General features: G+C 49.3%; 9 protein-coding genes and 1 long non-coding RNA gene across 22 annotated transcripts; 6 read left to right on the top strand and 4 right to left on the bottom strand.

The window, feature by feature from the left end:
* The first annotated feature begins 40,043 nt into the window (after window positions 1-40,043).
* Window positions 40,044-52,192, top strand: LOC117009771. The gene is made up of 5 exons (XM_033084100.1): window positions 40,044-40,130; window positions 47,827-48,217; window positions 49,334-49,790; window positions 50,464-50,542; window positions 50,971-52,192. Exons 1-5 carry the CDS (start codon window positions 40,044-40,046, stop codon window positions 51,931-51,933), a joined length of 1,977 nt encoding a protein of 658 aa, XP_032939991.1. The 3' UTR covers window positions 51,934-52,192.
* Window positions 52,193-94,723: 42,531 nt separating this feature from the next.
* On the bottom strand, window positions 94,724-96,572 carry LOC117009823. Its single transcript, XM_033084195.1, has 2 exons — window positions 96,433-96,572; window positions 94,724-96,077 (listed from the first exon to the last, which is right to left on the bottom strand). Exons 1-2 carry the CDS (start codon window positions 96,445-96,447, stop codon window positions 95,142-95,144), a joined length of 951 nt encoding a protein of 316 aa, XP_032940086.1. The 5' UTR covers window positions 96,448-96,572; the 3' UTR covers window positions 94,724-95,141.
* Window positions 96,573-114,281: 17,709 nt separating this feature from the next.
* Window positions 114,282-165,719, bottom strand: SYNGAP1 (synaptic Ras GTPase activating protein 1). 11 transcript variants are annotated; one of them, XM_033084131.2, is made up of 20 exons: window positions 165,683-165,719; window positions 160,780-160,901; window positions 160,561-160,666; window positions 152,388-152,485; window positions 148,409-148,530; window positions 145,838-145,991; window positions 144,013-144,111; window positions 141,479-142,033; window positions 140,537-140,681; window positions 139,048-139,192; window positions 138,728-138,964; window positions 136,336-136,537; window positions 134,527-134,702; window positions 133,084-133,125; window positions 130,813-131,692; window positions 128,875-129,048; window positions 124,835-125,046; window positions 123,135-123,238; window positions 120,686-120,754; window positions 114,282-114,488 (listed from the first exon to the last, which is right to left on the bottom strand). In XM_033084131.2, the coding sequence occupies exons 1-20, from the start codon at window positions 165,702-165,704 to the stop codon at window positions 114,349-114,351; spliced, it is 3,804 nt and encodes a 1,267-aa protein (XP_032940022.1). In that variant the 5' UTR covers window positions 165,705-165,719; the 3' UTR covers window positions 114,282-114,348. The 11 variants fall into 11 exon arrangements, 9 of the variants coding, with proteins under 9 accessions (XP_032940022.1, XP_032940023.1, XP_032940024.1 ...); XM_033084132.2 differs by having other exon boundaries at window positions 123,138-123,238; XM_033084133.2 differs by having other exon boundaries at window positions 124,835-125,040.
* A 465-nt stretch (window positions 165,720-166,184) lies between these two features.
* Window positions 166,185-173,506, top strand: LOC117009836 (protein CutA homolog). Its single transcript, XM_033084211.1, has 8 exons — window positions 166,185-166,200; window positions 167,924-167,957; window positions 169,910-170,145; window positions 170,491-170,506; window positions 171,096-171,139; window positions 171,270-171,315; window positions 172,096-172,145; window positions 173,391-173,506. Exons 2-8 carry the CDS (start codon window positions 167,940-167,942, stop codon window positions 173,488-173,490), a joined length of 510 nt encoding a protein of 169 aa, XP_032940102.1. The 5' UTR covers window positions 166,185-166,200; window positions 167,924-167,939; the 3' UTR covers window positions 173,491-173,506.
* A 3,038-nt stretch (window positions 173,507-176,544) lies between these two features.
* Window positions 176,545-205,758, bottom strand: PHF1 (PHD finger protein 1). The gene is made up of 15 exons (XM_033084099.1): window positions 205,678-205,758; window positions 204,391-204,526; window positions 202,852-202,933; window positions 200,570-200,665; window positions 199,897-199,985; window positions 196,193-196,341; window positions 193,552-193,647; window positions 191,978-192,046; window positions 188,647-188,770; window positions 186,523-186,590; window positions 183,026-183,148; window positions 180,393-180,453; window positions 179,651-179,706; window positions 178,473-178,526; window positions 176,545-176,971 (listed from the first exon to the last, which is right to left on the bottom strand). Exons 2-15 carry the CDS (start codon window positions 204,511-204,513, stop codon window positions 176,764-176,766), a joined length of 1,398 nt encoding a protein of 465 aa, XP_032939990.1. The 5' UTR covers window positions 204,514-204,526; window positions 205,678-205,758; the 3' UTR covers window positions 176,545-176,763.
* A 757-nt stretch (window positions 205,759-206,515) lies between these two features.
* Window positions 206,516-237,088, top strand: KIFC1 (kinesin family member C1; the record flags this gene model as incomplete). The annotated part of the gene is made up of 15 exons (XM_033084098.1): window positions 206,516-206,599; window positions 208,191-208,299; window positions 208,839-208,883; window positions 209,855-210,104; window positions 212,919-213,096; window positions 214,399-214,566; window positions 216,860-216,988; window positions 220,303-220,419; window positions 221,942-222,118; window positions 222,195-222,362; window positions 223,894-224,032; window positions 227,954-228,093; window positions 229,975-230,048; window positions 236,435-236,510; window positions 236,974-237,088. Coding segments are annotated over 15 exons (1,899 nt in total), but the record flags the coding sequence as incomplete, so codon positions are not given.
* Window positions 237,089-238,274: 1,186 nt separating this feature from the next.
* DAXX (death domain associated protein) lies at window positions 238,275-254,439 on the top strand. Its single transcript, XM_033084097.1, has 8 exons — window positions 238,275-238,457; window positions 241,022-242,432; window positions 246,032-246,198; window positions 249,561-249,804; window positions 250,917-250,990; window positions 251,183-251,295; window positions 252,814-252,988; window positions 254,268-254,439. The coding sequence occupies exons 1-8, from the start codon at window positions 238,290-238,292 to the stop codon at window positions 254,325-254,327; spliced, it is 2,412 nt and encodes an 803-aa protein (XP_032939988.1). The 5' UTR covers window positions 238,275-238,289; the 3' UTR covers window positions 254,328-254,439.
* Window positions 254,440-254,591: 152 nt separating this feature from the next.
* LOC117009825 (zinc finger and BTB domain-containing protein 22-like) lies at window positions 254,592-260,863 on the top strand. The gene is made up of 4 exons (XM_033084197.2): window positions 254,592-254,642; window positions 259,074-259,771; window positions 260,512-260,569; window positions 260,612-260,863. Exons 2-4 carry the CDS (start codon window positions 259,103-259,105, stop codon window positions 260,776-260,778), a joined length of 894 nt encoding a protein of 297 aa, XP_032940088.1. The 5' UTR covers window positions 254,592-254,642; window positions 259,074-259,102; the 3' UTR covers window positions 260,779-260,863.
* Window positions 260,864-261,978: 1,115 nt separating this feature from the next.
* On the bottom strand, window positions 261,979-263,680 carry LOC117009852. 3 transcript variants are annotated; one of them, XR_004420537.2, is made up of 4 exons: window positions 263,080-263,446; window positions 262,796-262,977; window positions 262,300-262,626; window positions 261,979-262,060 (listed from the first exon to the last, which is right to left on the bottom strand). It is a non-coding gene; the product is annotated as an uncharacterized LOC117009852 (long non-coding RNA). The 3 variants fall into 3 exon arrangements; XR_004420536.2 differs by adding an exon at window positions 263,657-263,680 and having other exon boundaries at window positions 262,041-262,626; window positions 263,080-263,531; XR_004420538.2 differs by having other exon boundaries at window positions 262,041-262,434; window positions 262,842-262,977.
* An 11,793-nt stretch (window positions 263,681-275,473) lies between these two features.
* Window positions 275,474-277,548, top strand: LOC117009821. Its single transcript, XM_033084193.2, has 2 exons — window positions 275,474-275,647; window positions 276,223-277,548. Exons 1-2 carry the CDS (start codon window positions 275,633-275,635, stop codon window positions 277,204-277,206), a joined length of 999 nt encoding a protein of 332 aa, XP_032940084.1. The 5' UTR covers window positions 275,474-275,632; the 3' UTR covers window positions 277,207-277,548.
* Window positions 277,549-286,432: the final 8,884 nt, after the last annotated feature.

The following is a 286,432-nucleotide window of genomic DNA, read 5'->3' as shown; positions in this document are numbered from 1 at the left end:
TCAATGGTGACTGCAGTTTTCCAGATGTGGTTCAGCCCCATTAAATGGTGGTTGCAGTTTTCCAGATGTGATTCAGTCCCATTAAATGGTGACTGCAGTTTTCCAGATGTGCTTCAGTCCCATTAAATGGAATTAGAATTTAAATTGGAATTTATAATGGAATTTAAATTGGAATTTATATTGGAATTTATGATGGAATTTAAATTGGAATTTATATTGGAATTTATGATGGAATTTAAATTGGAATTCATATTGGAATTTATCATGGAATTTATCATGGAATTTAAATTGGAATTTATATTGGAATTTATGATGGAATTTGAATTGGAATTTATATTGGAATTTAAATGGGAATTTTGGGGGTGCTCGGTAATTGAGGGTGCAGCAGATTTTCTTTTTTCTTTTTTCTTTTTTCTCTTTTCTTTTTTCTTTTTTCTTTTTTCCTTTTTCTTTTTATTTTTTCCTGTTAAATTCTAATTGAAACTCTAATTTAAATTTTAATTGAAACTCTCATTTAAATTTTAATTGAAACTCTCATTTAAATTCTAATTGAAATTCCTATTGAAATTAAAGTTTAAATTCGAATCTAAATTCAAATTTAAACTCAAATTTAAATTCCAGTTTAAAATCCAATTTAAATTCCATTATAAATTCCAATTTAAACTCCAATTTAATTTCCAATTTAAATTCCAATATAAAATTCAATTTAAATTTCAATTTAAATTCCATTATAAATTCCAATTTAAATTCCAATTTAAATTCCTATATAAATGTCAATTTAAATTCCAATTTAAATTCCAATTTAAATTCCAATTAACAATCTAAATTCCTAATTAAATTACAATCTAAATTCCAATTGAAATTCCTATTGAAATTCTACTCTAAATGTAACTTTAAATTCTGATTTTAATTCCAATTTCAACTCTAATTTTAATTCTTTCCCCAGCACTTGGCTCCTGAATTTCTCTGGAATTGACCTTGGCACATTTCCCTTTCCACAGAACCCTTCTCTACTTTTATTTTATTTTATTTTATTTTATTTTATTTTATTTTATTTTATTTTATTTTATCCCTCCTTTAGTGCAAGTCATCATAAAATAATCTCTCATTTTAATCTGGTTTTTATAGTTTGTTTGTGGTTGGGTTAATTTTTTACCTGCAGGATTATCAGGGGGAATTTCCAACACCTTTCCCTGGTTTTTTTATTCTTTTATTATTTCCTTTTGGCTTTTTTTTTTTATTATTATTTCTGTTCTTCTTTTAAAATTATTTCTGTTTGGTTTATTTTTATTCTTTCATTTTTTATTTCTTTGGGGTTTTGAAAATTATTTCTGTTTGGTATCTTTATTCTTTCTTTTATTATTTCTGGTCTCTTTTAAAATTATATATTATTTAACTTTGAGGTTTTTTATTATCTCTTTTATTATTTCTGGTCTTTTTTATTTTAATTATTTCTGTTTGTGTTTTTAATTCTTTCTTTTCTTATTTCTGTTCTTTCTTTTCAGTTTTTAAAATTTTTAATTGACTTTAATTACTTTTTCTTTTTGTTTTTTTTTAGTTATTTCTGTTGGTTTATTTTGTTGTTTTTTTAAAATTATTTCTTTTATTATTTCTACTCTCTTGGTGGTTTTTAAAGTATTTATTTTTTTTTCTTTATTTCTTTCATTTTTTCTGTTCTGTTGGGTTTTTTTCATTATTATTTCTCACCCAACCCCATTTCCTTCCGAGTTTCTTGGTTTTGGGCCTTTGAGCCGTTCAGATGTGATTTTTTTTTTTACCAAAAAAGCGATTTTTTACTCAAAACCCGAAACTTGCAGCCACGTCCAGAACAAAAAAATTCCGTCATTCAAGAACAAAAATTTCTCTCATTCCAACACAAAATTTCTCATTCAAGCACAAAATTCCTGTGGATTTAGGATTCCTGAGAATTTAGAATTCGTATTTTTGGAATTCCTAGGATTTAGGATTCCCTAGGATTTAGGATTCCTGAGAATTTAGAATTCCTATTTTAGGGATTCCTAGGATTTAGGATTCCTGAGAATTTAGAATTCGCATTTTAGGGATTCCTAGGATTTAGGATTCCTGATAATTTAGGATTAATATTTTAGGAATTCCTAGGATTTAGGATTCCCTACGATTTAGGATTTCTGAGAATTTAGAATTCCTATTTTAGGGATTCCTAGGATTTAGGATTACTGAGAATTTAGAATTCCAATTTTAGGAATTCCTAGGATTTAGGATTCCTGAGAATTTAGAATTCCTATTTTAGGGATTCCTGGGATTTAGGATTCCTAGTTTAGGGATTCCTAGAATTTAGCATTCCTGCAGATTTAGGATTCCTGCAGATCTAGAATTCCTGCATATTCCTAATTTAGGTATTTTTAGGATTTAGGATTCCTAGTCATTCCTATTTTAGACATCCCTGCGGATTTAGGAGTCCTGTGTACTCCTATTTTTGTTATTCCAAAGATTTAGGATTTAGGATTCCTCATGATTTAGGATTCCTGTTTTGGGATTTGTGGAGATTTAGGATTCCTAATTGTTCCTATTTTAGCTATCCCTAGGACTTAGGATTCCTGTGGATTTAGGATTCCTAATTTAGCTATCCCTAGGATTTAGGATTCCTGCGTATTCCTATTTTAGCTATTTTTAGGATTAAGGATTCCTAGACATTCCTATTTTAGCTATTTTTAGGATTAAGGATTCCTAGACATTCCTATTTTCGAGATTCCTGCTGATTTAATATTCCTAGTTATTCCTATTAAGGGATTCCTGAGGATTTAGGACTCCTAGATATTCCTATTTTAGGTATTCCATGGATTTAGGGATTCTGCCGATTTAGGATTCCTGTGGATTAAGGATTCATATTTTAGCTATTCCTAGGATTTAGGATTCCTATTTTAGGGACTCCTCGGAATTAGGATTCCTGTGGATTTATGACACCAGTGGATTTAGGATTCCTATGTATTCCTATTTTAGCTATCCCTAGGATTTAGGATTCCTGTGGATTTAGGATTCCCATTTTATCTATTCCTAGGATTTAGGATTCCTGTGTATTCCTAATTTAGGTATTTTCAGGATTGAGGATTCCTAGTCATTCCTATTTTAGACATTCCTGCTGATTTAGGATTCCTACTTATTCTTATTTCAGGTATTCCCAGGATTTAGGATTGCTATTTCAGAATTCCTGCAGATCTAGAATTCCTAGGAATTCCTATTTTAGGTATTCCTGGATTCAGGATTCCTCCAGATTTAGGATTACTACTTATTCCTAATTTTGGTATTTTTAGGGTTTAGCATTCCTGGCTATTCCTATTTCAGGAATTTTTAGTAAGATTCCTGTGGATTTAGGATTCTTATTTTAGGTATTCCTAGAATTTGGGATTCCTGTGGATTTGAGATTCCTATTTCAGGCACTCCTAGGATTTAGGATTCCAGTGGATTTAGGATTCTGCTTATTCCAATATAATTTAATAATTATAATATAATATAGTGTAATGTAATATAATACAATATAATTAATATAATATAATATAATATAATATAATATAATATAATATAATATAATATAATATAATATAATATAATATAATATAATATAATATAATATAATATAATATAATATAATATAATATAATATAATATAATATAATATAATACGATAGAATAATAACTACAATCCAATATTTACAATATTTCCCAATCCTTTTCCCCTGAATTTCTCTGGTATTTACATTGGCACATTTCCCTTTCCACAGAACTCTTCTCACATTTTATTTTATTTTATTTTACTTTATTTTATTTTATTTTATTTTATCCCTCCTTCAGTGCAATTAATCATAAAATAATCTCTCATTTTAATCTGGTTTTTATATTTTGTTTGTGGCTGGTGTAATTTTTGACCTGCAGGATTATCAGGGGGAATTTCCAACACCTTTCCCTTTTCTTTCTTTTATTATTTCTGTTTTGTTGTTTTTATTCTTTCTTTTATTCTTTCTTTTCTTTATAAAAAACTATTCCTGTTCGGGTTTTAAATTTTTTTTTTTTATTATTTCTGTTGGGTTTTTTTTTAATTATTTCTGTTTGGCTATTTATTATTTCTTTTATAATTTCTGTTCTTTTAAAAAATTATACATTATTTCACTTAGGTTTTTTTTAATTCTTTTTTTATTATTTCTGGTCCTTTTTTAATAAATTATTTCTGTTTGGTTTCTTATTCTTTCTTTTATTATTTCTGCTCTTTTTCTTTTTAACAGTTTCTGTGTGGTTTTTGCATTTTTTTTTTTTTTACTATTTCTGTTTTTTTAATTCATATTTCTGGATTTTTAAATTTTTTTTGATTCTGTCTTTTATTATTTCTGTTCTGTTCAATTTTTAAATTAGTATTTCTCACCCAGCCCCATTTCCCTCCGAGTTTTTTGGTTTTGTGCCACCAAGCAATTCTGGTGAAATTTGTTTTTCACAAGAAAACTGATTTTTTACCCCAAACCCAACGCTCACAGCCAGGTCCAAAAGCACAAAAAATTCCTCTCATCCAACAACAAAAATTTCTGTGGATTTCGAATTCCTGGGTATTCCTATTTTAGGGATTTTTAGGATTTAGGATTCCTAGATATTCCTATCTCAGGGATTCCTAGGATTTAGGATTCCAGCGGATTTAGGATTCCTATTTTAGGCATTTTTAGGATTTAGGATTCCTTGTTATTCCTATTTAAGGTATTCCTGGATTTAGGATTCCTCAGGATTTACGATTACTGCACATTACTATTATAGGTATTTTTAGGATTTAGGACTCCTAGATATTCCTATTTTAACTCTTCCTAGGATTTATGATTCCTGCTGTTTTAGGATTCCTGTGTATTCCTAATTTAGGTATTTTTAGGATTTAGGATTCCAACATATTCCTCTTTTAGGTATTGCTAGGATTAAGGATTCCTGAGGATTTAGGATTCCTCGTTACTCCTATTAAGGGATTCCTACAGATTTAGGATTCCTAGATATTCCTATTTGAGGTATTCATTGGATTTAGGATTCCTGCACATTTAGGATACCTGTTTTAGGTATTTCTAGTATTTAGGATTCCAAGTTATTCCTTTTTTAGGTGTTCCTAAGATTTAGGATTCTCCCTGATTCAGGATTGCTAGCTGTTCCTACTTCAGGTACTCCTGTGGATTTAGGATTCCTTAGGATTTAGGATTCCTAATTTAGGTATTTTTAGGATTTAGGATTCCTAGCTATTCCTATTTCAGGCATTCCTAGGATTCAGGATTCCTGCAGATTTATGATTCCTATTTTAGGTATTCCTAGGATTTAGGATTCCTCTGGATTCAGGATTCCTGTGTATTCCTATTTCAGTTATTCCTGGATTTACGATTCCTCAGGATTTAGGATTACTGCATATTCCTAATATAGGTATTTTTAGGATTAAGGATTCCTAGTTATTCCCATTAAGGGATTCCTACAGATTTAGGATTCCTAGATATTCCTCTTTTAGGTATTCCGTGGATTTAGGATTCCTAGGATTAAGGATTTTTATTTCAGGTATTCCATGGATTTAGGATTCCAAAGTATTCCTATTTCAGGGATTCCTCAGATTTAGGATTCCTGCAGATTTAGGTTTCCTATTTTAGATATTCCTATTTTAGCTATTTTTAGGATTCCTTGTTATTCCTATTTTAGGGATTCCTAGGATTTAGGATTCCTATTTTAGGATTCCTGCAGATTTAGGATTCCTGCATATTCCTAATTTAGGTATTTTTAGCACTTAGTATTCCTAGTCATTCCAATTTTAGAGATTCCTGCTGATTTAGGATACTTATTGCCATTTCAGGTATTCCTGCTAATTTAGGATTCCCATTTTAGGATTCCTGCAGATCTAGAATTCCTACCTATTCCTATTTCAGGTATTCCCAGGATTTCGGATTCCTCAGGATTTAGGATTACTGCATATTCTTAATACAGGTATTTTTAGGATTTGGATTCCTAGGTATTCCTGTTTTAGGTATTTCTAGGATTTAGGATTCCTGCAGATTTAGTATTCCTCGTTATTCTTCTTAAGGGATTCCTGTGGATTTAGGGCTCCTAGATATTCCTATTTTATGTATTCATTTGATTTAGGATTCCTGCACATTTAGGATACCTGTTTTAGGTATTTCTAGTATTTAGGATTCCAAGTTATTCCTTTTTTAGGTGTTCCTAAGATTTAGGATTCTCCCTGATTCAGGATTGCTAGCTGTTCCTACTTCAGGTACTCCTGTGGATTTAGGATTCCTTAGGATTTAGGATTCCTAATTTAGGTATTTTTAGGATTTAGGATTCCTAGCTATTCCTATTTCAGGCATTCCTAGGATTCAGGATTCCTGCAGATTTATGATTCCTATTTTAGGTATTCCTAGGATTTAGGATTCCTCTGGATTTAGGATTCCTGTGTATTCATATTTCAGTTATTCCTGGATTTAGGATTCCTCTGGATTTAGGATTACTGCATATTCCTAATATAGGTATTTTTAGGATTAAGGATTCCTAGTTATTCCCATTAAGAGATTCCTACAGATTTAGGATTCCTAGATATTACTCTTTTAGGTATTCCATGGATTTAGGATTCCTAGGATTAAGGATTTTTATTTCAGGTATTCCATGGATTTAGGATTCCAAAGTATTCCTATTTCAGGGATTCTTCAGATTTAGGATTCCTGCAGATTTAGGTTTCCTATTTTAGATATTCCTATTTTAGGTATTTTTAGGATTCCTTGTTATTCCTATTTTAGGGATTCCTAGGATTTATGATTCCTATTTTAGGATCCCTGCAGATTTAGGATTCCTGCATATTCCTAATTTAGATATTTTTAGCATTTAGTATTCCTAGTCATTCCAATTTTAGAGATTCCTGCAGATTTAGGATTCCTACTTATTGCCATTTCAGGTATTCCTGCTAATTTAGGATTCCAATTTTAGGATTCCTGCAGATCTAGAATTCCTGCCTACTCCTATTTCAGGTATTCCCAGGATTTCGGATTCCTCAGGATTTAGGATTACTGCATAGTCTTAAAACAGGTATTTTTAGGATTTGGATTCCTAGGTATTCCTGTTTTAGGTATTTCTAGGATTTAGGATTCCTGCAGATTTAGTATTCCTCGTTATTCTTCTTAAGGTATTCCTGTGGATTTAGGGTTCCTAGATATTCCTATTTTAGGTATTCCTAGGATTTAGGATTCCTGCAGATTTAGTATTTCTATTTTAGGCATTGCCAGGATTCAGGATTCCTGCGGATTTAGGATTTCTGGGTATTCCTGTTTTAGCTATTCCTATGATTCAGGATTCCAGTGGATTTAGGATTCCTGTGGATTTTGGACTCCTTGGTATTCCTATTGCACGGATTCCTAGGATTTAGGATTACAAGTTATTCCTATTTTAGCTATTCCTAGGATTTAGGATTCCTGTGGATTTAGGATTCCTGTGGATTTAGGATTCCGAGCTATTCCCATTTTAGGAATTCCCGATTTAGGGAGTCCTGTGGATTTAGGATTCCTATTTCAGGTATTCCTTGGATTTAGGATTCCTGTAGATTTAGGATTCCTGTGGATTTTTGATTCCTGTGGATTTAGGAGTCCAGTGGATTTAGGATTCCTATTTTAGGGATTTTTAGGATTTAGGATTCCTGCAGATTTAGAATTCCTGGTTATACCTATTTTAGGGATTTTTAGGATTCCTGCAGTGGAAATTTCAGCCCATTCCTGTGCCCTTTAATTTCCTTAATCCCAGTTCTAACCCCAAATCCCTCCCCAGAATTCCCATTCCCAAAGGAGTCGAACATTTTTTAGTTGTTATAAATTTATTTTTTGCAAAGGCAAATCAGGTTTTGGGGTCGAGTTTGAAATAAAATAATTTTTAATGTTGATGTGGCAGATTTTTTGGGGGGGGACGATGATGATGAGAAGAATATTTTATTTTATTTTATTTTATTTTATTTTATTTTATTTTATTTTATTTTATTTTATTTTATTTTATTTCATTTTATTTTATTTTATTTTATTTTAATTTTTTGGAACAGAAAAAAAACTTCCAAGCATTTAAATTTTGAAAAGTCACCAACCAGCTCTGAAGTGCCCTCGGTTTTTGGCAAAAAAAGCACCAGAAGTCAGAAAGTGTGACCTATAAACTTTATTTTTTTAAATTACAGAATGAATTACATTAATTACTGAATTAATATTCATGTGATTCCTGCATTTTTCAGGCATTCCTGTGAATTTTTTGATATTTCAGAAACTCCTGACAAGATATTTTTATTTTTGATTTCTTCTTTTGTTTTTATTTCTTCTCATGTCTCCGTCCTGTTGTTCCACATCCTCTGATAAAGGTTTAAAAAATTCTTCAGCGATTTAAAAAAAATAAAATAATTCTTCTATGATTAAAAAAAAAAATTCTTCTACAATTTTTATGCTCTGCTTTTACATTCATTAGAAATTATTACATTGTTCAATGTATTAAAAATTATTTCTCTTTCTTTCAATCACATAGAAAAATTCTAAACATTTTGTGTTTTTGCTAAATAAATCAATCACACTGCTATTTCTATAAACTATAAATTACACAATTAATTCATTAATTATGGACTATTACTAATTGAATTAAATGGTTTTGATACTGATGAACAGTTAATTCAAATTAATTATATCTTGTACTAAATCTGAATATTTACAGTCAATAATAAAATGCAAAAGCCAATATTCCATTGGAATTTTAAATTTCAATTATTACCTATTTTGGGGATTTCCCAAGGAATTCTCGGGATTTTTTTGGGATTTCCAATGGAATTCCCAGGATTTTTGGGAAGATTTCCCATGGAATTCGTGGGATTTTTGGAGATTTCCCACAGAATTCTTGAGAATTTGGGAGGATTTCCCATGGAATTCCTGGGATTTTTGGGGGAATTTACCATGAAATTACAGGGATTTCGGGGATTTCCAATGGAATTCCTGGGATTTTGGGGAGATTTCCAATGAAATACCCAGGATTTTTAGGAGGATTGCCCATGGAATTCCCAGGATTTTTAAGAGGACTTCCCATGGAATTCTTGGGATTTTGGGAGGATTTCCCAGGGAATTCCAGGAATTTTGGGATTTCCCATGGAATTCCCAGGATGTTTTGGAGGATTTCCAATGGAATTCTCTGGATTTTGGGGATTTCCAATGGAATTCTCGGGATTTTTTTGAGGATTTCCAATGGAATTCTCTGGATTTTGGGGATTTCCCATGGAATTCTGGGGATTTTGGGGGTTCCCAGGTCCCTTTTCTTGGAATTTCCAATGGAATTACAGGGATTTTGGGGTTCCTGGGGAGGGGACAAGTGCCACCAGCGACGTCCCCCCGGTGATGTCACCGTCTCCGATGACATCACCGCGGTGACATCACTCTTTGCCCTAGAGGGAGTCGATGGCTTTTTGGCACTTGTTGACCACCACTTTGTAACTGGTGTCACCACGGATGAGCTTCTTGATGTCCCCAGTTATCTCCTCCAGGTGATTATTGACCAGATCTTCGCTGTCCCTCCGCAGCTGCTTAGCCTGGGCCACCAAATCCTTGAGGACATCGGGGGACTCCCCCTTTGTCCCCTCCAGGGTGGCTTGGATGCCCCCGACCGTGCGTCTCAGATCCTGGAATACCGCGGTGGCTGCACCACACGCGACCACCAAGCCCCCCAGTGGCTCCAGGACATTCTCCACCCGCTGGACCCTCACCTCAGCTGCCTCTGCCTCGATGGCGGCCACCATGGCATCTACCATGTCACTGAGGGCCGCCAGCGTGTCCTCCTTGGCCTCCTCCACCCTGTTCTCATACTCTCTCAATGCTGCGTCCGCCATCTCCTTGTCAGGGACCCACGGCAGCTGCTGGGTCTCGGTCATCTGCTTCTCCAAAGATTTTAGCCAGTTGTCAACCTTCTCCTGCAGGTCCTCGGCCCGCTTGGCGGCGTCGGCCACGGTGCCACTCTCGGCAATGACCGTGAACCTGCAGGCATCGATGATCATGATGGCCTCCTTGGTCATCTGGATCCATTCATCCACAGCCTTGATCACCGAGGCCTGCCAAGTGCTGGCCGCGTTTGTCACGCTGGCCCGGGTGGGCTCTGGGGTGGTCTTGAGCTTGGTCAGGGCCTTGCCCGAGGCGGTGTCAGCAAAGTGCCGCAGGTTGTCCTTGAGGTTGTCAGTGAAGGTCTCCAGGCGCCCCCACAGGGACTTTGGGGGCTTGGTCAGCTCCGCGTCCCCCTTCAACCCAGTCACAGTAGCCACCTTGCCCAGGGTGGCCACCACGGCCACCAGCGACTTCAGCAGGGATTTGGACAGCTGGGGAGGGGACAGGGGAGGTGGCACTTGTGGCCTCCTGCTGTCCCCTCTGTCCCTCTGTCACCCCCTCGTCCCCTCTGCCACCCCCTCCTGCCCTCTGTCACTCCGTGCCACCATCCCGTCCCCTCTGACACCACCGCTGTCCCCTCTGCCACCCCTCTGTCACCTCTGCACCCCTCTGCCACCCCGTGCCACCACCCTGTCCCCTCTGTCACCCTGCGCCGCCATCCTGTCCCCTCTGTCTCACCCTGTCCCCTCTGGCACCCCCTCCATCCCCTCTGTCACCTCCTGCCACCCCCTCCTATCCCCCTCCATCCCCTCTGTCATCCCTTCCTGTCCCCCTCTGTCCCCTCCTGCGACCCCCTCCATCCCCCCTGTCCCCCCTGTCTCCTCCTGTCCCCAGCGCCGGGATTTTCTCACCTTTTGGAGCTCCATGGCCTTGGGGACACTCTGGGGACGCTGTCAGCACGCGGGACTCCGAGGGGACACTGGCGGAGTGGGGGGTGACACCCCCGGGGGACACTTATGGGACACGCGGGGACGTGGCGGTGCCGGCAGGGGGCGGGGCGAGGTGACGTCACCGCCCCTCCCGCGGAGCCACCGCGGGGTTCCCAATGTCCCCCCCATGTCCTCTGAGTGTCCCTCCGATGTCCCAATGTCCCCTGAGTGTCCCCACACGGCCCTGGTGTTACCTGATGTCCTGTTGGGGACACTGTGGTCGACACTGGGGGGACACTGGGGGGAACACTGGGGTCCTGTTGGGGACACTGGGGAGATACTGGGGGTGAACACTGGGGTCCTGTTGGGGACACTGGGGAGATACTGGGGGGGACACACTGGGGTCCTGCTGGTGACACTGAGGGGTACAGTGGTGGGGACACTGGGGACACCGGGAGGTACACTGGGGTCCTGTTGGGGACACTGGGGACACTGGGGTCGTGTTGGGGACATTGGTGGGGACACTGGGGGGAACACTGGGGTCCTGTTGGGGACACTGGGGTCCTGTTGGGGACATTGGTGGGGACACACTGGGGTCCTGCTGGTGACACTGGGGGGGACGCTGGCAGGGGACATTGGGGGGACACACTGAGGTCCTGTTGGGGACACGGGGGGGACACTGGTGGGGTTATTGGGGGGACACACTGAGGTCCTGTTGAGGACACTGGTGGGGACACTGGGGTCCTGCTGGTGACACTGGGGGGACACTGGGGTCCTGTTGGCGGTACTGGGGACCCACTGGGGTCACGTAGTGACCCAAAATGGGCCAGGTGATCTCAGAGTGGCCCCGGTGTCCCCAAGGCAAGGAGGTCCTCAGTGCCCCTTGGAGTGACAGCGTCACCGCCGTGTCCCCTCCCTGTCCCTTCCCTCTGCCTCGCCAGCGCGTCCCAGACCTCCTTCAGCTTTTCTGCCATGTCCCTGTGTCCCTCCCATGCTTTCTCCAGGATGTTCTTGAGCTTGTGCTCAGCCTTGGGAAACTCCTGTCCCGGTGTCTCCTCCTCCATGTCTTCCTCGACAGCGTCCACCAACAGCCAGAGCCACCGTGTCACCAAACTGAGCAGCTCCTGGGCATCCCCGATGTCCCTTTTGATGTCCTCAGCGGCCTTGGCGTTGGCTTTGGCGATCTTCACCCGCTCGGCGCGGTCGTACAGGCTCTGGGCCTTGTCCCGGTGCTCGCGGGCGGTGTCACTCAGGTGTCCCCGCGATGTTGCCAAGGCCTGCACGGACACCTGGCACGACACAGCTACTGTCCCCAGGGCCAGCAGCAGGTGACTGTCCTCCGCCATCCCCAGCGCGGTGCGGACCGCGTCAAACGACACTGCGGGGACACGGGGACAGCGCGCGGGTGGCACTGGGGACACGGCAGCAGGGCCACCAGCGCGGGGACACCGGAGCGGTGGCACCGGGGACACGTCAGTGGCACCGACCCAGAGCTCCCAGTTCAATCCCAGTGTCCCCAGTCCTGTCCCAGTGCCAACAGTTCAATCCCAGTGCCACTGCCCCAGTGTCACCAGCCCGGTGTCACCAACCCAGTTCTGTCCCAGTGTCCCCAGACCTGTCCCAGTGTCACCAGTCCCTTCCTGATGTCCCCATCCCAGTGCCACCATCCCAGCGCTCCCTGTTCCTTCTCAGTGCTCCCAGTTCCATCCCAGTGTCACCAGTCCAGTTGCATCCCAGTGTCCCCAGTCCTGTCCCAGTGTCCCCAGTTCCATCCCAGTGCCACCAGTCCTATCCCAGTGTCACCAGTCCACTGCCACCAGTCTCTTCCTGATGTTCCCATCCCAGTGTCCCTGTACCAGTGCTCCCAGTTCAATCCCAGTGTTCCCAGTTCAATCCCAGTGTCACCAGTCCCTTCCTGATGTCCCCATCCCAGTGCTCCCAGTTCTTTCTGAGTGCTCCCAGTTCCTTCCCAGTGCCACTATCCCAGTGTCACCACCCTAGTGTCACCAACCCAGTTGCATCCCAGTGCCACCAGTCCTATCCCAGTGTCACCAGCCCACTGCCACCAGTCCCTTCCCGATGTCCCCATCCCAGTGTTCCTGTACCAATGCTCCCAGTTCTATCCCAGTGTCCCCAGTTCCATCCCAGCTGCACCAGTCCAGTGCTCCCAGACCTGTCCCAGTGTCACCAGTCCTATCCCAGTGCCACCAGCCCACTGTCACCAGTCCCTTCCTGATGTCCCCATCCCAGTGTCACCATCCCAGTGCTCCCTGTTCCTTCTCAGTGCTCCCAGTTCCATCCCAGTGTCACCAGCCCAGTGTCACCAGCCCAGCTGCATCCCAGTGTCCCCAGTCCTGTCCCAGTGTCCCCAGTCCCATCCCAGTGCCACCAGTCCTATCCCAGTGTCACCAGTCCACTGCCACCAGTCCCTTCCTGATGTCCCCATCCCAGTGTTCCTGTACCAGTGCTCCCAGTTCAATCCCAGTGCCCCCAGTCCTGTCCCAGTGTCACCACCCCTCTGCTCCCAGCTCCAGCCCAGTGCTCCCAGTCCTGTCCCAGTGTCACCAGCCCAGTTCCCCCAGTTCCATCCCAGTGTCACCAGTCCTGTCCCAGGGTCCCCAGTTCAATCCCAGTGCCCCAGACCTGTCCCAGTGTCACCAGTCCCTTCCTGATGTCCCCATCCCAGTGTTCCCACTTCCAGCCCAGTACCACTACCCCAGTGTCATCAATCCAGTTGCATCCCAGTGCCACCAGTTCAATCCCAGTGCCACCAGTTCCAACCCAGTGTGCACAGTCTGGTGCCAGTGTCACCACCCCAGTGACACCAGTCCCTTCCTGATGTTCCTTCCCAGTGCTCCCAGTTTCATCCCAGTGTCACCAGCCCAGTCTCACCACTCCTGTCCCAGTGTCACCAGTCCTATCCCAGTGTCACCAGTCCAGTGTCACCAGTTCCCTCCCAGTGCTTCCAGTACCATCCCAGTGTCCCTCATCCTGTCCCTGCATTCTTGTCCCAGTGCCACCAGCCCAGTGCCATCCCAGTGTCCCCAGTTCCCTCCCAGTGCTCCCAGTTCCCTCCCAGCATCCCCATCCCAGGACAGGGGAAGGTTTCTACCGGTCTATACTGATCTGTACTGGTCCATACTGGTCTGTATTGGTACATGCTGGTCTGAACTGGCCTGAACTGGTTTATACTGGTCTGTACTGGTCCATATTGGTCTATATTGGTTTTACACTGGTCTGTACGGGTCCATATCGATCTATACTGGTTTATACTGGTCTGAACTGGTCAACAGTGCCCAGGGCCGCGGGTAGTCTGTACTGGTCTGTAATGCTTCCTACTGGTCCACACTGGTCCATACAGGTCCATACTGGTTTATACTGGTTTATACTGCTTTATACTGGTTTATTCTGGTCTATACTTGTCCATATTGGTTATACTGGCTTATACTGGTCCATACTGGTGTTTTACTCACACACAGCACCATCACTAGCCCAGAACCCAGCTCACCCAAACTAGTCCATACTGCTGTACACTGGTCTATACTGGTTTATACTGGTTTTTACTGGTCTATACTGGTCTATACTGGTCTATACTGGTTTTTACTCACACACAGCACTATCAGCTCCAGGGCCAGCCTGTGCCTGGCCCAGAGCCCAGCTCACCCAGACTGGTCCCTACTGGTTTATACTGGTCCATACTGCTCTATACTGGTCCGTACTGGTCTATACTGGTCCATACTGGTTTATACTGGTTTATACTGGTCCATACTGGTTGTTACTCACACACAACCCTGCACAGCACCAGAAGCCCCAGGGCCAACCCATGCCCGGCCTGAAGCCCATCTCACCCAAACTGGTCTGTACTGCTCCGTACTGGTCCATACTGGTCTACACTGGTTTATACTGCTCTACACTGGTCTATCCTGGTTTATACTGGTCCATACTGGTTTTTACTCACACACAGCACCATAAGCCCCAGGGCCAGCCCAGAGCCCAGCTCACCCAAACTGGTCCCTACTGCCCTACACTGGTCCATACTGGTCCGTACTGGTCTATCCTGGTTTATACTGGTCCATACTGGTTTTTACTCACACACAGCACCATAAGCCCCAGGGCCAGCCCAGAGCTCAGCTCACCCAAACTGGTCCCTACTGCCCTACACTGGTCCATACTGGTCCGTACTGGTCTATCCTGGTTTATACTGGTCCATACTGGTTTTTACTCACACACAACTCCGCACAGTGTCAACAGCCCGAGGATCAGCTTGTGCCCGGTCTGTAGCCGTTTCTGGTGCTGCTGTGCCTGCTTCTCCTTCTCCTCCAGCTTCTTTGCCTCGTTCCAGATCATTTCCCCATATTTCCGCAGCTTCTCGTCGTCCTCATCTCCCAGGGTCCCCCGGGCCTCTGCTGGGCTCACCATGGCATTGTTGGCCACCTTCAACTCCTCCACGACAGCCTCGGCCTGTTTCTGCTCAGCCTTGGCCTTGTCCAGCGCCTTGGTGATTCTACTGCTGTCCCGGGTGGTCAAGGCTTCGGCCAGGGCCACCAGGGCATCCTGGACTCGTTGCCGGGCTGTGTTTGCCCGGGTCAGCAGCATGGGGAGGATAGTGGGGCACATCTGGGGACAGGAATGGGGGTTGGGGGGTTTTGGGGGGGGAATTTGGGGTTCTGGGTGAGGTTTGGGGGCTCCCAGGTGGGGATTGTGGTGTCCTAGGTGGGGTTTGTGGGGTTCTGAGAAGATTGTGAGGGGTCCCAGGTGGGGTATGGAGGGTTCTGAGGAGATTTTGGGGGGTGCCAGGTGGGGTTTGTGGGGTGGGGGACAGGGTTGGGGGGTCCCAGGTGGGGTATGGGGGCTCCCAGGTGGGGATTGTGGTGTCCCAGGTGGGGTTTGGGGGATTCTGAGGACATTGTGGGGGGTCCCAGGTGGGGTTTGGGGAGTCCTGGGAGGGTTTGTGGTGTCCCAGGTGGGGCATGGAGGGTTCTGAGGAGATTTTCGGGGGTCCCAGGTGGGGTTTGGGGGCTCTCAGGTGGGGATTGTGGTGTCCCAGGTGGGGTTCGTGGAGTGAGGGACGGGGTTGAGGGGTCCTGAGGGGGGATTTGGTGGGTTCTGGGGGGGGGGTTTGGGGGCTCCCAGGTGGGGTTTGTGGGGTGGGGGATGGGGTTGGGGGGTCCTGAGGGGAGATTTGGGGGGTTCTGGGTGAGGTTTGGGGAGTCCCAGGTGGGGTTTGGGTGGACCCAGGTGGGGTTTGAGGGGTTCAAGGAAGAGTTTGGGGGGTTCTGAGAAGATTTTGGGGGGGTCACAGGTGGGGTTTGGGGGATCCTGGGGCGGTTTGTGGTGTTCTAGGGAGGGTTTGGGGGATTCTGGGTGAGATTTGGGGAGTCCCAGGTGGGGTTTGGGGGGGTTCTGAGAAGATTTTGGGGGACCCTGGGGAGGGTTCAGGGGGTCTCAGGGAGACTGGGGGAGTTCTGGGGGGATTTTGGGGAGTCCCAGGTGGTGTTTGTGGGGTCCTGGGTGGGGTGTTGGGGGGTTCCAGGTGAGAATTCCCAAAGATTTGGGGTTTCCCAGATGCGGCCCCGGGGCGGGGGAATTGGGTTTCCAGGTACCCAGGTGAGATTTTGGGGTTCCCAGGTGAGAATTTCCAAGTATTTGGGGTTTACCAGGTGAGAATTCCCGATGATTTGGGGTTTCTCAAGTACGAATTCCCGAAGCTTTTGCATTTCCTGGGTGAGAATTCACAAGGATTTGAGGTTTCCCAGGTGAAGTTTCAGGGGGGTTTTGGGGTGTCTCAGGTACCCAGGTGAGATTTTGGGGGTTTCCCAGGTGAGAATTCCCAAAGATTTAGGTTTTCCCAGGTCAGAATTACAAAGGATTTTTGGTGTCCCAGGTGAGACTTCCCAAAGATTTGGGGAGTCCCAGGTGAGGCTCCAGAGGGTGTTTGGGATTCCACAGGTACCCAGGTGAGATTTTGGGATGTCCCAGGTGAGAATTCCCAAGGATTTGGGGTTTCCCAGGTGACAATTCCCAAAGGTTTAGGATTTCCTGGGTGAGAATTTCCATGGATTTGGGGTGTCCCAGGTACCAGGTGAGATTTTGGGGTGTCTCAGGTGAGAATTCCCAAGGATTTGGGGGGGTCTCATGTGAGAATTCCCAAAGATTTGGGGTTTCCCAGATGCGGCTCCGGGGGGCTTTTGGGTTTCCAGGTACCCAGGTGAGATTTTGGGGTCCCCAGGTGAGAATTCCCAAGGATTTGGAGTTTACCGGGTGAGAATTCCCGAAGATTTGGGGTTTCCCAAGTACGATTTCCCGAAGGTTTGGCCTTTCCTGGGTGAGAATTCACAAGGATTTGAGGTTTCACAGGGGAAGCTCCAGGGGGGTTTTGGGGTGTCTCAGGTACCCAGGTGAGATTTTGAGGGTTTCCCAGGTGAGAATTCCCAAAGATTTAGGTTTTCCCAGGTCAGAATTACCAAGGATTTTTGGTGTCCCAGGTGAGAATTCCCAAAGTTTGGGGGTTTCCCAGGTGAAGCTCCAGAGGGGGTTTGGGATTCCCAGGTACCAGATTCTGGGGTGCCCCAGGCGAGAATTCCCTAGGATCTCGGGTTTTACCGGGAAGAATTCCCAAAGGTTTAGCATTTCCTGGGTGAGAATTCACAAGGATTTGGGGTGTCCCAGGTGAGAACTCCCAAAGATTTGGGGCTTCTCAGATGAGAATTCTCAAGGATTTGGGGTGTCCCAGCTACCCAGGTGAGATTTTGGGGTTTCCCAACTGAGAATTCCTAGAGGTTTTGGGGTTGCCCAGGTGGGAATTCCCAAAGGATTTGGGGTTTTACAGGTAAGAATTCCCAAAGTTTGGGGGTTTCCCAGGTGAAGCTCCAGAAGGGGTTTTGGGTTCCCAGGTACCCAGGTGAGATTTTTGGGCACCCCAGGCGAAAATTCCCAAGGATTTGGGGTGTCCTGGAGGAGAATTCCAAAAGATTTGGGGTTCCCCAGTACCCAGGTGAGAATTCCCAGGGATTTGGGGTTTCCCAGGTGTCCCAGGTGTGGGTCCAGGGGGGTTTTGGGGTTCCCGGGTACCCAGGTGAATTTTTGGGGGCTCCCCCCGACTCTCCCTGCAATTTTGGGGGTCTCACCCCCCTTTTTCCCCACCTGGGCCCCTCCAAACCCTGCAGACTCCAGAACTTTCCACTTCCCTTTTTCCTACCCAGGTCCTGAGGACCCCAAAATGCCCCCAAAATCCACCCCCCCAAATCCCCCCAAATTCCCCCCAAAACCCCGCAGGTTTTGGGGTTCCCACCTGGGAGTTCATCCTGGAGCTGTGCAGGACGAGGCCGTCGAGGCTCGGAGGAGGGAGTGCCCTGCCAGGACCTGGGTGACCCTTTTGGGGTGGGGTTGGAACCCTCGGGGCTCGGATCCTCCCCCAAGGGGTGGAATCCGCCCTGCCAGGTCCTTGGGAACACTTTGGGGTGGTGTTTAACCCCTCAGGTCCTGGATTGATCCCTCAGGGCTCTGTTTACCCTGCCAGGACCCTGATTTGGAATCCATTTTCAGGGTTGTTTTTGGGGATCCAGCAGGACTGGGGGATCTGGGATTCCTTAGGATCCAGGATTTGGGATTTGAGAACATGTGGGATTGGATTTAGGGGATCCAGAAGCATTTGGGAGTTGGGATCCAGCAGCTTTTGGAATCTGGGATTTTTTGGGATGCAGGATTTGGGATTTGAGATCATTTCAGATTGGATTTGGGGGATCCAGAAGCATTTGGGAGTTCGGATTATTTGGGATCCAGCAGGGTTTGGGATTTGAGACCATTTAGGATCTGGATTTTGAGAGTCCAGCAGGGTTGGGATCTGGGATTTATGGGATCCAGGATTTGGCATTTGAGATCATTCAGGATCTGGGATTTTGGGATCCAGCAGGGTTTGGGATTTGAGATCATATAGGGTTGGGGAGATCCAACAGGATTTGGGATCTGGGATTTATGGGATCCAGGATTTGGGATTTGAGATCATTGAGGATCTGGGATTATCTGGGATCCAGAAGGATTTGAGACCATTTAGGATCTGGATTTTGAGAGTCCAGCAGGGTTTGGGATCTGGGATTTATGGGACCCAGGATTTGGGATTTGAGATCATTCGGGATCTGGGATTTTGGGATCCAGCAGGATTTAGGATTTGAGACCATTTGGGATTGGATTTGGAGGTCCAGAAGTATTTGGGATTAGGGATCCAGCAGGGTTTGGGATTTGAAGTAATTTAGGGCTTGGAGGATCCAGCAGGGTTTGGGATCTGGGATTTGTGATTTTGGGAGATCCAGGATTTGAGATAATTTAGGATTGGATTTGGGGATCCAGAAGCATTTGGGATCTGTGATTTTTTGGGATCCAGGATTTAGGATCTGAGACCATTTGGGATTGGATTTGGGGATCCAGAACCATTTGAGAGTTGGGATCCAGTAGTTTTTGGGATTTGAGATCATTTAGGGTTGGGGGGATCCAACAGGATTTGGGATCTGGGATTTATGGGATCCAGGATTTGGGATTTGAGACCATTTAGGATCTGGGTTTGGAGTTTCCAGCGGGATTTGGGGTCTGGGATTTATGGGATCCAGGATTCGGGATTTGAGATCATTGAGGATCTGGGATTTTGGGATCCAGGATTTGGGATTTGAGACCATTTGGGATTGGATTTGGAGTATCCAGCAGGATTTGGGATCTGGGATTTGAGATTTTTGGGGGATCCAAGATTTGAGACCATTTAAGATTGAGTTTTTGGGATCCAGCAGGATTTGGTATCTGGGATTCTTTAGGATCCCAGATTTGGGATTTGAGACCATTTAGGATCTGGGATTTGGAATCCAGCAGGATTTGGGATTGGGAACTATTCAGGATTGGATTTTGGGGATCAGGAAGCATATGGGAGTTGGGATTATTTGGGATCCAGCAGGGTTTGGGATTTGAGATCATTTAGGATTGAGTTTGGAGGATCCAGCAGGATTTGAGGTCTGAGATTCTTTAGGATCCAGGATTTGGGATTTGAGACCATTTAGGATCTGGGATTTTGGAGATCCACGATTTAGGATTTGGGATGCCACATGGTTTGAGTTTGAGATAATTTAGGGTTGAGTTTTTGGGATCCAGCCGGATTTAGGGTCTGGGATTCTTTAGGATCCAGGATTTATGATTTGAGACCATTTGAGATCATTCCTTGAGATCCAGGATTTGGGATCTGGAATTTAAGATTGCTTGCGATCCAGGATTCGGGATCTGGAATTTAGGATTGCTTTGCATCCAGGATTTGGGATCGGGAATTTAGGATTCCTTGGGATCCAGAACCTGGGATAAATTCTTAGGATCCAGCAGGATCTGGAATTTAGGATTGTTTGGAATGCAGGATTTAGGATGCAGGATTTGGGATCCGGGTTTTAGGATTGTTTGGGATCCAGGACTTGGGATCTGGAATTTAGGATGTCTTGGGATCCAGGATTTGGGATCTGGAATTTAGGATGTATTGGGAATCAGGATTTGGGATCTGGAATTTAGGATGTCATAGGATCCAGGATTCGGGATCTGGAATTTAGGATGTCTTGGGATCCAGGATTTGGGATCTGGAATTTAGGATTCTTTGGGATCTAGCAGGATTTGGGACCATTTGGTGCCCCCAAATCCTCTCACTTTGGTCCTCCCGGCCTGCAGGGGGCGCCCTGCAGCTACCGCCTCTCTCGGTGTCTGAGGGCGGCTCCTTCGTCCTCCGTGACCACGCCCAGGGGCGGGTGATTGGGAGGGACTGGGAGGGACTGGGAGGGACTGGGAGGGACTGGGAAGGGGTTGGAAGCCTCTGGGTTGGCTCCCAGTGCCTCCCAGTATGTCCCAGTCCCCCGCCATGGCCATACTGGGCTGGGATTGCTGTCTGGGATCCGTCTGGGACCAGTCCAGGCTCTGGTGGGCTCCCAGTTTGTCCCAGTGCTCCCAGTTGATCTGTGCCCTGTCCCCAGTTTGTCCCAGTGCCCCTAGCTGAAGTGTCCCTGCTGTCCCCAGTTTGTCCCAGTGCTCCCAGTTGATCTGTCCCCTGTCCCCAGTTTGTTCCACTTTGTCCCAGTGCTCCCAGTTGATCTGTGCCCTGTCCCCAGTTTGTCCCAGTGTTCCCAGTTGATCTGTCCCCATCCCCAGAGGTGGCAGGTGAAGGCTTGGGGACACTGGGGACAGGCTTGGGGACACTTGGGATGAGGTTGGGAACATCAGGAATGGGACTGGGGACACCTGGGGACATTGGGGACAGGATTGGAGGGTCTTGGGACACCAGGGTTGGAGATGGGGACACCTGGGGACATTGGGGACAGGGCTGGGGACACCTGGGGAAATTATGGACAGGCCTGGGAACATCAGGAATGTGCTTGGGGACATCTGGGATGGAGTTGGGGACACCGGGGACAGGGTTGGGGACACCTGGGCTGGGGTCGGTGCCACCAGAACGGGGTCGGTGCCACCCAGGAGTGTCGGTGACATGTCCCCAATGTCCCCAATGTCCCCACTGTCCTCACTGTCCCCAATGTCCCCAATGTCCCCATGTCCCCGATGTCCCCAGTGTCACCAAAGTCACCAAGGTCCCCTCTGTCCCCAATGTCCCCAGTGTTCCCAATGTCCCTCAATGTCCCCACTGTCCCCAATGTCCCCAATGTCCCCAATGTCACCAATGTCCCCAATGTCCCCACTGTCCCCACTGTCCCCAATGTCCCCAAAGTCCCCAAATGTCCCCAGAACAAACGGGGGTACCATCCCCCCCAGACCCAGGTGTCATTGTCACCGTGCTCTGATGGCATTGGGCAATTCCTGTTAATTTTTAATTTCCAACTTTAATTACTTCCTTAATTGCCGTTTATAAAATTTTATTTCCTTCTGGGGAAAACCGGAATTGCCGGACTCTGATCGGATTGGGCAATTTGTGCTCGAGGTTTTCATTAACTTAGTTCAATTTCATGTCATTTAAAATTGAATTCAATTAAAAATTTAGTTTAATTAAAAATTAGATTCAATTTTAAATTTCAGTTAATTCAAAAATTAATTTAAAATTTTATTCATTTAAAATTTATTAAAAAATTTTAAAAGCAATTTAATTTAATTTAATTTAAAATGTAATTTAATATCATTTCGATTAAAATTCAATTTAATTTTACATTTTTATTTTAATTTAATTTAAAATTTAATTTAAAATTTATTATAAATTAAAATTTAATTTATTTTAATGTAATTTAAAATTTCATTTAAAAATTACCTTAAAATTCAATATAATAATGTAATTTATTTTAATTTAAAATTTATTTTAAAATTTAACTTAAAATTTAATTTAATAATCTAATTTAATTTAATTTCCTTTAAAATTCCATTTCGTTTAAAATTTTAAATTTCTTTTCCTTTAAAATTTCATTTAAAATTTCACTTAGAATTTGATTTAAAATTTAATTTAGTTATTTTATTTAATTTAACTCAAATTTTAACTCTATTTAATTTAATTTAAAATTTATTTTAATTTAATTTTATCTAAAATTTAATTTAATTTAAAAATTAATGTAATTTATTTACAGTAATTTCACGACTATAAGGCGCACCCTTATGACTAAAATTTTTCCCTAAACCCGGAAGTGCGCCTTATAGTCCGGTGCGCCTTATCTGATCTACAAAGTTGCAAAATTTTCCACCCCGGAAGTGAGAGCCGCAAGGGGGGGGCGGCGCCGCGGGAGCGCCGAGTAGCCATGGTGGGGCAGCCGCGGGCAGTCCCAGGCACAGGGGCACAGGGAGCAGCGCGGGCTGGAAGGCAGGGGGCGACCCCCAGCGGCCCCAGGCACCGGGAGCAGCGCGGGCTGGAAGGCGGGGGTCGGCCCCGGGCTGCCCCAGACACAGGGAGCAGTGCGGGCTGGAAGGCGGGGGGCGGCCCCGGGCAGCCCCTGGTACGGGGAGCAGCAAGGGCGGGAAGGCAGGGGGCGGCCCTGGGTGCCCCAGGTACCGGGAGCAGCGCGGGCAGGGAGGTGTTACTACTTTGTAACTTTGTTGTGCGCAGTGGCCTGAGCCGACGGGACCACAGTGCTGGGGGCAGCGGCGCCACAGCTGATAGGGGCAGGCGCAACCAGCGGGGCTGCGGTGCTGGCGGCAGCGGGGCCACAGCCCGATAGGGGCCAACGGGACCACAGTGCTGGGGGCAGCGGCGCCACAGCTGATAGGGGCAGGCGCAGCCAGCGGGGCTGCAGTGCTGGAGGCAGCGGGGCCACAGCCCGATAGGGGCCGACGGGGCCGCAGTGCGCCGAGCCGAGCGAGGGATGGGAGGCAGGGCAGTTGGTGCCGGCGAGCCGAGCGAGGGATGGGCGGCAGGGCAGTGGCGGCGCGGGGCAAGCCCGCTGACATGGGGGCACCCGGAGCACCAGGGAACTCCGGAGCAGCGGGGCCCTGGGGACGCCGCACGGAGCGGCAGCAGGCGTTCCCCGGCCCTGGGGACACCACACGGAGCGGCGGCGGGCCTTTTCCGGCCCCAGGGACACCGCACGGAGCGGCGGCGGGCATTTTCCGGCCCCGGGGACGCCGCACGGAGTGGCGGCAGGCGTTCCCTGGCCCCAGGGATGCCGCACGGAATGGCGGATACAGGCAGGCCCGGGGGCCAATGGCTGCCGGGTTGGGGCGGGGCCTTGGCCAGCAACCGCGCGGGGGGAACTGGGGGAGGAGCCTCACTAAAAAAAAAAAAAAAAAAAAAAAAAAGTGCGCCTTATAGTCCGGTGTGCCTTATCTGATCTGCAAAGTTGCAAAATTTACCAACTCCCGGGGGGTGCGCCTTATAGTCCGGTGCGCCTTATGGTCGTGAAATTACTGTAATTTAAAATGTAATTTATGTAATTTATAATTTAATTTTATTTTAATACAATTTAATTGAAAATTTAATTTAATTTTAAAATCAATTCAATTTATTTATTTTGAAATTTAATTTATTCAATTTGAAATTTATTTTAACTTTAATTGAATTGAATTTAATATAGGGGTGATATTTAACTTGCCCCAACTCCCAGGTTTTGCCCACCCCACATTTGGAATTTCCTTTCTCTCCTCCTATTTCACACGAATAAAATATTAATTTTTTTTTTTTATTTAAACAGTTCATTCTTAAAAATGAACACCCCAGAAATTTAACAGAACCCATAAACACAGTTGGAAAACATGGTGAAGATGAATAATTTTTATTATTCATTTTTACTAATTAACAAATTATTAGGTAATTAATTATTACGAATTAACTAATTATTAGAAGAGGAATCCATGCACTGGGGAAAGATTCGCTCTCGTTGGCTCGATTTTCTTCTCATCATCACCACCCCCAAAAAAACAGAATCTGTCACACCAACATTTCAAATTATTTTATTTCAAACTCGACCCCAAAAAATGATTTGCCTTCACAAAAAATAAATTTATAACAGCTAAAAAATGTTTGACTCCTTTGGAAATGGAAATTTTGGGGAGAGATTTGGAGTTAGAACTGGGATTTAGGAAATTAAAGTGATTGGAATGGGCTGAAATTTCCACTGGGGGAATCCTAAAAATCCCTGAAATATGAATAGCCAGGAATCCTAAATCCACAGGAATCCTAAATCCTAGTAATACCTAAAATAGGAATCCTAAACCACAGGAATCCCTAAAGCAAGAATTCCTAGAATGGGAATAGCTCGGAATCCTAAATCCACAGGAATCCTAAATCCTAGGAGTAGTTGCATAGGAATTTCTTGGAATCCTAAATCCCAGGAATCCATGGAATAGGAATACCAATACCTAGGAATACCTAGGAACAATAATATAATATTATATTTTACTATGCTATATTATATTACATTATATTACATTATATTATATTGTAATATATTGTATTGTATTACGTTGCTTTATATTCTATTATATTATATTATATTACATTATATTACTTTACGCTACATTACATTAGATTAGATTATTTTATATCACATTATATTACAATATATTATATAGTATTACATTACATTGCATTCCGTTATATAATGTTATACAATACTATATTATCAAATATCATGGTTTATTAAATTTCATTACTTTACATTTTATTATATAACATTACATTACATTACATTACATTACATTACATTACATTACATTATATTATATTATATTATATTATATTATATTATATTATATTATATTATATTATACTATATTATATTATATTATATTATATTATATTATATTATATTATATTATATTATATTATATTATATTATATTATATTATATTACATTATATTATATTACGTTTTATCATATCATTTGCTTTTCCCCAAAACAAAAAAAAGCCAGAAATAGTAAAAAAAACCCAAAATAAAACCCCCAAAAATCTCAAATAGAAATACTTTAAAAAACCCCTGAAATAATAAAAGAAAGAATTAAAAAACCCAAACAGAAATAATAAAAGAAAGAAAGTGGGGAAGGTGTTGGAAATTCCCCCTGCTAATCCTGCAGGTAAAAAATTAACCCAGCCACAAACAAACTATAAAAACCAGATTAAAATGAGAGATTATTTTATGATGAATTGCATTAAAGGAGGGATAAAATAAAATAAAATAAAATAAAATAAAATAAAATAAAATAAAATAAAATTAAATTAAATTAAATTAAATTAAATTAAATTAAATTAAATTAAATTAAATTTAAATTAAATTAAATAATAGAAGAGTTCTGTGGCAAAGGAGATGTGCCAATGTAAATACCAGAGAAATTCAGGGGAAAAGGATTGGGAAATATTGTAAATATTGTATTGTGTTTATTATCTTACACTGTATTACATTATATTATGTTATATTAAAGTATATTGGAATAACCAGCAATCCAAAATCCACAGGACTCCCTATAATAGGAATACCCAGATCAGAATCCTAAATCTGCAGGAATCCTAAATCCTAGGAATTGCTAAAATAGGAATACCTAAAATAGGAAACCTAAATCTGCTGCAATCCTAGATCCTAGGAATAGCTAAAATTGGAATAACAAGGAATCCTATATCCTAGACATGCCTAAAATAGGAATACCTATAATACTAATTTTAAATCCGGAGGAATCCTAAATCCTGGGAATCCCTGTAATAGGAATCCCTAGGAGTCCTTAATCCTAAAAATACCACAATTAGGAATATGCAGTAATCCTAAATCCTGAGGAATCCTAAATCCTGGGAATACCTACAATAGTAATAGCTAGGAATTCTAGATCTGCAGGAATCCTAAAATAGGAAAACCTAAATCCACAGGAATCCATAAATCCTAGGAATACCCTAAAAAGGAATCCTAAATCAACAGGAATCCAAAATCATAGGAGTAACAAAAATAGGAATACGCCGGAATCCTAAATCTGCAGGAATCCTAAATCCCAGGAATACCTGAAATAGGAATACGAAGGTTTCCTCAATCCTAAAAATACCTAAATTATGAATACACAGGAATCCTAAATCCTAGGAATACCTAAAATAGGAATCCTAAATCCTCAGGAATCTAAATCCTAGGAATAGCTAAAATAGTAATAACCAGGAATCCTAAATCTCCAGGAATCCTGAAATAGGAATCCTAAATCTTAAGAATAACAAAAATAGGATAACCCAAGAATCCTAAATTCGCAGGGATCTCTAAAATAGGAATGACTAAGAATCCTAAATCCTAAAAATACCTAAATTAGGAATACTCAGGAATCCTAAATCTATAGGACTCCTAAATCCTCAGGAATCAGTAAAAAGTAATTACAGGAATTTCACGGCCATAAGGCGCACCAGATTATAAGGCGCACTTTTTTTTTGCCGCGAAGATCCGTGCCGTGCGCAACAAAGTAACTACTTAGTAACGGAGTCCCGCGATCGTGGAGTTTACTGGCAGGCGCTCAATTTGGAAACATCTTTCACAGATTGGCGTAGCCTTTAAACGCAGCCCCAAGCACCTCCCCGTGTGTGAGGGGCCTGGCTCACGGCTCGCGCTTCCGGGTTGGCAAATCTCGCAACTTTGTCCATCATATAAGGCGCACCGGACTATAAGGCGCACTTCTGAGTTTGGACCAAAATTTTAGTCAAAAGGGTGCGCCCTATAGTTGTGGAGTTACTGTACTAGGAATGCAAAATCCACAGGAATCCTAAATCCGCAGGAATCCTTAATCCTGGGAATATCTAACATAGGAATCCTAAATCTGCGATAAGCCTAAATCCAGGATTAAGTAAAATAGGAATAGCTAGTAATTCTAGATCTGCAGGAATCCTAAGTTAGGAATCCTAAATCCACAAGAATCCATAAATCCTAGGAATATCTAAAATAAGAATACCAAGGAAATCCTAAATCCACAGGAATCTCTAAAACCAGAATACCTAGGAATCCTAAATCCTAAAAATACCTAAATTAGGAATATGAAGGAATCCTAAATCCAGAGAAATCCTAAATCCTAGGAGTACCTAAAATAGGAATAGCTAGGAATTCTAGATCTGCAGGAATCCTAAAATAGGAATCCTAAATCCACAGGAATCATGAAATAGAAATAACTAGGAATGCTAAATCCTCAGGAATTCATAAATACTAGGAATACCTTAAATAGGAATCCTAAATCCTGAGGAATCCTAAATCCTAGGAGTACCCAAAATAGGAATCCATAAAATAGGAATCCTAAATTCTAGGAATATATATAGTAGGAATACCTAAAATAGGAATCCTAAATCTGCAGGAATCCTAAATCTTAAAAATACCTTAAACAGGAATACCTACGAATCCTAAATCCAGGAAATACCTAAATTGGGAATACACAGGAATCCTAAATCCAGAGGAATCCTAAATCCTAGGAATACCTATAATAGGAATAGGTAGGAATTCTAGATCTGCAGGAATCCTAAAACCACAGGAATACCTGAAATATGAATAACTAGGAATCCTAAATCCTAGGAATCCCAAAAATAAGAATACCCAGGAATCCTAAATGCATAGGAATTTTGTGTTTGAATGAGAAATTTTTTGTTTGAATGAGGAATTTTGGGTTGGAATGAGAGAAATTTTTGTTCTTGAATGAGGGAATTTTTTGTGCTTGTGAATCTGGCTGCGAGCTTTGGGTTTTGGGTAAGAAATTGGCTTTTTGGTTAAAAATAGAAAAAAATCACATCAGAAAAGCTTGGTGGGCCAAAAACTAAGAACTCAGAGGGAAATGGGGTTGGGTCAGAAATAATAATTTAAAAAAACATCAACAGAATAGAAATAATAAAAGAAATGAAGAAAAAAACCCAAACAGAAATAATGAGAAAAAAACTCCAACAGAACAGAAATAACAAAAGAAAGAATAACTAAAAAAACCCCTAACAGAAATAATTTTAAAAAACAACAGAACAGAAATAATAAAAGAAAGAATAAAAAAAACCACAACACAAAACTAAACAACAGAAATAATTTTTTAAAAAAGAACAGAAAATATAAAAGAAATAATAAAAGACCACACAGAAATAATTTTTAAAACCCCACAGAAATAATAAATGAAAAAATTTAAAAAATACCTAACAAAAATAATTTTTTAAAAAGAACAGAAATAATAAAAGAATAAAAAAGCCAAAAGGAAATAATAAAATAATAAAAAAACTAGGGAAAGGTGTGGGAAATTCCCCCTGACAATCCTGCAGGTAAAAAATTAACCGAGCCACAAACAAACTATAAAAACCAGATTAAAATGAGAGATTATTTTATGATGAATTGCATTAAAGGAGGGATAAAATAAAATAAAATAAAATAAAATAAAATAAAATAAAATAAAATAAAATAAAATAAAATAAAATAAAATAATAGAAGAGTTCTGTGGAAAAGGAGATGTGCCAATGTAAATACCAGAGAAATTCAGGGGAAAAGGATTGGGAAATATTGTAAATATTGTATTGTGTTTATTATCTTACATTGTATTACATTATATTATGTTATATTAAAGTATATTGGAATAACCAGGAATCCTAAATCCACAGGACTCCCTAAAATAGGAATACCCAAAACAGGAATAGCTCGGAATCCTAAATCTGCAGGAATCCTAAATCCTAGGAATTGTTAATATAGGAATTCCTTGGATCCTTAAATCCTAGGAAACCATGTAATAGGAATAGCCAGGAATCCGAAATCCACAGGAATCCTAAATCCTAGGAATGCCTGAAATAGGAATACCTTGGAATCCTAAATCCTAAAAATACCTAAATTAGGAATACACAGGAATCCTAAATCCAGAGGAATCCTAAATCTTAGGAATACCTAAAATAGGAATCCTATAACCACAGGAATCCTAAATCCTAGGAATAGCTAAAATAGGATTACCTTAAATATGAATCCTAAGTCCACAGGAACCCTAAATCCGAGGAATCCCTAGAAGAGGAACATCTAGGAATCCTAAATCCATTGGAATCCCTTAATAGGATTAACTAGGAATCCTAAATAAGCAGGAATCCTAGATTCTGAGGAATCCTAAATCCTAGGAATAGCTAAAATGGGAATCCTAAATCCACAGGAATACTAAATCCTAGGAATAGCCAAAATAGGAATACATAGGAATCCTAAATCCACAGGAATCGTAAATCCACAAAAATTTTTGTGTTTGAATGAGAAATTTTTGTGTTGGAATGAGAGAAATTTTTGTGCTTGTGTACCTAGTTTTGGGTAAAAAATCGGCTTTTTTGTAAACTGAAAGTCACACCAGAAGAGCTCATGGCTTAAAAACAAGAAATTCGGGGGGAAGTGGGGGCAACAGAACAGCAATAGTAAAAGAAAGAATAAAGTAAAATCATAATAAAAACCTAACAGAAATAATAATTTAAAAAAATATTAAAAAAAAATTAAAAACCAAACAGAAACATTTAAAAAAAAAAAGAATAGAAATAATAATAAAAAAGAATAAAAAACCTAACAGAAATAATTTTTTAAAGACCAGAAATAATAAAAGAAAGAATTATAAAACTCAAAGTGAAGTAATAGATAATTTTTAAAGAAGACCAGAAATAACAAAAGAAAGAATAAAAAAACCCGAACAAAAATAATTTAAAAAAATAAACAGAACAGAACTAATAAATGAAAGAATAAAAAAAAAAAAAAAAAAAGAAATAATTTCTACAGAATCATGGAATGATTTGGTTGGAAGAGACCTTCAAGATCATCAAAAGACTGGAGGTCCTTAAACACCGCATTCCACAAGAATTTTTATTTCATGTGAAGGGTGGTCAAGAATCCTCAGAGACAAAGGGGAGACCGTCATATTCATAGGTTCAAGGGGGATTCAAACTACAACCAATAAAAATTTATACAAAAACCAACATCCAATCAAAGTCAAAAGTTCTAATGGCAAACGGAGCAATTACACAAACTACAGTAATTTCACGACTATAAGGCGCGCCCTCTTGACCAAAATTTCGATCGACACTCGGAAGTGCGCCTTATAATCCGGTGCGCCTTATATATGGACAAAGTTGGGAAATTTGGCAACCCAGAAGTGCGAGCAGCGAGCCAAGCCGTGAGCTGAGTCACAAGAGCTGCGCCAGCTGGTGCCAGGCGGGAGTGTCGGGGAAATTTTTCCCATTATCATGCTAATAAAGCTGGCAGGGCGGTTCCCTTAGCTTTTAATTGCTTGAGATAAAAGAGATGGGTGGGTGCTCTCAATGGTTCAATCGCTGAGAGATTTTTCTCTGTGGTTTTTTTTTTAGTGTTTTGATTCTTTTTAGGTTGCATTTAAAGGTTGCACCGATCCGTGAAAAATGTTTGCAAATTGAGCACCTGCCAGTAAACCCCGCGATCATGCAATTCCGTTACTAATTCGTTATTTTGTTAGACGCGGCGCGAATCTTCGCAGCAAAAAAAAGTGCGCCTTATAATCCCGTGTGCCTTATATAATGTACAAAGTTGCAAAATTTACCGGCTCCCAGAGGTGCACCTTATAGTCTGGTGCGCCTTATGGTCGTGAAATTACTGTAATTTCACGACTATAAGGCGTGCCCTTCTGACAAAAATTTCAATCGACACTCAGAAGTGCGCCTTATAATCAGGTACGCCTTATATATGGAGAAAGTTCAGAAATTTGGCAACCCGGAAGTGTGAGCCGAGAGCCAAGCAGCGAGACCCCTGCCAGCCGGTGCGGCGGGAATGCCGGCGAAATTTTTCCCATTATCATGCTAACAAAGCTGGCAGGGTGGCTCCCTTAGCTTTTAATTGCTTGAGATAAAAGAGATGGGTGGGTGATCTCGATGGCTCAATTGCTGAGCAATTTTTCTCTGTGGTTTTTTTTAGCATTTTGATTCTTTTTAGGCTGCATTTAAAAATGTTTGAATGCGTGAAAAATGTTTGCAAATTGAGTGCCTGCCAGTAAAACCCGCGATCGCGCGATTCCGTTACTAATTCCTTATTTTGTTGTGCGTGGATCCTGGCTGAAAAAAAAAAAAAAGTGCAACTTATAATCCAGTGCGCCTTATATATGGGCAAAGTTCGGAAATTTGCCAACGCCTGGAAGTGCACCTTATAATCCGGCATGCCTTATAGTCGTGAAATTGCTCTAATTTCTAACCAATTATCTTCCAAGGTGTTAGAGAGTGACCAAATTCTTAAGGAATTCAGCTCAACCTTGGTATCTAAGAGACTTTATCTATTATAGCAAGATCCAGGGGAAGATGGCTTTGGAGGAATTGTATCACGCACAGGTCACTCTTTCCATGAAAAACTTTTTCCGAAATATCCAACCTGTATCTCCCCTGGCGCAGCTTGAGGCTGTGTCCTCTGGTTTTGTCAGTACTGCCTGGAGAGAAAGAGCAACCCCAGAAGAGCACAGCCAGCATTCAGGGAGTTGTACAGAGTGATGAGGTCACATCTGAGTCACCTTTCCTCCAGGATAAACAAGCCCAGTTCCCTAAGCCGTTCCTCGCAGGGTTTGTGTTCCAAACTCCTCACAGGTTTGTGTTCCAGACTGCTCAAAGGGTCTGTGATCCAAACTGCTCACATTTTTTTTCAAAACTGCTCACATTTGTGTTTCAAACTCTCACAGGGTTTGTGTTCCAGACCCTCACAGGTTTGTGTTCCAAACTCCTCACAGGATTTTGTTCCAGACTCCTCAGAGGGTTTGTGTTCCAAACTCTCACAGGGTTTGTGTTCCAGACTCTTACAGGGTTTGTGTTCCAGAAACATCACAGGGTTTGTGCTCCAAACTGGTCACATTTTTTTTCCAAATTCCTCACATTTGTGTTCAAATCTCCTCACAGGTTTCTGTTCCAGACTCCTCACAGGGTTTGTGTTTCAAACTCCACACAGGTTTTTGTTCCAAATTCCTCACAGGGTTTGTGTTCCAAACTCACAGGGTTTGTGTTCCAGATCCTCAGAGGTTTCTGTTCCAGATCCTCACAGGTTTGTGTTCCAGCACTCACAGTGTTTGTGTTCCAAGCCCCTCCCCAGCCTCATTACCTCCTCCGGACCCGCTCAATCATCTCCACGTCCTCCCTAAACTGAGGGGACAGAACTGGGCACAGCACTCGAGGTGTGGCCTCACCAGTGCTGAGTCCAGGGACAGAATGACCTCCCTGCTCCTGCTGGCCACACCATTCCTGATTGACGCCAGGATGCCATTGGACTTCTTGGCCAGCAGGGCTCACTGCTGGCTCATGTTTAGTTGCCTGTTGACCAGTTCCCCCAGGTCCCTTCCTGCCTGGGCGCTGTCCAGCCACACCATCTCCAGCCTATAAGGCTACAGGGGGTTATTGTGGTCAAAATGCAGGACCCAACACTTGGACTTGATAAACTTCATCCCATTGGATTCTACCCATCCATCCAAACACTCCAGGTCTCTCCAGAGCCCTCCTACATCCCAACAGATCGATACAAATTCACAGCTTAATGTCCTCTGCAAATTTACTGATGAAAGAATCGATATTGTCAACCATATCATCAGTGAAAATATTGAACAGGACGGGCCACCAGTAGAGACACTTGGGGGACACCACTGGTGACTGGTAACCAGTACAGACCCTCAGGGACACCACTGGTGACTGGCCACAGCACTGACCCCTGAGGGACACCACTGGTCACTGACCACCAGTAGAGAACCCTGTGGGACACCACTGGTGACTGGCCACCATTACAGACTCCTGAGGGACACCACTGGTCACTGGTCACCAGTACAGACCCCTGAGGAACACCACTGGTGACTGGCCACCAGCACAGACCCTGAGGGACACCACTGGTGACTGGCCACCAGATGGCTGCAGCACCATTCTTTGGGCTCACCAGTTCTTAACGCAGCCAAGAGCATTTCTGTCTAAGCCATGGGCTGCAGCTTTTCCAGGAATATTCTGTGGGAGACAGTGGCAAAGATCTTATTGAAGTCCAATTATGCAACATCCACAGCCTTTCCTGCATCCATCAGGCAAGTCACTTGGTCACAAAAGGAGATCAGGTTGGTCAATCACGACATTCTCCTCCTAAACCCACTCAGTATAAACTGTTCCAATCCCTTACCAGGTACTGAGGTCAGGATATCTGGTCTATAATTGCCAGGATCCTCCTTCCCACCCTTTTTGTGAATGGGTGTCACACTGGCCACCTCCCAGTCATCTGGAACCTCACCAGTCTCCCAGGAGTGCTGGTAAATGATGGAGAGATGTTTCACAAGCTCATCTGCCAGCTCCCTCATCACCCTGGGATGGATTCCATTGGGGCCCACAGATTTATGAACATCTCAGCTGCTCAGCAGTTCTCTGTCTGCCTCCTCCTGGATATCAGGGAGACCATTCTGCTCCCTGACACCATCTACCAGCCCAGGAGGACAGCTGTCCTCCCACTAAAAGCTGAGGCTAAGAAGGCATTAAGAACTTACGGAAGTGTGTGATTAGACCTTACCCTTCCTGTCGGGTTATCTTAAATGATTAAAGCAGCTAATATTTGCTAAAAGGTTATTTATTATAAAGTGCATCAGGCTTAAAAGCAAAGTCACAGATGTTAAAGTCTGTGCTAAGTTTTGTTATACCAGAGTCCCAAACAGAAGCAGAAGCTGCTCCTGTCAAGGTTTTGGGATACTGATGTTGCTGCAGCAGCTCCTCTCTTCTGCTGGGGTGATAAAGACACTAGCAAGCAAAGCAAAATAGAAAGCAATGGCAAAAGCAAAACCAAAGAGCAATGGCATAAAGCAAAAGGAGAAGCAATGGGCAATGACATAAACAATGACATAAAGCACTGACTCTCCCCAATCCATAATCTGATCTAGGATTTTTCCAACATGTAAATTCAGACCACCAGCACTTAACCTGTTAGAATTCCAATTTCTTATCATGCTAGGGTATGTATAAACCACGTACATGATCTCTCTTGTTCTATCTGTAAAAACGTCAGCAATATTCTCACTGGAGTTCTATTTTGTCTAATCACGGTCTTCCAACGAGTTTCTACTGAAACCATGAGTGTGTTTGTCAACCTTCATTAGAACTTGTTCTACTGAAAACTTGACTTTGTCCACCTCACTAAAACTTGTTCTTCTACTGAAACCATGAGTGTTTTGGTCAACATTCACTAGAACTTGTTCTACTGAAAACATGAGTGTGTTTGTCAACCTTCTCTGAAAGTTGTTCTACTGAAAACGTGAGGGTGTTTGTCAACTTTCTCTAAAACTTGTTCTACTGAAAACTTGAGTTTGTCCACCTCACTAAAACTTGTTCTTCTACTGAAAACATGAGTTTGTTTGTCAACCTTCACTACAACTTGTTCTACTGAAACCATGAGTGTGTTTGTCAACCTTCACTAGAACTTCTTCTACTGAAAATATGAGTTTGTCAACCTTCACTAGGACTTGTTCTTATTCTCGGGCATCTTGAACCTTTTACTCACTAACTCAAGCTAAAACTTATTTATTGGTTGACTTAAAGTAATTTCACGAATGTCAGGTGCACTGGAGTATAAGCCACACTTCCGTGTGTTGGCAATTTTTTGTACTTTTTCCGTATATAAGTTGCACTGGTGTATAAGCCACGCTTTTGCTCTCAGCAAGGATGCTCGCGCAACAAAGTCACCAATTTGTAACAATCACGCGATCGTGGGTTTTACTGGCACGTGCTCAATTCGTGAACTCGGCTCGGTCCGCGGCTCACACTTACGCTTTTGCAAATTTCAGAACTTTGTCCATATATTGGACGCTCTGGAGTATAAGCCGCACTTCTGGGTAAGGGTTAGGGTTAGGTTTAGGGTTAGGGGTTAGGTTTATGGTTAGGGTTAGGGTTAGGTGTTAGGGTTAGGTTTATGGTTAGGGGTTAGGGTTAGTGTTAGGGTTAGGGTTATGGTTATGGTTAGGGTTAGGGGTTAAGGGTTAAGGGTTATGGTTAGGGTTAGGGGTTAGGGTTAGTGTTAGTGTTAGGGTTATGGTTAGGGTTAGGGTTAGGGGTTAAGGGTTAAGGGTTATGGTTAGGGTTAGGGGTTAGGGTTAGTGTTAGTGTTAGGGTTATGGTTAGGGTTAAGAGTTAGGGGTTAGGATTAGTGTAAGGGTTAGGGTTAGATGTTAGGGTTAGGTTTATGGTTAGGGGTTAGGGTTAGTGTTAGGGTTAGGGTTATGGTTAGGGTTAGGGGTTAAGGGTTAAGGGTTATGGTTAGGGTTAGGGTTAGGGGTTAGGGTTAGTGTTAGTGTTAGGGTTACGGTTAGGGTTAGGGTTAGGGGTTAAGGGTTAAGGGTTATGGTTAGGGTTAGGGTTAGGGGTTAGGGTTAGTGTTAGTGTTAGGGTTATGGTTAGGGTTAAGAGTTAGGGGTTAGGATTAGTGTAAGGGTTAGGGTTAGATGTTAGGGTTAGGTTTATGGTTAGGGTTAGGGGTTAGGGTTAGTGTTAGGGTTAGGGTTATGGTTAGGGTTAGGGGTTAAGGGTTAAGGGTTATGGTTAGGGTTAGGGTTAGGGGTTAGGGTTAGTGTTAGTGTTAGGGTTACGGTTAGGGTTAGGGTTAGGGGTTAAGGGTTAAGGGTTATGGTTAGGGTTAGGGTTAGGGGTTAGGGTTAGTGTTAGTGTTAGGGTTATGGTTAGGGTTAAGAGTTAGCGGTTAGGATTAGTGTAAGGGTTAGGGTTAGATGTTAGGGTTAGGTTTATGGTTAGGGTTAGGGGTTAGGGTTAGTGTTAGGGTTAGGTTTATGGTTAGGGTTAGGGGTTAGGGTTAGGGTTAGGGTTATGGTTAGGGTTAGGGGTTAGGGTTAGTGTTAGGGTTAGGGTTACAGGGTAGGGCTTAGTGTTAGGGTTACAGGTTACAGGTTAGGGTTAGGGGTTCGGGTTTTCCTACAGGCTCCAGCAGCTCCCTTAAATACTTCCTTAAATAATTCTATTTCTACTTTAAAAAAGAGCAGAAATAATAAAAGCATATTTTAAAAAAGCCAAACAGAGATAATTTTTTTTAAAAACCCATGAAATAATAAATGAAAGAATATTTTAAAAAACCCAAACAGAAATAATTTTTATAGAAATAACAGAAATAATAAAAGTATTAAAAAAGCAAAACAGTAATATTTAAAAAAAAATTTAAAAAGTTGAGAATAATATAAGAAAGAATAAAAAAACCAAAGTGAAATAATAATCATTATAAAAGGGAAATGTGGTGGAAATTCCTCCTGATAATCCTGGAGGTAAAAAATGAACCCAGTGCTAAACAAAATATAAAAACCAGATTAAAATGAGAGATTATGTGATGATTAATTGGACTAAAGGAGAGATAAGAGAAAATAAAATAAATAAAATAAAATAATGGGTTGTGGCCTGGCAGGGTTCTGTGGAAAGGGAAATGTGCCAATGTAAATACCAGAGAAATTCAGGGGAAATGGAGTGGAAATATTGTAAATACTGAATTGTAGTTATTATCTTGTATTGTATTACATTATAGTACATTATTTTATATTACATGATATGATATGATGTGATATTACTTTACATTACATTATATTATATTACATTATATTATTATTATTACAGCTTTCTGCTCCATTTTAATTCTCCCCCGGTGCTCTGTCCGGGTCTCTCAGAATTTTGGGGATTTTGGGAATGCTCGACAATCAAGGGGACAACAGTTTTTCTTTTAAATTCTAATTGAAACTCTAATTGAAATTCTAATTGAAATTCCAATTTCAATTCCAATCTAAATTCCAATTGAAATTCCTTTTTCTTTTTCTAAATTATTCTTTCATTTACTATTTCTGGGGTTTTGTTATTATTTCTGTTTGACACTTTATTCTGTCTTTTATTATTGCTGTTCTGTTAATTTTTTTTTTAATTTTTGTTTGGGTTTTTTTATTCTTTCTTTTATTACTTCTGTTCTTTTTAAAAATTATTATTATTTAACTTTGTTTTTTTAATTCTTTATTTTATTATTCTTATTGTTTAATTTTTGAAATTATTTCTTTTTGGCTTTTTATTCTTTCATTATTTCTGTTCTTTTTTTTTTTTTCTGTTATTTCTGGTTTTTTTTATTCTTTCTTTTATTATTTCTGTTCTTTAAAAAAAATCTTTTTTTAATTCTTACTTTTCTTTCTTTTATTATTTCTGTTCTGTTTACTTTTTAAAAAATTATTTCTGTTTGGATTTTATTCTTTCTTTTATTATTTCTGTTCTTTAAAAAAAATCTTCTTTTTTTAATTCTTACTTTTCTTTCTTTTATTATTTCTGTTCTGTTTACTTTTTAAAAAATTATTTCTGTTTGGATTTTATTCTATCTTCTATTATTTCTGTTATTTTTAAAATTTTTTTATTTTATTTTATTTTATTTTATTTTATTTTATTTTATTTTATTTTATTTTTTCTATTTTTTTTTTGTTTGTTTAATTTTTTAACTATTATTTCTGACCCAGCCCTCATTTCCCTCCAGGTTTTTGGGTCACCAAGCACTTCTGGTGCGATTTTTTTTTTTTTTTTTTTACAAAAAAATTGTTTTCTTACCAAAAACCCAACGCTCACAGCCAGATCCACAAGCACAAAAAATTTCTCTCATTCAAGCCCAAAATTTTCTGTGGATTTAGGATTCCTCAGTACTTCTATTTTAGGGATTCCTTGGATTTAAGATTCCCTAGGATTTAGGATTCCTATTTTAAGTATTTTTAGGATTTCTTGTTATTCAAATTTCAGGTACTCCTAGGATTTAGGAATCCTGTTGATTTAGGATTCCTACATATTCCTAATTTAGGTATTTTTAGGATTTAGGATTCCTTCTTATTCCTATTCTAGAGACTTCTGCCGATTTAGCATTCCTACTTATTCCTATTAAGGGATTCCTGAGGATTTGGGATTCCTAGATAGTCATATTTTAGGTATTACATGGATTTGGGGTTCCTGAGTATTCCTAATTTAGGGATTCCTGTAGATTTAGGATTCGTATTTTAGGATTCCTGCAGATCTAGAATTCCTAGCTATTCCTATTTTAGGTATTCCTGGATTTAGGATTCCTGTGGATTCAGTGTTCCTAGTTATTACTATTTAGGGATTCTTGCAGGTTTAGGATTCCTCAGATTTAGAACTCTGTGGTATTCCTATTTTAGGAATTCCTATTTTAGGGAGTCCTTTGGATTTAGGATTCCTATATCAGGTATTCCTAGGATCTGGAGTTTTCTATGATTTAGGATTCCTGATGATTTAGGATTCCTGTATAATATAATATAATATAATATAATATAATATAATATAATATAATATAATATAATATAATATAATATAATGTAATGTAATGTAATGTAATGTAATGTAATGTAATGTAATGTAATGTAATGTAATGTAATATGATATAACTATATACTATATAATCTAATCCAATATAATGTAATACAATACAATATAAGAAAACACTACAATTCAATATTTACAATATTTCCCAATCCTTTTCCCCTGAATTTCTCCAGTATTTACATTGGCACGTTTCCCTTTCCACAGAACCTGACAGGAAATTATTTTATCTGTTTACTTTTTAAAAAATTATTTAGGTTTTTCTTTTTATTCTTTCTTTTATTATTTCTGTTCTTTTTAAAAATTATGTATTATTTCACTTTGGTTTATTTTATTCTTTCTTTTATTATTTCTGTTCTGTTTAATTTGATTATCATTTTTGTTTGGGTTTTTTAATCTTCCATTACTTCTGTTCTTTTTTAAAATTATTGTTATTTAACTTTGGGGTTTTTTATTCTTTTTTTTTAAATTATTTCTGTTTGGTTTTTTTTAATTATTTCTCTTATTATTTCTCTCTTTAAAATTATTATTATTATTTTCTTGGGGTTTTTTATTATTTCTCTTATTTTTTTGCTTAAAAAACCAGGTTGGTGATGCCAAAGGATGGATGGACCCAACACACACCCCACCTATCAAAATAACAGCCTGTAAACGTGTTATAGAAACCCTGCAGCTAACACAACAATTATCAACACTCACCAACTGCAAAAAACCAAAACCACCATGCAAAAATTAAAAAATAATTTTAAAAAATTAAAACCACAACCCAAAAAACACGCATGCTCTAAGAAAGTAAACCCAAAAAGTAGTCATGCTAAATAGTTCCCAAAAATTTTTAACTATACAAAAAAACCAGGAATTTTTTATTTAAGGCGCACCTTAAACCCCAAAATTTGATCAAAACTTGGAGGTGCGTCTTACAATCTGGTGCGTCTTATATATGAAAAAAATTTGGAAGTTTACCATTAACTGACACCGCGCTGCGCCTTTCCCAAGCGAAAATGGGATGAAGTGGATTCGCCTACGTTGTTTAGACTATGGGATTGTTTGGGTGTTGCGATTTCAATGAACCGCGTGTTTCTGACCATGATAAACCAATCAGAGAAAAGTTTCTCGCCTACCCGTGGATGAATGTGGGGATCCAGGACATTTCCCTGGCTTCCCTGGAACCTGGGCAGGGGGCTCAGATGAAGGCGTTACTGACGGTGGGTGTTAACATGGACAGCGACTCCAAAATGGCTCCACAGAGGAGATTTCCTTACGATGCAGATTTTAAATTGAAAGCAAATTTAATTGAAATTAAATTGAAATCAACCACACAGAAGAACATGGAAATAGATTTCCAGCTATAGAATTCAACATTAAAGAGTCCAAGAGGAGAAAGTGAGAAGATGGGCTACATCTTGCAGAGAAGACAAAGAAAAGTTTCCTCGGCAATAAAACAAAATGACCGCAACTAGAAGACAGACTTGACCGTTGGATTTCGGAACAAAGAGCAGCTGGCAGAAGCTTCTCAACTGTCACGGTTTGGATAAAAGTCCAAGCGATGGCAAATGAAACGGATATCAATGAATTTAAAGCAAGGCCTTCTTGGTGCTTCTCCATCTGCACAAGGACGACGGTGTCTCAGCAGGTACTGGCGGATTACGAGGAAAAGTTGGCCACCTTCCAGAGTTATAGCAAAAACAAGATCTCTGAAAAAAATATGCAGCCAGACCACATCATCAACACCAATTGACGATTTCTGATACGGAGGATGAAGAGTTTGAAGGTTTAATGGAAGATGAATAGAGTCGACTGCAAAATAAAGCTGTTTAAAAGTTTAATGAAAGTGAATGATTTTTCTCTGTATTTTTTTTTAGTGTTTTGACTCTGTTTAGGTTGCGTTGAAAGGCTGCGCCGATCCGTGAAAAATGTTTGCAAATTGAGTGTCTGCTGGCAAACCCCGCGATCACACGATTCCGTTACTAATTTGTTACTCTGCGAAAGTTGCGCGTGGATCCTCGTTGCAAAAAAAAAAGAAGTGCACCATACAATCTGGTATACCTTATATAGGGAAAAAGTTTGGAAATTTCCCAACACCCACAAAGTGCGCCTTATAATCCAGTGCACCTGATATAGGGGAAAAGTTTGGAAATTTGTCGACATCCGCAAGTGTGTCTTATAATCTGGTGCGCCTTATGGCCATGAAATTACTGTATAAATATTTTAAAAATTAATATATTGTAAAGTATATTTTAAAATGTGTTCCCAAAGCAGCGGTGTACTCTTAACACTGTGCCAAGTACCCAACCGTTTTAACCATTTACTTTACGTTTGCCTCCTGTTATCTTTTTATTAGACCTTTTAAATTTTACCAAAACAGTAAAAAGTGTTTTTCACAAGTCCCTGGTGTCAGAAGGAAGGGAAAAAATCCACTAGATCTCAAAAAAAAAAAGCGAGGAGAGGGGAGGCATGAAGGGTGAGCAAGGAAAAAGTGTTTGGGTGAATTCTGCCTCCAGCAAAGACAATCCCATCCGTGGGGAGGATTTTGCTCAAGGACCAGGTTGTACCTGGTGGGAAAATGCAGAAAAATAGTATCAGGGAGATTTGATTATTGGGTTAAAAACAGAGCAAATGTCAGTTTACTGAATTTTACTGCTCTTGTCTGTATATATCTATATAATATATATATGTGTGTGATCATTGATGAAAAACTCGCGTTAATCACAAAAGTATTGAAGTTTATATAAACCCAAACACAAAGTTCTGAAGTGAAGCAAGAACACTTGATAGAGGAAAACACATCATTAAAAAATTCTGTTATAACACCCCCCCCGCATTATGAATATTCTGTTTTGTCAGTAATTTGTATCTCTTCAGTTTGTGATATCAGATTTCCCGTGGAGATTTTGCAAAATCAGACTTCCTGCTTTTGTTTTATCAATGGTTGCCCACCCACAAAGAGCAGAACTTCCCAATTTCTAACGGTTTTATCCACCAAAACCAGATGTTTATCTGGGAGTACGTTTATTTCTGCCACCGCTGCTTGCCTGGCAAAATTAGGACAGCAAAAAAAACCCCAAAAATTATAAACTAAAACAAGGGACCACGCTCTAAGGATAGGCTGCAAAATGAGATTTGTGTGGAGAGCTCCCAGGGAACACTGGGAGTTACTGGGAGGGACTGAAGGGGGCACGGGGAAGGGATTTGGGGAGGTTTGAGGAGGTCCCAGGTCCTGCTGGCCCATGATCTGCACCAGTTGCACGTACTGGGAGCACTGGGAGTTACTGGGAGGGACTGGGGGGGCACTGGAACCCCCCTGGGGTGGAAACTGGGGGGTCCCAGGGGGATTTCAGGGGTTTCTGGGGGGATCTGGGGAGGTTTGGGGGGACTGGGAGTTCCTGGGAAGGCCCTGAGAATTACTGGGAAGGAACTGGTAGTTACTGGGAAGGCACTGGGAGTTACTGGAAGAGCACTGGGAAGGGATTTGGGGGATCCTGGGGTGGATTTGGGGAGGTTTGGGGGCACTGGGAGTTACTGGGAAGGCACTGGGTTTTACTGGGCCTGCACTGGGAGTTACTGGAAGGGAGTGGGAAGGGATCTGGGAGTTACTGGAAGGGCACTGGGAGTTACTGGAAAGGACTGGGAAGGGATCTGGGAGTTTCCGGGAAGGCACTGGGAGTTACTGGGAGTTACTGGGAAGGACTGGGAAGGGATCTGGGGGGTCCTGGAGGGATTGGGGTAGGTTTGGGGCTGTGACCCCTCACATCTCCCCAGCTCTGTCTGTATCAAATAAAGAAATCTGAATTATGTGGAATTTGGAGACTTTTTGCTCCTCATTCTCCATCCCCAGCACAGAGACTTTGTGAATTTTTCATCCCTTCAGAGCACCCAGAGCTGAAATTATTCAGTATTTTAATTTCATTTTTGTACTTTTCTGTTGTATAAACAGGATATTTCCACTTCTTTCGGAGGAAATTCCTTCCCGAGCGGGCTGGGCAGCAGCTACCTGCATTTCCTCACTGGGCTGGGGCAGTTTTTGGGGCTTTTCTGCTGAATTTCCACTAAATCGGGACAAAACCACATTTTATATATTGTGTTGTGGTGTAACATATTATATTATATTATATTATATTATATTATATTATATTATATTATATTATATTATATTATATTATATTATATTATATTATATTATATTATATTATATTATATTATATTATATTATATTATATTATATTATATCATATCATATCATATCATATCATATCATATCATATATCATATCATATCATATCATATTATATTATATTATATTATATTATACATGCTCATAACAGAAACTGTAAAAGTCAGAGAACTTTTCAACGTTCTTCCCAGGAGCAAGAATTTGTTTTAGCAGAGAGGACATGAATCAGTAAAATTTAAAAAAAAAAATAAAGTTTAAAAAACCAAGATAAAATTGAAATATTGGGGCAAAAAGGGGATTTAAAAGGATTGAAAAGGTGGCATTTGACAAATTGCCATGGGAGAGGTTTTATTTTAAAAATAAAAATAAAATTGGCTGGGGAGGGGTTGAAAAATATTTAAAAGGTGACATTTGAAAAATAATATGCCTGGGAAAAGAGGAGGAGAGAAAGGAAATTCCAAATGTGGGGTGGGGAAACCTGGGAATCGGGGAGAGTTAAGCCCTACAGTAAATTAAATTAAATTAAAGTTTAAATTAAAGTCAATTAAATTAAATTTTAAATTAAACTGAATTAAATTAAACAGCATTTTAAATTAAATTAAATTAAATTTTTAATTAAATTAAACAGAATTATATTAAATGAAATTAAATTTTAAATTAAATGGCATTAAATTTAAAATGAAATGAAATTAAATCAAATATTGAATTAAATTACACAGCTACACCGACACCTGGGTCTGGGGGGGATGGCACTGTCCGTTTATTTTGGGGACATTAGGGACATTGGAGACATTGGAGACAGTGGGGACATTGGGGACATTGGAGATAGTGGGGACATTGGGGACACGTCACCGACCCCATTCTGGTGTCTCTGGCCCTAGCCCAGGTGTCCCCAAACATGTCCCCTCTGTCCCCAACTCCATTCCTAGTGTCCCCAGCCCTGTCCCAGTTGTGTCCCCAATGTCCCCAGGTGTCCCCAGCTCCAATCCCGGTGTCCCAAGACCCTCCAAACCCTTTCCCCAATGTCCCCAGGTGTCCCCAAGCCCTCACCTGCCACCTCCACAGTGGGGCTGGGGACAGAATAACTGGGAGCACTGGGAAAAACTGTGGATAGTGGGACACCCCAGCTGGGAGCACTGGGAAAAACTGGGACCCCACCAGAGCCTGGACTGGTCCCAGACAGACCCCAGCCCAGTAGGGCCATGGGGGGATGGGGGAGAGGGGCAATGAATGAGGGTGTGGGAAAGGGGCGGGGCATGAAAGGGGGCAGGGCCTGGAGGGAAACAAAATGGGGCGGGGTCTGAGCATGCAAGGAAAGGGGCGGGGCCATCAATGGGGGCTAAAATGGGACCCCTAGGGGACATTGGGGGGATTCAGGGACACCAGGAGGTCCCAAATGATCCCAAATGCTGCTGGATCCCAAGGAATGATCCCAAATCCTGGATCCCAAAGAATAATCCCAAATCCTGGATCCCAAGGAATCCTAAATTCCAGATCCCAAATCCTGCTGGATCCCAAAGAATCCTAAATTCCAGATCCCAAATCCTGGATCCCAAGAAATTATCCCAAATCCTGGATCCCAAGGAATCCTAAATTCCAGATCCCAAATCCTGCTGGATCCCAAACAATCCTGAATTCCAGATCCCAAATCCTGGATCCCAAGGAATGATCCCAAATCCTGGATCCCAAATGATCTCAAATGCTGGATCCCAAGGAATCCTAAATTCCAGATCCCCAATCATGCTGGATCCCAAACAATCTTGAATTCCAGATTCCAAATCCTGGATCCTAAGGAATGATCCAAACATTCTGGATCCCAAGGAATCCTGAATTCCAGATCCTGATGGATCCTAAGAATTTATCCTGAATTCTGGATCCCAAGGAATCTTAAATTCCAGATCCCAAATCCTGGATCCAAAGCAAACCTAAATTCCAGCTCCCAAATCCTGGATCCCAAGGAATGATCCCAAATCCTGGATCCCAAGGAATCCTAAATTCCAGATCCTGCTGGATCCTAAGAATTTATCCTGAATTCTGGATCCCAAGGAATAATCCCAAATTCTGGATCCCAGGGAATCTTAAATTCCAGATCTCAAATCATGGATCCCAAATTCTGCATCCAAAGCAATCCTGCACTCCAGATCCCAAATCCTGGATCCCAAGGAATGATCCCTAAAGGTCTCAAATCCCAAATCCTGGATCCTAAAGAATCCTAGACCCTAAATCCTGCTGGATCCCAGAAACCCAACTCTAAATGGTCTCAAATCCCAAATCCTACTGGATCCCAAATAATCCCAACTCCCAAATGCTTCCTGATCTCCAAAATCCCAGATCCCAAATCCTTTCAAATCCCAAATACTGGATCCCATAAATCCCAGATCCCAAATCCTGCTGGATCCCCAAAAACAACCTGAAAATCAATTCCAAATCAGGGTCCTGGCAGGGCAAACAGAGCCCTGAGGGATCAATCCAGGACCTGAGGAGTTAAAAACCACCCCAATGTGTTCCCAAGGTCCTGGCAGGGTAAACAGCACCCTGAGGGATCAATCCAGGTCCTAGGGATTCAGTGGGGTCCTGGCAGGGAAACTCACAGCCCTGAAGGATCAATCCAGACCCTGAGGGGTTAAATACCACCCCAAAGTGTTCCCAAGGTCCTGGTAGAGCAGATTCCGCCCCTTGGGGGAGGATCAGAGCCCCGAGGGTTCCAATCCCACCAAAAAAGCGTCACCCAGGTCGTGGCAGGGCACTCCCTCCTCCGAGCCTTGACGACCTCGTGCTGCAGAGCTCCAGGATGAGCTCCCAGGTGGGAACCCCAAAACCTGCGGGCTTTTTGGGCAGATTTTGGAGGATTTTGGAGGGGATTTTCGGGGGAATTATGGGGGACTTTGGGGGCCCCCAGGGCCCGGGCAGAGAAAAGGGAAGTGGAAAGTTCCGGAGCTTGCATGGTTGGCAGGGGCCCGGGAGGGGGAAAAGGGGGGTGGGACCCCCAAATTGCCCGGGAGAGTCAGGGGGAGCCCCCAAAACTCACCTGGGTACCTGGGAACCCCAAAACCCCCCTGAACCCACACCTGGGACAGGTGGGACACCCCAATTCCCTGGGAATTCTCACCTGGGAACCTGGGAACCCAAATCCTTGGGAATTCTCATCTGGGACACCCCAAACCTTTGGGAATTCTCATCTCTAAACCCACAAATCCTTGAGAGGTCTCAACTGGGACCCTCCAAAATATTTGGGAATTCTCACCTGGGACACCCCAAAATCTCACCTGGGTACCTGGGAACCCCAAAACTCCCCTGGACCCTCAACTGGGTACCCCCCAAATCTTTGGGAATTCTCTCCCGGGAAACCCCAAATCTTTGGGAATTCTCACCCGGGACCCCCCAAATCCTTGAGAGTTCTTAACTGTAAAACCCCAAATCCTTTGGAATTCTCATCTGGGACCCCCTCCAAATCTTGCGGAATTCTCACCAGGGAAAACCCAAATCTTTGGGAGTTCTCATCTGGTAAACTCCAAAATCTCACCTGGGTACCTGGGAACCCCAAAACCCCCCAGGAGTCTCACCTGGGACACTCCAAATGCTTGGGAATTATCTCCTGGAAACCCCAAATCTTTTGGAATTCTCATCTGGGACCCTCCAAAATCTCACCTGGCGTCCTGGGAATTCCAAAACCCCCCATGGACCCGAACCTGGGACACCTGGTAAACCCCAAATCCGTGGACACCCCAAATCCCTGGGAATTCTTACCAGGGAAACCCCAAATCCTTGGGAATTCTCACCCAGGAAACGCTAAACTTTTGGGAATTCTTACCTGTGAAACCCCAAATCCTTGGGAGTTCTCACCCAGGAAATCCTAAACCTTTGGGAATGTTCACCTGGGAAACCCCAAAACCTCACCGAGTCCCCTCCCAAAATCTCACCTGGGTACCTGGGAACCCAAAACCCCTCGGGAGCCTCACCTGGGAAACCCCAAACCCTTGGGAATTCTCTCCTGGGACCCTCCAAATCCTTGGAAATTGTCACCTCGGAAAACCCAAATGTTAGGGAGGTCTCATCTGGGAAACCCCAAATCCTTGGGAATTCCGACCTTGGAAAACCTAAATCCTTGAAATTCTCACCTGGGAAACCCCAAAATCTCACCTGGGTACCTGTGAAACCGCAAATCCTTGGGTATTCTCACCCAGGAAATGCAAAACCTTTGGGAATTCTCACGTGGGAAACCCCAAATCCTTGGGAATTCTCATCTGGGAAACCCAAAATCTTTTGGAATTCTCACCTGGGTCCCCCCAAAATCGTGGAGATTTCTCACCTGGGAAACCCTAAAATCTCACCTGGATACCTGGGAACCCCCAAACCCTCTGTAGCCTGACCTGTGAAACCCCAAATCCTTGGAAATTCTCACCTGGGACCCCCCCAAAACCTCACTTGGTCCCCCTCAAAATCTCTCCTGGGTACCTGGGAACCCAAATACCTCCCTGGACCCGCCCCGGGAAACCCCAAAACCTTGGGAATTCTCACCTGGGACCCCCAAAATCCTTGGGAGTTCTTAATTGTAAAACCCCAAATCCTTGGGAATTCTCACCTTGAGCCCCCCAACACTCCACCCAGGACCTCACAAACACCACCTGGGACTCCCCAAAATTCCCACCAGAACTCCCCCAGTCTCCCTGGGACCCCCTGAACCCTGCCCAGGACCCCCCAAACCCACCCAGGACCCCCCAAATCCCCCCTCAGAACCCCCCAAACCCCACCCTGGACCTCCAAAACCCCACTGGGGACCCTCCAAACCTCACCTGGGACTCCCCAAACCTCACCCAGGACCCCCCAAACTCCAGCTGGGGGCCCCCAAGCTCAGACCCTCCAAACCCCACCTGGGACCCCCCAAAATCTCCTCAGAACCCCCCAAACCACACCTGGGACACCACAAACCCCACCTGGGACTCCCCAGACCTCACCTGGGAAACCCCAAACCCCCGCTCAGAATCCCCCAAACCCCTCCTGCATCCCCCAAACCTCACCCAGAGCCCCTCAAACCTCACCTGGGACCCCCCAACCCCACCTGGGACCCCCCAAACCCCACCTGGAACCACCCAAACACCCCCTCAGAACCCCCCAACTCCCCCAACCAGAACCCCCTAACCCCCATTCCTGTCCCCAGCTGTGCCCCCCTGACCTCCCCACGCTGCTGGAACGGGCAAAGACAGCGCAGAAAAACGCCCTGAATGCTCTGGTGGCCCTGGCCGAGGCCTTGCCCAAACAGAACAGCAGCAGCATCACCGATAAGCTGGACAAGGCCAAGGCTGAGCAGAAACAGGCCGAGGCTGTCCTGGAGGAGCTGAAGGTGGCCAACAATGCTGTGGTGGGTCCAGCAGAGGCCCGGGGGACCCTGGGGGACGAGGACGATGAGGAGCTGAGGAGAAACGCGAACAAGGCTGAGAAGGAGGCGGAGAGGCTGGAGGAGGAGAAGGAATGGGCACAGCAGTACCAGAAATGGCTACGGGCCGGGCATGGGCTGGCCCTTGGGTTGTTGGCGCTGTGCGGGGTTTTGTGTGAGTAAAAACCAGAATGGACCAGTATAAACCAGTATAGACCGGTATGGACCAGTGTAGAGCAGTACGGACAGTATAAACCAGTACAGACCAGTTTGGGTGAGCTGGGCTCTGGGCACAGGCTGGCCCTGGGACTAATGGTGCCATGTGTGAATAAAAACCAGTATAAACCAGTATAGAGCAGTATGGACCAGCATGGACTAGTAGAAACCAGTATGGGCCAGTATGGGTCAGTATAAACCAGTATAAACCAGTATGGACCAGTACAGACTAGTCTGGGTGAGCTGGGCTCTGGCCCAGTCACAGGCTGGCCGTGGGGCTGATGGTGCTGTGCGGGGCTGTGTGTGAGTAACAACCAGTATAAACCAGTATAGACCAATATGGACCAGTATAAACCAGTATGGACCAGCATAGAGCAGCATAGACCAGTATAGACCGTTCTGGACCAGTATGGACCAATACAGACCAGTACAGACCAGTTCAGAGCAGTATAGACCAGTATTAATATCTACAGAGCAGTAGAGAATTCCCCATGCCCAGACCAGTATGGACCAGTATAGACCAGTATGGACCAGTATAGACCAGTATAGACCAGTATAGACCAGTTCAAACCAGTATGAACCAGTACACACCATTATGGACCAGTACAGACCAGTAGAGACTTTCCCCTTGCCTGGGATAGGGACACTGGGAGGGAACTGGGAGCACGGGACTGGTGGCACTGGGATGGCACTTTCCACACTGGGACAGGGCTGGGGACACTGGGGTGGTACTGGGGACACTGGGACAGGACTGGTGGTACTGGGCTGGTGACAGTGGGACAGAACTGGTGGCACTGAGATGGAGTTGGGGGCAGTGGGATTGAGTGGGTGCCACTGAGATGACGTCACTGTGGCAGCCCTGGTAACACTGGGCTGGTTGTACTGGGACAGAACTGGTGGCACTGGGATTGAGCGGGTGACACTGGGATTGAACTGGTGACACTGAGATTGAACTGGGAGTTCTGGGCCAGTGCCACTGGGGTGTTCCCGGTGCCACCGCTCAGGTGTCCCCGGGCTCGTGGCCCTGCCACCATGTCCCCGGTGCCACCCGTGCGCTGTCCCTGTGTCCCCACAGTGTCACTGGACTCAGTCCGCACCGCGCTGGGGGTGACCAAGGACAATCAACTACTGGTGGCCCTGGGCGTGGTGGCCGTGTCCTGCCAGGTGGCCGCGCAGGCCTTGGGGACATCGCGGCGACACCTGGGTGACACCGCCAACGACAACCGGGCCATGGCCCGGCGGCTGCGTAACCGCGCCCAGCAGGTGAAGGGCGCCAGGGACAACGCCGAGGCCGCCAAGGACACCAGAGGGAAGATCGCGAATGCCAAGGCACCGCTGGAACGGGTGACAAAGGACCTGAAGGGATTGGTGGACGCTGTCGACCAGGACATGGTGGAAGGAGTTCCGCAAGAGGGACACGAGTTCCGCAAGGCTGAGCAGTTCCTCGAGGACATGCTGGTGACACCGGCGGAGCAATACAGGAATGTGACACAAAGGCTGCAGAACGCCCACATGGTGCTGAGGAGGCAGCGGTAGTGACAGGGAGGGGACACCACAGGGGTGGTGCTGTCACCCCGAGGGACACTGGGGACACTGCGGCGTCTTAGCTGGAGGTCCCCTGTCCTGTTTTGGGTCACCGAGATGACCCCGCAGTGTCCCCCAGTGTCCCCAACAGGACCCCGGTGTCCCCTCAGTGTCCCCTCATGACCCCAGTGTGTCCCCAGTGTCCCCAATGTCCCCAACAGGACCTCAGTGTGTCCCCCCCAACAGGACCTCAGTGTGTCCCCCACTAGTGTCCCCAAAAGGACCCCAGTGTGTCCCCGAGAGGACCCCAGTGTGCCCCCCACCGGTGTCACCCCAATGTCCCCAACAGGACCCCAGTGTTCCTCACAGTGTCCCCCTCAGTGTGTCCAATGTCCCCAAGAGGACCTCAGTGTGTCCCCAGTGTCCCCAACAGGACATCGGGAGACACCGGGGCTATGTGGGGGACCCTCAGGGGACATCCAGGGGACACTCAGGGGACATCGGGGAGGCACTCAGGGGACATCGGGGGGACACTCAGGGGACATCGGGGTCCCCGCGGTGGCTCCGCGGGAGGGACGGTGACGTCATCTGGTCCCGCCCCCTTCCGGTCCCGCCACCTCCCCGCGTGTCCCATAAATGTCCCATAAGTGTCACCCGGGGTGTCACCCCCCACTCCACCAGCGTCCCCTCGGAGTATCGCGTGCTCAGAGCGTCCCCAGAGTGTCCCCTGAGTGTCCCCGAGGCCATGGAGCTCCAAAAGGTGCGACAATCCCGGCACGGGGGACAGGAGGGGACAGGAGGGGACAGGGGGGTGGCAGGAGGTGACAGAGGGGATGGAGAGGGTGGCAGAGGGGATAGAGCGGGGACCAGGGGGTGGCAGGAGGGGACGGGGGAGGGACAGAGGGATCACAGAGGTGACAGAGGGGTGGCAGAGGGGACAGGGAGAGACAGAGGGGACAGCGGGGGTGGCAGAGGTGACAGAGTGGTGGCAGCAGGGTGGCAGAGGGCATAAAGGGTTGGCAGAGGTGACAGAGGTGGGGCAGAGGTGACAGAGTGGGAGAGGGGACAGCAGGGGTGGCAGAGGGGACAGGGTGGTGACACGGGATGGCAGAGGGCAGGAGGGGGTGACAAAGGGACAGGGGGGCCAGCAGAACTCCACAAGTGCCACCTCCCCTGTCCCCTCCCCAGCTGTCCAAATCCCTGCTGGAGTCGCTGGTGACCGTGGTGGCCTCCCTGGGCAAGGTGGTGGCCACCGTGGCCAGGTCGGAGGGGGACGTGCTGTTCGTGGGGTCCTCAGGGTCCCTAAGCAAAGCCCTGAATCCCTTCATCGACCACCTCAGGGACACCCTGAGCCAGGCCCATCACAACTCCCTGGGTAAGGCCCTGGCCAAGCTCAGGGCCACCCCAGGGGCCGCCTGGGACAGTGCGACAAGCGCGGCCAGCGCCTGGTGGGACTCGGTGACCGAGGTTGTCAATGAATGGAACAACCTGGTCTCGGAGGCCAACGCGCTCCTTGATGCCTGTAACAATGCAGCCACCGCCGAGGGTGGCATCGCGGCCGACGCTGCCAAGCGGGCCAGGGACCTGCAGGAGAAGGTCAAAAACTGGCAAAAATCCAGGGCCGACCTGGTGAACAAGACCTGGGATCTGCCATGGGTCACTGACAAGAAGAAGGCACCCACAGCATCGGAGGAGTATGAGGCCAAAATGGAGACGGCCGCCCAGGCAGCGAGGACGGCCATCAAGGAATTGGAAGATTGCCTGAAGGCCGACAGCGAGAACAAGGCGGCCATCAAGAGGGGCAAGCGAGCAGCGGTGGCCCTGGGGCCACTGGGGGGCTTGGTGGCCGCGTGTACCACAGCCATGGTGATGTTCCAGGAGTTGAGATGCACGGTCGGGGACATCAAAGCCAGCCTGGAGGGGACAAAGCAGCCGACCCCCAATATCCCCGAGGATTTGGTGGCCAAGGTGACCCAGGCTGAGTGGCTGTGGGAGACCAGCCCCAGGCCGTTCACCCGTCACCTGAACGGGATAGTTGAGGACATCGAGAAGCTCCTTGCGAATGGCATCGATGACCCTGATGGCAAAAAGGTGGCCGAGAAGTGCCAAGAAGCCATGGCGGATATCTCGAAGCTGCTGCAGGGACAGTGATGTCACTGCCGTGACGTCATCAGGGACAGTGACATCACCGGGGGGACATCCCCGGGCACTTGTCTCCTACCCAGGAACCCCAAAATCCCAAGAATTCCATTGGAAATTGCCAAAAAAGGGACCTGGGAATCCCCAAAATCCTGGGAATTCCATTGGAAATCCCCCCAAAATCCCAAGAATTCCATTGGAAATCCCCGCAAAATCCTGGGAATTCCATGGGAAATTCCAAAAAAAGGGACCTGGGAAACCCCAAAATTCTGAGAATTCCATTGGAAATCCCAAAAAATCCTGGGAATTCCATGGGAAATCCCCCAAAATCCAAGGAATTCCATTGGAAATCCTCCCAAAATCCTGAGAATTCCATGGGAAATCCTCCCAAAATCCCAAGAATTCCATGGGCAATCCCCCAAAATCCCAGGAATTCCATTGGAAATCCCCCCAAAATCCCAAGAATTCCATGGAAAATCCTCCCAAAATCGCAAGAATTCCGTGGGAAATCCCCCAAAATCTTGAGAATTCCATGGGAAATCCTCCCAAAATCCTGAGAATTCCATGGAAATCCTCCCAAAATCCCAAGAATTCAATGGGAAATCCCACAAAATCCTGAGAATTCCATGGGAAATCCTCCCAAAATCCCAAGAATTCCATGGGCAATCCCCCAAAATCCCAGGAATTCCATTGGAAATCCCCCAAAATCCCAGGAATTCCATTGGAAATCCCCCCAAATCCCGAGAATTATATGCGAAATCCTCCCAAAATCCAAGGAATTTCATTGGAAATCCTCCCCAAAATCCCAGGAATTCCATGGGAAATTCCTAAAAAGGGAACCTGGGAATAATTATAATTAAAAATTAGTACAATATAGAACTCCTTCTAATTAGCTGTTCATTAGTATCAAAATAAATTTATGCAATGAATAATAATCAATAATTAATCAATTAATTACATACCTTATAGTTTGTAGAAATAGTTGTGTGACTGATTATTTGATTTAATTAGCAAAACTAGTTTTTATTTTTTTGTATGTGATTGAAAGAACGTGAAATAATTTTTAATATATTTATTAATGCAATCATTTTTAATAAATTTAAAAGCAGAGCAAAACAAATAGTAGAAAAAAATTTTTTTTTAAATCGTAGAAGAATTATTTTATTTTTTTAAAATTGCTGGAGAATTTTTTAAACCTTTATTAGAGGACGTGGAACAACAGGACAGACACAAGAAGAAATAAAAACAAAAGAAGGAATAAAAAATAAAAATATCTTGTCTGAAATATCCAAAAATTTACAGGAAGGTCTGAAATATGCACGAATCACATGAATATTAATTCAGTAATTATTGTCATTAATTCTGTAATTTTAACAAATAAAGTTTATAGATCACACACTCCGACTTCTGGTGCTTTTTTTTGCCAAAAACCAAGGGAACCCCAGTGCTGGTCGGTGACTTTTCAAAATTTAAATGCTTGGAAGTTTTTTCTCTGTTCCTAAAAATAAAATAAAATAAAATAAAATAAAATAAAATAAAATAAAATAAAATAAAATAAAATAAAATAAAATAAAATAAAATAAAATAAAATAAAATAAAATATTCTTCTCATCATCATCATCCCCCCCCCCAAAAAATCTGCCACAGCAACATTTCAATTTATTTTATTTCAAACTCGACCCCAAAACCTGGTTTGCCTTTGCAATAAATAAATTTATAACAACTAAAAAATGTTCGACTCCTTTGGAAATGGGAGTTTTGGGGAGGGATTTGGGGTTAGAACTGGGATTAAGGAAATTAAAGGGGATTGGAATAGGTGGTAATCTCGACTGGAAGAATCCTAAAAATCCCTAAAATAGGAATAGCCAGGAATTCCAAATCTGCAGGAATCCCAAATCCTAGAAATGCCTAAAATAGGAATCCAAAATTCACAGGAATCCCTAAAATAGGAATTCCTAAAATGGGAATAGCTCATAATCCTAAATCCGCAGGAATCCTAAATCCATGGAATACCTAAAATAGGAATACCCAGGAATCCTAAATGTGCTGGAATCCCTTAATAGGAATAACTAGGAATGCTAAATTCTAGGGAATCCTAAATCCTGAGACATCCTAAAACAGCAGGAATACCTAAAATAGGAATACCTAGGAATCCTTAATCTTAAAAATTCCTAAAATAGGAATCCACAGGAATCCTAAATCTGGAGGAATTCTAGATCTGCAGGAATCCTAAAATACAAATCCTAAACTCACTGGAATCCTAAATCCTAGGAACACTTGAAATAGGAATACCCAGAAATCCTAAATCTACAGGAATCCTAAATCCCAGGAATACCTAAAATAGGAATTCTAAATCAGTGGGAATCCTAAATCCGTAGGAATATATAAAATAGGAATACCTACAATAAGAATCCTAAATCTGCAGGAATCCTAAATCTCAGGAATAGCTAACATAGGAATACCTTGGAATCCTAAATCCATGGAATACCAAAAATAGGTATCCTAAATCCTAGGAATATCTAAAAAAAAGCAATATCTAAGAATCCTAAATCTGCAGGAATCCTAAATCCTAAAAATACCTAAAACAGGAATACCAATGAATCCTAAACCCTGGAAATACCTAAATTAGGAATACACAGGAATCCTAAATCCTAGGAATACCTATAATAGCAATAGGTAGGAATTCTAGATCTGCAGGAATCCTAAAACCACAGGAATACCTGAAATAAGAATAACTAGGAATCCTAAATTCTCAGGAATCCTAAATCCTAGGAATCCCGAAAATAGGAATACCCAGGAATCCTAAATGCATAGGAATTTTGTGTTTGAATGAGAAATTTTTTGTTTGAATGAGGAATTTTGGGTTGTAATGAGAGAAATTTTTGTTCTTGAATGAGGGAATTTTTTGTTCTGGACCTGGCTGCGAGCTTTGGGTTTTGGGTTAAAAATCGACTTTTTGGTTAAAAATAAAAAAAAATCACATCAGAAAAGCTTGGTGGGCCAAAAACCAAAAACTCAGAGGGAAATTGGGCTGGGTCAGAAATAACAATTTTTTAAAAATCAACAGCATAGAAATAATAAAAGAAATAAAGAAAAAAACCCCAAACAGAAATAATGAAAAAAAAAACTCCAACAGAACCGAAATAACAAAAGAAAGAATAATAAAAAAACCCCAAACAGAAATAATTTTTTAAAAAACAGAACAAAAATAATAAAAGAAAGAATAAAAAAACCAAAACACAAAGTTAAACAACAGAAATAATTTTTTAAAAAAGAACAGAAAATATAAAAAAAATAATAAAAGGTCAAACAGAAATAATTTGAAAAACCCCACAGAAATAATAAATGAAAAAAAATTAAAAAAACCTAACAAAAAAAATATTTTTATAAAGAACAGAAATAATAAAAGAATAAAAAAGCCAAAAGGAAATAATAAAAGAATAAAAAAACTAGAGAAAGGTGTGGGAAATTCCCCCTGACAATCCTGCAGGTAAAAAATTAACCCAGCCACAAACAAACTATAAAAACCAGATTAAAATGAGAGATTGTTTTATGATGAATTGCATTAAAGGAGGGATAAAATAAAATAAAATAAAATAAAATAAAATAAAATAAAATAAAATAATAGAAGAGTTCTGTGGAAAAGGAGATGTGCCAATGTAAATACCAGAGAAATTCAGGGGAAAAGGATTGGGAAATACTGGAAATATTGTATTGTGTTTATTGTCTTACATTGTCTTACATTGTATTAGATTGTATTACATTGTATTACATTGTATTAAAGTATATTGGAATAACCAGGAATCCTAAATCCACAGGACACCCTAAAATAGGAATACCCAAAACGGGAATAGCTCGGAATCCTAAATCCACAGGAATCCTAAATCCTAGGAGCAGCTAAAATTGGAATAACAAGGAATCTTAAATCCTAGGAATGTCTGAAACAGGAATAGCTAGGAATCCTAAATCCTAAAAATTCCTAAATTAGGAATACACAAGAATCCTAAATCTGCAGGAAAACATAAAATAGGAATCCTAAATCCACAGGAATCCAAAATCCTAGGAATAGCTAAAATTGGAATAAGAAGAAATCCTAAATCCTAAAAATGCCTAAAATAGGAATACCTAAAACAGGAATCCTAAATCCTAGCAATGCCTGAAATAGGAATCCACAGGAATCCTAAATCAGCAGGAATCCTAAATCCAGGAATACCTGGAATAGGAATCCACAGGAATCCTAAATCAGCAGGAATCCTAAATTCTAGGAATCCCTAATATAGGAATATCTAGGAATAGCTAGGAATTCCAAATCCGCTGGAATCTCTAAAATAGAAATGACTAGGAATCCTAAATCCTAAAAATACCTAAATTAGGAATATGCAGGTATCCTTAATCCAGGAATACCTAAAATACGAATAGCTAGGAATTCTAGATCTGCAGGAATCCTAAAATAGGAATCCTAAATCCACAGGAATCTCTAAAAGAGGAATGACTAGGAACCCTAAATCCTAAAAATACCTAAATTGGGAATATGGAGGAATCCGAAATCCTGAGGAATCTTTAATCCTTGGAATACCTTAAATAGGAATACATAGGAATCTTAAATCCCCAGGTATCATAAATTTACAGTTATCCTAATTCCGAGGAGTTCCTAAAACAGGAATCCTAAATCCTAAAAATATATAAAATAGGAATACCTAAAATATGAATCCTGAATTTGCAGGAATCCTAAATCCATGGAATACCTGAAATAGGAATCCACAGGAATCCTAAATCAGCAGGAATCCTAAATTCTAGGAATCCCTAATATAGGAATACCCAGGAATCAAAAATCCACAGGAATTTTGTGTTTGAATGAGAAAATTTTGTATTGGAATGAGAGAAAGTTTTGTTCTTGAATGAGGTAATTTTTTGTGCTTGTGGATCTGGTTGTGAGCATTGGGTTTGGGGTAAAAAATCGGTTTTTTGGTAAAAAAAAAAAAAAATCACCCTAGAAGAGCTTGTTCACCCAAAATCAAGAAATTCAGAGTGAAATGGGGGCTGAGTCAGAAATAATAATTTACAAAACATCAACAGAAGAGAAATAATAAAAGAAAGAATGAAATGAAATGAAGTGAAAAAAAAAAATAAAATAAAATAAAATAAAATAAAATAAAATAAAATAAAACAAACAGAAATAATTTAAATAAACCCAACAGAACAGAAATAATAAAAGAAAGAATAAAAAAACCCAAATAGAAATAACAAAAGAAAGAAAAGGGAAACATTGTGGGAATTCCCCTGATAATCCTGCAGGTAAAAAATTAACCCAGCCACAAACAAAATATAAAAACCAGATTAAAATGAGAGATTATTGGATGATGAATTGGAGTAAAGGAGAGAGAATAGAATAGAATAGAATAGAATAGAATAGAATAGAATAGAATAGAATAGAATAGAATAGAATAGAATAGAATAGAATAGAATAGAATAGAATAGAATAGAATAGAATAGGATTTAATTTAAAAAAATAAAATAATGGATGTGGCCTGAAGGGTTCTGTGGAAAGGGAAATGTGCCAAGGTAAGTACCAGAGAAATTCTGGGGAAATGAATTGGGAAATATTGTAAATATTGCATTGTAGTGTATTACTTAGATTAGATTAGATTACAGTAATTTCACGAATACAAGCCGCAGCAATTTGACAAAAATTTTGGTGGAAACCCGGAAGTGCGGCTAATAGTCGGGTGCGGCTAATATATTAATAATTTTCTGACATTTACAACCCCAGACGTGCCAGCCAGAGTGCCGAGCCAAGCACCGGCCAGTAAAAGCCAGCATTTCGCAATTGTTACAGTGTTACCGTGTTGCCCTGGCTCCCTGCAGGCAGCACGGGGGGCGGGGAGAGAGGCGGGAGAGCTCTCTTCTTCCCTCCTCTGCCGCAGCCCAGGGGAGGAGGGGGGGGGGGCGCCGCCATTGCCGCGGCCCGGGGAGCCGACGGGGGGGGGGCGCCGCCATTGCCGCAGCTCGGGGAGCCGACTGGAGGGGGGGGCGCCGCCATTGCCGCGGCTCGGGGAGCCGACGGGGGGGCCGCGCCGCCATTGCCGCGGCCCGGGGAGGACGCGGGGGGGCCGCGCCGCCATTGCCGCGGCCCGGGGAGCCAACGGGGGGGAAGTGCCGCCATTGCCGCGGCTCAGGGTGGACGCGGGGGGGCCGCACCGCCATTGCCGCGTCTTGGGGAGCCGGCGGGAGCCCCGTGCCGCCATTGCCGCGGCCCGGGGCGGGGCGGGAAGTGCGCGCCGCCATTGTCGCGGCTCGGGGAGGAGGCGGGGTGCTTTGTGCGCGCCCGCCGCCGCTGCCGTAGGAGCGGGGGAAGCTCCATCCCTGCCTGCCACCGTGGGGCAGCGCCGACCCGGGGTGACCGAGCCCAGGGGCAGCGGCGGCCGGCCCCAAGCGGCAGCACCGGGCTGGGCCACCTGGCCCCGTCAGCGGCCCCTAGCGGGCCGAGCCTGCACAGCCTTAGCTCAGCCAGTAAACCCCGCCCTTCCGCGGTTCTGTTACTAATTGCACGCGGGTCCTCGCTGCGAATGACAGAGCGGTTTATATTCGGGTGCGGCTTATCTATGGACAAAAACCGAAATATTTGCCAACACCCAGAGATGCGGTTTATACTCAGTGCGGCTTGTATTCGTGAATTTACTGTAGATTAGATTAGATTAGATTAGATTAGACTAGATTAGATTAGATTAGATTACATTACATTATATTACATTATATTACATTATATTACATTATATTACATTATATTACACTATATTACATTATATTGGAATAACTAGGAATCCTAAATCCTAGGAATATCTAAAATACGAATTCCTAAAATAGGAATAGCTTGGAATCCTAAATCCACAGGAATTCTAAATCCTAGGAACATGTAATCCTAAAAATACCTAAAATAGGAAGCCTAAATTCATCACAATCCTGAATCCTAGGAATAGCTGAAACAGGAATACCCTGAAATGCTAAATTTGAGGGAATCCTAAATCCAAGGAATCCCTAAAATAGGAATACCTAAGATAGGAATACCAAGGAATCCTAAATCTGCAAAAATCCTAAATCTTAGGAATCGCTAAAATAGGAATACCTTGGAATCCTAAATCCTAGGAATACCTAAAATAGGAATCCTAAATCCACAGGAATCCTAAATCCAAGGAATCCTAAATCCACAGAAATTTTTGTGGTTAAATGCAAATTTTTGTGTTGGAATGAGAGAAATTTTTCTTGTTGAATGAGAGAAACTTTTTTTGCTTGGGGACCTGGCTGTGAGCATTGGGTTTTGGGTAAAAAATCGGCTTTTTGGTAAAATCAAAATCGCACCAGAAGAGCTCAGTGCCCTAAAACCAAGAAATTCGGGAGAAAGTGGGGACAACAGAACAGAAATAGTAAAAGAAAGACTAAAATTAAATAATAATAAACCTCAAACAGAAATAATTATTAAAAAAAAAAACCCAAAACACAGAAATATTAAAAAAAATAAAAACCCAAGCAGAAACAGTTAAAAAAGAAAGAACAGAAATAATAAAAGAAAGAATAAAAAGCCTAACAGAAATAACTTTTAAAAGACCAGAAATAATATAAGAAAGAATTATAAAACCCAAATTGAAATAATAGATAATTTTTCAAAAGACCAGAAATAATAAAAGAATTATAAAACTCAAAGTGAAATAATAGAGAATTTTTTTAAAAGACCAGAAATAACAAAAGAAATAATTAAAAACCAAACAAAAATAATTGAAAAAAAAAACAGAACAGAAATAATAAATAAAAGAATTTGAAAAAAAGAAAATAAATAATTTCTACAGAATCATGGAATGATTTGGTTGGATGGGACCTTTAATATCATCAAAAGACTGGAGGTCCTTAAACGACGTGTTCTACAAGAATTTTTATTTCATGTGAAGGGTGGTCAAGAATCCTCAGAGACAAAGGAGAGACAGTCCTATTTATAGGTTCAAGGGGGATTTAAACTACAACCAATAAAAATTTATACAAAAACCAGCATCCAACCAAAGTCAAAAGTTCTAACGGTGAACTGAGCAATTACACAAACTACAGTAATTTCACGACTATAAGGCGCGCCCTCTTGACCAAAATTTCGATCGACACTCGGAAGTGCGCCTTATAATCCGGTGCGCCTTATATATGGACAAAGTTGGGAAATTTGGCAACCCGGAAGTGCGAGCAGTGAGCCAAACCGCGAGTTGAGTCAAAAGAGCCGTGCCAGCTGGCGCCAGGCGGGAGTGTCGGGGAAATTTTTCCCATTATCATGCTAACAAAGCCGGCAGGGCGGCTCCCTTAGTTTTTAATTGCTCGAGACAAAAGAGATGGGTGGGTGATCTCGATGGCTCAATCACTGAGCAATTTTTCTCTGTGTTTTTTTTTTAGTGTTTTGATTCTTTTTAGACTGCGTTTAAAAATGTTTGAATGCATGAAAAATGTTTGCAAATTCAGCGCCTGCCAGTAAACCCCGCGATTGCATGATTCCATTACTAATTCCTTATTTTGTTGCGCATGGATCCTCACTGGGAAAAAAAAAAGTGCCCCTTGTAGTCCAGTGAGCCTTATATATGGACAAAGTTTGGAAATTTACCAACGCCTGAAGTGCACCTTATAATCCTTATAGTCGTGAAATTACTGTAATTTCTAATAAATTATCTTCCAAGGGGTTAGGAGAGTGACCAAATTCTTAAGGAATTCGGCTCAGCCTTGGTATCTAAGAGACTTTATCTATTACAGGAAGTTCCAGGGGAAGATGGCTTTGGAGGAATTGTATCATCCACAGGTCACTCTTTCCATGAAAAACTTTTTCCAAAATATCCAACCTGTATCTCCCCTGGCGCAGCTTGAGACCGTGTCCTCTGGTTTTGTCAGTGCTGCCTGGAGAGAAAGAACAACCCCAGAAGAGCACAGCCAGCATTCAGGGAGTTGTACAGAGTGATGAGGTCACACCTGAGTCACCTTTCCTCCAGGATAAACAATCTCAGCTCCCTAAGCCGTTCCTCGCAGGGTTTGTGTTCCAAACTCCTCACAGGTTTGTGTTCCAGACTGCTCAAAGGGTTTGTGTTCCAAACTGCTCACATTTTTTTTCCAAACTGCTCACATTTGTGTTTCAAACTCTCACAGGGTTTGTGTTCCAGACTCTCACAGGGTTTGTGTTCCAGAACCATCACAGGGTTTGTGTTCCAAACTGCTCACAATTTTTTTCCAAATTCCTCACATTTGTTTGCAAAACTCCTCACAGGTTTATGTTCCAGACCCCTCACAGGTTTGTGTTTCAGACCCCTCACAGGGTTTGTGTTCCAAGCCCATCACAAATTTGTGTTCCAGACCTCTCACAGGTTTCTGTTCCAGACCCTCACAAGTCTGTGTTCCAAACTCCTCACATTTGTGTTCCAAATGGCTCAAATTTGTGTTCCAGACTCCTCACAGAGTTTGCATTCCAAACTGCTCACATTTGTGTTCCAGACCCCTCACAGGTTTGTGTTCCAGACCCCTCTCAGGTTTCTGTTCCAAATTCCTCACAGGTTTTTGTTCTAAATTCCTCACAGGTTTGTGTTCCAAACTCACAGGGTTTGTGTTCCAAACTCACAGGGTTTGTGTTCCAGACTCCTCAAAGAGTTTGTGTTCCAAACTCACAGGGTTTGTGCTCCAGATCCTCACAGGTTTGTGTTCCAGGCCCCTCACAGGGTTTGTATTCCTGACCTCTCAAAGGGTTTGTCTTCCAAACTCGCAGGATTTGTGTTGCAGGCCTCTCACAGGTTTGTGTTCCAGCACTCCCAGGTTTCTGTCCCAGACGCCTCACAGGTTTGTGTTCTAGACCCCTCCCCAGCCATATTGCCTCCTCTGGACACGCTCAATCATCTCCACGTCCTCCCTAAACTGAGGGGACAGAACTGGGCACAGCACTCGAGGTGTGGCCTCACCAGTGCTGAGTCCAGGGACAGAATGACCTCCCTGTTCCTGCTCGCCACACCATTCCTGATCCAGGCCAGGGGCCATTGACCTTCTTGGCCAGCAGGGCGCACTGCTGGCTCATGTTTAGTTGCCTGTTGACCAGTTCCCCCAGGTTCCTTCCTGCCTGGGCGCTGTCCAGCCACACCATGCCCAGCCTGTAACACTTCAGGGGGTTATTGAGGCCAAAACGCAAGACTCGGTCCTTGGACTTGTTAAACTTCATCCTACTGGACTCTGCCCATCCATCCAACTGCTCCAGGTCTCTCCAGAGACCTTCTACCTCCCAACAAATCGATACAAGCTCCCAGCTAATGTCATGTGCAAATTTACTGATGAAAGAATCAATATCCTCAACCATATCATCAGTGAAAATATTGAACAGGACAGGTCACCAGCACAGACCCCTGGGGGACACCACTGGTGATTGGTCACCAGCACAGATCCTGAGGGACACCACTGGTGACTGGCCACCAGTACAGATCCCTGGAGGGACAACGCTGGTGACTGGCCACCATTACAGACTCCGGAGGGACACCACTGGTGACTGGCCACCAGTACAGACCCCTGAGGGACACCACTGGTCACTGGCCACCAGTTCAGGCTCCTGAGGGACACCACCGGTTACTGGCCACCAGTACAGACCCCTGAGGGACACCACTGGTCGCTGGCCACCAGTTCAGACTCCTGAGGGACACCACTGGTTACTGGCCACCAGTACAGACCCCTGGGGGACACGACTGGTGACTGGTCACCAGTACAGACCCTGAGGGACACCACTGGTGACTGGCCACCAGAGGGCTGCAACATCATTCTCTGGGCTCGCCAGTTCTTAACGCAGTCTAGAGCATTTCTGTCTAAGCCATGGCTGCAGCTTTTCCAGGAATTTTCTGTGGGAGACAGCGGCAAAGATCTTATTGAAGTCCAGGTACACAACATCCACAGCCTTTCCTGCATCCATCAGGCGAGTCACTTGGTTATAAAATAAGATAAGGTTGGTCAATCACAACATTCTCCTCCTAAACCCACCCAGTATAAACTGTTCCATTTCCTTACCAGGTACTGAGGTCAGGATATCTGGTCTATAATGGCCAGGATCCTCCTTCCCACCCTTTTTGTGAATGGGTGTCACACTGGTCACCTCCCAGTCATCTGGAACCTCACCAGTGTCCCAGGAGTGCCGGTAAATGATGGAGAGATGCTTCACAAGCTCATCTGCCAGCTCCCTCATCACCCTGGGATGGATCCCATTGGGGCCCACAGATTTATGAACATCTCAGCTGCTCAGCAGTTCTCTGACTGCCTCCTCCTGGATATCAGGGAGACCATTCTGTTCCCTGACACCATCTACCAGCCCAGGAGGACAGCTGTCCTCCTACTAAAAACTGAGGCTAAGAAGGCATTAAGCACTTACGGAAGTGTGTGATTAGACCTCACCCTTCCTGTCGGGTTATCTTAAATGATTAAAGCAGCTAATATTTGCTAAAAGGTTATTTATTATAAAGTGCATCAGGCTTAAAAGCAAAGTCACAGATGTTAAAGTCTGTGCTAAGTTTTGTTATACCAGAGTCCCAAACAGAAGCAGAAGCTGCTCCTGTCAAGGTTTTGGGATGCTGATGTTGCTGCAGCAGCTCCTCTCTTCTGCTGGGGTGATAAAAATGCTGGCAAGCAAAGCAAAATAGAAAGCGATGGCAAAAGCAAAACCAAAGAGCAATGGCATAAAGCAAAAGGAGAAGCAATGGGCAATGACATAAACAATGACATAAAGCACTGACTCTCCCCAATCCATAATCTGATCTAGGATTTTTCCAACACGTAAATTCAGACCACCACCACTTAACCTGTTAGAATTCCAATTTCTTATCATGCTAGGGTATGTACAAACCATGTACATGATCTCTCTTGTTCTATCTGTAAAACATCAGCAATATTATCACTGGAGTTTTATTTTGTCTAATCACGGTCTTCCAACGAGTTTCTACTGAAACCATGAGTGTGTTTGTCAACCTTCACTGAAACTTCTTCTATTGAAAACATGAGTGTGTTTGTCAGCCTTCACTAAATTTTGTTCTACTCAGGCATCTTGAACATTTTACTCACTAACTCAAGCTAAAACTTATTTACTGACTGACAGTAAATTCACGAGTATAAAGGTGCACTGGAGTATAAGCCACACTTCCGTGTGTTGGCAATTTTTTGTACTTTTTCCATATATAAGGTGCACTGATGTATAAGCCGCACTTTCATTCGCAGCGAGGATGCTCACGCAACAAAGTCACCAATTTGTAACAATTGTGCGATTGCGGGTTTTACTGGCACGTGCTCAATTCGTGAGGTCGGCTCGGCCTGTGGCGCGCACTTCCGCTTTTGCAAATTTCAGAACTTTGTCCATATATTGGACGCTCCGGAGTATAAACCGCACTTCTGGGTTAGGGTTAGAGTTAGGGGTTAGGATTAGGGTTAGCATTAGGGTTAGAATTAGGGTTAGGGGTTAGAGGTTAGAGTTAGGGTTAGGGTTAGGGGTTAGGGTTAGTGTTAGAAGTTAGGGTTAGGGTTAGGGTTAGGGTTAGGGTTAGGGTTAGGGTTAGGGTTAGGGTTAGGGTTAGGGTTAGGGTTAGGGTTAGGGTTAGGGTTGTGGTTAAGGTTAGGGTTAGAGTTAGGGTTAGGGTTAGGGATAGGGTTAGGGTAAGGATTTGGGTTAGGGTTAGGGTTAGGGTTAGGGGTTAGGGTAGGGGTTAGGGTTAGGGTTAAGTTTAGGGTTAGGGGTTAAGGTTAGGGTTAGAGGTTAGGGTTAGGGGTTAGGGTTAGGGTTTCGGGTATGGTTAGGGTTAGATGTTAGGGTTAGGGTTAGGGTTAGGGTTAGGGTTAGGGTTAGGGTTAGGGTTAGGGTTAGGGTTACGGTTAGAGTTAGGGTTACGGTTAGTGTTAGGGTTGAGGTTAGGGGTTTGGGTTAGTGTCAGGGTTAGGGTTATGGTTAGGGTTAGGGTTAGGGGTTAGGGTTAGTGTTAGGGTTAGGGTCGAGGTTAGGGTTAGGGTTAGCAGTTAGAGTTAGGGTTAGGGGTTAGGGTTAGGGTTAGGGTTAGTGCTTCGTGTTAGTGTTAGAGGTTAGGGTTTGGGTTATGGTTATGGATAAGGTTAGGGTTAGAGTTAGGGACAGAGTTAGGGTAAGGGTTTGGGTTAGGGTTAGGGTTAGGTTTAGGGTTATGTTAGGGTTTGGGTTATGGTTAGGGTTACATGTGTTAGGGTTAGGGGTTAGGGTTTGGGGTATGGTTAGGGTTACATGTTTGGGTTAGGGGTTAGGGTTAGGTTTAGTGTTAGGGTTAGTGTTAGGGTTAGGGTTAGGGGTTAGGGTTAAGGTTAGTGGTTAGTGTTAGTGTTAGAGTTTAGGGTTAGGTTTACGGTTATGGATAGGGTTAGGGTTAGAGTTAGGGATAGGTTTAGGGTAAGGGTTTGGTTTACGGTTAGGGTTAGTGTTATGGTTAGGGGTTAGGGTTAGGGTTAGGGTTAGGGTTAGGGTTAGAGGTTAGGGTTAGGGCTATGGTTAGGGTTAGGGGTTTGGGTTAGGGTTAGTGTTAGGGTTAAGGTTAGTGGTTATTGTTAGGATTATAGTTTAGGGTTAGGGTTATGGTTAGGGATTAGAGTTAGTGTTAGGGTTCGGGGTTAAGTTTAGGGGTTAGTGTTAGGGTTAGAGATTAGGGTTAGGGTTAGGGTTAGGATTAGGATTAGGGTTAGGGTTAGGGTTAGGGTTAGGGGTTTGTGTTAGGGTTATGGTTAATATTATGGTTAGGCTTATGGTTAAGGTTAGGGTTAGCTGCTAGGGTTAGGGCTAGGGTTAGGGTTAGGGTTAGGGTTAGGGTTAGGGTTCGGTTTAGGGTTATGGTTAGGGGTTAGTGTTAGGGTTAGCGTTAGTGTTAGGGTTAGGGTTTGGGTTAGCCTTAGGGGTTAGAGTTAGTGTTAGGGTAAGGGTTATCGTTAGGGTTAGTGGTTAGAGTTAGTGTTAGGATTAGGGTTATGGTTAGGGTTATGTTTAGGGTTAGTGTTAGGGGTTATGGTTAGTGTCAGGGGTTTGGGTTAGGGTTGGGGTTAGAGGTTATGGTTAGGGGTTAGAGTTCGTGTTAGGATTGGGGTAGGTTAGGGTTAGTGTTGGGTTAGGGAAAGCGGTAGCGGCGACAGCACAGCCCCTTCGACCACGGGAATGTGCCGCGGCTGCGCAGCCCGAGTGGCCAGGGGAAAGCCACTGACATTGGGGCAGCACTGCCTCGGGGGAAAAGCCCGGGGAGCGCGGGCCTGCCTGAGTGGCACACGGCTCCCAGAGCGCCTGGGGAGCCCGGTACTCCCGGTGTTATACGGGGCTTCTGGAACACTGGAGCAGCGCGGGGTTCCCGGAGCTGCACGGGGTTGCCGGAGCGCCGGGGCGGCGCGGGGAGGTAGGGAGTGAGCTGCTGTAGAAACCGCAAGCCACGGCAACCCCAAGCCCCGCCTCGTCAGCCGGGGCTGGGCGGGAGTGCCAGCGCCCGCTGCACGGGAAGGGCGCTTGGGGCTCCATTTAAAGGCTACACCGATCTTTGAAAAATGCTTGCAAATTGAGCACCTACCAGTAATTCGTTACTTTGTAGCGTGCCGCACAGCTCCTCCCTGCAACAAAAAAAGTGCGTCTTATAGTCCGGTGCGCCTTATCTGATCTACAAAGTTGCAAAATTTGCCGACTCCCGGGGGGTGCGTCTTATAGTCCGGTGCGCCTTATGGTTTTAAGATAATCAAGAAATAATCCATTTTAATTATCATTCAAATTACAAGACGATCAAAAGTAAGTGATCTTTAATCGAGAACATGTTTTGTCCTATCTCAAAATCACACAGTTCTCCTTGCATCAATAACCTTAGGGATGTCAATGGTGACAGATTTGTGTAAATTTAGTGGGGATGTCAATTGTGTCAACCATTTCATAATTCTCCAATTAATAATATAGAGAATTGCTGATAAAACAAAACCAACCAAGACCAGGATCAGGAGGACGATGATGGGATGACTCAGTTTGTTTAGGACCCCTATGGCAGTAGGCGACCACCCAAAAAGAGTGTCCCACCATCGGTATAAAGCAACTCTTTTTATCTTTCCAGAACATAATGAATTTCTTTCACGTTATGTAAAACAATTATTAAAGTTCTTTGTCCATTTCTTTTAATCTTCTCCAAAATGCCGATTAGGTCTTGGCAAAGCAGCAATTGCTTTACCAGAGAGAGATTCATTCCAATGGGAGTGGGCAATAAATGAGAGATCAGTGTGTAATTGGACTGTAGAAGGTGATGGGAGATAACTGGGGCTACAAAAGAAAGGTCACATCCTGTAATTTTAGTAAAATTACAAACACAAAGATTTGAATGATTTTTAGTACTTACTACTGAATTCTCTACAGAAACATTATCACAAGCAGTTCTTAAGCATGCACAGCCATTGCCTATATATACCAGTACTGTCTCAGGAATCTCGTTTGGGTGAATTGCAAAGTTGCAGATGTTCTGATCGGTATCTAAACAAATATCTTGAGCTCTGATTGCGTTACTTTCACAGATAAACCCCTGTTTGTTCCTGAGCAATGCAAGTTTCTAAATTAACAGTTTGCCACTTCCCACCAATTTGACGGGCCCATTCTCTATGCTCAAAGGATAGAGAACAGCTCTGTCATGATTCAGTCCCAATGCAAGGACAGGGAATATTGAATGCACTGAAGCATTGTGAATCGTTAGTACAAAGGCTGTGGCCATGTTTGTGCTGGGGTCATAGGAAAAATTTACCAGGTTCCACCAGGACTGGAATTCTCTTTCAAAGTTAGTGGCACTATCCCAGATTATTCTCCAAATTTCAGCAGGAGAAGGGCTTTCCTCACCTTCTCTTATAATAGAGGCAGTAACCAATTGCATCCACAATTGAGCCTGGACACAACTAAGAGTAAAAGAAATGTTATAGCCAATTTATCCATCAGTATTTCCGAATCAATGCTATTCAAAATTCCCAATTCTGTTCTCACAACACCGGTTATGTCTCTTATTATTAATTTTTTAAAAGAATCATTGACAATTTGTCTTGTTTGAAAAGCTATGCCAAATTAAACCATTTTAATTACATATGGTCTAATTTCAAAAAATTTCCAGGTTCAGCGTAACCGGTGGTTGGGTGGTAGGTGTTGCAACACTAACATCAAGTTATCCCCAGTATTTTGTATTATTTTTACCACATATGATTTTATGGGAAAAAATTGTACAACAATTAAGTTAAACCAACAATTCTGATTTTAGATTTCAGAGTATAGAACACAGTTGAGGAGGTCCTGTGCCATAACTGTGTACAGGTTCAATGAGGGATTCAGCAATTAATCTTGATGTCCTGCGGCGTTCTTCTATGAAAAGTAAACACAACTGTATCTGCCACAAAGAGGCAGGAGGTTAAAATGATGAAACTATTCAACATGTTACATGGACTGGAATTCTGTTGGCTGGAAACCACTCTGTATCTCCTTTAAACACAGCACAAGAGTCAGTGTGGATGCAAACAAGAGAGGCAATCTGTACCTTAAGCTGGAAAACACCCCAAAGAGCTATCAGCACACTCCAAACTACTATTAGCTCCCCGTCTCGTATCATTCTTTTCTTAAACCAAGAATTTACTGTTTGTTTGGGGGAGAAAGGAGAGGTTACTGTGGTTACTGAGGTAGGTTTGTTTTGGCTACTAGCCAAGCTCTCAGTTTCTTGAATTGTCAGATTTTTTACAGCTCCTTCTGTCCCTGAGAAGGTGTTACAGCAATGCTCTATCTGGTCATACCACTTCCTAACTGAGGAGCTCTGGGCCACCCTGTCAGGAGAGAGGGTCCCAGTGGTGGCTGTCTTCAATGCCTTCAGTTTCTGAGAAGGTTTTTGAGTTTTCTCTGGGGTAATTTGAAAACGAAGGCTTTCCAAATGGGAGATTATTTTTTGTTCAGTATCCCCCACTACTTCTATTTCGCCTCCTCCCACAGGAAAACCATTAATAAATTGATAAACAGCCACGTTGTCAGGTTTTGGTTTTCAGACTGGCCATATAGGGGAATTGAAAGGAAAACTAGTATTAATTATTGTTTCTTGGTCTTGCAAATCCTGTATAACTGGTTTGATCCCCTCTTCGGCACCAAAGAGGGCATTGTTTTACATTTACAGGAATTGAACACGTGATTTATAGTTAACAGTGAATTTTATTTCAAGCACAATTTGCAAGCAGGCAGCTTTGTGAAAGTTTTCTATTAGTCGGTTGGGGGTACCAGTTAAAGCTACAGGGTCTCCCCTTTCCAAGGGGTTGAGCCCCCATGCCCAATAAGCTGCGAGCTGAGTTAGGGACCATGAGTTGTGTTTGTCTCCCCTTGTTAAGGAAACCCCATGTCCCCAGTACCCACCAGTTACTTGTTCTGACAATTCAGTAGCAGTGAACAGGATTTCTTTAGTGGTTACTTGTGGGTCAAAATCCTCATCATTGATACAATTGAATTCTGGTTTAATTACAGGTTTCAAGCTAGGCTAGCAATGTTCCTCACGATTTCTCATTAGAGTTAGTTATTTCTGAGGATTTATTTGATTAATTTCCTTCTCCTCTGTTTCTATTGGTGAGTCAGTGTGTTTTAATGTTTGAGGATGTTCTAGTCTTAGGAAGACTTTTAAAAAAATAATTTCATCCCTTAAAACGTGATTCTTATTCCTTTCTTCATCTACAGTAAGTTCACGACCATAAGGCGCACCGGACTATAGGGCGCACTTCCGGGTTCGGGCGAAAAATTTAGTCAAAAGGGTGCGCCTTATAGTCGTCAAATTACTGTAAATTAAATTAAATTAAATATTTAATTAAATTACACAGCGACACCGACACCTGGGTCTGGGGGAGGATGGCACCGCCCGTTTATTTTGGGGACATTTGGGGACATTAGGGACATTGGAGACAGTGGGGACATTGGAGACATTGGAGACAGTGGAGACATTGGGGACATTTGGGGACATTGGGGACATTGGAGATAGCAGGGACGTTGGAGACATGTCACTGACCCCATTCTGGTGTCTCTGACCCTAGCCCAGGTGTCCCCAGCCCTGTCCCCTGTGTCCCCAGTTCCATTCCTAGTGTCCCCAGCCCTGTCCCCAAAGTCCCCTGATGTCCCCAGGTGTCCCCAGCCCTGTCCCCTATGTCCCCAATGTCCCCAGGTGTCCCCAGCCCTGTCTCAGGTGTGTCCCCAATGTCCCCAGGTGTCCCCAAGCCCTCACCTGCCACCTCCACAGTGGAGTTGGGCACAGATCAACTGGGAGCACTGGGACAAACTGGGATCCCACCAGATCCTGGACTGGTCCCAGACGGACCCCAGCCCAGTATGGCCATGGGGGGGATGGGGCAATGAATGAGGGTGTGGGAAAGGGGCGGGGTATTAAAGGGAGCGGGGTCTGGAGGGAAACAAAATGGGGCGGGGTCTGAACGTGCAAGGAAAGTGGCGGGGCCATCAATGGGGGCTAAAATGGGACCGAGACATTGGGGGCATTTGGGGACACCAGGGGGTCCCAAATGATCCCAAATGCTGCTGGATACCAAATTATTCCAAATCCCAGATCCCAAGGAATCCTACATTCCAGATCCCAAATCGTGCTGGATCCCAAACCATCCTAAATTCCAGATCCTCCTGGATACTCAGAATTTATCCCAAATTTTGGATCCCAAGAAATCCTACATTCCAGATCCCAAATCCTGGATCCCAAGAAATTATCCCAAATCCTGGATCCCAAATCCCAAGGAATCCTAAATTCCAAATCCCAAATCCTGCTGGATCCCAAACAATCCTAAATTCCAGATCCCAAATCCTGGATCCCAAGGAATGATCCCAAATCCTGGATCCCAAGGAATCCTAAATTCCAGATCCTGCTGGATACTAAGAATTTATCTCGAATTCTGGATCCCAAGGAATCTTAAATTCCAGATCTCAAATCCTGGATCCAAAGCAATCCTACACTCCAGATCTCAAATCCTGGATCCCAAGGAATGATCCCAAATCCTGGATCCAAAGCAAACCTAAATTCCAGATCCCAAATCCTGGATCCCAAGGAATGATCCCAAATGATCTCAAATCCCAAATCCTGGATCCTAAACAATCCCAGAGCCTAAATCCTGCTGGATCCCAGAAACCCAACTCTAAATGGTCTCAAATCCCAAATCCTACTGGATCCCAAATAATCCCAACTCCCAAATGCTTCCTGATCCCCAAAATCCCAGATCCCAAATGTTTTCAAATCCCAAATCCTGGATCCCATAAATCCCAGATCCAAATCCTGCCAGATCTCCCAAATCCAACCCTAAATGATCCCAGATCCCAAACCCTGCTGGATTCCAAATCCCAAATGCTTCTGGATCCCCCAAACCCAATCCCACATGGTCTCAAATCCCAAATCCCAAATCCCAAAATCCCAGATCCTAAATGGTCTCATTTCCAAAATCCTGGATCCCAAAAAATCCCAGACCCCAAATCCTGCTGGATCCCCAAAAACAACCCTGAAAATCGATTCCAAATGAGGGTCCTGGCAGGGTAAACAGAGCCCTGAGGGGGCAAAATGGGTCCTGAGGGGGTCTCCAAGGTCCTGGCAGAGTGAGCAGAGCACTGGGTGGAGTAAATTGACCCTGAGGGGGTCAGTGTGGTCCTGGCAGGGTAAAAAGAGTCCTGAGGGATCAATCCAGGCTCTGAGGGGTTCAATGGTGTCCTGGCAGGGCTAACGTAGCCCTGAGGGATCAATCCAGACCCTGAGGGGCTCCTGGTAGGGTAAACAGAGTCCTGAGGGGGTCAGTGGGGTCCTGGCAGGGCAAACACAGCCCTGAAGGATCAGTCCTGGCCCTGAGGGGGTCCTGGCCGGGCAAACAGAGCCCTGAGGGATCAGTCCAGGCCCTGAGGGGTTAACACCACCCCAAAGTGTTCCCAAGGTCCTGGCAAGGCCGATTCCGCCCCTTGGGGGAGGATCTCAGCCGCGAGGTGTTCAACCCCACACCAAAAAGCGTCACCCAGGTCCTGGCAGGGCACTCCCTCCTCCGAGCCTCGACAGTATCGTCCTGCAGAGCCCCAAGATGAGCTCCCAGGTCGGAACCCCAAAACCTGCAGGGTGAGAGGGGTGGATTTTGGGGAGGATTTTTGGGGGGATTTTGGGGAGGACTTTAGGGCCCCTCAGGACCTGGGTAGGAAAATGTGAAGTGGAAAGTTCCAGAGTCTGCAAGGTTTGGAGGGGCCCAGGTGGGGAAAAAGGGGGGTGGGACCCCCAAAATTGCCGGGAAGAGTCGGGGGGAGCCCCCAAAAACTCACCTGAGTACCTGGGAACCCCAAAACCCCCCTGGACCCGCACCTGGGACACCTGGGACACCCCAAAAATCTGGGAATTCTCACCTGAGAACCTGGAAAACCCCAAATTCTTGGCAATTCTCACCTGGGCGACCTGGGACACCCCAAATCCCTGGGAATTCTCACCTGGGATCCTTCAAAATCTCACCTGGGTACCCGTGAATCCCAAACACCCCCCTGGAGCCTCATCTGGGACACCCCAAATCCTTGGTAATTGTCTCCTGGAAAACCCCAAATCTTTGGGAATTCTCACCTGGAAAACCCCAAAATACTAAGGAGTTCTCAGCTGGGAAACCCCAAAATCTCCCCTGGGTACCTGGGAACCCCAAAACCCCCCTGGGGTCGCATCTGGGAAACCCCAAATCCCTGGGAATTCTCACCCAGGAAATGCTAAACCTTTGGGAATTCTCTCCTGGGACACCCAAAATCCTTGGGAATTCTCACCCAGGAAATGCAAGACCTTTTGGAATTCTCACCTGGGAAACCCCAAAACTTCGGGAATTCTCACCAGGTAAACGCCAAATCCTTGGGAATTCTCACCTGGGACACCCCAAAATCTCACCTGGGTCCTGGGACACCCTAAATCCTTGGGAATTCTTACCCAGGAAATGCAAAACCTTTGGGAATTCTCACCTGGGTAACCCCAAAATTTCACTGGGGATCCCTAAAATCTCACCTGGGTACCTGGGAACCCCAAACACCTTCTGGAGCTTTGCCTGGGAAACCCCAAATCCTTGGGAATCCTCACCTGGGAACCCCAAAATCTCTCCTGGGACACCACAAACCCCGCCTATGACCCTCCAAATCTTCTCAGAATGCCCCCAAACCACACCTGAGACCCCCCCAAAATCTCCTCAAAACTCCCCAAACCCCCCAGGACCCCCCAAACCCCACCTAGGACACTGCAAAATCTTCTCAACCCCCAAATTCATGGGAATTCTCATCTGTGACACCCCAAAACTTCACCACATCCCCCCCAAAATCTCACTTGGGTACCCGAGAACCCCAAACCTCCCCAGGAGCCTCAGGTGGGCAACCTGAAATCCCTGGGAATTCTCACCTGGGAAATCCTAAACCTTTGGGAATTCTCACCTGGGAAACCCCAAATCCTTGGGAATTCTCACCTGGGACCCCCAAAATCTCACCTGGGACACCACAAACCTCACCTGGAACCCCTCAACCACCCCCCAGGATGCCGCAAACCCTTCCTTGAACCCCTCAAACCCTACCTGGGAACCCCAACCCCCCCCAGGACCCCTCAAACCTCACCTAGGACCATCTACCCCCCCCCTCATAACGTCCCATCCCCTCCCCCACTCCCTAACTCCCATTCCTGTCCCCAGCTGTGCCCCCCTGACCTCCACGCTCTGCTGGAACGGGCAAACACAGCATGGCAACGAGCCTGGGATGCCCTGCTGGCCCTGGCCGAGGCCTTGGGGACACCGAGTGATGTTCCTGATGCGCTGGGCAAGGCCAAGGTTGAGTTGAAAGAGGTCGAGACCGTCATTAAGGAGTTGGAGGAGGCCAAGAAGGATGTGGTGGCCCCGGCGGTGGCCCGAGGGACCCTGGGGGATGAGGACGAAGAGGAGCTGCGGGAATTCGGGGACCTGATCGAGAACGAGGCAAAGAGGCTGGAGAAGGAGAAGGAACGGACAGAGCAGTACCAGAAATGGCTACGGGCCGGGCATGGGTTGGCCATGGTGCTGATGGTGCTGTCCGGGGCTGTGTGTGAGTAAAAACCAGTATGGACCAGTACGGACCAGTATGGACCAGTATAGAGTACTATAGAGCAGTATGGACCAGTCTGGGTGAGCTGGGTTCAGGACAGGGCACGGGCTGGCCCTGGGGCTGATGGTGCTGTGTGTGAGTAAAAACCAGTATGGACCAGTATAAACCAGTATGGACCAGTATGGACCAGTATAGAGCAGTATAGAACAGTATGGACCAGTTTGGGTGATCTGGGCTCTGGTCCGGGCATGGGCTGCCCTGAGGCTGATGGTGCCATGTATGAGTAAAAACCAGTATAGACCAGTATAAACCAGTATAAACCAGTATGGACCAGTCTAAACTAGTATGGACCAGTGTAGACCAGTATAAACCAGTGTAAACCAGTATAACCAGTACGGACCAGTACAGACCAGTTTGGTTGAGCTGGGCTCTGCGTTGGGCATGGGCTGGCCCTGGGGCTGATGGTGCTCTGTGTGAGTAAAAACCAGTAAGGACCAGTATGGACCAATATAACCCAGTATAACCCAGTATAACCAGTATAAGCCAGTATAAACCAGTATGTGTAAGCTGGGCTCTGGGCCAGGTACGGGCTGGCACTGCAGCTGATTGGGCTGTGTGTGAGTAAAAAACAGTATAGACCAGTATAAACCAGTATGGACCAGTATAAACCAGTACAGACCAGTATAGACCAGTATGGACTAGTATAAAGCAGCATAGATCAGTATGGACCAGTACAGACCAGTATAAACCAGTTCAGAGCAGTACAGACCAGTATGAATATCTACAGACCAGTAGAGAATTCCCCATGCCCAGACCAGTATGGAACACTACAGACTAGAATGGACTTTTCCCTTGCTGGGGATGGGGACACTGGGATTGAACTGAGGACACTGGGCTGGTGACACTGGGATTGAACTGAGGACACTGGGACAGGACTGAGGACACTGGGATGGCACTGGGAGCTCTGGGCTGGTGACACTGGGATGGTGACCCTGGGAATGTGACACTGGGGTGGCACTGGGAGCGCTGGGAGGGAACTGGGAGCACTGGGATGGGACTGGATTGGTGACACTGGGCTGGTGGCACTGGGTTGGTGACAATGGGGCGGTGGCACCGGGTTGGCACCGGGTTGGCACTGGGATGGAACCGGGAACACTGGGATTGAACTGGTGACACTGGGGTGGTGACACTGGGACAGGGCTGGGGACACTGGGATTGAACTGGCAGCACTGGGCTGCTAGAACTGGGATGGGACTGGTGAAATTGGGAGGGGACACTGGGATGGCACTAGGCTGGTGACACTGGGCTGTGGCACTGGGATTGAACTGGTGACGCTGGGCTGGTGACACTGGGACAGGTCTGGTGACACTGGGGTGGTGGCACTGGGGTGGTGGCACCGGGATTGAACTGGTGGTACTGGGATTGAACTGGGAGCTCTGGGCCGGTGCCACTTGGGGTGTCCCTGGTGCCACCGCTCAGATTGCCCTGCCGCCGTGTCCCCGGTGCCACCCACGCGCTGTCCCCGTGTCCCCGCAGTGTCGCTGGAGTCGATCCGCACCGCACTGGGGGTGGCCGAGGACAGTCACCTGCTGCTGGCCCTGGGCGCGGTGGCCCTGTCCTGTCAGGTGGCCGCGCAGAACGTGGGGACATCGCAGCGACACCTCGGTGACACCGCCCGCGAGCACCGGGACAAGGCGCTGCGGCTGCACCACCACACCCGGCGGGTGGCCACAGCCAGGAACAACGCTGCGACAGCCGCGGCCACCAAAGGGAAGATCGAGAATTCCCTGGTGCCGCTCCAGGAGGTGACACGGTGGCTCGGGATGTTGATGGCTGGTGTCAACAAGGACATGGAAACAGAGGCAACAGCGGGACAGAGGTTCCACAAGGCTGAGGAGAACCTCGAGAGAATCCTGACGGGCTTGGAGATATCGGGGAAACACGGGGGGGATGTGGCAGAAAAGCTGCACAAGATTCGGGAGGAGCTGACGGGGCAGGGGGAAGGGACAGGGAGGGGACACGGGGGTGGCGCTGTCACCCCGAGGGGCACTGGGGACCTCCTTGCCTGGGGTCACCGGGGGCACTCTGAGTTCCCGTGACCTGTTTTGGGTCACCGCGTGACCCCAGTGTGTCCCCAAGTGTCCTCAGTGTCCTCAGCAGGACCCCAGTTTGTCACCCCCAATGTCCTCAACAGGACCTCAGTGTGTCCCTGCAGTGTCCCCAACAGGACCCCGGTGTTCCCCCCCAGTGTCCCCCCCCCGTGTCCCCAACAGGACCCCAGTGTTCACCCCCAGTGTCCCCCCAGTATTCCTAACAGGACCCCAGTGTGTCTTCAGCAGGACCCCAGTGTGTCTTCCCCGGTGTCACCAACACGACCCCAGTGTGTCCCCCCCAGTATCTCCCCAGTGTCCCCAACAGGACCCCAGTGTGTCGCCCCCAGTGTCCCCCCAGTGTCGACCACAGTGTCCCTAACAGGACATCAGGTGACACCAGGGCCGTGTGGGGACACTCAGGGGACATCGGGGGGACATTGGAGATATCAGGGGGGCACTCAGGGGACATCGGAGGGACATCGGGGGGGACATTGGGAACCCTGCCGTGGCTCCGCGGGAGGGGCGGTGACGTCACCTCGCCCCGCCCCCTGCCGGCGCCGCCACCTCCCCGCGTGTCCCATAAGTGTCCCCCAGGGGTGTCACCCCCCACACCACCAGCGTCCCCTCGGAGTGTCACGTCATCAGAACGTCCCCAGAGTGTCCCCAGAGTGTCCCCAAGGCCATGGAGCTCCCAGAGGTGCGACAATCCCGGCGCGGGGCGTGGGAGGGACAGAGGGGACAGAGTGGGACAGAAGGGATGGAGGGGGTGGCAAGTGGGGACGGGGGGGACGGGAGGGAGTGGCAGGAGGTGACAGAGGGGATGGGAGAAGGGACAGAGGGGGACAGAGGGTTGGCAGAGGGGACAGAGGGGATGGAGGGGGTGGCAAGTGGGGACGGGGGGGACGGGAGGGGGTGGCAGGAGGTGACAGAGGGGATGGAGGGGATGGGAGAAGGGACAGAGGGGGACAGAGGGGTGGCAGAGGGGACAGAGTAGGACAGAGGGGACTGAGGGTGGCAGAGGGGACAGCGGGGTGGCAGAGGTGATAACCGGGGTGGCAGAGGGGACAGGGTGGGATGGAGGGGGCAGCAGGAGTGAAAGAGGGGACGGGGTGGTGGCACGGGACGGCAGAAGGCAGGAGGGGGTGACAAAGGGACAGAGGGGACAGCAGAGCCCTCCAGGGAGGGGACAGAGGGGGCCTCACAAGTGCCACCTCCCCTGTCCCCTCCCCAGCTGTCCCAGTCCCTGCTGGAGTCACTGGTGACCGTGGTGGTCACCCTGGACAAGGTGGTGGCCACCGTGGCCGGGCCAGAGGGGGACGTGCTGCTGACCAAGCCCCCAGAGTCCCTGTCCGTTGCCCTGGACACCTTCATCAGCTACCTCAGGGACACCCTGTGCCACGATGATGACACCCCCCTGCGTGATGCCCTGGTCAAGCTTAGGGCCACCCCAGGGACCGCCTGGGACAGCGTGACAAACGCGATCAGCGCCTGGCAGTACTCAGTAGCCATCGTTGGGGGCAAATGGATCCAGATGAGCAGGGAGGCCATGAAGGTCCTCGATGCCTGCAGGGTCGCGACCACCACTGAGGGTGGCATTGCGGCCGTGGCCGCCAAGCAGGCCGAGGACCTGCAGGAGAAGAAAACCAACTGGTTAAACTCCGTGGAGAAGCAGATGGCCAAGACCTGGTGGCTGCCGTGGGTCACTGATGAGGAGAAAGCAGACACAGCATTGGAGGAGTACAAGGACAAAGTGGAGAAGGCCAAGAAGAAGACACTGGTGGCCCTCAGTGACGTGGTAGACGCGGTGGAGGCCAGCAGCCGGAGGAAGGCGGCCATCAAGAGGGGCCAGCGGGCGAATGTGGCCGTGGAGCCACTGGAGGGATTGGTGGAAGCGTGTTCCGTGGCCACCGAGATGTTCCAGGAGCTGAGCCGCAAGGTCGAGGAAATTAAGGATGACCTGGAGAGGACAAAGGAGACGTCTCCCAATGTCCCCGGGGGTTTGGTGGCCAAGGTGGCCGAGGCTGAGGGGCTGTGGGTGGCCAGCTCTCATCTGGCTGTTGATTACCTGCAGGTGATACTTGGGGACGTCTCCATCCTCCTCCTGAATGGCCCTGGTGGCTCTGGTGACCCCAGTGGCCGCACGGTGGCTGAGAAGTGCCAAGAAGCCATCAAGGCCATCCCAAAGCTGCTGCTGAGACAGTGATGTCACCACGGTGATGTCATCTGGGACGGTGACATCGCCGGGGGCACATTCCTGGTGGCACTTGTCCCCTCCCCAGGAACCCCAAAATTCCGAGAATTCTATTGGAAATTGCCAAAAAAGGGACCTGGGAATCCCCAAAATCCCCGGAATTCCATTGGAAATCCCCCAAAAATCCCAAGAATTTCATGGGACATCCCCCAAAAATCCCGGGAATTCCATGGGAAATTCCAAGAAAAGGGACCTGGGAACCCCCAAAATCCCGATAATTCCATTGGAAATCCTCTCAAAATCCTGGGAATTCAATTGGAAATCCCCAAAAATCCCAGGAATTCCATTGGAAATCCTCCAAAAATATCATGAGAATTCCATGGGAAATCCCCCAAAAATCCTGAGAATTCCATTGGAAATCCCCAAAAATCCTGAGAATTCCACTGGAAATCCCAAAAAAATCCCAAGAATTCCATTGGAAATTCTCCCAAAAATCCCAAGAATTCCATTGGAAATCCCCAAAAATCCCAAGAATTCCACTGGAAATCCCCAAAATCCCGGGAATTCCATTGGAAATCCTCCCCAAAATCCCACTAATTTAATGGGAAATTCCAAAAAAAGGGGACCCGGGAATAATTATAATTAAAAATTCCGATGCAGTGCTGGCTTTTGCATTTAATCATCTGCCTGCTTTTGACCATAAATATTCATATTTAGTACAATATATCATTAATTCTAATTAGTTGTCCATTAGTATCAAAATCAATTTATGCAATTAATAATATTCAATAATTAATCAATTAATTATGTAGCTTATGGTTTGTAGAAATAGTTGTGTGACTGATTATTTGATTTAATTAGCACAACTATTTTGATTTTTCTCTATGTGATTGAAAGAATGTGAAATAATTTTTAATATATTTAATAATGTAATAATTTTTAATAAACTTAAAAGCAGAGCAAAACAAATAGTAGAAAAATTATTTTATTTTTTTAAATCGTAGAAGAATTATTTTATTTTTTTAAAATCGCTGAAGAATTTTTTAAACCTTTATCAGAGGACGTGGAACAACACAACAGAGACACGAGAAGAAATAAAAACAATAGAAGAAATCAAAAATAAAAATATCTTGTCAGGAGTTACCAAAATACCAAAAATGTCTGAATGTCTGAAAAATGCAGGAATCACATGAATATTAATTCAGTAATTAATGTCATTAATTCAGTAATTAAAAAATAAAGTTTAGAGATTGCACACTCTGACTTCTGGTGCTTTTTTTGCCAAAAACGAGGAAACCCCGGAGCTAGTTGGTGACTTTTTAAAATTTAAATGCTTGAAAGTTTTCTCTCTGTTCCTAAAAATTAAATTAGAACAAAGTATTAATTTATTTTTCTTTAATTTTTTTTTTAGTTTTTATTTTAAACAGTTGTCCTGGGGTGACCTTATGGTGGCTTGTATCCCCAGTCGTGTGTTCTGTTTAATTGAAGGTTTGCTTTGTCTACTTATCAGTTGGCTCCCCTCCCCCATCGTCTGTGCTTGGGAGGCTAGAGTTTGCTCACTCTGGCTGGCTCTGGCTCTCGTTCGCTCGCTTTGCTTACTTTCTTGCTTTACTTGGTTTGCTGGCTTTAGTTTTGCTGGCTTTTGCTTATTAGTTTAGTTGGGCAGTCCAATCTCTTTCCCTGGACTATTTTTTGTTCTTTCCTTCTTTCCCTTTCTGTATACCATCTGAACCTGTTTTGGACTGCTCTAGAAAAGGGTGAGGCTCCAGAACATCTACAATATATTGATGATATCATTGTGTGGGGGAACACAGCAGCAGAAGTATTTGAGAAAGGAGAGAAAATAATTCAAATCCTCCTGGAAGTCGGCTTTGCCATCAAGAAGAGTAAAGTTAAGGGACCTGCTCGGGAGATCCAGTTCCTGGGAGTGAAGTGGCAAGATGGACGGCATCAGATTCCTACTGATGTCATCGACAAAATCACAGCTATGTCCCCACCAACCAACAAGAAGGAGACACAAGCTTTCTTAGGCTCCATAGGTTTTTTGGAGGACGCGCATTCCTGAGTACAGTCAGATTGTGCGCCCTCTTTACCTGGTCACCCACAAGAATGATTTCCATTGGGGCCCTGAGCAGCAACAAGTTTTTGCCCAGATAAAACAAGAAATTGCTCATGCCGTAGCCCTTGGCCCAGTCAGGACAGGACCAGATGTAAAGAATGTGCTTTATTCTGCAGCTGGGAGCCATGGTTTGTCCTGGAGCCTGTGGCAGAAGGCGCCTGATGAGACTCGAGGTCGACCTCTGGGATTCTGGAGTCGGAGCTACAGGGGGTCAGAAGGTAACTACACCCCAACAGAGAAGGAGATCTTGGCTGCCTATGAAGGAGTCCAAGCTGCCTCAGAGGTGATTGGAACAGAAACACAACTCCTCCTGGCACCCCGACTACCAGTGCTGGGGTGGATGTTCAGAGGAAAGGTTCCCTCCACCCACCATGCCACCGATGCCACATGGAGCAAGTGGATTGCCCTTATCACACAACGCGCCTGGATGGGAAAACTGACTCGCCCTGGGATTTTGGAAGTAATTACAAATTGGCCCAAAGGTGAAAGTTTTGGTGTCACAGATGAGGAACAAGAACCAGTGACACGGGCTGAAGAAGCTCGGCCATACAACCAACTGCCGGCAGAAGAAACCCGTTACGCTTTATTCACCGACGGTTCCTGTCGCATCATAGGGATGAATCAGAGATGGAAAGCAGCTGTATGGAGTCCCACACGACGGGTTGCAGAGGCCACTGAAGGAGAGGGTGGATCAAGCCAATTTGCTGAACTCAAAGCCATTCAACTTGCCCTGGACATTGCAGAAAGAGAGAAGTGGCCAAAGCTTTATCAGTACACTGATTCCTGGATGGTAGCCAATGCTTTGTGGGGATGGCTGGAGAGATGGAAAGAGGTGAACTGTCAGCGTAGAGGAAAACCAGTTTGGGCTGCTGAAGAATGGAAAGACATCGCTACCCGGTTAGAGAAACTATCTGTGAAGGTTTACCATGTAGATGCCCATGTCCCCAGAAGTAGAGCTAATGAAGAGCAGCAAAACAATCAGAAGGTAGATTAGGCTGCAAAGATAGGGGTGTCGAAGATAGACTTTGATTGGGAACACAAGGGAGAGTTGTTCCTAACACGATGGGCCCATGATGCCTCAGGTCATCAGGGCAGAGACGCCATGTATAAGTGGACACGAGACCGAGGGGTGGATCTAACCATGGACAGTATCTCTCAAGTCATCCATGACTGTGATATGTGCGCTGCCATCAAACAGGCCAAGCGGGTGAAGCCCCTCTGGTATGGGGGGCGTTGGTCCAAGTACAAGTATGGGGAGGCCTGGCAGATTGACTACATCACACTGCCTCAGACCCGCCAAGGCAAGCGCTACATGCTGACCATGGTGGAAGTCACCACCAGATAGTTGGAGACCTACCCTGTGCCTCACACCACTGCCCAAACACCATACTGGGCCTTGAAAAACAGGTCCTTTGGAGGCATGGTACCCCTGAGAGGATTGAGTCAGACAATGGGACTCATTTCAAGAACAACCTCATAAACAGCTGGGCTAGGGAACACGGCATTGAGTGGGTGTACCACATCCCCTACCATGCACCAGCTGCAGGTAAAGTGGAGAGGTACAATGGATTGTTAAAAACCACCTCAAAAGCATTGGGTGGGGGATCTTTTAAAAACTGGGAACAGCATTTAGCAAAGGCCACCTGGTTAGTTAACACTCGAGGCTCCACCAACCGAGCAGGTCCCGCCCAGTCTGAGTCCCTTCATATAATAGATGGAGATAAGGTCCCAGTGGCCCATGTCAGAGGTTTGTTAGGGAAGACAGTATAGATTAATTCTGCCTCGAGAACAGACAAACCCATTCATGGGATTGTCTTTGCTCAAGGACCAGGTTGTACATGGCGGGTAATGCAGAGAGATGGAACAACACGATGTGTACCTCAGGGAGATCTGATTGTGGGGTAAAACAAATATGATTGTTTGCTGCATGTTACCACCATTGTCTGTAAATTAGATCACACAGACATGAGACAGAAGGAAATGTGTAAGTGTCGAAGGTCTGAGCAAGTGAGATAGAAGTATTTAATTGATGAAGTTTTTACATGGTGTTTAGGAGTGTACTCTCAATATGGAGATAAGGGGTGGAATGTCCTGGGTTGGCCTTATGGTGGCTTCTATCCCCAATCATGTGTTCTGTTTAAGTGAAGGTTTGCTTTGTCTACTTATCAGTTGGCTCCCCTCCCCCATCGTCTGTGCTTGGGAGGCTAGGGTTTGCTCGCTCTGGCTGGCTCTGGCTTGCTCACTCACTTTGCTTGCTTTCTTGCTTTGCTTGGTTTGCTGGCTTTAGTTTTGCTGGCTTTAGTTTTGCTGGCTTTTGCTTATTAGTTAGTTTAGTTGGGCAGTCCAATCTCTTTCCCTGGACTGTTTTTTTGTTTTTGCCTGCTTTCCCTTTCTGTATACCATCTGAACCTGTTTTGGACCAGACCTGGAACAATAAGGAACACTGGGACTCCGCAATTTGAGATCTGCAGTCATTCCCAGTGTCGGAGACTGATATCACTCACAGGAGAGATTTCCTGAGTTTGTCACCCTCTCACACCAGTGAAAGAGGTTTTTTTTTTGTCATCTGGGGTTGTTAATTTTCTTCTCTTGTGTTGGAGAGTGTTTTGTTTGATTAATAAACAGGTTTTTTCCACTTTTCCTCTGAGGAAATTCTTCCTGAATGCTGTGGTGGGGGGAGGAGTCTTGAGTTTTGGTTTTTTTCTGGTGGTTCCTCCCGGAGGTTTTCCCTAAATTTGCCCTAAACTAGGACAACAGATCAATCTTAAACATGAATACCCCAGAAATTTAACATAACCCATAAACACAACTGGAAAACATGGTGAAAATGAAAAATTTTTATTATTAATTTTTACAAATTAACAAATTATTAGGTAATTAAGAAACCGTGCACTGGGGAAAGATTCACTCTCATTCTCTCGCTTTTCTTCTCATCGTCATCACTCCCCAAAAAAAAAAAAATCTGCCACAACGACATTTTAAATTATTTTATTTCAAACTCGACCCCAAAAACTGATCCTAAATCTGCAGGAATCGCTAAAAAAGGAATTTTAAATCCACAGCAATCCTAAATCTTTAGGAATATATAAAATAGGAATAACTAAAATAGGAATAACAAGGAATCTTAAATCGGCAGGAATCCTAAATCCATGGAATACCTAAAAGAGGAATATCTAGGAATCCTAAATCCGCTGGAATCCTAAATCCATGGGATATGTAAAACAGGAGTACAGTAATTTCACGACTATAAGACACACTGGCTATAAGCTGCATCTCCAGGTGTTGGCAACTTTTCGTTCTTTGTCCATACATAAGTCGCACCTGATTATAAGCCGCACGTTACAATACAGAATGTGATAAAAGGTATCTATTCTATCACCATCTGTTGAGGGTGGGGGCAGTGATCCTTACCTCAACGGCAGATATTCTGCTAATGGGCCATCCATTGAAACCAGGCAGGGCATTGTTCTTTATCTTTTCACAACCCATCCTTCCTCCAGCGAGTCATTTTCTGCTAATGACCCATTGAGTCCCACTGTGTGACTGATAAAATTACTTCATCCCTCTGGGAGTTGCTCCAGCCAGGGGCAAGAGCCCAACATTTCTTACCAAGATAAAAACAGAGGTTTTGGGACACTAAGGGAACCCCTTAGTGCCACGGGTGTGCTGAGTCGCGAGCAGGGGCGGGAGCAGACAGCCGCAGTTAGCAGGAGTTGCGCGGGGAGGGAGGGAGCTGCGCGGGGAGGGAGGGAGCTGCCCCCGGCCCCGGCTCTGGTACGGGGGGAATGAGGAGCTGCCGGGCAGTGCCAGGGGCAGGCGGGAGTGCGGGGGCCCACAGCACATGGAGGGCACCTGGGGCTACGTTTAAAGGCTATGCTAGCCTGTGAGAAATGTTTGCAAACTGCCAGTAATTCGTTACTTTGTTGCCCACGGCTCAACTCCTCGCTGCAAAAATAAAGTAAGAGCCGTGAGCTGAGCCGCGAGCCACGGCCGCCCCAAGCCCCACCTCGCCAGCTGGGGGCGGGCAGGAGTGCCTGGCCCCACACACGGGGAGGGCGTTTGGGGCTGCATTTAATTTCCACCACGTTTCCCTTTTTTTATCTATTATATCTTTTGGGGGTTTTTATTCTTTCTTTTATTATTTTTGGGTTTTTTCTTTTTTTTTATTTTTACTGCTTGGTTTTTTTTCAGTACTTTTATTATTTCTGTTCTTTGTATAAAAATTATTTCTGTTTGGTTTTTTTTTAATTATTCTTTCATTTATTATTTCGTGGGGGGGGTTAAAATTTTTTTTTTGGCTTTTTAAAAATATTTTTATTATTTCTGTTCTTTTTTAAAGTAGAAGTAGAATTATTTAAGGAAGTATTTAAGGGAGCTGCTAGAGCATGTAGGAAAAAAAGTTAGAGAGACCAGAGCTCAATTTGAACTGAAAATGGCACTTCTGTACAAAGATAATAAGAAATATTTCTACAAATATGTTCATGGTAAGAGGAAGAGCAGCTCCAGCCTTTTTTTCTTTATTGGATGAGGCAGGGAAATCAGGATTAAAATTTTTGGACAGAGTGAAGTACGTTAAGGTAATCACCCACGAGGTAGAGGTGTAAGCTTGAGTTTTAGCATAATTAAGTCAACCAGTAAATAAGTTTTAGTGTGAGTTAGTGAGTAAAAGGTTCACGATGTCAGAGTAGAAGAACAAGTTTCAGTGAAGGTTGACAAACACAGTCAAGTTTTCAGCAGAACAACTTTCACTGAAGGTTGCCAAACATTTATTTTTCAGTAGAACGAGTTTCAGTGAAGGTTGCCAAACACTTATTCTTCAGTAGAACGAGTTTCAGTTAGGTTAACAAGCACATTCATGTTTTCAGTAGAACCAGTGCTCCCAGTATGCGCAGCTGGTGCAGATCGTGTGCTGGCACGACCTAGGACCCCCCCAGACCTCCCCAAATCTCTCCCAGTTCCCCCTCCAGTCCCTCCCAGTAGCTTCCAGTAACTCCCAGTGTTTCCTAGGAGTACTCCACACAAATCTCATTTTGCAGCCTATTCTTATAGTGCAGTCTTTCGTTTTAATTCATAATTTTGGTTTGGTTTCTTTTCTGTCCTAATTTTGCCAGGCAAGCAGTGGTGGGTCCAGGTGGGACCGGGGCCCCATGGCTACCGGGTTGAAGCGGGGCCTCAGTCAGCAACCACGCGGGAGGAGCCGGGGGTGGAGCCCCGCTGCAAAAAAAAAGGTGTGCCTTATAGTCCGGAGCATCTTATGGTCGTGAAATTACTTTATATATTATATAGATATAACACATATACATTATATAGATATAGTATACATATATATATTATGTAGATATAACACACATATATATATTATATACAGTAACTTCATGATTATAAGCCGCACCATTTTGACTAAAATTTTGCTCCCAACCCGGAAATGCGGCTTACACACAGGAGTGGCTACTATGTGAAAAATTTTCTGAAATTTCCAACCCAAGAAGTGCAGCCGAGGTGCCGGGCTGAGCACCTGCCAGTAAAACCCGGGATTGCGCGATTGTTAAAAATTGGTTACTCTGTTGTGCTGTGGGTGGAGTCGGACTCCGTGCCAGCAGTGGGGGGAGGGAGGCCAGGGCTCCCTCCTTCAGGCAGCGCAGCCAGGGGGAGAGGTGGGGGAATCCATCCTGCAGGCCCCACGGCTCTGGGGGGAGGCAGGGGCTCTGTGCTGCCATCCCTGCGGCTTGGGGAGGAGGCAGGGCCTACCTACCCTGCCTGCCACCGCCGCCGTGGGAGCGAGGGGACTTCTTCCCTTCCTGCCGCCACCGTTGGGGGCCCCAGCCTGAGGGACACTGCTGGTCACTGGCCACCATTACAGACCCCTGAGGGACACCACTGGTGACTGGCCACCAACACAGACCCCTGGGGGACACCACTGGTGACTGGCCACCAACACAGACCCCTGGGGGACACCACTTGTCACTGGCTACCAGCACAGACCCCTGGGGGACACCACTGGTCACTGGCCACCGGCCACCAGTACAGACCCCTGGGGGACACCACTGGTCACTGGTCACCAGTACAGAACCCTGGGGGACACCACTGGTGACTGGCTAGCAGTACGGACTCCTGAGGGACACCACTGGTGACTGGTCAGCAGTACAGACCCCTGGGTGACACCACTGGTTACTGGTCACCAGCACAGATCCTCGGGGACACCACTGGTGACTGTTCACCAGTACAGACCCTGCGGGACACCACTGGTGACTGGTCACCAGCACAGACCCCTGGGGGACACCACTGGTGACTGGCCACCAGCACAGACCCCTGGGGGACAACCACTGGTCACTGGCCACCAGCACAGACCCCTGCAGGACACCACTGGTCACTGGCCACCAGTACAGACCCCTGAGGGACACCGCTGGTGAGTGGCCACCAGATGACTGCAGCACCATTCTCTGGGCTCTCCACTTCTTAACGCAGCCAAGAGCATTTCTGTCTAAGCCATGGGCTGCAGCTTTTCCAGGAATTTTCTGTGGGAGACAGCGGCAAAGATCTTATTGAAGTCCAGGTACACAACATCCACAACCTTTCCTGCATCCACCAGGCGTGTCACTTGGTTATAAAATAAGATCAGGTTGGTCAATCACGACATTCTCCGCCTAAACCCACCCAGTATAAACTGTTCCATTCCCTTACCAGGTACTGAGGTCAGGATATCTGGTCTATAATTGCCAGGATCCTCCTTCCCACCCTTTTTGTGAATGGGTGTCACACTGGCTACCTTCCAGTCATCTGGAACCTCACCAGTGCCCCAGGAGTGCTGGTAAATGATGGAGAGACGCTTCACAAGCTCATCTGCCAGCTCCCTCATCACCCTGGGATGGATTCCATTGGGGCCCACAGATTTATGAACATCTCAGCTTCTCAACAGTTCTCTGACTGCCTCCTCCTGGATATCAGGGGGATCATTCTGCTCCCTGACACCATCTACCAGCCCAGAAGGACAGCTGTCCTCCTACTAAAACTGAGGCTAAGAAGGCATTAAGCACTTGCAGAAGTATGCGGTTAGACCTCACTCTTCCTGTCGGCTTATCTTAAATGATTAAAACAGCTAATATTTGCTAAAAGGTTATTTATTATAAAGTGCATCAGGCTTAAAAGCAAAGTCACAGATGTTAAAGTCTGTGCTAAGTTTTGTTATACCAGAGTCCCAAACAGAAGCAGAAGCTGCTCCTGTCAAGGTTTTGGGATGCTGATGTTGCTGCAGCAACTCCTCTCTTCTGCTGGGGTGATGAAGATGCTGGCAAGCAAAGCAAAATAGAAAGTGATGGCAAAAGCAAAACCAAAGAGCAATGGCAAAAAACCAAAAGGAAAGAGCAATGGGCAATGACATACAGGAATGACATAAAGCAATGACATACAGGAATGACATAAAGTAATGGCATAAAGCAATGGCATAAGGCAATGACATAAATCAGTGACATAAAGCAATGACATAAAGCAATGACATAAAGCAATGGCATAAAGGAATGGCATAAAGGAATGACATAAAGCAATGACATAAACAATGACATAAAACAATGACATAAAGCACTGACTCTCCCCAATCCATAATCTGATCTAGGATTTTTCCAACACGTAAATTCAGACCACCACCACTTAACCTGTTAGAATTCCAATTTCTTGATACGCTAGGGTATGTACAAACCACGTACATGATCTCTCTTGTTCTATCTGTAAAACGTCAGCAATATTCTCACTGGAGTTTTATTTTGTCTAATCACAGTCTTCCAACGAGTTTCTACTGAAAACATGAGTGTGTTTGTCAATCTTCTCTGAAAGTTGTTCTACTGAAAACGTGAGGGTGTTTGTCAACTTTCTCTAAAACTTGTTCTACTGAAAACTTGAGTTTGTCCACCTCACTAAAACTTGTTCTTCTACTGAAAACATGAGTGTGTTTGTCAACCTTCACTAGAACTTCTTCTACTGAAAATATGAGTTTGTCAACCTTCACTAGGACTTGTTCTTATTCTCGGGCATCTTGAACCTTTTACTCGCTAACTCAAGCTAAAACTTATTTATTGACTGACTTAAAGTAATTTCACGAATGTCAGGTGCACTGGAGTATAAACCACACTTCCGTGTGTTGGCAATTTTTTGTACTTTTTCCGTATATAAGTTGCACTGGTGTATAAGCCGCGCTTTTGCTCTCAGCAAGGATGTTCGCACAACAAAGTCACCAATTTGTAACAATCGTGAGATCGTGGGTTTTACTGGCACGTGCTCAATTCGTGAACTCGGCTTGGCCCGCGGCTCGCACTTACGCTTTTGCAAATTTCAGAACTTTGTCCATATATTGGACGCTCTGGAGTATAAACCGCACTTCAGGGTAAGGGTTAGGATTAGGTTTAGGGTTAGGGGTTAGGATTAGTGTTAGGGTTAAGGTTAGGGTTAGATGTTAGGGTTAGGTTTATGGTTAGGGGTTAGGGTTAGTGTTAGGGTTAGGGTTAAGGGTTAGGGGTTAGGGTTAGGGTTAGGGGTTAGGGTTAGGGTTACAGTTAGAGTTAGGGTCAGTGTTAGGGTTAGGGTTAGAGGTTAGGGTTAGGGTTATGGTTAGGGTTAGGGTTACAGTTAGGGTTAGCATTAGGGGTTAGGGTTACAGTTAGGTTTATAGTTAGGGTTAGAGTTTGGGTTACAGTTAGGGTTATGATTAGGGTTAGGGTTTAGGGTTAGGGTTAGGTTAGTGGGTTAGGGTTAGGGTTATGGTTAGGGTTATGGTTAGGGTTAGGGTTAGGGTTAGGGTTAGGGGTTAGGGTTAGGGTTACGGTTAGGGTTAGGTTAGGGTAATGGTTAGGGTTAGGGTTATGGTTAGGGTTAGGGGTTAGGGTTAGTGTTAGGTTTAGGGTTACAGGTTATGGGTTAGTGTTAGGGTTACAGGTTAGGGTTACGGTCATGTTAGGGTTATGGTTAGGTTTAGGTTTAGTGTTAGGTTTAGCGTTAGATGTTAGGATTAGGGTTATGGTTAGGGTTAGGGGTTAGAGTTAGATATTAGGGTTAGTGTTGGGGTTAGGGTTATGGTTAGGGTTACGGGTTAGGGTTAATGTTAGAGTTAGAGGTTAGGGTTAGGGTTATGGTTAGGGTTAGGGTTTAGGATTAGTTCTAGGGTTAGGGTTAGGGTTAGGGTTAAGGTTAGGATTATGGTTAGGGTTAGGGTTATGTTTAGAGTTATGGGTTAGGGCTTATTTTAGGGTTAGAGGTTAGGGTTAGGTTTATGGTTAGAGTTATGGTTAGGGTTAGCGTTACGGGTTAGGATTAGGGTTAGAGTTAGGGTTATAGTTAGGGTCAGGGTTAGGGTTACGGTTAGGGTTAGGGTTAGGTGTTAGGGTTAGGGTTAGGGTTAGGGTTAGTGTTAGGGTTAGGGTTACGGTTAGGGTTAGGGGTTAGGATTAGTGTTAGGGTTAGGGTTAGGGTTATGGTTAGGGTTAGGGTTATGGTTAGAGTTAGGGGTTAGGGTTAGGGGTTAGGGTTAGTGTTAGGTTTAGGGTTACAGGTTATGGGTTAGTGTTAGGGTTACAGGTTAGGGTTACGGTCATGTTAGGGTTATGGTTAGGTTTAGGTTTAGTGTTAGGTTTAGCGTTAGATGTTAGGATTAGGGTTATGGTTAGGGTTAGGGGTTAGAGTTAGATGTTAGGGTTAGTGTTGGGGTTAGGGTTATGGTTAGGGTTACGGGTTAGGGTTAATGTTAGAGTTAGAGGTTAGGGTTAGGGTTATGGTTAGGGTTAGGGTTTAGGATTAGTTCTAGGGTTAGGGTTAGGGTTAGGGTTAAGGTTAGGGTTATGGTTAGGGTTAGGGTTATGTTTAGAGTTATGGGTTAGGGCTTATTTTAGGGTTAGAGGTTAGGGTTAGGTTTATGGTTAGAGTTATGGTTAGGGTTAGCGTTACGGGTTAGGATTAGGGTTAGAGTTAGGGTTATAGTTAGGGTCAGGGTTAGGGTTACGGTTAGGGTTAGGGTTAGGTGTTAGGGTTAGGGTTAGGGTTAGTGTTAGGGTTAGGGTTACGGTTAGGGTTAGGGGTTAGGATTAGTGTTAGGGTTAGGGTTAGGGTTATGGTTAGGGTTAGGGTTATGGTTAGAGTTAGGGGTTAGGGTTAGGATTAGTGTTAGGGTTAGGGGTAGGGTTATGGTTAGAGTTAGGGGTTAGGGCTAATGTTAGGGTTAGAGGTTAGGGTTAGGGTTATGGTTAGGGTTAGGGTTACGTTTAGCGTTAGGGGTTAGGATTAGGGTTAGAGTTAGGGTTATAGTTAGGATCTGGGTTAGGTTTACCGTTAGGGTTAGGGTTAGTTGTTAGGGTTAGGGTTAGGGTTATGGTTAGGGTTAGGGTTAGTGTTAGGGTTAGTGTTACGGTTAGGGTTAGGGGTTAGGATTAGGGTTAGGGTTAGGGTTAGGGTTATGGTTATGGTTAGGATTGTGGTTAGAGTTAGGGGTTAGGGCTAATATTAGGGTTAGAGGTTAGGGTTAGGGTTATGGTTAGGGTTAGGGTTACGGTTAGCGTTAGGGGTTAGGATTAGGGTCAGAGTTAGGGTTATAGTTTGGGTCAGGGTTAGGTTTACCGTTAGGGTTAGGTGTTAGGGTTCGGGTTAGGGTTATGGTTAAGGTTAGGGTTAGGGGTTGGGGTTAGGGTTAGGGGTTAGTGTTATGGTTGGGGTTAGGGTTAGGGTTATGGTTAGGGCTAGGGTTAAGGGTTGGCGTTAGGGTTAGTGTTAGTGTAAGGGTTAGGGTTAGGTTTAGGGGTTCGGGTTGGGGTTAGGGTTATTGTTAGTGTTTGTTTTGTGTTAGGGAAAGCGTTGGTTGTGGCAGTGCAGCCCAAGCGACCAGGGGAAAGCCACCAGCATTGGGGCAGCGGCACCGCAGGGGCAATGCCTCAAAGGGCGCGGGCCTTCCAGAGTGGCATGTGGTTCCTGGAGCGCAGGGGGAGCCCAGTACTCCTGGCGTGGCACAGGGCACCCGGAGCACTGGGGCAGCGTGGGTCTCCTGGAGCTGCGTGGGGCTTCCGGAGCTGCACGGGGCTGCCGGAGCCCCAGGGCGGCATGGGGAGGGAGGGAGTGGGCTACCGCAGAAGCCGCGAGCTGCGGGTGTCCCGAACCCCACCTCGCCAGCTGGGGGCAGGTGGGAGTTCCTGGTCCTGCTCACGGGGAGGGTGCTTGGGGCTGCGTTTAAAAACTACGCCAATCTGTGAAAAATGTTTGGAAATGGAGCACCTGTCAGTAAACTCCACAATGTTAGTAATTAGTTACTTTGTTGCATGCGGCACGGATCTTCATGGTAAAAAAAAGTGCGCCTTATAGTCCAGTACGCCTTATGGTCGTGAAATTACTGTGCCTTAATGTACTTCTATCTGTCCAAAAATTTTAATTCTGATTTCCCTCCCTCATCTGATAAAGAAAAAAAGGTTGGACCTGCTCTTCCTCTTACCGTTAACATATTTGTAGAAACGTTTCTTATTATCTTTTACAGAAGTCGCCATTTCTAATTAAAACCGAGCTTTGACCTCTCTAACTTTTTTCCTACAGGCTCCAGCAGCTCCCTTAAATACTTCCTTAAATAATTCTATTTCTACTTTTAAAAAGAACAGAAATAATAAAAGTATATTTAAAAAAAGCAGAACAGAAATAATTTCTAAAAAAACCCCATGAAATAATAAATGAAAGAATATTTTAAAAAACCCAAACAGAAATAATTTTTATAAAAATAACAGAAATAATAAAAGTATTTAAAAAGCCAAACAGTAATTTTTAAAAAAAAAATTTAAAAAGTTGAGAATAATATAAGAAAGAATGAAAAACCCAAAGTGAAATAATAATCATTAAAAAAGGGAAACGTGGTGGAAATTCCTCCTGACAATCCTACAGGTAAAAAATGAACCCAGTGCTAAACAAAATATAAAAACCAGATTAAAATGAGAGATTGTGTGATGATTATTTTGACAAAAGGAGAGATAAGAGAAAATAAAATAAATAAAATAAAGTAATGGGTTGTGGCCTGGCAGGGTTCTGTGGAAAGGGAAATGTGCCAATGTAAATACCAGAGAAATTCAGGGGAAATGGAATGGAAATACCGTAAATACTGAATTGTAGTTATTATCTTGTATTACATTATAGTACATTATATTATATTACATTATATTATATTATATTACATTATATGATATGATATGACTTTACATTATATTATATTACATTATATTATTATTATTACAGCTTTCTACTCCATTTCAATTCTCCCCCGATGCTCTGTCCGGGTCTTTCAGAATTTTGAGGATTTTGCATATTCCTAATTTAGGTATTTTTAGGATTAAGGATTCCTTGTTACTCCTGTTTTAGGTATTCCTGAATTTTGGATTCCTCTGGATATAGGATTCCTGTGGATTTAGGATTCCAAGCTATTCCTATTTTAGGTTTTCCTGGATTTCGGATTCCTGCATATTCCTAATTTAGGTATTTTTAGGATTCAGGATTCCTTGTTATTCCTATTTTTGGTATTCCTATTTTATATCTTCCTGAAGATTTAGGATTGATGCAGATTTAATATCCCTATTTTAGGGATTCCTGGGTATTTAGGATTTTGGGGTATTCCTGTTTTAGCTATTCCTAGGATTCAGGATTCTGGTGGATTTAGGATCCCTGTTTTAGGTATTTTTTGCATTTAGAATTCCTACGATGTAGGATTCCTGTGGATTTAGGATTCCTGGGTATTCCCATTTCATGGATCCCTGGGATTTAGGGTTCCAAGGAATTCCTATTTTAGCAGTTCCTAGGATTTAGGATTCCTCAGATTTAGGATTCCAAGCTACTCCCATTTTAGGAATTTATATTTTAGGGAGTCCTGTGGATTTAGGATTCCTATTTTAGGTATTCCTAGGATTTAGTTTTTTTTAGGATTTAGGATTCCTGTGGATTTAGGATTCCTATTTTAAGGATTTTTAGGATTTAGGACTCCTGCTAATATAGGATTCCTGGCTATTCCTATTTTAGGGATTTTTAGGATTTAGGACTCCTGCTAATATAGGATTCCTGGCTATTCCTATTTTAGGGATTTTTAGGATTTAGGATTCCTGCAGATTTGGGATTCCTGGCTATTCCTATTTTAGGGATTTTTAGGATTCCTCCAGTCAAAATTACCACCCATTCCAATCCCCTTTAATTTCCTTAACTGCAGTTCTAATCCCAAATCCCTCCCCAAAATTCCCATTTCCAAAGGAGTCGAATGTTTTTTAGTTGTTATAAATTTATTTATTGTGAAGGCACATCAGTTTTTGGGGTCAAGTTTGAAATAAAATAATTTGAAATGTTGCTGTGGTTGATTCTATTTTTTTGGGGGCGATGATGATGAGAAGAATATTTTATTTTATTTTATTTTATTTTATTTTATTTTATTTTATTTTATTTTATTTTATTTTATTTTATTTTATTTTATTTTATTTTATTTTATTTCATTTTTAGGAACAGAGAAAAAACTTCCAAGCATTTAAATTTTAAAAAACCACCAACCAGCGCTGGGGTTCCCTCTGTTTTTGGCAAAAAAAGCACCAGAAGTTGGAGTGTGTGATCTATAAACTTTATTTTTTAAAATTACAGAGCTAATGACATTGATTACTGAATTAATATTCATGTGATTCCTGCATTTTTCAGACATTCCTGTGAAATTTTTGGTATTTTGGCAACGCCTGACAAGATATTTTTATTTTTTATTTCTTCTTTTGTTTTTATTTCTTCTCGTGTCTCTGTCGTGTTGTTCCACGTCCTCTGATAAAGGATTAAAAAATTCCTCTGCGATTTTAAAATGTAAAAAAATTCTTCTTCGATTTGTTTTGCTCTGCTTTTAAATTTATTAAAAATGGTTATTCAATGTATTGAAAACTATTTAATATTCTTTGAACCACATAGAAAAAAATCAAAATATTTTGTGTTTTTGCTAAATAAATAAAATAATCAGTCACACAACTATTTCTACAAACTATAAGCTACATAATTAATTGATTAATTATTGATTATTATTAATCGCATAAATTGATTTTGATACTAATAAACTAAGTTAACTAATAAGCTAATTAGAATAAAGGCTATATTGTGCTAAATATGAATATTTATGTTCAAAAGCAGGCAGATGTTTAAATGCAAAAGCCAGCACTGCATCGGAATTTTTAATTATAATTATTCCCGGGTCCCTTTTTTTGGGATTTCAAATGGAATTCCTGGGATTTTGGGGAGGATTTCCAATGGAATTCTTGGGATTTTTTGGGGATTTCCAGTGGAAATCTCAGTATTTTTGGGGATTTCCAATGGAATTCTTGGGATTATTGGGAGGATTTCCAGCGGAATTCTCAGGATTTTGGTGGATTTCCAATGGAATTCCCAAGATTTGGGGGGATCCCAGTTCCCTTTTTTGGGTATTTCCCATGGAATTCTCAGGATTTTGGGGGATTTCCAATTAAATTCTCGGGATTTTGGTGGGGGATTTCCCATGAAATTCCCGGGATTTTGGGGGTTCCCAGGTCCCTTTTTTGGAGATTTCCAATGGAATTCTCGGGATTTTTTGAGGATTTCCAGTGGAATTCCCAGGATTTTTGGGGATTTCCAATGGAATTCCTGAGATTTTGGGGTTGCTGGGTAGGAGACAAGTGTCACCAGCGATGTCCCCCCTGTGATGTCACCGTCCCCAATGACGTCACCGTGGTGACATCACTGTCTCGGCAGCAGCTTTGGGATGTCTTTGATGGCTTCTTGGCACTTCTCGGCCACCGTGTGGCCACTGAGGCCACCACGGCCACCAGGGCCATTTGGGAGGAGCTCCTCGATGTCCCCAATTATGTCATTCAGGTGACACTCGACCAGCTTCTCACTGGCCCTCCACAGCCGCTCAGCCGACACCAGCTTGGTCGGGGACTCCTCCTTTGTCCCCTTCAGGGTGGCTTGGATGTCCCCAACCGTACAGCTCAGCTCCTGGAACATCTTGATGACTTTGACACATGTGGTCACCAAGGCCTTTAGTGGCCACAGGGCCTTCTCCGCCCGCTCGGCCGCCTTGTTGGCCGCCTTCGCCTGGCTGGTGGCCACCACGGCTTCTTCCACGGCCTTGAGGGCCACCAGCGTGTTCTCCTTGGCCGCCCCCACCTCATTCCTGTACTCCTCCAATGCTGCGGCCGCCTTCTCCTTGTCGGTGGCCAAAGGTAGCCGCCAGGTCTTGGCCACCAGGTTCTGCACGGACTTTAGCCACCTGTCAACCTTCTCCTGCAGGTCCCTGGTGTCCACGGTGCCTCCCATGGTGGCCACCACATCCTTGCAGGCATGGAGGAGCTCGGTGGCTTTCCTGACCAGTTTGTCCCATTCACCCACAACCTCGGTCACCGAGTCCTGCCAGGCGTTGGCCGCGCTTGTCACGCTGGCCCGGGTGGCCCCTGGGGTGGTCCTGGCCTTGGCCAGGGTCTTGCCCAAGGCGGTGGCAGCGCTGAGGCGCAGGGTGGCCTTGAGGTTTTCAGTGAAGAGCTCCAGGGCCTCGTGCAGCGACCCTCGGGAATCCGTGAACAGCACGTCCCCTTCTGGCCCGGCCACGGTGGCCACCACCTTGCCCAGGGCGTCCACCATGGCCACCAGCGACTCCAGCAGGGGTTTGGACAGCTGTGGAAGGGACAGGGGAGGTGGCACTTGTGGCCTCCTGCTGTCCTCTCTGTACCTTTGTCACCCCTCGTCACCTCTGCCACTCCCTCGTCACCTCTGCCACCCCCTCGTCACCTCTGCCACCCCGTGCCACCACCCTGTCCCCTCTGCCACCACCGCTGTCACCTCTACCACCCCTCTGTCACCTCTGCACCCCTGTGTCACCCCGTGCCACCCCCCTGTCACCTCTGCCACCCCATGCCACCCCTCTGTCCCACCCTGTCCCTCTGCCACCCTTCTTCCCCCTCTGCCACCCCTCTGTCATCTCTGCCACTCCCTCTGTCCCCTCCCGTGCCCCGTGCCGGGATTGTCTCACCTTTTGGAGCTCCATGGCCTTGGGGACACTCTGGGGACACTCTGGGGATGCTCTGAGCAGGCGACACTCGGAGGGGACGCTGGTGGAGTGGGGGTTGACACCCCCGGGGGACACTGATGGGACACGCGGGGACGCGGTGGGGCCGGAAGGGGGCGGGGCGAAGTGACGTCACCGCCCCGCTCGCGGAGCCACCGCGGGGTTCCCAATGTCCCCCCCGATGTCCCCCCGATGTCACCTGAATGTCCCCACATGGCCCCGGTGTCCCCCGATGTTCTGCGTGGGACACACTGGGGTCCTGTTGGGGACACACTGGGGGGGACACTGAGGGGGACACACTGAGGACCTGTTGGGAACACTGGGGGGGACACTGGGGTCCTTTTGGGGACATTGGGGGCACACTGGGGTCCTTTTGGGGACACGGGGGAGCACACTGGGTCATTTGGGGACACTGGGGGGGAACACTGGGGTCCTGTTGGGGACACTGCAGGGACACGCTGGGGTCCTGTTGAGGACTTTGGGAGTGACAAACTGGGGTCCTGCTGAGGACACTGAGGGCACTGAGGACACTTGGGGACACACTGGGGTTCTGTTGGGGACACTGTGGGGACACTGCGGGGACGCACTGGGGTGCTGTTGAGGACACTGAGGACATTTGGGGACACACTGGGGTTCTGTTGGGGACACTGTGGGGACAAACTGCAGTCACGTGGGGACACTGGGGCGGACACTGGAGTGCTGTTGGGGACACTGAGGACACTTGGGGACACACTGGGGTCACGTGGTGACCCAAAACGGGCCAGGTGACCTCAGAATGTCCCCGGTTACCCCCAGGCAAGGAGGTCCCCAGTACCCCTCGAGGTGACAGCGCCACCCCCGTGTCGCCTCTCTCTCCCATCCCCCTGCCCCGCCAGCTCCTCCAGGACCTCCTCCAGCCTTCGTGCCATGTCCCCCCCGTGTCTCCCAGATGCTTTCCCCAAGGCCACCAGGATGTTCTCGATCTTGTGCTCAGCCTCGGTGAACCTCTGTCCCGGTGTCGCCTCCGCCATGTCCTCCTCAACAGCGGCCACCAACATCCGGAGCCAGTCTGTCACCTCACTGAGTGGCCTCACGGCCCTCGCGATGTCCCCTCTGAGGGCCGCGGTTGTCGCAGCTTTGTCCCTGGCGGTCTTCACCTGCCGGGCGCGGTCGCGCAGGCTCCAGACCTTTTCCCGGTGATGGCGGGCGGTGTCATCGAGGTGTCGCTGCGATGTCCCCCGGGCCTGCGCGGCCACCTGGCAGGACAAGGCCACCCCGCCCAAGGCCAGCAGCAGGTGACTGTCCTCGGCCACCCCCAGCGCGGTGCGGACCGCGTCAAACGACACTGCGGGGACACGGGGACAGCGCGCGGGTGGCACCGGGGACACGGCGGTAGGGCCATCAGCACGGGGACACCGGAGCGGTGGCACCGGGGACACCCCGGTGGCACCGGCCCAGAGCTCCCAGCGTCACCAGTTCAGTCCTAGTGTCACCAGCCCAGTGTCACCCGCTCAATCTCAGTGCCACCAATTCAATCCTAGTGTCACCAGACCTTTCCCAGTGTCCCCAGTTCAATCACAGTGCCACCAGTCCTGTCCCGGTGTCACCAGTACAACCCCAGTGTCCCCTGTTCTGCCACCAGCCTCATGTCCCTAGGACTACTCCACTGTCACCAGCCCAGTGGTCCCAGTTCAATCCCAGTGCCACCAGCCCAGTGTCACCAACCCAGCGCCATCCCAGTGCCCCCTCCCAGTGTCACCAGCCCAGTGCTCCCAGTCCAATCCCAGTGCCACCACCCCAGTGTCACCAGTTCTGTCCCAGTGTCCCCAGTCCTGTCCCAGTGTCCCCAGTCCTGTCCCAGTGTCACCACCCCAATGTCCCCAGTTCCATCCCAGTGTCACCAGCCCAGTGCTCCCAGTTCCCTCCCAGTGTCCCTAACCTGGGCAAGGGGAAAGTCTCTACTGGTCTGTACTGGTTCATACTGGTCTGTACTGGTTTGAACTGGTCTATACTGTTCCATACTGGTCTGGGCATGGGGAATTCTCTGCTGGTCTGTAGATATTCATACTGGTCTGTACTGCTCTGAACTGGTTTATACTGGTCTGTACTGCTCTGAACTGGTTTATACTGGTCTGTACTGGTCCATACTGATCTATGCTGCTTTATACTAGTCCATACTGGTCTATACTGGTCTATACTGGTCCATACTGGTTTATACTGGTCCATACTGTGCTATACTGGTTTATACTGGTCTGTACTGGTCTGTACGGGGTTATACAGGTTTATACTAGTCCGTACTGGGTTATACTGGTTTATACTCGTCCATACTGGTCCATACTGGTTGTTACTCACATGCGGCACCATCAGCCCCAGGGCCAGCCCATGCCACACCCAGAGCCCAGCTCATCCAAACTGGTCCATACTGGTCTATACTGGTCCACACTGGTTATACTGGTTTATATTGGCCCATAATGGTTATACTAGTTTACACTGGTCCATACTGTTCCATACTGGTCTATGCTGCTTTATACTGGTTTATACTGGTCCATACTTGTCTGTACTGGTCCATACTGGTCCATACTGGTCTATACAGGTCCATATTGCTCTATACTGGTTTATACTAGTCTATACAGGTCTATACTGATTTATACTGCTCTATACTGGTTTAAATAGGTTTATACTGGTCCATATGGGTCTATACTGGTTTATACTGGCTTATACTGGTCTATACTGGTCCATACAGGTCTATACTGGCCCCTACTGGTTTATACTGGTCTATACTGGTCTTTACTCACACACAGCCCCGCACAGCACCATCAGCCCCAGGGCCAGCCTGTGCCCAGCCCAGAGCGCAGCTCACCCCAACTGGGAGCAGTACTCCCTACTGCTCTATACTGGCCCATACTGGTCCATACTGCTCTACACTGGTATATACTGGTCCGTACTGGTCCATACTGGTTTTTACTCACACACAGCCCCGCACAGCACCATCAGCACCAGGGCCAGCCTGTGCCCAACCCAGAGCGCAGCTCACCCAAACTGGTCCATACTGCTCTATACAGGCCCATACTGGTCCATACTGCTCTACACTGGTGTATACTGGTCCGTACTGGTCCATACTGGTTTTTACTCACACAAAAACCCGCACAGCACCATCAGCACCAGGGCCACCTCGTGCCCGGCCTGTAGCCATTTCTGGCACTGCTTTGCCTGTTCCTTCTGCTTATCCAGCTCCTTCGCCGCCGCCTCAAACTTGTCGGCGCTTTTGCCCAGCTTCTCATCATCCTCATCCCCCAGGGTCCCCCAGGCCACTGCCGGGGTTACCACAGCGTTCTTGGCCTCCTTCAGCTCCTGCAGGACATTCTTGGCCTCTTCCAGCTCTTCCTCAGCCTGGTCCAGCAGGTCGGTGATGCTGCTGCTCTTCCGCGTGGGCAAGGCCTCGGCCAGGGCCAGCAGGGCACCCCAGGTTTGTCGCCGTGCTGTGTTTGCCCATTCCCGCAGAGCGTGGAGGTCAGGGGGATACAACTGGGGACAGGAATGGGAGTTAGGGAGTGGGGGATTCTGAGGGGGGCTTTGGGTGGTCACAGGTGAGGGTTTGGTGAGTCCTGGGGGAGTATGGGAGGACCCAAATGGGGTTTGTGGTGTCCCAGGGGAGGTTCGGGGGGTTCCAGAGGAGGTCTGGGGGGTCCCAGGTGGGGATTGTGGGGTTCTGGAGAGGGTTTGAGGGATCCCAGAGGAGGTTCAGGGGGTTCTGGGTGAGGTTTGGGGGGTCCCAGGTGGGGTTTGTGGGAACCTGGGTAGGGTTTGGGGTGTCCCAGGTGGGGTTTGGGGGGTCCTGGGAGGGTTTGTGGGGTGCTGGGGAGGGTTTGGGTGCACCCAGGTGGAGTTTGTGGTGTCCCAGGTGAGGTCTGGGGGTTCCCAGGGGAGGTTTGGGGGGTTCTGGTTGAGGTTTGGAGGGTCCCAGGTGGAGTTTGGGGGGTCCCAGGTGGGGATTGTGGCATCCCAGATGTTGTTTAGGGGGATTCTGAGAAGATTTTGGATGGTGTCAGGTGGGGTTTGGGGGGTTCAAGGAGGGGTTTGGGAAGTTCTGAGTAGATTTTGGGGTGTCCTAGGTGGGGCTTTGGGGTCCCAGGGGAGGTTTGGGTGGTTCTGGGTGAGGTTTTGGGGGTCCCAGGTGAGGATTGTGGTGTTCCAGGTGTGGTTTGGGGGGGTTCTGAGGAGATTTTGGGAATCCCAGATGGGGTTTGGGGGGTGGGGGAGCTGGTTGGGGAGTTCTCAGAAGATTTTGGGGTGTCCTAAGTGGGATTTGGTGGTCCCAGGGGAGGTTTGGGGGGTTCTGAGTGAAATTTGGGGGCTGGGGGAGGGGTTTGGGGAGTTCTAAGGGGGGGATGGGGGGTCCTAGGTGGGGTTTGGGGGGTCCTAGGTGGGGTTTTGGGGGGGACAGGTGGGGTTTGAGGGAATCTGAGGAGACTTTGGGGATCCGAGGTGGGGTTTGTGGGGTTCTGGGGAGGATTCGAGGGGTCCCAAGGAGACTGGGGGAGCTCTGGGGGGATTCTGTGGAGTCCCAGGTGGTGTTTGTGGGGTCCTGGGTGGAGTGTTGGGGGCTCCCAGGTGAGAATTCCCAAGGATTTTGGGGGTTCCAGGTGAGAATTCCCAAGGTTTTGAGGTTTCCCAGGGGCAGGTCCAGGGGGGGTTTGGGGTTCCCAGGGACCCAGGTGAGATTTTCGGGTGTCCCAGGTGAGAATTCCCCAAGATTTTGGGGTTTCCCAGATGAGAATTCCCAAGGATTTGGGGTTTCCCAGATGAGAATTCCCAAGGATTTTTTTTTTTTTGGGGGGGAGGGTCCCAGAGGAGAATTCTCAAGCATTTGGGGTTTCCCGGGTGAGGGTCCAGACGGGTTCTGGGGTTCCCCGGGGACCCAGGTGAGATTTTGTGGTTTCCCAGGTAAGAATTCCCAAGGACTTTGGGGTGTCCCAGGTGAGAATTCCCAAGGACTTTGGGGTGTCCCAGGTGAGAATTCCCAAGGATTTTTTTATTTCCCTGGTGAGAATTCCCAAGGATTTGGGTTTTCCCAGGGGCAGGTCCAGGGGGGCTTTGGGGTTCCCAGGTACCCAGCTGAGATTTTGGGGGTCCCAGGTGAGAATTCCCAAGGATTTGGGGTTTTCCAGGAGAGAATTCCCAAGGATTTGGGAGGTCCCAATGAGGTTCCAGGGGGCTTTAGGGGTACCCAGGTGAGATTTTGGGGTTTCCCAGATGAGAATTCCCAAAGATTTTGGAGGGTCCCAGCTGAGACCTCCCAAGCATTTGGGGGTTTAGAGATGAGAATTCCCAAATGTTTGGGATGTCCCAGATGAGAATTCCCAAGGATTTGGGTTCCCAGGTTCCCAGCTGAGAATTCCCAGGGAATTGGGGTGTCCCAGCTGTCCCAGGTGCAGGTCCAGGGGGGTTTTGGGGTTCCCGGGTACCCAGGTGAGATTTTGGGGGATCCCCGGTGAGAATTCTCAGGGATTTGGGGTATTCTAGTTCTCCCAGATGAGAATTCCCAAAGATTTGGGTTCCCAGGTTCCCAGAAGAGAATTCCCAGGGATTTGGGCTGTCCCAGGTGTCCCAGGTGTGGGTCCAGGGAGGTTTTGGGGTTCCCAGGTACCCTGGTGAGATTTTGGGGGCTCCCCCTGACTCTACCCACAAATTGGGGGTCCCACCCCACTTTTCCCCCTCTTGGGCCCCTCTGAACCCTTCAGGTTCCGGAACATTCCACTTCCATTTTCCCTGCTCGAGTCCTGGGGCCCCCAAAATCCCCCAAAATCCTCCCCAAAAATCCTCCCCAAAATCCCCTCCACAGGTTTTGGGGTTCCCACCTGGAAGCTCATCTTGGGGCTCTGCAGGACGAGACCGTCGAGGCTCGGAGGAGGGAGTGCCCTGCCAGGACCTGGGTGACCCTTTTTGAGGTGGGGTTGGAACCCTCGGGGCTCTGATCCTCCCCCAAGGGGCGGAATCTGCTCTGCCAGGACCTTGGGAACACTTTGGGGTGGTGTTTAACCCTTCAGGTCCTGGATTGATCCCTCTGGGCTCTGTTTGCCCTGCCAGGACCCCATTGAACCCCTCAGGGCCCGGATTGGTCCCTCAGGGCTCTGTTTGCCCTGCCAGGACCCTGATTTGGAATCCATTTTCAGGGTTGTTTTTGGGGGATCCAGTAGGATTTGGGATCTGAGATCATTTAGGATTGGACTTTTGTGATACAACAGGATTTGGGGTCTGGGATTCTTTAGGATCCAGGATTTGGGATTTGAGACCTTTTAGGATCTGGGATTTTGGGGATCCAGAAGCATTTGGGATTTGGGATCCAGCAGGGTGTGGGATTTGAGATCATTTAGGGTTGGGGGATCCAGCAGGATTTGGGATCTGGGATATTTTAGGATCCAGGATTTGGGATTTGAGGTCATCTAGGACTGGATTTAGGGATCCAGAAGCTTTTGGGAGTTGAAATCCAGCAGGATCTGGTATTTGTGACCATTTGGCATCTGGGATTTTGGGGATCCAGAAGTTTTGGGGATCTGGAATTATTTGGGATCCAGCAGGATTTGGGATCTGGGATAATTTAGGGTTGGGTTTGGGGATCCAGCAGGATTTGGTGTCTGGGATTCTTTGGGATCCAGGATTTGGGATTTGAGGTCATCTAGGACTGGATTTAGGGATCCAGAAGCTTTTGGGAGTTGGGATCCAGCAGGATCTGGTATTTGAGACCATTTGGCATCTGGGATTTTGGGGATCCAGAAGCTTTTGGGATCTGGAATTATTTGGGATCCAGTAGGATTTGGGATCTGGGATCATTTAGGGTTGGGTTTGGGGATCCAGCAGGATTTGGGGTCTGGGATTCTTTGGGATGCAGGATTTGGGATTTGAGATCATCCAGGATTGGATTTAGGGATCCAGAAGCTTTTGGGAGTTGGAATCCAGCAGGATCTGGTATTTGAGACCATTTGGTGTCTGGAATTTTGGGGATCCAGAAGTTTTTGGGATCTGGGATTATTTGGGAGCCAGCAGGATTTGGGATTTTAGATCATTTAAGGTTGGGTTTGGGGGATCCAGAAGCATTTGGGAGTTGGAATCCATCAGGATTTGGGATCTGGGATAATTTAGGGTTGGGTTTGGGATCCAGCAGGATTTGGGGACCAGGATTATTTGGGATCCAGGATTTGGAATCTGGAACCACTTAGGATCTGGGTTTGGAGATCCAGCAGGATTTGGGATTGGGATTTTTGTGGGATCCAGGATTTGGGATTTGAAAACATTTGGGATCCGGGATTTTGGGGATCAGAAAGCATTTGGGAGTTGGGATTCTTTAGGATCCAGGATTTGGGATTTGAGACCATTTGGGATCATTCCTTGGGATGCAGGATTTGGGATCTCGGATTTGGGATCTGGAATTTAAGATTCCTTGTGATCCAGAATTTGGGATAAATTCTTAGGATCCAGCAGAATCTGGAATTTAGGATTGCTTGGGATCCAACAGGATTGGGGATCTGGAATTCAGGATTCTTTGGGACCTGGGATTTGGGATCATTTGGGATCCAGGATTTGGGATCATTCCTTGGGATCCAGGATTTGGGATCGGTAATGTAGGATTGCTTTGGATCCAGGATGTGGGATCCAGCAGGATTTGGGATCTGGAATTCAGGATTGTTTGGGATCCAGCAGGATTGGGGATCTGGAATTCAGGATTCCTTGGGATCTGGGATTTGGGATCATTTGGGATCCAGGATTTGGGATCACTCCTTGGTATCCAGGATTTGGGATCTGGAATTTAGGATTCCTTAGGATCCAGGATTTGAGATCATTTGGGAACCAGCAGGATTTCAAATCATTCCTTGGGATCCAGCAGCATTTGGGATCATTTGGGACCCCCCAGTGTCCCCAAATGCCCCCAATTTCCCCAAGGGGTCCCATTTTAGCCCCCATTGATGGCCCCGCCCCTTTCCCAGCACGCTCAGACCCCGCCCAGTTTTGTTTCCCTCCAGGACCCGCCCCCTTTCATGCCCCGCCCCTTTCCCACACCCTCATTCATTTCCCCTCCCCCCCATCCCCCCATGGCCCTACTGGGCTGGCGTCCGTCTGGGACCAGTCCAGGCTCTGGTGGGATCCCAGTTTGTCCCAGTACTCCCAGTTGATGTGTGCCCAGCCCCACTGTGGAGGTGGCAGGTGAGGGCTTGGGGACACCTGGGGACATTGGGGACAGGGCTGGGGACACCTGGGGACATTGGGAACAGGGTTGGGGACACCTGGGGACATTGGGGACACACCTGGGACAGGGCTGGGGGCACCTGGGGACATTGGGGACAGGGCTGGAGACACTAGGAATGGAACTGGGAACACACCTGGGACAGGGTTGGGGACACCTGGGCTAGGGCCAGAGACACCAGAATGGGGTCAGCGACGTGTCCCCAATGTCCCCACTGTCCCCAACGTCCCCAATGTCCCCAATGTCTCCAATGTCCCCAATGTCCCCACTGTCCCCAATGTCCCCAATGTCCCCACTGTCTCCAACATTCCCAATGTCTCCAATGTCCCCACTGTCTCACATGTCCCTATTGTCCCCAACATCCCCAATGTCCCCAATGACCCCAAATGTCCCCAAATGTCCCCAAAATAAACAGGCGGTGCCACCATCCCCCCCAGATCCAGGTGTCGGTGTCACTGTGTAATTTAATTCAATATTTAATTTAAATATTTAATTTACAGTAATGTCACTACTATAAGGCGCACCCTTTTGACTAAATTTTTCACCCGAACCCGGAAGTGCGCCTTATAGTCCGGTGCGCCTTATGGTCGTGAAATTACTGTAGATGAAGAAAGGAATAAGAATCACGTTTTAAGGGATGAAATTAATTTTTTAAAAGCCTCCCTAAGACTAGAACATACCCAAACATTAGAACACACTCACTCACCTATAGAAACAGAGGAGAAGGAAATTAATCAAATAAATCCTCAAAAAGAACTAACTCTAATGAGAAATCGTGGGGAACATTGCTGGCCTAGCTTGAAACCCGTAATTAAACCAGAATTCAGTTGTATCAATGATGAGGATTTTGACCCACAAGTAACCACTAAAGAAATCCCGTTCACTGCTACTGAATTGTCAGAACAAGTGACTAGTGGGTACTGGGGACATGGGGTTTCCTTAACAACGGGAGACAAACACAGCTCATGGTCCCTAACTCAGCGTGCAGCTTATTGGGCAGGGGGAATTCACCCCTTGGAAAGGGGAGACCCCGTAGCTTTAACTGGTACCCCCAACCAACTCATAGAAAACTTTCACAAAGCTGCCTGCTTGCAAATTATGCTTGAAATAAAATTCACTGTTAACTATAAATCACGTGTGCAATTCCTGTAAATGTGAAGCAATGCCCTCTTTGGTGCCAAAGAGGGGATCAAACCAGTTATACAGGATTTGCAAGATCAAGAAACAATAATTAAAACTCATTTTCCTTTCAACGCTCCTATATGACCAGTCCAAAAACCCAAACGTGGCTGTTTATCAATTTATGGTTTTCCCGTGGGAGGAGGTGAAATAGAAGTAGTGGGAGATACTGAAAAAAAAATAATCTCCCATTTGGCAAGTTCTAATTTGCAAATTACCCCAGAAAAAACTCAAAAACCTTCTCAGAAACTGAAGGCATTGAAGACAACCACCACTGGGACCCTCTCCCCTGACAGGGTGGCCCAGAGCTCCTCAGTTAGGAAGTGGTATGACCAGATAGAGCATTGCTGTAACACCTTCTCAGGGACAGAAGGAGCTGTAAAAAATCTGACAATTCAAGAAACTGAGAGCTTGGCTGACAGCCAAAACAAACCACAGGGTTTGGGATCTGGAATTTAGGATTGTTTGGGATCCAGGATTTGGGATCTGGAATTTAAGATTCCTTGGGATCCAGCAGGGTTTGGGATCTGGGATTTAGGATTGCTTGGTATCCAAGATTTGGGATTTTTGCTTGGGATCCAGTAGGATTTGGGATCTGGAATTTAGGATTGCTTGGTATCCAAGATGTAGAATCAGGAATTTAGGATTGTTTGGGATCCAGGATTTGGGATCTGGAATTTAGGATTGCTTGGGATCCAGGATTTGGGATCTGGAATTTAGGATTGCTTGGAATCCTGGATTTGGGATCATTCCTTGGTATCCAGTAGGATTTGGGATCTGGGATTAGGATTGCTTGGGATGCAGGATTTGGGACTGGAAAACTAGGATTGCTTGGGATCCAGGAGGATTGGGGATCTGAAATTTAGGATTGCTTGGGATCCAGGATTTGGGATCATTCCTTGGGATCCAGCAGGATTTGGGATCAGGGATTAGGATTGCTTGGGATCTAGGATTTGGGATCTGGGATGTAGGATGTTTGGGACCCAGCAGGATTGGGGACCTGAAATTTAAGATTTTTTGGGATCCAGGATGTGGGATCTGGAATTTAGGATTCCTTGGGATCCAGGATTTGGGACTGGGAAACTAGGATTGTTTGGGATCCAGGATTTGGGATCTGGAATTTAGGATTGCTTGGGATCCTGGATTTGGGATCATTCCTTGGGATCCAGCAGGATTTGGGATCTGGGATTGGGATTGCTTGGGATGTAGGATTTGGGATCTGGAATTTAGGATTGCTTGGGATCCAGGAGGATTGGGGATCTGAAATTTTAGGATTGCTTGGGATCCAGGATTTAGGATCATTCCTTGGGATCCAGCAGGATTTCGTACCAGGGATTAGGATTGCTTGGGATCCAGGATTTGGGATCTGGGATGTATGATTGTTTGGGATCCAGCAGGATTTGGGATCTGAAATTTAAGATTGTTTGTGATCCAGGATGTAGGATCTGGAATTTAGGATGTCTTGGGATCCAGGATTTAGGATTGCTTGGGATCTAGGATTTGGGATAATTCCTTGGGATCCAGCAGAATTTGGGATCGGGAATTTAGGATTGTTTGGGATCCAGGATTTGGGACCGGGAAACTAGGATTGTTTGGGATCCAGGATTTGGGATCTGGAATTTAGGATTGCTTGGGATCCAGGATTTGGGATCATTCCTTGGGATCCAGCAGGATTTGGGATCTGGGATTAGTATTGCTTGGGATGCAGGATTTGGGATCTGGAATTTAGAATTGCATGAGATCCAGGATGTGGGATCAGGAATTTAGGAATCCTTGGGATCCAGGATTTGGGACTGGAAAACTAGAATTGTTTGAGATTCAGGATTTGGGATCTGGAATTTAGGATTGTTTGGAATCCAGGATTTGGGATCTGGAATTTAGGATTGCTTGGGATCCTGGATTTGGGATCATTCCTTGGGATCCAGCAGGATTTGGGATCTGGAATTTAGGATTCCTTAGGATCCAGGATTTGAGATCATTTGGGAACCAGCAGGATTTCAAATCATTCCTTGGGATCCAGCAGCATTTGGGATCATTTGGGACCCCCCAGTGTCCCCAAATGCCCCCAATTTCCCCAAGGGGTCCCATTTTAGCCCCCATTGATGGCCCCGCCCCTTTCCCAGCACGCTCAGACCCCGCCCAGTTTTGTTTCCCTCCAGGACCCGCCCCCTTTCATGCCCCGCCCCTTTCCCACACCCTCATTCATTTCCCCTCCCCCCCATCCCCCCATGGCCCTACTGGGCTGGCGTCCGTCTGGGACCAGTCCAGGCTCTGGTGGGATCCCAGTTTGTCCCAGTACTCCCAGTTGATGTGTGCCCAGCCCCACTGTGGAGGTGGCAGGTGAGGGCTTGGGGACACCTGGGGACATTGGGGACAGGGCTGGGGACACCTGGGGACATTGGGAACAGGGTTGGGGACACCTGGGGACATTGGGGACACACCTGGGACAGGGCTGGGGACACCTGGGGACATTGGGGACAGGGCTGGAGACACTAGGAATGGAACTGGGAACACACCTGGGACAGGGTTGGGGACACCTGGGCTAGGGCCAGAGACACCAGAATGGGGTCAGCGACGTGTCCCCAATGTCCCCACTGTCCCCAACGTCCCCAATGTCCCCAATGTCTCCAATGTCCCCAATGTCCCCACTGTCCCCAATGTCCCCAATGTCCCCACTGTCTCCAACATTCCCAATGTCTCCAATGTCCCCACTGTCTCACATGTCCCTATTGCCCCCAACATCCCCAATGTCCCCAATGACCCCAAATGTCCCCAAATGTCCCCAAAATAAACAGGCGGTGCCACCATCCCCCCCAGATCCAGGTGTCGGTGTCACTGTGTAATTTAATTCAATATTTAATTTAAATATTTAATTTACAGTAATGTCACTACTATAAGGCGCACCCTTTTGACTAAATTTTTCACCCGAACCCGGAAGTGCGCCTTATAGTCCGGTGCGCCTTATGGTCGTGAAATTACTGTAGATGAAGAAAGGAATAAGAATCACGTTTTAAGGGATGAAATTAATTTTTTAAAAGCCTCCCTAAGACTAGAACATACCCAAACATTAGAACACACTCACTCACCTATAGAAACAGAGGAGAAGGAAATTAATCAAATAAATCCTCAAAAAGAACTAACTCTAATGAGAAATCGTGGGGAACATTGCTGGCCTAGCTTGAAACCCGTAATTAAACCAGAATTCAATTGTATCAATGATGAGGATTTTGACCCACAAGTAACCACTAAAGAAATCCTGTTCACTGCAACTGGATTGTCAGAACAAGTGACTAGTGGGTACTGGGGACATGGGGTTTCCTTAACAACGGGAGACAAACACAGCTCATGGTCCCTAACTCAGCGTGCAGCTTATTGGGCAGGGGGAATTCACCCCTTGGAAAGGGGAGACCCCGTAGCTTTAACTGGTACCCCCAACCAACTCATAGAAAACTTTCACAAAGCTGCCTGCTTGCAAATTATGCTTGAAATAAAATTCACTGCTGGCTATAAATCACTTGCGCAATTTCCTGTAAATGTCAAACAATGCCCTCTTTGGTGCCAAAGAGGGGATCAAACCAGTTATACAGGATTTGCAAGACCAAGAAACAATAATTAAAACTCATTTTCCTTTCAACGCTCCTATATGACCAGTCCAAAAAAACCAAACGTGGCTGTTTATCAATTTATGGTTTTCCCGTGGGAGGAGGTGAAATAGAAGTAGTGGGGGATACTGAAAAAAAATTAATCTCCCATTTGGAAAGCTTTAATTTGCAAATTACCCCAGAAAAAACTCAAAAACCTTCTCAGAAACTGAAGGCATTGAAGACAACCACCACTGGGACCCTCTCCCCTGACAGGGTGGCCCAGAGCTCCTCAGTTAGGAAGTGGTATGACCTGATAGAGCATTGCTGTAACACCTTCTCAGGGACAGAAGGAGCTGTAAAAAATCTGACAATTCAAGAAACTGAGAGCTTGGCTGGCAGCCAAAACAAACCACAGGGTTTGGGATCTGGAATTTAGGATTGTTTGGGATCCAGGATTTGGGATCTGAAATTTAAGATTCCTTGGGATCCAGCAGGGTTTGGGATCTGGGATTTAGGATTGTTTGGTATCCAAGATTTGGGATTTTTGCATGGGATCCAGCAGGATTTGGGATCTGGAATTTAGGATTGCTTGGTATCCAAGATGTAGAATCAGGAATTTAGGATTGTTTGGGATCCAGGATTTGGGATCTGGAATTTAGGATTGCTTGGGATCCAGGATTTGGGATCATTCTTTGGGATCCAGCAGGATTTGGGATCTGGGATTAGGATTGCTTGGGATGCAGGATTTGGGATCTGGAATTTAGAATTGCTTGAGATCCAGGATGTGGAATCAGGAATTTAGGATGTCTTGGGATCCAGGATGTGGGATCAGGAATTTAGGATTCCTTGGGATCCAGGATTTGGGACTGGGAAACTAGGATTGTTTGGGATCCAGGATTTGGGATCTGGAATTTAGGATTGTTTGGAATCCAGGATTTGGGATCTGGAATTTAGGATTGCTTGGGATCCAGGATTTGGGATCATTCCTTGAGATCCAGCAGGATATGGGATCTGGGATTAGGATTGCTTGGGATGCAGGATTTGGGATCTGGAATTTAGGATTGCTTGGGTTCCAGGAGGATTGGGGATCTGAAATTTAAGATTGTTTGGGATCCAGGATGTGGGATCTGGAATTTAGGACTGCTTGGGATCCAGGAGGATTGGGGATCTGAAATTTAAGATTGTTTGGGATCCAGGATGTGGGATCTGGAATTTAGGACTGTTTGGGATCTGGAATTTAGGATTGCTTGGGATCCAGGATTTGGGATAATTTCTTGGGATCCAGCAGGATTTGGGATCTGGAATTTAGGATTGCTTGGGATCCAGGATTTGGGATAATTTCTTGGGATCCAGCAGGATTTGGGATCTGGAATTTAGGATTGCTTGGGATCCAGGATTTAGGATCATTCCTTGGGATCCAGCAGGATTTCGTACCAGGGATTAGGATTTCTTGGGATCCAGGATTTGGGATCTGGGATGTACGATTGTTTGGGATCCAGCAGGATTTGGGATCTGAAATTTAAGATTGTTTGGGATTTAGGATTTGGGATCATTGCTTGGGATCCAGCAGAATTTGGGATTTAGAATTTAGGATTGTTTGGGATGCAAAATTTGGGATCTGGAATTTAGGATTGCTTGGGATGCAGCAGGATTTGGGATCATTTGGGACCCCCCGGTGTCCCCAAATGCCCCCCGATGTCCCCAAGGGGTCCCATTTCAGCCCCCATTGATGGCCCCGCCCCTTTCCCACACCCCTTTCATTGCCCCGCCCCTTTCTCACACCCTAACTTCGACCCGCCCCCTTCATGGCCCCGCCCCTTTCTCACACCCTAACGATGACCCCGCCTCCTTTATGGCCCCACCCCTTTCTATTTCCGCTCAGGCCCCGCCCAGTTTCGTTTCCTTTCAGGCCCCGCCCCTTCCCCACCAACCCAAGCCACGCCCCCTCCTCCCCATTGGCCTCCGCTCCCCAGGCCCCGCCCACTTTCCCACGCCCCCATTCATGACCGCTCCCCCCGCCGCTCCCCATTGGCCGCCGCGCTGGCCCCGCCCCTCGCTGGGCGTGGCTACAAGACCGATCGCGTTTATTGAAAGGCTCCGCGCAGCGGCGGCCCCGGGGGGTGGAGCCAGCCCGGCCCCACCGGGGGGGGCTCGGGGGGTCCGGGGGGGCCCGGAGGGGCCGGGGGGGCTCGGGGGGGCCCCGGGGGGTGGAGCCAGCCCGGCCCCGGCGGGGCCCAACGCGGGGGGGAGGGGCTGGGGGAGGGGACAGCAATGGGGGGAGGGGCCCGGGGGGTGCTGAGAGTGGGGGGAGGGGCGGTGAGTGTGGGGGGAGTCCCCGAAAATTGGGGGGGGGTCCCATGGATTGGTGGGGGGGTCGTGGTGAGTGTGCGGGGGTCCCATGGATTGGGGGAGGGGCGGTGAGTGTGGGAGGGTCCCCGAAAATTGGGGAGGGGTCCCATGGATTTTGGGGGTCCTGGTGAGTGTGGGGGGGTCGTGGTGAGTTTGCGGGGGGGGTCCCATGGATGGGGGACGGGCGGTGAGGGGGGTCCCATGGATTTTGGGGGTCTGGTGAGTGAGGGGGGGTCCCATGGATTGGGGGGGGTCCCAGCGCTTTGCGGGGGGGATCAGTGAAGGGGGGGTGGGCAGTGAATGGGGGGAGCCCCGGTAAATTGGGGGGGGTCCCTGGTGATAACGGGTGGGGGGAGCCCCAAGGGACCCCCCCGGTGCTGGGGACCCCCCGGTGCCCCCTCCAGCGCACGGAGCCCCCCCGGGGAGGGTCCAAGAAATGGGGGGGAGGGGGCGGAACCCCCCGGGATGGGTGGGGGGGGGGGGTCACAAAGGGGGGTCCGGGCCCGGTGCACTTGGGGGGGGTTCGGTACACGAGAGGGGGGGGTCCAGTCCCGGTCCCGGTGTTCGAGGGGGGGTCCCGGTGTTCCGGGGGGGGTCCAGTCCCAGTCCCGGTGCCCGGTGGGGGGGTGGTCAATGCACGGGGGGGTCCCGGTGCTCGAGGAGGGTCCAGTCCCGGTGCTGGTGCACGAGGGGGGGGGCGGTGCCCGAGGGGGGGTCTCCGGTGCTCGGTGATTCGTGGGGGGGGGTCCCGGTGCATGAGGGGGGGGTCTCCGGTGGTCCCGGTGATTCGTGGGGGGGGTCTCCGGTGGTCCTGGTGCCCGGTGATTTGTGGGGGGGGGTCCCGGTGCCCGGTGATTCGGGGGGGTCAATGCTCATGGGGGGGGGTTCCGGTGGTCCCGGTGCATGATGGGAGCGGTCCCGGTGATTCGTGGGGGGGGTCTCCGGTGGTCCCGGTGCATGGGGGGGGTCCAGGTGCTCGGTGGTTCGGGGGGGGTCGATGTTCATGAGGAGGTCCCAGTGCTCGAGGGGGGGTCTCCGGTGCTCGGTGATTTGTGGGGGGGGGGGTCTCCGGTGGTCCCGGTGCAATGAGGGGGGCTCCTGGTGCTCGATGACGGCGCTGATTGATGGGGGGGGTCTCCGGTGGTGCCCGGTGATTGATGGAGGGGTCCCGGTGATTTATGGGGGGGTCTCCGGTGATGCCGGTGCACGAGGAGGGGGGAGGGGAAACTCGAGGGTCCTGAGGGGGGGTCCCGGTGCACGAGGACGGTGAAATTCGGGGGTCCCGGTGTGTCCCACACCGAGAGGGGCTCCGGGTGGCACCGGGACCCCTCCCCCCCCAAATTCTCTGGCACTCGGTCCTGGTGGCACTCGGAGGTGGTGGCACTCGGTGACACTCGGTGGCACTCCCGGAACTCTTGGTGACACCAGGAGCTGGTGGCACTCGGTGGCACTCGGAGCTGGTGGCACTCCCGGGGCTCTCGGTGACACCAGGAGCTGGTGGCACTCGGTGGCACTCGGAGCTGGTGGCACTCCCGGGGCTCTCGGTGACACCAGGAGCTGGTGGCACTCGGTGACACTCGGAGCTGGTGGCACTCCCGGGGCTCCCGGTGACACGAGGGTTGGTGGCTCTGGGTGGCACTCGAGGAGCTGGTGGCACTCGGTGGGCTCGTGGTGACACCGGGAGCTCTTGGTGACTCTCACGAGGCTCTCGGTGACACGAGGAGCTGGTGGCACTCGGTGACACGAGGGGTGGTGGCACTCACGGGGCTCTTGGTGACACGGGGACCCCAAATTCCTCTCGGTGACACGAGGAGGTGGTGGCACGAGGAGCCCTTGCACGGGGACCCCAAATCCTCACGTGGGGACCCCAAATCTTCTCTTGGGGACCCCAAATCCACAAGGGGACCCCAAATCTTCGTGTGGGGACCCCAAATCTTCATGTGGGGACCTCAAATTCACACAGAGACCCCAAATCCTCTCGTGGGGACCCCAATTCCTCGCATGGGGACCCCAAATCTTCTCTTGGGGACCCCAATTCCACACGGAGACCCCAATTCCACACGGAGACCCCAAATCCACAAGGGGACCCCAAACCTTCTCGTGGGGACCCCCAAATCCACAAGGGGATCCCAAACCTTCTCGTGGGGACCCCCAAATCCACAAGGGGACCCCAAACCTTCTCGTGGGGACCCCAAATCCACAAGGGGACCCCAAATCCTGCCGCGCCCCCTCCCCCCTTTCCCCGCGCGAGGAGCCCTTTGCACGAGGATCCGTCGCACGAGGACCCCCAAAAAATTCCTCGCGCGAACCCCCCCGAATTCCTCGCTCGGGGACCCCCTCCCCAAAAAGCGCGACCTCCCCTCGCCCTCCTCCTCCTCCTCCTCCTCCTCCTCACCCCGGGGGTCTCCGGGTGTTCCCCCCCCCCCGCCCTCCCCTTTCCCCCGTTTCCCCCCCGGCTTTGGGGGGGTCGGGGGGATCCAAGGGGGGGTGCGGGTGTGGATTTGGTTTTTGGGGGGGGGTCCCGGCGGCCCCCGGGGCGGGGGTTAGTGCTCAGCAGCGGGGCCGCGCCGCTCGCAGCCGTTGGCCGTGATCGGGGGTGGCGGGGGCGGAGGCGGGGGCCGCCCGGGGACCCCCCCGGCCCCCCAAATCACACCCGGGTCTGCTGCACCCACGGCGGAAAGCTGCCTCTCCTGCAAGGCACCGAGGGGGCTCATTCACCCCCCCCGCCCTCGGGACGGAGCCCCGAAGTGTCCCTGAGTGTCCCCAGATTGTCCCCAAATTGTCCCCGAACTGTCCCGTCCCCGCCCGCGTCCCTCACTCACCTGCGGCGTCGGCGAGCGGACCTCGGGGTGGCCCCGAAATCACCGAGAATCCACCCAAAGTTAGCCCTGAACCCCCCCTGAAATCATCCCTGAACCCCCCTGAAATCATCCCTGAACCCCCCGAAAATAAACCTCGAAAAACTAAAATTAACCCTGAAATACCAGAATTATCCCTGACCCCGAAAATTAATCCTGAAACCTTAAAATTATCCCTGAACTCCCCAAAAATTAACCCTGAAACCCCCTGAAATCATCCCTGAACTCCCCGAAAATTAACCCCGAAAAATTAAAATTAACCCTGAAACAATAAATTAACCCTGGCCCCGAAAATTATCCCTGACTCCCTGAAAATTAATCCTGAATTCCTAAAATTAACTCCTAAAATGATCCCTGAACGCTCTCAAAATTATCCTTGAACCCCCGAAAATTAACCCTGAAAAACTAAAATTAACCCTGACCCCGAAAATTATTCCTGAACCCCCGAAAATTAATCCTGAATCTCTAAAATTAACTCCTAAAATGATCCCTGAACGCCCTCAAATTTATCCCTGAACCCCCCGAAAATTAACCCTGAAAAACTAAAATTAAGCCTGAAACACTAAAATTAACCCTGACCCCAAAAATTAATCCTGAAACCCTAAAATTAACCCTGAACTCCCCCAAAATTATCCCTGAACACCCCGAAAATTAACACTGAAAAACTAAAATTATCCCTGATCCCGAAAATTAACTCCGAAAATGATCCCTGAACGCTCCCAAAATTTTCTCTGAACCCCCCGAAAATTACCCCCAAAAAACTAAAATTAACCCTGAAACACTGAAATTAACCCTGAACACCCCGAAAATTAATCCTGAAACCCTAAAATTAACCCTGAACTCCCCCAAAATTATCCCTAAATCCCCGAAAATTAACACCGAAAAACTAAAATTAACCCTGAACTCCACCAAAATAATCCCTGAACCCCTCGAAAATTAACGCAGAAAAATTAAAATTAACCCTGACCCCGAAAATTATCCCTGAACCCCCGAAAATTAACCCTGTATTCCTAAAACTAACTCCTAAAATTATCCCTGAACACCCCGAAATCATCCCTGAAACCTTAAAATTAACCCTGAAACACTAAAATTATCCCTGAACACCCCCAAAATTATCCCTGAACCCCCCGAAAATTAACACTGAAAAACTAAAATTAATCCTGAAATGCTAAAATTATCCCTGAACCCCCCGAAAATTAACATTGAAAAAACTAAAATTAACCCTTACCCCGAAAATGAACCCTGAACCCTAAAATTATCCCTGAAACCTCCCAAAAATTAACTCTGACCACCCTAAAATTAACCCTGAAACCCCCGAAAATAAACCCTAAAATTAAGCCCAAAAATGTCACCCTAAAATTAACCTTGAAACAATAAAATTATCGTTGAAATTAACTCTGAACACCCCCAAATTAACCCTGAAACCCTAAAATTAACCCCGAACTCCCCCAAAATTATCCCTGAACCCCCTAAAATTAACCCTGAAACTGTAAAATTATCCCTGAAACCCCCCCAAAAATTAACCTTGACACTCTAAAATTAACCTTGAACTATTAAAATAATCCCTGAACCCCCCAAATTATCCCTGATCCCCCCTAAAATGAACCCTGAAACCCTAAATTTACCCCTGAGCCCTTAAAATTATCCCTGAACGCCCTCGAAATTCTCTCTGAAACACTAAAATTAACCCTGACCCCCTCTAAAATTAACCTCGAAACCCTAAAATTAACCTCGACCCCCCCAAATTAACCCAAATCCCCTAAAATTAACCCTGACCCATAAAATTAATCCTGAAATTCTAAAATTAACCCTGAACCCCCACAAAATTATCCCTGAACCGCCCGAAAATCAACCCTGAAACACTAAAATGAACCTTGAAATCCTAAAACTAACCCCAAAAATGTCACCTTAAAATTAATCCTGAACTCCCCCAAAAATTAACCCCAAAAATGTCACCCTAAAATTAATCCTGAACCCCTAAAATCAACACTGAACCCCTAAAATTATCCCTGAATCCCCCCAAAATGAACCTCGAAATCCTAAAATTAATCCTGACCCCCCAAAAATTAATCCTGAATCCCAAAAAATTAACCCTGACCCCAAAAACTTCACCCCAAACCCCTAAAATTAACCCCAAAAATGTCACCCTGTCCCCATAAAATTAATCCTGAACCCCTAAAATTAACCCTGAACCCCCCAAAATTTGTCCCCCCCCGCCAAAACTGAGACGATTCAGCCCCAAAATTGTCCCCAACCCCCCTAAAATTGTCCCCAACCTTCCTAAAATTGTCCCAAACCTCCTCTAAAATTGTCCCCAACCCCTCTAAAGAGTCCCCATCCCGCCTAAAATTGTCCCCAACCCCCCTAAAATTGTCCCCAACCCCCCTAAAGTGTCCTCACCTCTCAAAATTTGTCCCCAACTTTCTCTACAATTGTCCCCAACAACCTAAAATTGTCCCCAACCCCCCAAAATTGTCCCCAACCCCCCTAAAATTGTCCCCACCCCTCATTTAAGTGTCCCCACCCCCCCTAAAATTATCCCCAACCTCCTCTAAAATTGTCCCCAACCCCCCCGAAGTGTCCCCAACCCCCCTAAAGTGTCCCCACCCCCCCAAAATTGTCCCGACCCACTCTAAAACTGTCCCAAACCCCCTCTAAAGTGTCCCCAAACCCCCCAGAATTGTCCCCAACCCCCTCTAAAATTGTCCCCAACCCCCCAAAGTGTCCCCAACCCCCCTGAAGTGTCCCCAACCCCCCAAGATTTGTCCCCACCCCACCAAATTGTCCCCCTGCCGCCCCCCCCCGATGTCCCCAAGCCCCCGCGCTGTCCCCTCCCCCCCCCCCCCGGTGACAGGACATGGCACACGGACACACGGACACGGTGTCCCCTCCCCCCCGTGAGATGGGGACAGACACAGGACACGAGCATGGTGACGGTGACGCGGCGCCAGCGCTGGGGGACAGTGGTGACACCCCCCCAAAACCATGGGGACATTGGGTGACAACCCCTCCAAACCGTGGGGACATTGGGTGACAACCCCCCCAAACCGTGGGGACATTGGGTGACAACCCCCCCCAAGCCACGGTCACCAACCCCGGGGGGGGGTGGGGACAATGGTGGCACCTCCAGGGGGTGGGGACAGGGCCGGGGGTGGCACCTGAGGGGAGGTGGGGACACCTGGGGGGTGTCACCAAAGGGTCACCAGTGTCACCAGAGGGGTCCTCAGTGTCCCTAAGGGACATGGGGACATCAGGAGGGACATGGGGACACCTGGGGGGTGTCACCAGAGGGTCCTCAGTGTCCCTAAGGGACATGGGGACACCTGGGGGGTGTCACCAGAGGGTCCTCAGTGTCCCTAAGGGACATGGGGACATCTTGGGGGTGTCACCAGAGGGTCCTCAGTGTCCCCAAGGGACATGGGGACATCTTGGGGGTGTCACCAGAGGGTCCTCAGTGTCACCAAAGGGTCCCCAGTGTCCACAAAGGACATGGGGACACCTGGAGGGACAAGGGGACAATGAGTGGGGACATGGGGACACCAGGGGTGGTGTCACCAAAGGGTGCCCAGTGTCCCCAAAGTGTCACCAGTGTCCCTAAGGGACATGGGGACATCAGGAGGGACATGGGGACACCAGGGGTGGTGTCACCAAAGTGTCACCAGTGTCCCTAAGGGACATGGGGACATCAGGAGGGACATGGGGACACCAGGGGTGGTGTCCCCAGAGGGTCCCCAGTGTCCCCAAAGTGTCACCAGTGTCCCTAAGGGACATGGGGACATCAGGAGGGACATGGGGACACCTGGATCTGTGTCCCCAGGTGACACAGGGACACGGGAGGGACAGGAGGACACCAGGAAGGACATGGGGACATCTCAGCCCATGTCCCCAAGGGACATGGGGACAGCAGGAGGGACATGGGGACAATGGGGGAGGGACATGGGGACACCAGGGGTGGTGTCCTCAAAGTGTCACCAGTGTCACCATAGTGTCTCCAGTGTCCCTAAGAGACATGGGAACACCTGGGGGGACATGGGGACACCTGGATGACACAGGATGTCCCCAGGTGACACAGGGGGTGGTGTCCCCAAGGGGTCCCAGTGTCCCTGAGGGACACAAAAGGGACTTGGGGACATCTGGATCTGTGTCCCCAAGGAGTGCCAGTGTCCCTGAGGGACACAGAGACACAAGAGGGACTTGGGGACATCTGGATCCATGTCCCCAAGTGTCCCCAGTGTCCCTTGTGGACACAAAAGGGTCTTGGGGACATCTTGGATCCGTGTCCCCAAGGGTCCCCAAGGATCCCCAAGGGTCCCTGAGGGACATGGGGACACAGAAGGGACATGGGGATATCAGTGAAATGTCCCCAGTGTCCCCTAGGGACAGAAAAGGGTCTTGGGGACATCTTGGATCCGTGTCCTCAAGTGTCCCAAATCACCCTTAGTAACATAAAAGGGCCTTGGGGACATCTTGATCTGTGTCCCCAAATGTCCCCGAATGTCCCCAGTGTCCATGAGGGACATGGGAGGGACATGGGGACACAAGAGGGACATGGGGACATTCCAGATCCGTGTCCCCAATGTCCATGAGGGACACAGGAGGGACATGGGGACACAGGAGAGCCTTGGGGACATTCCAGCTCCATGTCGAGTGTCCCCAATGTCCCCTGGGGAGAAAAAAGGGTCTTGGGGACAATGGGATCCATGTCCCCAATGTCCCTGAGGGACACAGGAGGGACATGGGGACACAAGAGGGACATGGGGACATTCCAGATCTATGTCCCCAAGTGTCCCCAGTGTCCCTTGGGGACAGAAAGGGCCTTGGGGACAATGGGATCCATGTCCCCAATGTCACTGAGGGACACAGGAGGGACATGGGGACATTCCAGCTCCATGTCCCCAAGTGTCCCCAATGTCCCCTGGGGACAAAAAAGGGCCTTGGGAACATCTTGATCTGTGTCCCCAAATGTCCCCATATGTCCCCAGTGTCCATGAGGGACATGGGAGGGACATAGGGACACAGGAGGGACATGGGGACATTCCATCTCCATGTCCCCAAGTGTCCCCAAGTGTCCCCAGTGTCCCTTGGGGACAGAAAAGGGTCTTGGGGACAATGGGATCCATGTCCCCAATGTCACTGAGGGACATAGGAGGGACATGGGGACAATTGGATCTGTGTCCCCAAGTTTCCCCTGGGGACAGAAAACGGTCTTGGGGACATTCCAGATCCATGTCCCCAAATGTCCCTGAATGTCCCCAGTGTCCCTGTGGGACATGAGAGGGACATGGGGACACAGGAGGGACATGGGGACATTCCAGCTCCATGTCCCCAAGTGTCCCCAGTGTCCCCTGGGGACAAAAAGGGGTCTTGGGGACAATGGGATCCATGTCCCCAATGTCCCTGAGGGACATGGGAGGGACATGGGGACACAGGAGGGACATGGGGACATTCCAGATCCGTGTCCCCAATGTCCCTGAGGGACACAAGAGGGACATGGGGACACCTTGGATCAATGTCCCCAGGGGGTCCCAGTGTCCCTGAGGGACATGGGGACATGGGAGGGGCATGGGGACATTCCATCTCCATGTCCCCAAGTGTCCCCAATGTCCCCTGGGGACAAAAAAGGGTCTTGGGGACAATGGGATCCGTGTCCCCAACATCCCTGAGGGACACAGGAGGGACATGGGACATCTGGATCTGTGTCCCCAAGTGTCCCCAGTGTCCCTTGTGGACAGAAAAGGGCCTTGGGGACATCTTGATCTGTGTCTTCAGATGTCCCCAAATGTCCCCAGTGTCCATGAGGGACATGGGAGGGACATAGGGACACAGGAGGGACATGGGGACATTCCAGCTCCATGTCCCCAAGTGTCCCCAGTGTCCCTTGGGGACAGAAAGGGTCTTGGGGACAATGGGATCCATGTCCCCAATGTCCCTGAGGGACAGAAAAGGGACATGGGGACATTCCATCTCCGTGTCCCCAAGTGTCCCCCTGTGCGGCCCGGGGGGGTGGCAGGGAGGGGACAAGGACCCACCTGGGGTGTCACCGGTGGCCGAGGGTCCGGTGCCACTGGCGGGGCCGGGCCGCGCTACCTGACGGACAGCTGTGACAAAGAGACACGGGGAGGGGACATCAGGGCCACCGCGGCCACCCCGCGGCTGGTCGGCCCGGAGGTGGCACCGGGGTGGCCCTGAGGTGGCACCGAGGGGACCCCGACCCGAGGAGGGGGCGCGGGAACGGCCCCGTCACTGGGGGAGGGGACACGGGGGTGGCCTTGGGGACACGGCGGTGGCGCTGTCCCTGAGGTAGGGGGGTGGCGCGGTGTCACCTCCGCCCCGGAATGTCCCTCTGGTGTCATCCCAGGGGTGGCGCTTTGTCCCCTGGGGGCGGCCCTGTCCCTCCAGGAGTGGCCCTGTCCCCTCTGGGGGTCACTTTGTCCCCTCAGGGGTGGCCTTGTCCCCTCTGGGGGTGGCACTGTCCTCCTGGGGGGTCACTTCGTCCCTTCCAGGGGTCACTTTGTCCCTTTCTGGAGTCCCTTTGTCCCCTCAGGGGTGGCCCTGTCCCAGATGAGGGTGGCCCTGTCCCTCCAGGGGTGGCCCTGTCCCTTCCAGGGGTCACTTTGTCCCCTCTGGGGGTGGCCCTGTCCCTTCCAGGGGTCACTTTGTCCCCTCTGAGGGTGGCCCTGTCCCTTCCAGGGGTCACTTTGTCCCCTCAGGGGTGGCCCTGTCCCTTCCAGGGGTCACTTTGTCCCTTCCAGGGGTCACTTTGTCCCCTCTGAGGGTGACCTTGTCCTTCTGGAGGTGGCCCTGTCCCCCCAAGGATGGCCCTGTCCCCTTTGGGGGTGGCCCTGTCCCCCCAGGGATGGCCCTGTCCCCTTTGGGGGTGGCCCTGTCCCCTCTGGGGGTGGCCCTGTGCCCCTTGGGGGGTCCCTTTGTCCCCCCAGGGGTGGCCCTGTCCCTCTGTGCCCCCCCCCAAGTGCCACCATGTCCCCCCCCAGGGGTGGCTTTGTCCCCCCACGGTCCCCAGAGGTGACAGCAGCGTCCCCTCCCCCCACCCCGGGCGTCCCCAAACCCTCAGAGGGACCCAAAGACCCCAAAAAAAACCCCAAAATCTCCCCAAAGACCCCACCAAACCCCCCAAAAAACCCCCAAATCCCCCCAGAGACCCCCAATAACCCCCCCCAAAACCCCCTAGGGACATCCACAACCCCCCCAAAACCCACCCCAGACCCCCAAAAAAACCCCAAATCCCCCCAGAGACCCCCAGTCACCCCCAAATTCCCCCCTAGGGACACCCATAATCCCTCCAAATTCCCCCCAGGACACTCAAATCCCCCGAAATCCCCCCATAACCCCCCCAAATCCCCCCCAGGAACACCCTAAATTCCCCAAATACCCCCATAGACCCCCCCAAATCCCCCCCATAACTCCCCCAAATCCCACCCCAGGGACACCCATAACCCCCCAAATCCCTTCCCAGGACACCCACAATGCCCCAAATCCCCCCAAATTCCCCCACAACCCCCCCAAATGCCCCCAAATCCTCCCCAGGGACATCCATAACTCCTCTAAAATACCCAAATATCCCCCACAGACCCCTAATAACCCCTCCCCAAACCTCCAATTTTCCCCCAGGAACACCCACAAACCCCTCAAATCCCCCCAAATCCCCCCATAACCCCCCAAATCTCCCCTAGGGAGACCCACAACGCCCCCAAATCTCCCCAAATCTCCTCCCAGAGCACCCATAACCCCCCAAAAATCCCCCCAGGAACACCCATAACCCCCTCAAATCCCACGAAATCCCCCCAAATTTTCCCATAACCCCTCCAAATTCCCCTAGGGGCACCCAAAATCCTCCCCAAATCCCCCCATAACTCCCCCAAATCCCACCCCAGGACACCCAAATCCCCCCAAATCCCCCCACAAACCCCCCCAAATCCCCCCTAGGGAGACCCACAACGCCCCCAAATCTCCCCAAATCTCCTCCCAGAGCACCCATAACCCCCCAAATACCCCCATAACCCCCCCAAAATCTGCCGAGGGACACCCATAAACCCTCCAAATCCTCCCAGATTCTCCCTAGGGAGATCCATAACTGCCCCAAATCCCCACAAATCCCCCAATAACCCCCTCAAATCCCCCCATAAACCCCCAAATCCACCTTAGGGGCACCCATTATCCTCTCAAATCCCCCCAAATCCCCCCAAATCCCCCCAAATCCCCCCCTAACCCCCTCAACCCCCCCCAGGGAGATCCATAACTCCCCCAAATCCCCCCAAATCTCCTCCCAGAGCACCCATAACCCCCCAAAAATCCCCCCAGGAACACCCATAACCCTCCCAAATACCCCCATAACCCCCCCAAATCTGCCGAGGGACCCCCATAACCTCCCCCAAATCCCCCCCAAATCCCCCCCGGGACCCCCAGCGCGGCGTGGGATGGCCGATGTCACACGGAGCAGAGCAATGACATTGTAATTTCCACCTGAGCGTCGAGCAGCCGCCGCCGGCCCTCGGATGGGTCGTGGGCGCCCAAGTGATCCCTGCGCAGCTCCTGCTCCACCAGCATCAGCCTGCGGGGCCAGGCTTCACCGGGGTCATGCTGCCACCCCCCCGGGGACATCCCCGGGACAGCCAGGGACACCCCCGGGGCGTGGGGACACCCCCAGGGTCGCACCCGGGGACATGGGGACACACCCGGGAACATGGGGACGCACCCAGGGTCACACCCGGGGACATGGGGACACACCCGGGGACATGGGGACACACCCAGGGACATGGGGACACACCCAGGGACATGGGGACGCACCCGGGGACAGACCCGGGGACATGGGGACACACCCGGGGACACCCCCGGGGCGTGGGGACAGCCCCAGGGTCACACCCGGGGACATGGGGACACACCCAGGGTCACAGCCGGGGACATGGGGACACACCCGGGGACACACCTGGGGACATGGGGACACCCCCGGGGCGTGGGGACAGCCCCAGGGTCGCACCCGGGGACATGGGGACACACCCGGGGACATGGGGACACCCCCAGGGACACCCTGGGGACACTCAGGGACATGGGGACAATGATGGGGACACTCATGGGCCAGGCCATGTCCATTGATGTCCCCTTGTCACCCCTGTGTCACCCATGTCCCTGTGCCACCACTGTGCCCTTCTGTGTCCCCTGTGTCCCTCGTGTCATTCCATGTGTCCCCAATGTCCCCAATGTCTCAATCTGTCTGCAATGTCCTCATGTCCCCAATGTCCCTGTGTGTCCCAATGTCCCTGTGTGTCCCAATGTCCCCAATGTCCCTGGCTGTCCCCATGTCCCCATACCCCTCTGTGTCCCCAATGTCCCTGTGTGTCCCCAATGTCTCTGTGTGTCCCCATGTCCCCGATATCCCTGATGTCCCCTGGCTGTCCCCATGTCCCCAGTGTCCCCGTGTGTCCCTCACCTGCCAATGATGACCTGGGAGTGACCGTGTGTCCCTGTCCCTCTGTGTCCCCAATGTCCCCAGTGTCCCCATAGCTCTGTGTGTACCCATGTCCTCAATGTCCCTGTGTGTCCCCAGTGTCCCCATGTCCCCAGTGTCCCTGTGTGTCCATCACCTGCTGATGATGCTCTTGATCTGGGAGTGACCATGTGTCCCTGTGTGTCCCCATGTCCCCAATGTCCCCTGTGTGTCCCCATGTCCCCTGTCTGTCCCCAGCGTCCCCGTGTGTCCCTCACCTGCCGATGATGCTCTTGATCTGGGAGTGACCGTGTGTCCCTGTCCCTGTGTGTCCCCATGTCCCCTGGCTATCCCCATGTCCCCACTGTCCCCAATGTCCCCACGTCCCCTGGCTGTCCCCATGTCCCCGCTGTCCCCATGTCCCCAGTGTCCCCGTGTGTCCCTCACCTGCCAATGATGCTCTTGATCTGGGAGTGACCGTGTCTCCCTGTGTGTCCCCATGTCCCCATACCCCTCTGTGTCCCCATGTCCCCTGGCTGTCCCCATGTCCCCTGGCTGTCCCCATGTCCCCAATGTCCCCATACCCCTCTGTGTCCCCATGTCCCCTGTCTGTCCCCATGTCCCCAATGTCCCTGTGTGTCCCCATAGCTCTGTGTGTACCCATGTCCCCATGTCCCCTGTCTGTCCCCATGTCCCCGCTGTCCCCATGTCCCCAGTGTCCCCGTGTGTCCCTCACCTGCCGATGATGCTCTTGATCTGGGAGTCCTTCTCCTGCTGCTGCTGCCGGAGCCGTTTCTCGCTGAGCTCCAGGCGCTGCTGGTACTGCAGCAGGATGCGGCTCGTCTGCTCCTCCTGCGTCACCAGGCGCCGCTCGTACTCCTCCAGCTTGCGGTTGGACATGTGCAGCCGCTCCTTCAGCGAGTGGATCTCCTCCTCGTACTCCTTCACCTGCCAAAGGGACACTGCAGGACACCTGGGGACACCTGGGAACACCTGGGAACACCTGGGTCCACCTGCTCACAGCTACAGCCCCACTATGGGCACACCTGGACACCCCTGAGTACGCCTGGGAACACCTGGGAATGCCTACAGGCACACCTGGGCACACCTGGGCACACCTGGGCAACCTGGGCACTGCTACGGGCACATCTGGGAATGGCTACGGGCACACCTGAGCACACCTGGGCACACCTGAGCACACCTGAGCACACTTGGGCACACCTGGGCACACCTAGAACCCGCTACGGGCACACCTGGGCACACCTGAGCACACCTGACAACCCCCTGTCCCTGTGCAGCCGCTCCTTCAGCGAGTGGATCTCCTCCTCGTGCTCCTTCACTGCAGGACACCTGGCACACCTGGGCACACCTGGGCACAGCTATGGGCACACCTGGGCACACCTGAGCACAGCTACCAACGCACCTGGGCACACCTGAGCACACCTGGGCACACCTGAGCACACCTGGGTACAGCTATGGGCACACCTGGGCACAGCTGGGCACAGCTGGGCACACCTGGGAATAGCTACAGCCCCACTATGGGCACACCTGCGACACCTGTAACCTGCTATGGACACACCTGGCACACCTGGGCACACCTGGGCACCCCTGAGCACACCTGGGAACACCTGGGAATGGCTATGGGCACACCTGTGCACACCTGAGCACGGCTATGGACACACCTGGCCACACCTGGCACACCTGGGCACACCTGGGCACAGCTATGGACACACCTGGCCACACCTGGGCACACCTGGGTACACCTGAGCACAGCTACCGCCCTACTATGGGCACACCCGGTACACCTGGGCACACCTGGAACCTGCTCTGGGCACACCTGGGCACACCTGGGCACGGTTATGGACACACCTGGCCACACCTGGCACACCTGGGTACACCTGGAACCTGCTACGGGCACACCTGGGCACATCTGGAACCTGCTCTGGGCAAACCCAGGCACACCTGATCACAGCTACCAACACACCTGGGCATGCCTGGAACCTAGTATGGGCACACCTGGATCCACCTGGAGACAGCTTCAGCACCTGACAAAGCTGTCAGGGGACACCTGATGCACCTGGGGACACCTGGCACACCTGGATCTCCTCCTTGTAGTCCTTCACCTGCCACTGGGCACACCTGAGCACACCTGGGCACACCTGGGCACACCCGGAACCTTCTCTGGGACACACAGGCACACCAGACCACACCTGGCACACCTGGACACACTTGTGCACAGCTACAGCCCCAACATGGGCACACCTGAGCACACCTGGGCACATCTGAAACCTGCTACAGGCATACCTGGCATGCCTGGGCACACCTGGAACCTTCTCTGGGACACACAGGCACACCTGGGCACCTCTAGAAACACATCTGGACACACTTGGGCACAGCTACAGCCCCAATTTGGGCACACCTGAGCACACCTGAAACCTGCTATGGGCACACCTGAGCACACCTGAGCACACCTGGGCACACCTGGGCACACCTGAGTACACCTGGCACACCTGAGCACTCCTGAGGACACCTGGCACACATGGGCACACCTGGGCACACCTGGGCACACCCTACCCGGTCCAACCGGCTCTCGTCCATGGATTTGGAAAACTCCTTGAGCTTGTACCCCTCACACCTGGATCCCTGCACACCTGAGCACACCTGGGTACACCTGAGCACACCTGGGCACACCTGGGCACATCCTACCCGGTCCAGCCGGCTCTCGTCCATGGATTTGGAGTACTCCTTGAGCTTGTACCCCTCACACCTGGATCCCTGCACACCTGAGCACACCTGGCACACCTGAGCACACCTGAGCACACCTGAGCACTCCTGGCACACCTGGGCACACCTGAGCACACCAGGCAGACCTGGAGACAGCTTCAGCACCTGGCAAAGCTGTCAGGGGACACCTGATGCACCTGGGGACACCTGGCACACCTGGATCTCCTCCTTGTAGTCCTTCACCTGCTGCTGGGCACACCTGAGCACACCTGGAACCTACTTGAGGCACACCTGGCACACCTCGGTACACCTGGAACCTTCTCTGGGACACACCTGGGCACACCTGAGCACACCTGGAACCTTCTCTGGGACACACAGGCACACCTTGGCACCTCTAGAAGCACACCTGGACACACCTGGGCACAGCTACAGCTCCACTGTGGGCACACCTGGGCACACCTGGGCACACCTGGCACACCCTACCCGGTCCAGCCGGCTCTCGTCCATGGATTTGGAGTACTCCTTGAGCTTGTACCCCTCACACCTGGATCCCTGCACACCTGGCACACCTGGGCACACCTGGCACACCTGAGCACACCTGAGCACACCTGGGCACACCTGAGCACACCTGGGCACACCTGGGCACACCTGGCACACCTGGGCACAGCTGGCACACCTGGGCACACCCTACCCGGTCCAGCCGGCTCTCGTCCATGGATTTGGAGTACTCCTTGAGCTTGTACCCCTCACACCTGGATCCCTGCACACCTGAGCACACCTAGCACACCTGGGCACACCTGAGCACACCTGAGCACACCTGGGCACACCTGAGCACTCCTGGCACACCTGGGCACACCTGAGCACACCAGGCAGACCTGGAGACAGCTTCAGCACCTGGCAAAGCTGTCAGGGGACACCTGATGCACCTGGGGACACCTGGCACACCTGGATCTCCTCCTTGTAGTCCTTCACCTGCTGCTGGGCACACCTGAGCACACCTGGAACCTACTTGAGGCACACCTGGCACACCTCGGTACACCTGGAACCTTCTCTGGGACACACCTGGGCACACCTGAGCACACCTGGAACCTTCTCTGGGACACACAGGCACACCTTGGCACCTCTAGAAGCACACCTGGACACACCTGGGCACAGCTACAGCTCCACTGTGGGCACACCTGGGCACACCTGGGCACACCTGGCACACCCTACCCGGTCCAGCCGGCTCTCGTCCATGGATTTGGAGTACTCCTTGAGCTTGTACTCCTCACACCTGGATCCCTGCACACCTGGCACACCTGGGCACACCTGGCACACCTGAGCACACCTGAGCACACCTGGGCACACCTGAGCACACCTGGGCACACCTGGGCACACCTGGCACACCTGGGCACAGCTGGCACACCTGGGCACACCCTACCCGGTCCAGCCGGCTCTCGTCCATGGATTTGGAGTACTCCTTGAGCTTGTACCCCTCACACCTGGATCCCTGCACACCTGAGCACACCTAGCACACCTGGGCACACCTGAGCACACCTGAGCACACCTGGGCACACCCTACCCAGCTCTCATCCATGGATTTGGAGTACTCCTTGAGCTTGTACTCCTCACACCTGCATCCCTCACACCTGAGCACACCTGGGCACACCTGGCACACCTGAGCACACCTGGAACTTGCTACGGGCACACCTGGCACACCTGGCACACCTGAGCACACCTGGAACTTGCTACGGGCACACCTGGGCACACCTGGGCACACCCTACCCGGTCCAGCCGGCTCTCGTCCATGGATTTGGAGTACTCCTTGAGCTTGTACCCCTCACACCTGGCACACCTGGGCACACCTGAGCACACCTGGCACACCTGGGCACACCTGGGCACACCTGGAACCTTCTCTGGGACACACAGGCACACCTGGGCACCTCTAGAAGCACACCTGGACAAACTTGGGCACAGCTACAGCCCCAATATGGGTACACCTGAGCACACCTGAGCACACCTGGCACACCTGGCACACCTGGGCACACCTGGGCACACCTGGGCACACCCTACCCGGTCCAGCCGGCTCTCGTCCATGGATTTGGAGTACTCCTTGAGCTTGTACTCCTCGCGCTCGATGTGCGAGCTCTCGATGTCGGCCGACAGGTGCGGCATGTTGGACACCCAGGCCACCGTGCGCTCCGAGGCCGGCAGCACCGGGTTCAGCGTCGAGGGCGTCTGCGAGGCCTGGGGACAGCCAGGGGACAGCCGGGGGACAGCCAGGGGACAGCAGGGACATGGGGACAGGGAGGGGACATGGGGACAGCAGGGACATGGGGACAGTGTGGGGACAGCCAGGGGACATGGAGACAGGGAGGAGACAGTGCAGGGACAGTACAGGGACATGGGGATAGTGCAGGGACATGGAGACAGTGAGGGGACGCGGGGGGACATAGGGACAGGGTAGCAACATAGGGACAGTGTAAGGACAGTGTGGGGACGTGGGGACATGGGGACAGGGAGGGGACAGTGCAGGGACATGGAGACAGTGAGGGGACAGTGAGGGGACAGTGCGGGGACAGTGAGAGGACAATGAGGGCACATGGGGACATGGGGACAGTGCAGGGACACGGGGACAGGGAGGGTACAGCATGGACATGGGGCCAGTGCAGGGACATGGGGCCAGTTTGGGGATATGGGGACACGGGGGGACATGGTGACAGTGAGGGGACAGTGTAGGGACACGGGGACAGGGAGGGGACAGTGTAGGGACATGGGGACAGCAGGGACATGGACAGTGTAGGGACAGCCAGGGGACACGAGGGGACATGGGGGGACATGGAGACAGTGAGGGGACATGGGCACAGTGAGGGGATATGGGGACATGGGGACAGGGAGGGGACATGGGGACAGTGTGAGGTCATGGGGACAGTGCAGGGACATGGGGACAGAGAGGGGACAGCGTGGACATGGGGACAGTGAGGGGACAGTGAGGGGACATGGGGACAGTGTGGGGACACGGGGGGACATGGGGACAGTGCAGGGACATGGGGACAGACGAGGGACAGCGTGGGGACATGGGGACAGGGAGGGGACAGTGAGGGGACATGGAGACAGTGCAGGGACATGGGGACAGGCAGGGGACAGCAGGGACACGGGGACAGTGAGGGGACAGTGAGGGGACAGTGAGGGGACATGGGGCCAATGCAGGGACATGGAGAGAGTGCAGGGACATTGGGGACACCGGGCAGACATGGGGACACAGGAGGGGACATGGGGACAGAAGAGGACGGGGGGGACACAGGACACAGAGATGAGTTTGGTTCCCACCATGTCCCCAGAGTGTCCCCAATGTCCCCCGCAGGCCCCCAATGTCCCCAAACCCCATGTCCCCAATGTCCCCAGTGTCCCTAATGTGCCACACATCCCCCAATGTCCCAGATGTCCCTGCAGTCCCCAATGTCCCCCACTGTCCCCGGTGTCCCCATGTCCCCTCATGTTCCCACATCCCCCAGTGTCCCCTCTGTCCCTGCTGTCCCCATGTCCCCCAGTGTCCCTATATTCCACACATCCCCCAATGTCCCCTCTGTCCCCAAAGTCCCTGCTGTCCCCACTGTCCCCTCTGCCCCCCATGTCCCCAGAGTCCCCTCTGACCCCAATATCCCTTCTGTCCCCACTGTCCCCTCTGCCCCCCATGTCCCCAATATCCCCACTGTCCCCCATGTCCCCTCTGTCCCCAATATCCCGACTGTCCCCACTGTCCCCTCTGCCCCCCATGTCCCCCATGTCCCCTCTGTCCCCAATATCCCGACTGTCCCCACTGTCCTCTCTGCCCCCTCTGCCCCCCATGTCCCCAGTATCCCCACTGTCCCCAATGTCCCCTCTGTCCCCAATATCCCCACTGTCCCCACTGTCCCCACTGTCCCCACTACCCTCATATCCCCATTGTCCCCTCTGCCCCCTTTGTCCCCTATGTCCCCTCTGTCCCCCGTGTCCCCAGTGTCCCCACACCTGCTTGGTCACGGGCGGTTTCATCCCGGCCACCGAGGCCTCCTTGGCCAGGGAGGGCTGGCGGGACCGGGGGGGTCCGTACGCGGGTTCGGGCGAGGCCAGTAGGTTCCCGCTCGCCGGCCGCGGCTTCTGGGGCACCCCCAGCGCCGAGGGCCCCCCGCCCCCTTTCCCCGCCCGCGACCCCCGCGGGGTGGGCGGCGGGGGAGCCCCGATGGTGATTTGGGGAGGGGCCAGCGTGTCCTGGAGCGACAGCTGCCTGCGCCCGAAGTCACCCCCGGGCCGCCCGAACTCGTCGCTGTAGCTGTGGCTGTGCGTGATGTGTTTCTGGGGGGGGGTCGCCAGCTCCTCGCTCTTGCTGTAGCCGTGCAGCGGCGGCGGGGCGACCCCCCCGAAGTGCCCCCCGTCTCCTCCGCCCCCCTCTCCCCTCCCGCCGCCCCCTCCTCCGCCGTCGGGGCCGCGCAGGGGCCCGTCGGCCGCCAGGTGGAAGAGCGGGTTCTGGAAGGAGAGCGGCACCCGCAGCTGCGGCCCGCCCGGCTCGGGCACCCCCAGGCGCGGCGGGGCCAGGCTGGAGGCGCTGCCCTGCGAGAGGCGGCCGGGCCGGAGCCCCCCCTGGCCCGCGCCCCCCGGGGCCGGACCCCCGGCCAGCAGCTCGGCCGGCAGGCTGGGGATGCTGTCCACGCGTCCGTCCTGCAGGTCCAGCATGGACACGCTCTTGCCGACCCCCAGCGCGCCGCCGCGGCCGCCCTCGGGCTCGGTGAGGTCCGAGCTGCTGGTGCAGTAGGCGGGGGAGGAGCGGGCGAGCGGGGGGCGGCTCAGGACCAGCACCTCGGGAGGGCCCTTCTCCTGCGGCGGGGACGGCAGGCGGGGCACGTCCATGGAGCTGCGCGGAGAGGGTGGGGATGGGGATATGGGGTGGGATATGGGGTGGGGGATTGGCATATGGGGATGGGATATGTGATATGGGATGGGGATACGGGATGGGATATGGGATGTGGGAATGTGGGGATATGGGGTGTGGGGATATGGGGATATGAGGATATGAGGAATGTGGGGATATGGGGTGTGGGGAATGTGGGGTGGGGGAGTGAGGGAGTGAGGGGATATGGGGTGGGGGGAATGGGAATGTGGGGATATGGGGCGTGGGGAATGTGGGGTGGGGGGAGTGAGGGAGTGAGGGGATATGGGGTGGGGGGAATGGGAATGTGGGGATATGGGGCGTGGGGAATGTGGGGTGGGGGGAGTGAGGGAGTGAGGGGATATGGGGTGGGGGAATGGAGGGATATGGGGATGTGGAGTTATGGGAATGGGGGGATATGGGGTGTGGGGATATGGGGATGTGGAGTTATGAGGATATGGGGTGTGGGGATATGGGGATGGGGGGATATGGGGGTGGGGGTAATGGGGGTGTGGGAGTGAGGGGGTATGGGGTGTGGGATGTGGGGATATGGGGATATGGGGATGGGGGATTGTGGGGTTTGGGGATATGGGAATGTGGGAATATGAGGTGTGGAAATATGGGGATATGGGGTGGGGGGATGTGGGGATATAGGGGAGATATAGGGTGTGGGGATATGGGGTATGGGGAATGTGGGGATATGGGGATATGGGGTATGGGGATGGGACATGGGATATGGGGATGGGATGGGATGGGATGGGATATGGGATATGGGATATGGGATGGGATATGGCATATGGGATATGGGATATGGGGATGGGATATGGGATATGGGATATGGGATATGGGATATGGGATATGGGATATGGGGATGGGATGGGATGGGATGTGGGATATGGGATGGGATATGGGATGGGGAACACACAGATGGGATGAGGGCGGGTTGGACACGGCCCCAAATCCATCCCTGGAATCGTCGTCCCACTGCTTCACTGACCCATCCCATCCCATCCCATCCCATCCCATCCCATTATCCCATCCCATTGATCCCATCCCATCCCATCCCATCCCATCCCATCCCATTATCCCATCCCATTGATCCCGTCCCATCCCATTGATCCCATCCCATCCCATCCCATCCCATCCCATCCCATCCCTATCCCATCCCCTTCCATCCCATCCCTATCCCATTCCATTCCATCCCATCCCTATCCCATCACCATCCCCATTCAAATCCCACACTCCAAACTCAACCCCAAATTCCAATCCCCACACCCCAAACCCCAAATCCCAATCACCAAACCCCACTTCCCAAACCCCAAATCCCAATTTCCAGTTCCTAAACCCAAATCCCAATCCCAAACCCCGCCCCTCACCTGTTGAGCCCCCGCACCATGTAGGACTGGAGATCCACAGAGCTGCGGGGACAGGGACAGGTGAGACCCAGGTGGGGCCTGGGGACACCTGGGAGAGGTGGGGACATGGAGGGGACACCGGGGCAGGACAGGTGATACCTCCAAGGACACCTGGCACAGGTGGGGACATTGGGACAGGACACAGGGTGGGACAGGTGACACCCCCAGGGACACCTGGGACAGGTGGGGGACACCAGGGAGACACAGGGTGGGGCAGGTGACACCTCCAGGTGAGACCTGGGGACACCTGGGACAAGTGGGGACATGGAGGGGACACCAGGGCAAGACACCTGGGATGGGTGGGGGACACCAGGGGGACACAGGGTGGGACAGGTGACACCTCCAGGTGAGACCTGGGGACACCTGGGACAGGTGGGGACATTGGGACAGGACACAGGGTGGGACAGGTGACACCCCCAGCGACACCGGGGACAGGTGGGAACATGGGGGGGGACACAGAATGAGACAGGTGACACCTCCAGCTGAGACCTGGGGACACCTGGGACAGGGGGGGACACCGAGGGACACCAGGGCAGGACAGGTGACACCCCAGGGACACCTGGGACAGGTGGGGGACACCAGGGGGACACAGGGTGGGACAGGTGACACCACCAGGGACACCTGGGATGGGTGGGGACATTGGGAGGACACAAGGGGCACCAGGGCAGGACAGGTGACACCTCCAGGTGAGACCTGGGGACACCTGGGACTGGTGGGGACACCCAGGGGACACCAAGGGCCACCAGGTGAGACAGGGGGACAACTTGGGACACAGAACAGGGGGGTCACAGGTGGGTGGGGCCACCCCAGGTGAGACAGGTGAGACAGGTGATACAAGGGCACACCTTGGGACACAGCTGGACATGACAGGGGTGTGGCAGGGGGGTGGGGCCACCCCAGGTGAGACAGGGGCACCCCTTGGGACACAGAACAGAACACGACAGGGGCGTGGCAGGTGGGTGGGGCCACCCCAGGTGAGGCAGGTGAGACATGGGGAACACCTTGGGACACAACTGGTGGTAGAGTGAGGTCATGAGGGTGTCACAGGTGGGTGGGGCCACCCAAGGTGAGACAGGTGAGCCAGGGGCACACCTTGGGACACAGAACAGGGGAGTCACAGGTGGGTGGGGCCGCCCCAGGTGAGACCGAGCCTCACCAGGTGAGCCAGGAGCACACCTTGAGACACAGAACAGAACATGCCGGGGGGGTCACAGGTCGGTGGGGCCACCCAAGGTGAGACAGGTGAGACAGGTGAGACAAGTGAGACATGGGGACACCTTGGCCACACAACAGGGGGGTCACAGGTGGGTGGGGCCACCCCAGGTGAGACTGAGGCCCACCAGGTGAGCCAGGGGCACACCCGGCCCGGGTGGGGACGCGGCAGGGGCGGGCAGGCGCGCTCACCTGTTGAGGTCACGCACGAGGTAGGGCTGCAGGTCGGCCGAGGGCCCGCGCAGGACCAGCCCCTTGGGGGGCAGGCGCTCGCCCTGGCTCGGCTGCCGCTGCAGGTGAGGGTTGCGCAGCGCCACGCTGATGTCGGTCAGCAGCCGCGGCAGCGGGCCCAGCTTCAGCAGAGCCTCCTGGAGGGGACAGGTGAGCGCATCTGAGTGCACCTGAGTGCACCTGGGAACACTTGAGTGCACCTGAGAACACCTGGGGTGTCATCTATGGGAACCCCATTGACTTCACAGTGACAGGGTCCAGGTTCAGCAGCGCCTCCTGAAGGGGACAGGTGAGCACACTTGAGTGTACCTGGGAACACCTGGAAACACCTGAGCACACCTGGGAACACCTGAGTGCACCTGTGATATCACCTATGGGAACCTCATTGACCTCACAGTGACAGGGCCCAGCTTCAGCAGCGCCTCCTAAAGGGGACAGGTGAGCACACCTGAGCACACCTGGGCACACCTGGGCACACCTGGGAACACCTGAGTGCACCTGGGAACACCTGGGGTGTCATCTATGGGAACCCCACTGATCTCCCAATGACAGTGACAGGGCCCAGCCTCAGCAGCGCCTCCTGAAGGGGACAGGTGAGCGCACCTGGGCACACCTGGGAACACTTGAACACACCTGGGGAGCTCACCTGGGCAGGTGGGACCCCTGGGACCTCACCCGGGGGGACCCCAGGAACCTCCCATAGTTGGACACTGGTGGGGGGACACCTGTGGAGGCTGAGGAGGGTCACCTGCCCATGAGCACCCGCCAGGTGAGGCTGTAACCGCACAGGTGAGGCTGTAACCGCACAGGTGAGGCTGTAACTGCACAGGTGGGGTTGTAACTGCACAGGTGAGGCTGTAACTGCACAGGTGAGGCTGTAACTGCACAGGTAAGGCTGTAACTGCACAGGTGGGGCTGTAACTGCACAGGTGGGGCTGTAACTGCACAGGTGAGGCTGTAACCACACAGGTGAGGCTGTAACTGCACAGGTGGGGCTGTAACTGCACAGGTGGGGCTGTAACTGCACAGGTGAGGCTGTAACTGCACAGGTAAGGCTGTAACTGCACAGGTGGGGCTGTAACTGCACAGGTGGGGCTGTAACTGCACAGGTGAGGCTGTAACCACACAGATGAGGCTGTAACTGCACAGGTGGGGCTGTAACTGCACAGGTGGGGCTGTAACTGCACAGGTGGAGCCGTGGCTGCACAGGTGAGGCTGTGGCCACAGAGATGAGGCTGTAACCGCCCAGGTGAGGTTGCAACCACACAGGTGAGGCTGTAATTGCACAGGTGAGGCTGTGGCTGCACAGGTGAGACTGTAACTGCATAGGTGAGGCTCTAACCATACAGGTGAGGCCATGGGTGTACAGGTGAGGCTGTGACCGCACAGGTGAGACTGTAACTACACAGGTGAGGCTGTAACTGCACAGGTGAGGCTGTAACCACACAGGTGAGGCTGTAACTGCACAGGTGAGACTGTAACCACACAGATGAGGCCGTGGCCGCACAGGTGAGGCCATGGCGGGTTCCCCAGGTGTGCCCAGGTGCAGTACCTTGCTGGCTCATGAGCTCCCAGAGCAGCCTGGGCAGTGTGTCCATCCCCGTCACCACCCCCAGGTGTCCCCCAGGTGAGGTGTAACCGCACAGGTGAGGCTGTAACCACACAGGTGAGGCCGTGGCTGCACAGGTGGGGCTGTAACTGCACAGGTGAGGCTGTAACTGCACAGGTGAGGCTGTAACTGCACAGGTGAGGGCTGCCCAGGTGCAGTACCTTGCTGAGCTGGCTCATGACCTCCCAGAGCAGCGCGTGCAGCGTGGACAGCTCGCGGCCCAGGTCGATGTAGCCCTCGAAGCTGGTGCTGTTGGTCAGCGTGTCCAGGTTGGAGATCTCGTACAGGAACTGCTGCATGCTGGCCCACTCCAGCTCCAGGAACTCATTCATGAACGCCATGTACTCCTCCTTGCTCCCGAACCTGCGCCACGTGCGCCAGGTGAGGGCGGGGCCGCCAGGTGGGTGGCAACAACCGCCGGCAAGTGAGGGGGGGGACACCAGGTGGGTGGGAACAACCCCTGGTAGGTGAGGGTGGAACAAAACCCTGACAGGTGAGGGCGGGGCTGGCAGGTGGGACCTGACAGGTGAGGGTGGGGATGCAGGTGTGTGGGAACATCCCACAGGAGGTGAGGGCAGGGCCAGCAGGTGAGCCCAGGCAAGTGAAGGTAGGGTCTGCAAGTGAGTCCCAGCAGGTGAGGGCGGGACTGCCAGGTGAGCCCAGGCAGGTGAGAGTGGGGTTGCCATGTGAGGGTGGGGCTGCGGGGTCAGCCCAGGCAGGTGAGGGCAGGGCCCGCAGGTGAGGGCAGGGCCGGCAGGTGAGCAGAGTCCCCAGTGAGAGGGTTGGGGTAGGAGGAGGAAGGGGGGGTGGGGAAGGGTGGGGAGGGGCGTTGTCATCATCCAGCATCGACTGTGGTTATTTATCATCATCATCCTCATCATCATTGTCATCATCCATTGACATCCTCATCATTGTCCATCATCATCATCATCCACTGACATTGTCATCCATCGTCATCATCATCCATTGACATCATCATCATTGTCCATCATCATCATCGACTGACATTTTCTTCGATCATCTTTCATCCACTGATGTCATCATCATCATTGCCATCATCATCCATTGACATCATCATCGCCATCATCATCCATTGACATCATCATCCATCATCATCATCATCCATTGACGTCATCATCATCATCATCATCATCATCATTGCCATCATCATCCATTGCCATCAACATCCATCGACATCATCATCCATCGTCATCATCATCCATTGACATTGTCATCCATTGACATTGTCATCCATTGACATTGACATTGTCGTCATCATCCACTGACATGGTCATTGATCATCATCATCATCCATCATCCATCATCCATCATCATCAACATCCATTGACATCATCCTCCATCATCATCATCCATTGACATTGTCATCAACTGTCATCATCATCCTACATCCACTGTCATAATCATCCATTGGCATCATCATCATCCGTTGTCATAATCATCCATTATAATCATCCATTGTCATCAATATCCATTGACATCCTCATTGATCATCATCATCATCATTGTCATCCACAGACATTGTCATCATTATCATCATCATCATCATCATCATCAATCATCATTCACTGACATTGTCATCGATCATCATCATCCGTCATCATCATCATCATCCCCCACTGACATTGTCAACATTGTCATCAATTGTCCTTCGTCCATTATCATAACCATCGTCATCCCTTATCATCATCACCATCATCATCATCATCATCATCATCCTCCATTGGCATCGTCATCCATCATCGTCATTGTCGTTGTCGTCATCCACTGATATTGTCATTGATCGTCATCATCATCCATCATCAACATCCATTGACATCATCATCATCATCATCATCATCCATCGTCATCATCATCCATTGACATTGTCATTGATCATCCTCATCAACATTGTTCACTGACATTGTCATCCATCGTCGTCATCATCATCATCATCCATCATCTTTCATCCATTGTCATAATCATCCACTGACATCATCATCATCAATCATCATCATCATCATCAGCATCAGGCATTATCATCATCATTCACTGACATCATCATCCATCGTCATCATCATTGTCATCCACTGACATTGTCATCGATTGTCATCATCATCATCATAATCACCCATTGACATCATCATCAATCATCATCATCATCATTCTTCGTCATCATCATCCATCATCCATTGTCATCATCCGTTGACATTATCATTGATCATCATCATCATTGTTCACTGACATTGTCATCCATCGTCATCATCATCCTTCATCATCATCATTGACTGACATTGTCATTGATCATCATCATCATCCATCATCATCATCATCATCATCATCCATCATCCATTGTCATCATCATCCATTGACATCGTCATAAACCATCATCATCATCCACTGACATTATCATTGATCATCATACTTCATCATCACCATCATCATCATCATCATCCATCCATCATCATCATCATCCATCCATCCATCATCATCCCCCCTCTCCTCATCCATCCCCCTCCACGCCCCCCTCACCCCTCCCTCCGTCCCCGCCCTCACTTGGTGAAGTTGGCCAAGTTCTGGATGACCTTGGCGATGAGCGTCAGCGTCCGTGCTGTCTGCTCGTCAGGGTACTCCTGCATGAGGCCGAAGAGGCTGGGGGACATCACGGCGGGGCACAGGAAGCGCAGGAACAGCGAGGCGCTGATCAGGCGGTCAGCGATGTCCTCGCGCCCGCGCTCGGCGCAGCGCAGCCGCCACGAGGCGAACACCTCCTTCAGCTCCCGCGGGAACACGCTGATGGTGGGACATGGTGTCACCCGGTGTCACCCGGCGTCACCCGGATCCCGGGGACGTTCCCAGCACCGCCCCGCACTCACCAGTGGGAGTTGACCACCTTGCAGAGTGCCAGCTCGCAGCACATGCGCAGGTTGGCCTGGTGGTCAGCCAGCGTGGAGGCCGAGCACTTCATGGGGTCCACCTCGCAGTTCTCCTCCGACTCGTAGAGCGCGCGGATGAACTCGCCTGCGGCGCGGGGACGGGGACGCCACGGGCAGGGGAGGAGGGAGACGAGCGTGTGGTGGATGTGGGAAGGGATCGGCCAAAAATCTCATGGACATGGGAAATGACCACCCAAAGATCTCATGGACATGGGAACTGACCAACCAAAAATCTCATGGACATGGGAACTGACCACCCAAAAATCTCAGGGGTACAAGAACTGACCACCCAACTGTGTCATGGAACTGACCACCCAAAGATCTCAAGGACATGGGAACTGACCACCCAACAATCTCATGGACATGGGAACTGACCTCCCAAAAATCTCATGGACATGGGAACTGAACACCCAACAATCTCATGGACATGAGAACTGACCACAAAACATCTCATGGACACAGGAACTGACCACCCAAAAATCTCATGGACATAGGAACTGACCACCAAAAAGTCTCATGGACATGAGAACTGACCACCCAAAAATCTCAGGGGTACAAGAACTGACCACCCAACCGTGTCATGGACATGGGAACTGACCAACCAAAAAATCTCATGGACATGAGAACTGACCACCGAAAGATCTCGTGGACAAGAGAACTGACCACTGAAAGATCTCATGGACATGGGAACTGAACACCAAAAAGTCTCGTGGACATGAGAACTGACCACCCAAAAATCTCAGGGGTACAAGAACTGACCAACCAAAGATCTCATGGACATAGGAACTGACCACCCAACCATGTCATGGACATGAGAACTGACCACCCACACGTGTCATGGACATGAGAACTGACCACCAACACGTGTCATGGACATGAGAACTGACCACCCATAAATCTCACGGACATAGGAACAGACCAGCCAATGATCTCATGGTGAGGAGGAACTTGGCCAGGAGTGAGAACTCATCCAGTGATTTAATAACCCAATGACCCAATGACCCAATGACCCAATGACCTGACCATGACAAGGACTACCCAACCATGTCATGACCATGACTAGGGACCACCCAACAATCTCATGGTGGTGGTGATAGAACCTGGCCATGAGTGGGGACCATCAATGACCCAATGACTCAATGACCCCACAACCCAATGACCCAATGACCCAATGACCTGGCCATGACAGGGATCACCGAACCATGTCACGGCCATTACTAGGGACCACCTAACGATCTCATGAGGATCATGATGGAACCTGGAACCACCCAATGATCTCATGGTCACAAGAAGGGACCACCCAACAATTTCATGGCCACAAGGAGCTACCAAACCACCTCATGGCTGTGAGTGGGACCATCCACTCCACCACACCCCTGCCAATGAGGCTATGCCCCCATCAGGGCCCCCCAGTGCCACAGGTGCTCACCAATGGCGTCCTTGAGGTATTTCTGGCCGATGAGCTTCAGGTACTCCTCGATGGCTTTGGTGGCCAAGGTGTTCTCCCGGAAGATCAGGTGCTCCCGGTCCATGAAACGATCCACCTCCGTCATGGCCATGTCCGACAGGAAGTCCTGCCCATGACCGTCAGCGCGGCCTGGCTCCGGACATCCCTCTGTCCCATCTCCATCATCCATCCATCATCCATTCATCATCCATCATCCATCCATCCATCATCCATTTATCCATCCATCCATCCATCCATCTATCCATCATCCATCATCAAACCCATCAAACATCCATCCATCCATCATCCATCCATCCATCCATCCATCCATCATCCATCATCTATCCATCCATCCATCATCCATCCATCCATCCATCCATCCATCCATCATCCATCATCTATCCATCCATCCATCCATCATCCATCCATCCATCCATCCATCCATCATCCATCATCATCCATCATCCATCATCCATCCATCCATCCATCCATCCATCCATCCATCCATCATCCATCATCAATCCATCATCCATCCATCCATCCATCCATCCATCATCCATCATCCATCATCCATCCATCCATCCATCATCCATCATCCATCCATCATCCATCCATCCATCATCCATCTATCCATCATCCATCCATCATCCATCATCCATCCATCCATCCATCCATCCATCCATCCATCCATCATCCATCCATCATTGAACCCATCAAACATCCATCATCCATCCATCATCGACCCATCATCCATCCATCATCCATCCATCCATCCATCCATCCATCCATCCATCCATCATCCATCCATCATCCATCCATCATCCATCATCCATCCATCATCATCCATCCATCCATCATCCATCTCCCCCTCCCTCCCACCACCCCAACCCCCCCAACCCCCCCATCCCCACCCCCAATCCCCACCTTGGCCTTGCCGGTGCTCTGCAGGATGTGCACCAGCGCGCAGGCCACCTCCTCCTTGCTCTTGACGCTGAGCACGGGCTCCAGCACCGCGCAGAGCATGCGGTAATTGTTGGTGACGTACTCGGCGAACTCCTTGTAGAGCTCCATGGGCAGGATGCTCATGGTCTGGAAGCGGCTCTTGACCCGCAGCGCCGGGCACCCGGCCTTGCTCTTGCTGCCGCTGGGCTGGCTCAGCGGGTACCACTGCTCGGCGAAGTGGCGCCCGGTGACGCTGGCGATGGGGATGCTCACCATGCCCACGTAGTTGCTCTTGTCCTTCTTCCTCTTCTTGTCGGTGTCCTTGTAGAGGTGCAGGCGGATGGTGCGCACGGCCGGCAGGTTGTTGAACTCAAAGTGCTCGCCCCAGAAGACGTTGTCGGTGCGGGCCTTGCTGGTGGTGCGCGCGTACAGCATGTCGTCCAGGCACAGCTCGCAGTAGTAGCGCTTCTTGGGCGGCAGGTCGCGCGCCTCGATCACCCACAGCTTCAGCACGTTGTCCACGCGGCGGCTGTTGTCCTGCGGGCAGGGGGCAGCGGTCAGCGCGTGGGCAGTGGGCAGAGCGTGGGCAGCGGTCAGTGCGTGGGCAGTGGGCAGAGCGTGGGGAGTGGTCAGTGCGTGGTCAGGGTTCCATGTGGTCAGTGGGCACCACACAGTCAGTGGGAACCGTGTGGTCAGTGGGCACCATGTGGTCAGTGGGCACAATGCGGTCAGGGGGTACCATGTGGTCAGTGGGCACCACGCGGTCAGTGGGAACTGTGTCGTCAGTGGTCACCACGTGGTCAGTGGTCAGCGTGTAGTCAGGGTTCTATGTGGTCAGTGGGCAGCATGTGGTCAGTGGTCACCATGCGGTCAGAGGGCACCACACCATTAGTGAGCACCATGTGGTCAGTGGTCACCACGTGGTCAGTGGACACGATGTGGTCAAGGTTCCATGTGGTCAGTGGTCACTGCGTAGTCAGTGGGCACCACATGGTCAAGGTTCCATGTGGCTAGTGGGCATTGTGTGGTTAGTTTGCACTGCGGGATCAGTGGTCACCATGTGGTCAGTGGTCAGCACATGGTAAGTGGTCAGCATATGGTCAGTGGGCACCACAGTCAGTGGTCACCACGTGGTCAGTGGGCACCATGTGGTCAGTGGGCACCGTGTGGTCAGTGGTCACCACGTGGTCAGTGGGCACCATGTGGTCAGTGAGCACCATGTGGTCAGTGGTTAGCACATGGTCAGTGGGCACCACTCGGTCAGGGCACCATGCGGTCAGTGGTCAGCTCATGATCAGTGGTCAGCACATGGTCAGTGGTCACCACATGGTCAGTCAGTCAGGGCACCAGGGCAGTGCCAAGGCTCGGAACCGTGGCCAGGCCATCTTTGGCCCAGTTGGCCTCAATGCCAGGTGACCACTCCCACTGCCACCAGGTGATTGTTAACACCAACTGACCATCAACACCAACTGACCATTAACACCAGGTGACCATCAACACCAACTGACCGTCAACACCAGGTGATCGTTAACACCAACTGACCATCAACACCAGCTGACCATCAACACCAAGTGACCATCAACACCGGGTGATCGTTAACTGCAGCTGACCATCAACACCAGGTGACCATCAACACCAGCTGACCATCAACACCAGGTGACCATCAACACCAGGTGACCATTTCCAATCCCACCACTTCACCATTCCCATGACCAGCTGACCACCCCCATGACCAGCTGACCACCCCTGTGACCAGCTGACCACCCCGTGACCAGTTACCCATTCCCGTGACCAGTTCCTCACCCCAAAACCAGCTGACCACTGAACACCAGTTGACCACCAAAAACCACTGACCACCCATTCCCAGTGACCTCTCCTCATTCCCAGTAACCATTCCCATTCCCCAGTAGCCATTCCCCATCCCCAGTAGCCCCTCCCCATTCCCAGTAGCCATTCCCCATTCCCATTAACCCCTCCCCATCCCCAGTAGCCATTTCCCATCCCCAGTAGCCATTCCCCATCCCCAGTAGCCATTTCCCATTCCCATTAACCCCTCCCCATCCCCGGTAGCCATTCCCCATCCCCAGTAGCCATTCCCCATCCCCAGTAGCCATTTCCCATCCCCAGTAGCCATTTCCCATCCCCAGTGGCCCCTCCCCATTCCCAGTAGCCATTCCCCATTCCCATTAACCCCTCCCCATCCCCAGTAGCCATTTCCCATCCCCAGTAGCCATTCCCCATTCCCAGTAGTCATTCCCCATCCCCAGTAGCCATTTCCCATCCCCAGTAGCCATTTCCCATTTCCAGTAGCCATTCCCCATCCCCAGTAGCCATTCCCCATTCCCATTAACCCCTCCCCATTCCCGGTAGCCATTTCCCTTCCTGGTAGCCATTCCCCATCCCCAGTAGCCCCTCCCCATCCCCAGTAGCCATTTCCCATTCCCAGTAGCCATTCCCCATTCCCATTAACCCCTCCCCATTCCCAGTAGCCATTCCCCATCCCCGCTAGCCCGCACCTTGTTGGGTTTCACGGCTCGCTGCAGGTTCTCGATCCATTTGTCCCTCTCGGCCGCCGACCGGCAGGCGAAGCATTTGGTGCCCGACGCCGTCGTCACCTGCGGGCCCCGCCCCCGACAGGTGAGCCACGCCCACACAGGTGAGCCACGCCCAAACAGGTGAGCCACACCCCCAGAATTCCCAAATTCCCGAGAATTCCCAAATTGCTGGAGAATTCCCGAATTCCGGAGAATTCCCAAATTTCCACCTCAAAGCAGAACTCCTGGACCAGGGAATTCCCAAAATTCCCGGAAAATTCCCAAAATTCCCAGAAAATTCCCGGAACATTCCAGAACTCCCACCTCGAAGCAGAACTCCTGACCAGGGAATTCCCAAAAAATTCCCAGAAAATTCCCAGAACATTCCAGAACCCCCACCTCGAAGCAGAACTTATGGCCCAGAAAATTCCTGAAAATCCCTGGCCCAGAAAATTCCTGGAACATTCCGGAATCCCCACCTCGAAGCAAAACTCCTGGCCTAGAAAATTCTCCAAATTCCTGGAACATTCTGGAATTCCCACCTCAAATCAGAAGTCCTGGCCCAGAAAATTCCAAAAATTTTCAGAAAATTCCCCAAATCCCCTCTTCGAACCAGAACTCCTGGCTCATGGAATTCCCAAAATTCCTGGAAAATTCCCAAAATTCCCAGAACATTCCAGAACATTCCCAAAATTCCCAGAATCCCCACCTCGAAGCAAAACTCCTGGCCCAGGGAATTCCCTGAGAATTCCCAAATTCCCAGAAAATTCTCAGAACATTCCAGAACTCCCACCTTGAAGCAGAACTCCTGGCCCAGGGAATTCCCAGAAAATTCTTGGAACATTCTGGAATCCCCACTTCGAACCAGAACTCCTGGCTCAGAAAATTCCAAAAATTCCAGAAAATTCCCAGAAAGCTCCCAGAACATTCCGGAACTCCCACCTCGAAGCAGAACTCCTGGCCCAGAAAATTCCCAAAGAATTCCCAGAAAATTCCCAGAAAATTGCTGGAACATTCCAGAACTCCCGCCTCGAAGTAGAACTCCTAGCCCAGGGAATTCCCAAAGAATTCCCAAAATTCCTGGAACATTCCGGAACCCCCACCTTGAAGTAGAACTCCTGGCCCAGGGAATTCCCAGAAAATTCCCAGAACATTCCGGAATCTCCACCTCGAAGCAGAACTCCTGGCCCAGGGAATTTCCAGAAAATTCCCAGAAAATTACTGGAACATTCCCAAAATTCCCAGAACTCCTAACTCAAAGCAGAACTCCTGGCCCAGAAAATTCCCAACATTCCCAGAAAATTCCCAGAAAATGCCTGGAAAATTCCCGGAAAATTCCCAAAATTCCCCGAAAATTCCCAGAAAATTCCTGGAACATTCCGGAACTACCACCTCAAAGCAGAACTCCTGGCCCAGGGAATTCATGAAATTCCTAGAAAATTCCCAGAAAATTCCCAGAAAATTCCCAGAACATTCCAGAATCCCCACCTCAAAGCAGAACTCCTGGCCCAGGGAATTCCCAAAGAATTCCCAGAATTCCCGGAGCATTCTGGAATGCCCACATTGAAGCAAAACTCCTGGCCCAGAAAATTCCCAGAAAATTCCCAGAACATTCTGGAACTCCCACCTCGAAGCAGAACTCCTGGCCCAGGGAATTCCTTGAGAATTCCCAAAATTCCTGGAACATTCCCAAAATTCCCAGAACTCCCACCTCAAAGCAGAACTCCTGGCCCAGAAAATTCCCAAAATTCCTAAAAAATTCCCAGAAAATTCCTGGAAAATTCCCAGAACATTCCAGAACCCCCACCTCGAAGCAGAACTCCTGGCCCAGGATGCTGCTGTGCACGGCCTTGATGATGGAATCCTCGTCCAGGTTCAGCTCCAGCGCCTCGGCCGCGCTCGAGGGGCTCAGCAGCGACTCGTGAGAGTGCGACTCCTTAAAGCTCTGCATCAGCCGGGCCCTGGGATGGGATTTGGGAATTCTGGGAATTCTGGGGGGAATCTGGGGAATTCTGGGGGGATTTGAGGGGTTGGAAAGGGATTTAGGGAATTTTGGGGAATTTTTTGGGGAGGTTTGTGGCAGTGGCGTTCCTTAAAGCTCTGCATCAGCCGGGCCCTGGGATGGGATTTGGGAATTCTAGGAATTCTGGGAATTTTGGGAATTCTGGGAAATTCTGGGGGAGATTTGGGGAAGTTTTGGGGTGAATTTCAGGGGATTTTGGGGGGATTTGGGGAGGTTTGTGGGAGTGCAACTCCTTAAAGCTCTGCATCAGCTGGGCCCTGGGATGGGATTTGGGAATTCTGGGGAATTCTGGAAATTCTGGGGGAGATTTGGGGAGGATTTGGGGTGAATTTCAGGGGATTTGGGGGGGATTTGGGGAGGTTTTTGTGGGAATGTGACTCCTTAAAGCTCTGCATCAGATGGGCCCTGGGACGGGAATTTGGGAATTCTGGGAATTCTGGGGGAAATCTGGGAATTCTGGGGGGATTTGGGGGGGATTTGGGGTGAATTTCAGGGGATTTTGGGGGGGATTTGGGGGGGACTTGTGCGAGTGCAACTCCTTAAAGCTCTGCATCAGCCGGGCCCTGGGGAGGAAATTTGGGAATTTTGGGAATTCTGGGAAATTCTGAGGGGATTTGGGGGGGATTTGGGGGGTTTGGAAAAGGATTTTGGGGAATTTTTGGGGGAATTTGGGGGGATTTGTGGGAGTGTGACTCGTTAAAGCTCTGCATCAGACGGGCCCTGGGATGGGAATTCGGGAATTCTGGGAATTCTGGGGGGATTCTGGTGGAAATCTGGAAATTCTGGGGAAGATTTGGGGGAGTTTTGGGGTGAATTTCAGGGGATTTTCGGAGGATTTGGGGGGATTTGTGGGAGTGCGACTCCTTAAAGCTCTGCATCAGATGGGCCCTGGGGGAGGGAATTGGGAATTTGGGAATTCTGGGGGAAATATGGGAATTCTGAGGGGATTTGGGGGGGATTAGGAGAGGTTGGAAAGGAATTTGGGGAATTTTTGGGGAGGATTTGGGGAGGTTTTTGTGGAAGTGTTACTCCTTAAAGCTCTGCATCAGCCGGGCCCTGCCATGGGATTTGGGAATTCTGGGAATTTGGGAATTCTGGGGGATTTTGGAGGGAATTTGGGGGGATTTGGAGGGGTTGGAAAGAGATTTGGGGAATTTTTGGGGGAATTTTGGGGGGATTTGGGGAGGTTTGTGCGAGTGCGACTCCTTAAAGCTCTGCATCAAACCTGGGATGGGAATTTGGGAATTCTGTGGGGCTTTGGGGGGAATTTGGGGGGAATTTTGTGGGATTTGGGGGGGACTTCGAGAGGATTTGAGGGAATTTTGGAGGCATTTGAGGGGGATTTTTTGGGATTTTGGGGGGATTTTGGGGAGATTTAAGGGGACTCGGGAGAGTTTGGGGAGCATTTGGAGGGATTTTGGGAGGATTTGAGGGAATTTTTTTGGAATTTAGGGGGATTTGGGGGGGATTTTTTGGGATTTTTTTGGGATTTTTTCGGAGGGGGAGGATTTTGGGGGGATTTTGGAGGATTTGGGGAGTTCCTGGTGGAATTCAGGGCATCAACACCGTGGGACTCCAAACGTCCCAGGTGCCTCCAGATGTATCCCAGGTGTGCCCAGGTGTATCCCAGGTGTATCCCAGGTGTTTCTCAGGTGTATCCCAGGTGTCTCAGGTGTATCCCAGGTGCCCCCAGGTGCGCTCACCTGTCATGGTCAGCGCTCCGGAAGCGTGGCAGGATCTGCCGGAAGCTGCCCCTGAACCCCTGAGGTGTGTCCAGGTGTGTCCCCAATGCCCCCAGGTGTGCCTAGGTGTGCCCAGGTGTACTCAGGTGTCTCAGGTGTATCCCAGGTGTACCTAGGTGTATTCCCAATGCCCCCAGCTGTGCCCAGGTGTATCCCAGGTGAACTCAGGTGTGTCTCAGGTGTGCCTAGGTGTATCCAGGTGTATCCCCAATGCCCCCAGGTGCCCCCAGATGTGCCCAGCTGTTCCCAGGTGTGTCCCAGGTGTGCCCAGGTGTAACCCAGGTGTACCCAGGTGTCTCAGGTGTGTCTCAGGTGCGCTCACCTGTCGTGGTCGGCACTCCAGAAGCGCAGCAGGATCTACCAGAAGCTGCCCTGACCCCCTGAGGTGTGTCCAGGTGTGTTCTCAATGCCCCCAGGTGTGCCCAGGTGTATCCCAGGTGTATCCCAGGTGTGTCTCAGGTGCGCTCACCTGTCGTGGTTGGCGCTCCGGAAGCGCGGCAGGATCTGCCGGAAGCTGCCCTGACCCCCTGAGGTGTGTCCCCAATGCCCTCAGGTGTATCCCAGGTGTATCCCAGGTGTACCCAGGTGTCTCAGGTATCCCAGGTGCGCTCACCTGTCGTGGTCGGCGCTCCGGAAGCGCGGCAGGATCTGCCGGAAGCTGCTGGTCCGGTCCAGCTTGGGCTGGCTCTTGGTTCTCTTGATGGAGCTCTTGAGGCGCCGGCTCAGGAAGCCTTGCTGGGGACACAGCGACCACGGGGTCACCCGGGGGTCACCCGGGGTCACTCGGGGTCACCTGGGGGTTGTGGTGTTGCTCGGGGGTCACAGAGGTCAGGGGTCATTCAGGTGTCAGGGACACCCAGGGGTCACCTGTAATCACTCAGGGGTCATGAGGTCACTCAGGGTCATCTGGGGTCATCCAGGGGTCACCTGTGGTCACTCAGGGGTCACGAGGTCACTCAGGGGTCACTCAGGTGTCAGGGGACACCCAGGGGTCACCTGTGGTCACTCAGGGGTCACGAGGTCACTCAGGGGTCACTCAGGGGTCACCTGTGGTCACTCAGGGGTCATTCAGGGGTCACCAGTGGTCACAGGGGCCACTCAGGAGACATCTTGGCTTGCCTGTGGTCACCAGGGGTCACTAAAGGGTCACAGACGTCAGGGGTCACTCAGGCGTCATTCAGGGGTCACTCAGGTGTCAGAGGACACCCAGGGGTCACCTGTAGTCACCCAGGGGTCACTCAGAGGTCACTGGGGGGTCACTCAGAGGTCATTCAGGGGTCCCAGGAGTCAGCCATGGTCATCAGGGATCAGCCAGGGGTCACACAGGGGTCATTCAGGGGTCACCTGGGGGTCACCCAGGGTCAGGGATTGTACAGGGGTCACAGGGGTCACCAGAGGTCACCAAAAGGTCATACAGGGGGCATAGAGTTTAGGGGTCACTCAGGGGTCATAGAAGTAATTTAGGGGTCAACCAGGGGTCAGGGGTCACTCTGGGGTCACTCTACAGTCACAGAGGTCACCTGGCCTCATAGGGGTCACTCAGGGGTCACTCAGGGGTCACCAGGGTCACAGGGGTCACACAGCGGTCATAAGGCTCAGGGGTCACAGAGGTCATCCAGGGTCATCCATGGTCACCAGAGGGCAGCTGAAGTCACTCAGGGGTCACTTGGAGTCACCCAGGACTCGCAAGGTCACTCAGGGGTCAAAGGGTCATTGGGGTCACTGAGAGGTCACTGAGGGGTCACTGAGTGGTCACAGAGTCATTGGGGTCACTGAGAGGTCACCAAGGGGTCACTGAGGGGTTACTGAGGGGTCACAGGGTCATTGGTCATCGGGGTCACTGAGGGGTCAGAGGTCACTGAGGGGTCAGGGGTCATCAGAAGGTCACTGAGGTTCACTGGGGTCACCATTTGGGATCATTGGGGTCACGGTTTCCATGGTGACGGGTGGCGGTTGCCGCGGCAACGGGTACAGACAGCTGTTACCATGACAACGGGTTTTTCCACATCCGTGTCACCTGATTACCATGGTAATGGGTTAGTCCCCATCCATGTTACCTGGTTACCATGGTAATGGGTTAGTCCCCATCCATGTTACCTGGTTACCATGGTAAGACTAGTGAGGACCTGCTTACATAGTTACCATGGCAACGGTTTATTCCAAACCTGGCTTGCTGGGTTACCATGGCAACGGGTATTTCCGGACCTGGGTGACTTGGTTACCATGGCAACTGATAATTCAGGACCTCTGTTATGTGGTAACCATGGCAGCGGGTCGTTCAAGAACTGGGTTAACTGGTTTCCATGGTAACGGGTTAGTCCAGATCCAGGTTGCCTGGTTACCATGGCAACACACTGCTCAGAACCTGGGTTGTATGGCTGCCAAGGTAGCAGGTTACTCCAGGTTCTGGTTACCATGGTAACGGGTTACTCCAGATCCAGGTGACCCGGTTACCATGGTAACAGGCTATTCTGGACCTGGGGCATGTGGTTACCATGGTAACGGGTCATTCAGGACCTGGACTGTGTGGTTACCATGGTAACGGGTTACCCCAGATCCAGTTCAGCAGGTTACCATGGCAATGGACTAGTCAGGACCTGGTTCCCATGGTAACAGGTAATAAAGGACTGGTTGCAAGGTTACCATGGCAACGGGTAATTCAGGACCTGGACTGTGTGGTTACTATGGTAACGGGTTACTCTAGATCCAGGTTAGCAGGTTACCATGGCGATGGACTAGTCAGGACCTGGGTTACCATGGCAACAGGTAATTCAGGTCTTCTTTTACATGGTTACCATGGCAACGGGTAATTCAGGACCTGGGTTAACTGGTTACCATGGTAATGAGTTAGTCCATGTGCATGTTATCTCGTTACCATGGCAACGGGTTATTCTGGACCTGGGTTACCTGGTTACCATGGCAACAGATCATCCAGGACTTCTTTTACATGGTTACCATGGCAACGGGTGATACAGGACCCCGGTTATCTGGTTATCACCGGGCCACGGTTGCCATGGTGATGGGAGCAAAGCATCATGGTCCCCATGGTGACAGGTGGAAGAGGAGTTGCCATGGCAACGGGGACGTGGGGACCACAGGAGCCTCGGCAGAGAGGTGATGGTAACCATGGCAACAGGGATGTGCTGGACCACTGGAAGTGATGGACTATGGTAGCCATGGCAACCGGCTGGACCACAACAACTACAATAACAGAGATGTGCTGGAGCACTGTAACCATGGCAACGGGTGTGTGATGGGGTAACTGTGGCAACAGATGGTGGTGACAATGGCAACCATGGCAATGTTTGATGACGCAGCATGGTAACCATGGCAACGGCTCATGGTGACAATAGTAGCCATGGAAATTGGAGGGGATAATAATGGCAACCATGGCAACGGGTGATGGTGACAATGGTAACCATGGTAACAGACGATGGGACATCATGGTAACCGTGGAAACGGGTGATGGTGACAATGGTAACCATGGTAACAGATGATGGGATATCATGGAAACCATGGAAACGGGTGATGGTGACAATGGTTACCACGGCAACGGTTCATGGTGACAACAGCACCGCCTGGAAATGGGGTGTGAGGATCTGGGTAGCCATGACAACGGATGATGGGTGACAATGGTAACCATGGCAACGGGCATGTAGGGACCATGGTAACCAAGGAAACGAGTAACTGGCATGATGGCGGCCATGGTGATGTTGTGGTCGCCATGGTGACAGGAGATGGGAGTGATGGTAACCATGGAGACGGTGCTGCAGTTGCCATGGCAATGGGTGATGTTGATGATGACAAGCATGGTGATGGTGCTGCCACAGTTGCCATGGCAACAGGTGATGGGGGTGACGGTAACCATGGTAATGGTAATTTGCCATTGTGACGTGTGATGGAGTGATGGTAACCATGGCAATGATGCCATCGTGGTTGCCATGGCGACAGATGATGGGGCTGATCGTAACCATGGTGATGGTGCTGCCGCGGTTGCCATGGCAATGGAAGATGGATGATAATGGTAACCATGGCGCCTGCACGGTTGCCATGGCAACGGATGATGGGCGCCACCACGGTTGCCATGGCGATGCGAGATCAGTGTGACGGTAACCATGGTGACACCGTTGCCATGGTGATGGTTGCCATGGCAACCGGCTGGCCCACAACAACTACAATAACAGAGATGTGCTGGAGCATCATAACCATGGCAACGGGTGTGTGATGGGGTAACTGTGGCAACGGCTGTATTGGGAACATGGTAACCATGGCAACGGGTGTGTGATGAGTAACCATGGGAATGGATGACGGTGACAATGGCGCAGCACGGTAACCATGACAACGGCTCACGGGTGACAACAGGAACCATCACAACAGGTGATGGGGGAATCACAGTAACCATGGCAACGGGTGATGGTGACAATGGTAACCATGGCAACAGATGATGGTGGATCCTGGTAACCATGGCAACAGATGATAGTGACAATAGTAACTATGGCAACGTATAGTGCGTGTTGCCATGGTGATGGTAACCATGGTGACAGTTGACACGGTGACGGTTGCCACGGTGACAGTCAGCGCCGGGCGCTCACCGAGGGCCGGAAGGGCGGCGCGGGCGGCGCGTCCATGTTGATGCTGAACTGCTTCCCCCCGGGAACGCTCTTCCTGCGCGAGCGGCCGCCGTGGTAATCTGGGAATTGGGGGGGGGAGGGGGGGATGAGGGGGGTCAGGGCACCCCAAAAACCGGAGGGGACATGGATTCCATCCCAAAATATTGGGGGATCCCAAAATCCCAACCCAAAATATGGGGGGGACCCAGAAATCCCAGCCCAAATCTTGGGGGATCCCGAAATCCCAGCCCAAAATCTGGGGAGACCCCAAAATATGGGGAGACCCCAAAATCCCAGCCCAAATTTGGAGGGACCCTGAAATCCCATCCCAAAATATGGGGGGATCCAAAAATCCCAACCCAAATTCGGGGGATCCCGAAATCCCAGCCCCAAAATATGGGGGGATCCAAAACCCCAACCCAAATCTGGGGGACCCCAAAATCCCAGCCCAAAATCTGGGGAAACCCCAGAATATGGGGGGAACCCAAAATCCCAGCCCAAATTTGGGAGAACCCTGAAATCCCAACCCAAATCTTGGGGGATCCCAAAATCCCACCCCCAAAATATGGGGGGACCCCAAAATACCACCCCAAATTTAGGCAGACCCCAAAATCCCACCCCAAATCTGGGGAGACCCCAAAATCCCAACCCCAAAATATGGGGAGACCCCAAAATCCCAACCCAAAATATGAGGGGATGCAAAAATCCCAACCCAAATTTGGATGGACCCCAAAATCCCAGCCCCAAATCTGGGGGGACCCCAAAATATGGGGGGACCCCAAAATCCCAGCCCAAATTTGCAGGGACCCCGAAATCCCACCCCAAATCTGGGGAGACCCCAAAATCCCAACCCAAATCTGGGGAGACCCCAAAATCCCAATCCCAAATTCTCTGGGGACCCCAAAATCTGCTCTCAGGGGGGGATGGAGGGAGGAATTTTGGGGTCTTGGGGGGATTCTGGGGGGAATTTGGGGGATTTTAGGAGGTCAAGGGACCCCCAAATCCTGGGGCACCCCAAAATCCCAACCCTTGAGTTGGGGGGACCCCAAAATCCCACCCCCAAATCCTCTGGGGGTCCCAAAATCTGCCCCAAAGGGGGAAAGGAAGAGGAAATTTGGGGGAAATTTGGGGGAATTTGGGGAAGTTTTGGGGGGTCCCAGCACCCCCAGGGGGTCCTCTCCTTCCTCCCCCACCCCCAAATTTTTTGTCCCCCCAATTTCGGTGCCCCCCTCCCCAAATCCCCCCCAAAATTCTTCCCCTGCCCCTCAAATCCCCTCCCCAAATTTGGAGCCCTCCCCCCAAAATTTAAACCCCTCCCCAAATTTTAGACCCCCACCCCAAATTTGGGTCCCCCCTCAATTCTCAAAGCCCCCAAATTGAGTCCCCTCCCCGAATTTGGGGTCTCTTTAATTCTGCCCCCACCCCCATCCCCAAAAAAAACTCCTGGGACCCCCCAAAAATCCCCAAAAATTCTTCCCTCACCCCCAAATCCCCCTGAGCCCCCTCCCCAAATTTTGGGGTTCTTTATACTCCTGCCCCCTAAAATTCCCCCAGAATTCTTCCCCCTGCCCCAAATTCCTTAACCCTGAGACCCCTCCCCAAATTTCGAGTTCCCACTCCCAAATTTTGGGTTCCTTTCAATTTTGCCCCCCTAAAATCCCCCTAAAACTCCTCAAAGCCCCTCCCCCAAATTCTTCCCCCTCTCCCAAACCCTCTTTAACCCTGAGCCCCCTCCCCAAATTTTGGGGTCACGTCAATTCTGCCCCCCTAAAACCCCCCGAAAATTCCTCAAAGCCCCCCCAAAATCCCTCAAATTCTTCCCCCTCCCCCAAATCCTTTCACCCCAAGCCCCCTCCCCAAATTTCCACCCCCCACTCCCAAGTTTTGGGTTCCCTTCAACTCTTTAAATTCCCCTAAATCCCCCCAAAACTCCTCTAAGCCCCCCCAAAATTCTTCCCCCTCCCCAAATCTGACCCCCCCACCCCCAGATCTGAGCCCCCCCCTCCCCAAAATCCCCCTCCCCAAATCCCCCTCCCCAATTTCCTACCGGCCACGGTGCTGCTGCCGCCCTCGGGGCCCAGCCTGGGGCCGGGGGGGGGTCCCAGGGTCCAGGGGGACCCCGAGATTTGGGGGGGGGGGCGCGGCGGGGGGGCCCCACATGGTCCTAGAGCGGCCCCGGGGCCCCCCCGAGCCCCCCCGGCGGGGCCGGAGCGACCCCCGCGAGCATCCGGGGGGGGGCGGGGGGGGGGGAGCGCACCTGGGGGGGGGAGGGGCACAGGCTCACATGGAGGGGGTGGGGACAGTGGTGGGGGTCAGACACACCTGGGGGGGGTCAGACACAGCTGGGGAGGGGGGCACAGCTGGGGGAGGTCAGACACACCTGGGGGGGTCAGATACACCTGGGGGGGGTGGGGACAGCTGGGGGGGATCAGACACACCTGGGGGGGGCACAGACACACCTGGGGGGGGGCACAGACACACCTGGGGGGGGGTCAAACACACCTGGGGGGGGGGGTCAGACACACCTGGGATACACCTGGGGGGGTCAGACACACCTGGGGGGTGGGGTCAGACACACCTGGGGGGGTCAGACACACCTGGGGGGTGGGGTCAGACACACCCGGGGGGGTCAGACACACCTGGGGGGGGGCACACCCACCACACACACCTGACCCTTGCACACTCACATCAAACCCCCCCGCCCTTGCCCACTCACCTGAGCCTCAGACTGACCCCAACCCCCCCCGGTTCACGCTCACCTGAGCCCTGCCCTGACCCCAATCCCCCTGGCTTGCACACTCACCTGAGCCCTAAAACTCATCTGAGCATCCCCGGCCTTGCACACTCACCTGAGCCCCTCCGTCCCTCGCACGCACCTGAGCCTCAGACTGACCCCAACCCCCCCGTGCATGTCCACCTGAGCCTTGCCCTGACCCCAAACCTCCCTGTGCACACTCACCTGAGCCCCCCCAGTCTGTTCACGCTCACCTGAGCCCCCCCAAACCCTGCACTGACCCCAAACCCCTGAGCTCCCCGTGCACGCTCACCTGAGCACCCCCCAAATCCTGTACTGACCCCAAACCCCCCCAGCCTTGCACACTCACCTGAGACCCCCGTGCACGCTCACCTGAGCCCACACACTCACCTGAGTCCCCCCAGGCTTGCACATTCAGAACACCCCCACCCCCTCACTCGCACATTCACCTGAGCCTCATACTGACGCCAACCCCCCCCGTGCACGCTCACCTGAGCCCTCCCAGCCTTGCACACTCACCTGAGCCCTCACACTCACCTGAGTCCCTCCCAGACCTTGCACATTCACAACCCCCCTGGCCCCCCTCCTTGCACGCTCACCTGAGCCCCCCCAAACCCTGCACTGACCCCAGAGCGCCCCAGAACCTGCACGCTCACCTGAGCCTCGCTCTTGCACACTCACCTGAGCCCTCTCGGTCCTTGCACACTCACCTGAGCCCCTCCCAGACCTTGCATATTCACAACCCCCCTGCCTCCCCCTTGCACGCTCACCTGAGCCCCCCCAAACCCTGCACTGACCCCAAAGCCCCCCGCTAGCACACTCACCTGAGCTCCCCGCCCCTTTGCACGCTCACCTGGTCCCTCAGACTCACCTGACCCTGCACGCTCACCTGAGCCCCCCAAGCCCTGCACACTCACCTGAGCCCCTCCCCGCTTTGCACACTCACCTGAGCCCCCACACTCACCTGAGCTCCCCCATCCCCACACACTCACCTGAGCCCCCTCGACCCTTGCACACTCACATCAAACCCCCCTGACCCTCCCGTGCACACTCACCTGAGCCCCCCCAGAACCTGCACACTCACCTGAGCCTCGCCCTTGCACACTCACCTGAGACCCCCCGTGCACACTCACCTGAGCCCCCCTGACCCTTGCACGTTCACCTGGTCCCTCAGACTCACCTGACCCTTGCACACTCACCTGAGCCCCCCCCTGCACACTCACCTGGTCTCTCACACTCACCTGAGCCCCCTATCCCTGCACACTCACATCAAACCCCCCCCGACCCTCCCGTGCACACTCACCTGAGCCCCCCCAAACCCTGCACTGACCCCAAACCCCCCCAGCCCTGCACACTCACCTGAGCCTGAGACTAACCCCAACCCCCATGTGCACACTCACCCGAGTCCCCACACTCACCTGAGCCCCCCCAGCCTTGCACACTCACCTGGTCTCTCACGCTCACCCGAGCCCCCCCGCCTTGCACACTCACCTGAGCCCCCCCCGTCCCCGCATGCTCACCTGAGCCCCCACACTCACCTGAGCCCTCACACTCATCTGAGCCCCCCCGTCCTTGCACACTCATCTGAGCGCCCCCAAATCCTGCACTGACCTCAACCCCCCATCCCTCCACACTCACCTGAGCCCCCCCGTCCTTGCACACTCATCTGAGCGCCCCCAAATCCTGCACTGACCTCAACCCCCCATCCCTGCACACTCACCTGAGCCCCCTCAGCCTCACACACTCACCTCGTCTCACACTCACCTGAGCCTCCCCATCCCTGCACACTCACCTGAGCCCCCCCGTCCTTGCACGCTCACCTGAGACCCCCGGTCCCTGCACACTCACCTGGCCCCCCACACTCACCTGAGCCCCCCCTTGCACACTCACCTGAGCGCCCCCGTCCTTGCACGCTCACCTGGTCTCACGCTCACCTGAGCCCCCCCATCCCCGCACGCTCACCTGAGCCCCCCCTTGCACACTCACCTGAACCCCCTCCCCGTCCCCGCACACTCACCCGGCGCCCTCCCCCCTCCCTTTCCCACGCTCCCCCCCCCATTTTTTCACGCCCCCCCCCCCCCCCCCCATTTTGCACACTCACTCCCCCTCCCCTCCCCCAGCTCGCGGCTCCGCGCGCCGCCCCCGCTGCCCCTCCCCCACTCCCCGCTCTCCTGCCCCTCCCCCCCTTTGCACGCTCGCCATCCCCCGTTCCACACTCGCCATCCCCCATTCCACACTCGCCATCTCCCATTCCACACTCGCCATCTCCCTCTCCACACTCGCCCCCCCCCCTTTGCACACTCGCCCCCCCCTCACTCACCCGGCGCCGCCGCCGCCGCCCCGCGCTCGGGAGGCCCCGCCCACCGCACTCAGACCACGCCCACCGCGCTCGGGACACGCCCCGCTGCGTCCTTGGCCACGCCCCTAAACCGGGGAGGCCACGCCCACTGGGAGGGGAGGCCACGCCCAGAGCGGGGGCGTGGGAAAGGGGCGGGGCCAGAGGGCCGTGGGAAAAACGGGGGGGAGGGGGAACTGGGGGGACTGGGAGGGGATGGGGGCACTGGGGACACTGGGGCCACACTGGTGGCACTGGGACACACTGGTGGCACTGGGGACATGGGTGATGGTAGCACTGGGGGCACTGGGGACACACTGGCGGCATTGGTGACACAGGGGATGCTGGCACTGGGACACACTGGTGATACTGGGGACACGGAGGATGGTGGCACCAGTGGGACTGGTGGCACCAGGGGTGGTAGCACTGGTGACACAGGTGACACTGGGGGTGCTAGCACTGGTGGCACTGGATGGTGACACTGGGACACATTGGTGGCACTGGGGATGGTGGCACTGGGAGCACTGGGGACGCTGGCATTGGGGACACTGGGTACACTGGGGATGGTGGCACCGGTGACCCTGGGGATGGTAGCACTGGGGACACACTGGTGGCACTGGGGACATGGGTGATGGTGGCACTGGGGACACTGGGGACACACTGGTGGCATTGGGGACACTGGGGATGGTGGCATTGGGACATGGGATGGTGGCACTGGAACACACTGGTGGCACTGGGGATGGTGGCACTGGTGACACTGGAGATGGTGGTACTGGGACACGCTGGGGACACTGGGGGCACATTGGTGGCACTGGGACACGGGATGGTGGCATTGGGACACGAGATGGTGGCACTGGGACACACTGCTGGCACTGGGGATGGTGGCACTGGTGACACAGGTGACACTGGGGGTGGTGGCATTGATGGCACTGGTGGCATTGGGGACACTGGGGATGGTGGCACTGGTGACACACTGGTGGCACTGGGAACGGTGGCATTGGGACACAGCGGATGGTGGCACTGGGGACACACTGGGAACACTGGAGCTGGTGGCACTGGGGACACACTGGGGACACTGGGGATGGTGGCACCTGTGGCATTGGGGGTGGTAGCACTGGTGGCACTGGATGGTGGCACTGGTGACACACTGGGACACTGGGGATAGTGGCACTGGGGGCACTGGTGACACTGGGGATGCTGGCAAAGGGGACATGGGGGATGGTGGCACTGGGACACATTGGGGACACTGGGGGCGCTGAGGATGGTGGCACTGGGGACACGGGGGATGCTGGCACTGGTGACATTGGTGGCACTGGGGGTGGTGGCACTGGTGACACTGGGACACGGGATGGTGGCACCAGTGACACCGGTGATACTGGGGATGGTGGCACTGATGACACCGGTGACACCAGGGACACAGGGCATGGAGACCAGTGACACTGGTGGCACTGGGGACCCTGGGGATGGTGGCACTGATGACACTGGTGACACTGTTGATGGTGGCAGTGGTGACATTTATGGCAGTGGATGGTGACAGCGGTGACAATGGCACTGGTGGCACTGGATGGTGACAGCGGTGACAGCGGTGACAATGGCACTGGTGGCACTGGTGGCACTTGATGGTGGCAGCAGCGGTGACAATGGCACTGGTGGCACTGGTGGCAGAAAGCAGTGGTGGCACTGGTGGCACTGGTGTCCCCTGTCCCCAGTGTTGGGGTGGCACTGGGGTGGTGACAGTGGTGACAGCGACAGGAGATGGTGGCACTGGTGTCCCCTGTCCCCGGTGGCACTGGTGACAGCAGGGGTGGCACTGGTGGCACTGGGAGGGTGGCAGCAGGACGGGGACAGTGGGGGTGGCACCGGGGTGGTGACAGCAGTGGCACTGGTGTCCCCTGGCACTGGTGGCACTGTCCCCAAGAGCTCTGGTGGCACTGTCCCCAAGAGCACTGGTGGCACTGGTGACAGTGGTGGCACTCCTGTCTCTGTCCCTGTCCCCAGTCATGGGGGTGGCACTGATGTCCCTGTCCCCAATCAGGGGATGGCCCTGTCCCCCTCCCTGTCCCCATGTCCCCCCCAAGAGCTCTGGTGGCACTGGGGGTGGCACTGATGTCCCTGTCTTCAATCATGAGAGTGGCACTGGTGTCCCCAGTCATGGGGGTGGCCCTGTCCCCCTCCCTGTCCCCAATCATGGGGTGGCACTGGTGTCCCTGTCCCTGTCCCCAGTCGGGGGTGGCCCTGTCCCCTCCCTGTCCCCATCCCTGTCCCCATCCCTGTCCCCAGTCAGGGGGTGGCCCTGTCCCCTCCCTGTCCCCATCCCTGTCCCCAATCGGGGGTGGCCCTGGTGTCCCTGTCCCCATGTCCCTCTCCCCATCCCTGTCCCCAATCAGGGGGTGGCCCTGGTGTCCCTGTCCCCTCCCTGTCCCCATCCCTGCCCCCTCCCTGTCCCCAACCAGGGGGTGGCCCTGTCCCCATCCTTGTCCCCATCCCTGTCCCCTCCCTGTCCCCATCCCTGTCCCCATGTCCCTGTCCCCAACCAGGGGGTGGCCCTGTCCCCATCCCTGTCCCCATCCCCGTCCCCTCCCCCCTTTCCGGAAGTCCCAAATTTCCCTTCCCCCCCCCCCCCAAAAAAAAACCGCGGGCCGGGGGCGGGGCCACCCCTCCCCCCCCCTCCCCCTCCCGTGTCCCCTCGTGTCCCCTGATGTCCCCAACCCCCTCCCCCCCCCTCGTGTCCCCAACCCCCCCCTCCCCCACCCGGGGGGCGGCGCCGCCGGGACCTCCCTGAGGATGAGGAGGGGGGAGGGGGGGAGGGAAGGAATTTTTGGGGGGGTGGGGGCAGGCCCGTGTCCCCGTCACCATGGCAACGGTCGCCAGGCAGCGCAGCGCCTCTGCGAGCATTATGGGATGTCACCATGGCTCCCATGCGGGGTACGGTGGGGGGTGGGGGGGGGGTGTCAAATCCTCCCCTTCCCCTCCTCCACCCCCTCCACCACCCCCACCGGGGGGGGGTTGGGGAGACCCCGAATCCCCCCCGGGACCCCCCCGGGACCCCCCCCAAGCTCCGGTACCGTGCTCGGGGTGCGGGCGCCCCTCCACCGGGACGCTGACGGTTCTCCGCAGCAGTTTGCTCCGGCACGGCTCCCCCCGCCGGTCCCGGATGAGCAGCGGGTGAATCTGGGGTGGGGGGATCCCCCCAAAAAAACGGGGGAGGGGGGGGCTCAGCGTTTTTTGGGGAGCCCCCCACCCCCTAAATTTTTTTTTCCCTCCCCCCCCCCCATCTCGCTCACCTCCTCCTCATCGAGCATCAGCAGCTGGTTCCCGGAGATGATGCAGAACCGGGGGTTCCAGGGTGGGCGCTCGTAGGGGGAGGGGGCGTAGGGCCCGCGGGCCAGGGGGGCTCCACGCACATCTGGGGGGGGGGCGGGGGTCACATCTGGGCGCCCCCCCCTCCCCCCGGAGCCCACCCATGGGTGCTGCCCACCGGCATCCTCCTCCCGCATCCCCGCGCGTTGCTCCGGCAACCGCGGCTCGCGGCGCTCGATTGGGGGGGGGGGGCGACCCTAAATTGGGGGGGGGTCCCCAAAATTTTCAAGGGGGGAACCCCCCCAGGACCCCCGAGCCCTTGGGTGCCCCCCCGGACCTTTGGGTGCTCCCCCAGCACCCCCTCGGTACCGGGGTAAACTCGGTGGTCCAAAGGGTCTGGGAGGGTTTGGGGGGGGCTCCAAAATTCATGGGGGGGGTCCCCAAATTTTATGGGGGGGGTCTGAGCATCCTTGGGATCCCCCGAGCCCTTGGGTGCCCCCTCGGACCCCTGGGTGCCCCCCCGGACCTTTGGGTGCCCCCCCAGCACCCGCTCGGTACCGGGGTCCAAAAGCTCGGGGGGTTCTTTTGGGGGTCCCCAAATTTTATTTTTTTTTTGGGGAGGGGTCCCAGAGCATCCGTGGGGCCCCCCAGGAGCGCCTCAGCACCCTTGGGTGCCCCCCAAAATCTTCGGGTGCACCCCCAGCACGGACTGAAGGGGTTGATCTGATGTTCGAGACCCCAAAAATTCCGCCTGGAAACCCCAAATTCCGCCTGGAAATCCCAAAATTCTGCCAGAAATCCCCAAAATTCCTCCAGAAACCCCAAAATCCACCTGGGAACCCCAAAACTTCCACCTAGGACCCCAAAATTCCACCTGGGACCCCCAAAATTCCTCCAGAAATCCTCAAAGTTCTGCCTGGGAATCCCAAAATTCCACCTGGAAACCCCAAAACTCCACCTGGGACTCCCAAAATTCCAACTGGGACCCCAAAATTCCTCCTGGAAACCCCAAAATTCCACCTGGAAACCCCAAAATTCCTCCTGAGTTCCCCAAAATTCCTCCAGAAACCCCAAAATTCTGCTTGGAAACCCCAAAATTCCGCCTGGAAACCCCAAAATTCCTCCTGAAAACCCCAAACTTCCGCCAGAAACCCCAAAAATTCCGCCTGGAAACCCCAAAAATTCCTCTGGAAACCCCAAAATTTCTCCTGGAAACCCCAAAATTCCAACTGGGAACCCCAAAATTCCTTCTGGGACCCCAAAATTCCACCTGGGAACCCCAAAAATCCTCCGGGAGAGCCCAAAAAATCCCCCCCAGCAGCGGTGAATGGGGTGAGCTGGACGTGGCACCAGTACGGACCAGTAACTCCCAGTAACTCCCAGTAACCTCCAGTAAGCCTCAGTAACTCCCAGTAACTCCCAGTTACAGCATCCACCAATACCAGTAACTCCCAGTAACAGCATACACAGGTCCCAGTATGAACCAGTAACAACATCCACTGATACCAGTATCCCCAGTAACAGCATCCACAGGTCCCAGTAACTCCCAGTAACAGCATCCACAGGTCCCAGTAACTCCCAGTAACTGCATCCACAGGTCCCAGTAACTCCCAGTAGCAGCGTGACCACACACCAGTAACTCCCAGTTACAGCATGCCCTTGTCCCAGTATCCTCCAGTAACTGCATGTACCGGTCCCAGTAACTCCCAGTAACAGCATCCACCAACACCAGTAACTCCCAGTAACAGAATCCCCACCCCAGTAACTCCAGTAACAGCATCCACCAACATCAGTAACTCCCAGTAACGGCATCCACAGGTCCCAGTATGAACCAGTAACAGCATCCACCAACACCAGTAACTCTCAGTAACAGAATCCTCACACCAGTAACTCCCAGTAACAGCATCCACAGGTCCCAGTAACTCCCAGTTCCAGCATCCACCAATCCCAGTATCCCCAGTTCCACCATGCTCTGGTTCCAGTAAAGCCCAGTTAAAACATCACCTGGCACCAGTAACTCCCAGTAACAGTGTCACCACACCAGTAACTCCCAGTTACAGAGTCATCACACCAGTAACTCCCAGTTACAGTGTCACCACACCAGTAACTCCCGGTTACAGTGTCACCACACCAGTAACTCCCAGTTATAGCAGTCACCACACCAGTAACTCCCAGTTACAGTGTCATCACACCAGTAACTCCCAGTAACGGTGTCACCACACCAGTAACTCCCAGTTACAGAGTGACCACACCAGTAAATCCCAGTTACAGAGTCACCACACCAGTAACTCCCAGTTACAGAGTCACCACACCAGTAAATCCCAGTATCAGAGTCATCACACCAGTAACTCCCAGTTACAGTGTCACCACACCAGTAACTCCCAGTTACAGAGTCACCACACCAGTAACTCCCAGTTACAGAGTCACCACACCAGTAACTCCCAGTTACAGAGTCACCACACCAGTAAATCCCAGTATCAGAGTCATCACACCAGTAACTCCCAGTTACAGTGTCACCACACCAGTAACTCCCAGTAACGGTGTCACCACACCAGTAACTTCTAGTTAAAGTATCCACCAGCACCAGTATCCCCAGTAACAGCACACACTGGAACCAGTATCCCCAGTTACAACATCACCTCGTACCAGTAACTCCCAGTTAGAGCATCCCCCGTCCCAGTATCCACCAGTAACCACACGCACTTGCACCAGTAACAGCATCCACCAATACCAGTAACTCCCAGTAACAGCATCCACTGATCCCAGTATGAACCAGTAACAGCATCACAAGCTACCAGTAACTCCCAGTTACAGCATCCACCAGCACCAGTATTCCCAGTAACGGCCTTGCTTGGCACCAGTAACTCCCAGTTACAGCATGCACTGGTACCAGTATGAACCAGTATCAGCATCCACCGGCACCAGTAACCACCAGTAACCACAGCACCGCATACTGGGAGCTCCCAGTTACCACATCCCCTGACACCAGTATCCCCAGTAACAGCCCCAGCACACACCAGTATGCCCAGTAACAGCCCCAGCACACACCAGTATCACCAGTAACAGCATCACAGTGTCCCCCAGTAACAACATTGCCAGCGACCAGTATCACCAGTACAGCCAATCCCAGTATCACCAGTAGCCCCAATCCCAGTATGACCAGTAAGGGCCTCCTCCCACGGTACCGGCTTCACTGGTCCCAGTATCCCCAGTTACAGCATCCCCCAATCCCAGTATCCCCAGTAACAGCATCCCCCAGTCCCAGTATCCCCAGTAACAGCATCCCCCAATCCCAGTATCCCCAGTTACAGCATCCCCCAATCCCAGTATCCCCAGTAACAGCATCCCCCAATCCCAGTATCCCCAGTAACAGCATCCCCCAGTCCCAGTATCCCCAGTAACAGCATCCCCCAATCCCAGTATCCCCAGTAACGGCATCCCTCAATCCCAGTATTCCCAGTTACAGCATCCCCCAATCCCAGTATCCCCAGTAACGGCCTCCACTAGTCCCAGTATCCCCCAGTGCCAATCCCAGTATTTCCAGTACAAGGCCTCTGCTCCCAGTATCCCCAGTACCAGCCACCCTGGCTCCCAGTATTCCCAGTAAAGCCTCCCCCAATCCCAGCATCCCCAGTAAGAGCCTCCCCCAGTCCCAGTAACCCCAGTTACAGCATCCCCTGGTCCCAGTATCGGCGCCCCCAATCCCAGTATCCCCAGTAAGAGCCACTCCCGGCCCCAGTATCGCTCCCAGTATCCCCAGTCCGAGCCTCCCCCACTCCCAGTATCCCCAGTCCGAGCCTCCCCCGGCCCCAGTCCGCCCAGTCTGAGACTCCCCCGCTCCCAGTTTGCCCAGTTACGCCTCCCCCGCCCCCAGTCCGAGCCTCCCCCGCTCCCAGTATCCCCAGTAACAGCATCCCCAGTCCCAGTCTGCCCAGTCCGAGCCTCCCCCACTCCCAGTATCCCCAGTAACAGCATCCCCCGTTCCCAGTCCGCCCAGTCCGTGCCTCCCCCGCTCCCAGTACCGGCCTCCCCCACTCCCAGTATCCCCAGTAACAGCATCCCCCGTTCCCAGTCCGCCCAGTACCGGCCTCCTCCGCTCCCAGTCCGAGCCTCCCCCGCTCCCAGTATCCCCAGTACCGGCCTCCCCCGCTCCCAGTATCCCCAGTAACAGCCACCCCCGGCCCCAGTAACAGCATCCCCCGCTCCCAGTATCCCCAGTACCGGCCTTCCCCGCTCCCAGTATCCCCAGTAAAGCCTCCCCCGCTCCCAGTCCGCCCAGTCCGAGCCACCCCCAGTCCCAGTATCGCTCCCAGTCTGCCCAGTACCGGCCTCCCCCGCTCCCAGTATCCCCAGTACCGGCCTCCCCCGCTCCCAGTATCCCCAGTACCGGCCTCCCCCGCTCCCAGTATCCCCAGTACCGGCCTCCCCCGTTCCCAGTATCCCCAGTAACAGCCACCCCCGGCCCCAGTATCGCTCCCAGTATCCCCAGTACCGGCCTCCCCCGTTCCCAGTATCCCCAGTCCGATCCTCCCCCGCTCCCAGTATCTCCAGTAACAGCATCCCCTGCTCCCAGTATCCCCAGTCCGATCCTCCCCCGTTCCCAGTATCCCCAGTAACAGCATCCCCCAATCCCAGTATCCCCAGTAAGAGCCTCCCCCGCTCCCAGTCCGCCCAGTCCGAGCCTCCCCCGCTCCCAGTATCCCCAGTCCGAGCCTCCCCCGCTCCCAGTATCCCCAGTCCGATCCTCCCCCGCTCCCAGTATCCCCAGTCCGAGCCTCCCCCGCTCCCAGTTCTCCCAGTTCCGCCTCCCCCGCTCCCAGTTCCGCCCAGTGCTCGCCCCCGCGCGGCTCCCAGTGCTCCCAGTGCTCCCAGTTTGCCCCCCCGTACCTCGGAAGGGGACATAGGACATGGTGCCACCGGCGCGCGACACCCCCGGCGGGGGGAGGGGCGGGGGGAGGGGCGGGGGGGAGGGGCGAGGGGGGGGAGGGGGAGGGGGGGGGAGGACCCGAAAATGGGGAGGGGGGGAGGGGGGGAGGGGGAGGAGCCGGAAATGGGGGGAGGGGTTAAAGGTGGGGGAGGGGCCGGAACGGGAACCGGGAACCGGAGCGGGAGGGGGGGGGAGGACCGGGAATGGGGGGAGGGGCCATGAAGGGAGGGGGCGGGGCCAAAGCGGGGGAGGGGGAGGGGCCAGGAGAGAAAGGGGCGGGGCCAAGGTGGGGGAGGGGCGAGGCGAGGGAGCCCCGAGATGGGGGGAGGGGAAGGGGGAGGGAGGGGAAAAGGGGGGGGTGGGGACTCCCCCTCCCCCCCCCTCCACCCCCGGCCGCTTCCGGTGACGTCACGGGGAGGGGGCGGGGCCTCGCGGGTCACGTGGGGGCGGCGGCGGCGCGAGCGGCGCGCGGGGAGCGGTGAGGGGGGGGAGGGGCGGTGGGGAGGGGGCGAGGGGGGAGGGGCGGGGAGGGGGAGGGGCCTGGGAGGGAATTTGGGGAGGGGGGCGAGGTCAGGGTGAGAATTGGGGGGAAATTTGGGGAGGGGGTGAATCCTGGGGGAGTTTTGGCGGGAATTTGGGGAGGGGGCGAATTTGGCGGGAATCTGGGGAGTCCTGGGGGAGTTTGGCGGGAATTTGGGGAGGGGGCGACTCGGGGAGAATTGGGGGGAATTTGGGGAGGGGGCGGTTTTGGGGTCGGGATTTGGGGTTTTGGGTCTGGGGGCGATTCTGGGGTCAGGTTTTGGGGCTGGGGGCGATTTTGGGGTCGGGATTTGGGGCTGGGGGTAATTTCAGGAGTGGGATTTTGGGGCGGGGTCGGATTTTGGGGTTTTGGGGTCAGGTTTTGGGGCTGGGGTCTCTGGGGGGTTTTCGGGTTTTGGAGCTGGGGGCAATTTGGGGGTGGGATTTGGGTTTGGGGGCGATTTTGGGGTCAGGTTTTGGGCCTGGGGTCGCGTTTTAGGGTTATGTTTTGGGGTTTTGGGACTGGGATCTCTGGGGGGTTTTGGGGTCAGGATTTGGGGCTGGGGTCTCTGGGAAGTTTGGGGGCGATTTTGGGGCTGGGGGCGATTTTGGGGTCAGGATTTGGGACTGGGGTCTCTGGGGGGTTTTGGGGTCGGGTTTTGGGGGTGATTTTGGGGCTGGGGGCGATTTTGGGGTCGGGATTTGGGGCTGGGGGCAATTTGGGGCTGAGATTTTGGGGCTGGGGGCGATTTTGGGGTCAAGTTTTGGGGCTGGAGGCGATTTTGGGGTCAAGTTTTGGGGCTGGGGGCGATTTGGGGGTCGGATTTTGGGCTGGGGTCGAGTTTTGGGGTTTTGGGGTCAGGTTTTGGGGCTGGGGTCTCTGGGAAGTTTGGGGGTGATTTTAGGGTCAGGATTTGGGGCTGGGGGTGATTTTGGGGTCAGGTTTTGGGGTTTTGGGGCTGGGGTCGGGTTTTGGGGCTAGGGTCTCTGGGGGGTTTTGGGGTCGGGATTTGGGGCTGGGGGTGATTTGTGGGGTTAGATTTTGGGGCTGGGGTCGAGTTTTGGGGTTGGATTTGGGGCTGGGGGCAATTTTGGGGTCAGGTTTTGGGGTTTTAGGGTCAGATTTTGGGGCTGGGGGCAAATCCAGGTCAGATTTTGGGGTCACATTTTGGGGCTGGGGTCGAGTTTTGGGGTTTTGGGGTCAGGTTTTGGGGCTGGGATCAGGATTTAGGGTTGGGTTTTAGGGTCAGGTTTTTGGGGTTTTGGGGTCAGGTTTTGGGGTCAGGATTTGGGGTCAGGCTTTAGGGTCGGGTTTTTGGGGTCAGGTTTTGGGGGCAATTTTGGGGTTTTGGGCTCAGGATTTGGGGTCAGTTTAGGGGATTTTGGGTCAGTTTGGGGTCGGATTTCAGGGTCACATTTTGGGGTCACATTTTGGGTCAGATTTTTGGGAATTTTGGGTTAGTTTGGGGTCAGATTTTGGGGGAGTTTGTGGGGGTTTGGGGTCAGAATTTGGGGTCAGTTCAGGGTCAGATTTTGGGGCTGGATTTTGGGTGAATTTTGCATCAGTTTGGGGTCACATTTTGGGGTCACTTTGGGGGATTTTGGGTCCATTTGGGGTCACATTTTGGGGTTGGATTTTGGGATTTTGGGTCTGGGGTCTCAGCCCCTCTCCCCGCCCCCAGGAGGCGCCGGCGGCCGATGAGAGCGGCCTGGGCTGTGAGTGCCGATATCGCGATATGGGGAGGGGATATCGCGATAGGGGAGGGGATATCGCTATATGAGGGGATATCACAATAGGGATGTGGATATCAAAATATGGTGGTATCGCGATATGAGAGGGGATATCACAATACAGGAGGAGGGATATCGCGATATGGGGGAGGGCATATCGCGACAGGGCCGATATCGCGATAGGGGACTTGCGGCAGGGTGGCTGTCGGGACAGCGATGTCGCGATAGGGGGATGTCACGACAGGAATGTCGCAATACAGCGCGGGTATCGTGACAGACAGGGCCGCTATCGTGCCGTGAATATCGCGATATGCCGGGCACCGGGACGTTGCTCATGTCACGATAGTGGGTGTGTCGTGATGCAATATCGCGATATGTCGGGGTATCGCGACATGGTGTGATGGGTGTCGCGACATGTCGGGGTGTCGCGATAGGAGCAGCTTGATGTGGGGATATCGCGACACGTGGGGCTGTCGCGATATCCGATATCAGCTATCGCGACATGCCGATATCACGACGTGTCGGTACCGCTATCGCGACATGCCGTTACTGATACTGCCAATATCGTGATATGCTGGTGGTGATATATCGTGATACAGCAGTACCGGTATATCGCGACATGCTGGAATATCGCGACACACTGATGTCAATGGTGTCACACCGATATATCGTGACACCATTCTATTGTGACACCCCGCTCTATCGCGACACGGCGATATATCGTGACACACCTCTCTATCGCGACACACCACTCTATTATGACATGCCAATATATCGCAACACGCCGCTCTATCGCGACATATCGTGCCACCACTCTATCATGACAACCTGCTCTATCGCGACACGGCAATATATCATGACACGCCGCTCTATCACGACACACCACACTATATCGCGACACGCCGTTCTGTCGTGACATATCATGATACCACTCTATCGTGACACCCTGGTCTGTTGCGACACACTGCTCTATCGTGACATGCCAATATATCGCGACATGCCGCTCTATCACAACATACTGATATATCGTGACACCACTCTATCGTGACACCCCGCTTTATCGTGACACACCAATCTATCGCGACATGCTGACATATCGCGACACGCTGCTCTATCGTGACATGCCGGTACCGCTATATCGCGACACGCCACGCTCTATTGCGACACGGCGATATATCGCGACACGCCACTCTATCGTGACATGCTGGTACCGCTCTATGGTGACACACTGCGCTATATCGCGACATGCCGTGACGCCACTCTATTACGACACCCCACTCTATCATGACATGGCGATACGTTGTGACACGGGGTTCTATCGTGACACGCCGCTCTATCGCGACATGCTGGTGCTGATCTATGGCAACGTGCCAATATATCACGACAAGCCGCTCTATTGTGATGGCAATATATCGCGACATGCTGCTCTATCGTGACATATCGTGACACCACTCTATTGTGACACCCCGCTCTATCGCGACATACTGATATATCATGACATGCCGCTCTATCCCAACACACCTCTGTATCACGACACCCTGCTCTATCTTGAGATATCGTGACACCCCACTCTATTGTGACACGCCGCTCTATCGCGACACGACGCTATATCGTGACATATCATGACACCACTCTCTCGTGACACGGCGATATATCGCGACATGCCGCTCTATCGCAACACACCGCTCTATCGTGACATATCTTGACACCACTCTATCGTGACATCCCGCTTTACTGTGACACGCTGCTCTATCGCGACACGCCGATATATCGTGACACCGCTCTATCATGACACCCCCACTCTATCACGACATGCCAATATATTGTGACACGGCAATATATCGCGACATGCTGATCTATCGTGACATATCGTGACACACTACTCTATCGTGACATGCTGCTCTATCGCGACATGCCGTGTCCCTGTGTCCCCCCAGGCGCTGTCGCTGCTGCTGCTGCCGGCGCTGGGCCGGAGAGCGCTGGCCATGGCCACCCCCGCCCTGGGGACATCGGGGACAGCGACGGGGACAGCGACGGGGACAGCGGGGGACACCTGCAGCACCCCCGGGAATGACACCAGAGGGGACACCGGGGGTGACACCGGGGGTGGCACCGGCATCTCGGCCGCTTTCGTCACCTGCCCCAACCCCAGCGTGGCCACCGAGCTGGCCAGGTGACAACGGGGACATCGCGGGGGTGGCACTGTCCCAAGGGTGGCACTGACACCGCGGGGGTGGCACTGATGGGGGTGGCACTGTCCCCAAGGGTGGCACTGTCCCCAAGGGGGTGGCACTGTCCCAAGGGTGGCACTGACACAGAGGGGTGGCACTGTCCCCAGGGTGTCACAGGGGAGGTGACACAGTGGAGGTGACATTTGACATGCGGGGAGGTGACAGGGACAGACGATTGGTGACACTGCCCCTGTCCTTGTCCCTGTCCTTGTCACAGGGGGTTGGTGACACAGGAGGTGACACTGTAGGTGACACTGTAGGTGACACTGTCCCTGTCCCTGTTCCAGGGCTCTGGTGACACAGCAGGTGACACAGAGAGGTGACAGGAGGTGACACTGTCCCCAGTGTCCCCAATGTCCCTGGCAGGGCTCTGGTGACACTGTAGGTGACACAGGGAGGTGACAATGTCCATGTCCCTGTCTCTGTCCCTGGTGACACAGCAGGTGGCACTGTCACTGTCCCTGTCCCTGTCCCCATCCCTGTCAGGGCTCTGGTGACACAGAGAGGTGACAGGAGGTGACACTGTCCCCAATGTCCCTGTTCCTGTCCCTGTCAGGGCTCTGGTGACACTGTAGGTGACACAGTAGGTGACACTGTCCCTGTCCCTGGTGACACTGTAGGTGACAGGAGGTGACACAGTAGGTGACACAGTAGGTGACACTGTAGGTGACACTGTCCCTGTCCCCATCCCAGGGCTCTGGTGACACAGCAGGTGACACAGTAGGTGACACTGTGCCTGTCCCTATCCCTGTCCCTGGCAGGGCTCTGGTGACACTGTAGGTGACAGGAAGTGACACTGTAGGTGACGCAGGGAGGTGACACTGTAGGTGACAGCAGGTGACACTGTAGGTGACACTGTCCCTGTCCCCATCTCAGGGCTCTGGTTCAGAACCGTTTGGCCGCCTGCGTGAACATCGTACCCGGGGTCACCTCGGTGTGAGTGGGGACAGCGGGGACACTGAGGGGACACTGAGGGGACAGCGGGGACATTGGGGACAGTGGGGGAGGTGCCAGCCCCAATGTCCCCACTGTCCCCGATGTCCCCCGATGTCCCCGATGTCCCCAGGTACACGTGGCAGGGGAAGCTGGAGGAGGACAGCGAGGTCCTGCTGGTGAGTGATGGCCCCAATGTCCCCTCCAATGTCCCCAATGTCCCCAAGGTGTCCCCAGAGGGTCCCCAGGGTGTCCCCAGTGTGCCCTTGGTGTCCCCAGGGTGTCCCCAATGTCCCCAGAGTGTCCCTGAAGTGTCACTGGGGTGTCCTAATGTCCCCAAGGTGTCCCCAGGGTGTCCCTGATGTCCCCACAATGTACTTGGGTGTCCTTGGGGTGTCCCTGGGGTGTCCCTGATGTCCCCACAATGTCCCAAGGGTGTCCCCAGTGTCCCTGGTGTGTCCCCCCAATGTCCCCAAGGTCCTCTCAATGTCCCTGGGTGTTCCCAGGATGTCCCCAAGGTGTCTCCAGGGTGTTCCTGATGTCCCTGCAATGTCCCCAAGGTGTCCCCAGGGTGTCCCCAAGTGTCCCCAGGGTGTCCCCAGGATGTCCTCAAGGTTCTCTCAATGTCCCTGGGTGTCCCCAAGGTGTTCCAGGTGTCCCCAAGGTGTCCCTCAATGCCCTCAATGTCCCCAAGGTGTCCCCAAGGTGTCCCTGATGTCCCCACAATGACTTCGGGTGTCCCCAAGGGGTCCCCAGGGTGTCCAGTGGTGTCCCCGATGTCCCCAAAGTGTCCCCAGGGTGCCCCCAATGTCCCCAAGGAGTCCCCAGGTATCCCCAAAGTGTCCCCAAGGTGTCCCTGATGTCCCTGCAATGTCCCCAAGGTGTCCCCCAGGTGTCCCCAGGGTGTCCTCTGTGTCCCCAAGTGTCCCCAATGTCCCCAATGTCCCCTGTGTCCCCAGATGATCAAGACCCGCAGCTCCCGGGTGCCGGCGCTGATCGACTTCGTGCGGTGGGGAAATGGGGGAGGGGTGGGGGGGGGCTGGGGGGGTTTGGGGATCCCAAGGGGATTTTGGGGGGTCCTGGGGGAATTTTTGGGGGGTCTCAGGTGGGATTTTGGGGGGTCCCAAGTGGGGTTTTGGGGTCTCTGAGGGGATTTTAGGGGGTCCCAGGATCTGTTCAAGGGACCCTGGGGGAAATTTTGGGGGGTCCTGGGGGGATTTGGGGGATCCCATGGGTTTTTAGGGGGGATTTTGAGTGTCCCAGGTTTTTTTGGGGGAGGATTTTGGGGGTCCCAGGTGGGATTTTGGGGGGTCCTGGGGGATTTTGGGGTTCCCAAGGGGATTTTGGGGGGTCCCAGGGTCTGTTTGGGGGATCCTGGATATTTTGGGTGAGATTTGGGAGGGTCCTGGGGAGATTTTGGGTGTCCCAGGTTTTTTGGGGGGGATTTTTGGGGGCTCCCAGAAGGGATTTTGGGGGGTCCTGAGAAGATTTTGGGGGTCTCAGGGGATTTTTTGGGGGGTCCTGGGGAATTTTGAGGGGTCCCAGGTGGGATTTTGGGGTTCCCAAGGGGATTTTGGGGGTTCCAGGGTCTGTTCAAGGGACCCTGGGGGGATTTTGGGGGTCTCAGGGGATTTTGGGGGGGGGTTTGGGGTCTCTGAGGGGATTTGGGGGGTCCCAGGGTCAGTTTGGGGGGGACCTGGAGGATTTTGAGGGGATTTTAGGGGGTCCTGGGGGAATTTTGCGGGGTCCTGAGAAGATTTTGGGGATCCCAGGGGTTTTTGGGGGGGATTTTGGGGGTCCCAGGTGGAATTTTAGGGTTCCCAAGGCAGATTTTGGGGTGGATGTTTGGGATTTTGGGTTTTTTGGGATTTTGGGGTTTTTGGGGTTCCCAGGGCACTTTTGGGGTTTTGGGGATTTTGAGGATTTTGGGGTTCCCAGGGCAGATTTTAGGGATTTTGGAGTTTTGGGAATTTGGGGGTTTTGGGATTTTGGGGTTCCCAGGGCAGATTTTGGGGAGATTTTTGGGGGTTTTGGGATTTTGGAGTTCCCAGGGTAGTTTTTTGGGGGTATTTTTGGGATTTGGGGGATTTTGGATTTCCCAGGGCACTTCTGGGGTTTTTGGGATTTTGGGGTTTTGGGGTTTTGGGGTTTTTGGGAATTTGGGGTTCCCAGGGCAGATTTTGGGGGGTATTTTTGGGATTTTGGGGTTTATTGGTATTTTGGGGTTCCCTGTGTGATTTTGGGTCCCCCCCAGGTCCCACCACCCCTACGAGGTCCCCGAGGTTGTGGCGCTGCCGGTGGCTCAGGGGAACCCCCCGTACCTGCGCTGGGTGGGGGACAGTGTCCCCCCCTGAACCCCAAATCCCAAAATCCCAGAAATCCCAAAAATTCTCTTCATATCCCCAAAATTCCCTCGTACCTGCGCTGGGTGGGCAACTCCATCCCCCCCTGAACCCCAAATCCCAAAAATCCAAAAATCCCAAAAATCCCAAATCCCCAAAATCCGAAATCCCAAAAATCAAAAATCCCCAAAATTCCAAAAATCCCAAATCCCAGAAATCCAAAATCCCCAAATCCCAAAAATCCCAAAACCCAAAAATCCCAAATCCCAAAAATCCCAAATCTCAAAAATCCCAAATCCCCAAATCCCAAAAATCCCAAATCTCAAAAATCAAAAAAATTCCAAAATCCCAGAAATCCCAAAACCCAAAAATCCCAGAAATCACAAATCCCAAAAATAAAAAAATTCCAAATCCCCAAAATCCCAGAAATCCCAAGTCCCAAAAATCAAAAAAATCCCAAATCCCAAAAAAACCAAAAGTCCCAAATCAAAAAAATTCCAAAATCCCAAATCCCAGAAAACCCAAAAATCCCAAAAATCAAAAAAATCCCCAAAATCCCAAAAATCCTCCTCTGAACCCCAAAAACTCCTGAACCCCAAAATCCCCAAAATTCTCCCTGAACCCCAAAAATCCCAAATCCCAAAAATCCCAAAAATTCTCCTTTAACTCCCAAAAATTCCTGAACCCCAAAAATTCCTAATCCCAAAAATTCTCCCTGAACCCCAAAATTCTCAAAAAATTCCTGAACCCCAAAATTCTCCCTGAATCCCAAAACCCCAAAATTTCCCGGGGAAGGGGTGGGGGGAGCCCCGAGTTTGGGGAATAAAGAGGAGAAATCCCAAAAATTTTGGGGGGGAGTTTGGAGTTTTTGGGGTTTGGGGGGGGACACCAAAATTTGGGGGTGAAAATGGCGGGAACCCCAAAAGTTTGGGGGGGAAGGGCTCAAAATTGGGGGGAAACCCCAAAATTTGGAGGGAAAAAATGGCGGGAACCCCAAAAATGTGGGAGAGGCTTCAAGGTGGGGGAGGGGCGTCCCTAAAATTGGGGGGGGAAGACCCCAAAATTTGGGGGAGGGGTCCCCAAAAATCACCCGGAGCCGCTGCCCTGGAACCGTTTATTGGGGGAGGGGCCGAGGCCACGCCCATCCGGGCCACGCCCACCCGGCTACGCCCACCCCTGGCCACGCCCACCCCAGGCCACGCCCATGCCAAATCCGTCCCCAAAATCGGCAAAATCAAAAAATTTGCACCCAAAATTTGGGGGGTTTGGGGATCAGGGAATTTTTGCGGGGGGTCCCCCAAATTTTTTGGGGTGGGGGAGGGGCCTGTGGTGCCCACGCCCCCTCCCGAGGCCACGCCCACTTTTAAATCTGCTCGGAAATGACAAAAATAAAGATTTTTATCCCAAAATTTTGGGGATTTCTGGGGTTAGGACCCTAAAATTTTATTGGCGTGGACCCCAAAATTCCGGGGGCGTGGCAAGTCCTGACCACGCCCCCTCCCCAGGCCACGCCCCCTTTCTCTTTTCTCCATTAAATCTCTTTTAAAGTGACAAAAATAAAGATTTTTAGCCCAAAATTTTGGGGGTTTTTTGGGGGTTAGGACCCCAAAATTTTATTGGAGGGGACCCAAAAATTTTTGGGGCGTGGTCAGAGGTGACCACGCTGCCTCCAGACCACGCCCCCTCACCTTCCTCCATTAAATCTCTTCTAAAAGTGACAAAATAAAGATTTTTATCCCAAAATTTTGGTTTTTTTGGGGTTAGGACCCCAAAATTTTATTGGAGGAGACCCAAAAATTTTGGGGGCGTGGTCAGAGGTGACCACACCCCCTCCAGACCACGCCCCCTCACCTTCCTCCATTAAATCTCTTCTAAAAGTGACAAAATAAAGATTTTTATCCCAAAATTTTGGTTTTTTTTGGGGGTTGGGACCCCAAAATATTTTAAGGGAGGGACTCCATAAATTGGAGGCGTGGTCAGACGAGGCCACGCCCCCTCCAGGCCACACCCCTTCTCTTTTCTCCATTAAATCTCTTTTAAAGTGACAAAAATAAAGATTTTTTACCCAAAATTTTGGGGATTTTGGGGGGCTGGGACCCCAAAATTTGATTGGAGGGGACCCCAAATCTTTGGGGGCGTGTTAAGAGGAGGCCACGCCCCTTCCAGGCCACGCCCCTCCTCTAAAGTGCTAAAATTAAAGATTTTTATCCCAAAATTTTGGGATTTTTGGGGCTGGGACTTCAAAATGTTTTAAGGGAGGGGCCCCCAAAATTTTAGGGCGTGGTCATATGAGGCCACACCCACTATAGGCCACGCCCCTTCCTCTTTCCCCCAATAGATCCCTTCTAAAGTGCCAAAAATAACGATTTTGAACCCAAAATTTTGGGGTTTTTTGGGTTGGGACCCCAAAATATTTTAAGGGAGGGACCTCAAAACATTTGGGGCGTGGTCATACGGGGCCACGCCCCCTCCAGGCCACACCCCCTCCTCCTTTCTCCATTAAATCTCTTCTAAAGTGACAAAAATAAAGATTTTGAACCCAAAATTTCGGGGTTTTTTGGTTTGGGACTCCAATGTTTTTTAAAAGAGGGCCCCTAAATTTTGGGGCGTGGTCAGACGAGGCCACGCCCCCTCCAGGCCACACCCCCTCCTCCTTTCTCCATTAAATCTCCTCTAAAGTGCCAAAAAAACCGATTTTCAACCCAAAATTTGGGAGTTTTTGCTGCTGGGACTTCAAAATATTTTAAGGGCGGGGCCCCCCAAATTTTAGGGCGTGGTCATATGAGGCCACGCCCACTTCAGGCCACTCCTCTCTTCTTTTCTCCATGAAATCCCTTCTAAAGTGCGAAAATTAAGTATTTTTATCCCAAAATTTTGGGGGTTTTGGGGTTGAGACCCCAAAATATTTTAAGGGAGGCCTCACAAAATTTTGGGCGTGGTTAGACGGGGCCACGCCCACTTCAGGCCACGCCCCCTCTTTCCTCCATGGAATCCCTTCTAAAGTGCCAAAAATAACGATTTTCAACCCAAAATTTTGGGGTTTTTTGGGCTTGGGACCCCAATATCTTTTATGGGAGGGCCCCTAAATTTTGGGGGCGTGGTCATAGGAGGCCACACCCACTATAGGCCACGCCCCTCCTCTTTCCTCCATGAAATCCCTTCTAAAGTGCCAAAACAACAATTTTTATCCCAAAATTTTGGGGTTTTTGGGGCTGGAACCCCCAAATTTTTGGCGGGGCGTGCTGGGGGGATCCCCCAAAATTATTTTGGGGTGCGGGGGAGGGGTCAGAGCATGGCCCCGCCCCCCCACTCCAGCAGGTACTGCACAGTCCCGTCCAGCGTCACCCGGCGGGCGAGCACGCGGGGGGGCGGGGCCACCGAGGGGGGCGGGGCCAGCGCGGGGGGCGGAGCCGGAGGGGGCGGGGTCAGCGAGGAGGGAGCGGGGCCAGATGGGGGAGGGGGAGGGGCGGGGTCCGGGTCCGGCGTGGGAGAGCTGGGGAGGGAAAAAAAACCAGTAAGGACCAGTATGGACCGATATAAACCAGTATGGACCAGTATGGACTGGTATAAACCGGTATGGGCCAGTACGGACCTGTATGGACTGGTATAAACCAATATGGACCAGTATGCACCAGTATGGACCAGTATGGACTGGTATAAACTGGTATGGACTGGTATGGACCAGTATGGACCAGTATAAACCAGTATGGACGAGTACTGACCACTAAGAACCGGTATGGACCAATATGGACCAGTATGGGCCAGTATGGACTGGCATAAACCAGTATGGAGCAGTATAAACCAGTATAAACCAGTATGGACCAGTACACACCAGTATGGACTGGTGTTAACCAATATAAACCAGTATAGACCAGTATGGGCCATTATGGACCAGTATGGACTGGTATAGACCAGTGTAAACCAGTATGGACCAGTATGGACCGGTGTGGACCAGTATAAACCAGTATGGACCAGTAAGAACCAATATGGACCAATATGGACCAGTATGGACCAGTATAAAACAGTATGGACCAGTATGGACTGGTATAAACCAGTATGGACCAGTACAGATCATTATGGACTGGTGTTAACCAGTATAAACCTGTATAGACCAGTGTGGACCAGTATAAACCAGTATGGACCAGTATAAACCAGTATGGATCAGTATGAACTGGTGTTAACCAGTATAAAATGGTACGGACCAGTACAAACCAGTCTAGACCAATTGGACCCAGTGTTGACACCTCCCAGTTCATCCCAGTCCCCCCCAGTCCCTCCCAGTTCCCTCCCAGTTCCCTCCCAGTCCCTCCCAGTCCATCCCAGTTCCCTCCCAGTCCATCCCAGTTCCCTCCCAGTCCATCCCAGTCCCTCCCAGTCCCTCCCAGTCCATCCCAGTCCCTCCCAGTTCCATCCCAGTTCCATCCCAGTTCCCTCCCAGTTCCCTCCCAGTTCCCATCCAGTCCATCCCAGTCCCTCCCAGTCCATCCCAGTCCATCCCAGTCCATCCCAGTTCCCCCCCAGTCTCCTCCCAGTCCCTCCCAGTTCATCCCAGTCCATCCCAGTCCCTCCCAGTCTCTCTCAGTCCCTCCCAGTCCATCCCAGTTTATCCCAGTCGCTCCCAGTTCCATCCCAGTCCATCCCAGTCCCTCCCAGTTCCATTCCAGTCCCTCCCAGTTCCCTCCCAGTTCCCTCCCAGTTCCCTCCCAGTCCCTCCCAGTCCATCCCAGTCCCTCCCAGTTCCATCCCAGTTCCATCCCAGTTCCATCCCAGTTCCCTCCCAGTCCATCCCAGACCCTCCCAGTTCCATCCCAGTTCCATCCCAGTTCCATCCAAGTTCCCTCCCAGTTCCCTCCCAGTCCCCTCCAGTTCCCTCCCAGTCCATCCCAGTTCCATCCCAGTCCATCCCAGTTCCCTCCCAGTCCATCCCAGTCCCTCCCAGTCCATCCCAGTCCCTCCCAGTCCCTCCCAGTCCCTCCCAGTTCCCCCAGTCCCACCTGGGCTCGGTGTTGGCCGAGGGGTGGAAGGAGGCGAACATCCGGATGGGGGGGCTGGGGGAGGGGACGTGTGGGGGGGAGACCCCAAAAAAAATCCCAAAATCCCCAAATTCCACCCCAAAAATCCCAAATCCCCAAATTACACCCCCCAAAATCCCAAATCCTCCCAAATCCCGAATTCCCCAAGACCTAAAACCCCCAAAACACCAAAATCCCAAAAACCTCAAAACCCAAAAACCCCCAAAACCCCAAACCCCAAAAACCCCAAATCCCGAAAAACCCCCAAAACCCCAAACTCCAAAACTCCAAACCCCAAAAACCCCAAAAACTCCAAAACCCCAAAACCCCAAACCCCAAAATCCCCAAACCCCAAAAACCTAAAAACTGCAAAAACCCCAAAATCCCAAAAACCTCAAACCCCCCAAAACCCCAAACCCCAAACTCCCCAAACCCCAAAATCCCCAAACCCCAAATTCCCAAACACCCCAAAACCCAAAAATCCCAAACCCCAAAAGCCTAAAAACCCCAAAACTCCAAAAACTCCAAAATCCCAAAACTCCCAAACACCCAAAACCCAAAAAACACCAAACCCCAAAAAACCCAAAACCCCAAAACCCCAAAAGCCCAAAATCCCAAACCCCAAAAACCCCAAACCCCAAATCCCAAACCCCAATCCCCAATCCCCAAAAACTGCAAAACTCCAAACCCCAAAATCCAAAACCCCAAAAACCTCAAAATCCCAAAAACCCCAAACCCCAAAACCCAAAAACCCCAAACCCCAAAAACCCTAAAACCCCCAAAACCCCAAACCCTAAAAACCCCAAAACCCCAAAATCCCAAACCCCAAAATCCAAAACCCAAAAACCCCAAAAATCCCAAAACCCCAAACCCACAAACCCCCAAAAACCCCAAACCCAAAAAACCCAAACTCAAACACCCCAAACCCCAAAACCCCCCAAAAAACCCACAACACCAAAACCCCAAAACTCCAAACCCCAAAACCCGAAACCCTGAACCCCAAAAACCCAAACCCCAAAAACCCAAAAATCCCAAACCCCAGAACCCAAAAATGTCAAAACCCCAAAAACCCCAAACCCAAAAAACCCCAAACCCCAAAAAACTCAAAAACCCCAAAAACCCCAAAACCCCAAAAACCCCAAACCCCAAAAACCCCAAACCTGTTCTGCTCGCGCCCCTCGGTGCGCCGGAAGTTGTAGGGTCCGCTTGGGGAGCCCTGGGAACCCAAATTTGGGGTTTTGGGGTTTTTGGGGTTTTGGGGGTTTGGGGGATTTTGGGATTTTTGGGGGTTTTGGGGTTTTTGGGGGTTTTTGGGGTTTTTGGGGGTTTTGGGGTTTTTGGGGTTTTTGGGTTTTGGGGTTTTGGGGTTTTGGGGTTTAGGGGTTTTGGGATTTTGGGGTTTTGGGGTTTTAGGGGGTTTCGGGATTTTTTGGATTTTGGGGGATTTTTGGGATTTGGGATTTTTGGGGATTTTGGGGGTTTAGGGGTTTTGGGATTTCGGGGAGATTTTTTGGGATTTTTGGGTTTTTTGGGATTGGGAGATGTGGGGGATTTCGGATTTTGGGGATTTTTGGGCAATTTGGGACTTTGGGGTTTTGGGATTTTTTGGGGGGATTTTTTTGGGAATTTTTTTTTTTTTTTTTTTGGATTTACCGGGAATTTTTGGGATTTTTTGGGGGATTTTTCCGGGATTTTTTGGGGGATTTTTTTTTGGGACATCTTGGGGATTTTTGGGGGATTTTTTGGGGGATTTTTTTAGGGACTTTTTGGGGATTATTTGGGGGATTTTGTGGGGATTTTTTGGGGGATTTTTTTTGGATTTTTTGTGGATTTTTCGGAGGATTTATTTTTTTTTTTTTTGGGGATTTTTTTAGGATTTTTTTGGGATTTTTGAGGTCTCACCTGGCAGCTCCGTGGGGGGAGGCGCCGCCGTCCCCCGGCCTTGCCCCGCCCTGGGGAGAGGCTGCGACCCCCGCGGGGGTTTTGGGGGGGACCCCAAAAAAATTTGGGGACCCCCCGGGAGAGACCGAGGGTTCTGGAGGGAGGGGAGACCCCAAAACCACCCGGAACCGCCCCAAAATCCCCAAAATTCCCCTAAATCTCCCCAAAATTCCCCTAAATCCCCCCAAAATACCATGAAATCCCCAAAATTCCCCCCAAAATCCCCCCAAAATCCCATTAAATCTCCAAAATCCCCTCAATCCCCCCCCAAAATTCCCGTAAATCCCCTCCAGACCCCCCAAAATCCCCCAAAATCCTCCCCATTAAATCTCCCCAACCCCATTAAATCCCCACAAAATCCCCCAAATCTCCCCAAAATCCCCATTAACTCCATTAATCCCAAACCACAAATCCCAAATCCCAAATCCCAACCCCAACCCCAATGTCAATCCCAAACCCCAAATCCCATTAAACCCCATTAACCCCAATCCCAACCCAATCCCAACCCCATTAATCCGAGCCCCATTAATCCCATTCATCCCATTAATATTAACCCCATTAACCCCATTAATCAACCCCAATAACCCCAATACTTAACCTCATAAATAAACCCCATTAATTAGCCCAAATTAATCCCATTAATTAACCCCATTAACCCCATCAATCCCATTAATTAACCCCCACTAATTAACCCATTAATTAACCCCTATTAATGAACCCCAGTAATTAACCCGTTAATGAACCCCATTAATGAACCCCACTAATGAACCCCATTAACCCCACTAACCCCATTAATTAACCCCCATTAATTACCCCTTTAATGAACCCCATTAACCCCATTAATTAACCCCATTAATTACCCCCACATTTGAACCCCACTAATTACCCCCCACTAACAAACCCCACTAATTACCCGCTAATTACCCCGTTAATGAACCCCACTAACCCCATTACCCCCACTAATTATCCCGTTAATTACCCTGTTAATGAACTCCATTATCCTCATTAATTACCCCACTAATTACTCCATTAATGAACCCTATTAATTAACCCATTAATTCCCCATTTAATGAACCCCATTAACCCCATTACCCCCATTGAATAACCCCGTTAATGAACCCCATTAACCCCATTAACCCCATTAATTACCCCCATTAATGAACCCCACTAATTAACCCCATTACTCCCATTAATTACCCCCACTAATTACCCCGTTAATTACCTCATTAACCCCATTACCCCCACTCGTCACCAACTAATTACCTGGTTAATGAACACCATTAACCCCATTAACCCAACTAATTAACTCCCGTTAACGAACCCCATTAACCCCATTAACCCCACTAATTACCCCATTAATTAACCCCACTAATTAACCCCATTAACCCCATTACCCCGCTAATTAACCCCGTTAATTCCCCCATTAATGAACCCCATTAACCCCATTAACCCACCTAATTACTCGCATTAATGAACCCCACTAATGAATCCCATTAACCCCATTACCCTCACTAATTATCCCGTTAATTACCCCATTAATGAACCCATTAACCCCATTAACCCTATTAATTAACCCCCGTTAATTACCCCCACTAATGAACCCCACTAATTACCCGGTTAATTAACCCCATTAATCCCATTAATGGACCCCATTAACCTCATTACCCCTTTAATTAACCCCATTAATTACCCCGTTAATGAACCCCCATTAACCCCATTACCCCCATTAATTAGCCCGTTAATTATCCCGTTAATGAACCCCATTAACCCGATTAACCCCATTAATTACCCACTAATTATCCCATTAATGAACCCCATTGCTCCCATTAATTAACTCCATTAATTACCCCGTTAACGAACACCATTAATCCCATTACCCCCACTAATTACCCCATTAATGAACCCCATTAACCCCATTACCCCCACTAATTAACCCCACTAATTTCCCCGTTAATGAACCCCATTAACCCCATTACCCCCATTAATTAATCCCTTTAATGAACCTCATTAATCCCATTGATTACCCCACTAATTACCTCACTAATTAACCCCATTAATGAACCCCATTAACCCCATTACCCCATTAATTAACCCCACTAATTACCCGTTAATTACCCCATTAATGAACCCCATTAATGAACCCCATTAACCCTATTAATTAACCCCTTTAATTAACCCATTAATTCCCCCGTTAACAAACTCCATTAATCCCATTAACCCGACTAATTATCCCATTAATGAACCCCATTAATGAACACCATTAATCCCAATACCCCCATTAATTAACCCCCATTAATTACTCAATTAATGAACCCCATTAACCCCATTACCCCAATTAACCCTGTTAATTCCCCTGTTAATGAACCCCATTAACTCCATTACCCCCTAATTACCCCATTAATTACCCCATTAATGAACACATTAATAAACCCCATTAATGAACCCCATTAATTAAACCATTAACGCCATTAATGAGTCCCATTAATCACCCCCATTAATTAAACTCCACTAATTACCCCATTAATTAACCTCACTAATTACTCCACTAATTACCCGTTGATTTCCCCCTAATTAATTAATTAACAATCGCAGACCTGGCGCTGGCCGGGGTGGGGGAGGGGCGGCCCCGCAGCACGTTGGGGGGCAGGGGGGGAGGGGCGCGGCTCTGCAGCCCGAACAGACCCCGGCGCTTCTTCATCTCCCGGCCGGAAACGAACCTGGAATTAATTAATTAATGGGGTTAATTAATGGGGCTAATTCATGGCGTTCATTAATGGGGTTAATGAGGTTTGTGCGGTTATTGGGGTTAATGGGGTTTGGGATTGAAGGGGTTAATGGGGTTTGGGGACCTCGACTCTTCATCTCCCGACCAGAAAGGAACCTGGGGGTTAATTAGTGAGGTTAATTAATGAGGTTAATTAATGGGGTTTATGGGGTTTGTGGGGTTAATGGGGTTTGGGATTGAAGGGGTTAATGGGGTTTGGGGACCTCAGCTCTTCATCTCCCGACCAGAAAGGAACCTGGGGGTTAATTAGTGAGGTTAATTAATGAGGTTAATTAATGGGGTTAATTAATGGGATTAATTAATGGGGTTTATGGGGTTAATGGGGTTAATGGGGTTTGGGATTTAAGGGGTTAATGGGGTTTGGACCCGCGGCACTTCTTCATCTCCCGGCCCGAGACAAATCTGGGGGTTAATTAGTGAGATTAATTAATTAACGGGATTAATTAATGGGGTCATTAATGGGGTAATTAATGGGGTTTGTGGGATTTAAGTGGTTAATGGGGTTTGGAGATCCCGGAGCTTCTTCATCTGCCGGCTGGAAACGAACCTGGAATTAATTAATTAACGGGGTTAATTAATGAGGTCATTAATGGGGTAATTAATGGGGTTTGTGGGGTTAATGGGGTTAATGGGGTTAATGGGGTTTGGGATTTAAGGGGTTAATGGGGTTTGGACCCGCGGCGCTTCTTCGTCTCCCGGCCAGAAACGAACCTGGAATTAATTAATTAACGGGGTTAATTAATGGCGTTAATTAATGGGGTAATTAATGGGGTTAATTAATAGGATTAATGAGATTTTTGGGGGATTTTTTAGGGGATTTTTGGGATTTTTTTTTAGGGGGTTTTGAGGGGATTGAGGGGATTTTGGGGGGGGATTTTGGGTTTTTTTGGGGGGAGATTTGGGGGGTCTTGGAGGGGATTTGGGGGGATTTGGGGTTTTTGGGGTTTTTGGGATTTTTGGAATTTAATGGGATTTTTTTGGTTTTTTAGGGGATTTTTAGGGGGGTTTTTTAGGGGATTTTGGGGGATTTTTAGGGGATTTTTGGGGTTTTTTAGGGGATTTTAGGGTTTTTTTAGGGGATTTTGGGGTTTTTTTAAGGGATTTTGGGGTTTTTTAAGGGGATTTTAGGTTTTTTTTAGGGGATTTTTGGGGGTTTTTTAGGGGATTTTTGGGGATTTTGGGGGGTTTTTGGATTTTTGGGGGGTTTTTGGGATTTTTTGGGGCAGTTTTTGGGTTTTTTTGGTTATTTCTTTGTATTTTGGGGTATTTTGGATATTTTTGGAGTATTTCTCGGGTATTTTTGGGTATTTCTTGGGTAATTTTTATGTAATTTTGGGGTATTTTTTTGCTATTTTCGGGGTATTTTTTGTGGTTTTGTGGTATTTTGGTGTATTTTTGGTGCATTTTGGGGATTTTTGGGGAGTATTTTGGGGTTTTTGGGGGGTATTTTGGGGTATTTTTAATTATTTTGGGGATTTTTTGGTATTTTGTGGGTATTTTTGGTTTTTTGGGGGTATATTTTTGGGGGCATTTTGGATATTTCTTTGTTTTTTGGTATTCTTAGGTAATTTTCTGAGTTTTTCTGGGTATTTTAGGTGGTGGTTGGGGTATTTTTAAATTATTTAGGGGGTTTTTTAATTACTTTGGGGTTATTTTTGGGTATTTTGGGTATTTTGGGGTATATTTTTGGGGTATTTTTTGGGTATTTTTGTTATTTTTTGGGTATTTTTTGGGGTATTATGGGGAATTTTTAAAAAAATTTTTGGGTATTTGGGGTAAATTTGGGGTATTTTTTGGTATTTTTGGGGTAATTTTTGGATTTTTGGGTATTTTTGGGTATTTTGGGGTTATTTTTGGGGATTTTTGGCGTTTTTTTTCCATTTTTTGGGGGGTCTTTTTTGGTTTTTTAGGTCCCTTCCCCCGGTTTTGGGTTATTTTGGGTATTTTTGGTTATTTTTGGATATTTCTGGGATTTTTTTTTATTTCTGGGTAATTTTTTTTCTGTTTTGGGGGTATTTTGGGGGTTTTTTTTGATTTTTTCGGGGGCATTTTAGGATATTTTTGGGGTATTTGGGGTATTTTTTAAATTTTTTTTTTAATTTATGGGTATTTTTGGGTATTTTGGGGGGTGTTTGGGGGTTTTTTTGAATTTTTTGAATTTTTGGTGTTTTTTGGGGTATTTTTTGATTATTTTTCATATTTGGGGGGTATTTTTAGGTAATTTTTTGGGGTATTCTTGGGTATTTTTGGGATTTTTGGGGATTTTTTGTAATTTTGGGGTATTTTTGGGTGGGTTTTTTTGTATTTTGGGGTAATTTTTTTTGGTTTTTGTGTTTTTTTTAAATTTTTTGGTGGTTTTTGGGGTATTTTGGGGGTATTTGGGGTATTTTGGGGTATTTTGTTGGGGTTTTTTGGGTTTTTTTGGGGTTCCTCCTCCCGTTTTGGGGGTATTTTGGGTATTTTATGGGTATTTTTTAAAATTTGGGGGTAATTTTTTTTGTTTTTGGGGTATTTTGGGGTTTTTGGGGATTTTGGGGGGGCATTTAAAGATATTTTTGGGGTTTTGGGGGGATTTTTAGGTATTTTTAGGTATTTTTGGGTAGTTTGGGGTATTTGGGGGGTATTTTGGGGGTGGTTTTTTTGTTTTATTGAGGTCTTTTTTTGTTTTTTGGGTCCCTTCCCCCCGTTTTGGGGGGTATTTTTGGTTATTTTTGGGGTATTTTTAGGTATTTTTTTGGTATTTTGGGATATTTTTGGGTAATTTTGGGTTTTTTTGCGTATTTTGGGGCTATTTTTTGGATATTTTTGGGTAATTTTTTATATTTTTGGGTTATTTTTTGGGTATTTTTCGGTAATTTTGGGTATTTTGGGGTATTTTTTTGAGGTTTTTTGAGGTTTTTTTGGTTTTTTGGGGTCCCTCCCCCCGTTTTTGGGATATTTTGGGTATTTTGGGGTATTTTGGGGGATTTTGGGGGGTTTGGGGTACTTTTTGGGTAGTTGTGGTTATTTTTGGGGTATTTGGGGGGGATTTTTTGGTATTTTTGGGTAATTTATTTTTGTATTTTTGGGTATTTTTTGCATTTTGGGGTATTTTGAGGGATTTTTTGGTATTTTTGGGTAATTTTGGGCATTATTTGGGTATTTTTTGGGGTTTTTTTTGCATTTTGGGGGTATTTTTAGGTAATTTTTTGGGGTATTCTTGTGTGATTTTTTTTTTGTTTTTGTATTTCTTTGTATTTTTGGGGTAATTTTGGGGTTTTTTGGGTATTTTTTGGATATTTTTGGTTATTTTTGGGCTCCCCTGACCTGTCCTTGTGCGAGCTGAGCGCCCCCAGGAGCCGCCGGTGCCGCTCGGGCTTGGGCGTGGCCGCGAGCTGGGAACGGGGAGAGGAAAATGGGATTAGGGAAAAATAAAATGTGGGGAGAAAACAACAAAAAATGGGGAAAAAATAACAAAAAATGGGGAAAAAAACCAACAAAAAATGGGGAGAAAAAACAACAAAAAATGGGGAGAGAAAACAACAAAAAATGGGGGAAAAACAACAAAATATGGGGAGAGAAAAAAGGAATTAGGGAAAAATAAAAAATGGGGAGAAAAAACAAAATATGGGGAAAAAACCAACAAAAAATGGGGAAAAAAACAACAAAAAACGGGAAAAAATTACAAAAAATGGGGAAAAAATAACAAAAAATTGGGAAAAAATAACAAATATGGGGAGAGAAAATCGAAATTAGGGAAAAACAAAATATGGGGAGAAAACAACAAAAAATGGGGAAAAAACAACAAAAAATGGGAAAAAATAACAAAAAATGGGAAAAAAATAATAAAAACTGGGGAGAGAAAATCGGATTTAGTGAAAAAACAAAATATGGGGAGAAAAAAACAAAAAAGGGGGAGGAAAACCAACAAAAAATGGGAAAGAAAGAACAAAAAGGGGGGGGGGGGGGGAAATCGGATTTAGGGAAAAACAAAATATGGGGAGAAAAAACCCGAAACTGGGGAGAAAAAACAACAAAACATGGGAAAAAAAATAACAAAAAATGGGGAGAAAAAACAAAAAATGGGACAAAAAGAACAAAAAAGGGGGAGAAAAATCGGGTTTAGGGAAAAACAAAATAGAAGGAGAAAAAACAAAAAAAAAAGGGGAAAAACAACAAAAAATGGGGGAAAAAAACCAAAAAATGGGAAAAAAAAACCAAAATTGGGGGAAAAAAAACGAAATTAGGCGAAAAAAACACAAAAAATGTGGAGAAAAAAAACCGGAATTAGGGGGAAAAAATCAAAAATTTTGAGAAAAATCCGAATTAGGGAAAACAACAAAAAATGGGGAAAAAACCCCAAGATTTATGGAAAAAAAAACCGAAAATTTGGGGGGGAAAAAAAATCCCAAAACTGGGGAGAAAAACACAGAATTAGGGAAAAAAAATCCTAAAAAAAGGGGAGAAAAAAAAGAAATTGGGGAGAAAAAAAATCCCTTTTTTTTAAAAAAAAATTCGTTTTTTTTCTCCAAAAAAGTTGTGTTTTTCCCCCAATAAATTGTTCTTTTTTCCCCAAAAAATTCTATTTTTTTCCCCTTTCCCACCCCCATTTTTTTGCCCCAATTCCGATTTTCCCCCCATTTTTGGCCATTTTGGGGTCATTTTCCCCCATTTTCCCCCTTTTTTCCCCATTTTTTTAAAATTCTCATTTTTTTATTTCCCCATTTTCCCTTTTTTGCCCGAATTTCTGGTTTTTCCCCCCATTTTTTACCAGATTTTTCCCATTTTCCCCCCATTTTTCCCCCATTTTTACCATTTTTGGGTCATTTTTTCCCATTTTTTTCCCATATTTCCCCATTTTTTCCCTTTTTTCCCCATTTTTAAAAAATTCCCTGTTTTTATTCCCCCATTATCCCTTTTTGCCCAAATTTTTTTGTTTTTTCTACCCAATTTTCTGAATATTTTCCCCATTTTCTCCCATTTTCCCCCATTTTTTTGCCATTTTTGGGTCATTTTTCCCCATTTTTCCACCTTTTTTCCCCATTTTTTTTAAATTGCCATTTTTTTATTTCTCCATTTCCCCTTTTTGCCCAAATTTTTGTTTTTTCCCCCCAATTTTCTCAATATTTTCCCCATTTTCTCCCATTTTTTGCCATTTTTGGGTCATTTTTTGCCATTTTTTCCCCTTTTTTCCCCATTTTTTAAAATTCCCATTTTTTTATTTCCCCATTTCCCCTTTTTGCCCAAATTTTTGTTTTTTCCCCCCAATTTTCTCAATACTTTCCCATTTTTCCCCCATTTTTTCCCATTTTTCCCTCATTTTTTGCCATTTTTGAGTCATTTTTCCCATATTTTCCCCATTTTTTCACCTTTTTTCCCCATTTTTTTTTAAATTCCCATTTCTAATTTCCCCTTTTTGCCCAAAATTTCATTTTTTTCCCCCAAACCGACCCTGCCCAGCCCCAGCGCCTCCCAGTTGCTGTTGGCGAACGGGAGAATTTCCCGCTCCAGGTCGAAATATTTCTTCTTGCAGCAAACGCTCAGGTGGTAGAGCAGGAGGTGAGCCACGTCCACCCTGAAAAACGAGAGGGAAATTGGGGTGAATTCACGGGAAAATGGGAAAATTAAAAAAAAAGTGAAATTTCAAAAAAAAAAATGGGGAAAAATGACCAAAAAATGGCCAAAAAATGGAAAAAAATGGTAAAAAAATGAGGAAAAAATGATAAAAAATGGGGAAATGAAAAGAAAAAAGGGGAACCATGTAGAGGCTGAAAAATGAGAGGGAAATTGGGGTGAAATCCATGGAAAATGGGAAAATTTTTTAAAAAGTGAAATTAAAAAAAAAAGGGGGGAAAACCGACCAAAAAATGGTAAAAAAAATGAGGATAAAATGGTAAAAAAATGGTTTAAAAATGGGAAAATTAAAGGAAAAAAGGGAAGCCACGTCCAGCCTGGAAAATGAGAGAAAAAACTGGGGTGAAATCCGGGGAAAATGGGAAAATTACAAAAAAAAAGTGAAATTTAAAAAAAAAAATGGGGAAAAACGACCAAAAAATGGGGAAAAAATGGGAAAAAATGGCAAAAAAATGAGGGAAAAATTGGTAAAAAATGGGAAAATTAAAGGAAAAAAGGGGAGTCAAGTCCACCCTGAAAATGAGAGAAAAAATTGGGGTGAATTCACGGGAAATTGGGAAAATTTTAAAAAAGCAAAATTTAAAAAAAAATGGGGGAAAAAAGACCAAAAAATGGCAAAAAATGAGGGGAAAATGGTAATAAAATGGTTAAAAAATGGGAAAATTAAAGGAAAAAAGAGGAACCACGTCCAGGCTGAAAAATGAGAGGGAAATTGGGGTGAAATCCGGGGAAAATGGGAAAATTTTAAAAAATGGGAAATTTAAAAAAAATAATGGGGAAAAAAGGAGAAAAAATGGTGAAATTATGGCCAAAAATGAGAGGAAAAAATGGGAAAAAATGGGAAAAAAAGGGAAAATTAAAGGAAAAAGGGGAGTCAAGTCCAGACTGGGAAATGAGAGAAAGAACTGGGGTAAAATCCTGGGAAATTGGGAAAATTTTAAAAAAAATTGAAATTTCAAAAAAAAATGGGGAAAAAATGGCCATAAAATGGCAAAAAAACGGAGGGAAAATGAGGAAAAAAAATGGTACAAAATGGGAAAATTAAAGAAAAAAAGGGGAGTCAAATCCAGGCTGAAAAATGAGAGGGCAATTGGGGTGAATTCAGGGGAAAATGGGAAATTTAAAAAAAAAGTGAAATTTCAAAAAAAAATGGGGAAAAATGACCAAAAAATGGTAAAAAAATGAGGACAAAATGATAAAAAATTGGGAAAAAATGGGAAAATGAAAGGTAAAAAGGGGAGTCAGGTCCAGGTTGAAAAATGAGAGAAAAAAATTGGGGTGAAATCCTGGGAAATTGGGAAAATTTTAAAAAATGTGAAATTTCAAAAAAAAATGGGGAAAAATGACCAAAAAATGGTCAAAAAATGAGGATAAAATGGTAAAAAATTGGGAAAAAATGGTTAAAAAATGGTTAAAATGGGAAAATGAAAGGAAAAATGGGAAATTGGGGTGAAATCCTGGGAAATTGGGAAAATTTTTTTTTAAAAAGTGAAATTTCAAAAAAAAATGGGGAAAAATGACAAAAAAAATGGCAAAAAAATGGGAAACAAATAGGAAAAAATGGGGATAAAATGGGGAAAAAAGGGGAAAAAGGGGAGCCAGGTCCTGCCTGAAAAATGAGAGGGAAATTGGGGTGAAATCCGGGGAAAATGGGAAAATTTTTGGAAAAAAAGTGAAATTTCAATCAAAAATGGGGAAAAATGACCAAAAAATGGCCAAAAAATGGGGGGAAAAAAAAGGAAAAAAAATTGGATTTGGATTTTTTTTTTTATTTTTCGGGGTGGTTTTGGAGTAGATTTGGGGGATTTTTTGGGGGATTTTTTGGGGCTGTTTTTAGGTGGGGATTTTTGGGTGATTTGGGGGTCATTTTTTGGGGTTTTTTGGGATATTTTTGGGGTATTTGGGGGGTATGTTGAGGTGATTTTTGGGGTGTTTTTAGAGGTTTTTTGGAGTGGTTTTGGGGCATTTTGGGGTTGTTTTTAGGTTGGATTTTTGGGGTGATTTGGGGGTGATTTTTTTGGGATTTTTGGGGTATTTTTTAGATATTCTTTGAGTATTTTTGGGGTGATTTTGGGGTGGTTTTGGGGTATCTTGGAGTGATTTTTGGGGATTTTTGTGGTGATTTTTGGGTGATTTTTGGAGGGTTTTTTGGGTGGTTTTGGGATTGTTTTCAGGTTGGGATTTTGGGGTTTTTGGGTGATTTTGGGGTCATTTTTTGGTGGTTTTTGATGTTTTTGAGGTGGTTTTTGGGGATTTTTTTTTGTATTTTTGGGGTGATTTTGGGCTGGTTTTAGATTAAATTTTTGGGATTTTTGGGGTGGTTTTGGGGTGGTTTTATGTGAGATTTTTGGGGTTTTGGGTGGTTTTGGGAGGTTTTTTGGGTGGTTTTGGGGTATTTTGGAGATGTATTTTGAGCTGGTTTAGATGGGGATTTTTGGGGGTTTTGGGTGATTTTTGGGATCATTTTTGGTGTTTTTTGGTGTTTTTGGAGTGATTTTTGGGCTCTTTTTAGGTTGGGTTTTTGGGTATTTTTGGGGTGATTTGGGGGTGATTTTTGGGCTGTGCTTAGATTGGCTTTTTGGGATTTTTGAGTGATTTTGGGTGATTTTTTGGGTATTTTTTTGGGTATTTTTGAGTGATTTTTGGGCTGTTTTTAAGTGGGTTTTTTGGGGGGGGGTTGTTGGGTGATTTTGGGGGTTTTTTGTGTTTATTGGGTGTTTTTGAGGTGGATTTTGGGGTGGTTTTGGAGTATTTTTGGGGATTTTTTGGATATTTTTGGGTGATTTTTGGGCTGGTTTTAGATTTTTTTTGGTTTTTGGGTGATTTTGGGGTTATTTTTTGGTGGTTTTTCGGGGTATTTTTGGTATTTTTGAGGTGATTTTTGGGTGATTTTTGGGTTGGTTTTAGGGATTTTTGGGGGGGGATTTTGGGTGATTTTGGGGCCATTTTTTTGGCGTTTTTTGGTGGTTTTGGGCTGGTTTTTGGGGATTTTTTTGGGTAGTCTCAGGGTATTTTTGGGGTATTTTGGGTTGTTTTTAGCGTGGTTTTGGGGTGATTTTGGGGCTGTTTTTAGATGGGGTTTTTTTGTGATTTTTGGTTGATTTTGGGGTGAATTTTGTTGTTTTTTGCCGTTTCTGTCCCCCCTCACCAGCGCAGGGGGAGCCTCCGGACGCTCTCGGCGCCGCCCCGGCACACGCTGCACTCGAAGATGTAAAACCTGCAAAGGAGCCAAAAATCATCATAAATCAGCTCAAAATTATCCCCAAATCAGCCCAAAATTTATCCCAAAATCAGCCCAAATTCACCCAAAAATCAGTCCAAAAATCAGCCCAAAATCAGCCCAAAATCAACCCAAAATCACACAAAAATCAACCCAAAATCACCCAAAATTCACCCAAAACCAGCCCCAAATCATCTCAAAATCAGCACAAAAATCACCCAAAATTCACACAAAATCAGCACAAAATTAGCCCAAAAATAATCCAAAACAGGCCCAAAATTCATCTCAAAAATCACCCCAAATCTGCCAAAAATCACCCAAAAAATCAACCAAAATTCACCCCAAAATTAGCCCCAAAATTCACCCTAAAATCAGCTCAAATTCACCCTAAATCACCCCAAAAGCACCTCAAATTCATCCCAAAAACAGCCCCAAAATCAGGCCAAAATCACCTAAAATTAATCCCCAAAATCACCCTAAATCAGCCCAAAATCCCAAAACCACAGATCCCCAAAATAATGGAAGAAATAAGCATCCAAAAAACCCAAAATAATGCAGAAAAAAACAAAAAACCCCAAAATAATTGGAAAAAAACAAAAAACCCCCCAAAATTAAAAAAAAAAATCCCCCAAAAATCCCAAAAATCCCCAAAAAACCAAAAAAAATCCCCAAAAAATCCCCCAAAAGTCCCAAAAAAATTTAAAAAAATGCCCCAAAAATACCCCAAAAATTCCCAAAAATCCCAAAAAAATCCCCAAAATATCCCCAAAAAATCCTGAAAAAATCCCAAAAAAATTCAATAAAAAATCCCACAAACCTCTCAAAAAATCCCGAAAAAATCCCCAAAAATCAAAAAAAAACCCCAAAACAATCCCCCCAAAATTCCCCAAAAATCCCCCCAAAAAATTCCCCAAAAATCCCCCCAAAAAATTCCAAAAAAATTCCAAAAAAAATCCCCCAAAATTCCAAAAACGCCCCAAAAAATTCCCAAAAAAATCCCAAAAAATCCCCAAAAAATCCAAAAAAAATCCCAAAAAATTTCCAAAAAAATCCCACAAACCTCTCAAAAAATCCCGAAAAAATCCCCAAAAATCAAAAAAACCCCAAAAACAATCCCCCCAAAATTCCCCAAAAATCCCCCCAAAAATTCCAAAAAAAATCCCCAAAAATTCCGAAAACTCCCCAAAAAATTCCCAAAAAAATCCCAAAAAATCCCCAAAAAATCCCAAAAAATTTCCAAAAAAATCCCACAAACCTCCCAAAAAATCCCAAAAAATCCCAGAAAATAAAAAAAAAACAAAAATCCCCCCAAAATTCCCCAAAAATCCACAAAAAAATCCCCAAAAACTTCCCAAAAAAATCCCAAAAAATTCCAAAAAATCCCCAAAAAATTCCCAAAAAAATCCAAAAAAATCCCCAAAAAAATCCCAAAAAATCCCCTAAACCCCCAAAACCCCAAAAATAAAATAATAATTTTTATAAAATCCCAGATTGGGTCTGACCTGTCCCCGTAGAGCAGCGGCTGCGGCAAACACTGAGTGCACGCCTCGTGGAACCACTGCCAGCACTGCCAACACTGCAGCATCTTCACCTCCCACCTGGGAAATTTGGGGGGAAAAATGGGATTTTAGGGGTTCTAGGGGTTTGGGGATTTTTTGGGAATTTTTTGGGATTTTTTTTTTATTTTTTGGGGATTTTTTGTGGATTTTTTTGGAATTTTTTTTGGAATTTTTTTTGAATTTTTGGGGGATTTTTTTGAAATTTTTTGGGATTTTTTGGGGAATTATTTGGGAATTATTTGTGAATTTGGGAGGGATTTTTTCGGGAATTATTTGTAAATTTCTTGGGGTTTTTTGGGGATTTTTTGGGATGTTTTTGGGAATATTTTTGGGATATTTGGGCAAACACTGAGTGCAGGCCTCATGGAACCACTGCCAGCACTGCAGCATCTGCACCTCCCACCTGGGAAACATTTGGAATTTTTTGGGGATTTTTTTAGGATTTTTTGGGGGATTTTGGGGGATTTTTCAGTGAATTTTTGGTGATTTTTTGGTGATTTTTTTGGCATTTTTGGGGGATTTTTTTGGATTTTGGGGGGATTTTTGTGGGGAATTTTTGGGACTTTTTTAGGAATTTTTTTTATTTTTGGGCAGATTTTGGGGGATTTTTTGGGGATTTTGGGGAATTTTTTTGGGAATTTTTTTGGAATTTTTCTGGAATTTTGTAGAAATATTTTTCAGAATTTTTTGGGGAATTTTTGGAGGTTTTAATGGGATTTTTTGGGGAACTTTTTAGAATTATTTTGTTGGGAATTCCAGGAATTTTTGGGGGGGAATTTCAGGAATTTTGGGATTCTCATTACCCAGAACATTCCCAGCTCTGCAGGTTGTGCAGGTGCCGGAATTTGGGGCAGATTTGGGATTTTTTGGGTTATTTTGGATTATTTTGGGGTTATTTTGGCCGGGATTTTTTGGGGGGAAATTCGGGATTTTTTGGGAATTTTTGGAGAATTTTTTTGGATTTTTGGGGGGATTTTTGGGGGGATTTTTTGGGAATTTTTTAGGATTTTTTTTTTATTTTTGGGGTGATTTGGGGTGAATTTTTGGGGATTTTGGGGGATTTGTTTGAGGATTTTTGGGGATTTTTTGGGAATCTTTTGGGATTTTTTTCAGAAATTTTGGGGAATTTTGGGGGGATTTTTAAGGAATTTTTCTGGATTTTTTTTGGAATTTTTTCAGAATTTTTGGGGAATTTATTGGAATTATTTTTGGGGGAATTCCAGGATTTTTTGGGGGATTCCAGGAATTTTTTTTGGAATTTCAGGAGTTTTGGGATCCTCCTTATCCACAACCTTCCCAGTTCTGCAGGTTGTGCAGGTGCCAGAATTTGGGGAAATTTTTTAGGTTTTAGGACTGTTTTTGGGTTATTTTGGGAATTTTGGCCAGGATTTTTGGGGGGATTTTTTGAATTTTTGGGGGATTTGGGTGGAATTTTTTAGGAATTTTTTGGGAATTTTTTCGTATTTTGGGGGAATTTTTGGGGGAATTCTTAGGAATTTTTTGAGATTTTTTGGGGAATTTTTAAGGAATTTTTTTTAATATTGGGGGATTTTTGGGAATTTTTGGGGATATTTGGGGAATTCTTAGGAATTTTTGGGAAATTTTTTTGGAATTTTTGGGGATTTTTTAAAATTTGTTTGGGATTTTGGGGAATTTTTTTTTTAATTTGGGGGGATTTTTTGGGAACTGTTGCGGGGATTTTTGGGGGGGATTTTTGGGAGTTTTTTGGAATTTTTCTGAAATATTTTGGGAATATTTTTCAGAATTTTGGGGGAATTTTTGGCGGTTTTAAGGAGATTTTTTGGGGAATTTTTTGGAATTGTTTTTTTGGGAATTCCGGGATTTTTTTGGGAATTTCGGGATCCTCAGTGTCCTGCAGCAGGGTTGGGGACAGGGATTGTTCGGGGCAGGAATTTGGGGCAAATTTGGGATTTTTGGGTTATTTTGTGCTATTTTGGGGTTATTTTGGCCGGGATTTTTTTGGGGAAGATTTGGGATTTTTTGGGAATTTTTGGAGAATTTTTTTTTTTTTTTGGGGGGATTTTTTTTTGGATTTTTTTTTGGATTTTTGGGGTGATTTGGGGTGAATTTTTGGGTATTTTGGGGGGATTTTTTTGAGGATTTTGGGGGATTTTTTGGGATTTATTTCAGAAATTTTGGGAAATTTGGGGGAATTTTTTGGATTTTTGAGGGGATTTTTTGGGAATTTTGGGGGATTTTGGGGGGGAATTTTTCTGGATTTTAAAAAATTTTTTCAGAATTTTTGGGGAATTTTTTGGAATTATTTTTTGGGAATTCCAGGTTTTTTTGGGAATTCTGGGATTTTTTTGGGAATTCCAAGGATTTTTTTTTTTTATTTCAGGAATTTTGGGATCCTCATCACCCAGAACCAAAATAACACTTGAGGTTGTGCAGGGGTCGGAATTTGGGGCAGATTTGGGATTTTTGGGCCGTTTTTGGGTCGTTTTGGGGGTTATTTTGGGTTATTTTGGATTATTTTTGGGTTATTTTGGCCGGGATTTTTTTGGGAATTCTGTGATTTTTTCTGTAATTCAGTGATTTTTGGGAATTCCATGTCACTCACTGTCCAGGCCCCCCACAGTAGCAGTAGCAGCTCTGCAGGTTGTGCAGGTGAGCGGGGTCCCAATCCAGAGCCCCCAGCGCGTACGGGAGCACGGATTTCATCCGGAGCATGGCGCGGGCGTGGGGGCCGCGACGGAGAGCTCCACCCTTCTGAAAAAATAAATATAAATATAAATATAAATATAAATATAAATAATTATAAATATAAATATAAATAGTTATAAATATCAATGGGAATTGGGAATTAAACACTGGGATTTCATCCGGAGCATGGCCCGGGCGTGGGGGCCGCGACGGAGAGCTCCACCCATCTGAAAAAATAAATATAAATACAAATATAAATAATTATAAATATAAATAAAAATGGGAATTGGGAATTAAACACTGGGATTTCATCCGGAGCATGGCGCGGGCGTGGGGGCCGCGACGGAGAGCACCTCCCTTCTGAGAAATAAAATAAATATAAATATAAATATAAATATAAATAAATATAAATATAAATAATTATAAATATAAATATCAATGGGAATTGGGAATTCAACACTGGGATTTCATCTGGAGCATGGCGCGGGCGTGGGGGCCGCGACTGAGAGCTCCACCCCTCTGAAAAAATATAAACATAAACATAAATATAAATATAAATATAAATATAAATATAAATATAAATAATTATAAATATAAATATAAATATAAATATAAATAATTATAAATATAAATATAAATATCAATGGGAATTGGGAATTAAACACTGGGATTTCATCCGGAGCATGGCGCGGGCGTGGGGACCGCGACGGAGAGCTCCACCCCTCTGTGAAATAAAAATGAAAATAAAAATGAAAATAAAAATAAAAATAAAAATAAAAATAAATATAAATATAAATATAAATATAAATATAAATATAAATATAAATATAAATATAAATATAAATATAAGTATAAATATGGGAATTGGGATTCAAACACTGGGATTTCATCCGGAGAATGGCGCGGGCGTGGGGACCGCGACGGAGAGCTCCACCCCACTGGGAAAAAATAAAAATAAAAATAAAAATAAAAATAAAAATAAAAATAAAAATAAAAATAAAAATAAAAATAAAAATAAAAATAAATATAAATATAAATATAAATATCAATGGGAATTGGGAATTAAACACTGGGATTTCATCCGGAGCATGGCGCGGGGGCCACGACGCAGAGCCCCACCCCTCTGAAAGAACAAAATATAAATATAAATATAAATATAAATATAAATATAAATATAAATATAAATATAAATATAAATATAAATATAAATATAAATATAAATATAAATATAAATATAAATATAAATATAAATGTAAAAGTAAAAATGAGAATTGGGAATTAAAAACTGGGATTTCATCCAGAGCATGGCCCGAGCCCTGCCCCACCAGGAATAAATCAAATAAAAATAAAATTTAAAATGGAAATAAAAAAAACCAAAAAATAAAAAATAAAATAAAAATGGGAATTGGGAATTCCAGACACTGGGATTTCATCCAGAGCACGGCCTGAGCCTCACCCTGCTGGGAATAAATAAAATAAATATTAAAATTAAATGAAATTAAATAAATAAATAAATAAATAAATACATACATACATACATAAATACAAATAAAAATAAAATTAGGAATGAAAATTTTAAAAAAATAAAAATAAAAATGGGAATTGGGAATTCCAGACACAGGGATCCCATCCCGAGCATGGCCTGAGCCCCGCCCCGCTGGGGAGAAATAAAATAAAAATAAAAATAAAAATAAAAATAAAAATAAAAATAAAAATAAAAATAAAAATAAAAATAAAAATAAAAATAAAAATAAAAATAAAAATAAAAATAAAAATAAAAATAAAAATAAAATAAAAATAGGAATTGGTAATTAAGAACCAGGAATTCCATCTGGAGCATGGCCCGAGCCCTGCCCCACCAGGAATAAATCAAATAAAAATAAAATTTAAAATGGGAATAAAAAATAAAAATAAAACAAATAAAACTAAAACTAAAACTATAAATATAAATATAAATACAAATATAAATATAAATATAAATATAAATATAAATATAAATATAAATATAAATATAAATATAAATATAAATATAAATAAATATGGGAATTGGGAATTAAAAACTGGGATTTCATCCGGAGCATGGCCCGGACCCTGCCCTGCTTGGGATAAATAAAATAAAAATAAAAATAAAAATAAAAAACATAAAAATAAAATTAAAATAAAATTAAAAATAATTATAAATATTAAAAAAAAAAAAAGAATAAAGAAAATAAAAATGGGAATTGGGAATTCCAGACACTGGGATTTAATCCAGAGCATGGCCTGAGCCCCATCCTGCTGGGAATAAATAAAATAAATATTAAAATGAAATAGAATTAAATAAATAAATAAATAGATAGATAGATAAATAATTAAAAATAAACATAAAAATAGGAATGAAAATTTAAAAAAAAAATAAAAATAAAAATGGGAATTGGGAATTCCATACATCGGGAATTCCAACCTAAGCATGGCCCGAGCCCTGCCCCACTGGGAATAAATAAAATTTAAAAAAATAAAATAAAAAAAATAAAAATAAAAATAAAAATAAAAATAAAAATAAAAATAAAAATAAAAATAAAAATAAAAATAAAAATAAAAATAAAAATAAAAATAAAAATAAAAAATAAAAATAAAAATGGGAATTGGGAATTCCAGACAAGAGGATTTCATCTGGGGCATGGCTGGAGATTGAATCCCAAAAAATGGGATTTTCACCCCAAAAATTGGATTCTGGATCCCAGAATTTGCAGTTGGAATCCCAAAAAATGGGATTGGATATAAAGGAATTGATTTCCACCCCAAAAATTGGGATTTTCATCCCAAAAATTGGGATTGGATCCCAAAAATTGGGATTTCCACCCCAAAAAATGGGATTTCCACACCAAAAATTGGGATTTTCATCCCAAAAATTGGGATTTCCACCCCAAAAAATGGGATTTCCACTCCAAAAATTGGGATTTTCATCCCAAAATTTGGGATTTTCACCCCAAAATTTGGGGGTTAGGATCCCAAAAAATGGGACTGGATCCCAAAAATTGGGATTGGATCCGAAAAAAATGGGATTTTCACCCCGAAATCTGGAATTTGGATCCCAAAAATGGGATTTCCACCCAAAAAAATGGGATTGGATCCCAAAAATTTGGATTGGATCCCAAAAATTGGGATTTCCACCCCAAAAATGGGAATTTTGAGCCAAAACTTGAGAAATTTGAGGCAAAAAAAGAGAATTTTGAGGTGAAAAATGGGAATTCTGAGATGAAAAATGGGAGTTTTGAGACGAAAGATGGGAATTTTGAGGTGAAAAATGGGAATTTTGAAGTGAAAAATGGGAAGTCTGAGAAGAAAAATCGGATTTTTGAAGTGAAAAATTGGAATTTTGAGATTAAAAATGGGAATTTTGAGGTGAAAAATGTGAATTTTGAGATGCAAAAAAAACGGAATTTTGAGATGCAAAAACCGGAATTTTGAGATGTAAAAAAAATGGAATTTTGAGGTGAAAAATGGGAATTTTGGTGCCTAAAAATTGAATTTCAAACCCTAGAGTGGGGATCTGGGGACTCCCATCTGGGATTTTGTGGATTTTGTGATTTTTAGGATTTTTTAGGATTTTTTAGGATTTTTTTGGGGTCCCAGGCTGACCTTGGTGGCCACGGCGAAGACGCAGCGGCGGCAGCTCCAGGGCGCGGCGCCGGCGGGCGCGGGGGGCACGTGGCAGCGCTGGTGGTACGCTGGCAAATGGAGAATTCCAGAATTTTCCACAATTCTCTGAGAATTTAGGACCCCTCTGAGCCTTTCCCAGCCCTTCCCCCTCTTTTCCCAATTTTTTGTAATTTTTTTTGCCCAATTTCACGTTTTTTCCCCCATTTTCCACCTTTTTTTCTGGTTTTTTTTCCATTTTCCCTCCATTTTCCCCATTTTTCCTCCCATTTCCCCCCCATTTTTCCCAATTTCAACCCCATTTTTTCCAATTTTCCCCCATTTTTTCCCATTTTTCCCCATTTTTTCCCCATTTTCCCCATTATTTCCAATTTTCCCCCCATTTTTCCCCCATTTTCCCCATTATTCCAAATTCCCCCCCATTATTCCCAATTTCCCCTTCCCATTTTTCCTCATTTTCCCCCATTTCTCCCATTTTTTTCATTTCCCCACTTTTTCCTTTTTTATTTTTTCCCCATTTCCCTCCCATTTCCGTCCCATTTTTTCCCATTTTTCTCCATTTCCCCTCACATTTCTCCCCCCATTTTCCCCATTTCCCATTTTTTCCCCATTTTTTCCCATTTTTTCCCAATTTTTCCCCCATTTCCCCTCTCACCGTGGCCGCATTTCCCGCATCTCACGAGCGAATTTTCCTCGTTCCGGGAATCCCCGGCACAGACACAGCACTGCAGCTCGTCCCCGGGGGCGGCCGCTAATTAATTAATAATTAATAATTAATAAATAATTATAAATAATTAATTAATCACTAATTAATCACTAATAATCACTGATTAATCACTAATTAATCATTAATGACCCGGCGCACACACAGCACTGCAGTTCGTCCCCTGGGGCGGCAGCTAATTAATTAATAATTAATAGTTAATTAATAATAAATCACCGCTCATTAATCACTATTTAATCACTAATTAATCATTAATCACCCGGCACAGACACAGCACTGCTGCTTATCCCCGGAGGTGGCCGCTAATTAATCATTAATTAATCTCTAATTAATCACTAATTAATTACTGATTAATCGCTCATTAATCACTAATCAATCACTTATCAATCACTTATCAATCACTAATCAATCACTAATAATCACTAATTAATCATTAATCACCCGACACAGACACAGCACTGCTGCTCATCTCCGGGGTCGGCAGCTAAGTAATTATTAATTAATCATTAATCATTAATAAACAATTAATTACTTCTTAATCACTAATTAATAACTAATTAAGAGCGAATTAATAATTAATTAACCATTAATTACCGCTCATTATTCACTCATTAATCACTAATTTTCATTAATCACCTGGCGCACACACAGCACTGCAGTTCGTCCCTGGGGGCAGTCGCTAATTAATCATTAATTGTTAATTAATAAATAATTAATAAATAATTAGTTAATCACTAATTCATCACTAATTCATCAGTAATTCATCACTAGTTAATCATTAATCATCCAGCGCACACGGAGCACTGCTGTTCATCCCCGGTGGCGGTAGCTAATTATTTATTAATTAATTATTAATTAATCACTAATGAATCACTATTTAATAACTATTTAATGACTAATCAATCACTAATTAACCCCTCAGTAATGACTAATTAATCACTAATTAATCACTAATTAATCACTAATCACCCAGCAGAGACACAGCACTGCTGTTCGTCCTCGGGCCCGGCAGCTAATTAACCGTTAATTAATCACTAATTAATCATTAATCACTAATTAATAGCGAATCAATGACTAATTAATCACTAATTCATCCCTCATTAGTGACTAATTAATCACTAATTAATCACTAATCAATCACTAATTAATCACTAGTTAATCATTAATCACCCGGCAAAGACACAGCACTGCTGCTCATAACCGGGGCAGGCAGGTAATTAATTATTAATTAATCATGAATTACTGCTCATTAATCACTGATTAATCATTCATTAATCACTAATCAATCACTAAATAATCACTAATTAATCACTAATTAATGATTAATCACCCGGCGCACACAAACCACTGCTGTTTGTCCCAGGGGTCTGCCACTAATTAATAATTAATTAATAATCATTAATCACTAATTAATCTCTGATTAATCACTAATTAATCACTAATTAATCGCGAATTAATCACTAATTAATCATTAATCACCCCGCACAGACACAGTACTGCTGCTTGCCCCCGAGGGCGGCAGCTAATTAATCATTAATTAATCACTAATAATCATTAATTAATCACTAATTAGTCATTAATCACCCGGTGCACACACAGCACTGCACCTCGTCCTCGGAGTCGGCCGCTAATTAATGATTAATTACTAATTAATTAATCATCAATTACCACTCCTAATCACTGATTAATCACTAATTAATCACTATTTAACCATTAATCACCCGGCGCACACACAGCACTGCTGCTCATCCCGGGACCTGCTGCTAATTAATCATTAATTATAAATTAATAATCACTAATTAATCATTAATTAATCACTAATAAATCACTAATTAATCATTAATTAATCACTGATTTATCACTAACGAATCACTCATTAATCACTAATTAATCATTAAACACCCGGTGCACACACAGCACTGCAGCTCGTCCCCGGGTCCTGCCGTTAATTAACCATTAATTACCGCTCATTAATCACTAATTAATCACTAATAATCACAGATTAATCACTAATTAATCACTAATAATCACTAATTAATCACTAATCACCCGGCACAGACACAGCACTGCAGCTCGTCCCCGGGGGCAGCTGCTAATTAATTATTAATTATTACTCGCTAATTATTCAATAATTAATCACTGATTAACCATTAATTAATCACTCATTAATCACTCACAAATCACTAATTAATCACTAATTAATCATTAATTACCCGGGCTGATGTCCTTCCACAGAACGAAGAATTGGGAATTGTCCTCGAACTGGATCAGGCAGCCCCGGCGGGGAGCGTCCACCTGGGAAAGGGATTTGGGATTTGGGATTTGGGATTTTGGGGAAAATTTGGGGGGGAATTTGGGATTTTGGGATTTTGGGGGGGGGATTTGGGATTTTTGGGGGAGATTTTGGCGAGGGATTGGGAGAATTTTGGGGGGGATTTAGGGATTTTGGGGGATTTTGGGGGGGATTTGGGAGAAATTTGGGATTTTTTGGGGGGATTTGAGGAGGGATTTTGGGATTTTTGTGGGAATTTTGGGGGAATTTGGGGGGATTTTGGGGGAAAATTGGGATTTTGGGGGGAAATTTGGGATTTTGAGGGAATTTTAGAGTTGATATTGGGGAGGGATTTGGGATTTTGGGGGGAATTTTGGGGGGATTTGGGGGGAATTTGGGATTTTGGGGGGAATTTTCGGGCTGGTTTGGGGGGAATTTGGGATTTTGGGGGGGATTTTTGGGGATTTCAGGGGATTTTTTGGGAGGGTTTGGGAGGATTTTGGGGAGGATTTGGGATTTAGGGGAATTTGGGGAAGGATTTTGGGGGGAATTTAGGGGAAATTTGGGAATTTGGGGGAATTTTTGGTGCCCGTTTTTGGCGTTTCCCAGCCCCGTTTTTGGGATGTCCCAGGCCCGTTTTTTGGCTGTTTTTGGGGCGTCCCAGTCTCGTTTTTGGGGTGTCCCAGTTCTGTTTTTGGGGTCGTTTTTGGGGTGTTCCAGTCCCGTTTTTAGGGCCCTTTTTGGGGTGTCCCAGTCCCGTTTTTGGGGTCGTTTTTGGGGTGCCCCAGTCCCGTTTTTGGGGCCGTTTTTGGGGTGTCCCAGTCCCGTTTTTTGGCCATTTTTGGGGCCGTTTTTGGGGCCATTTCTGGGGTGTCCCAGCCCCGTTTTGGGGTCGTTTTTGGGGTGTCCCAGTCCCGTTTTTAGGGTGTCCCAGCCCCGTTTTTGGGGTGTCCCAGTCCCGTTTTTGGGGCCGTTTTTGGGGTGTTCCAGCCCCGTTTTTGGGGCCGTTTTTGGGGTGTCCCAGCCCCGTTTTTGGGGTGTCCCAGTCCCGTTTTTGGGGCCGTTTTTGGGGTGTTCCAGCCCCGTTTTTGGGGCCGTTTTTGGGGTGTCCCAGTCCCGTTTTTGGGGTGTCCCAGTCTCGTTTTTGGGGCAGGTTTGGGGCCGTTTTTGGGATGTCCCAGCCCCGTTTTTAGGGTATCCCAGTCCCGTTTTTAAGGTGTCCCAGCCCCGTTTTTGGGGTAGGTTTGAGGCCGTTTTTGGGGTGTCCCAGGTCCGGTTTTGGGGAGGTTTTTATGGAGGTTTTTGGGGTATCCCAGCCCCGTTTTTGGGGTATCCCAGCCCCGTTTTTTGGGTGTCCCAGCCCCGTTTTTAGGGCATCCCAGTCCCGTTTTTAAGGTGTCCCAGCCCCGTTTTTGGGGCAGGTTTGGGACCGTTTTTTGGGGTGTCCCAGACCCGTTTTCGGCCGTTTTTGGGGTCCCACCTTCTTGACGACGCCCAGGTAGAGCAGCCCGTCCGTCCAGCGCGCCAGCACGTCCTGACCCTCCCCGATCTGGGGGGGCTTCGGGGGGCTCTGGGGGGGAGACCCCTCCCCCACGGCCGCCATCACAGCCCGGGGGCTGCGGGGACACCGTCAGGAGAACCCAAAAATGGGGGGGGATGGGGGAGGGGTCCCAGTTTGGGGGTTCCCAGTTTGGGGGTCCCGGTTTGAGGAAAGGTCCCAGTTTGAGGTTCCCAGTTTGGGGATCCCAGTTTGGGGTTCTCAGTTTGGGGGGTCCCAGTTTGGGGGTTCCCGGTTTGGGTGTTACCAGTTTGGGGAGGGGTCCCAGTTTGGGGGTTCCCAGTTTGGGGGGTGGTCCCAGTTTGAGATTCCCAGTTTGAGGAAAGGTCCCAGTTTAGGATCCCAGTTTGGGGGTTCCCAGTTTGAGCGTTCCCAGTTTGGAGGTTCCAGTTTGGGGAGGGGTCCCAGTTTGGGGATCCCAGTTTGGGGATCCCAGTTTGGGGTTCCCAGTTTGGGGTGTCCCAGTTTGGGGTTCCCAGTTTGGGGGTTCCCAGTTTAGAGGGTCCCAGTTTGGGGTTCCCAGTTTGGGAAAGGGTCCCAGTTTGGGGTTCCCAGTTTGGGGTTCCCAGTTTGGGGGCCCCAGTTTGGGGGGTCCCATTTTGGGGGCCCCAGTTTTTGGGGGGGGTCCCTTGCCCGTGGGGGGGTCCCCTATTTTTTGGGGGGCAGCTCCAGCAGGGTTATCCCCATTTTTTAGGGGGTTTCCCTATTTTTGGGGAGTGTCCCTATTTTAGGGGGGGATTCCCTTGCCATGGGGGTCCCATATTTTTTGGGGGTGCCCCTTACCCATGGGGGGGGTCCCTATTTTTTGGGATTTCCCTATTTTTGGGGGCTCCCTTTCCCGTTGGGGTTATCCCTATTTTTTGGGGGTGCCCCTTTCCCATCTGGGTTATCTCAATTTTTGAGAGTTCCCTACTTTAGGGGTTCCCCCTTTCCCATTGCCTTACCCCAATTTTTGGGGGTTTTTTCTCAATTTTCAGGAGGTTCCCCTATTTTTTGGGGGGTGTCCCTTACCCATGGGGGGGTCCCTATTTTTTGGGATTTCCCTATTTTAGGGGTTCTCCCTTTCCCATTGCCTTATCCCAATTTTTGGGGGTATCCCTATTTTAGGGGGGGCTCCCTATCCCAATATTTGGTTTTTTTCCCCTATTTTTAAGAGGTTTCCCTATTTTTTTGGGGGTGTCCCGCGGAGGGGATGGGGGGGGGTCTCACGCCGGTCCCGAGGGTCTCCTGCCCGTCCCGGGGGGGTCTCGGTCCCCCCCAGCCCCGACCCCGAGCGGCCGCTGCGGGCGGCGGCGGCGGCGGGGCCGTGACGCAGCAACGGCGGCGCGGGGGGGGCCGGGGGGGGGCACCGAGGGACGGCGGAACCGGGGACCCCCCCCGGGGACCCCCCCGGGGACCCCCGAGGAGGCGGCGGGGGCTGCGAGGGGGCGGGGCGGGCGCGGAGACCCCAAAAACGCCCCCAAAATCCGCCCCCCCCACCCCCTTTTCCCGCCCCCCGCACCGCGGATGGGACCGGGCCACGCCCACTAAGGGGAGGCCACGCCCATAAAGGGGAGGCCACGCCTCCTTAGCGAGCCCGCAGCGGCTGCGGCAGAGGGTGGGGCCACGCCCACAGCGCGGAGACCACGCCCACTGTGCAGTAAACGCACTCACTGTACCCAGGCCACGCCCACTGTGCACTAACCGTGCCCACAGCGCACAGGCCACGCTCACAGTGCGGAGACCACGCCCACTGTGCACAAAACGAACTCACAATACTCAGACCACGCCCACGCAGCACGAACCACGCCCACAAGGTATAGATCACGCCCACGGCGCACAGGCCACGCCCATAACATTGAAACAATGCCCACACAGCACAGACCACGCCCATAAATAGCCAGACCACGCCCATCGCACTGAGGCCATGCCCACGAAGCACGCACCACGCTGCACTGCTCCCAGGCCACGCCCACACTGTTCCCAGGCCACGCCCACAAACCAAAGACCACGCCCACACGCCCTCGCGCGATGCTGATTGGTCATTGCCGTGGCCACGCCCACTTAACCCTTAAAGCACCAGCGGCAGAAGAGGCCACGCCCATCCAGCTTAAAGCCACCCCCACAGACAGCGAGGCCACGCCCATACGCGGTAAGACCACGCCCACACTGCCACGCCCCTCAGCCTGGGGGGATTTGGGGGGGATTTGTGGGGTTTTAGGGGGAAATTTGTGGGATTTTGGGTGATTTTGGGGAAACTCAAAGGATTTTCGGTGATTTGAGGGAAGGTTTTGGGGGTTTGGGGGGGAAGATTTTGGGGTTTGGGAAATTTGGGTAAGATTTTGGGGTTTTGGGTGATTTGGGGGAAGTTTTTGGGATTTGGGGTGATTTGGGGGAAGTTTTGGGTGATAATTTTGGGGTTTTGGGTGATTTGGGGGCAGATTTTGGGGTTTTGGGGAGATTTACGGAAGATTTGGGGATTTGGGGTGATCTGGAAGAAGCTGTGGAAGATAATTTGGGGATTTTGGGGGAAGCTAGAGGTGATAATTTTGGGGTTTTGGGGATATTTTGGCCGATTTGGGGATATTTTTGGCGCGTTTTTGGATATTTTGGGTGGATTTTGGGATATTTTTGGCCGATTTTGGGATATTTGGGGTGGAATTTGGGATATTTTCGGCAGATTTCAGGATATTTTGGGCTGTTTTGGGATATTTTGGCTATTTTGGGATATTTTGGGCGGAATTTGGGATATTTTGGGCGCATTTTGGGATATTTTGGGTGGATTTTGGGATATTTTGGTCGATTTTGGGATATTTTGGGAGGATTTTGGGATATTTTTGTCAGATTCGGGGACATTTTGGGCAGATTTTGGGAGTATTGGGCAGATTTGGGGACATTTTGGGTGGATTTTGGGATATTTTTGACCGATTTGGGGATATTTTGGGCGCATTTTGGGCTATTTTGGGCTTTTTTGGGCTATTTTGGGCTATTTTGGATAGATTTTGGGCTATTTTGGGATATATTGGGCGGATTCGAGGATGTTTTTGGGCTATTTTGGGCAGATTTTGGGATATTTTTGGCCGATTTTGGGATATTTTGTCCAGATTTTGGGCTATTTCGGGATATTTTGGGCGGATTTGGGGCTATTTTGGGCGGGTTTTGGGATATTTTGTATAGATATTGGGCTATTTTGGGCAGTTTTTGGGCTATTTTGGGCGGGCCTGCGCTGTGGGCGGGGCCTGCGCTGAGGCCACGCCCCCTCCCACCCAAACAACCCAACCACGCCGCTGCCCCACGTGACCCCGCCCATCACGCAAGCCCCGCCCCCTCCGCAGCCGTTACCCCTTGGCGGGCGAACCCCCTCTCCACGTGACCCCGCCCCGCGCTCCCATTGGCTGCCCTCTGCCCGCCCCGCCTTTCTATTGGTCAATCCCATGGGGGCGGGACCACCCATCCCAACTCGCCCCGCCATTGGCTGAGGCGCGGAGCCCAATGGGCGCGCGGCGGTTTGAAGGTGCGCGGGACAAGATGGCGGCGGTGCCTCAGGCCGGTCCCGCTGCTCTCCCGGGGCCGCGCTCGGGTCTCTCGCGGCTGCCGGTGGCTCGGGCCCACGAGAAGCGGCCCCCGTCGTGCCCCGGCCCCGAGGGCCCGGCGGCGGGGCCTCCCCAGCAGGTGCGGAGCTCTCCCCGGGCGGGTTTCCCCCGCTCTGCCGCAGCCGCCTGACGCCGTTTGTCCCCTCACAGAAACGATCTCGGACCGGTCTCGGGCCCGGAGGCGCCAAGGCCGCGCCCAAGGCCCCGCTCAGGGCCCCGCTCAGGACTCTGGGGCCGGCGGCGGCGGCGGGGAAGAACGGTACGGGGGAGAAAAGGGGCGAGAAGGGGGCGTTTGGGGAGGTTAAAGGGGTTTTAGGGGTGTTTAAAGAGTTTTAGGGATGCTAGAGGGGTTTTGGGGGAGGTTCCCGAGGGCATTGGGGTCATTGGGAGGAGATTTGGGGGTGTTTAGCGGGGTGAAATGAGATTTTGGGGGTGCAAAGAGGTTTTTGGGGATTCTAGAGCAGCGTTTGGGGAGCTGGGTGAGGGGTTTGGGGCGTCAGTGGGGGCTGGGGGTGGAGTTTGGGGGGGTTAAAGGGAATTTGGGGGGGATTTGAAGGAAATTTGGGGGGATTTGAAGGAAATTTGGGGTTTTTAAAGGGGGTCTGGGGCAGTTAAAGGGGATTTGAAGATGATTTTGGGGCAGTTTCAGGGGATTTGGGGACATTTGGGGGATTTTAAAGGGAGGTTTGGGGGGGGATCAGTGTGTCCTGGGGTTCAGAGCCCCCCCAATGTCCCTCCAATGTCCCCTGTGCCCCCCCCAATGTCCCCCATGTCCCCAAATGTCCCCTGTCCCCCCAGATGTCCCCCGAAAGGCAGCGACAGTGGCGGCTGCTCCTCGGACAGGTGAGACCTGAGACCCCCCCCAGTGTCCCCAGGACCCCCCCAGTGTCCCCAAACACCCCCTTCCCTGTCCCCAAATCCATCTCCCATGTCCCCAAGCCCTCTCCTGATGTCCCTACACCTCTCCCAATGTCCTCAAGCCCCTCCTGACATCCCCAAGCCCCTCCTGATGTCCCCCCTGATGTCCTCAAACCCCTTCCCGATGTCCCCAAGCCCCTCTTGCTGTCCCCCTGCTGACATCCCCAAACCCCTCCTGACATCCCCCATGATGTCCCCAAGCCCCTGCTGCTGTCCCCAAGCTCCTCCTGACACCCCCCTGTGTCCCCAGGCTCTGCCACTGTCCCCAAGCCCCTCCTGACCTCCGCCATGATGTCCCCAAGCCCCTTCCCGATGTCCCCAAGCCCCTCCTGCTGTCCCCACTCCCCCCCTGCTGTCCCCAAGCCCCTCCTGACATCCCCACTGTGTCCCCAGGCTCTGCCACTGTCCCCAAGCCCTTCCTGCTCTCCCCACTCCCCCTGCTGATGTCCCCCATGATGTCCCCACTCCCCTTGCTGCTGTCCCCAAGCCCCTCCTGATGTTCCTGATGCTGTCCCCAAGCCCCTCCTGACATCCTCAAGCCCCTCCTGCTGTCCCCACTCCCCGATGTCCCCAAGCTCCTGCTGCTGTCCCCAAGCTCCTGCTGTCATCCCTAAGCCCCTCCTGATGTCCCTTCTGATGTCCCCCATGATATCCCCAAGCCCCTCCTGACATCCCCCCCTGTGTCCCCCAGGCTCTACCACTGTCCCCACTCCCCCTGCTGCTATCCCCAAGCCCCTCCTGCTGTCCCCACTCTCCCCCTGTTGCTGTCCCCAAGCCCCTCCTGCTGTCCCCAAGCCCCTCCCAATGTCCCCACTCCCCCTCGTGCTGTCCCCAAGCCCCTGCTGCTGTCCCCACCCCCCCTGCTGCTGTCCCCAAGCCCCTGTTTGTGTCCCCAGGCTCTGCCACGCGCACCACGGCCCCGGCAGCCGGGAAGGGCCCCCCCAAGCGGCCGCCCTGGGACCTGCGGGGGCAGCTGGGGGAGCTGCGGGAGGCGCTGGGGGAGGCCCAGGGGAGGCTGCAGCAGCTGGACACGGAGAAAAGGGACCTGGAGAGCGGCAACAGAGAGCTGAGAGACAGGCTGGAGCAGCTGCAGAGGGAGCTGGGCGAGAGGGAGAGCAGGGAGAGCAGCCTCAACACCAGGATTGGGTGAGAAAAGGGTCAAAATCCATCCAAATCCATCTAAAATCCATCCAAAATCAATCAAAATCCATCCAAAATCCATCCAAATCCGTCCAAAATCAATCAAAATCCAACTGCAGAGGGAGCTGGGAGAGAGGGAGAGCAGCCTGAACACCAGGATTGGGTGAGAAATGTGTCAAAATCCATCCAAATCCATCCAAATCCATCAAAAATCAATCAAAATCCATCCAAAATCCTGAAAAACTGCCCCAAAATATATCAAAATCCAACTGCAGAGGGAGCTGGGGGAGAGGGAGAGCAGGGAGAGCACCCTCAGCACCAGGGTTGGGTGAGAAAAGTGTCAAAATCCTGAAAAACTTCCCCAAAATCCATCAAAAACGATCCAAAATCGTGAAAATCTGCCCAAAATCCACTTAAAACTGCTCCAAACCCAAAGAAAATTACCAAAATCATGAAAAGCTGTCCAAAAATTCCATTAAATGCCCCAAAATCGTGAAAAACTGCCCCAAAATCCATCAAAAATGATCCCAAATCCATCAAAATTACCCAAAATCCTGAAAATCTGCCCCAAAATTCCATTAAATGCCTCAAAGTCCCTCAAAAACTGCCCCTACATCCATCAAAACTGCCCCAAAATTCATCCAAACTGTCCCAAAATCCTGATAAACTGCCCCAAAATTCATTCAAAGTGTCACATAATCCATCAAAATTGCCCAAAATCCATCCAAAGTCCCTCAAAATCCTGAAAAACTGCCCCAAAATCCACTTAAAATCCACTTAAAACTGCTCCAAATCAATCAAAAATTACCAAAATCATTAAAAACTGCCCCAAAGTCCATCAAAAATGATCCAAAATCCATCAAAAATTGCCAAAATCCATCCAAACTGCCCCAACATCCATCAAAAATGATCAAAAATCCATCCAAACTGCCCCAAAATTCATCCAGAGTGTCACATAGTCCATCAAAATTACCCAAAATCCTGAAAAACTGCCCCAAAATTCTGAAAAACAGCCCCAAAATCCACTTAAAACTGCTCCAAATCCATCAAAAACTAACAAACTCATGAAAAATCATCCCAAAATTCCATTAAATACCCCAAAATAATGAAAAACAGCCCCAAAATCCATCAGAAATGACTCAAAATCCATCAAAAATTACCAAAATAATGAAAAACTTCTCCAAATCCATCAAAAATTATCAAAAATCCATCAAAAATGATCCTAAATTCATCAAAACTGCCCCAAAATCCATCCCAAGTGTCACATAATCCATCAAAATTACCCAAAATTCATTCAGAGTGCCCCAGAATAATGAAAAATTGCCCAAAAATCCACTTAAAACTGCTCCAAATCCATCAAAAATCACCAAAATCATGAAAAACTGTCCCAAAATTCCATTCAATGCCCCAAAATCCATCAAAACTGCCCCAAAATTCATCCAAACTGTCCCAAAATCCATCAAAATTTCCCAGAATCCTGAACAACTGCCCCAAAATTCATTCAGTGTCACATAATCCATCAAAATTACCCCAAAGCCATCCAAACTGCCCCAAAATCCTGATAAACTGCCCCAAAATTCATTCAAAGTGCTACATAATCCATCAAAATTACCCAAAATCCATCCAAAGTGCCCCAAAATCCGCTTAAAATTCCCTTAAAACTGCTCCAAATCCATCAAAAATTACCAAAATCCATCAAAACTGCCCCAAAATTCATCCAGAGTCACATAATCCATCACAGTTATCCAAGATGCATCCAAAGTGCCCCAGAATCCTGAAAAACTGCCCCAAAATCCACTTAAAATCCACTTAAAACTGTTCCAAATCCATCAAAAATTACCAAAATCATGAAAAACTGCCCCCAAATTCCATTAAATGCCCCAAAATCCTGAAAAACTGCCCCAAGTCCAGTTAAAATCCACTTTAAAGTGCCCCAAATGCCTCTCAGTCCTCCTGTGGAGGGAGCAGGGATGCTGAGAAAGCAGCCTCAGCCTCAGTGGGGTAAAAAAAACCAAAATCCACCAAAAACCTCAAAGATCTGCCCTGATCTGCCTTAAAACCTTTCTAAAAAAATTCCTCAATCCTTAAAATCCCTCAGAATGTGAGTTTTCCTCTCAGCATCCTCTGAAAGCTTCTCTAAAAGCTTTCAAGGTCCTTAAATCCCCCAAAAATTCCCTGAACCATTCAGAAAACTCCTGAATTTTCCCTGAATCACTCCAAACCTCCTCACAGTCCCCAAAATTCCCTGAAATTTCCCTGGATTACTCCAAAAGCTGCTTGAGAGCCCCAAAATTCCCTCAGAAACCTCCTGAAAACCCCCCAAATTTCCATGAATTACCCCAAACCTGCTCAAAATCCCCCAAAATTCCCTCAGAAACCTCCTGCAAACCCCCCAAATTTTCATGAATTACCCCAAAACCCCTCAAGATCCCCCAAATTCCCTCAGAACCCTCCTGAAAACCCCCCAAATTTCCATGAATTACCCCAAAAACCCTCAAGATCACCAAAATTCCCTCAGAACCCTTCTGAAAACCCCTCAATTTTCATGAATTACCCCAAAACCCCTCAAGATCCTCCAAATTACCTCAGAACCCTCCTGAAACCTCCCAAATTTCCATGAATTACCCCAAAACCCCTCAAGATCACCAAAATTCCCTCAGAACCCTTCTGAAAACCCCCCAAATTTCCATTAATTACCTCGGACCTCCCTCAGAACCCTCCTGCAAACCCCCCAAATCTCCCCAGAGCCCCCCAAATCCCCTCAGGACCCCCTCACCCTCCCCAAGACCCCCCGTTCTGAGGGGATTTTCCATCCCTCAGCTCCCTGGAGTCGGAGGTGTCGCGGTTCCGCGCGGAGCTGCAGCAGAGCCAGGGCCTGGTGCAGGCGCTGCAGGCCGAGAAACTGCGGCTGCAGGCTGAGGAGGAGCAGCGGCGGCAGGAGCGCGACCAGGCCCGGGGCCAGGCACAGGCCGTGCTGGAGCAGCTGGAGAACACTGAGGTGAGTTCGGAGATCCCTGAGGAAATGGGAGTTTGGAGCTGTTTTGGTGTTCTCTGGTTTGGGATCCGTTGGGGGGCAAAAAATGGCGGGAGGATGTGAGGGGGAAATGCAACCCAAAAATGGTGGGGAATGTGAGGGGAAAATCCACCCCAAAAATGGCGGGAGGTTGTGAGGGGAAATCCAATCCAAAAATGGCGGGAGGTTGTGAGGGGAAATCCAATCCAAAAATGGCGGGAGGTTGTGAGGGGAAATCCAATCCAAAAATGGCGGGAAGATCTGATGGGGAAATCCACCCCAAAAAGGGTGAAAAAATGAGGGGAAAATGCAGCCCAGAAATGGAGGGAACATGAGGGAGAAATGCAGCCCAAAAAGGGCGGGAGGCCGTGAGGGAGAAGTCCAATCCAAAAATGGTGGGAACATGAGGGGGAAATCCAACCCAAAAATGGCAGGAAGCTGTGAGGGGGAAATGCAGCCCTAAAATGGAGGGAGACTGTGAGCGGGAAATCCAATCCAAAAATGGAGGGAACATGAGGGTGAAATCCACTCCAAAAATTGAGGGAATATAAGGGGGAAATCCACCTCAAAAAGGGCAGGAAGATGAGGGGAAAATCCACACCAAAAATGACAGGAGGCTGTGAGGGAGAAATCCACTCCAAAAATGGCGGGAAGATCTGAGGGGGAAATCCACCCTAAAAAGGGTGAAATAATGAGGGGGAAACCCACCCCAAAAATGGAGGGAACATGAGGGGGAAATGCAGCCCAAAAATGACGGGAGGCTGTGAGGGGTAAATCCATCCCAAAAATAGAGGGAAACTGTGAGGGGGAAATGCAGCCCAAAAATGTCGGGAAGATCTGAGGGGGAAATCCAATCCAAAAAGGGTGAAAAATTGAGGGGGAAATCCATCCCAAAAATGGAGGGAAGATGTGAGGGGAAATGCACCCCAAAAATGGCGGGAGGCCGTGAGGGGGAAATCTGCCTCAAAAATGGCAGGAAGTTGTGAGGGGGAAATGCAGCCCAAAAATGGCGGGAACATGAGGGGGAAATCCACCCCAAAAAGGGTGGGAAGCTGTGAGGGGGAAATCCACCCCAAAAATGGAGGGAGACTGTGAGGGGGAAATCCATCCCAAAAATGGCGGGAAGGTGTGAGGGGGAAATGCAGCCCAAAAATGGCAGGAGGCTGTGAGGGGAGTGAGGGAGCCGTGAGGGAGCGGGCGGGGCCCTGAGGGCTCGCTGCATTCCTGCCGCTCCATTTCTTAAAATCTCCCTAAATTTTGCATTTCTGCTCTGCATTTGTGGCGCAGGCCCGGCTGCAGCAGGCGCAGCAGCAGCTGCAGCAGCAGCTGGAGCAGCTGGCGGCGCTGCGGGAGCTGGAGGCGTCGCAGCGGGCGCTGCTGGCCGAGCACGAGGAGCGCATCCACCTGCTGGAGATGGAGCGGCGCCGCCTGCACAACGACATCCAGGAGCTCAGGGTAGGCCCGGACCCCCTTCTTGGGGGGTTTTTGGGGAATGGCTGAGTGTTCTGTGTGAGGGGAGAATCCAGGACTGCCCCTGAGGGGTGAATCCCCTTTTTTGGGATTTTTTTAGGGAAGTATCCAAGTGTTCTGTCTGAGGGGAGACCCCCAGTTCCTGAGGGGGAAGAGGCCCCAGGACTGGCCCCCAAGGCTGAATACCATTTTTTGGGTTTTTTTCAGGAAAATATCTGGGTGTTCTGTGTGAGGGGAGACTCCAGGACTGTCCCTGAGGGGTGAATCCCAAATTTTGTGGGGCCTTTTCAGGAAAAAATATGTGTGTTCTTTATGAGGGGAAACTCCCAGTTCCTGAGGTGGAAGGGACCCCAGGACTGCCCCTGAGGGTTGAATCCCATTTTTTGTTTTTTTTTCTGGGAAACATCCTTGTGTTCTGTGTCAAAACTCCTGAGGGAGGAGACCCCTGATGGATGAATCTCATTTTTGTGGGGATTTTTCAGGAAAAAATCTGTGTGTTCTTCATGAGGGGAGACCCCCAGTTCCTGAGGGGGAGGAGACCCCAGGACTGTCCCTGAGGGATGAATCCCCTTTTTTTGGTTTTTTCAGGGAAATGTCTGAGTGTTCTGTGTGAGGGGAGACTCCAGGACTGCCCCTGAGGGGTGAATCCAAATTTTTGGGGGTTTTTTTAGGGAAATATTCAAGTGTTCTGTGTCAGAGCTCCTGAGGAGACCCTGATGGATGAATCCCATTTTTAGGGTGTTCCACATCCCAATCCCATTTTTTTTCCTTTCCCAGTGGAACATCTGTATGTTCCACATCCTAACCCCATTTTTTCCTTTCCCAGGGCAGTGTTCCACATCCCAATCCCATTATTTTATTTTATTTCCAGAGGAATGTTCCATATCCCAATCCCATTATTTTATTTTATTTTATTTTATTTTATTTTATTTTATTTTATTTATTTATTTTATTCCATTCCCAGGGGAACATCCGCGTGTTCCATGTCCCAACCCCATTATTTATTTTATTTTAATTTCATTTCATTTCATTTCATTTAACTTAATTTTGATTTATTTTATTTTATTATTTTTATTTTTATTCCAGGGTAAGATCCGGGTGTTCCATGTCCCAACCACATGATTTAATTTATTTTAATTTAATTTAATTTAAATTTATTTTATTTTATTTTTTAATTTTATTTTATTTTATTTTATTTTATTCTATTTGTTTTATTCCATCCCAGGGTAACATCCGTGTGTTCCATGTCCCAATCCCATTATTTTATTTTATTTTATTTTATTTTATTTTATTTTATTTTATTTTATTTCTCATTCCAGGGGAACATCCCTGTGTTTCACATCCCAACCCCATTATTTCATGTCATTTTAATTTAATTTAATTTAATTTAATTTAATTTAATTTAATTTTATTTTATTTTATTTTATTTTATTTTATTTTACTTTATTTTATTTATTCCCAGGGGAACATCCGCGTGTTCCACGTCCCAACCCCATTATTTAATTTAATTTTATTTTATTTTATTTTATTTTATTTTATTTTATTTATTTATTTTATTCCATTCCCAGGGGAACATCCGCGTGTTCCATGTCCCAACCCCATTATTTCATTTTATTTTAATTTAATTTAATTTAATTTAACTTTATTTTATTTTATTTTATTTGAGTTTATTTTATTTTCTTTTATTTGAGCTTATTTTATTTTATTTTATTTTATTTTATTTCATTTTATTTTATTTATTTTATTGCATTCCCAGGGTAACATCCCTGTGTTCCACATCCCAACCCCATTATCTTGTTTTTTATTTAATTTTGTATTTTATTTTATTTTATTTTATTTTATTTTATTTTATTTTATTTTATTTTATTTTATTTTATTTTATTTTATTTCTCATCCCAGGAGATCATCTGGTGTTCCACATCCCAATCCCATTATTTAATTTAATTTAATTTAATGTAATTGAATGTAATTTAATTTAATTTATTTTATTTTATTTTATTTTATTTTATTTTATTTTATTTTATTTTATTATTTTTATCCCAGGGTAACATCCGCGTGTTCCATGTCCCAACCCCATTATTTCATTTTATTTTAATTTAATTTAATCTAATTTAATTTAGCTTAATTTAATTTATTTTATTTTATTTTATTATTTTTATCCCAGGGTAACATCCGTGTGTTCCACGTCCCAACCCCATTATTTAACTTAATTTAATTTAGTTTAATTTAACTTTATTTAATTTTATTTATTTTATTTTATATTTTATTTCTATCGCAGGGTAACATCCGGGTGTTCTGCCGCGTGCGGCCGCTGCTGCCCGAGGAGCGCGAGCGCCAGCGGGGGCTGCCCCACCTGCACTTCCCTGCGCAGGAACCGCGGAGCCTGGTGCTCACCCGGCCTGATGATGTCAGTGATCCCAAAATATCCCCGATTCCTAAAATATCCCTGCACCCAAAATATCCCTGATTGATTCCTGAAATATCCCTGATTCCTGAAATATCTCTGATTCCTGAAATATCCCTGCCCCAAATATCCCTGATTCCTGAAATATCCCTGCGCAGGAGCCACAGAGCCTGGTGCTGACACGGCCTGATGATGTCAGTGATCCCAAATATCCCTGATTGATTCCCTAAAAATCCCTGCCCCAAATATCCCTGATTCCTGAAATATCCCTGCGCAGGAACCGCGGAGCCTGGTGCTGACACGGCCTGATGATGTCAGTGATCCAGAATATTCCTGATTCCTGAATATTCCTGATTTCCAAATCCCTGATTCCTGAAATCCCTGATTCCTAAAATATCCCTGATTCCTGAAATATCCCTGATTCCTGAAATATCCCTGCGCAGGAACCGCGGAGCCTGGTGCTCACCCGGCCTGGTGATGTCAGTGATCCCAAATATCCTTGATTCCTGAATATCCCTGCTAAAAACATCCCTGATTGATTCCTGAAATATTCCTGCTTCCCAAATCCCTGATTCCTGAAATATCCCTGATTCTCAAATCCTTGGTTCCTGAAATATCCCTGATTCCTGAAAATCCCTGCTCCCAAATATCCCTGATTGCTGAAATATCCCTGCTCCCAAAAATCCCTGATTCCTAAAATCTCTGATTCCTGCATATCCCTGATTCCAAACTCCCTGATTCCTGAAATATTCCTGATTCCTAAAAATCCCTGCTCCCAAATATCCTTGATTCCTAAAATCCCTGATTCCTGAATATTCCTGCCCCAAATATCCCTGATTCCTAAATCCCTGATTCCTGAAATATCCCTGCCCAGGAACCTGGTGCTCACCCAGCCTGGTGATGTCAGTGATCCAAAATATCCCTCATTCCTGAAATATTCCTGATTCCCTAAAAATCCCTGATTCCTAAAATCCCTGATTCTTAAATATCCCTGATTCCTGAATATCTCTGCTTCCTGAAATATCTCTGATTCCTGCAATATCTCTGATTCCCTAAAAATCCTTGATTCCTGAAATCCCTGATTCCTAAAATCTCTGATTCCTGAATATCCCTGATTTCTAAAATCCCTGATTCCTGAAATATCCCTGCTCCCAAAAATCCCTGATTCCTAAAATCTCTGATTCCTGAATATCCCTGATTCCAAACTCCCTGATTCCTGAAATATTCCTGATTCCTAAAAATCCCCGCTCCCAAATATCCTTGATTCCTAAAATCCCTGATTCCTGAATATTCCTGCCCCAAATATCCCTGATTCCTAAATCCCTGATTCCTGAAATATCCCTGCCCAGGAGCCTGGTGCTCACCCAGCCTGGTGATGTCAGTGATCCAAAATATCCCTCATTCCTGAAATATTCCTGATTCCCTAAAAATCCCTGATTCCTAAATATCCCTGATTCCTAAAATCCTTGATTCTTAAATATCCCTGATTCCTGAAATATCTCTGATTCCTGAATATCTCTGATTCCAAACTCCCTGATTCCTGAAATATCCCTGATTCCCAAAATATCCCTGCTCCCAAATCCCTGATTCCTGAAATATCCCTGCTCCCAAAAATCCCTGATTCCTAAAATCTGATTCCTGAATATCCCTGATTCCTGAAATATCCCTGATTCCAAACTCCCTGATTCCTGAAATATTCCTGATTCCTAAAAATCCCTGCTCCCAAATATCCTTGATTCCTAAAATCCCTGATTCCTGAATATTCCTGCCCCAAATATCCCTGATTCCTAAATCCCTGATTCCTGAAATATCCCTGCCCAGGAACCTGGTGCTCACCCAGCCTGGTGATGTCAGTGATCCAAAATATCCCTCATTCCTGAAATATTCCTGATTCCCTAAAAATCCCTGATTCCTAAATATCCCTGATTCCTAAAATCCTTGATTCTTAAATATCCCTGATTCCTGAATATCTCTGATTCCTGAAATATCTCTGATTCCCTAAAAATCCTTGATTCCTGAAATCCCTGATTCCTAAAATCTCTGATTCCTGAAATATCCCTGATTCCTAAAATCCCTGCTCCCAAATCCCTGATTCCTGAAATATCCCTGCTCCCAAAAATCCCTGATTCCTAAAATCTCTGATTCCTGAATATCCCTGATTCCTGAAATATCCCTGATTCCAAACTCCCTGATTCCTGAAATATTCCTGATTCCTAAAAATCCCTGATTCCTGAATATTCCTGCTCCCAAAAATCCCTGATTCCTAAAAATCCCTGATTCCCAAATATCCCTGATTCCTGAATATCCCTGCTAACAAAATTCCTGATTGATTCCTGAAATATCCCTGCTCCTAAAATCCCTGATTCCTAAAATATCCAGTGTGTTCAGCCTCAGAAATCCCTGATTCCCAAAAATCCCTGATTCTCCAAAATCCCAGACTCCTAAAAATCCCTGATTCCTAAAACATCCAGGGTGTCCAGCCTCAAAAATCCCTGATTCCCAAAATATCCCTCTTTTCCATCCTCAAAATTGGCATTTTTTTCTCTTCAAAAATGGCTTTAATTGCCTCAAAAATGGCTTTTGTCCCTCAAAAATCCCTGATTCCACAAAAATCCTTGTTTGCCACGCTCAAAAATCCCTGATTTCCCAAAGATTCCTGCTTTTCATCCTCAAAAATCTCTGATGTCCCAAAAATCCCTGATTTCCCCTCTCAAAAATGGCCTTTTTCCCCTCAAAAATGGCTTTTTTTTCCTCAAAAATCCCTTTTTTCACCTCTCAAAAACTTCCTTAATTCTCTAAAAACTGGCATTTTTCCCTCAAAAATCCCTCCTTCCCCAAAAATCCCTTTTTTCCATCTTCAAAAATCCCTGAATCCTCAAAAATTCCTGTTTTTCACCCTCAAAAATCCCCTTTTTCCCCTCAAAAATCCCCTTTTTCCTTCAAAAATCACATTTTCCCCTCAAAAACTCCCTTGATTCCCTCAAAAATCCCCATTTCCCAAAATACCCTTTTTTTCCTCTCTCAAAAACAATTCCTCAATTCTTTCACAAACCCCTGATTTCCCAAAATTTCCACTTTTCCCTCCTAAAATTGGTGTTTTCCTCCCAAACCTGACTTTTCCCTCTTGAAAAAAGTGATTTTTTAAATTTTAATTTATTTTTTTGGCTGGAAAATCGCTGTTTTACCCCCAAAATATTAAAAAAAAAAAAAATTTCCTCCCCAAATCCCCCCAAAATCTCCTTTTCCCAGCCCTGTTTTGTGTCACAATTCCTGTTATTTTATTTTTTTTCCCCAAATTGTGTTTTTTTGCCCCAAAGTCTCAGGTGGGGCGGGAGCGGCGCGCGGAGCTGCGCTACGACTTCAGCTTCGACAGAGTCTTCCCCCCTGGGGCCTCCCAGCAGGAAATCTTCCAGGAGATCCAGCTGCTGGTCCAGGTCTGTGCCAAAAAATATCCAAAATGTTCCAAAATATCAAAAAATCCCAAAAATTCCACCCAAAATCCCTGAAATTCCACCCAAAATCTCCAAAATTCCACCCAAAAACCCCAAAATTCCAGACAAAATCCCCCAAATTCCACCTAAAAATCCCAAATTCCACCAAAAATCCCTCCAAATTACATTCTGAATCCCCAAAATTCCACCTAAAAACTCCAAAATTCCACCCAAAATCCCCAAATTTGCACCTAAAAACCCCAAATTCCACCCAAAATCCCAAATCCAATCCCAAATCTCCAATCCCCAATCTAAATCCCATCCCAAATCCCCAACCCAAAATCCATTCCCCAAACCCCAAATCTCAATCCCAAACCCTAAACAACCCAATCCCACATCCAATCCCAAATCCCCCAAACCCCAAATAATCCCAAATCCCCAATTCCAGTCAGCCCTGGACGGGTACCCCGTGTGCATCTTCACCTTCCCCAGTCCCAATCCCAAATACAATCCCAAATCTCATTTCAAATCCCAAACCCAAATCCCCAATCCCAATCCCCAGTAATCCCAATCCCGTTCCAGTCAGCCCTGGATGGGTACCCTGTGTGCATCTTCCCCAGTCCCAAACCACAAATGATCCCAAGCCCAAATAATCCCAATGCCAACCCCAAACCCAAATCCCCAATTCCAGTCAGCCCTGGACGGGTACACCATGTGCATCTTCACCTTCCCAATCCCAAATCCTCCATATCCCCAATCCCAAACCCCCAATCCCAAATCCCCCAAAATAGCCAATCCCAACCCCCAAAATCCCCAATCACAAATCCCCAAAATCCCAAATAATCCCACTCCAGTCAGCCCTGGACGGGTACCCCGTGTGCATCTTCCCCAATCCCAAATCCTCCAAATCCCCAATCCCAAATCCCAAATCCTCCAAATCCCCAATCCCAAATCCCAAATCCTCCAAATCCCAAATCCTCCAAATCCCCAATCCCAAATCCCAAACCCCCAATAATCCCATATAATCCCATATAAACCCATATAATCCCACTCCAGTCAGCCCTGGACGGGTACCCCGTGTGCATCTTCGCCTTCCCCAATCCCAAATCCCAAATCCAATCCCAAATAACCCAAATAACCCCAATAATCCCAATCCCAATCCTATTTCAGTCAACCCTGGACGGGTACCCCATGTGCATCCCAATCCCAAACCCCAAATCCAATCCCAAATAACCCCAAATAATCCCAAATTCCCCCATTTCAGTCAGCCCTGGACGGGTACCCTGTGTGCATCCCAATCCCAAATAATCCCAAATACACCCAATAATCCCATATAATCCCACTCCAGTCAGCCCTGGACGGGTACCCCGTGTGCATCCTCACATTCCCCAATCCCAAACCCCAAATCCAATCCCAAATAATCCCATATAATCCCACTTCAGTCAGCCCTGGATGGGTACCTGGTGTGCATCCCAATCCCAAATAACCCCAATAACCCCAAATAATCCCAAATCCCCAATTGCAGTCAGCCCTGGACGGGTACCCCGTGTGCATCTTCGCCTACGGCCAGACGGGCAGCGGGAAGACGTTCACCATGGAGGGCCCGGAGCCGCCGGCGGCGCCGGAATCGCGCGGGATGATCCCGCGGGCCGTGCGCCACCTGTTCCTGGGCGCGCGCGACCTGGCGGGCAAGGGCTGGCAGGTACCCCCCGAACCCCCCCTGCTCCCCCCCCCAGCCCCTTTTTGGGCTGGATTTGGGGGATTTTAGGTGCCGCTAGTACCGCTTCTCCGCCAGCTTCCTGGAGATTTACAACGAGGCGCTGCGGGATCTGCTGCTGGCCAAGGGCGAGCGCGGCTCCGAGCTGGAGATCCGGCGGCTGGCGCCCGGCAGCGACGAGCTGCACGTGCCCAACCTCACCTGGGTGCCCGTGGAGAGCGAGGAGCAGGTGGGGACACCTGGAATTGGGGGAGGTTTGGGGGTTTTAGGGCAAAATTTGGGGATTTTAGGGGAAAATTTGGCAATTTTATGTGGAAATTTGGGGATTTTAGGTGAAAATTTGGAGGGTTTAGGTGGAAATTTGGGGGTTTTAGAGGAAAATTGGGGCTTTAGAGTGGAAATTTGGGGATTTTAGGTGAAAGTTGGGAGGTTTTAGGGGAAAATTTGGGGGTTTTAGAGGGGGTTTGGGGATTTTAGGTGGAAATTTGAGGATTTTAGGGGGAAATTTGGTGGTTTTAGGGTGGAATTTGGGGATTTTAGGGGAAAATTTGAGGATTTTGGGGGGAAATTTGGCTGGTTTAGGGCAAAATTCGGGGGTTTTAGAGGGAATAATTGGGGTTTTGGGGGGAAATTTGGGGATTTTAGGGGGAGATTTGAGGGGTTTTAGGTGAAAATTTAGGGATTTTTAGGGGGCTATTTGGGGATTTTAGGGGAAAATTTGGGAATTTTTTGGGGAAATTTAGGGATGTTACATGAAAATTTGAGGATTTTAGGGCAAAATTTGGGGGTTGTAGGTAAAAATTTGGGGGTTTTTAGGAGAAAATTTGGGGGTTTTAGGGGGAGATTTGGGGATTTTAGGGGGGAATTTGGGGGTTTTAGCTGAAAATTGGGAGGTTTTAGGGGAAAATTTGAGGATTTTTAGGTGAAAATTTGGGGGTTTTAGGGGGAAATTGGGGGATTTTAGGTGAAAATGTGGGGATTTTAGGGGAAGGCTTGGGGGTTTTATGTGAAAATTTGGGGATTTTACATGGAAATTTGGAGATTTTAGGTGAAAATTTGTGTTTTAGGTGGGAATTTGAGAGTTTAGGGGGAAATTAGGGGGGTTTAGGGGGAAATATGGTGGTTTTAGGGTGGAATTTGGGGATTTTAGGTGAAAATTTCAGAGTTTTACAGGGAAATTTGGGGGTTTAGGGGGGAATTTGGGGGTTTTAGATGAAAATTTGGGTATGTTTCATGGAAATTTGAGGATTTTAGGTGAAAATTTGGGTTTTAGGCGGAAATTTGAGGGTTTAGGGCGAAATTTGGGAATATTTAGGGGAAATTTGGGGATTTTAGGGGGAGATTTGTGGATTTAGGGGTGATTTGGGGATTTTAGGGGAAGGTTTGGGGGTTTTAGGTGAAAATTTGGGGATTTTTAGGGGACTATTTGGAGATTTTAGGGGAAAATTTGGGGGTTTTAGGGGGAAAATTTGGGAATTTTTGGGGGAAATTTAGGGATGTTACATGAAAATTTGGGAATTTTAGGGGAAGGTTTGGGGCTTTTAGGTGAAAATTTGGGGGTTTGAGGTGAAAATTTGGAACTTGTAGGGCAAAATTTGGGGATTTTAGGGGGAAATTTGAGGATTTTTTCCCCTTTTTTCCCCCATTTTTTCTCCTTTTTTCCCCATTTTTTCCCCATTTCCCCCCATTTTCTCCCCCTTTCTCCCCATTTTCCCCCTTTCCCTCCCTTTTTTTTCTCATTTCCCCCCATTTCCCCCCAGGTGCTGGAGCTGCTGCTCCGGGCGAGCTCCCAGCGCTCGGTGGCTCGGACGGGGCTGAACGAGCGCAGCTCCCGCTCGCACTCCGTGTTCCAGCTGAGGATCCAGGGGGAGCACGGGGCCAGGGACCTGCGCTGTGCCTGTGAGACATCCCAAAAATATCCTAAAATATCATAAATGTACCCAAAAATGTCATAAATGTACCCAAAAATATCATAAATGTAACCTAAAGTATCCCAGAGTCACCCCAAAATATCCTAAATGTACCTCAAAGTAACATAAATGTACCCCAGAATATCCTAAATGTACCTAAAATATCCTAAATGTGTCCTAAAGTATCCTAAAATATCCCAAATGTACCCCAAAGTATCCCAAATGTACCCTAAAATATCCTAAATGTAACCTAAAATATCCCAAAATATCTTAAATGTACCCAAAGTATCCTAAATGTACCCTAAAATATCCTAAAATATCCTAAATGTGCCCTAAAATATCCCAAAATATACTAAATGTATCCTAAATGTACCCTAAAATATCCTGAAATATCATAAATGTGCCCCAAAAATATCCCAAGGTCACACCAAAATATCCCAGTCACCCTGAAATATCCTAAATGTACTCTAAAGTATCATAAATGTAACCTAAAGTATCCTAAAATATCCTAAAACATCCTAAAATATTCTAAATGTACCCTAAAATATCCCAAATGTACTCTAAAATATCCTAAATATATCCCAAAGTATCCTAAGTGTAACCTAAAATATTATAAATGTACCCTAAAATATCCCAGAGTCACCCTGAAATATCCCAAAATATCCTAAATGTATCCTAAAAATGTCCCAGAGTCACCCTAAAACATCCCAAATGTACCCTAAAATATCATAAATGTGCCCAAAATATCCTGAATGTACCCTAAAATATCCTGAAATATCACAAATGTACCCAAAATATAAATGTGCCCCAAAAATATCCCAGGGTCACCCCAAAAATATCTCAAATGTACCCAAAATGTATCCTAAAATGACCCAAAAGTACCCAAAATATCCTAAATGTGCCCTAAAATATCCCAGAGTCACCCCAAAAATATCATAAATGTACCCTAAATGTACTCTAAAATATCCTAAATTTACCCTAAAATATCCTAAATGTACCCTAAAATATCCCAGAGTCACCCCAAAAATATCATAAATGTACCCTAAATGTACTCTAAAATATCCTAAATTTACCCTAAAATATCCTAAATGTACCCAAAATATCCTAAATATGCCCTAAAATATCCTAAATGTATCCTAAATGTACCCTAAAATATCCTAAATGTATCCTAAAATATCCTAAAATATCCTAAATGTATCCTAAAATATCCCTAAATATTCTAAATGTACCCAAAAATATCCCAGGGTCACACCAAAATATCCCAGAGTCACCCTAAAATATCTTAAATGTAACCTAAAATATTCTAAATGTACTCTAAAATATCCCTAAATATCCTAAATATATCCCATAGTATCCTGAGGGTACCCTAAAATATCCTAAATGTATCCTAAATGTACCCTAAAATACCCCAAAATATCCTAAATGTACCCTAAAATATCTCAAATGTACTCTAAAATATCTGAAATGTGCCCCAAAACATCTCTAAAATGGACCCCAAATATCCCAAAATTACCCCAAATATCCCATTTTTCCCCATTTCCCCCCAATTTCCCCACTTTTCCCCCATTTTTCCCCAATTTCTCCCCATTTTTCCCATTTTTCCCCAATTTTCCCCCATTCTTTCCCCAATTTTCCCCCATTCTTTCCCAAATTTTCCCAATTTTCCCATCTCTCCCCATTCTCTCTCATTTTTCTCCAATTTCCCCCATTTTCTCCCCATTGTTCCCCAATTTTTTCCCAATTTCTCCCCATTCCCCCCATTGTTCCCCAATTTCCTTCCCATTCTTTCCCTTTTTCTCCCATTCTTTTCCCATTTTTCCCCCATTTTTCCCAATTTCCCCCATTTTTCCTCCATTTCCCCCCCATTTTTCCCATTTTTTTCCCAATTTTCCCCATTTCCATCCCCATTTTTCCCAATTTCCCCCCATTTTCCCCATTCTTTCCCCCATTTCCCCCATCATTTTTCCCAATTTTTCCCCCCAATTCCCCCATTCTCTCCCCATTTTCCCCAATTTCCCATTTCCCCACTTTTCCCAATTTCCCATTTTCCCCAATTTTCTCCAATTTTCCCCCATTTCCCTCCCATTCTTTCCCCTTTTCTCCCATTCCTTCCCCCAATTCTTTCCCATTTCCCCCAATTTTCCCCATTTACCCATTTCTCCTCATTTTTCCCCAATTTTTCCCATTTTCCCCCCAATTCCCCACCAATTCCCCCTATTTTCCCCAAATTTTTCCCAATTTCCCATTTTTCCTCCATTTCTCCCCCGTTTTTTCCCATTTTTTTCCCAATTTCCCCATTTTATCCCCATTTTCCCAATTTTTCCCCCAATTTTTCCCATTTTCTCCCCCATTTCCCATTTTTCTCCCCAATTATCCCAAAATTTTCCCAATTTCCCCCATTTTTCCTCCATTTCCCCCCCATTTTTCCCATTTTTCCCCATTTTTCCCCATTTTACCCCAATTTTTCCCAATTTTTCCCCATTTTTTCCCAGTTTCCCCCATTTTTCTCCCATTTTTCCTCCCATTTCCCCCATTCTTCCCCCTTTTCTCCCCAATTTTCCCATTTTCTCCCCATTTCCCCCCAAATTCCCCCATTTCTCCCCATTCTCTCCCATTTTTTCCCAATTTCCCCCATTTGTCCTGTTTTCCCCTCAACTTCCTCCATTTTCTCCCCCATTTCCCCATTTTTATCCCAAATTTCCCCAAATTTTCCCCCAGTTTTTCCCAATTTCCCCCCATTTTTCCTCCATTTCCCCCCAATTTTTCCCATTTCTTACCAATTTCCCCCCATTCTCTCCCCAATTTTTCCCATTTTCCCCCATTTTCCCCATTCTTTTTCCCATTTTTCCCAATTTCCCCCCATTTTTCCCCCTATTTTTCCCATTTCTCCCCAATTTCCCCCAATTTCCCCATTCTTCTCCCCATTCTCTCTCCATTTTTCCCAATTTTTCCCAATTTCCCATAATTTTTCCCCCATTTTTCCTCCATTTCCCCCCCATTTTTCCCATTTTTCCCAATTTTCCCCCATTCTCTCCCATTTTTCCCCATTTCTCCCCCAATTTCCCCTACTTTTCCCCCATTTTTCCCAATTTTTCCCAATTTTTCCCAATTTTTCCCAATTTCCCCCATTTCCCCCCATTTTTTTCCCAATTTTTCCCATTTTTCCCCCATTCTCCCCATTCTTCTCCCCATTTTTTCCCAAAATTTTCCCAATTTCCCCCCATTTATCCCCCAATTTTTCCCAATATTCCCCCATTTTCCCATTATTACCCCCATTTTCTCCCCATTCCCCCCCCATTTCCCCCCAATCCCCCCCATTTTTCCCAATTTTTCCCAAATTTTCCCCACATTTTCTCCTCATTTCCCCCCAATTTTTCCCAATTTCCCCCCATTTCCCCCATTCTTCCCCCCAAATTCCCCAAATTTTTACCAATTTCCCATTTTCCCCCCATTTTCCCCATTTCCATCCCATTTTCCCCCCATTTTTCCCATTTTTCCCCAATTTCCCCCATTTTCTCCCCATTTTTCCCCCATTCTCTCCCATTTTTTCCCCAATTTCCCCCATTTTTCCTCTATTTCCCCCCCATTTTCCCCATTTCCCCCCATTTATTTCCCAATTTCCCCCATTTCTCCCCAATTATCCCAAATTTCCCCAATTTTATCCCAAATTTTTCCCAATTTCCCCCAATTTTTCCTCAATTTCCCCCATTTTTCTCCCATTTTTCCTCCCATTTTCCCCATTCTCTTCCCAATTTCCTCCATTTTTCCCAATTTTTCCCAATTTCCCATCATTTTTCCCCCATTTTTCCTCCATTTCCCCCATTTTTCCCAATTTTTCCCCAATTTCCCCCCAATTTCCCCATTTTTTCCCAAATTTTTCCCCAATTTCCCATTTTTTCCCATTTCCCAGCCTCGCTGACCCTGGTGGACCTGGCGGGTTCGGAGCGATTGGAGAAGTCGGGCTCGGTGGGGAACCGGCTCAGGGAGACCCAGAGCATCAACTCCAGCCTGAGCGCCCTGGGGCTGGTCATCAGCGCCCTCTGCAACAAGGTTTGGGGGAAAAAATCCCAAATTTGGGGTTTTTATAGGGTTTTATTGGGGTTTTATAGGGTTTTATTGGGTTTATTGGGGTTTATTGGGGTTTATTGGGGTTTGAGAATGGGGATTGGGATCATCGATCAACTCCAGCCTGAGCGCCCTGGGGCTGGGATCAGCGCCTTCTGCAACAAGGTTTGGGGCAAAAATCCCAAATTTGGGGTTTATGGGGTTTTTATAGGATTTTATTGGGGTTTGTTGGGTTTATTGGGGTTTTATAGGGATTTTAATGGGATTTAATGGGGTTTTTATGGGATTTTATGAGATTTTAGTGGGATTTTTGTGGTAATTTTCATGGAATTTTAATGGAATTTGTATAGGATTTAATGGGATTTTTATGGGATTTTATGGGATTTTATGGGGGTTTCATGGGACTTTTATAGGATTTTTATGGAGTTTTTAGGGGAATTTTTATGGGATTTTTAGAGGATTTTCATGGGATTTTAGGGGATTTTTACAGGACTTTATGGGATTGTAATGAGATTTTAATGGACTTTTAATAGGAATTTTAATGGGATTTTTATAGGATTTTTAGAAGATTTTATGGGTTTTTTGTGGGCGTTGTTATGAGATATGGGATTATGAGATATTTTTAGGGGTTTTTTTGGATTTTATGGGATTTTGGTGGGATTTTTATGGGATTTTTATGAGATTTTAATGGGAATTTTTATAGCTTTTTATGGGATTTTAGTGGGATTTTATGGGATTTTAATGGGACTTTAATGGGATTTTAATGGGTGTTTAGTTGATTTTATGGGGTTTTAATGGGATTTTAGGGGATTTTATGGGCTTTTACGGGGATTTTTATGGAATTTTTAATGGGATTTAAATGGGATTTTACAGGATTTTTATGGGATTTTTATGAGATTTTAGGGGATTTTAATTGGATTTTTGGGGATTTTTTAATGGGATTTTTACAGGATTTTGTGGGATTTTAGTAGGATTATTAATGGGATTTTAATGGGAATTTAATGGGATTTTTATGAGATTGTATGGGATTTTAATGAGATTTTAGAGGATGTTTAGGGGATTTTAATTGGATTTTTATGGGAATTTTTTTGGGTTTTTTGGGGGTTTTATGGGATTGTATGGGATTTTTTGGGAGTTTTTACGGGAGTTTATGGGAATTTTATGGTAATTTTTATGGGATTTTTACAGGATTTTATTGTATTTTTATGGTAATTTAAATGGGATTTCAATGGGATTTTTATTGGATTTTATGGGATTTTTAGGGGATTTTGATGGAATTTTTATGGGAATTTTCATGGGATTTTATGGAATTTTAATGGGGTTTTTATAGGATTTTATGGGATTTTTATGGGGTTACTTCGGGATTTTAACGGGATTTTGTGGGATTTTATGGGATTTTTACAGGAGTTTATGGGAGTTTTTAGGGGATTTTTATAGGATTTTATGGGATTTTTATTGGGATTTGTGGGGTTTGGGAATGGGGAATGGGATGGAAATGGGAAAATGGGAACTGGGGGGAAATGGGATAAAAATGGGAAAATAGGGTGAGAAAAATGGGAAAAAATATGATTAAAAAAATGGGGAAATAGGGAGGAAAAAATGAGATAAAAATGGGGAAATTAAGGGGGAAAAATGGGATAAAAAATGAGAAAAATGGGAAATTAAGGTGGAAAAAATGGGATAAAAATGGGAATTAGGGAGGGAAAAATTAGATTAAAAATGGGATAAAAATGGGAAATTAGAGGAGGAAAAATGGGATAAAAATATGATAAAAAATGGGGAAATAGGGAGGAAAAATGAGATAAAAAATGGAAATTAAGGGGGAAAAATGGGATAAAAATGAGATAAATTCCCCAAATGGTTCAGGAGCCGCACGTGCCGTACAGGAACAGCAAACTGACTTTTCTGCTTCAAAACTGCCTGGGAGGGCATGCAAAAGTGTGAGTAAAAAACCCCAAAAATCCCAAAATGTGCAACCCAGAATTCCAAAAAATCAAAAAAAAATCCAACCCAAATTCCCCAAAAAAATCAAACCAGAATTTCCAAAAATCCCCAAAAAATCCAACCCAAAATAAAAAAAAATCTGTCCAGAATTCCCAAAAAATCTAACCAAAATTCCAGAAATCCAACCAGCATTCCCAAAAAAATTCAACCCAAAATCAAAAAAAATCCACCCAAAATCCCAAACATTCCAACCAGAATTCCCAAAAATCCAACCAGATTTCTTAAAAAAAATCCAACCCAAAATTCCAAAACAAATCCAACCAGAATTCTTTAAAATCCACCCAAAATTTTTAAACAAATCTGCCCAAAATTCCTAAAAAATCCACCCAAAAATCCCCAAAAATCCAACCAGAATTCCCCAAAAATTCAACCCAAAATTCAAAAAAATTCAACCTAAAATTCTAAAAAAATCCAATCAGGATTTCCAAAAAATCTGACACAAAATCCCCAAATAAGTACAATCCAAAATTTAAAAAAATCCACCTAAAATTTAAAAACATCACCCAAAATTCCCAAAAAAATCCACCCAAAATCCAAAAAAATCCAACCCAAAATTCCCAAAAAATCCAGCCCAAAATTCCTAAAAAATCAAACCAAAAATTAAAAAGCCCAACCAGAATTCTTAAAAAAATCTAACCCAAAATCCCAAAAAATCCAACCAGAATTCCCAAAAAAATCCAACCAAAATCCAAAAAAATCCAACCAAAATTCCAAAGATTCCAACCAGAATTCCCAAAAAATCCACCCCAAAATCCCAAAACCCATCCCACCCCAAACTGACTTTTCTGCTTCAAAACTGCCTGGGGGGACATGCAAAAGTGTGAGTAAAAATCAAAATATTCACCCAAAATCCAGCCAAAATCCACCCAAAAATCCACCCACAATTCCCAAAAAATCCAACATAAAATCCAAAAAAATCCAACCAAAATCCCAGAATAATCCACCCCAAAATCCCAAATTCCCCAAAAAAATCCAACCTGAATTCCCAAAAATCCCAAACAAATCCACCCAAAATTCCCAAAAATTCCAACCACAATTCCCAAAAAAATCCAAGCCAAAATCCAAAAAAATCTGAACAGGATTCTTAAAAAAAATTCAACCCAAATTCACAAAACATCCAACCCAAAAATCCCAAAAAATGCAACCCAAAATTCCAATAATCCAACCAGAATTCCCAAAAAATCCAACCCAAAATCCCCAAGAAAATCCACTCCAAAATTTAAAAAAAATCCAACCAAAATTCCAAAAATTGCAACTAGAATTCTTTTTAAAAATCCAACCAGAATTCTTAAAAAAATACAACTCAAAATCCAAAAAAAATCCAACCCAAAATCCCAAAAATTCCAACCAGGATTCTTAAAAAAATCCAACCAAAATAAAAAAAATCCAACCACAATTCCCAAAAAATCCAAATCCAAAATCCCAAAAAATCAGACCAGAATTTCCAAAAATCCCCCAAAAAATTCGACCAAAATTTAAAAAAAAAATCCACTCCAAACTCCCATAAATTCCAACCAGAATTCCCAAAATATCCAACCCAAAATTCCTAAAAAATCGAATCAAAAATAAAAAAATTCCAACCAGGATTCTTAAAAAAAAATTCAACCCAAAATTCAAAAAAATCCAAATCCAAAATCCCAAAAATCCAACCAGAATTCTTAAAAAATCCGCCCAAAATTAAAAAAAAACTGCTCAAAATTCCTAAAAAATCCAACTCAAAATCCCCAAAAAATTCATCCAAAATTCCCCAAAAATCCACCCAAATTAAAAAAAAATCCAATCCAAATTCCCAAAAAAACTTCAACCAAAATTGTAAAAAATCCAACCCAAAATCCAAAAAATCCAACCAGAATTCCCCAAAAAATCCACCCAAAATTCCAAAAAAATCCACCACAAAATCCAAAAAATCCAACCCCAATTCTTAAAAAAATCCAATCCAAAATCCAAAAAAACTCACCTAAAATTTAAAAAAAAATCCAACCAGAATTCCCAAAAAATCCAACCCAAGATCCCAAAAAATCCAACCAAAATTCAAAAAATTCCAACTGGAATTATTTTAAAAATCCAACTCAAAAAAAATCCAACCAGAATTTCCCAAAAATTCCAAACCAAAATCCAAAAAAATCCAACCTCGATTCCCAAAAAATCCAAATCCAAAATGCCAAAAACTCACACCAGGATTTCCAAAAAATCCGACCCAAAATGCCAAAATTCCAACCAAAATTCCCAAAAAAATCCTACCAAAATTCAAAAAAAATGTGATCCAAAATCCCAAAAAATCCAACCCAAAATTTAAAAAAAATCCAACCAGAATTCCCAAAAAATCCAACCCAAAATTCCTAAAAGATTGAATCAAAAATAAAAAAATCCAACCAGGATTCTTAAAAAAAATTCAACCCAAAATTCCCAAAAAATCCAACCCAAAATCCCAAAAACACTCCACCCAAAATTTCAAAATAATCCAACCAGAATTCCCAAAAAAACCACCCAAAATTCCAAAAAATCCACCCAAAATCCCCCAAAAAATCAAACCAGAATTGCCAAAATTCCCAAAAAGTCCAACCCAAATTCCAAAAAAAATCCAACTAAAATTACAAAAAAATCCAACCCCAAAATCCCAAAAAATCCAATCATTATTCCCAAAAAATCCACTCAAAAATCCCTAAAAATCCACCCAAAAATCCCAAAAAATCCAACCCAAAATCCCAAAAAATCCAATCATTATTCCCAAAAAATGCACCCAAAAATCCCAAAAAAATCCACCCAAAAATCCAAAAAAATCAAACCAAAAAGGAAAAAAATCAAACCAAAAATCCCAAAAAATCCACCCAAAAATCCCAAAAAAATCCAACCCAAAATCCAAAAAAGTCCACCCAAAAATCCCAAAAAAATCCAACCCAAAATCCCAAAAAATCCAATCATTATTCACAAAAAATCCACCCAAAAATCCCTAAAACTAAACCCAAAATCCAAAAAAATCCACCCAAAAATCCCAAAAAAATCCAACCCAAAATCCCAAAATTTCCCCCAAAAATCCCAAAAAATCCAACCCAAAATCCCAAAAAAATCCAATCATTATTCCCAAAAAATCCACCCAAAATCCTTAAAAATCCACCCAAAAATCCAAAAAATCCAACCCAAAATCCCCCAAAAAATCAAACCAGAATTGCCAAAATTCCCAAAAAAAATCCAACCCAAAATCCCAAAAAATCCAATCATTATTCCCAAAAAATACACCCAAAAATCCCCAAAAAATCCACCCAAAATCCAAAAAAGCCACCCAAAAATCCCAAAAAAATCCAACCCAAAATCCAAAAATTCCCCAAAAAATTCCCCCCTAAACCCCCTGAGAACCCCAAAAATCCCCAAATTTCCCTCAACTCCCAAATCTCTGAACCCTCCAAAAAAATCCCCAAATCCCCTCTGAACCCCAAAATTTCCCCTAAATCCTCTCTAAACCCCAAAAGTTCCCCCAAATCTTCTCTGAACCCCAAAAATTTTCTCTTTCAACCCCAAAATTTCCCTTCTGAACCCCAAAAATTCCCCCAAATTCCCCCTAAATCCACTCCAAACCCCAAAAATTTCCTCTCTAAACCCCAAAAATTCCCCCAAAAATTTCCCCCAAATCCCTCAAATGCCCCCAAATCCCCTTTGAACCCCAAAATTTCACCCCTAAATTCCCCCAAATCCTCTCTGAACCCCAAAATTTCCCCTAAATCCTCTCTAAATCTCAAAAGTTCCCCCAAATCTTCTCTGAACCCCAAAAAATTTCTCTTTCAACCCCAAAATTTTCTCTCTGAACCCCAAAAATTTTCCAAATTTCCCCTAAATTCTCTCTGAACCCCAAAATTTCCCCTCTAAACCCCAAAAATTCCCCTCTGAACCCCAAAAATTCCCATAAATCTTCTCTGATCCCCCAAAATTTCCACTCTGAACCCCAAAATTCCTCCCCAAATCCCCTCTGAACCCCAAATTCCCCAAAAATTTCCCCCAAATCCCTCAAATTCCCCTAAATCTTCTCTGAACCCCAAAAATTTCCTCTCTCAACCCCCAAAATTCTCCCCAAAACCCCAGAATTTCTCCTCTAAATCCAGGAATTTTGGGATTTTTTGGGGGGGATTTTTGGGGGATTTTTTTGGGTGTTTGGGGGATTTTTTTGGTGTTCTGGGGGATTTTTTGGGGTGGGATTTTTGGGGGATTTTTCCATTTTTGGGGGATTTTTTTGGATTTTTCAGGGTTTTTTGGATGGGATTTTTGGGGAATTTTTTTGGGGATTTTTTGGTGTTTTGGGGATTTTTGGGGTGGGAATTTTTGAGAAATTTTTTGGGATTTTTCAGTGTTTTTATGGGATTTTTCAGGGGTTTTGAATGGGAATTTTTGGGATTTTTTTTTGTGTTTTGGGGATTTTTTTGGGATTTTTTCAGTGTTGGGATTTTTTGGGGTGGGAATTTTTTTGGGATTTTTCAGTGGTTTTGGGGATTTTTTGGGATTTTTTTGGGATTTTTTTTGGGATTTTTTGGGATTTTTTTGGGGTTTTTTTGTGTTTTGGGGATTTTTTGGGGTGGGAATTTTTTGGGGGATTTTTCCATTTTGGGGGATTTTTTGGGATTTTTCAGGATTTTTTGGATGGGATTTTTGGGGATTTTTTTTGGGATTTTTTGGTGTTTTGGGGTGGGAATTTTTGAGAAATTTTTGGGGATTTTTCAGTGTTTTTTTGGGATTTTTCAGGGGTTTTGGATGGGAATTTTTGGGATTTTTTTTGTGTTTTGGGGAATTTTTTGGGGATTTTTTTGGGATTTTTTCGGTGTTGGGATTTTTTGGGGTGGGAATTTTTTGGGGATTTTTCAGTGGTTCTGGGGATTTTTTGGGGATTTTTTTTTGGGATTTTTTTTGGGATTTTTTTGGTGTTCTGGGGGATTTTTTGGGGTGGAAATTTTTGAGGGATTTTTCCATTTTTGGGGGATTTTTTTAGATTTTTCAGGGTTTTTTGGATGGGATTTTTGGGGAATTTTTTGGGGATTTTTTGGTGTTTTGGGGTGGGAATTTTTGAGAAATTTTTGGGGATTTTTCAGTGCTTTTTTGGGATTTTTCAGGGGTTTTGGATGGGAATTTTTGGGGATTCTTGGGGGGATTTTGGGAAGATTTTTGGGGGATTTTTGGTATTTTGGGGGATTTTTTGGGGTGGGAATTTTTTTGGGATTTTTCAGTGGTTTTGGGAATTTTTTTGGGATTTTTTTGGGGATTTTTTTGTGTTTTGGGGGATTTTTTGGGGTAAGAATTTTTGGGGAATTTTTCCATTTTTTGGGGATTTTTTGGGATGGGATTTTTAGGGTTTTTTTTTTAATTTTTGGGGTTTTTTTGGTGGTTTTGGGATTTTTTTGGGATGGGATTTTTGGGTTTTTGGGGGATATTTCAGGGTTTTGGGGGGATTTTTTGGGATTGGACTTTTGGGGAACTTTTCTGTTTTGGGAGATTTTTTGGGATGGGATTTTTTGGGGATTTTATTTTTATTATTATTATTTTCCAGTGTTTTGGGGGATTTTTTTGAGATTTTTTGGGGATTTTTTGGTGTTAGTTGGAATTTTTTGGGATGGGATTTTTGGGAGAATTTTTCTGTTTTTTGGGGATTTTTTGGGATGAGATTTTTAGGGGGTTTTTTTGGGGAATTTTTTTGGAATTTTTGGGGATTTTTTGGTGGTTTTGTGGATTTTTTGGGATGGAATTTTGGGGATTTTTTTTGGATTTTTCAGTGTTTTGGGGTTTTTTTGGGATGGGATTTTTGGGATTTTTTGGGATGGAGTTTTTGGGGATTTTTGGGGGATTTTTGGGATTTTTTGTGGATTTTTCTGGTTTTGGGGATTTTTTTGGGATGGGATTTTTTGGGGACTTTTTTGAGGGATGTTTCCATTTTTGGGATGGGATTTTGGGGGATTTTTTGGGGGATTTTTCTGGTTTTGAGGATTTTTGTAGGATGGATTTTTTGGGGATTTTTTGAGGATTTTTGGGGGATCTTGTGGGGGATTTTTCAGTGTTTCTTGGGTTTTTTTGGGAGATTTTTAATTGAGTTTGGGACAGGATTTTTGGAGATTTTTTGGGGATTTTTAAAGTGGTTTGGGGGATTTTTTGGGGTTTGGTTTTTGGGGATTTTTTTTGGGATTTTTGCTTTTTTTGGTGGATTTTTCAGTGTTTTTTGGGGATTTTTTGGGCATTTTTCAGTGTTTTGGGGATTTTTTTTGATGGGATTTTGGGTGGGGGTTGATTTTTGGATGTTTTTGGGATCCTTTGGGATTTTTGGGGTGCCCTGACCCCGCTGCCCCCCCAGGTTGATGTTTGTCACCATTTCCCCCCTGGAGGAGAATTTTGGGGAATCCCTGAACTCGCTGCGCTTCGCCAGCAAGGTCTGGGGGGAATTGGGGGGATTTAGGGGGGTCCTAAAAGAATTTGGGGGGTCCTGGGGGGGAAATTTGGGGTTTCTAAAGGGATTTTTGGGGTCCTGGGGGTTTTTTGGGGGGTCTCAAAGGGATTTTAGGGGGTCCTGGGGGAAATTTGGGGGGGTTTTGGGGGGTCCTGGAGGGTTTTTGGGGTTCCCAAAGGGGTCCTGGGGTGGTTTTGGGGGGTCCTGGGAAGAATTTGGGGGGTCCCAAAGGAATTTTTGGGGTTCCCAAAGGGATTTGGGGGGTCCCAGGAAGATTTTGGGGGGTCCCAGGGGGATTTGGGGGGTCCTGGGGGGATTTTTGGGGTACTGAAGGAATTTGGGGGGGTCCTGGGATAAATAAATTTAGGGGATCCTGGGCAAATTTGGGAGTTTTGGGGGGATTTTCGGATTTTTTGGGGGTTCCGAGCCCGCCCCTCCCCCCGCAGGTGAACGAGTGCATGATCGGCACCGCCCAGGCCAACCGGAAGTGACGCAATCCGTGGGGCGGCTCCTTCCCGCCTTTTTAACGCAACAACCAATAAAGATTCGCCTTTACTCTGAGCTGATTGGCTGCCGCTGTCACGTGTCCCTAACCAAAATGGCGGCACCGTGCGTTCCCACGCTGGGCAGTGCCGCGCGCTGATTGGCTCTGCGCGTACGGCAGCGTGGCGGCCGCCATATTGCCGCGCTTCCGCCGTACAGGGCGGGGCGCCTCACGGCCTCCGTACCGCCGCCATCTTGTGCTCCACCTCCGCGCCTGCGCGGCGCCGCCTCCCCGCCTCACTCCGCGATGGCGCGAGACCGGCGGCGGCTCCCTCGCCTCGAGCGGAACCGAAAACGGCGAAAACCGCCCGAGAAGCAGCGCGGGGCCGGGAGGGTTAAAGGGGCGGGGTCTCGGGGCGTGCCGCACGTTAAGATGGCGGCGCCCTGCTCGGCGGCGCCGATCCCCGGATGAGCCGGAGGGCTGCGATTGGTCGGCGGGAGCGGCCCCGCCCCTTTCTTTGTACGGTGTCATGGCGGCGCCCGCTCGGCCGGGCCGGCGCGGGGCGGCACTTCCGGTCCTGCGCGTTGCGCGGCCTCGGCCGCTCGGTGGCGGCGGCGCCGGAGGAGCCGCGCGGGCCCGGTGAGCGCGGGGGGGGGCGGGGCCTGGCCCGGGGGGGCGGGGCTGAGGGCGGGGCCTGCGCGGGAGGGGGCGGGGCCAGCGCCGTGAGGGGAGGGGGCGGCCCGGGGGGGTTTTGAGGCGAATTCGGTGGAATTTGGGCAATTCCGGGGGGTCCCGGCGGGCGGGGACGGGCCCGGGGTGGGGGAGGGGAGGTTTGGGAGGGGGGAGGGGGCCGTGAGGGGGGGGGAGGGGAGTTTGAGGTGGGGGAGGGGAGTTTGAGGGGATTTGGGGAGAGGGGAGGCGGAATTTGGGGGTTTTGGGGGTGCAGGGGGGGAGGGGAGGCGGAATTTGGGAATTTTGGGGTGCGGGGGGGGAAGGGAGGCGGAATTTTGGGGAAATTTGGGGGGGAGGGGAAGGCGGAAGTTGAGGGTGGGGGGGAATTTTGGGGGGAAATTTTGGGGTTCGGTCCGAATTTGGGGGGGGTGGGGGAGGGGCTTGGGGATCCCCGGGGGGATTTTGGGGGTGGGGGAGGGGCGGGTTTGGGATTTCCGGGTTGATTTTGGGGGGTCCCTCCCCTGACCCCGCCCCCTTTCCCCTCCCCCCAGGCCCCTCTGGTGACTCCGCCCCCCCCCCGATTTTGGGGGTCCCGGGGGGGTCCCCATGGCCGCCCCCCCCCAGCCAATCATCGTCCTGGACGATGACGAGGACGGAGACCCCTCCCCCTGCTGCCCCTCCCCCACCCCCGCCGCCCCTCCCCCCCCGAACGGCGCCGGGGGCGGGGCCGGGGGCGGGGCCTTCTGGGAGGAGAACGAGCGGCTCTTCCAGGAGGTGAGGGGGGGAGGGGAGGGGGGAGGGGCACAAAATATTGGGGGGGGGGAGGGGAGGGGGGGGGAGGGGAGCTGAGCCCACCCAGGTGGGGACAAAGGGATCCCAGGTGGGCCTGGGTGTGGCCCAGGTGGGTGTGGGTGGGTTTGGGTGTGGCCCAGGTGTGCCTGGGTGTGTCCTGGGTGTGGCCCAGGTGTGGCCTGGGCGTGGCCCAGATGTGTCTGGGTGTGCCCTGGGTGTGTCTGGGTGTGGCCCAGGTGTGTCTGGGTGTGTCCTGGGTGTGGCCCAGGTATATTTGGTTGTGGCCCGGGTGTGGCCCAGGTGTGGCCTGGGTGTGGCCCAGGTGGGTTTGGGTGTGTCCTGGCTGTGGCCCAGGTGGGTTTGGGTGTGTCCTGGGTGTGGCCCAGGTGTGTTTGGGTGTGGCCCAGGTGTGTTTGGGTGTGGCCCAGGTGTGTTTGGGTGTGTCCTGGCTGTGACCCGGGTGTGGCCCAGGTGTGTTTGGGTGTGTCCTGGCTGTGGCCCAGGTGTGTCTCAGTGTGGCCCAGATATTTCCAGGTGTGGTCTAGGTGTGTCCAGATGTGTCTGAGTATGTCCTGGGTGTGGCCCAGGTGTGTCCAGGTGTGTTTGGGTGTGGCCCAGGTGTGCCTGGGTGGGGCCCAGGTGTGCCCAGGTGTTTGGGTGTCCTGGGTGTGTCTGGGTGTGGCCCAGGTGTGCCCTGTTTGTGCCCAGGTGTGGCCCAGGTGTGTTTGGGTGTGGCCTGGATGTGCTCAGGTGTGGCCCAGGTGTGCCTGGGTGTTTTTGTATCCAGGTGTGTTTGGGTGTGGCCTGGATGTGCTCAGGTGTGGCCCAGGTGTGCCTGGGTGTTTTTGTATCCAGGTGTGTTTGGGTGTGTCCTGGGTGGTTTTGGGTGTGTTCTGGGTGTGGCCCAGGTGTGCCCACATGTGCCCACGTGTGTCCTGGGTGTGGCCAAGGTGTGTCTGTGTGTGTCCTGGGTGTGGCCCAGGTATGTTTGGGTGTGGCCCAGGTGTGTCTGGGTGTAGCCCAGGAGAGCCCAGGTGTGTTTGGGTGTGTCCTGGGTGTGGCCCAGGTGTGCCCAGGTGTGTCTGGGTGTGGCCCAGGTGTGTCTGAGGCTTTCCCAGGTACGGCCCAGGTGTGTTTGTGTTTTGGTTGTGACCCAGGTGTGCCAAGATGTCTCCTGGGTGTGACCCAGATGTTTCCAGGTGTGTCCTGGCTTTGGCTCGTGTGTGTCTGGGTGTGCCCCAGGTGTGTTTGGCTGTACCACAGGTGTGTCTGAGGCTTTGCCACGTATGGCCCAGGTGTGTCTGGGTGTGGCCCAGGTTTGCCCAGGTGTTTTTGTGTCCAGATGTTTCCAGGTGTGTCTGGTTGTGTCCTGGGTGTGGCCCAGGTGTGTTTAGGTGTGTCCTGGGTGTGCCCAGGTGGGTTTGGGTGTGGCCCAGGTGTGGCCTGGATGTTTTTGTATCCAGGTGTGGTCCAGGTGTGTTTGGGTGTGTCCTGGCTGTGGCCCGGGTGTGGTCCAGGTGTGTTTGGGTGTGGCCCAGGTGTGTTTGGGTGTGCCACAGGTATGTCTGAGGCTTTCCCTGGTATGGCCCAGGTGTGTCCTGAGTGTGGGCCTGGTGTGTCCAGGTGTGTTTGGGTGTGTCCTGGGTGTGTCCAGGTGTGTTTGGGTGTGTCTGGGTGTGGCCCAGGTGGTTTTGTCTCCAGGTGTTTTTCAGTGTGTCCTGGGTGTGTGGGTGTGTCCAGGTGTAACTCAGGTGTCCCCAGGTGTATGCAACTGTGCCCAGGTGCACCCAGGTGTATCCCAGGTGTAACTCAGGTGTGTCTAGGTGTATCCAGGTGTATCCCAGTATAACTGAGGTGTACCCAGGTGCCCCCAGCTGTACCCAGGAGTACCCAGATGTATCAGGTGTACCTCAGGTGTATCCCAGGTGTACTCAGGTGTACCCAGGTGTATCCCAAGTGCCCCCAGGTGTAACCCAGGTGTATTCCAGGTGTACCCAGGTGTATCCAGATGTATCTCAGCTGTACCTAGGTGTACCCAGGTGCCCCCAGGTGTAATTCAGGTGTAACTCAGGTGGAATTCAGGTGTATCTCAGGTGCTCCCAGGTGTATCCCAAGTGTAACCCAGGTGTACCCAGGTGTACTCAGGTGTATCCAGCTGTACCCAGGTGTAACCCAGTGCCCCCAGGTGTAACCCAGGTGTACCCATGTACTCCCAGGTGTATCCAGGTGTAACCCAGGTGTATCCCAGGTGCTCCCACGTGTATCCCAGGTGCCCCTAGGTGTATCTCAGGTATATCTAGGTGTGCCTAGGTGTATCCCAGGTGTGCTCAGGTGTATCTCAGGTGTACCCGGGTGTATCCCAGGTGTATCCCAGGTGTACCCAGCTGCTCCCAGGTGTATCCCAGTGCCCCCAGGTGTATCCCAGGTGTACCCAGGTGTACCCAGGTGTAACCCAGGTGTATCCCAGGTGTACCCAGCTGCTCCCAGGTGTATCTCAGGTGTACCCAGGTGTACCCCAGGTGTAACCCAGCTGTTCTCTCCCGCAGTTCCTCTCCCTGTGCGCGCCGCTGACCCAGGAGCACCCCGAGGTGCTGCCCTTCCTGAGCTCGCGGCACCTCCGGGCCCACCCCGACTTCCGGGGCTCGGCGGAGTTCCGGAACATTCTGGGCCGGCTGCTGCGGCGCGTGCGGGGCCGGCGCCGCAAGGTTTACGTCTACATCAACGAGCTGTGCACCGTGCTGAAGGCGCGCGCCCTGCGGCGCCGCCTGGCCCTGCGCCAGTGCCCGCCCGGTACGGACCAGTGCCCGCCCAGTACGGACCAGTGCCCGCCCAGTACGGACCAGTACGGAGCGTCCCGGTGTCCGCACGGAGCGTCGCCGTGTCCCGATGGAGCGCCCCAGTGTCCCCCCAGTTCATCCCAGTATCCTCCCAGTTCATCCCAGTATCCCGACGGGGTGGAACCTCCCGGGGAGCCCTCCCAGTGCGCCCCCAGTTCATCCCAGTGCGCCGCCAGCTCGTCCCAGTATCCCGCCGGGGATCCATCCCAGTGTCCCACCAGTTCCTCCCAGTACCCCGAAGGCTCCTCCCAGTGTCCTGCTGGTTCTGCTGAGCACCCTGGGGGCGCTTCCCAGTATCCCAGTGCTCCGTCCCAGTATCCCAGTGCTTTGTCTGGCCATCCCAGTACTCCATCCCAGTATCCTAATGCTTCATCCCAGTATCCTGGTGGTTCATCCCAGTATCCCAATGCTTCATCCCAGTGTCCCAATGCTTCATCCCAGTATCCCAGCGCTTCATCCCAGTATCCCAGCGCTTCATCCCAGTATCCCAACGCTTCGTGCAATGATACCAGAGCTCCATCCCAGTATCCCAGCGCTCCATCCCAGTATCCCAGCGCTCCATCCCAGCATCCCAGCGCTCCATCCCATCGCCCCGAGCCCTCGGAGCGCCCCTCAGAGCCGCGGCGCGCGGGCGGCTCGCGCCGGCAGATCCGGCACCTGGAGCACCTGCTGCGCGTCTACGCGGCCGAGATCCGGCGGCTGCAGGAGCGGGAGCTGGACCTGGCCGAGCTGGACAGCGCCGACTCGCCGTACCTGCAGGAGAACCGGCTGAAGCGGCGCATGATGCGCATCTTCCGCCGCCTGTGCCAGCTCAAGGAGTGCAGCAGCCTGACGGGGCGCGTGCTGGAGCAGCGCATCCGCTTCCGCGGCACGCGCTACCCCGAGGTGAACCGCAGCATCGAGCGCTTCATCAACCGGCCCGACGCCTTCCCCGACTACTCGGACATCCTGCGCGAGATCCGCGGCGCCAGCGCGCGCCACGGGCTGGGGCTGGGCCGGCGGCAGATGGAGAACATGGCCCAGGAGGCCTTCAGGGAGGTGGGCAACCGGCTGCAGGAGAGGCGGCACCTGGACCTGGTGTACAACTTCGGGAGCCACCTGACGGACCAGTACCGGCCCGGTGAGGGACTGGGGAAACTGGGATAAACTGGGAATGGGTGTGGGAATGGGGAACACCTTCGGGAGCCACCTGACGGACCAGTACCGGCCAGGTCAGGGTCTGGGGAAACTGGGATAGACTGGGATAAACTGGGAATGGGGCACAGCTTCGGGAGGCACCTGATGGTCCAGTACCGGCCTGGTGAGGGAGTGGGGAAACTGGGATAAACTGGGAATGGGTGTGGGAATGGGGAACAACTTCGGGAGGCACCTGACGGACCAGTACCGGCCTGGTGAGACTGGGATAAACTGGGATATACTGGGAATGGGGACTGGGAATGGGGTACAGCTTCGGGAGCCACCTGATGGACCAGTACCGGCCTGGTGAGGGACTGGGGAAACTGGGATAAACTGGGATAAACTGGGAATGGGGAACAACCTCGGGAGGCACCTGACGGACCAGTGGAATTGGAGAATTCAGGAATTTGGGATTTCCCCCCTGCTGGAATTCAGGATTTGGGGAATTCAGGAATTTGGGATTTCCCCTGCTGGAATTGGGGATTTCAGGAATTTGAGAATTTGGGATTTTCCGCCACTGGAATTCAGGAAATTGGCAGTTTGGAAATTCGGGAATTTGGGCATTCAGGAATTTGGGAATTTAGGAATTTGGGCTTTTGGGAATTCAGGAATTTGAGATTTCCCCTCACTGGGATTCGGGATTTCAGGAATTCAGGAATTCAGGAATTTGGGATTTTCCCCTGCTGAAATTCGGGAATTTGGGAATTCAGGAATTTGGGATTTTCCCCTTGGAATTGGGGAGTTCAAAATTTGGGATTTCCCCTACTGGAATTCAGGAAATTAGGAATTTGAGATCTTGAGAATTTAGGAATTTGGGATTTTCCCCGCTGGAATTTGGGAATTCAGGAATTCTGGAATTTGGGATTCCCCCACTGGAATTCGGGATTTCAGGATTTTGAGAATTCAGGAATTTGGGGTTTTCCCTCTGCTGGAATTCGGGAATTTGAGAATTCAGGAATTTGGGGTTTTCCCTCTGCTGGAATTCGGGAATTTGGGAATTCAGGAATTTGGGATTTCCCCTCACTGGAATTCAGGAAATTGGCAATTTGGAATTTGGGATCTTGAGAATTCAGGAATTCAGGAATTTAGGATTTTCCCCCTGGAATTGAGGAATTCGGGAATTTGGGATTTCCTCTACTGGAATTTGAGATCTTGAGAATTTAGGAATTTGAGATTTTCCCCGCTGGAATTTGAGAATTCAAGAATTCAGGAATTTGGGATTTTCCCCTTGGAATTGGGGAATTCAAAATTTGGGATTTTCCCTGCTGGAATTCAGGAAATTAGGAATTTGAGATCTTGAGAATTCAGGAATTTGGGATTTCCCCACCACTGGAATTTGGGAAATCGGGAATTTAGGAATTTAGGAATTTGGGAATTCAGGAATTTGGGATTCCCCCTGCTGGATTTTGGGATTTCAGGAATTTGAGAATTTGTGATTTCCCCACCACTGGAATTTGGGAAATGAGGAATTCAGGAATTAGGGATTTCCCCTCACTGGAATTCAGGAATTTGGGAATTTGAGAATTTAGGAATTTGGGACCTTGAGAATTCAGGAATTCAGGAATTTGGGATTCCCCACCAGTGGAATTCGTGGATTTGGGAATTCAGGAATTTGGGATTTGGGATTTCCCCTCACTGGAATTTGGGAAATTGGGAATTTGAGAATTCGGAAATTTGGGGATTCGGGAATTTGAGATTTTCCCCTTGGAATTGGGGAGTTCAAAATTTGGGATTTCCCCTGCTGGAATTCAGGAATTTGAGAATTCAATAATTCAGGAATTTGGGATTTCCCCCCACTGGAATTTGGGAAATCAGGAATTTGGGAATTCAGGAATTTGGAATCTTGGGAATTCAGGAATTTGGGATTCCCCTCCACTGGAATTCAGGGTTTGGGGAATTCGGGAATTTGGGATTTCCTCTGCTGGAATTTGAGATCTTGAGAATTCAGGAATTTGGGATTTTCCCCCACTGGAATTTGGGATTTTGGGAATTCAGGAATTTGGGATTTTCCCCTTGAAATTGGGGAATTCAAAATTTGGGATTTTCCCTGCTGGAATTCAGGAAATTGAGAATTCAAGAATTCAGGAATTTGGGATTTTCCCCCACTGGAATTTGGGATTTTGGGAATTCAGCAATTTGGGAATTCAGGAATTTGGGATTCCCCACCACTGGAATTTGGGATTTTGGGAATTCAGGAATTTGGGATTTTCCCCTACTGGAATTCGGGATTTCAGGAATTTGAGAATTTGGAATTTGCCACCACTGGATTCGGGATTTCAGGAATTTGGGAATTCAGGAATTTGGGATTTCCCCCGATGGCATTTCGGAAATTCAGGAACTCAGAAATTCAGGATTTTGGGAATTTGGTAACTCAGAAATTTGGGATTTTGGGAATTGAGTAACCCATGAATTTGGGAATTGGGTAAGTGAGGGATTTTGGGATTTTGGGATTTTGGGAATTGGGTAAACAAGGGGTTTTGGGATTTGGGTACCTGAGGGATTCAGGATTTTGGGAATTGGGTCACTCATGGATTTGGGAATTGGGTAACAGGAATTCGGGATTTGGGGAATTCAAGAACTCAGGGATTTGGGATTTGGGTAACCCAGGATTCTGGGAATTGGCTAAGTGAAGGATTTGGGATTTTGGGAATTGGGTAGCTCAGGATTTTGGGAATTGGATAAGTGAGGGATTCGGAATTTTGGGAATTCAGGAACTCAGGGATTTTGGGAATTGGGTAACTCAGAAATTTGGGAATTGGCTAACTCAGGATTTTGGGAATTTGGTAACCCAGAAATTCTGGGAATTGGGTAACCAAGGGATTCAGGATTTTGGCAGGTAACTCATGGATTTGGGAATTTGGGAATTGGGTAAGTGAGGGATTCGGGATTTTGGGAATTGGGTAACTCAGAAATTTGGGATTTTGGGAGTTGGGTAACTCAGGATTTTGGGAATTGGATAAGTGAGGGATTTGGGATTTTGGGAATTGGGTAACTCAGGATTTTGGGAATTGGGTAACCCAGGGATTCGGGATTTTGGGAATTGGGTAACTCAGGGATTTGGAAATTTGGTAACCCAGGAATTCTGGGAATTGGGTAACCAAGGGATTCAGGATTTTGGGAATTGGGTAACTCATGGATTTGGGAATTGGGTAAGTGAGGGATTTTGGGAATTGGGTAACTGAGGAATTCGGGATTTTGGGAATAGCTTAACCCATGGATTTGGGAATTGGGTACCTGAGGGATTCAGGATTTTGGGAATTGGGTCACTCATGGATTTGGAATTTTGGGAATTTGATAACTCAGGATTTGGGGAATTGGGTAACTCATGGATTTGGGAATTCAGGAACTCAGGGATTCAGGATTTTGGGAATTGGGTAACTCAGGGATTTTGGGAATTGGGTAACTCATGGATTTGGGAATTGGATAACCCATGGATTTGGAATTGTGGGAATTGGGTAACTCATGGATTTGGGAATTGTGTAACTCAGGAATTTGGGATTCTGGGAATTGTGTAACCCATGGATCCGGGCTGTCTCTCCCCAGGCACGGACCCGGCGCTGTCGGACCCCGAGCTGGCGCAGCGGCTGCGGCGGAACCGGCGCCTGGCGCTGGCCCGGCTGGACGACGTCATCGCGCGCTTCGCCCAGCGCCAGGAGCAGCACCGGGAGCAGGAGCCCGCCCGGAAACGGCACCGGGGAACCGGGAACAAGGTGGGGAAATAATGGGGAATGGGAAATAATGGGGAATGGGGAATGGGAGCAGGAACCGGCCCGGAAACGGCACCGGGGAGCCGGGAACAAGGTGGGGGAAAAATGGGAAATGGGGAATGGGGAATGGGAACAGGAAATGGGGAATGGGAACAGGAACCAGCCTGGAAACGGCACCGGGGAGCCGCGAACAAGGTGGGGGAAAAATGGGAAATGGGAACGAGAAATGGGAACAGGAAATGGGGAATGGGAGCAGGAGCAGGCCCAGAAACAGCACCGGAGAGCCGGGAAGAAGGTGGGGAAAATGGGAAATGGGAACAGGAAATAATGGGGAATGGGGACAGGAAATGGGGAATGGGGAATGAGAACAGGAACTGGGGAATGGGAGCAGGAGCCGGCCCGGAAACAGCACCAGGGAGCCGGGAATAAGGTGAGGAAAAATGGGAAATGGGAACAGGAAATAATGGGGAATGGGAAAAGGAAATGGGGAATGGGAACAGGAAATGGGGAATGGGAGCAGGAGCCCGCCCGGAAACAGCACCGGGGAGCCGGGAACAAGGTGGGGAAAAATGGGAAATGGGGAATGGGAACAGGAAATGGGGAATGGGAGCGGGAGCCTGCCTGGAAAAGGCACCGGGGAACAGGGAACAAGGTGGGGGGAAAATGGGGAATGGGGACAGGAAATAATGGGGAATGGGGGATGGGAACAGGAAATGGGGAATGGGAACAGGAACTGGCCTGGAAATGGCACTGGGGAGCTGGGAACAAGGTGGGGAAAAATGGGAAATGGGGACGGGAAATAATTGGGAATGGGAACAGGAAATGGGGAATGAGAACAAGAAATGGGAATGGGAACAGGAAATGGGAATGGGAACAGGAAATGGGAATGGGAGCAGGAAATGGGAATGGGAACAGGAAATGGGAATGGGAACAGGAAATGGGGAATTGGAGCAGGAAATGGGAATGGGAGCAGGAAATGGGAATGGGAACAGGAAATGGGAATGGGAAATGGGAACAGGACACAAAGTGGGAAAATGGGAATGGAAAACTGGAAATGGGAAATAAGAAATGGGAATAAGGTGGGAAAACAGGAATAGGAAATGGAAATGGGAACCAAGGTGGAGGAATGGAAAATAGGAAATGGGGAATGGGAAACAGGAACCAAGGTGGGGAAAGGGGAATGGGAAATGGGAAATGGGAAATGGGAAGGGAAACTGGGGATTGGAAATGGGGAATGGGAAACGAAATGGGAAACAGGAATGGGAAATGGGGAATGGGAACAGAAAACAGGAAATGGAAATGGGAACAGGAATGGGAAATGGGAAATGGGAAGGGAAACTGGGGATTGGAAATGGGGAATGGGAAATGGAATGGGAAACAAAATGGGAAACAGGAATGGGAAATGGGGAATGGGAACAGAAAACGGGAAATGGGAAATGGGGAATGGGGAATGGGAACAGGAATGGGTAAATGGGAATAGGAATGGGAAATGGGAATGGGAAATGGGGAATGGGAACAGGAATGGGGAATGGGAAATGGGGAATGGGAAATGGGAATAGGAATGGGAAATGGGAATAGGAATGGGAACAGAAACTGGAAATGGGGAATGGGAACAGGAGCGGGAAATGGAAATGGGAACAGGAATGGGAAATGGGAATAGGAATGGGAAATGGGAATAGGAACGGAAAATGGGAATAGGAATTGGAACAGAAAGTGGAAATGGGGAATGGGAACAGGAATGGGAAATGGGAACAGGAAATGGGAACAGAAACTGGAAATGGGAAATAGGAAATGGGGAATGGGAAATGGGAACTGGGAATGGAAACAGGAAAGGGTAACAGGAAATGGGGACAGGAATGGGAAATGGGAAACAAGAATGGAAACCAGGATCCAAGGTGGAGAATTGGGAATGGGAACCGGGAATGGGAAATGGGGAGGAGGAGGAAAAGGAGGAAGAAAAGGAGGAAGAGGAGGAAAAGGAGAACAAGGAAGAAGAAAAGGAGGATGAGAGAGAAAAAAAGGAGGATGAGAGGCAGGAAGAGAAGGAGGAGGGAGAAAGGGAGGAAGAAGAGGAAAATGGGGAAAGACAGGAGAAAGGAAAGAGGAAGGGGAGGAGAAAAGAGGAGGAAATGGAAGAGGAAGAGAAGGAGGAAAGGTGGAGAAAGGAGGAGGAAAAAGGAGGAAAAGCAGGAAAGGGAGAAAAGGAGGAGGAAGGGCAGGAAAAGATGAGGAAGAGAAGGAAGAAGGGCAGGAAGAGGAGCAGGAAGAGGAGCAGGAAAATGGCAGGGAAAGGCTGGAGAAATGGAGGAAGAGCAGGAAAAGGATGGGGAAGAGGGAGAGGAGGAAGAAGAAGGACAGGAAAACAGGAGGAAGAGGAGGAAGAGGAGGAGGAAGGGCAGGAAAAGGAGGGGGAAAAGAGGAAAAAGGAAGAGGAAGATGAGAGGAGAAAGGAGGAAGAGGAAGGGCAGGAAAAACAGGAGGAAGAAGGGGGGAAGAAGGAGGAAGAGGAAGGGTAGGAAAGAGGAAGAAGAGGAGAGAAAGAAGAGGAAGAGGAAGAAGAAGAAGGGCGGGAAAAGAGGAGGAAAAGGAAGGGTGGGAAAAGGAGGAAGAGGAGGGAAAGGAGGAGGAAGAAGAGGAAGAGTAGGAAGAGGAGGAAGAGGAAGGGCAGGGAAAGAAGAGGAAGAGACAAGGGTGGAAAAGGAGGAGGAAGAGGAGGAAGAGTAGGAAAAGGAGGAGGAAGAGGAACAGTGGGAAGAAGAGGAAGGGCAGAGAAAGGAGAAGGAGGAAGAGGAAGGAGGAAGGGCAGGGAAAGGAAAAGGAAGAAGAGGAGAGAAAGGAGGAGGAAGAAGGGGAACAGGAAAGGTGGGAGAAAGAGGAAGAGGAGGAAGAGGAAGGGTGGGAAAAGGAGGAAAAGGAAGAGGAAAGGTGGGAAAATGAGGAGGAAGAGGAGGAAGAGTGGGAAGAGGAGGAAGAGAAGGGGAAGAAGAAGGAAGAGGAAGAGGAAGGGTGGGAAAAAGAGGAAGAGGAAGAAGAAGAAGGGTGGGGGAAAAGAGGAAGAAGAAGGGCAGAGAAAGGAGGAGGAGAAAGAGGAAGAGAAAGGGCAGGAAATGAAGAGGAAGAGGAAGGGTGGGAAAAGAGGAGGAAGAAGGGGGGAAGAAGGAAGAGAAGGAAGGGCAGGAAAAGGAGGAAGAAGAGGGAAAGGAGGAAGAGGAGGAAGAGGAAAGGTGGGAAAAAAGGAGGAAGAGGAAGGGCAGGGAAAGAGGAAGAAGAGGAAGAGGAAGGGGAAGAGGAAGAGGAAGGGAAAGAGGAAGAGGAAGGGTGGGAAGGGGAACCCCCCCTCAAAATGAAACTTTCTCCATTCACAGAGGAAGAAAGAGGAAGAGGAGGAGGAACAGGAAGAGGAGGAGGAAGAAGAGGATGAGGAGGAGGAAGAGGACGATGAAGATGAAGAAGAAGAAGAAGAAGAAGAAGATGAAGATGAGGAAGAGGAGGAGGAAGAGGAGGAGGAGGAGGAAGAGGAAGGAGAATCCTCCGAGGCCGAAGGGCGGGTGAAGGTCAAGGAGGAGGAGGAGGAGGAGGAGGAAGGAAGAGAAGCCACAGCAGTACAGGGTGGGGGAATTTGGGAAATTTTGGGGGGAATTTGGGGAAATTTGGGGAATTCTGGGGAAAATTTGGGAATTCTGGGGAAAATTTGGGAATTTTGGGGAAAATTTGGAAATTTTGGGGGAATTTTGGGGAAAATTTGGGGGATTTGGGGAAATTTTGGGGAAATTTGGGGTATTTGGGAATTTTTGACAAATTTTTGGGGCATTCTGGGGGAAAATTTGAAAATTCTGGGGCAAATGTTGGTGGGAATTTGGGAATTTGGGGGGAATTTGGGAGAATTTGGGGGAAATTGGGAATTCTGGGGAAAATTTGCAGGTTTTGGTGGAAATTTGGGGAGAATTTTGGGAAATTTGGGAATTCTGGGGAAAATTGGGGAATTTTGAGGAAAATTTGGGAATTCTGGGGAAAATTTGGGGAAATTTTGGGGGGAATTTAGAAATTCTGGGGAAAATTTGGGAATTTTGGGGGAATTTTGAAGGAAAATTTGGGAATTTGGGGAAATTTTGGGAAAATTTTGGGGAAATTTTGAGGGAAATTTGGGGAATTTTTTTGAAATTTGGGGAATTTTAGAGGAAATATGGGGGGAATTTTGGGGAAAATGTGGGGAAATTTTGAGGGAAAATTTGGGAATTTTTCAGAAATTTGGGAAAAATTTTTGGGAAACTTAGGGAAAATTTTGGGGGGGTTTGGGGAAATTTTGGGGGTGAAATTTGAGGGTCCTGGGGGGATCCTTGGGGGAATTTTGGGGAGGAATTATGGGGGATTTTGGGGAAAATTCTGAGGGTGCTGAGGGGAAATTTGGGGAGGAATTTTGGGGGGTTTGGGAGGAATTTTGGGGGTCTTGGAGGGATTTTGGGGGGGTCCTGGGAGAGAATTTTGGGGGAAATTTGGGGGTTCTGGGGGGATTTTGGGGGTGGAATTTGGGGGAATTTGGGGAGAATTTTGGGGGGAATTTGGGGGTCCTGGGGGGAAATTTTGGGAGATTTTGTGGGGGGATTTTGGGGTTCCAGTGGGGTTTTGGGCTGGAATTTTGGGGGGATTTTTTTGGGGGGGGGTCCCTGCTGTATCCCCGCCCCTCCCCCACCCTTTTTCTGACCCCTTCCCTCCCCCCCCAGGTGCGGTCGATCCGGGGCTCCCAGCGCTGCCCCTCCCCCCCCCAACCCCTCAGGATGGGGGAGGGGGGAGCCCCCCGCCCCTCCCCCACCCCCCCTCCCCCCTCCCCCACCCCCCCGCCCCTCCCCCACCCCCCAAATCCGAGCTCTTCCTGCTGGAGATCGAATCCTTCCCCCTGGAACCGGGGGAGACCCCTCCCCCCTCCCCCCTGCCCTCCCCCCTCCCCTCCCCCACCCCCTCCCCTCCCCCCGCTCTGGGAGGCTCCGAGGCCACGCCCAAGGCCACGCCCCCCTCGCGCTGCCCCTCCCCCCTCGGCGGGGGAGGGACCCCGGGACCCCCCCCCAAAAAACGGAGCCGGAGCGAGCGGCGAGGGGGGGACAGGTGAGAAATGGGGGGGATTGGGGGGGAAATTTGGGAATTTTGGGGGAAAACTGGGGGGATTTGGGGAGAATTAGGGAATTTTTAGGGGATATTTGGGGGAAATTTGAGAATTTTGGGACGTTTTGGAGGAATTTGGGGGGAAATTTGGGAATTTGGGGGGGATTTTTGGGGGAAATTTGGGGATTTTGGGGGGGAGTTCGGGAATTTTGGGGTGGTTTGGGAATTTTTGGGGTGGTTTTGGGGGGAATTTGGGGGGAATTAAGGAATTTTGGGGGGATTTGGGGAAAATTTGGGAATTTTGGGGGTGTTGGGGTGGAATTTGGGGGGAATTTGGGAATTTTGGGGTGATTTGGGGGGCAGTTTGGGGATTTTTGGGGTGGTTTTGGGGGGAATTTGGGGAGAATTAAGGAATTTTTAGGGGATATTGGGGGGAAATTTGGGAATTTTGGGGGGGATTTGGGGAGAATTAAGGAATTTCGGGGGGGGGTTTGGGGGAAACTTGGGGGAGTTTTGGGGGATTTGGGGAATTTTTGGGGGTTCCCAGATGAGTTTTGGGAACTCCCAGGTTAATTTTGGGGGGTATTTGATGGGAATTTGGGGAATTTTTGGGGTTCCAGGTGAATGTTGGGGGGTCCTGGTTGCATTTTGGGAGTTCCCAGGTCAATTTTGGGGTCCCAGGGATGAATTTTGGGTTCCAAGGTGAATTTTTAGGGGGATTTGGGGGATCCCAGGTCAATTTTGGGGTCCCAGGGGTGAATTTTGGGGGGATTTGAGAGGAATTTTTGGGGTTCCAGGTGAATTTTGGGGGGTTCTGGGTGCATTTTGGGAGTTCCCCGGTGGATATTGGGGGGTCCCAGGGGTGAATTTTGGGGTTCCCAGGTGAATTTTTGGGGAATTTTGGGGTTCCCAGGTGGATTTTGGGGGGTCCCATGTGAATTTTTGGGGGTTCCCAGGTGAATTTTGGGGTTCCAGCTCAGTTTTTGGAGGTCCCAGAGGTGGATTCTGGGGGAATTTGGGGAATTTTGGGGGGTCCCAGATGAATTTTGAGGGTTCCCATGTGAATTTTTGGGGGTATTTGATGGGAATTTGGGGAATTTTTGGGGTTCCCAGGTCCATTTTGGGAGTTCCCAGGTAAATTTTGGGGTCCCAGGGATGAATTTTGGGTTCCAAGGTGAATTTTTAGGGGGATTTCGGGGGTGCCAGGTCAATTTTGGGGTCCCAGGGGTGAATTTTGGGGGGATTTGGGGAATTTTTGGGATTCCAGGTGGATTTTGGGGATTCTTGGGTGCATTTTAGGGGATCCCAGGTGAATTTTTGGGGAATTTTTGGGGGTTTTCAGATGCATTTTTGGGGGTATTTGAGGGGAATTTGGGCTCCCAGGTGAATTTTTAGGGTCTCAGGGGTGAATTTTGGAGGTTCCTGGGTGAATTTTGGGGTTTCCAGATCAATTCTGGGGGGGGATTTGGGGGAAATTTGTGAATTTTGGGGGTGCCTGACCCCGCACCCCTCCCCCCCCAGCCTGGCCGTACCCGGGAGCCCCCCGGGGGGGGAGGGGCCGGATCTGGGGGTCCCCCCCTCGCCCCCCCCCCGGCCCAGCCCCCTCCCCGACTCCACCCGCGCCGACTCCCCCGGGGGGGACCTGGTCAGCTCCTCCCAGGGCAGCCCCCCCAGGACAGCCCCCCGGGCCTGCAAGGTGAGAACTGGGGATTTCAGGGGGGTCTGAGGGGGATTTGGGGGGAATTTGGGGGGAATTTAAGGGGGTTTGGGGGGAATTTGGGGGATCCGGATTTTGGGGGGGCTTTTTTGGGGATTTTGGGGGGGATTTTTTTTCATTTTTGGGGAATTTTGGGGGATTTTTTTTAATTTTGGGGGATTTTTGGGGATTTTTTTTTAATTTTTGGGGAATTTTGGGGGAATTTTTTTTAATTTTGGGGGATTTGGGGGAATTTTTTTTAATTTTTGGGATTTTTTTGGATTTGGGGGGGATTTTTTTTTTAATTTGGGGGGGATATTTTTGATTTTTGGGGAATTTTTACAGGGGGATGTTTTTAGATTTGGGGGGAATTTTTGGGGTTTTTTTGGGGGGGATTATTTTGGGGAATGTTTTGGGATTCTGAGGGATTTTGGAGGGGGATTTTTTTTATTTTTGAGGAATTTTTGGGGGGAATTTTTGGATTTCTGGAGAGTTTTTGGAGGGGGGTTGGGGGATTTTTTGTGGGGTTTTGGGGGATGTTTTGGGGAATTTTTGGGGATTATGGGGAATTTTGGGGGGGGATTTTTTTTGGTTTTTGGGAGATTTTTTGGGGGATTTTTTGGGATTCTTGGGAATTTTTGGAGGGGATTTTTTGGATTTTGGGGGAGATTTTTTGGGGGTTTTGGGGAATTTTTTAGGATTTGGGGGGGGATTTTTTTGATTTTGGGGAATTTTTGGAAGAGATTTTTTGGCTTTTGGGAAAATTTTCAGGGGGATTTTTTTGATTTTTGGGGAATTTTTGAGGGGCATTTTTTGGGATTTTGGGGGATGGATTTTTTTTATTTTTGGGGAGAGATGTTTTTGGATTTTGGGGATTTTTGGGGATTTTTGAGGGATTTTTTTGATTTTTGGGGAATTTTTAGGGGAGATTTTTTCGGTTTTTGAGGGATTTTTTGGGGGAATTTTGGAGGGGTTGGGGGATTTTTTGGGGGGATTTTTTGGGGGATTTGGGGAATTTGGGGGAGATTTTTTGGGATTTTGGGAGGGATTTTTTTTATTTTTGGGAATTTTGGGGGGGATTTTTTTTTTGTTTTTGGGAAATTATGGGAGGGGATTTTTTGGGATTTGGGGGGAATTTTTTGAGATTTTGGGGCATCAGGGAATTTGGCATTTTGGGGATGAGAACTGAACGGGATTTGGAATTCCCCCATCCCCTCTGACACCCAAAAAACCCCAAATTTACCCAAAATTCCCCAAATTCACCCCAAATTCCCCCCAGACCAGCGTGGGCACCCAGTGCGACCCCGAGGAGATCATCGTGCTCTCGGACTCGGATTAGCCCCGCCCCTTTGGCCACGCCCACCGCCTGACCACGCCCATTTCTGCTCAGACCCCGCCCCTTTTCTCCAAAACCCCACCCCCTTTCCTCCCAAACCCCGCCCCCTCCGCGCTGCCCCCCTCAATAAACCCCGCCTTTTCGTACGGAACGGCTCCGCCCCTTTGGTTTTTGTCGTGACCGCGCCGTGTCTGTCTCGATATGACGTCATGGGGGGGTGGGGATAAAGGGACGCGGCGCCTTTAAGGGGGCGGGGCCGGCGGGAGGGGCGGGGCCGGCGGGGCCAAGATGGCGGCGGCGCCGTGAGGGGAGAGCGCGGTAACGGCGGGAGGGGGCGGGGCCTGAGGGGGGCGGGGCCTGGGGGGGAATGGGGGGGGAATTTGGGGGGGGGGATTTGGGGAATTTTTGGGGGGGATTTGAGGGGATTTGAGGGGATTTTTGAGGGGAATTGGGGGGTGCAGGAGGGGCCTGGGGGGGATTTGGGGGAGATTTTGGGGGGTTCTGAGGAGATCTGGGGGTTCTGGGAGGGGTCTGGAGGGGATTTGGGGGGGTCCTGGGGGGGCTTGAGGGGGATTTGGGGGGTTTGAGGGGCCTGGAGGGGATTTGGGGGGAATTTGAGGGAGATTTGGGGGGGATTTGGGGGGTCCGGGAGGGATTTGAGGGGGAATTGAGGGGATTTGGGGGGGATTTGAGGGGAATTTGGGGGATTTTGAGGGGGTTTGGGGATGCAGGAGGGGCCTGGATGGGATTTGGGGGATTTGAGGGGGATTTGGGGGGATTTAGGGGGTCCTGGGGGGGATTTGGGGGGGTCTGGGAGGGGCCTGAAGGGGATTTGGGGGGGATTTTGAGGGGATTTGGGGGGTCTAGGAGGGTCCTGGGTGAGATCTGGGGGGTCCTGGAGAGGATTTGAGGGGGATTTGGGGGGATGTTGAGGGGATTTTGGGGGGTCTGGGAGGGGCCTGGAGGAGATTTAGGAGGGTCCTGAGGGGGTTTGGGGGGGATTTGGGGGGGCTTTGGGGGATTTTGAGGGGATTTGGGAGGTGCAGAAGAGTCCTGAGGGGAATTTGGGGAGAATTTGGGGGGTTTGTGGGGAATTTGAGGGGATTTGGGGATCCCGGGGGGGGAAAATTAGGGGGTCCTGGGTGGGATTTGGGGAGGATTTGGGGAGGTTTGAAGTGGATTTGGGGGGGATTTTTGGGGTCTGGGAAAGGCTTGGGGGGGATTTGGGTCTTTTTGGGGGGATTTGGGAAGGAATTAAATGGATTTGGGGGGGGATTTGGGGGGTTTCAGGGGCTTTGGGGAGGATTTTGGGGGGTCCTGGGGGAACTTTGGGGGCATCTGGGATGGATTTTGGGGGGATCTGGGGGAATTTTGGGGGAATTTTGGGGGGATTTGAAGGGTCTGGGGAAATTTTGGGGGGTCCTGGGGTGGATTTAGGGGAATTTTGGGGGATTTGGGTGGTCCTGGGCACATTTTGGGGGTCCTGAGAGGGTTTTGGGGGGATTTGGGAAGAATTTGGGGGATAAAAAATTGGGTGGGGGCTCCTGGGGGAATTGAGGGGGGTCCTGGAGGGGATTTGGGGGTTTTTTTGGGATTTTTGGGGAATTTTTGGGAATTTTTGGAAAGTCCTGGGGGGATTTTGGGGGAATTTTTTGGGATTTTGGAGAATTCTTGGAGGATTTTTGGGGGGAATTTTGGGGGGATTTTTTTTGATTTTGGGGAAATTTTGGGGAGGGATTTTTTTTTTTTTGGGGGTGGAAAAATTTTGGAATTTTGGGGGATTTTTGGGGAATTTTGGGAGGCATTTTTTTGGGATTTAGGGGAAAAAATTGGGATTTTTTTGGATTTTGGGGAATTTTTGGGGAAGGTTTTGGGGAATTTTGGGGGATTTTTTTTTATTTTGGTGTGTCAGGGAATTTGGGATTTGGGATTTTGGGGGGTGAGAATTGAACAGGATTTGGAATTCCAAAATTTGGGCTGAGAATTAACGGGATTTAGGCTGAGATTAACAGGATTTAGGCCAGGATTAATGGGATTTAGGCCGGGATTAAAGGATTTGTGTTGGAATTTTGGGATTTGGGCTGGGATTTGGGGTCAGAATTCCAGGATTTGGGGCAGAATTAAGGAATTTCTGTTGTAATTCAGGGATTTGGGGCAAAATTTTGGGATTTTGGGGTAGAATCAAGGATTTTGTGTTGGAATTAGTGGTATTTTAATTGGAATTAACAGGATTTGGGGCAGGATTAAGGGATTTAGGCCAGAATTAAGAGATTTAGGCTGGAATTAATGGGATTTAGGTTGGAATAAATGGGATTTAGGCTGGAATTAACGGGATTTGGGCTGGAATTAATGGGATTTGAGGAACAGTTAAGGGGTTTGGGGTCAGAATTTTGGGATTTTGATCAGAATTAAAGAATCTGAGTTGGAATTAGTGGGATTTTGGTTGGAATTAACGGGGTTTGGGGCAGGATTAAGTGATTTAGGCTGGAATTAATGGGATTCTGGCTGGAATTAACAGGATTTGTGGTAGAATTAAGGGATTTAGGTCAGAATTAACAGGATTTTGGTTGGAATTTTGGGATTTTGATCAGAATTGAGGAATTTCTGTTGGAATTAAGGGATTTAGGCCAGAATTAAGAGATATGTGTAGGAATTATTGGGATTTTGATTGGATTTAATGGGATTTGGGCCAGAATTAAGGGATTTAGGCTGGAATTAAGGAATTTGGGGCAGAATAAATGGGATTCTGGCTGGTATTAATGGGATTTTGATTGGAATTAACAGGATTTGGGGTAGAATTAAGGGATTTAGGCCAGAATTAAGAGATTTGTGTCGGAATTAAGGGGATTCTGGTTGGAATTAACAGGATTTTGGTTGGAATTTTGGGATTTTGATCAGAATTGAGGAACTTCTGTTGGAATTAAGGGATTTATGTTGGAATTAATGGGATTTCTATTGGAATTAAGGGATTTAGACTGGAATTAAGAGATTCGTGTTGGAATTAAAGGGATTTTGATTGGAATTTTGGGATTTTGGTCAGAATTAAGGGATTTGTGTTGGAATTAAAGGGATTTTGCTTGGAATTAATGGGATTTTCATTGGAATTAAGATGTTTTGGGGTAGAATTAAGGGATTTAGGCCAGAATTAAGATATTTGTGTCAGAATTAACGAACGGAATTTTGATTGGAATTACTGGGATTTTGGTTGGAATTTTGAGATTTTGATCATAATTGAGGAATTTCTGTTGGAATTAAGGGATTTATGTTGGAATTAATGGGATTCTGGTTGGAATTAACAGGATTTTGATTGGAATTAATGGATTTGGGATATATTTAAGGGATTCTGGTTGGAATTAATGGGATTTGGGGTAGGAATAAGGGATTTAGGCTGGAATTAATGAGATTTTGGTTGGAATTAACAGGGTTCTGGTTGGAATTTTGGGATTTTGGAGAGAATTGAGGAATTCCTGTTGGAATTAAGGGATTTAGGCCTGAATTAAGGGATTCTGGTTGGAATTAGCGGGATTTTGGTTGGAATTAATATATTTGGGATATATTTAAGGGATTCTGGTTGGAATTAATGGGATTTGGGGTAGGAATAAGGGATTTAGGCTGGAATTAATGAGATTTTGGTTGGAATTAACAGGGTTCTGGTTGGAATTTTGGGGTTTTGATCGGAATTGAAGAATTTCTGTTGGAATTAATGGGATTCTGGTTGGAATTAACAGGATTTTGATTGGAATTAATGGATTTGGGATAGATTTAAGGAATTCTGGTTGGAATTAATGGGATTTGGGGTAGGAATAAGGGATTTAGGCTGGAATTAATGAGATTTTGGTTGGAATTAACAGGATTTTGGTTGGAATTTTGGAATTTTGAACAGAATTGAGGAATTCCTGTTGGAATTCAGGGATTTATGTTGGAATTAATGGGATTCTGGTTGGAATTAATGGGATTTGGGATAGAATTAAGGGATTTAGGCCTGAATTATGAGATTTGTGTTGGAATTAAAGGGATTTTGATTGGAGTTAATGAGTTTTGGGATAGAATTATGGGATTTCTGTTGGAATTAAGGGATTTAGGCCAGAAGTAAGAGATTTGTGTTGGAATTAATCGGATTCTGGTTGGAATAAAGGGGATTTTGGTTGAAATTAAGAGGATTTAGGCCAGAATTAAGAGGGTTGTGTTGGAATTAATGGGATTTTGGTTGGAATTTTGGGATTTTGATCAGAATTAAGGAATTTCTGTTGGAATTAAGGGATTTCTGTTGGAATTAAGGGATTTAGACCTGAATTAAGGGATTTGTGTTGGAATAAATGGGATTCTGGTTGGAATTAATGGGATTTGGGATAGAATTAAGGGATTTAGGCCAAAATTAAGGTATTTGTGTTGGAATTAATGGGATTTTGATTGGAGTTAACGAGTTTTGGGATAGAATTATGGAGTTTCTGTTGGAATTAAGGGATTTAGGCGGGAATTAAGAGATTTGTGTTGGAATTAAAGGGATTTTGGTCGTAATTTTGGGATTTTGATCGGAATTGAGGAACTTCTGTTGGAATTACAGGATTTCTGTTGGAATTAATGGCATTTATGTTGGAATTAATAGGATTCTGGTTGGAATTATTGGGATTTGATTGAATTTAACAAGATTCAGACCAGAATTAGTGAATTTTCATACAGAATTCCCCACTTTATGTCAGAACCCAAATTCCTCAATTTCAATTTTAAATTTATTTTTTCCCCCCACAGCCTCTCCCCTTTTCTCTCCCCCCTCCACCATGCCCCACCCTCGCTCCTCCTCCCCTTCCTCCCCCTCCTCCTCCTCGTCCTCGCTGCTCCACGTGCAGTTCCCGCAGGTCCCTCCCGCCCTCCTGTCCAACCTGAACCGGCAGCGCCTGCAGGGGCAGCTCTGCGACGTCTCCATCCGCCTGCAGGGCCGCGAGTTCCGCGCCCACCGCGCCGTCCTGGCCGCCTCCTCGCCCTTCTTCCACGACCAGCTGCTGCTCAAGAAGCTGGACTGCATCGAGCTGCCCAGCGTGATGGACCCGGCGGCCTTCGGCCTCGTGCTGGGCTGCGCCTACACGGGCAGGCTGAGCATGGAGCCGGCCGACGTCGTCAACTTCCTGACGGTGGGCAGCGTGCTGCAGATGTGGCACATCGTGGACAAGTGCGCCGAGCTGCTGCGGGAGCGCCGCGGGGCTGCTTCATCATCATCTTCATCATCATCATCAACAACATCATCATCGTCATCATCGTCATCATCGTCATCGTCATCGTCAGCGCAGCCCAAAGCGCCCCAGCCTGGAGGGGATTTGAAAGTTTGTGAGGAGGAAGAGGAGGATGAGGATGAAGAGGAGCCCCCGCAGAAGCGCTGGGTGCTGGTGAAGCGCGAGTGGCTGCAGGAGGATCTGGTGCTCACCTGCGAGGAGGAGGAGGAGGAGGAGGGGGTGATGATGATTCCTGCTGGGAATGAGGGGATTTCTGGGAATGAAGGAATTCCCACAGGAAAAGAGGGAATTTCTGGGAATGAAGGGGTGCAGAGTGGGGGAGAGGTGGGGACAGCACCAGGGAGCTCTGGGAGGGGCCGGGAAATTTCGGGAATAGGGTCAGGGAGGGACTGGGGAAATTCGGGAATGGGAGCAGGGAGGGATGGAGAGAATCTGGGAATGGGATCTGGGAGGGGCCAAGAAAATTCAGGAACAGGAGCAGGGAGGGACCAGGAGAATCCAGGAATAGGGTCTGGGAGGGATTGGGAAAATTCGGGAATGGGAGCCGGGAGGGACTGGGGAAATTCGGGAATGGGGCCCGGAAAAGACCAGGAAAAACCAGGAATAGGAACCAAGAGGGACTGGGAAAATTTGGAAATGGAAACAGGAAGGGACAGGGACAATCCAGGAATAGGGTCTGGGAGAGGCCAAGAAAATTCAGGAATGGGAGCAGGGAGGGACAGGGAAAATTCGGGAATGGAAGCTGAGACGGACTGGGAAAATTCGGGAATAGGGTCTGGGAGGGGCCGAGAAAATTCGGGAATGAGGCTCGGAAAAGACCGGGAAAAACTGGGAATGGGAGCCGGGAAGGACCGGGAAAAACCGGGAATGGGGCCCAGGAGGGACCGAGGCTCCTGGGGCAGGGAGGGGATCCATGGATCCGGCGGGGTTCGGAGCGGAACCGAGGGAATTGTGCACGGAACCGAGGGAATTGTGCACGGAACCGAGGGAATTGTGAGCGGAACCGAGGGAATTGTGAGCGGAACCGAGGGAATTGTGAGTGGAACTGAGGGAATTCTGCACGGAACCGAGGGAATTGTGAGCAGAACCGGCGGGAATTCGCACCAAAACGAGAGGATTTTGGACAGAACTGGCGGGAATCCGCACGGAACCGAGGGGGTTTGGACCAGAACCGGCAGAACCGAGGGGATTTTAACCAGAACCGGCAAAATTTCACACGAAAATGAGGGAATTCTGCCCAGAACCAGCCGAATTTCACTGGGAAATGATGGAATTCTGAGCAGAACCGGAGGAATTTCACCCGGAACCGATGGAATTTTGGCCGGAATTTCAGACCAAAATGACGGAATTTTGACCAGAACTGTCGGAATTTCGCACAAAACCGAGAGAATTTTAACCAGAACCGGCGGGATTTCACCGGGAAATGATGGAATTTTCACCAGAACCGGCGGAATTTCAGACCAAGATGAGGGAATTTTGACCAGAACTGTCGGAATTTCTCATAAAACCGAGGGAATTTTGACCAGAACCGGCAGGATCTCCCCCGGAACCGAGGGAATTTTGACCAGAACCGGCGGGATTTCACCGGGAAATGACGGAATTCTGAGTAGAACCGGCGGGATCTCTCCCGGAACCGATGGAATTTTGACCAGAACTGTCAGAATTCCACACGAAAATGAGGGAATTTTGACCAGAACCGGTGGAATTTCGCACGAAACCGAGAAAATTTTAACCAGAACCGGCGGGATTTCACCGGGAAATGACGGAATTCTGAGCAGAACCGGAGGAATTTCACCCAGAACTGAGGGACTTTTGACCAGAACCGGAGGAATTTCACCGGGAAATGACAGAATTCTGAGCAGAACCGGTGGAATTTCACCCGGAACCGAGGGACTTTTGACCAGAACCGGCGGGATTTCACCGGGAAATGACGGAATCCTGCCCAGAACCGGAGGAATTTCACCGGGAAATGACGGAATTTTGACCAGAACCGTCAGAATTTCACACGAAAATGAGGGAATTCTGCCCAGAACCAGTGGGATCTCCCCGGGAAATGACGGAATCCTGCCCAGAGCCCCCCGCATCCCGCACGGCTCCGCCTCCATCCCGGGCCGAGCCGGGCGGGTCCCGCGGGGCCCCGAGGGGATCCCGGCCCGGAGCCGCCCCCGCCCGTCCCGCGGAGCCTCCGGAGCCGCCCCGAGCTCAGCCGCGGGCCAGGTGAGGCCGTGCGGCTCCAAGGTGTTCGTGTGCCACTGCGGGAAGGCGTTCTCGCACCGCAGCATGCGCGAGCGCCACGTCAACATGCACCTGGACCTGCGGCCCTTCACCTGCGCCGAGTGCCGCAAGCGCTTCAAGATGAAACATCACCTGACGGAGCACATGAAAACGCACACGGGGCTGCGGCCCTACACCTGTCCGGGCTGCGAGAGGAGGTTCATGTGGAGGGACAGCTTCGTGAGGCACAGGGCCACCTGTGCGGGGACAGCGCAGTGACACAGCTGGGGACACCTGGGATACACCTGGGTACAGCTGGGACACACCTGGATACAGCTGGGTACACCTGTACAGAAAATATTACACCTGGGACATACCTGGATACACCTGGGATACACCTGGATACACCTGGGACACACCTGGGACATACCTGTGATACACCTGTACAGGGAATGACACCTGGGACACACCTGGGTACAGCAGGAAACACCTGGGTACAGCTGGGATATACCTGGGACACACCTGTGGTACACCTGTACAGAGAATGACACACCTGGGTACACCTGGGACACACCTGGGATACAGCTGTAGAGACTGTCACACCTGGATACATGTGGGACACACCTGGGTACACCTGTACAGAGAATGTCACACCTGTAATGTCACACCTGTCCGGGCTGTGAGAGGAGGTTCATGTGGAGGGACAGCTCTGTGAGGCACAGGGCCACCTGTGCGGGGACAGGTGTGCAGTGACAAACCTGGGACACACCTGGGTACAGCTGGGACACACCTGGGTACACCTGGGTACACCTGTACAGAGAATATTACACCTGGGACACCTGGGATAGAACTGGGTACACCTGTACAATGTCACATCTGGAATGTCACCTGGAATGTCACACCTGGAATGTCACACCTGTCCTGGGTGCGAGAGGAGGTTCATGTGCGGGGACAGCACAGTGACACACCTGGGTACACCTGTACAGAGAATGACGCACCTGGGACACACCTGGGATACAATGGGGACACCTGTACAAAGAATGTCACACCTGTAATGTCATATCTGAAATGTCACCTGTAATGTCACACCTGGAATGTCACACCTGTCCGGGCTGTGAGAGGAGGTTCATGTGCAGGGACAGCTCCGTGAGGCACAGGGCCACCTGTGCGGGGACAGCGCAGTGACACAGCTGGGGACACCTGGGATACACCTGGGAACACCTGGATACACCTGGGATACACCTGGGTACAGCTGTGATACACCTGGGATACACCTGGGACACCTGGGACACACCTGGATACAGGTGGGACACCTGGATACACCTGGGACACACCTGGGACATACCTGTGATACACCTGTACAGGGAATGACACCTGGGATACACCTGGGTACAGCAGGATACACCTGGGTACAGCTGGGATATACCTGGGACACACCTGTGATACACCTGTACAGAGAATGACACACCTGGGTACACCTGGGACACACGGGATACACCTGGGACACACCTGGGATACAGCTGTACAGAGACTGTCACACCTGGATACATGTGGGACACACCTGGGTACACCTGTACAGAGAATGTCACACCTGTAATGTCATATCTGTCATGTCACACCTGTAATGTCACCTGAAATGTCACCTGTAATGTCACATCTGTCCTGGCTGTGAGAGGAGGTTCATGTGGAGGGACAGCTCCGTGAGGCACAGGGCCACCTGTGCGGGGACAGCGCAGTGACACAGCTGGGGACACCTGGGATACACCTGGGAACACCTGGATACACCTGGGATACACCTGGGTACAGCTGTGATACACCTGGGATACACCTGGGACACCTGGGATACACCTGGGACACCTGGGATACACCTGGGATACAGCTGGGACATACCTGTACAGAGAATGTCACACCTGGCAGAGGGGACAGCGGGGTGACAAAGGGACAGAGGGGACAGCAGAGCCCTCCAGGGAGGTGACAGAGGCGACTCCACAAGTGCCGCCTCCCCTGTCCCCTCCCCAGCTGTCCCCGTCCCTGCTGGAGTCGCTGGTGGCCGTGGTGGCCGGATGGGGACGCACTGCTGGCATTGTCCCCAAATTCCCTGCACAAGGCTCTGGTGGCCACCTCCGGGCCACCTCAGTGTCACCTGGTGGCACTGTGATGTCACCTCAGGGCCGCCTGGGTGCCACCGAGCTCCGTGACACCCGCAGGGACGCCCCGAGGTTGCTGCGGCGACAGTGACGTCACCGTCGTGACGTCATCGAGGACATCGCCGGTGTCGCTTGTCCCCTCCCCCCCTCCCCGTGCCGGATTGGATCCAAATTTGGGGAATTTTTTGGGAATTTTCATTGACGTTTCCCCCGAATCCTGATGGGAATTCCTGGGGTGACGTCCCTGGGGACACTTTGGGGACAGGGACACAGAGGGGACATCCTGGGGTGCCACACGGGGACAGGGACACAGCGGGGACAAGGACACGGTGGCTCCACCCCCCTTTCAATAAACGCGATCGGTCTTGTAGCCACGCCCAGCGAGGGGCGGAGCCAGTGCGGCGGCCAATGGGGAGCGGCGGGGGGCGGCCATGAATGGGGGCGTGGGGAAGTGGGCGGGGCCTCGGGAGCTGCGGCCAATGGGGAGAGAAGGGGGCGTGGCTTGGGAGCGACGGGGGCGGGGCCTGAAATGAACCGAAACTGGGCGGAGTCTGAGCCGAAACAAAAAGGGGCGGGGTCATAAAAGGGGCGGGGCCTTGAAAGGGGTGTGGGAAAGGGGCGGGGCCATCAATGGGGGCTGAAATGGGACCCGTTGGGGACATCGGGGAGATTTGGGGACACCGGGGGGTCACAAATGATCCCAAATGCTGCTGGATCCCAAGGAATGATCCCAAATCCTGGATCCCAAATCCTGGATCCCAAGAAATCCTGAATTCCAGATCCCAAATCCTGCTGGATCCCAAGGAATGATCCCAAATCCTGGATCCCAAGGAATCCAGAATTCCAGATCCCAAACCCTGGATCCCAAGAAATCCTAAATTCCAGATCCCAAATGAGCTCAAATCCTGGATCACAACCCATCCCAAAATTACCCCAAATCCTGCATCCCAAAAGATTCCAAATCCTGCTGCATCCCAAGGAATGATCCCAAATTCCAGATCCCAAATCCTGGATCCCAAGGAATGATCCCAAATGATCTCAAATCCTGATTCCTAAAGAATCCCAGACTCCAGCTGCTACTGGATCCCAAAATCCAATCCTAAATGATCCCAAACCCTGGATCCCAAAATCCCAGATCCTAAATGATCTCAAATCCCAAATCCTGGATCCTAAAGAATCCCAGATCCCAAATCCTGCTGGATCGCCAAATCCAATCCTAAATGATCTCAAATCCCAAATCCTGGTGGATCCCAAATCCCAAATCTTGGATCCTCAAAATCCCAGATCCCAAATGATCTCAAATCCCAAATACTGGTGGATCCTAAATCCCAAAATCTTCTGTGTCCCCAAAATCCCAGATCATAAATGGACTCAAATCCTGAATCCTGGATCTCAAAACAACCCAGATCCCAAATCCTGCTGGATCCCCAAATCCAACCCTAAATGATCTCAAATCCCAAATCCTGGGTCCCAAATCCCAAAATCTTCTGGATCCCCAAATCCAACCCTAAATGTTCCCAAATCCTGGATCCCAAAATCCCAGATCCCAAATCCTGCTGGATCCCCAAACCCAACCCTAAATTATCTCCAATCCCAAATCCTGGATCCCAAATCCCAAAATCTTCTGGATCCCCAAAATCCCAGATCCTAAATGGACTCAAATCCTGGATCCTAAAGAATCCCAGATCCCAAATCCTGCTGGATCACCAAATCAAATCCTAAATGATCTCAAATCCCAAATCCTGGATCCCAAAAGCTGAATCCCAAATGTTTCCCAGATCCCAGATAGTCTCAAATACTGAATCCCAAAAAATCCCAAATCCTGCTGGATCCCCAAACCCAACCCTAAATTATCTCCAATCCTGGATCCCCCAAATAATCCCAAATCCCAATTCCCAAATGATCCCAAATCCCAAATCCTGGTGGATCCCAAATCCCAAAATCTTCTGGATCCCCAAAATCCCAGATCTTAAATGATCCCAAATCCCAAATCCTGGATCCCAAAACATCCCAGATCCCAAATGCTGCTGGATCCCTAAACCCAATCCTAAATGATCCCAAATCCTGGATCTCCCAAATCCCAGATCCCAAATGATCCCAAATCCCAAACCCTGGATCTCAAATCCCAAAATCTTTTGGATCCCCAAAATCCCAGATCCTAAATGGACTCAAATCCCAAATCCTGGATCTCAAATCCCAGATCCCAAATCCTGGATCCCCCAAATCTCAGATTCCAAATGATCTCAAATCCCAAATCCTGCTGGATCCCAAATCCCAAAATCTTCTGGATCCCCAAAATCCTAGATCCTAAATTATCTCAAATCCCAAATCCTGGATCCCAAATCCCAGATCCCAAATCCTGCTGGATCCCCCCAGCCCTAAATGATCTCAGATCCCAAATCCTGGATCCCAAAAAATCCCACACCCCAAATGATCTCAAATCCCAAACCCTGCTGGATCCCAAAATCCCAAATCCCAAAATCTTCTGGATCTCCCCAAATCCAATCCCAAAAAATCCCAAATCCTGGATCCCCAAAAATCCCAAATCCCAAACCCTGGATCCCAAAGAATCCCAGACCCCAAACCAATCGTGTCCCCAAAAACAATCCCGAAAATCGAGTCCAAATCTGGGTCCTGGCAGGGCAAACAAAACCCTGAGGGGATCTGCAAGGTCCTGGCAGGTTAAAGAGATCCCTGAGGGATCAATCCTGGCCCCAAAGGTGTCACCAAGGTCCTGGCAGGGTAAACAAAGCCCTGGATGGAGTAAATTGGCTCCCTGGAGGTCCTGGCAGGGTAAATAGAGCCCCGAGGGGGGTAAATGGGTCCTGAGGGGATCTCCAAGGTCCTGACAGGGTAAAGAGAACCCCGAGGGATCAATCCAGGCCCTGAGGGGTTAAACAACACCCCAAAGTGTTCCCAAGGTCCTGGCAGGGTAAATCAGAGCCCAGAGTGGGTCAGTGAGGTCCTGGCAGGTTAAAGAGAGCCCTGAAGGATCAGTCCTGACCCCAAAGAAGTCTCCAAGGTCCTGGCAGGATAAATCACAACCCTGAGGGGTTTAATGGGGTCCTGGCAGGGCAAACAGAGCCCAGAGGGGGTCAGTGGGATCCTGGCAGGTTAAAGAGAGCCCTGAGGGATCAATCCTGACCCCAAAGGTGTCACCAAGGTCCTGGCAGGAGTAAATTGGCTCCCTGGAGGTCCTGGCAGGGCAAACAGAGCCCAGAGGGATCAGTCCTGATCCCAAAGATGTTCCCAAGGTCCTGGCAGGGTAAACAGAGCCCAGAGGGGATCTGCAAGGTCCTGGCAGGGTAAATCACAGCCCTGAAGGATCAGTCCAGGCCCTGAGGGGGTCAGTGAGGTCCTGACAGGGCAAACAGAGCCCTGAAGGATCAGTCCTGACCCTAAAGATGTCACCAAGGTCCTGGCAGGGTAAACAAAGCCCTGAAGGATCAATCCAGGCCCTGAGGGGTTAAACACCACCCCAAAGTGTTCCCAAGGTCCTGGCAGAGCCGATTCCGCCCCTTGGGGGAGGATCCGGGCCCCGAGGGTTCCAACCCCACCCCAAAAGGGTCACCCAGGTCCTGGCAGGGCACTCCCTCCTCCGAGCCTCGACGGTCTCGTCCTGCAGAGCTCCAGGATGAGCTTCCAGGTGGGAATCCCAAAACCTGCGGGGTTTTTTGGAGGGATTTTGGGGGTTTTTGGGGATTTTTGGGATTTTAGGGGATTTTGGGTCCAGGCAGAGAAAAGGGAAGTGGAAAGTTCCGGAGTCTGCAGGGCTGGGAGGGGCCCGGGAGGGGTAAAAGGGGGGTGGGACCCTCAAAATTTCCGAGGAGAGTCAGGGGGGACCCCCCAAAATCTCACCTGGGTGTCTGGGAACCCCAAAACCCCCCTGGACCCGCACCTGGGACACCCTAAAACTTCGGGAATTCTCATCTGGGGAGCTCCAATCTTTGGGATTTCCAACCTGGGACACCCCAAAATCTCACCTGGGTACCTGGGAACCGCAAACCCCTCCTGGACCCGAACCTGGGACACCCCAAAATCCGAGTGAAACCCCAAATCCTTGGGAATTCTCACCCAGGAAATGCAAAACCTTTTGGAATCATCGCCTGGGACACCCCAAAACTTCGGGAATTGTCACCCGGTAAGTCCCAAATCCTTGGGAATTCTCACCTGAGACACCCCAAAATCTCACCTTGGACACCCCAAATCCTCACCTGGGTACCTGAGAACCCCAAAATCCCCCTGGACCCGCACCTGGGACACCCTAAATCTTTGGGAATTCTCACCTGGGACCCCCCAAACCCCACCTGGGACCCACCAAAATCTCAGGACCCCCCAAACCCCACCCAGGTTCCCCCAAGCCCTCTCCAGGACCCCCCAAAATCTCCTCAGAACTCCTCAAATTCCCCCTTGGACCCCCCAAAATTCACCTGGGACTCTCCAAACCCCTCCAGGACCCCCCCAAACCCTCCCTAAGACCCCCAAACCCTCTACAGGACCCCCCAGAATCTCCTCAGAACTCCTCAAACCCCCGCTTGGACCCCCAAATCCCACCTGGGATTCCCCAAAATCTCTTCAGAACCCCCCAAACCCTTCCTCGGACCCCCCAACCGACCCCCTGGACCCCCCAAATTCCCCCTTGGGACCCCTCAACCCCCCCCCCCCAGGACCCCCCAAACCCCATCTCAGACCCCCCAAAATCTCCTCAGAACCCCCCAAACCCCACCTGGGACCCCCTAAACCCCCCCAGGGATCCCCCAAACCTCACCTGGAACCTCCCAAAATCTCAGGACCCCCCCAAACCCCACCTGGGACCCCCCAAAATCTCCTCAGAACTCCCCAAACCCCCCCTTGGACCCCCCAAATTCCCCCCAGGACTCCCCAAAATCTCCTCTGAACCCCCCAAACTCCCCCTTGGACCCCCCAAATTCCCCCTGGGACCCCCCAAACCCGCTCTAGGACCCTCCAAACCTCCCCTAGAACCCCCCAACCCCATTTGGGACCCCCCAAAATCTCCTCAGAACCCCTCAAATCCCACACAGGAACCCCCAAACCCCACCCAGGACCCCCCAACCCCACCTGGGACCCCCCAAAATCTCCTCAGATTCCCCCAAACCCCCCCTGGAACTCCCCAGACCCCACCTGGGACCCCCCAAACCCCCCTTGCACCCCTCAAACCTCCCCTAGGACCCCCAAACCCCCCGTTGGACCCCCCAAAATCTCCTCAGAACCCCCCAAACCCCTCCAGGACCCCCCAAATCCCACCTGGGACGCCTCAAACCCCATTTGGGACTCCCCCAAAACCCTCCCAGAACCCCCCAACCCCACCTGGGACCCCCCAAAAATCTCCTCAGATTCCCCCAAACCTCACCTGGAACTCCCCAAACCCTACCTGGGACCCCTCAAAATCTCTTCAGAACCCCCCAAACCCCCTCTTGGACCCCCCAAAACTCCCCTGGGACCCCCAAAATCTCCTCAGAACTCTCCAAACCCCCCCTGGGACCCCCCAAACCCCACCTAGAACTCCCCCAAACTCCTCCCCCACCCCCTAACCCCCCCTCCCCCTCCCCAGCTGTCCCCCCCAGCTCTGTCCCTCGCTGTCACCTCGCGCCTTCGCGCCCTCGACGCCCTGGTGGCCTTGGCCGAGTCCTTGGTGACCCCGAACCGCGTCCCCACCGCCCTGAGCGAGGCCGAGGCCGAGCTGAGCCGGGCCCAGGAGGCCCTGAAGGAGCTGGAGGTGGCCAGGAAGGCCCAGGTGGCCCCGGGGGTGGCCTTGGGGACGTTGGGGGACGAGGACGAGCGGGAGCTGCGGGAATCGGCGGCCGCGGCCGAGGAGAAGGCGACGGAGCTGGAACGGGAGCGGGACGGGAAACGGCGCTGCCAGGAACGGCTGCAGGGAGTGCACGGGGTGGCCATGGGGCTGATGGTGCTCTGCGGGGTTTTGTGTGAGTATAAAAACCGGTATAAACCAGTATAGACCAGTACAAACCAGTATGGACCAGTATAAACCAGTATAGACCAGTACAGACCAGTTTGGGTGAGCTGGGCTCAGGGCAGAGCACGGGGTGGCCATGGGGCTGATGGTGCTGTGCGGGGTTTTGTGTGAGTATAAACCAGTATAAACCAGTATAAACCAGTATAAATCAGTATAAACCAGTATAAACCAGTATAGAGCAGTACAGACCAGTACAGACCAGTATGGACCAGTTTGGGTGAGCTGGGCTCTGGGCAGAACATGGGCTGGCACTGGGGTTGATGGTGCTGTGTGTGAGTATGGACCAGTATAAACCAGTACAGACCAGTATAACCAGTATAGACCAGTATAACCAGTATAGAGCAGTGTGGGCCAGTAGGAAACACTACAAACCAGTAGAGACTTCCCTCTGCCCTGACCAGTATAAACCAGTATAAACCAGTATAGACCAGTATAGCCAGTATGGACCAGTATAGACCAGTATAAACCAGTATAGACCAGTCTAGACCAGTATAAACCAGTGTAGGCCAGTATAACCAGTATGGACCAGTATAGACCAGTATGGACCAGTATAAACCAGTATGGACCAGTGTAGACCAGTTCAGACCAGTTCAGACCAGTACAGACCTTGCCCTATCCCGGAAGTGGGACACTGGGCTGGAACTGGGAGCACTGGGAGGGAACTGGGAGCACTGGGACAGGACTGGTGACACTGGGATGGAACTGGTGGCACTGGTGTGGGGACACTGGGCTGGCACTGGGAGCACTGGGAGGGAACTGGGTTGGTGACACTGGGGTTGAACTGGTGATACTGGAGTGAAACTGGGGACACTGGGCTGGCACTGGGAGCACTGGGATGGTGGCACTTAGGTGGTGACAGTGGGACAGAACTGGTGGCACTGGGATGGAACTGGGAGCACTGGGATGGGAACTGGTTTGGTGACACTGGCATGGTGACATTGGTATGGGGACAGTGGGGCGGTGGCACCGGGAGGGAACTGGGATTGAACTGGGAACACTGGGATGGAACTGGGGACACTGGGAGGGGACTGGGAGCACTTGTGTGGTGACATTTTTATGGGGACACTGGGCTGGCACTGGGAGCACTGGGTTGGAACTGGGTTGGTGGCATTGGGGTGGTGACACTGGGGTGAAACTGGGAGCACTGGGAGGGAACTGGACTGGTGACACTGGGTGGGGGACACTGGGATGGAACAGGGGACACTGGGGTGGCACTGGGGACATTGGGGTGGTGGCACTGGGACAGGACTGGGGACGCTGGGATTGAACTGGTAACACTGGGCTGGTGACTCTGGGATGGGGACAAAGGTGTGGTGACACTGGGCTGGCACTGGGATGGTGACACTGAGATGGTGACAATGGGGTGGTGGCACTGGGATGGGACTGGGCTGGTGGCACTGGGCTGGTGGCACTTGGGTGGTGACAGTGGGACAGAACTGGTGGCACTGGGATGGCACTGGGAGCACTGGGACAGGGACACTGGGACAGTGTAGGGGAAAACTGGGATGGAACTGGAAACACTGGAGTGAAACTGGGAGCACTGGGATTGAACTGGTGACACTGGGATGGTGGCACTGGGATGGGGACAAAGATGTGGTGACACTGAGCTGGCACTGGGAGCACTGGGATGGTGACACTGGGATTGAACTGGTGACACCGGGACAGGACTGGGGACACTGGGATGGTGACACTGGGATGGAACTGGGGACCCTGGGACAGGACTGGTGACATGGGGCTGGGGACACCGGGACAGAACTGGGAGCACTGGGATGGGAACTGGGAGCCCTGATAGGGAACTGGTTTGGTGACATTGGGATGGTGACATTGGTATGGGGACAGTGGGGCGGTGGCACTGGGACAGAACTGGGAACACTGGGAGGGGACTGGAAGCACTGGGATGGTGACATTTTTATGGGGACAGTGGGATGGCACTGGGAGCACTGGGATGGTGACACTGGGATTGAACTGGTGACACTGGGATTGAACTGGTGATACTGGGATGGAACTGGGGACACTGGGACAGAACTGGGCTGGTGGCACTTAGGTGGTGACAGTGGGACAGAACTGGTGGCACTGGGACGGAACTGGGAGCACTGGGATGGGAACTGGTTTGGTGACATTGAGATGGTGACATTGGTATGGGGACAATGGGGTGGTGGCACCGGGAGGGAACTGGGATGGAACTGGGAACACTGGGAGGGGACTGGGAACACTGGGATGGAACTGGTGACACTGGCATGGGGACAATGGGGTGGTGGCACTGGGGTGGCACTGGGATGGAACTGGGAACACTGGGAGGGGACTGGGAGCACTGGGATGGTGACACTGGCACAGGACCGGTGGCACTGGGATTGAACTGGTGGCACTGGGCTGGTGACACTGGGATGGAACTGGAGACACTGGGAGGGGACACTGAGATGGGGACATCAGGAAGGGACTGGTGACACTGGGGTGGTGGCACTGGGATGGAAGTGGTGACACTGGTATGGGGACACTGGGATGTGGCACTGGGCTGGAACTGGGAGCACTGGGAGGGAACTGGGTTGGTGACACTGGGGTGAAACTGGGGACACTGGGCTGGTCCCGTGGGTGGCACTGGTGACACTGGGCTGGCACTGGTGACACTGGGCTGGCCCTGGGAGCACTGGGACAAAAACACTGGATGGGGGATACTGGGAGGGAACTGGGAGTACTGGGAGGGAACTGTGCTGGTGGCACTGGGCTGGTGGCACTTGGGTGGTGACAGTGGGGCAGAACTGGTGGCACTGGGATGGCACTGGGAGCACTGGGACAGGGACACTGGGGCAGTGTAGGGGAAAACTGGGATGGAACTGGAAACACTGGAGTGAAACTGGGAGCACTGGGATTGAACTGGTGACACTGGGATGGTGACACTGGGATGGTGACACTGGGATGGGGACAAAGGTGTGGTGACACTGAGCTGGCACTGGGAGCACTGGGATGGAACTGGGAGCACTGGGAGGGAACTGGGAGCACTGGGCTGGTGACACTGGGCTGGTGACACTGAGATGGTGACACTGAGATGGTGACAATGGGGTGGTGGCACTGGGGTGGGACTGGGAGCACTGGGGTGGTGGCACTGGGATTGAACTGGTGACACTGGGTTGGTGACACTGGGGTGAAACTGGGGACACTGGACTGGTGCTATGGGTGGCACTGGTGACACTGGGCTGGGATGGTGACACTGGGATGACACTGGGAGCACTGGGATGGTGACATTGGGGGAAAACTGGGATGAAACTGGGAGCCCTGATAGGGAACTGGTTTGGTGACATTGAGATGGTGACATTGGTATGGGGACAATGGGGCGGTGGCACTGGGACAGAACTGGGAACACTGGGAGGGGACTGGGTGCACTTGTGTGGTGGCACTGGGATGGTGACACTGGGATTGAACTGGTGGCACTGGGATGGAAGTGGGAACACTGGGACAGAACTGGGCTGGTGGCACTTGGGTGGTGACAGTCGGACAGAACTAGTGGCACTGGGATGGCACTGGGAGCACTGGGATGGGAACTGGTTTGGTGACATTGAGATGGTGACATTGGTATGGGGGCAATGGGGTGGTGGCACCGGGATGGAACTGGGGACACTGGGAGGGGACTGGGAGCACTTGTGTGGTGACATTTTTATGGGGACAACGGGATGGCACTGGGAACACTGGGAGGGAACTGGGTTGGTGACACTGGGATAGTGAAATTGGTATGGGGACAATGGGGTGGTGACACTGGGACAGAGTTGGGGACACTGGGATTGAACTGGTGACAGTGAGATGGTGACTCTGGGATGGGGACAAAGGTGTGGTGACACTGAGATGGCACTGGGAGCACTGGGTTGGAACTGGGAGCACTGGGTTGGTGACACTGAGATGGTGACAATGGGGCGGTGGCACTGGGATGGAACTGGGCTGGTGGCACTGGGCAGGTGACACTGGGACGGGACTGGTGACACTGGAATGGCACTGGGGACACCGGGACAGGAGTGAGGACACTGGGGTGGTGACAGTGGGACAGGACTGATGGCACTGGGATTGAACTGGGCACAGTGGGACAGGACTGGGGACATGGGGCTGGGGACACTGGGACAGAACTGGGAACACTGGGATGGTGGCACTGGGACAGGACTGGTGGCACTGGTGGCACTGGGATTGAACTGGTGGCACTTGGCTGGTGACACTGGGACAGGACTGGGGACACTGGGGTGGCACTGGGGATGCTGGACTGGTGACACTGGGTTGGTGACACTTGGACAGGAGTGGTGACACTGGGATTGAACTGGGGACACTGGGACAGGACTGGTGACACTGGGATTGAACTGGGTTGGTGACACTGGGGTGAAACTGGGGACGCTGGACTGGTGACACTGGGGTGGTGGCTCTGGGATTGAACTGGTGGCACAGGGCTGGTGGCACTGGGTTGGTGACACTGGGACAGGAGTGGTGACACTGGAGTGGTGGCACTGGGACTGAACTGGTGACACTGGACTGGTGACACTGGGACAGGACTGGTGACACTGGGTTGGTGACACTGGGACTGAACTGGTGACACTGGGTTGGTGACACTGGGACTGAACTGGTGGCACTGAGAGCTCTGAGCCGATGCCACCCCGATGCCACTGGGGTGTCCCCGCGCTGGTGGCCCTGCCGCCGTGTCCCCGGTGCCACCCGCGCGCTGTCCCCGTGTCCCCGCAGTGTCGCTGGACTCGATCCGCGCCGCGCTGGGGGTGGCCGAGGACAGTCACCTGCTGCTGGCCTTGGGGACAGTGGCCCTGTCCTGCCAGGTGGCCGCGCAGGCTTTGGCGACATCGCAGCGACACCTGGGTGACACCGCCCGCCAGCACCGCGACATGGCCCGGCGGTTCCGCGACCGCGCCAGGCGGGTGGCGACAGCCAGGGCCACCTCCGAGGCCACCGCGGCCACCAACGGGGACAGCGCGGACGCCCAGGCGCGGCTGGAGGCGGTGACGTGGCACTTGGGGACATTGGTGGCCGCTGTCAGGAGGGACACGGCGGTGACACCGTGGGGGACGCGGCGACACGAGTTCCGCGGGGCCGCGCGCGCCCTCGGCGACATCGTGGTGGCCTTGGGGACATCGGGGGAGGGACACGAGGAGGTGGCGCGCAGGTTGGAGGCGGCCCGGGTGGCGCTGGAGGGACAAGGAGGGGACACGGAGGTGGCGTTGTCACCGCGAGGGGCACCGGGGTCACCCTGAGGTCCCCTGGGTCGTTGTGGGTGACCAGGTGACCACAGAGTGTCCCCGATGTCACCAACAGGACCTCAGTGTCCTGAGTGTCCCCAAGTGACCTCAGTGTGTCCGAGTGTCCCCATGTGACCTCAGTGTGTCCCCAAGTGTCCCCAAGAGACCCCAGTGTCCCCAAGTGACCCCAGTGTGTCCCCAAATGTCCCCAAGTGACCCCAGTGCCCCCCCCAGTGTCCCCAAGTGACCCCGGGGACATCGGGGGACACCGCGGCCATGTGGGGACACTGGGGACATCGGAGAGACACTCAGGGGACACTGGGGACATCGAGGATCCCGCGGTGGCTCCGCGGGCCGGGTGGTGACGTCACCAGGCCCCGCCCCCTTCCGGCACCGTCCTAGTGTCCCCCGGCGTTGTCACCCCCCTCGCCAGCGTCCCCTCCGAGTGTCGCGTGCTCAGAGTGTCCCCAAAGTGTCCCCAGAGCGTCCCCAGAGTGTCCCCAAGGCCATGGAGGTCCCAGAGGTGCGACAATCGCGGCGCGGGGGCGGGAGGGGACAGAGGGGTGGCAGGAGGGGACAGAGAGGATGGAGGGGGTGGCAGAGGGGTGGCAGAGGGGACAGGAGGGGCCAGGGTGGTGACAGAGGTGACAGGATGGTGGCAGAGGGGACAGGAGGGGACAGGGCGGTGGCAGAGGGGACAGAAGGGTGGCACAGGGGTGGCAGAGGGGACAGAGTGGGACAGAGGAGTGGCAGGAGGGGGACAAGAGGGCGTGGCGGGAAGTGGGGAGGTGACAGAGGGGTGGCAGAAGGTGACAGAGGGGTGGCACAGGGTGGCAGAGGGGACAGGGTGGGACAGAGGGGTGGCAGAGGTGACAGGGTGGTGGCACAGAGTGGCAGATGGGACAGAGGGGTGGCACAGGGTGGCAGAAGGGACAGGGGAGTGGCAGAGGTGACAGGAGGGTGGCAGAGATGACAGGGTGGGACAGAGGGGTGGCAGAGGTGACGGGGGGTGACAAAGGGACAGAGGTGACAGCAGAGCCCTCTAGGGAGGGCACAGAGGCGACCCCACAAGTGCCACCTCCCCTGTCCCCTCCCCAGCTGTCCCCATCCCTTCTGGAGTCGCTGGTGGCCGTGGTGGCCACCCTGGGCGAGCTGGTGGCCGCGGTGGCCGGGCCGGACGGGGACGCGCTGCTGCCATCGTCCCCAAATTCCCTGCACAAAGCCCTGGACTCCTTCATCGGCCACCTCATGGCCACCCTGGGCCACCTGGGTGTCACCTCCCCGGGCCACCACGGTGATGTCACCCTGGGTGAGACCTTGGCCGCCTTTGGGGACACCCCGGGGCCCACCCGGGCCGATGTGACGAGCGCGGCTGGCGCCTGGCGGGACTCGGTGGCCGCGCTCGGGGACAGGTGGCACCGGTTGGCCACCGAGGCCACCAAACTCCTGGAGGCCTGCGAGGACGCGGCCACCGCCGAGGCCACCGCCGCGGCCGCCGCCACCCAGCGCGCCGGGGACAGGAGGGACAAGGAGACAAAGTGGGTGACAAATTTGGACAGCTTGGTGGCCAAAGCCAAGCGGCTGCTCGTTGTCACCGACGAGGAGAAGGGAGCCAAAGCTCTGCAGGAGCACCAGGCCACCGTGGAGGTGGCCAGCAGGGACACAGAGGTGGCCAGGAAGGACATGGAGGACGCGGTGGTGGCCACCAACGAGGCGATGGCGGCCACCAAGAGGGGCCGGCGGGCAGAGGTGGCACTGGGCCCGCTGAGGGCTTTGGTGGCCGCGTGTGACGAAGCCACCGCGGCGTTCCGGGAGCTGAGCCGCAGGGTCGGGGACATCGCGGCCACCCTGGAGGAGTCACCCAATGTCACCGAGGGGTTGGTGGCCGCGGTGGCCCAGGCGGAGCGGCTGTGGGAGGCCGGCGGCAGGCTGGCCACGCGTCACCTGGTGGGGACGCTTGGGGACATCCGCAGGCTGCTCCCGAGAGGCCCTGGTGGCCCTGGTGGCCCCAGCGGCCGCACGGTGGCCGAGCGGTGCCAAAAAGCCATCGAGGACATCCCGAGGCTGCTGCGGGGACAGTGACGTCACCGCCGTGACGTCATCGGTGACGTCACTGGGGGACAGCGGTGGTGTCACCTCCCCTGTGCGGGGTTTGGGGACAAATCTGGGAAAAATTTCGGGGAATTTTGGAAGTGGGGTCTTGGAAGGGGAAATGGGGAACTGGAACCGGAAGTGGGGGCCTGAAACCGGAAGTGGGGGCTTGGAACAGGAAATGGGGACCTGGAACAGGAAATGGAGATCTGGAACAGGAAATGGGGACCTGGAAGGGGAAATGGGGACCTGGAACCGGAAGTGGGGATCTGGAACAGAAAATTGGGATCTGGAACAGGAAATGGGGACCTGGAATGGGAAATGGGGACCTGGAACGGGAAATGGGGATCTGGAACGGGAAATGGGGACCTGGAACGGGAAATGGGGACGTGGAACGGGAAATGGGGACGTGGAACGGGAAATTGGGATCTGGAACAGGAAATGGGGACCTGGAACCGGAAGTGGGGATCTGGAACAGGAAATGGGGTCCTGGAACAGGAAATAGGGACCTGGAAGAGGAAATGGGGACCTGGAACGGGAAATGGGGACTTGGATGGGGAAATGGGGACCTGGAACGGGAAATGGGGTCCTGGAACCGGAAGTGGGGACCTGGAACAGGAAGTGAGGTCCTGCAGATGTCATTTCAGGTCCTGGAAGGGTAGAGCAGTGGGAGTGGGAGGGAACCCACCAGAAATGGGACCAAGGAACCCCAAAATCCAATAAATTCCATTGGAAACCAGTCCAGGCTCTGGTCCCAGTTCCCTCCCACTTCATCCCAGTCCCTCCCAGTTCATCCCAGTCCATCCCAGTTTATTCCAGTCCATCCCAGTTCATCCCAGTCCCTCCCAGTTCCATCCCAGTTCCCTCCCAGTTCATCCCAGTCCCTCCCAGTTCATCCCAATCCATCCCAGTTTATTCCGATTCCATCCCAGTCCCTCCCAGTTCATCTCAGTCCATCCCAGTCCCTCCCAGTTCATCCCAGTCCCTCCCAGTTCATCTCAGTCCATCCCAGTCCCTCCCAGTTCATCTCAGTACATCCCAGTTTATTCCAGTTCCATCCCAGTCCCTCCCAGTTCATCCCAGTCCCTCCCAGTTCATCCCCAGTCCATCCCAGTTTATCCCAGTCCATCTCAGTCCACTCCCAGTTCATTCCCAGTCCATCCCAGTTTATCCCAGTTCCCAGTACTAGGTGTGGTGGCCACAAGCCTGGAGCTGCCAAAGCTGTGAGGGGAGTGTTTGTAATTAACTAATTAACTAATTAATTACTGTTAATTACCAACACCAAGGGTGTGGCTGTGCTGGAAGTGCTTGTGATCAGCTCTGTAATTAACTAATTAACAAATTAATTAATGTTAATTACAAACTCCAAGGGTGTGGCTATGCTGGGAGTGTTTGGGATCAATCCTGCAGGCCCCACTGTGCCTGTGCTGCTCTGTAATTAATTGATTAATTCATTAATGTCCCCAGTTCAGAGCTCTGGTCCCAGTTCATCCCAGTCCAGGTTCTGGGTCCAGTCCATCCCAGTTCAGGCCTCTGGTCCCAGTTCCCAGTTCTCAATCCATCCCAGTTTCCAGTCCGTCCCATTCCCAGTTCCCAGTTCTCAGTCCATGCTCTGGTTGCAGTCCATCCCAGTTTATCCCAGTCCATACCAGTTTATCCCAGTCCATCTCTGTTTATCCCAGTCCATCCCAGTTTATCCCAGTCCATCCCAGTTCCCAGTCCATCCCAGATCCCAATTCCCAGTCCAGCCCAGTGCATCCCAGTTCATTCCAGCCCATCCCAGTTCCCAGTTCAGGCTCTATTCCCAGTTCTCAATCCATCCCAGTTTATCCCAGTTCCAAGTTCCCAGTCCAGTCATCCCAGTCAATCCCAGTTCCCAATTCCCAGTCCATCTCAGTTCTCAATTCCCAGTCCATCCCAGTTCCTGGTTCCCAGTCCATCCCAGTTCCCAGTTCCCAATTCCCAGTTCCCAGTCCATCCCAGTTCCCAACTCCCAGTCCCCAATTCCCAGTTCCCAGTCCATCCCAGTTCCCAATTCCCAATCTATCCCAGTTCCCAACTCCCAATTCCCAGTCCATCCCAGTTCCCAATTCCTAGTCCATCCCAGTTCCCAGTTCCTGGCTCCCAGTCCATCCCAGTTCCCAGTTCCCAGTTCAATTCCCAGTCCATCCCAGTTCCCAGTTCCCAATTCCCAGTCCATCCCAGTTCCCAATCCATCTCAGTTCCCAGTTCATCCCAGTTCCCAATTCCCAATTCCCAGACCATCCCAGTCCCCAATTCCCAGTCCATCCCAGTTCCCAGTCTATCCCAGTTCCCAATTCCCAGTCCATCCCAGTTCCCAGTCCATCCCAGTTCCCAATTCCCAGTCCATCCCAGTTCTCAGTTCCCAATTCCCAGTCCATCCCAGTTCCTAATTCCCAGTCCATCCCAGTTCCCAATTCCCAGTCCATCCCAGTTCCCAGTTCCCAGTTTCCCAGTCCATCCAGTCCATCCCAGTTCCCAATCTGGGAATTCCTTCTCCAGTACAAATCATCCTCAAAGAGGAGGTGGCACCAAAAATTAAATAAAAACCAAATTAAAACCAGAGAATTACCAAAAATGATCAAATTACCCAAAAATGATCAAATTAACCCAAAAATGACCAAATTACCAAAAATGATCAAATTACCAAAAATGACCCAATTACCCAAAAATTATCAAATTAACCCAAAATTGACCAAACCCAGAGGTTGGTAATTAATTAGATAATTAACAGTTAATTAGAAGAGAACAAAAAAAAAATATTTTTGGAAATAATTAAGATTATTTATCGCTAATCACAGTCATCGTGACGTCACCGCCACAGTTTGTGACGTCATAGATGACACTGTGATGTCATCAATGTTACTGTGATGTCATCACCATGACATAATTTTCAGTGTTGTGACGTCACCACCACAGTCGTGACTCTGACAATGACACCGTGACGTCATCACTGTGACATCATCGTCGCAGTTGTGACATCACTGCCACTATTGTGACGACATCAATGGCACTGTGATGTCACCATCATTGCTGTGACGTCATCACCGTGACATCATCACTGTTGTGATGCCACTGTCACAGTTGTGACGTCATCAATGGCACTGTGGTGTCATCAATGCTGCTGTGACGTCATTGCCACCATTGTGACGTCATCATCACCATTGTGATGTCACAGCCACAGTTGTGACACTGACAATGTCACTGTGACATCATCACAGTGACGTCATCACCATAATTGTGATGTCATCGTCATAACTGTGATGTCGCTTCCATTATGTCATCAATGTCACCATGACCCCACTGCCATTGCTGTGACGTCATCGCCATAGTCACTGTGACGTCATCGCCATAGTTGTGACACCGCCAATGTTGCTGCGATGTCATCAATGTCACTGTGACATCATCGCGGTGACATCACCGCTGTGACATCATCACCATAACTGTGATGTCACTGTCATGTTTGTGATGCTGTCAATGTCACTGTGATGTCATCAATGTCACCATGACCTTACTGCCATTGCTGTGACGTCATCGCCATCATCACTGTGATGTCATGGCTGTAGTTGTGACACCGTCAATGTCACAGTGACATCATCGCCGTGACATCACCGCTGAGACATCATCGCCATCATTGTGACACCGCCACTGCAGTTGTGACACCGTCAATGTCACAGTGACATCATCGCCGTGACATCACCGCTGAGACATCATCGCCATCATTGTGACACCGCCACTGCAGTTGTGACACTGTCAATGTCACTGTGACATCATCAATGTCACCATGACCTCACCGCCACTGCTGTGATGTCATCGCCATCATCACTGTGACGTCATCGCCGCAGTTGTGACATCACCACCATAGTTAGGACAATGTGACGTCATCAATGTCACCACGGCATCACTGTGACATCATCGCTGTGGTTGTGGTGACATTGTACATGCCACTGTGACATCATCAATGTCACCAGGACTGTGATGACATTGCTATGACGTCATCGCTATCGTTGTGACGTCATTGCCGTTTTGGTGACACTGCCACTGTGACATCACCAATGCAATCATGACATCATTGCTATTGTCACAGTGATGTCACCGCCATAGTTGTGACACCTTTAATGTAGCTGTGATGCCATCAATGTCACCGTACCATAATTGCTGTGATGTCATCGCTGTGACATCATCACCGTTGATATGACATCATTGTCATAGTTATGATGTCATAACCGTTGTTGTGGACATTGTCAATGTCACTGTGAATGTCATCAGTGTCACCATGACATCGTTGCTGTGACGTCATTGCTCTTACTGTGAAGTTGTCAACGCCATTGTGACGTCATCAATGTCACTGTGACATCGTCAATGTCACCATGACCGTGCCATCATCGCTATGCCATCATTGCTGTTGTTGTGACCTTGTCAACGTCGCTGTGACATCATCAATGTCACCATGTCATCATTGCTGTGACATCATCACGGTGACATCATCATCATTGCTGTGATGTCATTGCCATCATTGTGACATCAAAACCTTTGTTGTGACATTGTCAACGTTGCTGTGATGTCATCAGTGTCACCATGACCGTGCCATCATTGCTGTGACATCATCGCTGTTGTTGTGACATTGTCAACGTCGCCGTGACATCATCAATGTCACCTTGTCCGTGCCATCATCGCTGTGACATCATTGCCATTGAAGTGACATCACAATCTTTGTTGTGACATTGTCGATGTCATTGTGACGCCATCAATGTCACTGTGACGTCATAGATGTCACCATGACATCATTGTCATCCCAGCGATGTCATCGTTGTCCCCTGGTGTCACTGATGACATCAACGCTTCCTGATGATGTCACCGGTCCCTCAATGATGTCACCGCTGTCCCCTCGATGACGTCACTGCTCCCTGAGGATGTCACCGCCGTCCCCTCAATGACATCACTGCTGTCCCCTTGGTGATGTCACCGCCGTCCCCTCGATGATGTCACTGCTGTCTCCAATGACGTCACCGCTGTCCCCTCGATGATGTCACCGCTGTCCCCAAGGATGGCGGCACCGAGGGCCTGGAGCTGCGCCAGCAACGGGGCCAGGGACACTGAGGGGACATTGGGGACACTGAGGGGACATTGGGGGGACATTGAGGGGACATTGGGGACACTGAGAGGACATTTGGGACACTGAGGGGACACATTTAGGAACTTAGGGACATTTGGGACACATTGGGGGCATTTAAGGATATTTAAGGACATTTAGAGACATGTGGGGACACTGGAGCCACACTTAGGGACATTTGGGGACACATTTGGGACTCATTTGGGGACATCTGGGGACACTGGGGACACATTTAGGGACACTTGGGGACACATTTGGGGACATTTAAGGACATTTAGAGACATTTGGGGACACTGGGGCCACACTTAGGGACATTTGGGGACACGTTGGGGACATTTAAGGACATTCAGACACATTTGGGGACATTGGGGACAGCAGTGCCACACCCACCGGTGTCCAGGCGTAGCCGGGTCCTGTCCCCGCCCTTGGTGGCCCGGGGGTGACCCGAGGGTGGCACCTTGGGGACAGAGCCACCCCCGGTGTCCCCTGGGTGCCACCCCCGGGGCGGCTGCGACGTCACCGGCGAGGTCACCAAGCTGGGGACACTGAGGGGACAAAGTCACCAGTGTCACCTCAGTGTCACTTCAGTGTCACCTCAATGTCACCAGGGCCTCCTCAGTGGCACCTCAATGTCCCCAGTGCCACCCCCTGATGTCCCCAGTGCCACTTCAATGTCATCAGTGTCACCTCAATGTCCCAGTGCCACCTCAGTGTACCCAGTGTCACCTTAGTGTCCCCAGTGTCACCTCAGTGTCACCTCAGTGTCACCAGGGCCACCAGGGCCACCTCAGTGTCACCCCAATGTCCCCAGTGCCACCCCAGTGTCACCAGTGCCACTCCAGTGTCACCTCAGTGTCACCAGGGTCACCTGAGTGTCACCTCAGTGCCACCTGAGTGTCACCCCCAATGTCACCTCAGTGTCACCTCAGTGCCACCAGTGTCACCTCAGTGTCACCTCAGGGTCACCAGGGCCACCTCAGTGTCACCTCAGTGCCACTGGTGTCACCCCTCGGTGTCCCCAGTGTCACCCCCCAATGTCCCCAGTGCCACCTCAGAGTCCCCAGTGCCATCCCCTGGTGTCACCAGTGCCACTCCAGTGTCCCCACTGCCAACCCCTGATGTCCCCAGTGCCACTCCAGTGTCACCCCCAATGTCACCAGTGCCACCCCAGTGTCCCCAGTGTCCCCAATGTCCCCTCAGTGTCCCCGCTGTCCCTCACCCTCTGTCCATCGTTGTCCCCTCCGTCTCTCGCTGCCACCGGAGCCGTCCCGATGCCACCAGCGCTGGGGACAGAGGGGACACTGGCACAGGGACAGCGGCACTGCCACCGCCCTGTGTCCCCACCGTGTCCCCAATGTCCCCAAGGTGTCCCCAAGTGTCCTCAACCCCCACAAAGTGTCCCCAGGTGTCCTCTCAGTGTCCCCAAGGTGTCCCAAGGTGTCCTCAACCCCTCTGAAGGTGTCCCCAGTGTCCCCCCAATGTCCCCAGTGTCCCCAAGGTGTCCCCACTGTCCCCAGCTGTCACTGACCCCTCAGTGTCCCCTCACTGTCCCCAAGGTGTCCCCTCAGTGTCACTGTCCCTAATGTCCCCTCAGTGTCCCCAGTGTCCTCAATGTCCCCTCAGTGTGTCCCCAGCTGTCACTGACCCCTCAGTGTCCCCAGTGTCCTCTCAGTGTCCCCTCTGTCCCCTCACTGTCCCCAGTGTCCCCAAGGTGTCCCCTCAATGTCCCCAGTGTCCCCTCTGTCCCCTCAGTGTCCCCAATGTCCCCAAGATGTCCCAAGGTGTCCCCAACCCCCACAATGTCCCCAGGTGTCCTTTCAGTGTCCCCACTGTCCCCAGTGTCCCCTCAGTGTCCCCAATGTCCCCAAAGTGTCCCCTCAATGTCCCCTCAGTGTCCCCAACGTCCCCAATGTCCCCACTGTCCCCAATGTTCCCACTGACACCTCAGTGTCCCCAATGTCCCCAAGGTGTTCCCAGCTGTCACTGACCCCTCCATGTCCCCAATGTCCCCAACGTCCCCTCAGTGTCACTGTCCCCTCAGTGTCCCCAGTGTCCCCTCAGTGTCCCTCACCCTCCATCCTGCTCTGGGCCCGTCCCAGGCGCTCGTTCAGCGTCCCCAGAGCCCCGAGAGCCGCGGTGACATCGGCCAGGGACAGCGACAGGGACACCAGAGACCTGGGGACAGAGAGGGGACAGGGACAGTGACATCGGCCAGGGACAGGGACACCAGGGACCTGGGGACAGAGAGGGGACACTGAGGGGACAGGGACAGAGAGGGACAGGGACAGTGTCACCAGAGCCTGGGGACAGCAAAGGGACAAGTAAAGGGAAATCCCAGTTCCTCCAGTCCTCCCAGTTCCATCCCAGTTCCATCCCAGTCCATCCCAGTCCCTCCCAGTCCTCCCAGTTCCCCAGTACCGGCTCAGGGTCTGTCCCAGTTTCCCAGTTCCTCCTCGGCCGCCTCTGCCCGGAGCCGCTCCTGGGACAGGGCCTGGAAATGCCACAGGTGTCCCCAGGTGTGTCCTCAATGTCCCCAGGTGTCACCAGGTGTGACCAGGTGTCCCAAAGTGGCCACAGGTGTCACATAGGTATCACCAGGTGTGTCCCAGGTGTCACCAGCTGTGTCCCCAATGTCCCCAGGTGTGTCCCAGGTGTCACCAAGGTGTCGCCAAACCGCCACAGGTGGCATCAATGTCCCCAAGGTGTCACCAGGTGTGTTCCCAGTGTCCCCAGGTGTGTCCCAGGTGTCCCCAGGTGTGTCTCAGCTGTGTCCCCAATGTCCCCAGGTGTGTCCCAGGTGTCACCAAGGTGTCACCAAACCACCACAGGTGGCACCAATGTCACCAAGGTGTCACCAGGTGTGTCCCAAGTGTGTCCCCAATGTCCACAGGTGTCACCAGGTGTGTCCCAGGTGTGTCTCACCTGTCCCAGGTGTGTCGCTCATCTATCCCAGGTGTTTCTCTCACCTGTCCCAGGTGTGCCCCAGCTGTGTCTCTCACCTGTCCCAGGTGTGTTTCTCACCTGTCCCAGCTGTGTCCCAGGTGTTTCTCTCACCTGTCCCTCACCTGTCCCAGCTGTGTCTCTCACCTGTCTCTCCCCCCTCAGCTCCTCCTCCCCCTGGTGCAGTTTCAGCTCCAACAGCGACACCCGGCGGGAACTGGCGGCGACCGCGGCGTCCAGGGAGCACACCTGGGACAGGTGAGGGACAGGTGAGAGACAGAGAGCACACCTGGGACAGGTGAGAGACAGGTGTGACACAGGTGTGACACAGGGAGCGCACCTGGGACAGGTGAGAGACAGGTGTGACACAGGGAGCGCACCTGGGACAGGTGAGGGACAGGTGAGGGACAGGTGTGACACAGGTGTGACACAGGGAGCGCACCTGGGACAGGTGAGACACAGGTGTAACACAGGTGTGACACAGGGAGCGCACCTGGGACAGGTGTGACACAGGTGAGACACAGGGAGCGCACCTGGGACAGGTGAGACAGGTGTGACACAGGTGTCCCTGTGCAGGATTACCTGCACTCCCTCAGTACATTCCCATACCCGTCCCTGTGTCCCCTCACCTGTCCCAGTGTCCCCTCACCTGCCCCAGGTGTGCTTGTCCAGGTGTGCTCTCACCTGTCCCAGGTGTGTCCCAGGTGTGCTCTACCTGTCTAGGTGTGTCTCACCTGTCCCAGTGTCCCTCACCTGTCCCAGCTGTGTCCCAGTGTCCCCTCACCTGTCCCAGGTGTGTCTCACCTGTCCCAGTGTCCCCTCACCTGTCCCAGGTGTGTCCCAGGTGTGTCTCACCTGTCCCAGGTGTGTCCCAGTGTCCCCTCACCTGTCCCAGTGTCCCCTCACCTGTCCCAGGTGTGTCCCCTCACCTGTCCCAGGTGTGCTCTCACCTGTCCAGCTGTGTCCCAGTGTCCCCTCACCCGTCCCAGCTGTGTCCCAGGCTCTCACCTGTCCCAGGTGTGTCCCAGGCTCTCACCTGTCCCAGGTGTGTCCCAGTGTCCTCTCACCTGTCCCAGGTGTGTCCCAGTGTCCCCTCACCTGTCCAGGTGTGTCCCTCACCTGTCCCAGGTGTGTCCCAGTGTC

The sequence above is a fragment of the Catharus ustulatus genome, chromosome 36, assembly GCF_009819885.2.
Source record: "Catharus ustulatus isolate bCatUst1 chromosome 36, bCatUst1.pri.v2, whole genome shotgun sequence".
In the NCBI taxonomy this organism is placed as follows: Eukaryota; Metazoa; Chordata; class Aves; order Passeriformes; family Turdidae; genus Catharus; species Catharus ustulatus.
Note: the sequence above shows the minus strand (reverse complement) of the source record. Positions and strands in the feature narration are given on the sequence as shown.

What these genes read in the sequence shown, in the direction of transcription:
- LOC117009825 (XM_033084197.2), top strand. Translation starts at nt 259,103, where the DNA reads ATGCCCCACCCTCGCTCCTCCTCCCCTTCCTCCCCCTCCTCCTCCTCG. An exon ending in AGGAGGAGGAGGAGGAGGGG is followed by an intron (nt 259,772 to 260,511) that starts GTGATGATGATT and finishes AATTGTGCACGG; the next exon opens with AACCGAGGGAATTGTGCACG. An exon ending in GCGGAACCGAGGGAATTGTG is followed by an intron (nt 260,570 to 260,611) that starts AGCGGAACCGAG and finishes GAGGGAATTCTG; the next exon opens with CACGGAACCGAGGGAATTGT.
- SYNGAP1 (XM_033084131.2), bottom strand. Translation starts at nt 165,704, where the DNA reads ATGTCCTATGTCCCCTTCCGAG. An exon ending in AACTTGGCCAACTTCACCAA is followed by an intron (nt 136,538 to 138,727) that starts GTGAGGGCGGGG and finishes CACGTGGCGCAG; the next exon opens with GTTCGGGAGCAAGGAGGAGT. An exon ending in ATCAAGAGCATCATCGGCAG is followed by an intron (nt 123,239 to 124,834) that starts GTGAGGGACACA and finishes ACCCCGGTGAAG; the next exon opens with CCTGGCCCCGCAGGCTGATG.
- DAXX (XM_033084097.1), top strand. Translation starts at nt 238,290, where the DNA reads ATGGCCGCCCCCCCCCAGCCAATCATCGTCCTGGACGATGACGAGGAC. An exon ending in ACGAGCGGCTCTTCCAGGAG is followed by an intron (nt 238,458 to 241,021) that starts GTGAGGGGGGGA and finishes TCTCTCCCGCAG; the next exon opens with TTCCTCTCCCTGTGCGCGCC. An exon ending in ACCGGGGAACCGGGAACAAG is followed by an intron (nt 246,199 to 249,560) that starts GTGGGGAAATAA and finishes CTCCATTCACAG; the next exon opens with AGGAAGAAAGAGGAAGAGGA.
- LOC117009771 (XM_033084100.1), top strand. Translation starts at nt 40,044, where the DNA reads ATGGCAAATGAAACGGATATCAATGAATTTAAAGCAAGGCCTTCTTGG. An exon ending in GGCGCTGTGCGGGGTTTTGT is followed by an intron (nt 48,218 to 49,333) that starts GTGAGTAAAAAC and finishes GTGTCCCCACAG; the next exon opens with TGTCACTGGACTCAGTCCGC. An exon ending in ATGGTGCTGAGGAGGCAGCG is followed by an intron (nt 49,791 to 50,463) that starts GTAGTGACAGGG and finishes CCACTCCACCAG; the next exon opens with CGTCCCCTCGGAGTATCGCG.
- PHF1 (XM_033084099.1), bottom strand. Translation starts at nt 204,513, where the DNA reads ATGGCGGCCGTGGGGGAGGGGTCTCCCCCCCAGAGCCCCCCGAAGCCC. An exon ending in CCGCTGCTCTACGGGGACAG is followed by an intron (nt 192,047 to 193,551) that starts GTCAGACCCAAT and finishes GCTCCTTTGCAG; the next exon opens with GTTTTACATCTTCGAGTGCA. An exon ending in CCCACCCCGGCCAGCGCCAG is followed by an intron (nt 180,454 to 183,025) that starts GTCTGCGATTGT and finishes CGGGGGTCGCAG; the next exon opens with CCTCTCCCCAGGGCGGGGCA.
- LOC117009836 (XM_033084211.1), top strand. An exon ending in AGGACAGCGAGGTCCTGCTG is followed by an intron (nt 171,316 to 172,095) that starts GTGAGTGATGGC and finishes CTGTGTCCCCAG; the next exon opens with ATGATCAAGACCCGCAGCTC. An exon ending in GCGCTGATCGACTTCGTGCG is followed by an intron (nt 172,146 to 173,390) that starts GTGGGGAAATGG and finishes GGTCCCCCCCAG; the next exon opens with GTCCCACCACCCCTACGAGG.